The sequence below is a fragment of the Dermacentor variabilis genome, unplaced genomic scaffold (assembly GCF_050947875.1).
Source record: "Dermacentor variabilis isolate Ectoservices unplaced genomic scaffold, ASM5094787v1 scaffold_12, whole genome shotgun sequence".
Classification (NCBI taxonomy): domain Eukaryota; kingdom Metazoa; phylum Arthropoda; class Arachnida; order Ixodida; family Ixodidae; genus Dermacentor; species Dermacentor variabilis.
The window spans coordinates 40,397,274-40,685,631 of record NW_027460280.1 but is presented as its reverse complement, the minus strand read 5'-3'; the positions used below and the strand labels follow the sequence as shown (position 1 = coordinate 40,685,631).

The window sequence follows — 288,358 nt, the reverse complement described above, 5'->3', positions numbered from 1 at the left end:
TGGCATAGTGTAACAAATGTACGGTTCTTTTTCCCTTGTTGCACAGGCCGTGAGTAGGTTCTACTTTATGCGCATCTTATGTGCCGGTAAAGTTGCACTGGTATAACAATGCATAGATCCATATGAAAGAAGCACATATACCATTTCCATGACTGAAAACAGCCAACACAAACCAATACCACGTCAGGGAAACTGTCGTCTAAACGGCTGCATATAGTACTAATGGCAGCCGAACTGAGTGCAAATGTGTGGAGAGTGCATTTTAGGCAAGATAAAACAGCATGCAGAAAGGCTGTTTCCTTTTTCTACACAAACACAGCCTTACATACATTTTATTTATTTGCAATACTGCTACTCTCATTTGAGAGCGTGGCAGTGGGGTGATACAGTATACATGTATATCTGTACGCATATAGGCAGAACAGTTTATTGAAAAAAGGAAAATTAAAAAAAAACGCAATCGCCCAAGGATGGCAATATAAAAAGGAAGCTTAGTTTGGGAACAAAAATGCATGTTTTCACATGACAGTTAATTAACATGATACTAGCAGTGAAGAACATGTAAGTAACCAGTTATACATGAACTAGGAGCGCACTGAAAGATAACACTTAACGCGTCAAGAAATTTTAAAGTTGTATGAAGAGATGCGCTTAAAACATACACTTTAAGAGCGAGAAGGAACGAATTCAAAAGGAAAAAAGGAAAAAAGAAAAATGGGACGTCGAAAGCAACACAATGCATGAAGGCGCAAAATGGCTCATAGATGCTTAATGGAGCAGTAAAAATGCACTTTATTTCATAAATATAAATGTGATTCAGTGTGGTTGTCATGAATATTACTAATACAGTAAGTACTTTGAATGCAACTTCTTTACAGAGAACTTAGAAATATTATTTATCAATGCAACCAAAAATAAAAATGGTAATTCATATACATATAAAATGCATACAGGGACTAAGTAGCTTTATTGAGAGCACCACTAACTGTTGTACACTTGATTTTCAAGTAAACGAAACACAGAAAAATAACACGCTATATAACTAACTTTAAACACAACTGTAAAACTAACTTTAAACAGAACTGTAAACTATGGTAGAACTGTAAACGTAAAAGGCAGGAAAGGTGCATTCACAATACTCTTTTAAATATATATTTACAGTAACTAATGTTCGAAAAGCATTTTGCCTAAATCATGGCTGTAAAAAATATACCATCATCACAACACACACACACACGACTGATTTGTGGTGCTTTCAAAAGTTCAAAAGTTACCACCTTGAATTACAACTGAGCGGCAGGCGCAAGAGAGAAAATGTGGAGGCTTTTGCTCCTTGACTATATCACTCTACCAAGACAATATGGATGAGGTTGCATAGCGCGTGTTGGCGCGTGTCGGGCGTCCATGGGCGTGCCGGCATTGCGGATTGGGGTCGAGTTACGCTCAGACGCTGGCTGCCGGCGCTGTAAAATAGGTGAAGCAGCGGGCACTGACGCCCATTTGGCGACCGCCGTGTCGGACAGACTGCCTCGCACCTGCGGCGCTCGTGCTGTCAGTCGTGGCTGATCATAGCTTTCTCGCGCCTTAATGCGATGTACCTTGAAAATAACATCGCAGATGTTTCCGTGGGAGCAGTAGGGACCGTAGTAGAGCCCGGGCCACATGATTAAAAATGTAGACGGCAGAGCACCTTAGCAACCGCGGTTGAACGCAAGTGGCTGAAAGACCGCCGGTGACGCTCCACGTACCCCTGCAAGCGCCATGACAATACGTCGCGCTGCCCTAACGCCTCTTAGGCTAATCTAACCTAACCAAACCTAACTTAAGGTTAACCTGACCTAACGTTAACCTAACCAGACGTGGCCGAGACGAAAAGACAAATCCTGACGACCTAACCGCTGTGAGAATACGCCGTGCCACCCTAACGCCTTTTACGCCAACCTAAGGTAAGCTAAACCTAATCTAACCTAACGTGGGCGAGACGCAAAGCCAATAATCCTCACGGCGTGACATCAGGCAGTGGCGTTCAGCAGCGGTTGCTGAAAAGGCACTGTGCGTTTATTTTACTCAAAGGGGACCACTCAAAAATGCCCCTGAAAAGTCGGGGACAGCAGCATATGAAAAGCCTGCCAAGAGCGAAGCTACTGCACTGGGAGAGCACCTAGGCCGGGCCTCTGCCGCAGGCGCGAGAAAGTCTGTCCGACGTACCTTTATACACAGCGATCACCAAATGGGGCGTCCGGGCCCCCTGCCTCCCCATACGGGCAGCCAGCGTCAGACCGTAAACAAAGTCGACCCCACTCCGCAATGCCGACACGCATAGAGGAGAAACGCAAAGAAACCTTTCCTCTGCATGCAGTGCCTAGGCAAAATCAGATATTCAAGGAGTGAAAGCCCCCACATTTTCTCCCTCCACCCGCTTGTACTCGCGCCTGCGCACAAACGGCTGGAGATCGCTCAAATTATGGTGGCTATTCAAATGAACGTCTCGTGGCTAGAGGGCTGCGCCGAGGCGTCGGCGCGCCGCCACCACTGTTCTCGCTGCGCCGCCGCCGCCGCCGCCAATGTTTCTTTTCAGCGAGATCGGCGCGCCATTTAAGTAGGTGTAAAGATTTCCTTCTTAAGTAAATCCAGCTTCGTTTGAGATTTTGCGTTGTCTTGTTTAATTATTTTGCCTGTCTCAGACATAGAATCATATCAAGTTGAGGAGCAATGAAGCAACACAATACAAACAAAGGCAACCCTGCTCTCCACGCGTCTACGCATACGTGTCGTCACCAGTCAGATCAAAGTGGGATTCCGAAACTTCTCCTTCGAAAGCGCAATATGGCGCAACTAGAAGAAACATGCAGCGGCCTTGGAACGTAAGAATCACGGCTTGAAGGTCGTGGGCACTGTAGTTGCGGGTAGAAAAGGCGATGTGCCTGATAGCGCCATCAGTGCTAGAGACGCAACTTGTGGCAAGATAGAAATTTCTGGCCCCGATGTGATTTTAAGGGCCCCTCACCAGGCCCCGTAGAAAATTTTAATTATAGGCTGGAAGTTGCTACTTGTCCTCTAAGGAGCATTCTACCGCAAAAATGTTTCAAATCGGCTCATTAATAGCCAAGATAGAAATATTTCAGTGCCGCGAACCCATGATTTCAGCAGGCGGGCTCCACTGCCAAGCAAGACGCTCTCTCCACTCGCCCCGTCTAGCCTTCGCAAGTGAAATTCCTTCCCTGCGTTCTCCCATGCCGGACCTCGATGATCGCGTGACACCAACGTCACAGGTCCCATCTTCACTTTTTTATCTCCTCGCTTCTTTCTTTTTTTTTTTTTTGCGGCGATGCGCACTTCCGCCGGCGGTGTTGCGCGCGAGCTGTTATCGTTTCGCGCACCGCACGATTTTGCGCGCTGTGCACAAGAATACATGATTAGCGGTATAATCCAGTGCTACACGAATATTGAGGCAGAACAAGCGGATCGCAGAGCATGATCACGCGCTGGAACACGGTAAAAAATGGCATAGTTTCGCTACCTGCGCACCTGACCGCACGACCGCGGGAACAAGCAGGAAGTACATCTCTCTTGCTTCGGTGCGAAGTAAAAAAAAAAAAAAAGAAAGAAACGCGCAGACATTACGTTTGGGTGTTTTATTATTTCTTTGAATTTCAATTCGTCAATTCAAGCAACAAATCGCGCAGCTAACAGATGTTGTCTTGAATAATTCTCGAAGTCACGTGTCACCACGAGAGACGTCACACTTCGGACTAGAGTACGTAGGCGCTGGGACGCGAGTACGTCATCCTCCGACTTGGAGCGCGGCGGCCGCGAGGAGAAGAAAAAACGGCGTCGGTTTGAAATTTCATATCTTTCCGCGGCGCGCAGCGGTGGAGTTCTTTGCAGACAGGATCGTTATCGCTCAATGTGTGTTCTGCGCTTGTCAGCTCAAAATGGCCAGACCTGGTGAGGGGCCCTTTAAGATGTCGGTTGGAAGTTTTCGCATTATTCCGGCCGTTGCATTCGAAGGAGTTTTTCTATATTTTTACACGTCTACTGCGTGGTGCTGTTTCTTTGTAGCTTTCATACAAAAAATTGAATGCAACTGACACCGACAGATGCAACTATAAACTATAAGGAACTATAAAACAGTTTCGACGTGCAGGTTAAAAACAAACTTTCTAAAAAAAAAGGTTGTGCATTAAAACAATACCTGCGTTTATACTAATCAACACTTCGTTCATTCAACCTTGGGATGACAAATTATCAAATTGAGCAAATTTGTTTTCTACCGCATCATGTCTCAGCTAAAAAAAATTTTTTACCTGCTGCACACACAAAAAAAGTATTTTGATTCGTTTTTCTTCAGGGAAAAAGGACAGCTTAAGCGTTAAAGCAGCAAAAGTCGGTCATAGAAGAGGTCTGTTTTTTATACTAAAGCTTATTGCATAAACACAATATTATTCAGAACATGTGGAAAGTAAGGTTAACATACTTAGAGAGTGTCAGTGGCGCAGGTGCTGGCTTAGCAACTCTAGACGAATTCACTGACTCTTTGCTCAACGGAAAAAATATATCATGTAAACCAAGGCATAGCGCCCGACTCTACCTCCGACAAGTGGGAGAAGACCCTAAGAAGCCCGCTCCTACAAGACCAGCAATGGGCCGTCCAGCAGGCTCGCGCAGCGGCCGCCAGGTATTCGCTGTCGGTCCCTGCGTGGGAGACGCCCACTGCGCACTGACGTGCGTCCTGCAGGACTTTTATTAAATAAAAGTTTTTCCAATCCAATCCATAAAAAGAAAACACAATTGCGACTACGACGCAACAGCAAGGCTCTGCATAATTGTTGGGAAAGGAATTATGCAAACACACTCAACATAGACGCTTTTAGATATGTGCCCATTTTTGTTTCAAATATGTTGGCTGAAGAGCAGAAACGTTTTGTAGTTCTCTCACTTTCATCACCTCTGTACTCGGTCGTCTCAGACCTTAGTGTGAAAGGGCGAGAATGTCAACCAGTTTAGCAAAGACGAATGTAGCGAAACGGCTTTTTAAATTTGTGGTTTCGGTTTCCACGCTGCCGGCGCCGCCAACGAAAAATGGCCTTGCGCCGCAGCCAATGACGCCGCCGGCGGCCGAAACCGACTCGGCGCACACCTCTACTCGTGGTGGCGCACAACTGGGCTGAGTTTTCTCACCAGTTGTGCACCACGGCGGAACTAAAAGCCTAAACAGCTCCGCTGTTAAGACAATCACTGATCAAATCCTATAAGGTTAAAACTGTATACACACACACACACACACACACACACACATACGTACATATATATATATATATATATATATATATATATATATATATATATATATATATATATATATATAAACGAGAAGAAAGGGGGTTAACCGAGGGGCTCTTTTTTCATTTGTCATATCATAAGAAGCCAACAAACACTGACACCAAGGACAACATAGGGGAAATTACTTGTGCTTAATAAATGAAATAATGAAACGATAAGTTAATGGAAATTACAGTGGATGAAAAAACAACTTGCCGCAGGTGGGAACCGAACCCAAAACCTTCGCATTTCGCGTGCGATGCTCTACCAATTGAGCTACCGCGGCGCTGTTTCCCCATCCACTTTCTTGGGTATTTATGTGTCCTAGTAGTTACATAGTTACATTTATGTGTCCTGTTACCTGTTATGTGTCCTGTTACCTGTTGTGGACTGGGAAACCGGCTGCTTTGGGTGCTTTGGGATGCTTGCGGTGAGCTGGTTTCGGCCATTACGAGATGTGTGCTGCCGCCAGAGAGGTGGTTGAAGAGAGGGAAACTCCGGGGCAAGGCTTAGCAGTCGGCGGCTAAAGCGATGCACGGGTGTCGTAACTGGTGACAATGCCTCCAGGCTAGATGAACGACTAACAGAGGGACTCCGGAGCATCAGGCGAACTCAGTACCCAGCACCTCCACCAGTGTCGCGGTACAACGCGGACAGAAGACAGGGAGACGTTCAAGAACAACAGGACAAGCAGTTAAAAAACAAACGGAACCGAGGCACGTCTTCATCGTCCTCTCCAGAATCTCAGCCACCCACTAGACGGAGTCCGTTATTGCCCTCATCGTCGTTGTCTTCTAAGTAGAATATATATATATATATATATATATATATATATATATATATATATATATATATATATATATATATATATATATATATATACTTTCCATTACTTTCTATGGCTACGCATGGGACCATTGTATGGACACTAGAAAATTGGCTAGTCTGCCGTCCGCCGACGGAAGCGAGGACTGTTCGATATCCAGGTCCGTGTGTATTCTTGCGCTTCATGCAGCAAGAGCTGTAGTGTCGAAAAATGCTGGTATAGCATAGATATAGAATTATTTCACGTTATGAAAAAGTACGAACACAAAAGCCAGCCACTTATAGGTATCTCTCTTGCAAAAATCATTTATGCACTGCGATAGCTATGCGTCGAATTTAGCATACGGGCGTCGAATCGAGCATACGGGCGGTATTTGCACCCGTATGCGTTCCACGTGCATTTACCCATGTATTTGTATTTATTCTGTACCAAATTGCGTATTTAATAAAGTTTTGACTGATATTAGCCTATGGATGTACATGCTGACAATAGTTTAACGCTATTAATTTTACAATGTTTTTATCCATGCTCTTTCCCTGACGTACGAGTAGAGGCTGTGACAGGTTACCAAGTGCACGTATTTATACTAGGTATAATCATTTTGGGATGATTTGTAACAGCCGTGTAAGCCGAGAAAAGCACTGAAATGTCTCTCCTCGTACATATCCAAAACAGATTAGCACAGACATCGTCTATACGCTTACGCAAAACGTTCTAAAGCCGTCTTCAGACGACGTTTTAAAAACGTCCTAGCAAGATGTAAGCAGAAGACATCTTAACAAGACGTCTCCTAGCCGTCTTTCGCCGCACGTCTTCCAGACGTGCACAAAAAGACATCTTGTAGCCGTCCTAAATATTTGTGGACGTTCTAGTTCATTTTGGCTGGTCTAAGACATCTTCGAAACGTCTTGTGTTTAGTAGGACAGTTGGTCAACCGCTCTATGTGAGAGGTGCACGTGCTTCCGATTAAATGCAAGTGGCTACAATGGTTCCGTTATTCGGTTATTCCGCTATTTTACCATTGCTCTTGTAATCGCAATCGCGCGGTTACGCAAAGGACACTCAAACAGCAGACGAAGCTTAAGCGATCCGCAGTCGCATGACAGAAATTTAACTAACGGTCAACAGAGACAAACGTTCCCCCTTAATAAATATATGACAGCGAGCGAACGAGCAATAGTCTAATAAGTTGCGTAAACGTTTCGATCGCGCGACAGCTGAGACGTAAGCTTGACCTCACAATCATATTAGCATGCATCCTACAACATGTAAATGAGTAGCAGTTCACAAGTCGCCCAACAGGGGCCGTATTCTGAAACGTTCGCCTTCCGCGAGTTTCGCCGCCGCGATAGTCGCGTTCAATAAATCAAGTGACTGCTTACCCGTGACGTCAGCGTGCACTAGCAGCACGCGCTGTTGAATGCTTCACATCGTATGAGGGAGCGCACCGTGCGAGTGCAGAGCGGCTCGGGTGTGTTGTTTTCGAGTGTAGTGGCCGCAGTACGGGTTCTGCGCATTGACTACGGTTGGCTACGGCCGCTTTAGGTAAAATAAGCAGAATAAAGAAGTGTGAAATATTTTATTTTAAATGAATCAACAAATATCGTCGCGAAACAACGCGTGTAAGACGCCACCAAGAAGACTACTCTAAACTACCACCTATCTTACCTCTAGTACGCTCCACCACCAACCGAACGCCAAAAGACGCCAAAGGACGTGTTCGTTTATTCAATTTATGGCGAGAGGACCCATCGACACCATGACGTTAAAATGACGTGCGCCGGAACTACTAGACGGCGCTGTTTATTTTCTGGTTTTGCTAAAACAGCAAATCAAGGCGTGCCTTTGACGGAGGCGTGGCCAAGGCAATAGTTTCGCGGAAGGCAAACGCTTCAGAATACGGGCCCAGTTTTGTTATTCCCAGAAAGGAACGGGTATGGCATTATTTGACAGAAACGCGTGGGAAAATTCAGCAGCGCCGCCGGCCAACCATCACGTGCAACAAGTGCTGCTATCGCGATACAGCATTATCATCATCAGTCTATTTTATGTCCACTGCAGGACGAAGGCCTCTCCCTGCGATCTCCAAATACCCCTGTCCTGCGCCAACCGATTCCAACTAGCAACCGCGAATTTCCTAATTTCATCGCACCGCCTAGTTTTCTGCCTTCCTCTACTGCGCCTCCCTTCTCTTGGTACCCATTTCTGCCCAGCGCCACATTTTTTTAATATCCACAAATGTTTAGTTATTTCAACCGTACGCCGTGTTGCGATCCCTTTCGCAATCGCGGTTACGCAAAGAAAACTCAAAGGTTACGCAAAGTAAACTGAAACGGTAGACGAAGCCCAAGCGACACGGCTAATAAATAAGTGGAGGCGGGCACGTGACACAAAATTAGCAGCCAGCAAAGGTCGACAAACGTTGCCCAAATTACTAATGCTAAACAATACGACCAAGCAGGTGTTGCAATCGGGGTCGCAAGCCCCAAGGGTAGCGTTGGCCTGGCGGCCTGGGACACAACTGGAAGCATCCGAAGGTCCTGGCAAAGCATGAGTCGACTGCTAACAGAACAACTTGTTTATTCTAGCATCGCAAAAGAGCGGCCGGTCAGGTCGACCCAAGTGGAGAGACGGGAGAGCACGTTACTCGACGGAAGAAATCGGAGCCTCTCCCTTGGCGTCCGGGGGCAGCTGCTTTTATACTCTCGCAGTTGAGGGCAAGAAGGAACGCCTCGTCAGAGGCGCACGTCACGGCGCCACGGACACGCTGAGAGACACGTTGAGACGAGTGTAGTGACGCATCCGCCGGGCCGGCGCCGATCAGACCTCCTCCCTTCACAGTAGGGGAGCTCCTCTCCCCGGCTGCCGCGCTTTGACAAGCGTGGCAGCCGTGACAGCCGTGACAAGCGTGACATGCACACACACATACACGCACACACGAAGACACGTGGCATTGAAACACGCCTGGACGCGCTTGGCGGGGAGGCGTTGCGGCAGCGCTGAACGGGCCAAAAATGTCCGCCGCTTTGAACGAAGCCCCGGCGTCCGTTGCATCCGCGCCGGCTATACCGCGCGTCGTAGGCGAAACGTAACACAGGGCGTAAATGTTTCGATCGTTACAGGAAGCTGACACCTGAGCTTCATCTTATTACCATCATAATAACATGCATCCGACAACATGCAAATAGGCAGCAGCCCAACAAGTATTCGTTATTTTGAAAAACGTGCGTGACACTGTTTGGCACAAGTATTCCAGCCCCAAAGACAAGCGTGGTAAAGTTCAGCAGTGTTGTGTTATCGCCGCCGCTAGAGCGATAGCTGCGGCGCGACTGTCGCGACAGCTTGTTATATTAACCCAGTCACGTGGCCACCGAGCTGCATTCCACTACGAGCCGTCATGGAATAAACGACGTTTGGTTTTGCTTACGCCTTCTTCCTTCGTCTGCTGTCCCCCCCCCCCCCCCCCACGAAAACACTACATTGGCGGCGAAGATGGGATTCTGACCAATTCTGCGGCAAGCTGACCTGGTAACGGAAGGTCCGGCAGCGGCGGGTGCAGTGGCGCAAGTCGTGGGTCGACTGGGAGACATCGAGCCCTTTGACGAGTCCGCAAGCGACTGGCCGTCGTACGAGGAACGCTTGTCGTCGTTTCTTCAGGTCAACCGTATCCCCGAGGACGACAAGGTATGTACACGCTTTTTTGTCTCATAGGCCCAAAGACGCACACTCTGCTCAAGTCGTTGACCGCGCCGGAATGGCTGCCAGCTAAAGGTTTCGGGTTTTTAAAGATAGTTCTTGGTGACCATTTGTCATCAAAGCCGTCGGTAATTAGCGAACGGGCAAAATTTCACAGAAGAGCGCAACTTGAGACTGAATTTCAGAATAGGTTCCGCAGTTGCGGAAATTGGCGCTGACTTGCGAATTTGAATCCGCCCTCCATCAGTCATTGCGGGACCGTTTTGTCTGCGGTCTGTGCTGATAAGATACAGTGCGTGTTATTCACGGAGGATAACAAGCTAACCTTCGAGAAAGCCGTAGAACAAGCGCTAGCCATGAAAGCGGCGAAAAAGGGCGTGGCAGAAGCGCACGCTTCGGAATCAAGCGTATCAGACGTTCACAAAATCGGAGCGGTTGGGGAAACTGATATGACGCAGGGAAATTGCTACCTGGGTCTGCGAAGCATGCAAGCAGACTATGCCCGCACGTTGCGGCAATCTCTTTCAAATATAAGAAAGGCCACATTCAAAGAATGTGCCACGCTAACAAGCAGAAAACGACGAAGGGAGCGCGTTGAAACGCAATGGTGTTGAGTGCCGTTTAAGCTTCTGTTAGCGTGAAGGAAATTGTTTCGCCTGGTCTGGAGCCGATAAAAATTTCAATGCACGTACAAGACGTGCCCTTGGAAATGGAGCTGTATACTGGGGCTACTGTGTTCGTAATGTCTTTGGATCAGTTTCGTCAAATGTTTCCCTCAATCAAGGTCATGCCAATGCCGCTGAAGCTGCGGACGTTCGATAGAGCAATCATCCAACCTGTCGGAGTTACTTTTCCATGCAGTACGGAGAGCAGAGGGCCCAGCTGCCTTTTTACATCACGACAGAAAAGGGACCCCCACTGCTAGGTCGACAATGGTTGCAAGCCATCCGACTCGACTGGAGCCGTATTTTCCAGCTCAACGCTATTCCCAGGTGGGACGATTCTGCATGTTCCGGACTGCGCGCTCTTCTAGACAGGTACCAGAGTTTGTTTCAGGACGAAGTGGGGACAATTACAGAAGAGCGAAATTGTCCCTGAAAGAAGGTAGCGTGCGAAAATTTATGAAGGCAAGAAGTGTGCACCTTTCCATTGCAGCCGGCAGTCTAGGCTGAACTTAAGTTGGAAGACATGGGAGTCATTTCACCAGTCGTGACAAGTGACTACGCCACGCCGGTTGTGCCAGTAGTAAAGAAGGACGGCGGCATAAGACTATGCGGCGATTATAAGACCACCCTAAACCCTTGTCTTGAAACTGATCGGTATCCATTTCCGAGAATCGACGAGTGGTTCACAGCGCTCGCAGGGGGCCAAGAATATTCTAAAATTGACCTAAATCGAGCCTATCGGCAGGTAGTAATGTCTGAGTCAAGAAGGTACTTGACACTAAATACTCAAATGATTTTTTCCGTAAACAGGCTGCCGTTCGGGGTTTCTTCGGCACCTTCCATTTTTCAAAGAATTATGCACACAATGTTGAAAGACCTGAAAGGCGTCAGCTGCTATTTGGATGACGCTCTCATCACCGGCAAGACGTCAGATGAGCATTTGGCAAACCTCGAAGCGGTTGACTGAGCGCGGGGTTCGAGTAAAGAAAGAACTGTTCATTTTTCCAAACGGAATTACAGTATCTTAGTCATGTTATCAGTGCAGCAGGTGTTAGCACAACGCCAGACAAGATAGAAGCACTGATGAAAGCTTCCGCACCCACAGGCAAGCAGCAACTACAATCGTTTCTGGGCATTGTAAATTACTACTGGAAGCTTGTTCCTCGATTGTCTGCTCTGGCGAGTCCACTTTACAAACTGCTGCGTCGCGACCAGCCATGGCTCTGGGATGAGTCATGTCAAGGGGCGTTCGAGGAAATCAAGAATGCGGTGGCGTCATCCTTGATCCTGGCGCATTACGACCCAGATAAACCTTTGCAAGTGACATGTGACGCTTCCCAGAACGGTGTGGGCGCAGTACTTTCTCATGTAACTGAATATGGAAGCTCTCTGCCTGTGTTTTATGCGCCGCGCACATTAACTGACGCCGAAAAAAAGCACAGTCAGCTAGAAAAAGAATCGCTGGCCATTATATTTGCCGTGAAAAAGTTTCATTTCTACATCTATGGAAGATGTTTCACGTTGATTACTAATCACAAGCCATTGCAAATAATTCTGGGGCAAAATACAGGCATTTCACCAATTGCAGCAGCACGCTTACAGCGATGAACTGTCCCGTTGTCCGCTTACAAGTACTCGCTCGTGTACAAAGTCCAGTGATAACGCAGAAGCAGGTATTATTTCAAGGTTTCCGCTCTAGGGTCCTGAAGACGGCACGTCCGAAGGCGAGAAATCGTTTTATGCTTTGCGTCTGGACTCTATGCCTGTGTCCGCCAAACAGATTGCGCTCGCTACAGCACGTGATCCGGTGCTCAGTAAAGTGCTCCAGCTTACAAGCATAGGCTGACCATTGCACTTGTGAGATGCGAGCTTAAAGCCATTTTTCGACAGACGTTTGCAGATCAGCGTGCATCAAGGGTGCCTCATGTATGGCCTGAGGGTTGTTATTCTGTCCTTTTAGGGAATCCGTGCTCGACGAACTGCACCTAGGTCATCCCGACATTGTGTGGAGCAAGGAGCTGGCTCACAGCTACGTGTGGTGGCCGTCAATTGATGCAGACTTAGAGACAAAGGTACGAAGTTGCCAAGCCTGCCAGGAACAACGGAATGACCCATTTAAGGCACCTCTGCATCCCTGGGCATGGCCGACCGCACCGTGGAGGCGAATTCACTTGAACTTCGCGGGACCTTTCCGAGGAACTGTTTTTAGTGGTTGTAGATGCTCACTCGAAGTGGCCGGAAGTGTTCGTTATGGGAAGCACAACGTCTGAGCGTACTGTTGCCTGCTTGCGCGAACTTTTCTGCAGATTCGGAGTGCCGGAGACGGCGGTGTCCGACAATGGACCACAACTGGTGTCTGAAGAGTTCAAGGAGTTTATGCGGGACGTCGGGGCCAGACATGTCGTGAGCGCCCCTTATCACCCAAGCACAAATGGTCTGGCGGAGCGTTTCGTGCAAACGTTGAAGTTTGCTCTACGCAAGTTATCTCCCGGTGAGTCTCTCGAAGAAACACTTCACAACTTCTTATTGGCGTACCGAAATACGCCTCACCCTACGACTGGAGAAGCTCCAGCTAACCTGTTGATGGGTAGAAGATTGCGCACCAGGCTGGATGCAATGAAGCCTACAGGTGATGCACAGTCAATTCACCCAAATGCAGCAGCGGAGGAGAAACAGACTGTTTTTGTGTTAATGAGTGTTCTAGTTCGCAATTACAGAGGCTCAACGAAGTGGGTTCGTGGAACCGTTCTGAAGACTGTACCAGTCTCTTACAAAGTCATGGTAACCACACCCCGAGGCAAGTTCATCTGGCGTCGACATCTCGACCAGCTGCTGGCTGGCGCAGGCTCTATGGTGACACTAAGGGCGTCCGACTCAGACTTCACGGAGGGGACCCTGGCCTTCCCTCAAAGCCAGACTGGTCACCAGCCAACGTCAGAAGAGCCGGTGCCCGTGGAGTTTGTCCCTCCAGCTCCCGCTCCTCTATCAGCTCCGCAAAGGCGCTACCCGTCAAGGCAACGCCATCCACCCGAGCGATACTAAGCCCGTTTAACTATTGTATAAGGATACAAGCGCACCCTCTGAAATAAAAGGGATGAGTGTTCTGTTATCATCGCCGCTAGAGCGATAGCGGCGGCGCGACTATTACGACAGCTTGTTATATTAACCCAGTCATGTGGCCACCGAGCTGCATTCCACTACGAGCCGTCATGGAATACGCCGCGTTTGGTTTTGCTTACGCCTTCTTCCTTCGTCTGCTGCCCACCCCCCCCATGTACACTACAAGCAGTGTGGCCAGCAACAAGTTCTCCGATCGTGATACCGATGCCTACATCTGTCTATTCCACGTCCTAACTTCACGTTTACAAACGTGCACGCTTATTCCAATTCCTTCCAACGACAGCGCAAAGCTCTTCCATCATGCTTCAACACCACGATTTCCATTTATTGTACAGAGTCCCACCCCTCGTTGTAACGCCCTACGTGACATTCAGAGTATTGAAATAAAGAAAATTCAGTTAATACTTCTTACGCAGTTTTCACGATTGCTATCGCGATCGTTACGGAAACAATGTCAATAGCACACGAACCTTAAGCGGCACGTGCGCGCGACAAAGTCAACTTTGCAACTTTCATAATAACAAAAAAAAAAAAAAATACGACCACGTGCGAACGAGCTAATCAGCACAAAGGCTTCGTCGTTACAGAGCTGAGACGTGACGTTGACCTTAACACCATACTAGCATGCATCCGTTCACGTGTAAATAAGCAGATGTCTGACAAGTCGCACAAAGGTTTCGTTATTATGACAACGTGCACGATATCGTCCCATGTACGCGAATTCGCATTCATAAAAACGTCCCACGAATGTCATAATGATATTCCGAAGTCCAAGAGATGTTTAAATATGAATTGTTTATTGCATAATATCGAGTACGTCCTAAGGACATCTTTGTCAGGATGTAGGACGCTTCTGTTACAGTTTGTGTTCCCAATCCCCTAAACGACGTTCGTGGGACATTTGGTTGCGAATTTAGGATATCCACAGGACGTCTATATTAATTATAAATGAACATAATAGGGACGTTCGTCATAATGTGCCCTAGCAGTGCAGCAGGCCTGCGGCATTTTACAAACCATTAACAAAGTAAGTTTGGCCTGGTTTTGTGTTGGCTTGTGGGGCCATGACGAAAAACATTGCATGGCTCTTGATGATCCACCCCAGCAATCCAATATGTCGACAAAACATTTTTGTCGTGCAAAAGCTGAAGTACCAGGAGACAAGCCAGGAATACAGCCCACCGCATCTTAAAGCATGCTAAAGGAGGCTGCAGTGCAGCTAAGCATTGTGCACATAGTTCCCTGCTACGGCAAGCTAATACATTACATACGTATAACTTGATAAAAAACATATAGACATGAAAGCTATACTTCTTTGTCCTAACAGGAACTTGACTACAGAACTAAGTTCTGCAGGCTGCTGAATCATTTGACAATCTAATTAAAAACAGAGCATTTGTTTCAATAAAACAGCTGCAGGAAGTTCACGAGTTCAACTCTCAAAATGCACTCTGCACTTTTCAGTAAAGCGCATCAATGAAAACAAATAAAACAATAATTTCATCACACAAGCTCAACCATTAGGAGTTAAAAGCCCTCTGCAAGGGTGGCGGATACAAAGGAAGTTAGTAGGAGGCCTACACTTCAGCGATCGCAGGCACATAAACGCAATATTTACTGGAAAGTTCACAGGTGTATTAGCGATGAAGCAAGCTATACTCCAGTTTTCCGGATACCTGCTTCAGTGGTCGCACGCATTAAAAGTACTAAATATTTGATAGATCCACCGGGCTATAATAAAATTACTAATGGATCCCTTAAGCAGTCGCAGACACGAACATTACTCGAGAGTTATCAGGTACAAAAGCAGTTACAAGACACTTGCTACGGCACAAAACCAAACTGATTTCACAGCTGCTAGAAGTTACATGATACTTTCTGTACTTGAGTACTTGAGTGGACACAAATTCACCGTAAGTGTTCACAGGCTCGAAGGCCTCTAAGCAAGTAAACAAGTTGAATGCGACATTTCCGTGGTCACAGCCAAATAATGCTGAAGCCGTCACAGGTACCTTGGCGACTAGACAAATAACTAAAGGCTTGTGGCACGTTCGCTTCAGCAGTCATAGACAGAAAAATGCATTGTATGAGTTCACCCCTACCGAAAGGTAAGAGAGGATTTGTGTGGGCTCGCTTCAGTGGCCACACACAAAGACAAGTTCATCCTAAAAATTCACGGGTATCAGACAGCCACGATGGAAGTTACCAGAATCAGACCATGGAGTCTTCTTCCATGGCAGCAGGTACAAATACTTCTGAAAAGATCACAGGTATCTTGGCGACTACACATTTTACTAAGGCTGGCTGCAGGCTGGCTGCAGCGATCGCAAATAATTACATAGCAGTTCACATGTACTGTGAAATTGAGTGGGGCATTTCTGTGGACTTGCTTCCACGGTCACAGCGCAAAAATTAACTCAGAGTTCACACGTACGTTGGCCCATAAGGAAGTTACCACACGTTGGGTGCAGCCTTTCATCCGTGGTTGCAGATGCAAAACAGAAGAGATCACCGGTATGCTACACAATTTACTAGTCATCCTGCAGTATCGGTTCCAGTGTTCGCAGACACGGAAATGCACTGTTAAGATCAGAAGTACTAAGAAAGTTAGCAGATTTCTGTGGGCTTATTTCTGTGCTGATTATAAACGAATAATGATGTCGACCCAAAGTGACTCCAGGCTGATGGCAGGAACACAGCATTGCTGTGAAGTATCTAGTGAAAACGTGTTATAAATATGTATGAAAATTACTATCCGCCATGTGCATGTTGAAATTATGGGGTTTTACGTGCCAAAACCACTTTCTGATTATGAGGCACGCCGTAGTGGAGGACTCCGGAAATTTCGACCACCTGGGGTTCTGTAATGTGCACCTAAATCTAAGCACACGGGTGTTTTCGCATTTCGCCCCATCGAAATGCGGCCGCCGTGGCCGGGATTCGATCCCGCGACCTCGTGCTCAGCAGCCCAACACCATAGCCACTGAGCAACCACGGCGGGTGCCATGTGCATGTTAACAACTTGCACTTTTAACAGCAATCTGATGGTTCTGACAGCAACTTTGCTTCCTTGTAGCTTAATACAAACTCGCTGAGCTAACAGTTATCAGAAAAGAAGTTGTAATGATTTCAACTCTGTAGAAAGATAAAAGGAATTCTCCTTGCCTCTAAGTCAGCGTACTTATGTCAAGCGAGCTGATAACAGTAAAAAATGTCTCAGTTTCGTCCGAAAAGCGAAGAAGTGCATGATTGCGACAGAAAATTACCAGACAGCTATAATTAAGCAGCTGCAGTGTACATGTTATCGCCAGTGTAAATTACACTAAACTTTCGCTTCCTTCTTAAATTAACAAACTTGGTGTCGTGTGCAAAGCCAAACATGAACACATCTCACCGACGGTAAACACGCTGTATGAACGCTGGCGTGATGAAGCGAGGTAGCAGCGACAAGCGATCGCTTCTTGCTGCTTTGAGCTACAATGCATTTCCGCAGCCAAGCTTACGCGACCTTCGACACTACACCTGCGCAGTAACCTCAAGCGAAATTGGCCGAGAGTTGACCATCGGGCGGTGCTCGGCGGATCACCGAGAGCCGATCATGTCGGCATGAAGAGCTTGGACTGTAAAAAGGCCGACCTATGTTGCCGAGCCCGTCGGCGCTGGCTCGACCACGGATGGCACGGATGCACAGGGCTGCAAAGGCCGAGCACGAACGTTCTGGCTATCCAGAAACGTCGGCTTCATGAAGCCGACGCCTCTGGATAGCCAAAACGTTCGCGCTCGGCTTGCAAGCTGGCGCGACGCTGCTGTCCGATCACATAGGATGCCGCCGTCGCCTATCGGCGCCTGAAAAGATGACGCCTGTCTGCGCCAACTTCTTGTGCGCCTGGAGCACGCGGGGGGGGGGGGAGGGCAATGGGGGAGCAAAGTCTGTCGCCTTCACTGTCTGTGGCAGTCAGATCAGGTAGCTTTCACTGGGAAGGAAGCGGCAAGAGGTGGGTGCATAGATGGTGGCTGCTGGGGGAGCTTTTGGCGGAAACAAGCTCTCAGTGGCTGCTTGATCGGCGCAGCTTCGCAGGGTTTTCGTGGTGCTGCGCTTCTTGTTCGCGAGAAATGGATATTTCAAACCTGCGGATTTTCATCTCCTACGGACCTCCACATTTACACCTAAGTCGCACATATTATTTAGGCTATTAGAGCCTATCCTTTGTAACGTTGAGGAAGAAGAGCGCGTAAGACCGCGTTTCTTTTTTTCGACAGCTCGTCTGCGCTTTTCAATGTGTTCAAATCGACATGTTGATGTTAACAGCACGGCCTCAATTTTATGCCTTCTGGTCTTTGTAGCTGCTTTTAATGTGCAAGAGTTCACATGGAGCACCGATGTGTGCATGCAGTGTCCGTAGCGTACTATACGGGGTGTCCCAGCTGACTTTATCGAGAGTTTAAAAATATGCAAATGCCACGTAGGTGCACAGAACAAAGGTAATGTTGTTTGCCGTCGCTTGGAGATACTCAAACCATCTTTTTCATTCCACCTAATTGGATAATTAGCCTTAATTATTTTTTCAACTTCTCAATTATTGTTATTAGGTGAAAATTGCAAAAGAGAGAATTGTAGAGCGACATGAAAAACTCCCGATACAGCTTTCCGTTCCTCAATGCGGGCTACATATAGTGTCTTTCCGAACGTGAATGAAGCCTGCGAATGCACGCGAAGTGCCGCGAGCGGTTGGTCAGTCGCGCGGTAATTTTGCGTGCGTTTGCGGGATTCTTTCACGCTCGGAAAAATATTTTTATGTAGCACGTATTGAGCAACAGAAATCTGTATTGGAAGTTTTTCATGTCGCTCTACCATTTCTTCATTAACACTACTCATCTACTTGTAATATTCGAGAAGTTGATTGATTAATTAATTAAGGCAATTATATAGTTAGGCGGAATGGAAAAAAAGCTTGAGTATCTCCAAACGACGGTAAACAAGATTACCTTTGTTCTGTCGTGATATATACGTGGCATTTGCATATATTTAAGCTGGCTAAAATTATCAGGATACACTGTATATGCCGTGCGCACGATGTAAGTACGCTGCGGTCGTGGTGACACGCGTAAGATATATTGAAGAAAAATGAATTTCGCCCAGCTGGCGTAAGATTTTTGCGACGCTTATTTTGAGGCTAAATAACGTCAGACTGCGTTTGCATGTGCGCTGCGTATTTAGTGTTTGTCATAAAAAAATTGTGGATTTGTCAGAACCTGTTCATAAGTACAAAGCTGAAGAGTTATTGATAGGCCACAAAGCGTCTGGTCCAATATTGAGCACCCAAACAATAGTTATACATGTCCAATTGCTGGAAGTTACATAGTGCATGTCTTTATTTCAGATGCCAGAGCGGGACCATAGCAGAATCAGTCAGTTCCCTGGTGAATGGACGTATGTAATACAAGGAAAGGTATCTTCAAGTACCCATACAAGACTGTCATTGATTAATTCACATTTTATGGCACAACCACTAATCTCCATTTGCAGCATTTGACAACAAAGTATTCCAATTTCTGTTTTGTTTGCACTAAATAGTTGAATAAAATTCGCCAAAATATGAGCTGTAGTGGTAATTAGTCTACAAAGCCTTCTGGAGCGCGCTTTAAGACACAAACATGTGCATATATGAATTAAACAGCGAATTATACAGGGTATTCTTTGTCATATGTCATTTTTCTTTTTATTCCTGTTGCAGATACCAGCATTCCGCTTCTTTATCTGGGACATTTAACAGGTGGACTTTCGAAATGAGTAGTGCATAAGCTGTTAATTGACAAAATCGTGCCAACTATATCTTTTTAATTCATAACTTTAGTGCACGTGTTGCAATGGTGGAAATGAGTCCGTTAACACGCAGGACTGCTAAGTTGAAACCAACCAGTTTCAAAATATACGTCAAAGTATACGGCATAAATGCCTTGGTGTCAGCTATTTTCTTGTTGCACTGCGAATATATGCAATGCTCGTGGGAAGGACACAAACTCATTTTGCTGACTGACTTTGCATATCTCGAAATTGATTCCGATCAACTAATAATAATAATATTTGGGGTTTTACGTGCCAAAACCACTTTCTGATTATGAGGCACGCCGTAGTGGAATTTTGACCACCTGGGGTTCTTTAACGTGCACCTAAATCTAAGCACACGGGTGTTTTCGCATTTCGCCCCCATCGAAATGCGGCCGCCGTGGCCGGGATTCGATCCCGCGACCTCGTGCTCAGCAGCCCAACACCATAGCCACTGAGCAACCACGGCGGGTTTCCGATCAAATAGGTCCTGCACGTTCACTGCCTGTAATTCCGCCATTACAGCATGTGTCCTAAAGCGATTAATTAAAAATATAGTTAGCGCGATTTTTTTCAATTAAAGGCTTCTGCACTTGCGATTTATTCAGAATGAAATGTCCACCACTTAAGGTAACCCTGTTTAAGAAGCGGAACACGCTGGTATCTGCGACAAAAGGCCTTAAAAAATTCGACATAAGAAAAAGCACCCCCGCATACGTGACTCAAACAAGAAAAAGAAGAAAACCTAAAAAAATGAATGCCGGAGAAAGAACGCTGGCCGCGGACAAGCCATGTTGTTTCCATCGTGGGGAAGTCGCTGACGCAGTGTCATCTGCCGACCGCCGACTTGCGGTCGTCAAGCGGGCTGGCCACGTGCAAAAACCAAGCTCGGCCTGACCCAGATCGGGCCGTTTACTTTTTAACTGATCATTGGCGTCAGCCCGATATCCTGCCGAGCATTTTTTTTTTTTTTTTGCTTGGGACAGCGCTCACGAAGCCACAACCCACCGCGGCCCATATCCGCGGACTTCCGTCAGGAGTGTCCCTACAATTTATACCGCAATAAAAAAAAATTAGGCAAACGTCGACTATACAGTTTCACTAAGAATACAATGACAATCTGCAGCGTCTACAATTGGTCCGCTTTCCCTTGATTCATTGAAAACATCTTTATTTGCTGAATATTCGTAGAGCTCGTGAGTGGGCCGCCTAGTCCGGTAGTCCACTGGTTATTGCTGCTGCACTGGCCCTCCCCACCAGCCAGTGCTGACGGTCAGGATCATCGCTGAGCAGAATAGCCGCCCACTGCTCTTCTGAAGGATTTGGAATGGGGTCAACTATGGGATTAAATTGGCGTGCCCACACCTTGTGGTAGAGGTTAGCTACCTCTACACAGTGTGGGCATTGCGGAGAGTATAGTGTAGGGTACCACTGGTGTAACGTAGCTGGCGTTAGGTATGTATTGGTTTGTAGTCTCCTAAGAAGGTGTTCTAACTTATGGAGGGATTTATGTGGTGTTAGGTACTCCTTCCTGGCTGTTCTGTATGGTGCGAGATTGTCAGCATACACTGCTAAAGCAGGTCGCAGCACCCTTCAAGGTCATCAGGGGGAGACGCCCGTTATAGAAGAGCTTGGGGATGCCTATGAGCGGCTTCGTTTCTTCCTGGTAGTTCCAGGTGACAGGGAAACCAGATGACTGAGGCTTGGCTGGGTGGATGCTTAATCAGCAATGACAACCTTGACCTGTGAGTCAATCCATTATTGAAGTTGCAACAGGTGTTCTGGGAATCAGTGAGCGCAGCGGCGTTGGGGTTACATGCTATAGCTAATGCAATAGCTGCTCCCTCTGCATGAGTGGGGTTGGATGTTTTCATCGATGCGCAGTTCACCATCGACCCTGAAGGCGTTGAGGCAATAGTCATCACTGCATTCTTTGGTCCTGCGGCATCCACGTAAAGGGTGTTAGGTTGCTTGTCCCAATTCTTCTGCAGGGCTTCCCCTCTTGCTTTTCTCCTTTCGATGCTTTCCCTTACTTAGCTTGCGGTGGCTGGTCGAAAATCGCGGCGGCGTGCAACGGAACGTTAAGAATGCTGCTAAAATGGATCCCCAGCAAGGAAGAGTTGGAAAAGCGAGGTCGCAAACGTTATACGTCCACGCAGAAAGTTTTATTATACGCAAATGTACCCACTCCGGGAGGTGCGCGTATCCAGTGCCTGAGCGATCAGCGGCAGCAATCGCTTATTCCTTTCGGAACGGGGCAGCCTCCGGCTATTCAGAAAATGCATCTTTAATGCATCTTTAACGCGTACACATCACTATAACGCGGCGAGTTTTCTTGGCTTTGTGACATCGCGTGACAGGCAGGTGAAGTGGGTGCAGCCCGAAAACTTTTGACCAATATCCGAAGGCTAATGTCGAAAAGGCGTCGAATGAGAAATGACTATTTTCTTTTCTTTTTTTTTTTTGACCCAATCATGCATAATCAATGTGTACAGGTCATATCAGACGTAGAGCTATCACGGTTTTCGTGGCGTCGCGTGACAAACAGGCGAAGTGGGGGAGGTCCAAAAAAATGTTTTTGACCAATGGCGGAAGGCTGATTGCAGAATTGGAATAGAAAAAATTGAAATAGCTTTATGTTATAGCGCCCTTCAAGTGAAATTTAGTCCTTAGCTGTCTGTGACGAACGAAACGTTTGCGCCGACTTAATTTCTCGTTCGCACGTGGTCGTATTTCTTTAGTACGTAACAGTGAAAGCTTTCTTCAGTTGCGTTTCACGCGCTCGTAGTGATAACCGAGTCGCTTAAACTTCGGTACGTACACTGTTGGCGTTCTATTTGCGTCACAAAGATTGCCAAAATAATCGTAAAACTGCGTGCGTTCGTAATAACAGAACTTTTGTTGGCGTTTGTATCGCGATCTGATAATTTGTGCTGCTGAATTTAACCACGCGCGTACTTAAAGGGAAGCTGAAACACTTTTCGAAAAAAAAAAAGAGTTCTCTGCGGCATTTTACAGTTTTGAGTCCCCTGAACACGAATGCCTGGTTAAAAAAGGACGGAAACAAACGCAAGCGGCTGTTTTTTCAAGAAAACGCGCACCAGCGCCTCAGGGCATCGCGCGAACGCCGCTGTTGCCCGTGATTGGTCGGGGCCGCTGTGACGTCAATCGCGGCAGTCGCCGACAGCGTAGCACGCTGTTCTGTTCTGGCTTCATAGCTGAGTTGTAAGCATTATGGAACGTTCTCGCTGTCTCGGACAACTGGTATTTTCGCCGTACATGTTCGAACCGACAGCCGATACGGAAAACGATGGCGGCAACGGCGGCAACGGCGGCAACGACGATGTTGAGTGTGCCAACAGCGAGAGCGATTTGTGCACCTTCTCGCGCGTTGGAAATCTTAGCTGGTACTTATATTTTTTTTAGAGCGCAGCTCTTTGGCGTCCGTTCCTGGGTTTCGCGTCGTCGTCGGCCTCGTAACCAGCTCCGCCCCCCTTTCATCCCCCCAGCGCTAGCAGCGACCGACTGATACCGCTGGATGCCGCTGACGCCGCTAGAGAGTCAAGATAACGTGACTGCATAGAACACCGTCGCCGCCATGCAGAAAGAGGAGGAAAGGGTCCCCCCCCCTGTATCGGCGTCAGCGGCATCAGTCAGTCGCTGCTATCTCTTCCCTCCTCCCTTTATCGTGTTGTCCGCTTGCTGTGCGCGCTTCTACCCACATCGTTTGCCGCTGGGTGTACACGCCGCCCCCCTCCCCCCTCTTCCTGCGAGTCTCCGGTTGTCAAAGCGCCGGCTCGAACTTAATTCCTTTCTTCGCTCCTCCTCCAATGCAACCCCTGTGCGGTGGCAATCAGAGAGCCAGATCGGTGGCGGCGGATCTGTATATGTGCACCGCCCGAGCCGAAATTGCCGCTGCCGTTCGCCCTGTGCGGTGGCAATCAGCGAGCCAGATCGGTGGCGGCGGATCTGTATATGTGCACCGCCCGAGCCGAAATTGCCGCTGCCGTTCGCCACTGCGAAATTATCTGCCAGTTCTTTCTGAGCCATGAGCGAGACGACCGATGGAAGTCCTCCGTCTGCTGCTGCTGCTGCTGCTGCTAAACGAGCTGCCAGAGCAGAGGCCCAGCGCCGTCGCCGTCAGAATCCAGAGGTGCGTGCCGCCGAAGCAGAAGCTTACCGTCGCCGCCGTCGAGATGATCCAGGAGTACGGGAAATATAAAAAAAAAAATTCTGTGATAGCGCATACATGTGTTGCTCGATTTCTTTGCCTCAATCTATCGAAAAGGTGAAACAGCTTATTTGCTGCGCTCAAATTTCGCATTAGGAAGTAACGTAATCGTCGGTAATTTTTTCATGTAGCTGCACGTTCCAATGACGGGAGAAAAAATGCGCTAAAGTGTCACTGGGAATGCCGAAGCACTAACTTCTCATTAGATTGTAAACACGGGTGCAATTCCGCGATGTCAAGCACCTTGCCGCTGCTTGTCTAAAGTCCCGTGGTTTTTTGAGTGTTGATACACGATCGCGAACATAAGTGCTGCGTTTCAAAGCGCGCACATGCAGTGCTGCGAGGTAGTCACGGAAGTTGCTTATCATACACATCCAGAGATGGCCAGTGGTAGTGTCACGTGGTGGTGACGTTGAATAACACAGTAGCAGTACTGTGAACGACAAAACTAGCTTTTATTGGGCGAACCTGTGCCCACAAAACAGGCTACACTTATAGCGCAACGATAGCGGCGAACACGCTCGGCGATCGTCGAAAATCTGATCAGCGGGTCAAGCGCGTCGGCTTTTATACAGCAGTCATCGAATGTTCCAGACTAAACGTTGGGACCCGCATGCCTTCTACAAAGTTCTACACCATTCGCGTCAAGCGATGAAATCAGATAACACAAGGTTCGGCGACAACAGACAGCGGATAGAAGCATCGATAACTTTCCAGAAACTTCGGATACATGCAGGCGCGTCCCGCGCTGTGCGATAACATTTGTTAGGCGGCAAAAGGTGTCGCCCGATAAAGACAAGTACACGTGTCAATACCCCCCTCTTAAAGAGCATCGACCCGATGCTGCAAACAAGCGAAAGTAATAAATAAGCACTCGTAGCAAAGAAAAAACAAAATAAGGAAAGTTCGTTAGCGTCCGTAAAACGGTTTAAGACGCACCACGTGGACCACTTCAGGTCGTGCGCGACGTCGCTGGGAATGCGAAATGCCGTCTGGCACGACCTCATAGTCCAGTGCGCCAATACGTCGGATGACCTTGCAGGGTCCGAAATAGCGTCGCAATAGTTTCTCACTCAGTCCTCGTCGGCGTATCGGGGTCCATACCCAAACACGGTCGCCTGGCTGGTACTCGACGAAGCGTCGTCGGAGGTTGTAGTGTCGGCTGTCGGTCCTCTGCTGGTTCTTGATTCGCAGGCGGGCGAGCTGTCGGGCTTCTTCGGGGCGCTGGAGATAGGTAGCGACGTCAAGGTTCTCCTCGTCAGTGACGTGCGGCAGCATGGCGTCGAGCGTCGTCGTCGGGTTCCTGCCGTAAACCAGCTTAAACGGCGTGATCTGTGTTGTTTCTTGCACTGCCGTGTTGTAAGCGAATGTTACGTACGGCAGGACGGCATCCCAGCTCTTGTGTTCGACGTCGACGTACATTGCTAGCATGTCGGCGAGGGTCTTATTCAGCCGCTCCGTAAGACCATTCGTCTGTGGGTGGTAGGCAGTTGTCCTCCTGTGCCTTGTCTGACTGTATTGCAGAATGGCCTGGGTGAGCTCCGCTGTAAAGGCCGTTCCTCTGTCGGTGATGAGGACTTCTGGGGCGCCATGTCGCAGCAGGATGTTTTCGACAAAGAATTTCGCTACTTCGGCGGCGCTACCTTTCGGCAGTGCTTTAGTTTCAGCGAAGCGGGTGAAGTAGTCCGTCGCCACGACGATCCACTTATTTCCGGTTGTTGACGTCGGAAAGGGTCCCAACAAGTCTATCCCGATCTGCTGGAATGGTCGGCGAGGAGGCTCAATTGGCTGTAGTAATCCGGCTGGTCTTGTCGGTGGTGTCTTGCGTCGCTGACAGTCTCGGCATGTTTTGACATAACGGGCGACGTCGGCGGTCAGGCGCGGCCAAAACTACCTTTCCTGTATCCTCGACAGCGTCCGGGAGAATCCAAGGTGCCCAGCGGTTGGATCGTCGTGTAGGGCGTGCAATACTTCTGGACGCAGTCCTGACGGGACAACAAGAAGGTAGTTGGCGCGCACTGGTGAGAAGTTCTTTACGAGTAGGCTGTTTTGAAGCGAGAACGAAGATAATCCTCGCTTAAATGCCCTAGGGACAACTTCGGTGTGCCCTCCCAAATACTCGATGAGGTTTTTCAACTCCGGGTCTGCTCGCTGCTGTTCAGCGAAGTCTTCTGCGCTTAAAATGCCGAGGAAGGCCTCGTCATCTTCGTCATCTTGCGGCGGCGAGTCAATGGGGGCGCGTGATAGGCAATCGGCATCAGAGTGTTTTCGTCGGGACTTATTGGTTACAGTGATATCATATTCTTGCAGTCTTAGGCCCGTATTCACAAACCAACCTTATACTTATCTTTTGCCTTCCTTACCTTTTCAGCGCCTTAACGCGTTTCATAAACAAACCTTATGCTTAAGTCGAACCTTTCCTTAACCTTACCGGCTCGGAAAAGGAGCGTTCCTTAAGGTAGCCCGGCAGCTACCTTAAGGCGCCACTTATTATGGCCGACCGCGCAAGCAGCTTTTCGGAGCTAGTCGATTTTGTCGCCCTATTAAGGGAAGCCGATGTTCGCGAAGCCCTTCCTTATGTAAAGCTCATCCGGCGTGTACTCAGGGACCGTCAGAATGTCATGGAGATGTACAACGACGGCGAGTTTCTTGGCAGGTTCCGCTTTTCAAAACGAGCGGTGGTACACCTTCTCTCCTGCCACTTGCTCCGAGCCCAGACGATCGCGGTTCGCCCGTGCCGCCACTTCTCTTTCGAGTTGTCCCAACACTTGCGTAGCTGATGCTCCGTGCGCGGGTGGACTCCGTTCTTACTGTTGAACTGTTGTTCTATCTGCTGCCATTTCTTTTTCTTCTCGCTCAGGGACACCGCATCAGTACGCTTGTTCTCCAGCATGTTGCTCTCTCTCGTCACCAAGTCAATCAAAATTCCCCGCTCCTCCTCCGTAAAGTTGATTTTTTTCCTCTCAGTGGCCATTCCCACAACAGATCTTACAATAAGCAAACGAACACTTCAAAACACAAATAAATGAACAAATAAGGAAATAAATAAATAAATACGCGCAATATTTACAGCATCTAACGCAAGTTATAGCTAACACACAAGAGAAAAAGTGAAGGAACTGCACTCGAGCACCGCAAAATGGAAATGGAAAATGAAGCACCGCAAATGGAAAAAAAAAACGGCAACGCGTGTTGCCATGGCAACACGCGTTGCCGTTCTTTTGCGCGTCTCTCATCTGCAGATGAGAGACGCGCAACAGCTAGAACTCGCTCTTTTCACATTGCTTTTTCACAACGCGTAATAATGCGCCATCCAATTTTTATATTTATTGTTCTCAGCAACAAAAATGTGTTTCCTTTTTAATAACTGAGGGGTTTAAGGCCAAGAAAAGTTCATAGCCTCGCACCCATGCTCATCTCTTATGACGATAAGGCCGCCTTCGATAAGGACGCCTTTTCACATAATAAGGGACGCTTCTGAATCATACCTTGGCCTTTTCTCAACCTTATACTTTCCTCATCCTTATAAAAGGGCGCCTTATGGCGTTAAGATAAGGTTGGTTTGTGAATACGGGCCTTAGGCTCCACCGCGCCAGCCGTCCTGAAGGATCCTTTAAATTTGCTAGCCAACACAAAGCGTGATGGTCGCTGACGACTTTGAATGGCCTGCCATATAGGTACGGGCGAAATTTCGCTGTAGCCGAAACGATGGCGAGGCATTCCTTTTCGGTTGTAGAATAATTGCCTTCCGCTTTTGACAACGACCGGCTAGCGTAAGCTATCACGTGTTCATGACCATCTTTTCTCTGGACTAGCACGGCACCGAGGCCTAGGCTAATGGCGTCAGTGTGGATTTCGGTATCGGCTTGCTCGTCGAAGTGCGCAAGTACGGGCGGCGACTGCATGCGTCGTTTGAGTTCTTGAAATGCGTCGGCCTGCGGCGTTTCCCACTTGAACTCGACGTCACAGTTAGCTGTGTGAGCGGCTCAGCGATACGTGAAAAGTCCTTGACAAATCGCCTGTAGTAGGCACACATGCCAAGAAATCTACGCACTGCCTTCTTGTCGATGGGCTGCGGGAACTTTGCAATGGCAGCTGTCTTCTGCGGGTCGGGGCGAACACCACACTTGCTGATGACGTGGCCTAGGAACAGAAGCTCATCGTAAGCGAAGCGGCACTTTTCTGGCTTCAGAGTGAGCTCTGATGACTTGATGGCCTCTAGTACTGTCGCAAGCCGCCTAAGGTGATCGTCGAAATTTCCGGCGAAGGCGACGACGTCATCCAAGTAAACAAGACAGGTCTGCCACTTCAATCCTGCTAACACCGTGTCCATGACGCGCTGGAACGTTGCAGGCGCCGAGCACAGTCCGAATGGCATGACCTTGAACTCGTAGAGGCCGTCTGGCGTGATGAAGGCGGTCTTTTCGCGATCTCCCTCGTCGACTTCTATTTGCCAGTAGCCAGACTTGAGATCCATCGACGAGAAGTATTTTGCGTTGCAGAGTCGATTTAATGCGTCGTGTTATCGTGGTAGGGGGTATACATCCTTCTTTGTGATCTTGTTCAGCCGACAATAATCGACGCAGAAACGTAAGGTGCCGTCCTTTTTCTTCACCAAGACAACAGGGGATGCCCACGGGCTTTTCTACGGCTGGATGATGTCGTCGCGCAGCATTTCGTCGACTTGTTGTCTTATAGCTTCACGTTCTCGCGACGAAACTCGGTAAGGGCTCTGGCGGAGTGGTCGAGCGCTCTCCTCGGTTATTATGCGATGCTTGGCGACTAGTGTTTGTCGAATCCTCGATGACGTCGAAAAGCAGCCTTTGTATCGTTGGAGCAGACTTTTGAGCTGCTGTTGCTTAATCACGGAGAGACTTGGATTAATGTCGTAGTCTGGTTCGGGAACCATGGTCGTAGGGGTAGATGCGGCGGAATCCGAGAAGACAAACGCATTACTGGTTTCCAGAATTTCCTCGATGTACGCGATCGTCGTGCCCTTGTTGATGTGCTTGAACTCCTGGCTGTAGTTTGTCAGCAACACTTCAGTTTTCCCTCCATGCAGTCGAGCGATCCCTCTTGCGACGCAAATTTCACGGTCTAGCAGTAGACGTTGGTCACCCTTGATGACGCCTTCTACGTCGGCAGGCGTTTTGGTGCCTACGGATATGACAATGCAGGAGCGAGGCGGGATGCTGACTTGACTTTCGAGCACACTTAAGGCATGGCGACTACTAAAGCTCTCCGGCGGTATCGCTCGATCTTCCGACAGCGTTATGGACTCCGACTTCAGGTCAATGATTGCGCCGTGTTGGTTCAGGAAGTCCATGCCGAGAATGACGTCTCGCGAACACTGTTGGAGGATAACGAAGGTGGCAGGGTAAGTCCGGTCATGAACGATAATTCTTGCCGTGCAGATTCCAGTTGGCGTAATGAGGTGTCCTCCAGCGGTCCGAATTTGGGGACCCTCCCATGCAGTCTTAACCTTCTTCAATTGGGCGGCGATGTGCTCAGTCATTACGGAGTAATCGGCCCCTGTGTCGACTAAGGCAGTGACTGCGTGGCCGTCGAGAAGCACGTCGAGGTCGGTGGTTCTTTGTCTGGCGTTGCAGTTGGGTCTTGGCGTCGGATCACGGCTGCGTCGTGTTGAACTGAAGCTGGAACGTCGCGTCGTCAAGTCGTCTTTCGTCGGTGTAGTCTTGGCTTCCCGACTTCTTCGGGACGGCGGCGTGTCGTCATTAGGTCGTCGAGATGGTTTCTTCATCGTCTTCGTCGGCGGCGGAGGATCTTCGTCAGTTCGACGAACAGCAACCGCACCTCCATCGGTTGCTGCTTTTAGTTTTGCGGATATGGGCTCGCAGAGCGGCCCCGGGCTGGGCCGGTGTATGGTCGGCGCTGCGGCGACAGGTAGCGGCCTGGTGACGGCGAACGGGACGGTCGTTGAGGGCTCCATTGAGTAGCGGCGAGGTAGTCAGCGATGTCACGTGGGCGCTCTCCAAGCTGTGGACGCGGCGCGTTGACGGCGAACCCTCTCAGTCCCAAGTCGCGGTATGGGCATCGGCGATACATATGGCCGGCTTCTCCGCAGTGATAGCAGAGCGGGCGGTGGTCGGGGGCTCGCCAAATGTCTGTCTTTCTCGGGTAGCTGCGCTGGGCGACGGGTGGGCGTGCTGGCGGCGGCGGCGGTGGTCGACGGAATTTCGGCGTTGCAGGGCCCTGGCGCGGTCGTGGAGGGGGACCTTGACGGCGGGCGACGGCGGCGTAGGTCATCGCTTCTGGCTGGGGCTGCGATGATTGTGGTTGTAACTCGGGAACTCCGAGCGATCGCTGAACTTCTTTGACAATTTCGGCGACTGTGGCCACTTGAGGTTGCGATGAAGGGAAGATCCTTTGAAGCTCCTCTCGTACGACTGCCCTGATGGTCTCGCGCAGGTCGTCGGTGGCCAGTGACTGAACTCCGGCGTAGTTTGTCGAGCTTGTGCGGCGGTTGAATTGCCGGTTCCGCATTTTGAGTGTCTTCTCAATGCTGGTGGCCTCGCGAAGGAACTCTTCTACGGTCGTCGGTGGGCTTCGTATCATTGCGCCGAAAAGTTCCTCCTTTACACCACGCATCAGCAGGCGGACTTTCTTCTCCTCGGACATTTCCTGGTCGGCGTGGCGGAACAGACGGTTCATTTCCTCAGTAAAGATCGCGATCGTCTCATTCGGCAGCTGCGCTCTGGTCTCCAGTAGAGCTTGGGTTCGCTCTTTTCGCACGACGCTTGTAAAGGTTTGCAGAAAGCCGCTTCGGAACAGGTCCCACGTCGTCAAGGTGGCTTCTCGATTCTCGAACCACGTCCTGGCGGCGTCCTCCAATGCGAAATAAACATGTCGTAGCTTGTCCTCGTTTGCCCAGCTGTTAAACGTAGCGACCCTCTCATACGTTTCCAGCCAGCTTTCCGGGTCCTCAAATGTGGAACCGCGGAACGTCGGTGGTTCCCTGGGTTGCTGCAGCACGATGGGGGACGCTGGGGCTGCCATTGGAGTTGCCTTGGACACAATCTTCTTGGTCTCAGGCAAAAGACCGTGCTCCGGGGGCAGCTGTTGAAGACGGCGGCTTGCTCGATGTTCTGGGACGGCGCTGGTGTTGTCTTTGCGGTCCGGGCTTGAATTACGGCTTGTCGGGGGCTTCCGGTACATGAACATAAAGCACCTCCACCAGATGTCACGTGGTGGTGACGTTGAATAACACAGTAGCAGTACTGTGAACGACAAACCTAGCTTTTATTGGGCGAACCTGTGCCCACAAAACAGGCTACACTTATAGCACAACGATAGCGGCGAACACGCTCGGCGATCGTCGAAAATCTGATCAGCGGGTCAAGCGCGTCGGCTTTTATACAGCAGTCATCGAATGTTCCAGACTAAACGTTGGGACCCGCATGCCTTCTACAAAGTTCTACACCATTCGTGTCAAGCGATGAAATCAGATAACACAAGGTTCGGCGACAACAGACAGCGGATAGAAGCAACGATAAGTTTCCAGAAACTTCGGATACATGCAGGCGCGTCCCGCGCTGTGCGATAACATTTGTTAGGTGCAAAAGCTGTTAGGTGCAAAAGGTGTGTTAGGTGCAAAAGGTTAGGTTGCAAAAGGTGTCACCCGATAAAGACAAGTACACGTGTCAGTATTATATGTACAATATTCATACTATGGTTCGACGACTTTGCGATTGTGGCTCGATCAAGAATCGGTATGCGTGCTCCATGCTAGTTTTGACATAAAGATATTAGGCAGTTTTAGCACCGCCGTGTGGTAAACACGATAACTGCAATCGTACGCCGAATGTCACTAGGCAAGCCTATACTCCATTTCATACCTCAGGTGCAACGCTGTGGAAGCTACGCACGAAGTCCGGTCACCAAAATTTATTACTGCGTGCGTTTCCGTCTATGCTTCGCAGCGTGCCAGCGGCATTTGCTCGCGCGAGCATGCACGTGAAGCTGTCGCCACGGGCAGCTTCACGAAAGAACAGTTTACGAAAATCGCAAAGGAAAACAAACGTGAGCGGCGGCGGCGGCAGTTCTCTCGTAGCGTCGCTCAGTAAAGCGCAGGACGGAAAGAGGCATGCCAGTACATGCCAGCACGCCGGTCCGGCAGCTCGGTCCCCGCGAATGACGTCACTCTCGCCGGTTCTCTCCTCTGGCAACCACCTCACCCGGCGCTCCGGGAAGCGATGGGGGCGCGTCCGCGGGGGTGATTTAGAAAGCGATTTCCGCCCCTTATATTAACAAAACGAAGAAAAAAATTTGGGAACCGTAAATTATTAGGTCTGTTCTTCCCAATCGCAGCAATTCATGGAAATTGAAAAGCGTTTCAGCTTCCCTTTAAGGCTCGTAATGTTTTCGGCTAACATTGCACCCACCTAACTTTCTGCCCCCCTCTGCTACGCTTCCCTTCCCTTGGAATCCATTCCGTAACTCTTAATGACCATCGGTTATCTTCCCTTCTCATTACGTGTCCTGCCCATGCCCCATTTCTTTTTCTTGATTTCAACTAAGATATCATTAACTCGCGTTTGTTCCATCACCCAATCTGCTCTTTTCTTAGCCCTTAACGTTACACCTACCATTCTTCTTTCCATAGCTCGTTGCGTCGTCTTCAATTTAAGTACAACCCTTTTCGTAAGCCTCCAGGTTTCTGCCCCGCACGTGAGTACTGGTAAGACACAGCTGTTATAAACTTTTCTCTTGAGGGATAATGGCAACCTGCTGTTCATGATCTGAAAATGCCTGCCAAACGCACCCCAGCCCATTCTTATTCTTATTCTGATTATTTCAGTCTCATGATCCGGATCCGCAGTCACTACCTGTCCTAAGTAGATGTATTCGCTTACCACTTCCAGTGCCTCACTACCTATCGTAAACTGCTGTTCTCTTCCGACACTGTTAAACATTACTTTAGTTTTCTGCAGATTAATTTTTAGACCCACCCTTCGGCTTTGCCTCTCCAGGTCAGTGAGCATGGATTGCAGTTGGTCCCCTGAGTTACTAAGCAAGGCAATATCATCAGCGAATCGCAAGTTGCTAAGGTATTCTCCATTAACTCTTATCCCCAATTCTTCCCAATCCAGGTCTCTGAATACCTCCTGTAAACAAGCTGTGAACAGCATTGGAGAAATCGTATCTCCCTGCCTGACGCCTTTCTTTATTGGGATTTTGTTGCTTTCTTTATGGAGGACTACGGTCGCTGTGGAGCCGCTATAGATATCTTTCAGTATTTTTACATACGACTCGTCTACACCCTGATTTCGCAATGCCTTTATGACTGCAGAGGTTTCGACTGAATCAAACGCTTTCTCGTAATCAATGAAAGCTATATATAAAGGTTGGTTATATTCCGCACATTTTTCTATCACCTGATTGATAGTGTGAATATGGTATATTGTTGAGTAGCCTATACGGAATCCTGCCTGGTCCTTTGGTTGACGGAAGCCTAAGGTGTTCCTGATTTTATTTGCAATTACCTTAGTAAATACTTTGTAGGCAAAGGACAATAAGCTGATCGGTCTATAATTTTTCAAGTCTTTGCCGTCCCCTTTCTTATGGATTAAGATTATATTAGCGTTTTTCCAAGATTCCGGTACGCTCGAAATCATGAGGCATTGCAAAATACACTATACTGATGGGCGACTTCAATGCGAAGGTAGGCAAGAAGCAGGCTGGAGACAAGGCAGTGGGGGAATATGGCATAGGCACTAGGAATAGCAGGGGAGAGTTATTAGTAGAGTTTGCGGAACAGAATAATATGCGGATAATGAATACCTTCTTCCGCAAGCAGGATAGCCGAAAGTGGACGTGGAGGAGCCCGAACGGCAAGACTAGAAATGAAATAGACTTCATACTCTGCGCTAACCCTGGCATCATACAAGATGTGGACGTGCTCAGCAAGGTGCGCTGTAGTGGCCATAGGATGGTAAGAACTCGAATTAGCCTAGACCTGAGGAGGGAACTGAAGAAACTTCTACATAAGAAGCCGATCAATGAGTTAGCGGTAAGAGGGAAAATAGAGGAATTCCAGATCAAGCTACAGAACAGGGATTCGGCTTTAACTCAGGAAGAGGAACTTGGTGTTGAAGCAATGAACGACAATCTTGTGGGCATCATTAAGGAGTGTGCAATAGAAGTCGGTGGTAACTCCGTTAGACAGGATACCAGTAAGCTATCGCAGGAAACGAAAGGTCTGATCAAGAAACGCCAATGTATGAAAGCCTCTAAGCCTACAGCTAGAATAGAACTGACAGAACTTTCGAAGTTAATCAACAAGCGTAAGACAGCTGACATAAGAAAGTATAATATGGATAGAATTGAACATGCTCTCAGGAACGGAGGAAGCCGAAAAGCAGTGAAGAAGAAACTAGGAATTGGCAAGAATCATATGTATGCGTTAAGAGACAAAGCCGGCAATATCATTACAAATATGGATGAGATAGTTCAAGTCGCTGAGGAGTTCTATAGAGATTTATACAGTACCAGTGGCACCCACGACGATAATGGAAGAGAGAATAGTCTGGAGGAATTCGAAATCCCACAGGTAACGCCGGAAGAAGTAAAGAAAGCCTTGGGAGCTATGCAAAGAGGGAAGGAAACTGGGGAGGATCAGGTAACAGCAGATTTGTTGAAGGATGGTGGGCAGATTGTTCTAGAGAAACTGGCCACCCTGTATACGCGTATACGCGTATGTTAGTGCACGCAAAAGTCAGCCAGCAGCATCCCCCCGTAATAAAATCATGTCGCCCTTGGTGCAAAACCTGCAGGCACCTTCAAAGTGACATTAAAATTAAAAGCACCGCAAATAGTTATACACATGAAGTCAAATCTAGCTTCACTTGCACAAGTTCGGATGTGATTTATATGCATGAATGTTCCTTCAGTAAGAAAAAATATATTAGTGAAACAGGACAATCAATGAACGTCAGATTAAACGGACATCGCGCGGACACAGCTAAAAAGCTTCCCAAAGCTGTCGCCGAGATTTCAACCAACCAGGTCATAACTTTGATGAACTTAAACTCTACATCTTACAGTCAAATTTCCGTTCCGAATGAGAAAGAAAATACAGAGAATCATACCTTATCCATAAGTTCAAGACATTGCAACCAATAGGCATAAACGTTTCAAAGGGGGGTTTAAAAATCTGTTCGCTATGCTAAACCTCAAGCTATAGGCAACAACACTTAGTCTGATTTCTTGGCGTATCCCCCCCTTTTCTTTTCCCCTTTACTTCCGCTTTTTTTTTTTTTTGTCAGCCGGCGTGTCAGACGCCCTTGACACGCCGGCTAACGCGCGTGACAGAGGTGGGGTCCTGGCTTTGACCTTGTACACAGTGTTCCGTTACTTTCAATTCGAGACGCTAACACATTTTCCCTCGTTTCCGCGTCCTCCCGCCTCAAACCCCCTCCCCTTTACAAGAACCCCACCTATATATACTGTGGCGAGGAAAGCATATGTCGCCTTGAAGAAGACAAGTCCACTTGTCGAAACGTTGGCTCCTGCATTCACCTTGTTCACGTTTTGCTCATTATGTGTACATGTCAATAATATATGCATAATTGTTAGTGGTTCTTTGCATTTCTCGCATGTTAGTGTGTCCTCTTTCGTGACTAAATAATTGTGTGTGAGGTGTGTGTGCGCAATGGCTTAGTCGGCATAAAACTACTGCAAATAACCGCTCCTGGTGGTTACATGACTTCCACTCACCAAGTACGGATTTAGTAAGATGTAGCTTGTATGCACAATGGTCCCATTCGTGTTGCCATTTTGACGTTCATGTTTTCCTAATCGTACGGATACTATTTCATATGGAAGTGTTTTGTTTGTTATGCCTTTGTACGCTGCCATCGATGCACAGCTATCAGCTACTTCATTACCCGGTATCCCAACATGCGTGGGACCCAGCAGAAACAAATTGATCTCCCGTATTTGTTAAGCGCCACCATGTTTAAGATATCCCCTAGCAAGGGTTCACACTCATATTTCAGATGTAGAGTGTATATGACTGTGTTTATGTGTTTGTCAGTGACAATATTTTTAACTACAACTCCATAGCATAAACTTCAGCAGTGAAAACAGAGGCATATTTTCGTGATCGAATAGTTGTTTCCAAATTTTCCGTTACGGCCCCGACACCCACGCGTTCTTTTGCTTTACAGCCATCAGTGTAAAATTTCACGTTATTTTGGTATTTGTCCGGAAGAGCACAGAATTCTTGTATAATGTCTTCGTGTGAGGTGCCTCTTTTGTTTAGATGTGTTAATGTCCAATCACATAACTGTGCGCGGTGTCCGTTTAATCTGACGTTCACACCGCGCAGACACGGCTAAAAAGCTTCCCAGAGCCATCGCCGAGCATTTCAACCAACCAGGTCATTACTTTGATGAACTTAAACTCTACATCTTACAGTGAAATTTCCGTTCTGGTCGAGAAAGAAAATACAGAGAATCATACCTTATCCATAAGTTCAAGACATTGCAACCAATAGGCATAAACGTTTCAAAGGGAGCTTTAGAATCTATTCGCTATGCTAAACTTCAAGCTATAGGCAACAACACTTAGTTCGATTTCTTGGCGTATCCCCCCCTTCTTTTTTCTTTTCTTTTTTTCCTTTCCATTCCTCCCCCCCTTCCCCCCCCCCTTTTTATTTTTAGCCGGCGTGTCAGACGCCCTTGACACGCCGACTAACACGCGTGGGTTAAAAGACCGGGGTGGGGGGTGAAGGGTGGCCCTGGCTTTGACCTTGTGCACCGCGTTCCTTTACTCTCGATTCGACACGCTAACACACCTTCCCTCGTTTCCGCACCTTCCCGCCTCACACCATCTCCCCTTTAGAAGAACCCGACGGAAAGCCTACGTCGCCTTGAAGAAGACAAGTCCACTTGTCGAAACGTTGGCTCCTGAATTCACCTTGTTCACGTTTTGCTCGTCGTCTTGAATTTCCATCTCCCGCATTCCCCGTCTTTTCCCTGGATTGTGTGATGATGTAGCATATGTGTTGTGGTGATGACTGAATTCTGGGTACGTAGGAAAAAGTGAATAACACTCCGCGCTGTTGTGAGGGAGGTTAATTACACTCAACGTATAAACTTGGGACAGCTGATGTTCTGTAGGCACCACTGTCTAGTCGCAATCCAAGGTTATGTACTGGATCAAGTCGTCGAATGTAAAACTGTCTGGTTGAGCCATAAACCACGCAGCCGCAGTCTAGAAGGCTACGCACAAGAGACCGGTAAATACGTAAAAGGCAGGAGATCCACTTGGAGATCGTCTACGTATACATAGTGCTTAAGAGACGACGGTATCATCTTATTAACTGAGTTCATTTTTATTATGAATAGTGTCGTGCTGAGAATACAGCCTTGTGGAACGTCATTTTTCTGTGTAAAAGTGTGAGAATGTACTGAGCCAAGACGAACCTGAAAGGTTCTATTAGACATAATATCAGCCAAGCAGTTTAGCATTTTACTACGGTTGCCGAGGTCAGCCAGGTCTCTTAAAATTTCATATCTCCACGTGTTGCATAAAGTTTGTAAACAGGGATAAGGTGCCTCAGAAAGACTGGCCAACGTTTCTACAGAAGGACCTATCTTCGTCAAAGGCGGCCTCGTCATCCTCGGCATGTTAGTTTTAAAGGGTTATTGCAGTGACGTCACGTGCGGGTGTTGTCGCTGGCGGCGGGTTTTAAAGGGAGAGACTTCAGAGGTAACGAGCGCTGTCGTCCGACGTCTGTGGGCTTCTTTCCCAAGACGAGGGGACAAGAGCGAAAGAGTGAACGCGGGGAGAAAAGAAAAGAAAGAAAAGCAGAGAAAAAAAGAGAAACAGAGGAAAAAACAAACAAACCAGGGCGACACCAAGCCAAAAAGAAAAGAGAGAGAAAGAACAAGAAAGAGACAAAGAAATTTTAAGAAAGACGGGGCCTGGGAGCGCGTTGGGGAGGCGAGGGGTTGCGAAGCATTCAGGGGTGTCTTTGGCGGCATGTTCTCGTGGCATTAGAAGAGCCGGTCAGGCGGTCAGTGCGCGAGTAACACAAAAGACAAAAAAAACAAGTTGAAAAAGTGACTTGAGTAGCATAGCAGCAATACGTCGAGTGATCTTGAAGTAGTTAAGATGGCGACGAGGAGTCTGCGGTGCAATGTATGGGGTGACTGAAAGGGAGCGGCATGGTCTTTTAAGGGGCATTGCCCCAGTAGCTTAACGTAGGTGTCGTTACGGCGGCATCCAGAAATGGCGATACCCTGGGTTGAGGCACCGAAAAAGGCATATTGACTTCGGAATGTGTTGGTGAGGATGTTTCAAAAATATATATATAAAAAGGAAAAACAGAGGGGGCGGGGAACCGAAACCGGAATAACAAATAGGAGGGTGACGTGCGCAGAAGCGGGTGGGGGCAAGTGTACATGGGAGAAGAGGGTCGTACAGTTGATATAAACGCAAAAACCTGAAAGTGTATATTAAATTGAGCAGTAGGCAGGAAAAAAATTGAAAATGAAAGACCATGCCGCTGCCTTTCAGTCGCCCCATACATTGCACCGCAGACTCCTCGTCGCCATCTTTACTACTTCAATATTACTCGACGTAGTGCTGCTATGCTACTCAAGTCACTCTTTCAACTCTTGTTTTTTTTTCTTTTGTGTTACTCGCGCACTGACCGGCTCTTCTAATGCCACGAGAACATGCCGCCAACGACAGCCCTGAATGCTTCCTAACCTCTCGCCTCTCCAACGCGCTCCCAGGCCCCCTGACTTTCTTAAATTTTTTTCTCTTTATTGTTCCTTCTCTCTTTTTTTTTTTGTCCTGGTGTCGCCCTGGTTTCTTTTTCTCTGCTTTTCTTTCTTTTCTCCCCGCGTTTATTGTTTCGATCTTGTCCCCTCGTCTTGGGAACGAAGCCCACAGACGTCGGACGATAGCGCTCGATACCTCTGAAGTCTCTCCCTTTAAAACCCACCGCCAGCGACAACACCCGCACGTGACGTCACTGCACTAATTAACCCTTTAAAACTAACATGACGAGGCCGCCTTTGACGAACATAGGTCCTCCTATTGAAACGTTGACCAACCTTTCTGAGGCACCTTATCCCTGTTTATAAACTTTACACCAAAGTGTGCTATTCCATCTGTCAGCCCCTTTCTACCAAGCAGAAAACTACCAAGCAGTGTTGCTTGTGTAAAAATTCATACCGAATTTCATGTTCTAAACGGACAAGATAGTCAGCAGTTGAACAACCCGTTTTATATCCACACTGGTGGAAGTCCATCAGGTTTCTTGGTTCTAAAATAAATGAGCGTCTTATGTTAATAATGCTTTCACATGATTTTGCCAAACAGCTTCTGAGGGCCATCGGTCTGTAGCTCATTGCGGCTGTTGGGGATTTACCAGCTTTTAGAAATGGAACTATTGTTGCCTTTTTCCACTCTTCCAGCATTATACCAGATTCCCAGATTATGTTGAAACATTTTAATAGAGCATCTTTTAAGAGAGCTTGAGATAGATGCGCCAGATGGCGTAGTGGATGCGGTTGTGACCTGTCGGTGTTTTTTTCCTGCAGAAAGGACTGTTTATTTCCTGTTGCGTGAGGAGTGTATTGTACAGTTCACTTGACGCGCTAGTAGTGGGCAGCTTCTGTTTTTCAGAAGACTGTTTATACCTAAAAAATTTCTTTGAAATATTCACTGCAGACAGGTGTTCCCCACGTATATCTGTCTGTTCTTGTAGTGTTGTTTGTTTGCCTGGAGTTGTAAGTAACGGTATTGTGTAAGATGAATAGTCTCCCCGGAACTTTCCCACCTGTTCCCACATTCGTTTAGATGTGACTGAACTGTTTATTGAGGATATGCATTTCTTCCACGATGATTTTTCTGCCTGCCTTCGAATAAATCGTGCTTTAGCTTTGCCTGTTTAAAGCATAAGAGGTTGGTATAGGTCAGGTATCTTCGTAAGATTCCCCAGGCCCTATCTTGATGCTTTTTTTTTGCTTCTGTGCACTCAGGAGTCCACCAGGGATAGAATTTTTTTGCGCACAACGCTGGATGTTTGTAGTATTGCCTCTTCTGCTGCAGACATTAAAACCGCAGTGAACTTTTCATTAATTTCGTTTACGCTTAGTTCACTTGAAAAGACTTCCTCGAGTTTTGCATGCTTCACGAAAAGCAGCCAGTCAGCAAGATGTATTTTCCAGCGATGCGGTTTAAAATTTGTAATGGGTAGTGATGATGCGAGTTTGATGATAGTCGGTAGATGATCGCTACCATGTGAGGTGTTAAGGACTTCCCATTTAAAATCGGTAAGAACATCCGTTGAGCAAAATGCTAATCCGAGGCAGCTAAAATTATGTAAACTCGGTGAAAAATATTTTGGCACACCTGAGTTCAAAAGTCAGATGCTGTTAGTTAAAAGGACATTTTCGATAAGTTGTCCCCTTTCGTCACTTTTATCGCTGCCCCAAAGAGTGCAATGAGCGTTAAAATATCCAACTAAACCAAAAGGCTCCGGCCACTGATCAGTTAAGTTTTCCAGGTCTCGAGTAGTGAAATGGGTATGGGAGAGAATGTACAATGAAAGGATAGTGACAGTTTTAAATGATAAAACGGTGACAGCTACATCCTCGTGCGGAGCCTTTAACAGAACGTTCCTTGTGGGGATGCCGCCTTGGACAACAGCGACACTTCCTAATAGACGGCTGGAGTGCTCGCGGTCCTTTCGTACGACAGTAAAACCTTTAAAGAGTTGTGTATTTTTGGTGCCTAAGTTCGTTTCTTGAAGGCGGAATGCTACTGACGATAACTTATTTATGCTTTGTTTGTTCTTACCTATATTGCGGATTAGGCCTCTGCAATTACAATAAATGATGAAAGCTATTTTAATGGAATTGAAAAAATTTACTTAGGTGTGCGAGCTTACAAGTTTGTCCTTCTTGGTGCGCTCCAAGGAGCGCGGATCTTTTGGCGTCCATGACGCCGGGGTTTTCCGGTCAACCTCCGTCGCCTTCTCCGAGACGCTGGATGATCAAGAGCCAGGTGCCGAGACGTGCGTCTCGGGTCGTGGAGTTCGGTTCAAATTTGGGCCCTGCGGCACTGCGGTCTGCCGGCCCATCTTCGATGATGATGGAGCAGCACTGGCTGCAGCTACCAAGGGGGCGCATGAAGTTTCTACAGAAATACTGGACGTGGACCCTGTAGACTCCTGAAACCGGTGTGGCGCCGCCTCCCTGCCGCGTCACACTGGCATAGCATATTTGAGGTGAATGCCCTAGCTTCAATTTTCCTCGCTTCATAGAATGAGATATTTTCCTTTACAGTGATTGCGATGATTTCATTTTTCTCTTTTCCAGCAAGGGTAGCTCCGTGAGCAAGTTGGATGATCGCCCTTGCAATTGACACATTGTGCAGGAGCATTGCCGTTGTCAGATGGATGGTTGTTGGCACTACAGTTCGCGCATGCTTCTTTTTTCTGCATAATTTTGATACATGCCCGAACCACTGACACCTGAAGCACCGCCTAGGCTTCGGCAGGTACGGTCGGACGTTGATTTTAAGGTATCCTGCGTTTAGTGAACTGGGCACAGTACCCACGAAACACGGAAGCAGCTATTTGAGGTCTAAAAGATGTCTTGAACGGATAATTCAAAAGTCTAGTAGCTGTCTTGATCAAAACATTTTGTAGCCATGGACGTGTAGAAGTACTTCAGTAAGAAGCCCTGCTAACGTTACGCTAAAAGTTGGCTAACGGACAGCTTGACAAAAACAACTGAAGACTTCTATTAGACATTCCCATAATTTTTTGCGGCAGCTGTTACAGTAACACAAGGTTTGCCCACAGTCGCAATTTATTTTGAACGAGGCACGGACATCAGAAAAAAGTTTATATTGTCAAATAGAGTGATGCACAGGTAGTTTTTCCAGATGTGAACCATGGCAACAGTGTAGTACAGCCTCATTGGTCGATTAGTGATTTTTACTTAGACCAATCAATTAAATGCCGCCTGTCAGAATTATTTTGCAAATAAAACGAGATCTGTATTGTATGCTGATATTATGTCAATGTTCGCCCATTGACCTAAACAAGAACACCTCTGCATGAAACACGTCATTATTGACAAAGCTTCGCCCTGCTGTGTCTTCACCGAATTGAAATAGTTTCTAGCAGGGAAACATTTTGTCAGTGATGATGCAGTTAAGGCAAAAAATACATCCTGGTTTCAGCTACAGGGGGGAAGGACAGCCTGACACCAGTATACGAAACAGAATGCTGTGCTGGAATTAATTGTTAAGAAATAATGGATAGTTCACATCTGCAGTCTACACTCTGTAGGCTACTCTAACTGGCAACATAAATATTTCTTTTCTGATGTCCATGCCTCATTTAAAAGTAAATTGTAACTTGCTTTGTGGGTGCCCCTTGTAAGGTAACGCCACATGCTTGCACAGCATCACGCAGAAATAATGGCCAGTTCTTCGGCATACCACCCATTAGTGAATTCCTTGCTCGTTGCATGTTACCGGAACTGAAAGATAAATCATAATATGCTGTTATTCTTTTTCGCACACTATACGATGAGCTTTCATGCATAAAACATGATTGCAAGCGAAAATGCACCAAGACATCTATTTCACACCATGTCACATAGTCATACTTTATTACCTAATAAACTAGACCAGATGCAGGAAGTGGGATTAACAAGAGGGACAAATAACAGCAAAGGTGATCATGTATGAATCTTGAAGATGATTGCCGCCACTGCCAGAGCAGGCCAGCCTTCGTAAGAGATCACTGGCTGCCCACAAGAGCTTGCTGTCACAGGCCACGCGTGAAGGTTCTTGTGTCTCGACAAATAGTTCTTGTAGACATAGGCAAGCAATACCTGCGCTGGAGAGGGAAAAAGGTGAGGGAGGAAATTGGAATGCTCAAATTGGAACTTCAATTAGCAATATGTGCTAAGTAAAAAGTTTGGCTCACATTAAAAATAAATTTAAGCACTCCTTTCTCTTAAATTACGGGTATATTAAGGTATGTATGCGATGATGATGAAAATTACTAGTATATTTCGTGGCATGTAGTTATTAAATTGCAGAGCACAGTCAGACAAAGTCAGCCTTCAAATTAATATATGGTGTTTTGTGGCTAAAAATGCACTTATCAATTTGTCAAACAAGTCTGAGAAGCTTCCTGCAAAATATAATCAGTCTAAAACAGTAATCCACTCTGCAGGTAAATGATGTACTAACTTAAAAGGTCAAGTAGCGTTTTATATTGTTAAACCAAAAGCAAGTTTGGCATTTTGCACTGTCTAGCTGTCGCCTTTTTTTTTTAAACTTAACCATTAAAGTACAGGCTAAGCAGGTAGCATGCAAAGGAGGACTGGTGATAAAGTAGTTTCCAAAAGCAACAGTTCTAGGCTGGATCAATCACTTTTGTTGATATAGTTTCATGTGACCCTAATTGGCTTATGGCAATACCTCACACCATTGATGGATCATCTTGGATGATATGTCATAAAAATTTAATGTATCTCATCATGTGATCAAACGATAACATTGCCCACTGTCTTGGAAGTGTTAACATGCTTGTTGTGCGAGAAAGTGCAAAGTGATTTGTATAGGTAGCAAATTCATAAGTGCATCTATAGCCTCAGGTAATTCTGAGCATCTATGTTTACTTTCAATTGAGAAGCCACTGCACACAAAAATATGTATTCAAGTAATGTTCCATGTCGAATAATTGGCCACCTAGTGAAAGATCAAATGTGCCAGCCTAATGGGCCAGGGAAAATAAATTGCTAAATTCTGATAACACCTGCAATGATATTATTGAAATAGATGACAAAAATAGCACAGGTAAAGTTATAGTTATGACAAAATTTTCAAAGCACCTCTGCAAACTGCCGGGACACTCAGCACCATGCCTGTTCTACATGCACATATGTTTCAGCACAATCTCTATCTCAGACGCAGGCGCCTCCACACATCACTGTGCGATCTCCTCACAATAAGGTTAAAAACAGTCTGCACAAGCTACCTGATGTGGTTCATTTGGCAAGCGTCAAATGCCTCGGACCATGTTTTATCAATTGTAGCGGCAAAGCATACCTTTTGTAGCACACACATAAATATTAAATTAGACTGCTTGCTGATGCTGTACAGTAAATTCTTGTAAAGGAACTAAATCACACAGAAAACATTTAGAATACAGAACTAATCACATACTGGCTTGAATACATTTGTGCATTAGGGAAGCAACATGTAATGTACACTGCTTGTAGCAAATTTTTATTATTGTATGGAAAACTGGTAAATGATGACACAACAGAATAAATTAGTGAGTTCTTACATAGCACTGACTACTTACAGTTAAATTTTTTAAGGCTGGGAAACTAATTAAAAGTAGAACTCTGTATGTACACAGGCACTGAAAACATCGTTATAATAGTGGCAGCTTATAAGGGACCAGTGCAAAAAAATGCCCGTTTGTGGGACACCAACTAGCTATTTTACCACGAAGCGCTCCCTGCCCTTAACTCATATACAAAGCACTGGAAGTTTCAGAGAGGGTACGGTACATTGGCTTACACTGATTATGACGAGGTCCCGTCATCCAGCTAGCGCCAAGGGACAAGATGGATGTCCAGGCGTCTATAGAGTGAAAAGAACAAAATAATAGATCAGCAAGTCAGTTGAAAGACAGATTTGCAATTGCAAATGAGGTGACCCACTGTCATTCATGAATAAATGTCAAGCAGTCGTGATTGCACTCCTAGATGAAGCACCTACTAGGCTAAAAGTGTTGCTGTTTATTTAGAACAAAACACAAGTGAAATTTTTACATCAACAGCCGATTGCAGAGCAGCATTCCGGGCAAGTTGATAATCCATTACCAACTTGCCCTTACATTGCGCTTACATTGCGCTTGGTGTGTCGTCTTCTTTCACGTCCGTGTCATTTTTATGTCGCGCAATATCATTTAAGCCGATTGCATTTGGAATTGTATAGACGAAGTAAACGTAGCAGTTATATTTTGCTACACGCTGCATAGTCACTGACGCGCGCTCGCGCACGCAACGCTGTAAGCCATGCAAGAAGAAAAGGACACAAAATAGGGCGAGTTCAGTCTGGTTCAAGATTACAGCCAGCGCGTCCTCTTCAAGTGCACTCCCTTTGGTTGATCCATGCAACGTTAATCACAAAGACTAACAAGCAGAACCCACGTATAAAATTAAAAATTACGATAACCCGCAGTTCAGAAGAGCCCATCCATCAAGCATTGTCGCGAGTAACATCTAAAAATATTCATATTGTTGACGAAAAACGAAGTGCAAAGTATTTCACTTACCGGAAAAAGTGTCATCCGAACGTCGACGTACAAATACGCACTGAGAACAACGAAGGCGGCGAACGCAGGTCCCGCCATTGTGGTAGTAAGGCCTCGGCGAAAACACGCAATACAGCCGATGTCACGAAGCACTGATGCGAAACACACGTCAAACAGCATCAGCACAATAGTATAAATGTACAGAACGGCTTAGAATGATGCACGACTGGTATAACGAACCCACAACCGAGACATTGCAGGTGGCAGCGGCCGTTTTTTTTTTCAAGCTTCCTGCCTTCCAGTGTTTCCGGTACGGTAAGAGATGCCTGAGAAATTTGGAGCGTGTCTACTTGACTGCCGCCGAAGTGATCGCAGCGTGGTGGCTCTGTGACACCGCTGTGGTCACTGCGACACCGGCGTTTCTCTCCTGCTGCTGTCAGTACCTGCTGCGCGAGCATATAGAAGAATGGTTTCCAGGGGTCGTGTGCGCGCCCCGTTTGGAAAATAACACGCCCTTGATTGTTGAAGTTCCGGTGTGAAATTATTTAACATTAGAGCCAACTTATTGTTGCTTCCCACGAGTTCGATTTGTCTGTGGCGTCTTTTATTCGTTAACGCCGACGGCAGACAGTAACCGCACTTTTAACACGCCATTTGGCATTTTATGCACTTTTAGACAAAAAGATTTGAAGAAAGTTCTTGAGTTAGAAGTTCTCAATATGTTTACCAAAAGTGACTCTGGTGACACCAGTAGTGAGTTTTACCGCAGATAGTATATGTACTAACATATTCTAGGTGCTCAGGTTATGTTTAGAAGAAATTCTATTTTCAGTGTTATCATAGACCAAGACGTCTATAGCAGTTTGTAGCCGTTTCAAGAGGTTTTTAGGAGGTTCTGTGTTTAGTGGGCATTAAAACCAAATGTATCACTCGCTTTGTGGGGATCTGTTGGTGGTTTCGTCGAAGTGGTATTCTTTGTACCTTAATTACGTTTTGTTCCTGGAATCCCTCAAAGAGCTCTTCGTCACTGAGGTTCAAGAAATCCTCTTCCGATATTACTCCTCTGCTTGTGTTGAGCGAGCGATGTGGAGAGATTGTGACATTAATATGTCACCGGTACTTGTGAGTTCGGCGATCTTTTCGACTTAGTCTTTCTTTGTCAGTTCGAGGAGGAGGTCTCCGCTTACCATCTTTAATGCTTTGTAGCCTGGGCCGATCGTGTTTGGTAAGCACTTCGATAGAAGGAAAGGTGATAGTTTTCTGACAGTTGTGTTGCCTTCACTGCGAAGGACATGGTACTTTGGGGAGGTGTCTTGGTTCGCACTCTTAAAACGATTGCACCCTTTGGGGTGTATATTTGTCCCACAACAATAATCGTCATCTGCCTTGCTTGCGTTTCCTTTCCTGAAAACTCGGCGCTCGCTACTTTCCAGTAGAGAATGATGCGTCACACTGATAACGCGCATGCCGTTCGTGACTGGGAAGTAACGGGCTCGCAAAGTTAAAGAAAGGAAACGCGGACAAGACAGATGTCGATTATTGTTGTGGGACAAGGTAAGCCCCAAAGGGTGTAAATTTTTCTAAGAGTGCGGTTTAAAAAAGAACTGGAATTTTGCCCTCGTTTTTGAAGGCGATTTTGGAGGGGAGGAAAGTGTTTGCCATGTAAGCACTGGAAAATTCGACGGCGATGATAGCCACCCACCACTGAGCCCAACAAGGGGACGCTACTACGTTGGAATTAATACCCGCAGACGCCAGTCATGCATCGCTGCTATAACCTAATATATAAATATACCCAAGACTACATGTATTACACATGGTTAACCCTTGCCACCCGGAAATTTGGAAAGTGATAAGAAGAGAAGACAGGAAATATTGAAAGTGAGAGAGAAATGCGAATGTTGGAAAGGAGGACAGGAAAAAGAACTGCCGATTTCTTCCAGATGGGTCAGTCTGGAGGTGCCGTCCATGTGAAGCAGAGGCCAAATAGGTGTGTTCCCTCCGCCGGGGGGCCTTAGAGGTCCGAACACCCGGCATCGGCTCAACCCCCAGGATCCCCCTTTCCCCAGACACGGCTAAGCCACGTACGGCTACACGCGGGAGGGTTCAACCCTCATGTCGAAAATTGTGCTTCGGCAATGTAACGATAGGCCACGTTCACTTTAATCCCGGGGCTTCCTTTGATTTGCAGCACACTCTTAGCCATTCCTTGATGTTTGCTTAGCCGACAATATAGGGGCAAACGCCCCTCTCAGTATGCTCACCCATGCCACGTCGTCTAGTTGGCGTTCACTCAACACTGTCATTGCGTGCTGTTCAAGAGCGGAGTAGTAAAATAATAATGCAGCGAAAAATTACACTTTTAAAGTGCACCGCATCGCAAACGCATCACTCGCGCAAAAGCAATGGCACCAGCTGCTAAGCTAAAAGAATTTTTGCACACCGGCATGGTCTGTCTAGCCCTAAACGCGCCAAAGAAATAGTTGATCTCAATAACTATGCCAAAACATATCTAATGACCTGCCCTCAGCATGAGGTCACACTAAGTGGTGGCGGATATTTCATCATTTATTTCTTGCCGTCGGTTTGGAGAGCAAATAACACATGTGAATTTGCATCGAAGCGGGCGCATACAATGAAGAATGGGATATGCCATGGCTATTGGTGAAAAATACAACCTGCACAGCGTTGGCAATTAGGCTGCACAGATTATGCTTGTTTATTTATTTATATATTTATTTATTCATACTGTTACCCGTGAGGCCCGATACAGGGTGGAAAAAAGATAAACAACGCTAGGATAGGCAGCTGACAAAGTAACACTTCAGAATAGACTTCTCGTAAACACTTACACATGTTGAAAAAAAAAAGCACACATCGATACATCATTCTTGATGCGCGAAACACTGTTTAACGATACTCGTAATTTCAAATTTAGTCACTCCCGTTGCGCGGACACGCATTGCCGCCAACGGGTGAGACACAAAAAAAGAAAAAAAGTTCCAAGGTACTCATCAATAGCCACACGTTTAGAAATGTACATTTACAGTATCCGTGAGCACAGACCGTACATAATTTTGAAAGGTTCGCAGACAAGTTCAAGAATAACTCGACGCTCTCACTCACACAAACTAGGAAAGTGCAATGATATTCCGTCCGTTTTAGGGGAGCGGTCGGCTGGAAGACCTACACAACGTGAAGAACTTTGAAATTGTTCAGCAGCTTCCATTAAAAAATAGTTTAAAGGGACACTAAAGCGAAACAATAAACCAGTTTAGACTAATGAAGCGTTGTTTGGGAACCCTGCAGGCAGTCATTAAAAAAAATGGTTCGATTATTAGATGAGAAAATGAAGGTCCATGCATCAGTATTTGAATTTCGCGCCGAAACCCCAACGCCGGTACGTCAGCGTGACGTCAGGGATTCCAAAGTATGTTTTCGCATTTGGGCCGCGTTGGCTGAATAAAGGTTGCCGAAACTTGCCATGTCTAATATTTGGTTCCTTTAGAACACAATGTAGTCAATCTGTACCGCTATATATACAATTAGTAGGCCCTAGAAGATGCCATCAAAGTCCAAGACGTCACAGCCCCCAGGTGCGGGAACTTAAGTAGGCGTCGCCACCCGTATTTCGTTCTTGCGCTTTCACGGCGGCCGCATTTCGATGGGGGCGAAATGCGAAAACACCCGTGTCCTTAGATTTAGGTGCACGTTAAAGAACCCCAGGTGGTCAAAACTTCCGGAGTCCTCCACTACGGCGTGCCTCATAATCAGAAAGTGGTTTTGGCACGTAAAACCCCAAATATTATTATTATTATTCTTGCGCTTTTTCTGGCTTGCCAAACGTCTTATTGTTGTAAGAGTGGTGTTTTTGGTATTGTAGAACGGTAATTTACTGATGCAGAAGAAATCATTTTTCACTTTAGTGTCCATTTAATAAAGATTTTCCGAATTGATTTAGGCTTCCTGTAATCACGATTTCTCGCGGCAAAATGTTCCATTCTTTTTTGTATAGGAAGGAAACAGTATTTGAAAGTGTTTATACATGCCATTATCAGCATGAATATATATATATATATATATATATATATATATATATATATATATATACTGTACTAGCTACTAAACGAATACTAACTCTTTGTGCGTAATATTGCTTTGATGAAAGTAATTGCCAATATCACAGTAAACAACAAATATCCTTGTTTTTCTACATGCCCCGTTTGGTCTTGAGCTTTTCTGGAGGCGCTTCGGTACAGCGGCGAGGAGGAAATGAGCAGAAAACGAGGAGTGGCGCTAGCTCGATAACTTGTTTTTCTTTGGACTTTAGGTGCAGTGTGTTCGTAAAGGCCGATCCACACGACGGACCCAGTCTGCGGGCCGATCGGTCACGTGATGCGACGTCACTGCCCGCCGCGGTCCGGTCCGGCGCAGGGCACATCCACACGGCGGACCGCCATAGCAGACGGCAGAGCAGATCAACCAGCTACACTAACGCTTTTCCGCGTTATCTTGTAATCATTCCGGCTCGAGCCCCACAAAGCAGGGAACTGCTCAACGAGGGATAAAAAATAAAAACTCCTCGTCACTCCAAGAGGACACGGTGTTTTAAAAATATATCTGCTGCACGCACATGTACACGGAACGGCGGACATGAAACGACTGGCTTGACTGGCTTTTGCTGAGCCGAAAACTAGAGTGGATTTGGCTGAAGACACTCTGTTGCCGGACAACATTCGTTGGCTACGTCAAAATCGCTGCGGTTTGCGTGCGGTCCGCCGCCAAAACTGAAGCGGGAAAAGCGTCGGCGATTTGTTGGACCGCGAGAGCCGCGGTCTTGCGCGGGCCAACGGCGGTACGCACGAACTGGTGACGTCCTATCACGTGATGCGCGGACCGCGGTCCAAAAGAGCAATTTGGTCCGTCGTGTGGATCGGCCGTTAACTGCACATTTCTTCGGCTGACGGCCGGTCGCTACAGAACGGGCCCCTAATAACCACTTTGGCCAAGCTGAACATATGGTGGACGGCCACGGTTCGAACAGCTTAAAGCTTGCTGTATCGAGAGTTTTGGAAATGTTTTTGTTACTTTCTATCACAAAACGTATTTTAAACGTCTTGAAAAATGCGTTTATCAAACGTCTTCACATAGACCAATAATAGCTGTTCTGAACCGTTTCCACACGCATGTTAATACGGGTGTCACACGGCGCACTTTCCATAGCGATTGAGCCCGATCGAGATCGAACTTCTCGGTCGCGTTTGCCTTCTTTGTGGAATCTGCGGGAGGGAGAAAATCGCGGTCGAGAATTTCGGTCCGGATCGAGCTTGATCACGATCGAAAGTGGCCGTGTGACACAGGTATAAAGTCTTTTGTGTTCCTTGAGTAGCCCCAACAACGTGCCTACAATTTCCCATCCAATTTTTGACAAATTTTATCCGGAGCAGCCATCTTTCCGAGACGTCGTCCGACGGATATGGGTTGGCATTGCCAAGCGTTTTTTTCCTGGTCAGATATGGCAACGCCATATATTTACCCGCCGCTATGGCTTGGTGGCTATCGTGTATAGCGCTTCTAAGCACGAGGTCATGGGATCAAATCCCAGTCGCGATGGCCGCGTTTCAATGAGGGCGAAATACAAGAAAAGACAACCATTCCACTCTGTGAAGATGGAATGGCAGCGAAAGCTGACGACAGTCAAAGCTCTCAAACGAAAAGCAGAGTGCTTTCGCTGCCATTTCATCTTCAGAGTGGAATGGTCGTCATTTTCTGCGTTGCGAGTCTGGCGTCGTTGCTCATTCGAAGGTGTCCCGGCTCGCGTTTTTCGTTATCGTTCAGCATCGCGGGAACGTTCGTTGGTGGTCGTTCGACGCCGGCGCCGTTTACATTCTCGTTGCTGTTCCCTCCGGCGCTCTTCGCACGCATGTTGTTCTTCGGTTGTACGAACTCTTGTCCACGCCGTCGATAACGAAGCTGTTTTTAGGGCCGATATCTCTCCTGCTTATGTAATGCGATAACCTTGACGTCACGCTATTGTTCACGGCGAGCGTTCTAATCTGTTCCGCCTTTTGACATTTGCGCCACCGCACTGCACCCGTATGGATTTGCGAGAAATCGGCAAGTCCGTTTTTGTTGCCGGACACCGAAAAAACTACGGAAGGTTAGTCATATACAAATTTCGCTGTAAAGAAAAGAGTCAAAGTTTCGCCCGAAAGGCGAAGCATCGATCGCGATTGCATATTGGTAGACAGCTGTACGAAGTAAGGATATATACTAGTTTTATCGGCCGTATAAACATTCGCTTACTGACTAAATTAACAACCATGGTATCCGGCGCGCTCAAGGGCGCTATTCTGGACATTCCGCCATTTTCTTCGGTGCGTGACGTAGGCGCGACGCAACAAAATGGCGCTGGTGGCCCAGTTTTGCTTACGTAACGTGACGCCAAGTTGACGTTTCGCCTAAGAAACTGAAATGAAGGCACTGAATGTAGCGTTATCAGTAAAGCAAAACAGTTTTCCTCCGCAGTAAAAATAAAGCAGCTATTTCAAAGCATATGATTATTCCATCGAAAACGCTTCTCGCTTCCGTCGTCTGCTGCGTACAAGCCGTCGTCTGCTTCAATAGCTAGGATGCGTGTCCCCGGAAAACGGAATGAGTCATCGCATGTTGGCGCCAACGCGCTTGTTTTCTTGCTTGAGACAACATACGCGACCTACCAGTGGTGATGCGCGCACGTTCTAGGCCACGTTATCGCTATCTCGTGAAACGCAAGTGACTCAGCCCGACTCGGCTGGCTGAGAAACGGCCGAATATCACCGATAGCGTTGCGCGCGCCAGAGATATAGCGCGACGCAAGCGCCGGCGCGCCATCTCTTGTTCATTTCGCTGGTGCGGGAGGAAACTTCAAAGCGCCGCCTTGCGTACATTTCTTTTTATAAATTAGAAAGAGGCCATTGTCATAACTTTTGATTGTGCGAAAAGGCATTAATCTTGATTACAATACAAATGCAGCTGTGAAAAGTGGACAACATTGCCGAAAGTTTGCTATGTTCAACCAATATTATTTCGTATAAACGCGTTCTTTTAAAAAACGATGGCCCTAAACACAAATACCAACACTACCCGAGAGCGATGCAAATACTATGAGCACGCGTTATGAACAAAAGATTTTCGTGGCGCCAAACGGCGGGGGAAATGTGGCGATACGCATTCCTCTCGGTTGTCATTGCATATGGCTGCTCATTAGCATAATTCGCGCGGCTCGTCGCAGCAAAAATTCTGGCGGAAAATCTCAGCAATGGCGGCCCAGCGCAACGTCACGCATCGTCAAAATGACGTTTAGGAAACAGCCCTTCCTGTGACGTTCCTCACCAGATATTCCTTCAGCCAATCAGCAAGCTGGCATGGCGCATATCTTGGATCGCCACCACATATTTGCGCAATTGCAGATGTATTGCACTGGCTTCTGCACGCTACCGCTCACATTCTTTTTGAAGCGCTAACATCACAATATATCTGCCAAGCACCAAAAAAATGCATTAGTCCATAAAATTTGCAGCTCCACGTCACGTTTCGTAACTTTGATGAAAACGTAAAATGACATTTCGCAAAACCACGACCTACTGTATACAGCAGGTCGTGCGCAAAACTTCCGTTTCCCGGCACAAATTTCAAGGCACGTGAGCTCGCCACAGCCAATCAGAGAGTCAACATGGCGGATAATGGCGGCCGTGCAGCCGCCATGCGTGTCGAGAATAGCACCCCAAGTAAACATGAGCACCTCTCAATCAATGACCACGCACGCTCGCTGTCAAAACGCTGGACTGAGGAAGCGTGGCATTGCAGCAGTGATCGAATTGACCTTTGTGCTACCTCTCGTTTTAATCCTAAGCGGCTAGAACACAGCGCACACGAAGCTATCAGGACTCGACGCACACTGCTCCAATCGCTGATCGCCTTCAAAATAGCGCCCGTGGGGCCCTATCTAAAACGAAATCGTGATTTTAGCACTTATAACCTCCGAATCCAATTCAACGCCATATATTTAAGCAGATCACCAGTATATGATATGATTCAGTGCGTGCAACCCTACACTGTTAAAAATGTGAGCATTCTCTGGGGCTTGTACCGCAATGATAATCGTCATTTGCCTTGCTTGCGTTTTCTTTCTACAAAACTCAGCGCTCACTACTTTGCTGTCGAGAATGCTGTGCTTCGCTAATAAAGAACGAGCCATTCGTTTCTTGGGAGTACCAGGCTCGCAGCGTTAAAGAAATGAAATGCGGGCAGGACAGATGACTATTATCTAACGTTGTGGGACAAGAATAGCTTCAAAGGTTGTAATATTTTTAAAGAGTCTACGGAATTAGTATACCATTACAACAGCAGCATCCAACTTTCTACACTCTTAAGCGAAATTACACCCTTTTGTCACACGACGATAATCGTCATCTGTCTTGTCCGCATTTCCTTTCTTTAACGCGGCGAGCCCGGTACTTTCCAGTAACGAACGGCATACGTGTTATCAGCCTGACATTGCATTCCCGACAGGAATGTAGCGGGCGCGGCGTTTTGAAGGAAACGCAAGCAAGGCAGATGACGATTATTGTTGTGTGGCAGAACTTTGCCCAAGGGTGTAGCACGTTCCACATGTAGTAACAATTTTTTTGATAGCGCTCTCTGAGACAGTTTGCACCCTTTGGGGCTTATCTTGTCCCACAACGATAATCGCGTGACATATCATTATCAACAGATATCGAGAAGAGTGCATCGAGACTCGCAATAATTTCGATTATTACGTGTCTTGATATGGCTTTGCTGCACTGATCGGTGTAAGCGTACATTTGCGTGCATTATTATCATAACAGACATCATCATCATTGTAATGCGCATCAGCGCCACTCGGTGCTCTTGTTGCAGATAGGGTTGGAACACGGGCTAGAGTTCCATTCCACGTTGAACTGCCTGCGTGGATCCTCTAACATCGTGCAGTTGACGCTCAAGACGAAGGTTTTAACATAATGGAGCATCAGTTCAGTCAGTCTGGTAAACCCCTAGATGATGACGACAAAGTAATACCACTGCGGTGTTATGGCCGCGGCTGGAAACTGATTCCCTTGGATGAGCTGCCGATATTCCAGTACCTCAAGCGACATGTTGCCTTGAAAGGAGTAACTGTGAGTTTCATGTGTTAGTTGAGCTCTCAGAACGTGCTCCTTGGTTTAAACTGCTTTTTAACCTGCGTTGTACAGGTTGCCGGAGAACGAGGGCGCCCACCTGAGAAGCACTCGGTAAGCCTACAATAGCTTTTGTAGCCGATCCTGTAATCGTTATGCGTACAATAACCACATGCTGCATCGCTAAATGGCGAGACTTAAGCATTTTAATTGTTTAGAGCACACGCTCATTTGCATTCGAAAGTGAGCTAGAGTAGCGGTGTTTTGTGCGGTGCAACATTTCCTCTGTGCTACATGTACTTGACAGCTTCAACTTAAAACGACGTGCTAGGCTAGGCCTAACCATCTACATCAACCAACTAGGCTTGAGCGCATCGAGCATCAATCAACGTAAGCACAGCAAGGGTATATAGCGCCAGACGTCTGCCGGAAACGTCATGGCTTGACGGTATTCTCATGTTCCTGCATGCCTACAATATTATTTCTATTCTTCTCTCACGGATAACTGAACACGTTCTGCCGCACTGCTGGGGCGACGGGCTGTCAACATAACGCGAACGAACTGGAGGTTGAACTGGGTCGTTGAGGTTTACGCATAAATCGGCACAGGTGATGTCATATAGAGGCAATATATTTAACGAATATCAATTTTATCTCTTTTTACTGTTCGTGAAAAGAACACTTCGGTGCCGTTGTGACTCCAGTGTGCATTATCGTGTGGATCGGCCACCACACTCAAATAAGTTTACACCCTTTGGAGTGCCCCTTCTGCCACACAATAATCGTCATCTGCCTTGATGCGTTTCCTTTCTTTGACGCTGCGAGCCCGGTACTTACCAGTAACGAACGGCATGCGCGTTATCAGCATGATGGCATTTCCTGTCGGCAATGCCATCATGCTGATAACGCGCGTGCCGTTCGTTACTGGAAAGTACCGGGCTCGCAGCGTTAAAGAAAGGAAACGCATCAAGGCAGATGATTATTGTTGTGTGGCAGAAGGGGCACACCAAACGGTGTAAACTGTTCTTAAGAGTGCACCACGCGACGGATGTTAAAAAAAAACATGAAATATATTTAAAAACCGATTATGTCTGCATTACCGCGATATGCTCGTAAAGGCCCGGCAGTTGCAACACAGTGTGTACGTTGATTTATGTTACTTTGCCTCTTAATGGGAAAACATGGTATAATAGGAGATATGGTAGTATTATTTCATTATCAAGCTTGATGGTATTCATCCTGTGCTTATATCAATGTAATATATATCTGATTTCGTTCCTGGCTATAGGATTCACCATATTTTGTAGAGCAATGGTCACAATGTGTTATGGGCATTGTGGACCATTGTGACTCGCATATATATGATTTGTGTTAGGAAAATGCTTTTTCTCGGCTAGTTGTAGATAATTTTACACAAATCAAACAAATCCCGTCTAACTTTGTACAAAATAGTCCAATATGCACTGTATAAGCTCCTGACAGTCGAGTTTTCTGGTGGGGGGACTGTACCACCTGTCACAGCGGAAGCACAACTAAGGGAAGGACGAATTGACATCCTGTGAGACAGGGTAGTTCATGGCTTTGAAATTGGTCGCGTCCCACCCAGCATGGCATTGGCATGTTCTATAAGAAAATGAATCTTTTTGAAACATGTGAGGCAACGCTTATGCTTTCTGTTCTGTGTCATGGGTGATTTGACGTGCAGTCGTCGAATCACCGGCGACTGTGTTTGCGATTGCACGTTGAAATTTCTAATGGTATCGCTGGACATTTGTGTCATTATTTTGCCTTTCAGAAGAGGCTTGGTCAAAATGTCCTAATTGGCATGTTAGGGCTAGAAAATTGTTTAAGAAATCAAGCTTAACATAACATGAATCTTCTATAGATTGTTGCTCTGGTCAATTTGATGCCTTGCTCGATGAATTCCCCGTCGATAATTCATAGGCTTCATCACCCTACTCTCTCGCTGGCAGTCGAGGCAGGTTCCTGTTACTTGGGCATCTGGTGAAGGTATGCGCCTGGTAGGTGCTGCTCACATGGAGCAGTGGTGACGCCCAACCGGAGCGATTGTTTCTGATTAGCAACTCAAGACGGTTAATTACATTAATATTTTTCAGTTATCTTTGGTTAACGTGATGCCTCTCACTGACTTGCGATAGCACTGCAATACATAATAGTTATAGTGCGCGACAAGTCCACTGTGAGGGATTTAGGTCAAGCTTAGTGTGCCGCGAAATCTTAGTTCTTTATTTTGCTTTCTTCGAAGTATGGCCGCAGTAACAGTGATCCAGCAAAAGACATTGACATTTCAATGGCTTGAATATAATGGGCATACTTCAACATTACCTCGCATTGCGCATTAACTTTAGAAGTCGTTAATCACATTGAGCACGCTTACATAAGTGAAAATTGAAGTCTTAGAAGAGCACTGAAGCACTACCACCAAAGAGCGAGTTACTTGAATACTGAGGCGATTGTACTCGTTAACTCTACTTACCTGTTATGTCAAATAAAGCATAACTTTATATAAGGCGTGGTGACTTCTGAAGAAACACTTTGTGTGTTTCCATCGCTTGGAATGCTGCTACTCCAGCACAAAAATGCCGGCAGCTTTCACAGCGAGCACATGTCTAGCGGTGTACATTTCCTTGGTGGAAGCAAATAATTTTGCCAATGGCTTGGAGTTGGAAAGCAAGATTTGCGCCCTTTGTGTTGCTCTAAGCAAGAGCACGCATGCAGTTTCAGGGCCAACACAACACTGGCACCCTGCGTACCAGTGTTGACTCAGCTTGCCATGTGAGATGCTGATAGCACTTGCTCCGAGCCGCCGCCTGGGAAGTGTCAGGAGCCTATAGGAAATCATAAGCTCGATCATACAGCATTATAAAGAAGAACCATTTGTCTGTACATCTGCAATAGCCATGTAAAAGTGAATGTGTGCAAGCTTTTTCCATTGCATACCGGGTACATGAAAGTTGCTCAGCTTGTAGCAGAAGACATACCCACAGTTTTACAGTGCATAGGAAAAGGGGTCTAGCCATATTCTTTCACTATGTGTGTTACTTTGGCGGTACATATGAGGGTCAGCTTTGTGTGTAATACACTATATGCAAAACTAACAGCTATCAGTGCTCCAAAGCAGGCATATTTTCATCACTGCGATGTGTCAGCTGTGTCCTGCTTTTAAATGATGTAAATGCTTCAGAAGAAAGGTCATGTTTTTTGAATATTCTTTTGACTCTATTTGCTATAGACTTGCCAATCATCGTGCTGGTGGCTCATACCTGCGCCATTCAGCCCAAGGCTTCATGTGAGCCATTGATGAATGGAAAAAGGAATAGAGCATGAAAAGAATCATTATGAGATGAGGTCCCAGACCTGGCATTTGGGCAAACTTTCTGAATAGCTTCAAGCAGCAGTTGCAGCTATATAAGAAATGCCAAGCTCATGTGTGTCGTGAGTGGAGTTCTGTGACTCATGTATGTCAGCAGATCCTGCATGCATGTCTTATTTACATGGCAGTTTCTATGTTGTCATCTGGGGCACAAACTATTTTTTAAGGTGTTGGCAATAGTGGCAGCAGTGAGCTATGTATGACTCCTGCTGCATCATGCATTCTAGGACTTAAGCAATTTCATTGGAAAAGTTCCATGTGTAAGGAACGTTTAATTATATTGTGCATTGCAAACTTGGTAGCACTGTTTTTGAACTCTATTTCCCATGATTGAATCGCTTGAATGATCATCATCTATTGACAGCATCCATCGTCATATGATTCTTCTGATGCGGATCACAACAAGTATATTGGGAAGTCTGGTTGCTCCCGTCAGACACCACTTCGTGCAACAGCTTTGAGTGCTGGCTTGGAACCAATGCAAGGCAAGTTCTTCATTTCGTAGTGTAATACAGTTACTTTTTTCATGTTAGGTAGAGCTCAACTGGTGAACAAGCTGCCCTTTTATCAAATTCATTGCCTTGTTGTGTATTCTTTTTTAGGTGCATTTATTTCTGCCTTTGAGATTGGTGGCAAAAAAAAAAATTAACATGAAATGGGCAGAATAGTATGTATTAGTCAAAGGCTGCCGCTCTGCTTCATTCTATACGCTTATTTTTTTGCCTGAAGTTGTGCTGCATAGATCGCTCAAGCTTCCTGTGATATTCATGGGTTTACAGAATAGTATGCATGTTCATTCATAAAATTTGCCTTTGGTACTGCTTCACTCCCTTATGCTTTATCCTTGCCTGGAGTTCTACAGCATGCATTGCTTATGCTTCCCATGACATTCATGACAATGAGCAAAACGAGAACAAGGTGAAAGCAGGAGCCAACGTTTTGACAAGTGGACTTGTCTTCTTCAAGGCCTTGAAGAAGACAAGTCAAAACGTTAGCTCCTGCTTTCAACTTGTTCTTGTTTTGCTCATCGTCTTGAATTTCCATCTCCCGCCTTCCCCGTGATTTCACGACATTCATGTGCTTGCAGAATAGTATTTATGTTCTGTCGTAATGGCTTTGGTTCTGCTTATCTCCTGTATGCTTTCTTTCCTGGGCTGCACTGTTTAGGTAGTTCAAGGTTCTCATGACATGCATGTATTCACATTGGCACAGAAACTTTTATGTGTTCTAATGCATACTCACTCTGTAAATGAGGTTTTATCCTGACAGTGACTTCACAAGAACAGTTTTAGGAAAGTGTGAAATTCCGAGATTTATGCCATTACTTGCATCATAGGTCTGCTGCGGTGTCATTTCTAGTGCCCATTTCAATGAATCAATCAATCTTTATTTTTTTTTAGATGTATATATAACAACCTATATTTATACAAGCAGGATCGACCATTGAGCCCTTTGAAAGGTCGCAGCAGGGGTCTGTTAACATATGGGACTGTAAAGGAACTACTACACAAATAAAATAGATATTGATACTACTAAATTATAATATTTGAGCACAGATTGAGTAAATAAATAAGTAAAGAAAACTTTAACATAGTTTTGTAAGGTGAATAGATGGAACTTAACAAGCTGCTTGATTTATTTAAGTACTGATGTCTAATATCTTAGAGGCTTGTCATATTTATGTGTCACAAATTCAACAATGCTTGTGTGTTATTATGAGTGTTTGGGCTGCTCTGTTTATTACTGTTAATTTGAACAGCTGCCCAAGAAAGGGGTGAAGTCCTGCGTCAGCCATCAACCTCACAGGTTTCACTAGTTTCTTATTGTAGACAGGGAACTGTGTGGCCTACGGAGATGCATATGCACTCATGCATGCCTGTTTGCTTTATTTTGCTTGTTGCATAGCTTGCATGGTTTCCTGCATGACGCCTGCATCCTTTGATATAGCTATATATTTACTTTCGGGCCAAGAAGCAATATATTCAGGGTGTTTCAGAAAATGTTTTGAAATTTCTTAAATATGGATATAAGATGCAATAAATGATTTCCTCAGTATTGCTTTTGCCACAGAGGCACGCATTTTAAAATAGTTTGAGGTAGTAACTAGACAAGTGATTATGCAAATTAGAATTTAACCAAGAGAGCCAGACGAGCGATCCTAATGCAAGACATAAATCCCACCATCTGTGGAGTTAGCCATATTCAATAATGCAAAACCTTGACACTGCTAATTCTGCAGTCTAATGAATTCTAGCCAATTGCACTCAGAAAACCAAAAACCTATTACAGATGGATGATCCATGGCAGAGTATGTCATTTGTAAAGCTGTGCCTGAAAGCGAAATTTTTCTTGAAACCATGTTGGTAAGGAGTGAAAAATGAGATCTTTTAAAAAGCTGAATAATGACTGCCATAATTTTCTGAAAGGTATGTGTATAAGGCCAACTGGGCTGCAGTTAATGAGGAATCAAATGTTATTATTGGACTTCTGCAGTGGAACAACTTTCCCCAACTTCCAGTTGTAAGAAAGCCGTTAATATGAAAGCATCTGCTAGGTGGTTATTCATATGTATGTAATAACACCTCTAAAGACACGGACAAAAGTGAAGGCACATGGATATGTGTTGTTTCCGCAAACGCGCAATCAAGGCAACATGTGATTTTCCATGCGACTTCACCTGTGAGTATGTCTTTAGTGCTGTTCTCGTCTGAATATGCCAGAAAGCACTAATTGTTTTTATATTTTCGCTTTTATAAGCTAATACTTCTCTCAGATAGGCCAATTCGGTGTTACTTTGAGCTAGTGCTATTTGGAGGCTAGTGCTAGTGCATTAGTGCTATTTGGAGGCTGTCATGCAGATAGCTTTATTAACATGTCTGGCTTGGTGACAGTGGACAATAAGGCTGCAATTGGAGTTACTTGTTGCAGCATCATTTTGTTGACTTGGCTGGAACTTTCCACGAAGGACAATGAGAAAGAACTCCTGTCTCCTCCTTATTGTACTTTGTGGAGAAATTCTAGCACAGTTCACCAAATCGCAGTGCGCGCTAAAGTGCACTCGACAGTGAGTGCATTTGCCGTTTGCTGTGTCAAAGTGTGTAGCATCAATAGCAGTGATTCAGAAATAATGCAGGTAAAACTACCTTTTATTGCGATAGGAATTATATGGGTGAAACTGCAACTTACGTTAGATTTCAAATATTATCAATGTCCCCATGCTATTTGTTATAGAAACTGCTAATACTTAACCACTCTTAGCACTTCGCTTTCAAATACACGGTGCTTTGCACGAGTGTCGGGTGCAATGCAGTCTTTTCTTGGCTTGTGATGATTGGTTAGACTGTTGTTGTGCAAATATTGCCTAAATAATTGGATGTGCCTGTGGATTTACTCTGACACTCAATTCCAAATGACACTCCTTTCATGTGTAGAAGTGTGCTGTCAAAGTGATATTTGCTGCAGCTTCACTGAATTTGCCTGTGTGACTTAGGTGTAACACAGTTTGCAGGTCAAAATGAACAGCGCATAGATCGTTCAGACCATATATGTTGATAGTTAGGCATATTCTTTATTTGGCATAGGTGTTGTCCATGAAGCTCTGCACCAATGTGGCATCCATGAAAAATGACTACACTGGTTGGGGTAAAGCTTCTCTTATCCCCAGAAAAACTAATTTTCATGCAAACGTATTGACATATACAGTTAATGCAAAAAACACAGTTTAGAAAATGATAACTGTCTGCCTGTATTCTTAGCATACTTGAAATGAAATGAACGTAACTTTTGTTTCAGAAGCTTTTTTGTATGTGAACAATACTTCTGTAAGGTAGCTCCCACTTGCACTGACATCTTGTTTACTTTCAACTTAAGCACTGTTTTTTTTATTAAGTGGGCTCACATAGCAACTGCATTTTTATACCAAGATATGCAGTTCCCTGGCAGCAGTGCCCGGCAGAATTGCAACAAATTCACAAGCACCTTTCTTATTGTGAACCTCTTAATTCTTCTATTGCTGTCTTGTGCGTCCCTAGTTAAACAAAATGAGGTTTCCAGAGTAGAGTACCTCATAATTTTAATGCCAATTCTGGTGCATGCTTTCATGAAAACCATACTCTGGTGTCACACCAAAGTAGTAACTGCAGTAGAAGACGTAGTGGGGCTAGTTGGTTCATGGCTTTCAAAAGATGAAGTGCCAACAGAGATAGCACACTAAGAAAGAACAAATACAGGTCAAGGCGCAGACAGGACAAGTAGTAACTGTCTTTCAAAATGAATTTCTTCTTACGTTTGGGTTTTTAATATTGGCTTGATTGGTTTGGGGCTTACTTTAACTTTAAGGTAATTACATTAAGATAATTAGTTTAAGATGTAATTAGTGAAGTTTTGTTAATTAGTTGATTATCCAATGTTTTGTTCAAGTAATTTCGCCTCCTAGAGTAGACCAGCTTATGGATTAGATTATGCTATCTGCTGTGGGCATCTTTTTTAATTTGAAAGTGTTTGCCAAAACACTCGGTATATGACTCAAGAAGTTTGGTTAATAATCACTTCACTCTCATTGAGTGTCAAAGTGCTTTTACCTGATTGGTAACATTGGAAAAATTGATTAATTAATATATGAAATGTTATTATATATAAATAATATATTAAAAATGGAGTCCAGTTTTTTGTAAAGGCTCTGCTGCACTATTGAAGTGGAACTTCAAGCCATTCAGTGATCAAGGCATCTTGTCATATCTAGTATAAAAGCTTACTGGCACCAGTTTTGGAATAATTGTCCATTTCATTTTCTCAATTTTCTTAAATAAAGACGAAAAGGCGGGAGTAGGTTCACATGGGTGAGCAACGTTTAGTGGAGGGCCTGTCTGCCAAAGTGTACCATGAAATGCATTAATGCCAGGAAAGACAAAACTGCTGGTAGGCTCTTAATTCCTACTTTACATAGATGTGCCTTATGTGCTAATCATTTTCAAATTGCTGCTGCAACATGTACAGTAAAGTGATTAAATAAAAAAGTTAATAAATATTAACTTGCTGTTCATGTCATTCCTCATGCAAGTATGCCAGTCTCTGTGAATCTTAGTTCGAAGTGAACTTATATCACAACTTTTAAGACATTGTGCATCTGAATAGTGACACCTGTTGTGAGGGTGTGTGGGAAGAATCTGAGAGGGCTTCTCAAATACAAGCAATAAAAATTTTGAACATCTTCAGAAAGCATTTATTTATCAAATTCTAGCTGTGTATTTATGTGCACATTACGCCATTTAAGACTTAAAACAATTTATGCAGTGATAACTGCAGACGAAGCTTCTGAAATAGCAGGCATACATGTTTCCTTGTATGCAACAAACTATAGAAGCTGCCTAAAAATGATAGTGTGGCAAGAGGAAATGAAACTCGGGCAATGCCGTGAATCATCTCATCCTAGTTTTACTAATTAACGTTGCTCCTAAAGAGGCATGTCATGTCAAAGAGCAAATGTTAGTTAGTCAGAGTGAATCCTGACTGCACTGATCCAAGCTATTTAGAGCTCAAGTAACACTTCTGGCTTTTGTGCCCATTCGAAAAGAACTCTCCATTTCCCAGTGTCATACACGAAGAATCGCATATGCATGCTGGGCCATGAATAATGTAACGATTCTATTCCAGTTCTTTTCCTTTGCACGCTTTGTCAGTGGTCCTAGTGCCGCTTCTCCTGTATAATCGCCACGATTGGCGAGATTTCAGCAGTGAATGATAACAAAGGATTAGAATCAAGGTGAAGGAATCGCTACATTACCATATACTGACCCTGGTCTTTCACATTTCGATGTGTCATTTGCTGTGAGCATGTGGTTGAGATATTGTGCATGCTGTTTGAGCTGTAGTGCTTGCATGCCACTTCCTTTTCTTTACTTTATGTGGTGGTAACTATGTTCACTCTGCTTGATCAAATGCTATAGCGATCACCAGGGCCCCAATCTTCGCACTTGGCATACCGGCACCGCTACATTGCACACACGTCTGGTCCACCAACTTCCTGTCACCACCAGACAGACAGGCCCAGTCGTCATTCAATTCAGCCATCTCCAGCAACCACCAAGCAGTGCCACTTGGAGCCTCCAGTAAAAAGTTTACCAAAGGGGCCATCGGGGTCTGGTGAGCTTAATTGCTTGCCTTTTGCCTTGCTTACCTTTTGCCATTCTCAGTGAACTAATGAAATGCAAGAAAATTGACATTTTGTAGCAATTTCAGTCAAACATTTAGAGGCATCAGCAGATTTTAAAAAAAAGGTTTGTTGTGAAATGTCACTGGTGACCCATGTACATAAACAGAAATGTGTGGTGGTTGATGCAGCGCTATCATTTTCTCATTGTCATCTCTGTGCAACCTAAAAATATTTTTAAGTGGTTTATGCAAATGTGCATATTGACTTCTTGTTTTTGTTTTTATTTGATTGGGCATGCTGTATATTTTTGCGTTTCTGTGATTTCACTTGCCCATATCTGTGGTGGTGGTGGCAATACTGAAAAACTGCATACATGTGCATCAATATGAACAGCAACTGCCCTGCTGTTCTGCATGAACTACACTACTTTTCCTTTATTCAGCTTTTCTTTGTGTGTGTGTGTGTGTGTGTGTGTGTGTGTGTGTGTGTGTGTGTGTGTGTGTGTGTGTGTGTGTGTGTGTGTGTGTGTGTGTGTGTGTGTGTGTGTGTGTGTGTGTGTGTGTGTGTGTGTGTGTGTGTGTGTGTGTGTACAGGTTATTGCATTCTGTCATGGAGTTATATCTATTGCAGATAACTATCCAGTCTGCTAAGTCTACTGACAATTACATTTATATACTGACATCAGCATCCTTACAGTTGGAACATAAAACCAGAATCGCATTCAAATAACTCACTGAGAGCTTTACTGATGCCGACAGTACACATATCTGCAGCTGGGACACTGTTCAGGTTTTCTTGCCATTATCAGAGGCATAAAGCTGTCATTCACAAAAATTGTGCCACCAACGTCATGCACTAGTGCACTGTTGCATGTAGTACACCTTTCGCTGAAATAGAAGACTGGTGTGATCACTTTGATTAAGTTCTAAAACCACACCTTCACGTGAATTGCATGCTTTGGGGATGCTGTGCTTTTTTGCTTAATGTCCAAGGCATGGCTCGATCTGAGTTGCACCTATCTGATGGTGCATCAAGTATGAAGGCCCTTCTGGGTTTGCATTTCTGCACAATGCCACACAATGGCAGAACTGCTGTCTTTCATATGCACCTCATCAACTTGCATCTGTGATCTTCCTTTGGCTGCATGTGTCAGTGTATATATCCTTTTCCATCAGTTCAACGTTCACATATGCACATACTCTGGTGCTTGGATTTTTTTCTCTTCTTTTTTTCTTTGTCCAATACACGAACATGCACCTCCATATATATAAAATTCAAAAATTCAGTGAAATGGTGAACCTGATGAATGTTGTGTGGGCCACTTAATCTAACAGTGTAGTGCAGGAAAATGTAGTATAATACAGTACAAATTATTTAGTGGGAGGATTTTTCTTGTTTTGAAAAACGTGGCTGGGTAGACAATATGGTGTGGCCTGAGCTCTTGTGCACCATTTAACGAAGGGCTCAGTAATACATATTTAGAATTGGTGCAGCAGTCAGTCACTGTGTCTTTGATGAATTGACCCCTTAGTGCCAGTTAAAAGCAGTTACTTAGGAAAGATTGCACTTTATAGTAAAATTTAGATTGTTTGCTTGTCTTGTTGCTGCTAAGCAATCTTTGAAGTGGGGACGAAAAGTCTCACTTGTGCAGACAATTTTTAACAGAAACTGCCAAGGACAAGTCTTTCTCTTCCATTGAGCACTTGGTATAAGAGGGGAGAGAAGGCTGCTGTGTACTGATAGGATTGGAAGGAGGCCAGGCTTATCTCATGTCGAATGCAAATAAGCACAAATTGAACAGACATGAAAGGGCCAGTTTTGTTGTGGGTATCAATATGCAGAGGTGCATATAAAAATTAAAGGGTCTCCTAAGATATCTCTCAAGAGGTGAACGGCGAAAGCCTACTCTTCCTCCTCTTATCATTCGTCTCATTAGTATTTTTAGTAATTTGCAATCAATTGTAGTCGTTACAATTCACCGTTAGACATGTTGGTCATATCATAGTTATTAGTAGTCATTACAAGTCATTTCAGTTATTACTGGTCATTACTAAGCATTTTTAGTCATTTCTAATCAATTGTAATTGTTACAAGTTGTCGTTAGTATATTGGTCATTCCATGGTCATTACAAGTTGTTTCAGTCATTGTTAGTCATTGCTGCTCACTAGTAAGCATTTTTAGTCATTTGTAATCAATTGTGGTCATTACAAGCCATTGGTAGACATATTGGTCATTTCATTTCATAGTCATTAGTAGTCATTTTAGTCATTACTACTCATTACTAGGCATTTCTTATAATTTCTAATCAATTGTGCTCATTACAAGCCATCATTAGACATATCAGGTCATTTTGGAGTCATTAGTAGTCACTATTGGTCAATACTAGTCACTATAAACCTCTACCAATTTCTATTATAATGTTATCATTCATTAACTGTTACTATCAATCATTTTTCATTCTTTAATCTGTCTTTAATCTGTCTTCATGTGGTGTGATGACGCTTCGGCGGACACTCCGGCAGTCAGGTCTGCTGAAACAAACTTCACCATGAGCCTAGAAAAGCTTTCGCCTTAATAAATGTGAGGTGTGTGACCCACGCCAAGTGTTCTTTTTCTTTTTAGCCTCCCGCCTTCCATCAACCTGTATTGATGGGGAAATAAATTTATCATATGCTGCTTTTGATAACAGTCATGTCAGCCACATCACTAAGCTGGCTGGTGCATGTGTCACTTGTTTGTACTAATACCATAAACTACCAGCCTGCAGTTTCAATGACGTAAGCTGACTTTCCTCACCACTGTGTTGCACTTGGCAACCATTTGAAACTGGTCATATTAAAAGGTGCAATTACTGGTCATGGTCTACCTGTACCAACTCACTCGATTTTCTATTTTGCTTAAGTATATTTTGAATTAGTGATTGTTCTTGCACTCGAGTAATTGAGGCGTCATACAGGTTGACAGCTCCTTATTAAAACAAAACGAGCAATATACAAGATTTTCAATAACCTGTTAAGTTGTGACAGGCATCTTTTACACAGGATCAAGGCTTATACAGAGTAGATACTGTCATATATGTGCTGCATCCAAACACAGGATTTGACTATGCAGATTGCCATGGAGGTGCGCGAAGGAAAATGCCGACGAAATCTCGTAATAGAGGACACGGTGCATCTAGGTCTGCAAGGAAGGCACGACGTCCTGCCAAGAAGGCTTCCTTTGATCCAAACACCTTCAAACTTCCTGTCGACCTCAGTGCATGGGCAGAGTCCTTCACCAAAGGTGTTTCTCGTGACTCCATTGATGACTCGGATGATGATCTGACTGTCTGCAGGGATGCTGAAGATCGGCACTATGGTGAGAACTGACCAGAGATTTATGGTCTAAAAGATGTATCTTATTTTAATGCAAAGCCTTTCTTTTTTTTTTTTTTTTCTTGCAAACATTCTCGGACATCTGTGGCCATGGCTGCTAGATGCTGCTGTCGTGCCGAATAGTTCATACTTAAAACAATTGAATTACATGCCCGATTGTGGGATCGAACCTCGATCCCCCCGCTCAATGCTTCTAACCATTAGCACATAATCGCATGTATACTTTTATCGTACCGATGCCAACTTGCTGTTTGAAACAACCACTGTGTGTCTCATTGAGTAGCACGAGAATGTGAGAGCACATGCTTACGTGCCAGTTTCCTTTATGCCAGACTCAGGAACGAAATGGGCAAATTTATAGCATTTGATTAACAACTTCAGGAAAACTTTCCTTCACATAGACTCCAAGATGTGTGTTGGATCTGGATAATCATTTATTGTTTTTCTGTTATTGTTTTCTCCCTGTTATGAGGTTCCCAGAGTAGAGAACTCTGCGAACTTCATGTCTGGTCTTTACTTCACGACCAGACATTTCGTCAAGCTCTTGATTTCACATCAGGAAAGCTTCGCTTCATAGATTTCAAGATGTGGGTTGGATATGGATAACCTTTCAAGGTCTCTTTATTTTTCTCCAGCTTCCTGCTTATAATTTTTTTGGTAAAGAAACTATCTTGGTCATCTGCTTATTATTTCATGTGAGATCTAACTGTCATATACGACAACTTGTTTGCACAGTAAAAATGCAACTTCTATTCATAATGCCTCTGTTATCACTTTAAAAAAGGATAAGCAAGACACAACAATAATGCTTTGTGCAGGTACGCTGATGTTCCCGCCTGACTCAGAGAATGAGTTGACAGACTGCAATGAGGATGAAGCAAAACAGCATGGTGAGAATGGACCAATTAAGGTGTTAAGAGCTGAAAGTCGGAACATTTTTTCTTGTTTAATCTTTTCTGTAACTTTCTGCATTTACAAATGTTGGGGGGAAAAAAGCTGCTGCTTTGTCATCCACTTCCCATTTTGCATGAGCACTATTTGCTAGTGACATAGTTCATTTGGAGAGGAATAACAAATTCATTCACAGTTAACAGAAATTCATTCACAGAAATTCAGTTCCTTGTGATGTCAGTTCAGAACAGATGTGCAAGCGACAAGAACGTGTTGTGCAGATACATTGATGCTCCTTCCTGCGTGACACAAGATTACTTTGTAGCACTACTAGCTTTCAGTGATTTATTTACTTAAAATTGCCTCAATGAGCCTGTATTCGTTTACAGGATGCTTGGCATGTATGTGTGTATATATCTGCTGGGTGTCCCAGCTATCATGCACCAAAATTTAAAAATATGCGTGCCATGTAACTGGACAGAACCAAGGTAAGGTTGCCTGCCATCACTTGGAGATACTCAGATTTTTTTTTGCTTTCTGCTTAATTACATAATTAGTCTTAATTAATCAACTTCTTAGATATCATAATTAGATGAAAAGTCTCACTGAGAAAATTGTAGGGCAACATGAAAAACTCCCTATACAGCTTTCTGTTGCTGAATATGTGCTATGTAAGTGTTTTCCTGAGCATAAAAGAAGCCCTCGAATACATGTAAAGTTAAGTGGCGAGTCCTTCAGCAATTTTGCATGTATTCACAAGCTTCTTTCACACTTGGAAAAACTTTTATGTAGCATGTATTGAGCAACCAAAAACTGTATGGGGAACATGGTTATAATGGCACGTTTTGAGGACTGGACACAGAAAGAATGCACACAGGACAGATCGGCACGTGTCCTGTGTGCATTATTTCTTCTTGTCCTCAAAACACACCATTATAGCCATGTTCCATCAAGCCAGCAACCAACTAGCCCATCTAAGTCTGTTAATCGCTGTATCAGGAGTTTTTTATGTTGCTTTACAATTTTCTCATTGACACCTTTCATCTAATTACAATATCTGGGAAGTTGATTGATTAAAACAATTAAGTAATTAGGTGGAATGAAGAAAAGTAAGCATCACTTACAGCATGTACATAGACAGAGAAACCGAAAGAATGACGAAGACAAGTGCTTGTCTTCGTCATTCTTTCGGTCCCTCTGTCTATGTACACGCTGGAAGTGATGTTTACAATGGTTTGATGTTTACCAACTAGCTCGTACCCAAACCCTGCTTCAGAAAAAAGTAATCCGAGTATCGCCAATTGACAGCAAACTACATTACCTTGGTTTTATCTAGCTACATGGCATTTGCACATTCTTAAATTTTGGTGCACGATAGTTGGGACACGCCGCATAAATAGATATATATGTATAAATTTTCTAACCAGCCAACACCACTGCTTCAAGAAAAAAGGGCCAATCTTCTTAGGCAGTGCAGTAAAGATGTTATTTTCTTTCTGCAACACATTATTAGCCGTGGTGCACATTAGTGTATGTAAGGAAACCACTCATTCCTTAATTCATCATCATCATCATCAGCCTGGTTATGCCCACTGAAGGGCAAAGGCCTTTCCCATACTTCTCCAACTTCTAAGGGCTTATTATTATTATTACTTCTAAGAGCTGAATATTACGGCTGCCAGCCCTAGTAATTAGTATCAGCTAAATAAAATTCATTACTTTAAAGCGCTGTTTGCAGCTGTGGAATTGAAGCCAGTCGGTGTTAAAGGAATGTCCTAATTTAAAGACCTTGCACCTAGAGTTACTGTATATGGCTCCTTTCATACAATAACCTTACTTGAGCCTAGCACGAGTTTTGAGATACTTGTGCTCAGTCTTCACAAAATGCGATGGTATTCTGTAGTTTAGTCCTGCATTGCACAAGAAAAGCTTTGTGATAAAATAGGTGGAAGGCCAGTACATCTGTCAATTTTTTGTAAGGGTATATTGAAATGGGTGTGTGCAGTGCTTACTCTGTGTGTTGCCTACTTTAGCCTTCAACACTGCTGTTTCAGTTCACACTGGTATGCCAGCCCCTACTATAGAATCGTTGTTCCTTGTGAAACATACATATTTCTTTTTGCATAAAAAATCAGTTGCTCTAAACATAAACAAACTGCTTAATCCACTAAATAGATAAGCCCCACAGGGGTGTCTGCTTCAGCAGGCGTTTGGTGCGTTTTTATATCACGTACCCGAGCATATGAGGGTTAGACCCTCTCGTGTGTAGCCATGCACGACTTAGCTGTGTCTGGGGAATGGGGGATTCTGGGGGTTGGGAGCCAATGCCAGTTGTTTGGACCTTTAAGGCACCCAGTCGGAGGCAGTGCACCTCTTTGGCCTTTGCTTCACAATGATGACACGTCTGGACTGATCCACCTGAAACACCTTTGTGGCCTCTGCTTCACATAGATGGCACCTCCAGACTGACCCATCTGGAGAAAGTTGGCAGTCGCCTTTTCGCGTCCTCCTCTCCAATCTTCGTTGTTCTCTTACTTTCAATTTTTTCTGTATTCTAGTCACTTCGTTTTACTTCCGATTTTTCGGGCTGTTAACCAGTCTTGGTTATGCTGTATTTGGTTATAGCAGCGATGTACCGATGGCTTTAGCAGGGCTTCCCTTGCAGGAATTCCTGTCACATCCCCGCATTGGTGCTTCTTCGATGGTGGTTGGCATTGCTGCTGAAAACCCTATGTCTACTTATGGACAGCTGTTTCCCTGATTGCCTTCAGAATTAATGAGGGTGCATCAAAGACGTTTTTCTTTCAGTTTTTTGGCAACCAAACACGAAACTTTCCACAATTTCATGTAATACACTCTGATAAGGCTAAGATGGTAAGAATGATCTCACCCTTCCTTGTATTGAAATCCCTGACTGAAGTTTTTGGTCCAGGTTACGAAGTATTGAAAATGGCAAGTGGTGATCTGCTTCTGGAGCTCTGCGATCTTAAACAATATGAAAAACTGCCCAATCTAGTTTCATTTGGGGATGTCCCAGTAACAGCAACCCCGCACCGTACAATTAATGCCACCCTTGGCATTTTCTCAGATGATGATTTGTTGGAGCTGACTGTTGGAAGGCTGCAGTGAGCAGAATGTTATCAACGTTCAACGAATTAAGATTAGGCGTGACAGCAAAGAAATCCAGACTAAGCCCCTGGTGCTTACTTTCGGATCAAGTGTTTCGTCTGGGCCCATTGAGGCCGTGTAGATCAAACTTTGTGCGAGGCCATACCTACCAAATTCTCTCGGATGTTTCCAATGCCAGCAATTCGGCCACAGTTCACAGAACTGCTGAGGCTGCCAAACTTGTGCGAAATGCAGTGATCACGAACACACCTCTAAATCTTGTGAAAACTCTCTTCACTGTGTGAACTATGATGGGAAGCACGCCGCCTACTCATGGTCCTGCCCATGCTGGAAAAAAAAACTGAAATTATCACAGTTAAAGTAAAACAAAACATTTCATTTAAAGAGGCACGAAGCCATGTGTTCTACCTGCCAAAAATCAGCTTTGCCGAAGTGGTGCACCAGGAGGCTGTGCCACAATGGCTCCTGGTGGCTATCTGGCACACACACACAGTGAGCCGGCCATGATGCCATCTGCCCCCTCGGTGGTTGCAGTAGTGCTTCTCTGCCATCCAAGGAGGGCCCATCAACCTCCAAGGTCTTAACTTTTGATGCGATGCTTTTAAGGCAAACATCACTCGCAAGAGCGCATGTCCAGCGCCTACGTAAGATGCCATGAACACAACACCAAATGTGAGAGTGCAGCCAGCACCTAAGGATCGGTGTGATTCTATTGACCGATCAAAAAAAAATATATATATATATACATTATGGTGCCCGGGAAGGGCTCCATTAGCTAATTTTGCAACCTTGAGCACACAGCACAAACACACACGGTTCAAAATGGATGCACAGAGTTTACAGTGGAATGTAAGAGCACGTCTACATAACCTCACAATATTGGAGAACTCCTTAATAAATATAATCCAAAGGTGCTGTGTTTTTAGTAAACACATCTAAAACCCACACAAACTTCCTCATACAACATGCTGTTTTCTGTAAAGACATTGACAATGCTGTTGCCTCGTCCAGAGGTGTAGCAATAATTGTAAAATAATTCTGTTGCTTGCCAGAATCTCTCTTCAGACACCACTCGAGCCGGTTTCCAAGCGATGCTTTTCAATAAGTTGGTAACCAGCTGTTGTATTTAAACTTAGCAAAATGGAAGTTTACATGCTAATTGACCAGTTCCCAGAACCATAAACTGTTGCTGGTGATTTTAATGCTCAATGCACATTGTGGGGAGACTCCAGGTGTGATGCCAGGGGCTGACTTAGTCACCTCTGGTGCGCGCCTGTTTAATAAAAAAGGGCCTGCGTATTACAACATGCAACACGATTAATATTCTTCCATAGATTTAATAATTGGCACTGCAGCCCTTTTTTCTAACCTAGAATGCAATTTCGTGAAGAATACATTTGAGAGTGACCACTTTCTTGTTATGCTGGATTTAATACTGCAACATCAGTCCACCACAAGCCCCCCACTGGAAAATACTGTCGGCTGACTGGAAAAGATTTAAAGGTTCAACCTACTTAACACGAGATTTTAATAAGTTTTAGTATTAATGACAGAGTACCATATTTTAAGCTTTATTCTCAATGTATCAGACATGACAACAGTAAGGAGGGGAAGCTGGAAGATGTTTTTCCCTAGCATAAGATATTACACAAAGGAGTCCAAAGTATGGGATGGCCTTAGAAGGCTAAAGGGGCAGGAAACCCATCCATTAACCCTAGTCACTGAACAAGGAAACAGCTTAGAAGACCAGGCAAATGCTTTTAGTGAACACTTCGAGCACGGGTCTAGCTTGATCCAGTATTCCAAATCATTTCTTAAACAATTAGCTGAACGGAAGGCACTTTAGTATCACCGAGTTAAGAGCTCCTTCAATATGTGTAAGAGCTCTGCCCTGGGAGCCGAGAGACCAAGGCAGTGGTCAGACCTGCAACGCAGCAGAGGGTGCTAAGAATCTCTGGACCTGGACAGGCCGCCAATGGAAATGGATTCTTGCAACCTTTAACACCTGAACTCTTTTGAGTAAGGCTAACTTAGCAGGACTCTTTAAGGAACTATCGGGCATTGTTTGGGATATCATGGGCTTTAGTGAGGTTAGAAAAACTGGTGAGGCTTATATGGTGCTGACTAACGGCCACGTCCTCTGCTATAGAGGACTCCCAGATAGGAAGTTATATGGGGTAGGATTCCCAATACATAAGGACATAGCGGGCAACATTGACGAATTCTACAGCATTAATGAGAGCGTAGTAGTAGTCATAATAAAACTTAATAAGAGGTACTATAGATTAAAGGTGGTACAAGCCTATGCTCCAACCTCCAGTCATGATGATGATGTAGATCAGTTTTATGAAGATGTAGATTTAGTCATAAGTGCAAACTCGGGATACTGTAGTAATGGGCGACCAATGCAAAAGTGGGGAAAAAGCAGGCTGGTGAACAAGCATTTGGAGACTATGGCATCAGTTATATAAACACTAGAAAAGGGACGATAGTAGAATTCGCAGAAAGAAATAAGCTGCGAATAATGAACACCTTCTTCAGAAAGTATAGCAACAGAAAGTGTACCTAGAAAAGCCCTAATGGTGGAACAAGGAATGAAATCGATTTCATACTTTCTGCTGATCCCAGTATAGTGCAGAATGTAGAAGTGTTAGGAAGGGTAAAGTGCAGTGATCATAGGTTAGTGAGGTCTAGGATTCACCTGAATTTGAAGAAAGAGCAAAGTTGATCAAGAAACAGGCCAACCCTAGATGCAGTAAGTGTAAAAGCAGACCAATTTAGCTGGTGCTTGCAAACAAATATTCAGCCTTAGAACAGAGGGATAAAGGATGACACAGAGGTAATGAAAGAAACCGTAACTAGACTAGCTTCAGAAGCACCAATTCAACCAGTAGGTAAGCTCTCCTAAGTAACAAAACACCTCATAAAGAAATGACAAAGAATGAAACTGTCCAACTTAAGAGATCAGATAGAATTTACAGAACTGTCAAAACTGATCAACAAGGAGAAAGTAAGGGATATTCGAAGTTAAAACATAAGAATGAGGAAGCAGAAATAAATGGACGCAGCATGAAATCAGCGAGAAACTTGACGTAGGACAAGCCAAGATGTATGCACTGAAAGATAAGCAGGGTCATCATCATCATCAGCCTTGTTAAGCCCACTGCAGGGCAAAGGCCTCTCCCATACTTCTCCAACAGCCCCGATCATGTACTAATTGTGGCCATGTCATCCCTGCAAACTTCTTAATCTCATCCACCCACCTAACTTTCTGCCGCCCCCTGCTACGCTTCCCTTCCCTTGGAATCCAGTACGTAACCCTTAATGACCATCGGTTATCTTCCCTCCTCATTACATGTCCTGCCCATGCCCATTTCTTTTTCTTGATTTCAACTAAGATGTCATTAACTCGCGTTTGTTCCCTCACCTAATTTGCTCTTTTCTTATCCCTTAACATTACACCCATCATTCTTCTTTCCATAGCTCGTTGCGTCGTCCTCAATTTAAGTAGAACCCTTTTCGTAAGCCTCCAGGTTTCTGCCCCGTAAGTGAGTACTGGTAAGACACAGCTATTATACACTTTTCTCCTGAGGGATAGTGGCAACCTGCTGTTCATGATCTGAGAATGCCTGCCAAATGCACCCCAGCCCATTCTTATTCTTCTGATTATTTCCGTCTCATGATCTGGATCTGCCGTCACTACCTGCCCGAAGTAGATGTATTCCCTTACCACTTCCAGTGCCTCGCTACCTATTGTAAATTGCTGTTCTCTTTTGAGACTGTTAAACATAACTTTAGTTTTCTGCAGATTAACTTTTAGACCCACTCTTCTGCTTTGCATCTCCAGGTCAGTGAGCATGCATTGCAATTGGTCCCCTGAGTTACTAAGGTATTCTCCATTAACTTCCCAATTCTTCCCAATCCAGGTCTCTGAATACCTCCTGTAAACACGCTGTGAATAGCATGGGAGAGATCGTATCTCCCTGCCTGACGCCTTTCTTTATTGGGATTTTGTTGCTTTCTTTATGGAGGACTACGGTGGCTGTGGAGCCGCTATAGATATCTTTCAGTATTTTTACATACGGCTTGTCTACACCCCGATTCCGTAATGCCTCCATGACTGCCGAGGTTTCGACTGAATCAAATGCTTTCTCGTAATCAATGAGAGCTATATATACGGGTTGGTTATATTCCGCACATTTCTCTATCACCTGATTAATAGTGTGAATATGGTCTATTGTTGAGTAGCCTTTACGGAATCCTGCCTTGTCCATTGCTTGACAGAAGTCTAAGGTGTTCCTGGTTCTATTTGCGATTACCTTAGTAAATAGTTTGTAGGCAACTGACAGTAAGCTGATCGGTCTATAATTTTTCAAGTCTTTGGCGTACCCTTTCTTATGGATTAGGATTATGTTAGCGTTCTTTCAAGATTCCGGTACGCTCGAGGTCATGAGGTATTGCATATACAGGGTGGCCAGTTTCTCTAGCACAATCTGCCCACCATCCTTCAACAAATCTGCTGTTACCTGATCCTCCCCAGCTGCCTTCCCCCTTTGCATAGCTCTCAAGGCTTTCTTTACTACTTCCGGCGTTACCTGTGGGATTTCGAATTCCTCTAGACTGTTCTCTCTTCGATTATCATTGTGGGTCCCACTGGTACTGTATAGATCTCTCTAGAAATCCTCAGCCACTTGAACTATCTCATCCATATTAGTAATGATATTGCCGCCTTTGTCTCCTAACGCATACAGCTGAACCTTGCCAATTCCTAGTTTCTTCTTCACTGCTTTTAGGCTTCCTCCATTCCTGAGAGCACGTTCAATTCTATCCGTATTATACTTTCTTATGTCAGCTGTCTTACGCTTGTTAACTTCGAAAGTTCTGCCAGTTCTATTCTAGCTGTAGGGTTAGAGGCTTTCATACATTGTCGTTTCTTGATCAGACCTTTCGTCTCCTGTCATAGCTTACTGGTATCCTGTCTAACGGAGTTACCGACTTCTACTGCACACTCCTTAATGATGTCCACAAGATTGTCGTTCATTGCTTCAACACTAAGGTCCTCTTCCTGAGTTAAAGCCGAATACCTGTTCTGTAGCTTGATCTGGAATTCCTCTATTTTCCCTCTTACTGCTAACTCATTCATCAGCTTCTTATGTACCAGTTTCTTCCCTTCCTTCCTCAGGTCTAGGCTAATTCAAGTTTTTACCATCCTATGGTCACTGCAGTGCACCTTGCCGAGCACGTCCACATCTTATATGATGCCAGGGTTAGCGAAGAGTATGAAGTCTACTTCATTTCTAGTCCCGCCGTTCGGGCTCCTCCACATCCACTTTCAGCTATCCCGCTTGCGGAAGAAGGTATTCATTATCAGCATATTATTCTGTTCCGCAATCTCTACTAATAACTCTCCCCTGCTGTTCCTAGTGCCTATGCCATATTCTCCCACTGCCTTGTCTCTAGCCTGCTTCTTGCCTACCTTGGCATTGAAGTCGCCCATCAGTATAGTCTATTTTGTTTTCACTCTACCCATCGCCGATTCCACGTCTTCATAGAAGCTTTCGACTTCCTGGTCATCATGACTGGATGTAGGGGCGTAGACCTGTACAACCTTCATTTTGTACCTCTTATTAAGTTTCACAACAAGACCTGCCACCCTCTCGTTAATGCTATAGAATTCCTGTATGTTACCAGCTGTATTCTTATTAATCAGGAATCCGACTCCTAGTTCTGGTCTCTCCGCTAAGCCCCGGTAGCACAGAACGTGCCTGCTTTTTAGCACTGTATACGCTTCTTTTGGCCTCCTAACTTCACTGAGCCCTATTATATCCCATTTACTGCCCTCTAATTCCTCTAATAGCACTGCTAGACTCTCCTTACTAGATAACATTCTAGCGTTAAGCGTTGCCAGGTTCATATTCCAATAGCGGCCTGTCCGGAGCCAGGGATTCTTAGCACCCTCTGCTGCGTCGCAGATCTGACCGCCGCCGTGGTCAGTTGCTTCGCAGCTGCTGGGGACTGAGGGCCGGGGTTTGATTGTTGTGTTCATATAGGAGGTTGTGGCCAAGTACTGCACCAAGGTGGCCAATCCTGCTCTGGTGAGGGAGTGCGTTACTGGTTCTGATCACCGGGATCAGGCCACACTCCAGGCCTGTTTATGCAATTTTATCAACACGCGGATTCCTTTTCTTTTTTTTTTTTTTAATCCGGTGGAAAATTGCACGGCACCGGGATTCGAACCACGGACCTCTTGCACGAAAGGCGGGTGTTCTACCTCTATGCCACCGCTGCACTTCAGGGTAATAAGCAGGGTAATATCAGCAATTTCAAAGATATAGTAAAAGCAGCAGAATTCTTTACTGACCTGTACAATACTCAGCAGTCAGGACACCTACATTGAAAGTAGTAATGAACAGGTTACAGAGGCTCCTTCTATCACTTGTGATGAAGTTAGAAGGGCCTTAAGAGACAAATGAGGAAAGGCGAAAGGGGAAGATGGAATACCAGTTGATTTAATCAAAGATGGAGGAGACATCATACTGGAAAAGCTTGCGGCCCTTTATACGAACTATCTCGTGACTTAAAGGGCCCAGAGAACTGGAAGAATGCCAACAGTATATATACTATTCCACAAAAAAGGGAGACAGTGAAGAATTGAAATTATAGGCCCATTAGCTTACTTCCAGTATTGTATAAAATATTCACCAAGATAATTTCCAATAGAATAAGGGCAACACTTGACTTCAGTCAACTAAGGGAACAGGCTGGCTTCAAGAAGGGATACTGTACACTGGATCCCATCCATGTAATCAATCAGGTAATCCAAGAAATCTGCAGAGTACAATCAGCCTCTCTACGTGGCTTTCATAAATTATGAAAAGGCATTTGCTTCAGTAAAGATACCAGGAGTCGTAGAGGCATTACGTAATCAAGAAGTACAGGAGGCTTACGTAGATATCTTGGAAAATATTTACAAAGATTCCACAGCTACCTTAATTCTCCACAAGTAGGAAGATACCTATTAAGAACGGAGTCGGACAAGGAGACACAATCTCTTCAATGCTATTCACTGCGTGCTTGGAGGAAGTATTCAAGCTATGAATTTGGGACATCGAATATCTCAGCAACCTTCAGTTTACAGATGACATTGTGCTGTTCAGTAATACTGGGGAGTTACAACAAATGATTGAGGACCTTAACAGAGAGAGTGTAAGAGTGGGGTTGGAAGATTAATATGCAGAAAACAAAGATAATGATCTATAGCCCGGCAAGGTAAGAAGAGTTCAGAATCACCAGTCAGCCTCTAGAGTCTGCGAAGGAATATGTTTACCTAGGTCAATTACTCGCAGGAGACCCTGATCACGAGAAGGAAATTTACAGAAGAATAAAATTGGGTTGGAGTGCATACGGCAGACATACTCAGATCCTGACTGTAAGCTTACCATTATCACTAAAAAGAAACGTGTGCAATCAGTGCATTCTGTCGATGCTGACATATGGGGCAGAAACTTGGAGAATGACAAAGAAGTTTGAAAATAATTTGAGGACCGCTCAGAGAGATGGAACGAAGAATGACAGACTTAACGTTAAGAGACGGGAAGAGAGCGGTGTGGGATCGGAGAGCAAATGGGCATAACTGATATTCTAATTGACAAGGAGAAAAAACTGTAGCTGGGCACACGATGTAATGCGTAGGACGGGTAACCATTAGAGTTACAGAATGAGTGCCAAGAAAGGGAAGCGCAGTTGAGGACAGCAAAAGACTAGGTGGGGTGGTGAAATTAAGAAATTCCCAGGCGCAAGTTGGAATCGTTTGGCGCAGGACAGGGGTAATTGGAGATTGCAGGGAGAGGCCTCTATCCTGCAGTGGGCATAAATAGGATGATGATGAAGGCACTTGACCGTAAGTGCACACATAATTACTTATAACCTTCCTTTTAGTATCGCCAAGTTAAGAGCTCCTTCAATGTGTGTAAGAGTGCAGCCTTGGGAGCCAATAGAATCGCATAGGACATCATTAAAAACGTCCACACACACACTAAGGACACTCCTAGTAATTTTTAATCAAATTTGGACTGCCAGGTATATTCCAGCTCTGTGGAAAGAAGCTGTTCCAGTTCTGACGCAGGGTAAAGATCCCTCCTCCATAAGAAAGCTGCCGCCCAGTGGTGCTTATGAGTTGCTTTGTGAGCTTTTCAAAAAATGGTTAATTGCCATCTTCTACATTATCTGGACTCTAACAGACTGCTTGATCTGTGTCAGTGTGGCTTTAGTGAAGGCTGGTTGGCGACTGACCATCTCATATGCATTGAGGGCAACACTCGCAATGCCTTCATTCATAAACAATTCTTTGTCGTTGTTCCTCAATATGAAAAAGGCATACATTACAACTTGGCATCACGGAATATTGAGAGGCCTTTCCAAAATGGGAATCCGTGGAAACATGGTTAGCTTAATTGAAAGCTACCTTCCTAACCAGAATTCCCATGTTAGAATTGGAAACACTTCGTCTGGGCAGTTTTCATAAGAAACTGGAGTGCCGCAGGGTGGCATACTTAGCTGCACCCTTTTTATTGTCAAAATTAATCTTTGCATTCCTATCTATTGCACGGAGTTTATTTTATTGTGCATATGTTGATGATGTGCACATAGGATTCAAGTCATGTAACCTGTGCATCTGTGAGCGACAAGTTCAACTAGCTATTAGTTGGCTAATGAGAATAGATTTTAGCTCAATCCCCAAAAAAGCTCCTGCATCCAGTTTACGAGAAAAAGATGTCTGGGGAAGTATTCTGTAAGAGTCCGTCTAGTGTACATGTCCGTTTTGTCTGCTGTTAAAGTTCTGATTGGGTGGGCTGGGCTGGGCGTCCACAGCAGCAAGGCACCACAGCCAATCAGCACTTCAGCAGCAGAGGAAATGGACATGGACAGAGGTGGACTCTTAGAGAATACCCCCCCTGGTCTCGGAGCCTAATATTCAACTGCATGAAGAATGCGTTTCTCCGAACTTGGAACACAAATTCTTAGGTATCATACCAGACTCAAAACTTACCTTTATTTCCCACATCAAGCACATTAAAGGTAAATGCCTAAGAAAACTTGAATATCCTGAAAATCTTATAATCATCATATTCCAAACACGAGCCTTATAGGCTCGTGTTTGGACTATGATGCTGTAGTCTACCAATTTGCTACACCCACAGTGCCCTAAAGGTGCTAGATCCTGTGCACCATCTAGCTATCTTCCTCATGACCAGTGCCTTCAGAACAAGACCCATACTGAAGCTCTACGTAGAATCATATCTGTGGTCTCTTGATCTACAGAGGACATACTCTAGTTCCTTATACTTTCTGAGAGTAAGTTCAAACAGTGAACATCCATGCTATCCTACAATAAGCAATACATCTAATACACTTTTTCACAACTGGCCGACTGTGAAAGAGCCCTCCTCGCTGCATGTAAAGGAATTGAACGAGGATGTGAGTGTTCCGCTCCTTACACAGGAAAGAATGGCTCCAACGAAGCTGCTTTCGCCATGGCTGTGGTAAGAGAGAGTGCAACATTTCATTTGTTAATATTACTGAACATGCTCCGGAGGAACACATTCGTATGCAATTCCTTGAACTCCAATGGAAGTACTCTTGCTAACAATTCTACAGAACCATCGAAGTCATCCGGCATCTCGCATGCAGCTGCAGGTCCATCATTTTCAAAATCGGGACGTCCTGAACTGGGAAACCAGCATCTTCACTGCAAAGGCCTATGGCACATTTCTGCCATAGCCGTCGCTGTGAGGTTCCGTCTGAGTGAAAGCGTGTGTGGGTGAGCTGGCCAACATGGTTCAGTCTCACATGCGTGAGCGAGGAACGTGGCCCTGATGCATGCCCTCTCCTGTGGCGCACGACACGGGGGTGAGGTGAGGGAGGAGAGGCGTTCTCCGGCGGCTGCTACGGTGCCTCGATGTCCTCCTCTCCCACCGCTCCGTACAAAGTGGACAAAGTGGAGACAACCACAGTGTCTATTACGGCGTTGGCCACGTGAATTGCGGATGCTGCAGTAGATGCCTTTGGCAGATGCTGTGGGGATGCATTGCTGGCGCTCGTGTCTTGAAAGCGGTCTGCGACATGGCTAAAGTGCGTGCCCGCGTGGGCCTCGTCTTCAAAGTGACCTGCGATGTTTGCAGAGTGCGTATAGTGCCGGTAGCTTCATGTGCGCTGTACTTTCGATGTTTTATTCGCCTTGAAGTGACAGATGCACGGAAGTCAGTTGGCTCGCGGCTGCTGCCGTAATTCCTAACTTGAGTGTTTTCAATTTCTGCATTCATCGAGCAATGTGTGTTATGTTTACCTGTACGTACGTGACACTGTACTGGTTAATTTAGTTAACCCTTTGACGGTCAATGACGTAAATAATTGGTGCCGCGAACAAGTCCGAAAATTGTCGATGCCGTGTATTTATGGCGCCGTCTGTACGTTTAAAAAGCACGCCAATTTCCTTTTTTCTTTTCTGTCATGTGCTGCCACTATGTGGGGATACATGGAAGGAACTTTCTGTGCGCCTCCCTCTCTCTGTCTTGGTTGCATGGTTTGTTTTAGCACTAGTTTGCTCCCGCACGTCTATATACTACTGCTCGCGCATTGGCGCGCGTGTGGGCAGCCGGCCGTATGGATTTCGTTTTGCGGGCGGTTTTGGCTTTTTGCACTTGCAGAACTGATGGCTATCTCATTACTAATCGCTCAAAGGGTGACTGCTTGTTTCTCTCTCGTTTATTGCTCACAGGGGTGCGCATAGGAAGGATGCAGCCGTGCATGCATTTCCATTTCTTTACTTTTTTTTTAGGACTCGCGAAAATTAATAGCCCTAACTGGTTGGCGATAAGATGAAGATTAGCGGAAGTTTGTCACACGTGTTGCTTTTTTTGATGGGCACACAACCAAACAGTTTCCTTGAGTGCGCACTACGCAGTTCGATTACGCTATGGACGTACGTATTAGTGTAAGAGCAGGAACATTTGAGACTTGCAAAATATTCTCGTGTGTGGATTTTCAAAGCCTCGAACTATGTGCATAAAAATGCATAAAATTTTTAATTCTGATAAGTTTATTTCCTTTTTTTATTGTTATTCATGAACAGTGCATATATACCAACGCAAAAGATTTTTTTCCTCACAAATCACGATAATATTTTTTTTCAATATAAGTTCCTAAGAAGAATTAGAATCTGCAATTAAAAAAAAACAGCCCTGGGCGGTCGCATATGGCGGAAAAAATCGACCCTCAAAGGGTTAAAACATGTTGACGGGCTAGTTGGTTTGAATCCATGATAGAATGTGTAAGTGCGACTGAACAAGGGCGTAGAAAGAAGCAGACACACAAAGACAGCGCTGTTTTAGTGTCTGTTTCTTTCTATGTACTCATTGAGTCACGCTTACACATTCTATGGTTGTTAATTTAGTTAGTAAGTGAATGTTTACAAGTTTACACGGTTGGTAAAACTACTATCCTTACTTCGTACAGCTATCTACTAATTTGCTATCGCAATTGGTGCTTCGCCTTTCCTGCGGAACTGCGAATTTTTCAGAGACTCCTTAAGCGTAGTGAAAGCTTTAAATTACTGCAGAAACATAAAAATCCTATAATCAATGATTTGTACGCATTGCTATGCACAACCTATGTCTAACCAACACGTAATATGCTCAGTGTCTTGGCACAGATGCATCAAGGGAAATGAGCTAGTATATGAAATGGCTAAAACCATAGCCACGAAAGCTAGCAGTCTGTCCATAACAGTTCCTGTCACAGACGTGAAGCCATTCCTGCGTAAAAAGCTGAGGAACTATTGGCAACACTTGTGGGATGCAGAAACCTTACATAAGCTCCACATAATTAAACCCCACTTAGGGAATCAGCTGCAAGTATCAAAGTCACAATGATGTGATATGCTCTTTTGCCAAATGAGAATAAGGCACACATATGGTACCCATTCCTATCTTTAACCCTTTACTGCACCTTGTTGTATTTACGCAACATTCTGATGAACGGCGTTAAAAACCGAAGCAAAGTTAGTTTGGAGCTGCCTGTACACATTGTTGCATATCCGCAACATTGGTCTGTAAAACGCGGCACCTTGTGCTGCAATCTGTGCTAATTCTTCGCATCTTCTACCAAAACAAACGTGGTGGAGGCTGCGCGCGCCCGCGAGCAGTGATATAGGTAAGTTTTACAAATTGTAAATGTATTTCTCCACAAGACAAAGCGAAAAAAAAAATTCTTACGCTATGCTCCACATCCTTCTTACTCTGTAGGTTCAAAAAAACATTGTAATTTCGGAATAGTTTGTTCCTGGCGACAGAATGTTGCTATGTTGCACAAATGCAACAGCGTGTACATGGTTTATTTTCTTTGGAAAAGTGAAATGGCTCCCAAACGCTGGTATGGCTGAGCAATTCCTCCTGATAGTGAAGGCAGTGACCTTTCAATTAGTCATGACAAGCAGGAGTGTAAGTCCGTTTCGATTCAATATGTGGGCAAGATGTTTTCTGGTCGAATTTCCTTGTTTCTTTTCAAAAGGAGTCTGTGCATCCGCACGTTTCTGTGTCACATCGTCACGGGCACAGCCTTAGGTCTGTGCTTCGATGTTCTACATTTTGACAATAACCCGAAAACACTGCATTGTTTCCTGGCTGGACGGGAATCTGCATGACGTACTGCACGAAGTGTGGGAACCACCTGTGCTGCACAAGCATGTACAAGTGCTTCTCTTTGTTCCACACTAAATCAAAGGTGCACCAATGATTGTCTCGTGCAAATAAGCATCTGAGTATGAATCGCACTAAATCTATCTTTTACTTTCAACTTCGTCTTTATTTGCACATTGTTGCAAATATGCAACATACCCTTTTTCTGCAAATTGAAACCACAAACATTCGCTAAAGTAAGTTTCCATGGGAGTACAGGTACTGTTATGCTTCCCTACAACTCCATGAATAATATTTTGAGGAAGCAAAAAATTGTGCAGTAAAGGGTTAAACTGGTGGAGAACCTCCCAGCTGTGGTAGATGTGGCGCGGGGTTGACCATCCTCCACGTCCTGCTGGAGTGTCGGGAAGCAGAACCTGAACTGAAAAAGCACTTTCTTCAAGCATACCAACAGCGTTTCCCCCTTCATCCCATGCTGTTCCTTTGTGCAGAACCATTATTCGAGACTAAAGCAGTACTTAATATTTTAAATTATGTTGTGTTGCATGCTATCAGCTCAAGTGATTCATAGCACGCCCTCTCTCTAGAGTGTGCTGCTGTGATAGTAGTGCTGTAAGGCATATGCCTCGGGGCCCTTGCACTCAAGGGCCCTGGTGAAGTGGCTGTGCCATTGGCAATGACACATTTTATTGTATTATCGACTTATATGTTTCATGATCATAACCCATATCGCTTTTCATTCTCATTATTTTAGTGTCTATGTTTTACACAATTTACAGTGTTTAGGCCTCTATAGAGCCATAGTACAATTACCCTTTACAACTTCATAGACTGCTTCATACCATCTTTGTCTGCAATCATTGGCCGTCCCTGGTCCTTGTGCCAATAAAATCCATATATAATCATCACAAATAGATAAGGTATACACAGCACAAAAAATACTATGAAATGTGCTACCGCCACTGTGATCATTCGACAGAAGAAACTTTATAGGAGAACCTGGACCTAAAGTTTAGGCACCAAACTAAGGACAGGATGTTCAACCTTTTTGGTGGTTATAGTGGCTGACTTTTGTGCCATTTTGTGCATACTGCTCTTGAATTGTGTGTCGTATCTGTGTTGACTGGAAAGTCTCACTACCATGCGACTGCATGAGTGCACCATCAAAACAATTGCAGTTACATGCATGTGGAAAGGATTTATTTTGGAGTGTTCATTCACTATTGCACCAGCCTTGATAGTATCCACTTCGTACAAATCTATATGAGCTTAGTGTGCTGGCTGGTTCTGTGGTACATTCCTCCAGCTCACTTGATCCTGCTCCACTTTTGGATGACTGCTTATATTCTTTAACTTATTGCTGAGTGAAGGCTGTGTAGGGATGCTTATGCACCCTCAGGGTGGAAAATTATGTGTGGTCTTAATTTTGGTGCCTTAGAGTGAATAAATATAGCAGCTGAATGCTGCTTACTGTCAGATAGCCTCTCTAAGTTGTTGCATTGCCTGCAGTAAATTTAGCATTACCTACTAGATCGTTGCATTGATGGCATCAGTGTAGTCCAGCACATTCAACATGGTGTCATTGAAAAATATGAAAAATGTAGCTCCTACCTTAATCCCGATTTCATGAAATGCTTTAGTGCTGTTGCTACAAGCACAAAGTGAAAATGGGCAGACAGCTGCTTTGCTTTGACTGGTGCCAGGCAGTGACAAAAGTGTAAAATCTATACTGAGGTCTGCATTCCTTTTCTATTTTACAGTGTCATCTGAAGATTCTATCTATGAATCTCTCTCATCAATGTCATTGGAGTCCACAACAGACCTGATGTATGAAACTGCTGCAGAGATGACTCCAGAGAATTGCTCTCCTGTCCCTGAACCAAAGACTGCCCCATTAATGGGTATTTCCAAGTCTCTGGAGGCCAAGAGTTCTTCACAGGCACTTACTGCAGAGTCTGTCTACAACAGCATTGTTTCCTCTGCCAATGCAAGAGCCACAGAGATAGCTCCTGAATACTCCAATCCTAGCCCTAAACAGATAAAGACAGGCCTTCCAGCACGCACCTCAAATGTGCCGGATACAGAGTGCACTCCCAAAGCTGTGACTGCAGAGTTCATCCACAACAGCATCGTTTCATCTCGTGCTGAGATATATGTGCAGGAGATCCTTTTAAGCTCTACTGCTGCCTCTGAATCAAAAAAGACTGACTTTAAAACAGGTGCCTACAGGTTCTCGAAGACCAGGCGCATCCGGAAGGCGATGGCTTCGGAGTTTGTCTACAACAGCACCATTTCCTCTGCTGCTGGAACTGTTGCAGGGGGAAACTATGTAAGCTCTACTTCTGTCCCAGAGCCGACAAAGATACGTTTCCGAACAGCTGCCTCAAAGCAATTGATGCCCAAGTGTTCCCTCAAAAGCACGACTTCTCATTCTGTCTACAGCAGCGTTGTTTCTTCTGCTACTGGGAAAGCAGAAGAGGTGACCCCTCGAAGCTCTACACGAGTTTCTGGCCTGCCAAGTGCAGGCTGCCAAACTGGCATTTCAAAGGTTTTGGATAGCAAGCACTTTTCACAGACTGAAACTGTAGAGTCTGTCCATGACAGTATTGTTTCCTCTGTTGCTGGGGTGATGGCCACTGAGGGGACACCTGTAACCTCCGCAACTGTCCTTGAACTGCCAAATATGAGAGCTTCAATAGGCACCTCAGAGGTTCTGGATATCAAGCACATCCCACGGGCTGCTTCTGCGGAGTCTGTGAATAATAATGTTATTTCCTCTGCTGCTAACGCAGCCACAAAGCTGCAAAATCCCCCTGTGATTTCTGCTGCTGTCCTTGAACTGCCACACACAGGCATCTCAGCAAGCAGCTCAATGGTTTGGCATAGCATGCATACTCCCCAGACTACTATTGTTGAGTCTGTCAACAATGGCATCATTTCCACTGCTTCAGAAAAAGCTGCAGGGGTGACTTTTGGTAGTTCCACTTCCATCCCAGAACCAGCAAAGACCAGTTTTCTAACTGGCACCACCTCAGAATTCATGGAGACCAAGCAGATCCCAAAGCCTATGACTGTAGAGTCTGCCAAGAGTGATACTTCATGTGCTACTGGAATGATTGCAGAGTTGATTCCAGCATGCTCTTCTCCTGTGTCAGCAAAGACAGACTTACCAGCAGCCACTTCAATTACTTTAAAGATCAAGGGCCTTCCTGAAGGAACAACGGCAGAGTCCCTCTATGAAATAATTTCCTCCTTTGCTCCTGTCGATGATGTCAGCGTCACTGCGGGAGACGAAGTATGTGGGAAAGTAATGTGAGTATATGAAGATGGTCTTTCAGCATCTGTACTCGACCTTAGATTCCAGAGTCCCATTGAGTTGCTGTATGCCATATGCATCACATGTTGAGCTTGGCTATATCTATACTTATTGAATATGACCCATTGATCATGTTTTCAAAAGTCTTCCCAAAATATCTTGACCAAAAGTTTCTCGCTATGTGAGCTGTCTTAATATAACGGAATGTGGTAAAGATTTCTATCAGAATTGTGCGAGGTTAGAATTATCGGGTGGATCGAACTTTTAGCTAAAATTGGGAAGAGCTAGGAATATTCAAACCCATCACTTTTCTAATTAATACGAATATATGTGATTAGCAGCAGCTGACTCTGCTTTAAAAATTTGGTAGACCTGTGAAAGGTTTTAGTATAGCATACATCAAGAAGGTCATCAATGGAGAGCACATTTCTAAAGGCCCACAAGGATTCCCCAATGCAATCTTAATGTGAATAAAATTATGGGGTTTTACGTGCCAAAACCACAATCCGATTACATATGAGGCACGCTGAAGTAGGGGGACTTCAGAAATTTGGACCATGTGGGGTTCTTCAACGTGCGCCTAAATCTAAGTACATGGGTGTTTTCGCATTTTGCCCCCATCGAAATGTGCCCACTGTGAATCTTAATGTGATGATGGATGCAATCTTTATCTGGTTGTAGAGCCTTTACGTACAGCACTTGTCAGCAGAAGTTGCCATAAGACAGACACACTGAGAAGGCTCTCAGCTGGCTGCTGTGGTGGCCACTCATTCTATGAAGGTTTATTGCACATTTGGTAGTTATCTACATGCTTTAGGATTTCACTGCACACACATTGGAGCTCTCAACAGCAAGTACACAAGGTCTACTCATTGCCTGCAAAGGTAGACCTTGATGCTTCTGTCTGTGGTGTTCATTAGATAGACCACTGACCACATTGTAAACACAAAAGAAGAGCTATTGGTGAGTGTACATTAAAAAATAATTTTTTCATCCATGTTCTTCCCGTGTCATACAATTTTTCATGAAACCCTCAATTATAACATTCAACATTAGTCTCATCATAGGTCATATTGTATTTGACATGAATATTTGAATTTGCTGTGAAGTGTCAGGCCTAAGGCCTAAAACGCTTGCTGAATATTATTGTACTGATGGTTTTGGCACAAGCCCCAGGATTTAATATATTGTACTGGTCTTGAATACTTGAAGAGCATATTTATAAATTGTTAGCCTGCATTCCCTGGACAGGCATAGAACATGTGCTATAAATGAAAACTGGTAATTTCTCAATAGAGTAGGCAAAAGATATAACAAATTTATGATGGCAAAGAGAAAGCTACACATTAAAAGTTTATCTTAACATTCCTCAAGGAAATACATAATTGAATTAGGAGACAACCTCCTTTTTCAATTTGGAGTACCATTTGCATAGTTTTTGAGTAGCAGCTTTATTGATCTTTACACGAGAGCTAAAGCCACTGTATGGAAGTAGGTCTAGTGTACATTGAAAAAATGCAATGCACTTATTGTGATGTATCTTCTGCATCTGCTAGCAAAAGTGGTGGGAAAAGAAAACTTAGAAAGCTAGTGGCTGCCTTGGAAATGTAATTTTTTCGTGTTTCTTAGTTTTATATGGTTACATGTCAAATATGTACCAATTCAGTTAGAAACAGGCTTCATTCGGTCTCCAATTCTTTGTCCGCTTCATGAGCTGTTTGATCCAATATGGTCATTTTTTTCGGTAAGTACATCTATTGACACATAACTAAATTCATGCTTATGCTGCAACATTCTCCCCTTTATCTTATATTTCTTCACTAAAAGCCATGTAATGCCTGTGATATGTAAGGATAACTTATCGTAGAGTTATCAGCAACAGGTATAGGTGCAGCTAATTCAGTGCAGCATTTTACAGCTTTCCAAGCCCAATTCACTTTTAGGCATATAGGATTTATGAGCCTATATGCTCTGGTAATTTTTATTGGAATGTTTGGCCTTACTCTGCCACTTACCGGTGAATGTACCACTTGATATTGACCTAGTATTTTTTATACCTTGTCTCAGGGGAAGAATGACACCTGTGAAGGTATGTTCAAAGTTGCAATTGGTCAACTCCTTTGACATTCATTTCATTCATGCTAGTTATGCTAATCCTCCATGTGCTCTGTTCCATATCAACAGTGGTGTTCTGCCCACTCCATTCTCTTGGCTTTTAGGCGTCCCTCAGTGGTATCATGCCACCTTTCCTTTGGTCAGTCATTTTCTCTTGCCACCATTATCATGTCATCCTCCACTGTCTCCTTGCCGCTTTCACCTTTTTTTTTTTTATGCGAAAAACGTGGTTTTCCCTCTTGAACATTTGCAGCTACGTTCATAACTCTGGCTGGTCCTTGGACGCGGTCATTCCAAATTCTCTTTCCCTGTCACTCATTTTCACTTTGCACATCCTTTTTAGCATTTCGTCTTGCCACAGGCAGCAATAATATTGCTGCTTGGTTGATATAGTTCTCAGCTCTTTTTATGTAGTAAAACCTCTTCAGCCTTTCTTCACCGTGACTTTGATATAATAAAATGTAACTTTCGGCTGTCATTGCTGCGAAAGGAATGCTTGTGTGATATGCACATGCACCAAAGGTACACCACCTGCTTTCAAAGAAAACTGTTGTGTACAGATTATTTTACAGCAATGCATTATTAGGAGCAATGGGAGCCTGGAATCATGTGGCAACTGTCAAACTATCTAAAGTACGAACTTAATTACTGTCGTGGGCCATATGTTGTAAATATTGAATTGAGGCAGGTGAGTGCTCAAGACAGATTTGTATAGTAGGAATTGCAGAGACTAGCACCCAGTTTAAAGAGCTTAATTTCCAACATCTGCTCTGAGACACGGTTTGCAATTTTGTAATCTGATTGCATGCGCGACTCGAATTGTTTAGTACTTTCTGGAAGCCACGCAGGCACCTGCAATTACACTGGAAGCTTTGACGAGTCATGTATAAAAGCTGACGCGCTTTACCTACAGATCAGATTTCCAGCGATCGCCGACTCTGCTCGCTGCTATCGTTAATTAAATTAAATTATGGGGTTTTACATGCCAAAACCACTTTCTGATTATGAGGCACGCCGTAGTGGAGGACTACGGAAATTTCGACCACCTGGGGATCTTTAACATGCACCTAAGTACACGGGTGTTTTCGCATTTCGCCTCCATGGCCGGGATTCGATCCCGCGACCTCGTGTTCAGCAGCCCAACACCATAGCCACTGAGCAACCACGGCGGCTTGTGCACAAGGAAGGCTTTGTTGAAAAAATAACGGTGTCTACCAAGTTGACATTTCCAATTTCCCCGAGTTTTTCAGGTTTTCCCTGAGCACCTTTGCAAAATTCCCTGAATGAGCCAGAACTTTATGTCAAGACAGGCTGACACCATGTTGCCCGATGCTGTCATTCTCTAGTAAGCATGTTGAAACAAAAAAAATGGCTTAATCCAGTTTGAATAGTAAGGAGTAATATCTATTTTATTTTAAAAGAAGACAGAACGAAGGTGTTAGTAAAATGCACAGCGAAAAAAAATGATAAAACCCATTCCAATTGAGTCGAACATGTTCAAATACGACTGAAAAGGAGATGCATACACAAGTAAATATTTTTTTAATATGGGCTATTTCTATTGACCGATAGCAAGCTCATTGGTATGACGCCTGAATTTTGTCAGAACTAACATTCTCTCTCAGCAGCTGGGAAGTCAACCTCAACTGTCCTGACATACTCTCAGCCCGTACACATTTCGGTGTTGGGTTTCACTGCTTTAAAGAGTTTATTTTTGTTTGGATGAGGGATAGCTGCATCTCGACGTCAGCCAACACTGTTTTATGAGCTCAAGCTCCTTCAAAGAGGTGGCGGCACGTTTCCTTTCCCGTTAATTCCTCAGTGCATCGGACCTTTCTGTTCTCATTCTCCTTCTGCCATGCGTTGACCCCATCGATCATTTGAAGCATCCTGTTGGTCAGTTGTACAGTCAACGTCCGATTTTTTCGGACTCCCTTGGGGCCGCAAAAACATCAGAAAAATTGGGAAGTCCGAAAAAAAAAAAATGAATGCATGTCTTTAACTGCTCTTAAGGCCTGCCGGTACACTTATTAGTCATATCAGTGCTCGTACTGTGACAGGAGACAGGGGTGCACGTGTGTGTAATTAAGGAATACATAATTATTGTACAATTGCCGTAATTATTGTACAAGCCTTGCATGACTGAATTTTTGTTATAAATTACATTCATTCCCATTTTTCATATTTCTTAATTGTGTATGTGCAAATAACTGAATTTATGTTGAATTATTGACCCCTCCCCTCTATTATGCTTGTATGCCTTGAGGGTACAATAAATCAATAACTAAATAAATGTGTCCCGTGACAATTGCCCCTTCCCACCCTTGTTATGCTTCACCGCCTAGCACTACTGTACTGAGGCGAAACTAACTTTCGGAGACTGGCATTACGCAACCCGCTGTGCTCTGCGAGCTTCGAAGCCAATCGCGAGGATTACAAAGGCGGAGTCGGTGCCATTGCTGACAGCAGCCAATTATTCAAATGAAAAGCACGGCACCGCCCGTCAAGAGGTTTAATAGTGAACGAAGAAGCAGCTAGGCCTAACGTTGCCGCGCGGTGGTGGCTACTGTGCCAGCGGATCTGCGTGCGAGAGTGCCGATTCGAGGCGGCGAGATAATCAAAATGGCGGCAGTGGTGGCTTTGATTAATGCCATATAAGACCTGCAGTCAGGGCAATATACATTGACTATATGGAGTACGTGGTGGCAGTGGCGTAGCTAGGTCGTCTGGCACCCGGGGCCCATAGGTCTTCTGTCAGCCCCCCCCCCCCCCCCCCCCCCCCCCTCTGGTGTAGCCGGCGGAAAGAGGGGTGTCTTCAGACGTATGACACCCCCTCCCCCCCCCCCCCCCCCGGTTGCTACGCCACTGCGTGGTGGTGCCGCAAAGCCGTGTGAATTATCGGACATGTCCGAAAAATCTGTCGTTGGCAAACTCTGGCAATACCTCGTGCCGATGACACGGCGTCAATGACTATTTGTTGCGATTCCTCTGTTACCGGAGCAAGCATTAACAAGACTTTCGTTCACTTTCAGTAAAGTTGCAGCTAATTTTCCCTGATAGCACAAATTCCCTGAGTATTTCCAGACTCTTCAAATTCCCTGAGAATTCCCGGTTTTCCTGGTTGGTAGACACCCTGAATTAAGCCTGGAACACAAATGTATTCCAGCCACATTTTGGGGATGCATTTCTAAGAAGTTTGTTAGTCTCAGCTTATGTTTAAATTTACCAGTTAAAAAGTGTAAATTTGGCAAATACGCAGCTCACTCATGATTATCACACAAATTCTCATGTCTGCTGTCGCAATGCTTCTTAAAAGACAGCCTATAATAATCTTCAAAATTACTTGTGTACATGGTGTCCTTTATGATATGTGAAAGAACCCTCCTTCACCTGAAAGAAACTAAAAGTTTTGTTGATAGCATATTGAATTCAGATGGCTAGCTAAAATGAATGGTGTGCTTCTCTTTCCAGTGTGACCAAGTGTTGCAATGTTGCCTGGCTAATGAAATGCTTGCGAGAGGCTTTGGCTCTTGAAGGCAAGTGCTCATTGCATTTACACTAACTACATGTGCTTGCAAATATTATTCTGCTTCGAGTTCAGGTAGGTCACATACTGGTAGTTTGTTTTAAATTTAACGTGAAGCATAGGGGGGATCCAAGGCTCTCGATATTTTTTTTAGTCTGTCATACAACCTAGCCATACAAAGTATTCATTTCCCTTCTGTTTCGTCCTTTGTTTCCATGATATAAAGTTACATCAAAGTAACGGACAATGAAGCTGAAGAAAGCATAGACGAATTATGCTTAATTCAAAGGTAAAGGGGAATGATAGTGAACGAAGTGGTAATTCTTGCCGCAGGTTTGGGCTGAACCAACGTATCTCCCACATTACACATGCGGTGCTTTACAATGTGCTGTGGATGCCATATCCTTTTGCCTACATTCTTGGGTGTTTTTTGTGTATGTGTGCATAAGATGTTAACCAGTGTCACTCACGGCCATAACAAGCTTTCTACTGTATAGGTGTCTCATAGTACCTTCAATCAATCAATCAAAAATTTATTTATTCAAAGTATGATTACAAGTCGCATATGCAGAAGAGGGTCCCAAGGTCACAAGACCGTACCGGGACCCACTCTACAGGATTATCGGATACAAATTACGAAATTAGCAGAGAAATATAATATTAACCAAACCAACAGGCACACAAAAACCAAAGTTTATATATGCATTATTCTGTTTTGTGATGACATAAATATTTGATAGAGAAATATAAATTTGCACTAACACAGAAAATATGCAAGGATAGTTAACATGAACAGTAACAGTGCATCATTATCATGCAAATAATTAGATAAATTAGAAGGAAAAGAAACAATACAAATGAAGAGTGCATACAATAAAGAAGTCATAAAGTTTATTTAAAAGATAGGTGTTAGGTTTTTTTCCAAGTTCAGTGAGAGATGGGGGTTTTGATGGGGTAGGGAAAATTCCACATCTTATAGTGCAGAATGATGCTCTCTTTTTACCGTAATTAGTGAGAGCTTTAAGCACCAAGAAATTATTTTTCTAAGCAAAACGAGTAGGGTTACCGTTCTTCAAGGAATCCAAGGAAATGAAATTGTGTGCGATATCTTTTTTAATCAACCTGAAAAGTATAGTAATTAATAATTTATTGTTCATATGATACTAATATTGTCTCCACTGAAGTTAGAAATGCGCAGGGCTTGGTCTTGTATGTACTGAACAGATAAGTGGCACTGATACATGTTGCCATAAGCAGCAATACTGTAATTAATGACTATGAATTAATGCATGACAAAGTGAAAGGCAAGCAGGAGTAGACAGACAAGATGTAGCTTTTACGAGTGCTCTTATACCGAATGTAGTTCTTGTCTTGTAAAATGTGTTCGTGAAATTTCAGTTGATTGAGGCGGATACCAAGAAATGAGAAAGTCGCTAGTCGAAGTTAATGTGCGAGTCAAGGGAAACCTGAGGTGAAAATGGTAATCTTCTTTTAGGAGAGCGAAAAGCCATGAATTTAGTTTTGTTTGGATTTAAATTAAAATCGAGTGATTACTGTGACACCAACTAGTAATGTTAGTTAATGCACTGCTTAATTGATGAGTTAACGATGTTAGATATATCCGAGTCTGAGATGTGTCATCAGCATATAACATGCATTGGGAGGGTGAAGTGTGTTCTGGAAGGTCATTTATGAAGAGAATGAATAATAATGGTCCCAGAATGGTGCCCTGTGGCACCCCCTGATGAATTGTGGTGTCTGAAAGCTTTCTTCATAAACTGCCAGTTTTCTGTTACACAAGCAGTTTCTTAAAAAGATTAACTCTGTACATGGTATTCCATAGGTTTCTATTTTTTGGTAACATATCATGATTGTGTAAAAGCTTTGGAGAAATCAAAAAATACAAAACCAATGTTAAGTCTTTTATCAGTAGAATTCTTAATGTAGTTTGTTAATGAGATTACTGCCAAGTCAGTCGAACTACCTGAACGAAAACCAAATTGGGAATTATTCGAGATTAAACTTTTTCAAATAACGTTCAAGCAAGTAACAAATAGCTTCTCAATTATTTTGCTAATAAAGGAAAAGATAAAAATAGGTCGATAATTAGAAACAGACCTATCACCTTTCTCAAAAATGGGTATGGCTTGAGTGTTCCTAAGGGGTGCATGGAAAATTTTCAGTTTCAAAGATGCTGTTAATTATGTTGGCCAACGTTTCAGATTAAAATTACCTACCATTTTTAAGTGGCGTGCTTGAATGCCATCTAATCTGGGCGAGGTATCCTTAAGACTCATAATCATGGTGAAAACTTCCGGTGTTACAGGAACAAGAAATTAACTCAATCTTTGATACATGCAGCACCCGCGTGATGCTGGTTGTAAATTTCGAAAAAAAAAAGTCACTAAAAGCATTAACAATTTGGAGTTCATCTTCATGTGTAGTATCATTATAATTAATATTAGAGATGGAGTCTGGCACGTTCGGTTTAAGAATGTGTTAAGCAACTCCCAAAGCAGGCAACCGACCAATAAACCCTCATATGCTACCTGAAAGGGACACTAAAGGGAAATGCTAAGTTGATGTGGACTGTTTAAATGCCATTCCAGAAACCTCGCAACACTTGTTTCGCGCCAAGAAAAATACTTAGTTCACCAGAAAATTGCATTTGAAGGGTGCCTTTTTCGAAATTCAAATGTCGCCCCAGCCATGGCACCCAGGTAGTGGTGACGTTACATAAGCCATCACCACCCTTTGCTAGTGGCAATGAGTAAACCGGCGCCCGACAGACGGCGGTACCGAACCAAGAAAGAACGGTGGATTCGCCACTGCAGCAGCTTTTTGGTTAAGTGGCATAGACCGTTCGGGCATCCCGCGACATCCCATGGAAGTTGAATTCTCTGCTACTTGCAGTTTATGCAAGTTTCGCAAGTGAGCAAAATCAGCGCAGCACTAAGCGATAAAACTAGTGAAAAGCGAAAGCATGGGTGGTGCAAGTCCAGCGAAAATAAAACCTTTCGACCACCCACGTCATGGCCAAGGGTAATTTCAATTAGTCTTTCCTTCTAAAAAAAAAAATGAAATAAAACTGGACATGTAGCATTTTATTTTGTCTTGCAATACAATACACAGATGTTTTTGCAACGAATGGTTGAGTACTAGTGACAGAATTTAACTGAGGAGTACTTGAATGTTCTGGGGAAGTCTTTAACCATCTCCTGCATTTACCTCAATTTCTCGATTACAGTATTAAGGCTCTGTTCACGATAGTATTGACGCCTTAGGGATTCTCGAACACTGATCTATCGCTTTAGCTTGACTTAATATGCCTTTAGTGTCCCTTGAAGGCATCACATCAGCCATAGATAAGGCCTATGAAATGAGCGAGAAGGATAAGGCGGTCCAACGGTTTGGAATTGAGCAATTGAGGATCAACAGAAAAACAAGGACAAATGCCTTTGTTTCCTCAATTTCTTGCTGCACCCCTTCGATGGATAACGTCAGACAAGGGTCTAGTATATATAACTTATTCAGCATTACTTTCATAGCATCTAGCTGCCAATGGACTACGGTGCCTAAAAAAAAAAGGGGGGGGGGGGGGCAAACTATTTTGCATGAAAATGTTTTTTTGGCATAGAATTTTCTTTTGAATTCTTGATATGGGCAGTGCTGGCATTATTACACAAACACTGTTCAATACAATTATCTTGTATTTGCAGTCAGTGGTGCTTCTTCAATTAATATGAATTTCTCCAAATTAGTGGACTGTTCTGCCATTGTGCCTTGTAGCTCATCAGGTCAATATGCTTCTCTAGTGCAGGTGCATATCTGCATTACTCGGCACAGATCAATTTGAGCCATTTGCTGTCTAGAACAGCCGAACAGCTGTAATTAGTCATGTCAAACAGTTGCTGGCATGCTTGTAATCTAGGATTATTGCTTTGATGTTATCTTGTGACTGCTAAATTAAGTCCTTTACACCTTTTTCCCCAAGTGTGCTGGACACAATTTTCAGTTAAGTTTGTAGTATCCTTGCTTGTTATCCCCCCCATATCCTTAGCTGTGTGTCAACTTGTCTTTGGTGGTGCTCAAAAAATGAATGTTAACGTACTGGTGCCTGTTTGTATCTGTAAATGCGGCTTTTTTTTTTTTGTTCTTGCTAAGAAATGAATGCTTTCATGCCTCTGCAGATGAACCAGAACTACTGCAGTTTATATGCCCCGGAGAAATGTGAAAGCGCCCCTCCCCCCCTCAACCCTTGGGTGTTATCACTTGACATGGACTGTTATAGTGCCAGTGCTGCATAACAGCCCACAGAATGCAGCTTTTTTCTTTTTTTCATTGAATGCCAATAAAAGCTGTTTTTCTGGAACGGAAGCTTAATTGTTGTTTCACCCAGGTAAATACTGCAAGATAGATAGCACTGGAAACTGGTCCTTAAATAAATATCCACCTTTAATACATATGGGGGGTGCCTTAAAATTTTTTCTGGCATGTTCTTTGCATTCTAATTCAACTTGAAATCAGTTTTGATCTGAGTTGTCAATGTGGCCACTTGACAAAGCTAATTTTGGCTACTTCAATCTGCACAAGGCTTGGTGTGAAGAAGCTCTCTGAACAGACATTTAATTGAACTGAAGCTCAGAGTTGTATTACAAAATGTAGCTTGTGGAAATCTAGCAATCCAGGTAGTAATTAAGTGATGCTGTTAAGTGAAACAGCAAGAAAACTTTCTGAGCTGGCATCACAGGAGAGTAGATTGGGGTTCCCTCTCCTCTCCCACTAATACTTAAAGCAGTGTTGAGTAAATGCAAGGTTCGCCCATGAGATCATCTTGCATAGGCATAGCCAGAAAATTATTTTTTGGGGTTCTCTGCTGACAACTACCACCTCCATCTCTTTCTCTGTGCGAATTTCGGTTTGCACTGTATGTGCGGACCCAATCTAAACCAAAATTTGTGCACCATGCACAAATTTTCGCACGGCTGCATGTGTGCGGCAGGCAAACGGTGCGGCCCTAACATCGTGCATATGCCTGCTCTCGTAGAGGCCCGCGACCTTCCTTCGGAAGCAGCGGTGGCACCTGAACAAATGGAAAATCGCAGGCTGTGAACTTCAACCATTCGTGCTGCAAAGTTGTAGAGTATGCGCCTGTCTATTCTTTTGTGCCTTATTTTGCGCCTAAAACCATTTCTCGCATTGCACCAAATAGCTCGACAGCAGACATTACGACGATGTCGCGCTACTACTTCCCGAGCGTACTTTCGATAGCACCCGGTAAGTGGCAATTAGTGGTGCTTCTGTAGGTGCTGCACTACGCGTATAGTGGAGGGAATAGTGGTGCTTGAGAAAATGCTTAGTTTCTCCTAGACTGCAAGCATAGGTCGGCAGTGCGGGAGAATACTCACACTCGGTCGCCGTAATTTTTCCAGGCCCCGTAGTCGCTCGCAATTCACCTCCACTCACTCACTCGCAATTCACATCCACTCACTCGCACTCGCCTCCGCTCACTCAGTCACTCGCACTCGCTGTACAGAAAAGCCACTGTACAGAACAGCAGCCCTACAATTGACCTTACTATGAGGTCGCCTAAAAGACGCAGGATCAATTAATCCCGGCTCCGTAGAAGCAAAGGATACGTATTGGTGTTGCATTTCGAAGAATTGCCTGTGCTGCTGTGGACACTTTTGCATTTACTGTGCAGTGCGAGGTTGTTTGTACAGGTGTGTTGTACGGCATGCATGCGTAAAAATGGGTGTACATATATGTATGTGCGGTTGCAGGTGACTCTAGGTTTTCTACACGCTCTTTTTCCTGTCGTTGCGTAACGGTGAACTGTATGCAAAGCATCTTCACATCTGTAATAAGATACCGAACAGTTAATTGTGCTTTGATGTTTTATTAGGCCAAAACTCGAGCGAGTTTTGGCCTAATAAGAAGTGACTAAATAATAAAAAAGTGCATGCCTGAAACATGCACCGTGTTAGTGTGACTTAGGCAAAGCTTGCTTTTTTTCGTCTTATGATAAACTTATCTAAGATGCGTAGCATCTATTTGTTTTAATGATTGTGACTTCCACTGCATTGGTTCCTTTATGAACAGTGACATGACAAATAGCTGCCTTACTTTTTGTTAATGGCGCAAATATATTGTTAATTTTCAGTGTACCTGGATGTGAGGTTGTAGCGCCTTTAAGCTGTCGGAACCTCAAGTTTAATTACAAGCTGGCACCGAATCACATGCTTAAAAAAATTTAGTTTCTGCTTGGCAGTTGCGTTGCTTAAAGGGACCCTAAAATGCTTTTGATGATTTTCTACAAACGTACTGAGTCGTTAGAGTAGGTCCTTCTGATAATTGACACATCTAAGTGCTCCGCGTAAAGTGTAATTTATAAGGCTTTAAAAAATGCACATCGTTGCCGATTGCAGCACACTGCTCGGTGGAATTTTAAGCCGCCCCTACCCATATGACGTCAGTGGTGCGAGCTATCCAATTGGCTGACCAGGGCGCGTGATCAATAATTTTTCCAACTTTATGGTAAACAAATGATGTTCATAATAGTTGTAATGCTAATTAATTTGTTTTTATAGAGAGAAAGTAACAAAGAGAATGCACAAGAAGAATTTTTCAGTACACTTAAACACTTCCGGCACAAAGCAAGTGTCGACTGCTTGTGTTACAACGTGCTCTGTCTTTGACGAGAGCTCCGCCGTCAGTGTCGGTCTGTCTTTCCGCGAGCGCTATAATTCGACTTTGTTGCGTTGTGGACTGCAAACGTAGCGACTGGCAATATGTCAAGCTGCGACGTCGTGTCCCTCTGCTAGCCAGTAGACAAGCAGACTGGCTGCAGCGCATCGGGCTGCCGCTATCCGATCGGCGGCAGGATTTGCGCGATTGCGGCCATCACTTTACACCGGAAGATTACTAACACAATAGCGTTTCGCCAGTCCGCCATTAGGGTAAACGCAAGCGTAAGGGGACAGGGTCTGGCTGCTTGACTGTGCCGTAACGGGATGAGCTGTGAGATGAGCAGAAGGACACATGTGAATGGTCTGCACGGTGCAGCCACCTGGTGGCACACAGCTCAACCATACACAATAGCAGCAGCGAAGTGTATTCTTCTTTGCTGCTGGTGTGTATTTTTCACAGGAGTGTAATCATCAACAGCGTCGTAGGCTATTGTCCCTAGGTGTGCCGGCATTGCGGAGTGAGGTCGAGTTTACACTCAGACGCTGGCTGCCAGCGCAGTAAAGTAGGTGAAGCAGCGGGTTAAGTGGCGCATCATAGCTTTCTCGCGCCTTACAGCGGTGTACCTTGTAAATAACAGATGTTTCTGTGAGAGCAGTAGCGACCGTAGTTGAGCCTGGGCCGCATATATTGAAAATCTAGAGCGCCTCAGCAACCGTGGTTGAACGCAAGTGGCGATAACCGACTCGACACCAGTGCTGCAGGCGCAAGAAAGCCTGTCCGACTTATCTTCAGTGGCAAAGTTCTGACTGGTGTTGCAGAAGTCGCAGGGCGCAGTAGTGCTGAACTTAGCATTACAAGTTGGCGGCTGGATGTAATTAGATTTATTCAATCGTGTATTTTACTAACTATTGGCGGCGCCTCCAAAAAACCAAACGGCAACACGGACACTAAAGCTGGAGCCCGGACTGGTCCGTGGGTTGGGGCCACGCAGGCTGAAGCGTGGCAGGCGGTGTTCGTATTAAAAATTGGCGGGCAGCCAATCTTGCACACCGCTGGCACGCGCCACGCTGCTTCCAGCTTTGATCCTCCCGCTACCCCTTAGGTGCCCCGGAGATCTTGCGCACGCAAGAACTAGGGGCGACGGTAGTGTGCATGCGCAGGCGCTACCTCTACTTTCGTCCTTGGGTTGTTGGGGCGGCTAAAAACATTGCTGCCCCCATGCCCCTAAGCGGTCACGTTACCCACGTGACTCTCGCGGTGTACAACTTACGAGAAGCGAGAGCAGCCGAGACAAGCCGCCTATCTTGCCACACAGCGGAGAACATGGCTGCGCCAGCGCGAACGTGTGCACGTGTTCATTTCACGGTCGACGTGGTAAAGAAGCTGGTCGCAGAGCATACCGGCATGTCAAAATTTGCAGGCGGCTTTAAATAAACCCGGACGACGACGGATTATGCTGCATGAGATGCCTAACTACAGCTTACCAAACGTATGTTTGGATTGCTTCGGCTTGGCCTGTGTCGTGACGTAGGCGGGCAGATAATCCGGTATTTGGGTAAACGCAGTTGGACGGGTGCTGCATCCACCTGGTGGCACAAAGCTCAGACAAAAACGGCTAATAATGCAGTAACCAAGCCTACTCTATTTCACTGCTGGTGTAATCGTGTTGCTGCCAAAAATTTACATCTGCAACAAAGTAAAATACACTTGGTTACTGCAATATTAGCTGTTTTTGTCTGAGCTTTGCGCCACCAGGTGGCTGCAGGCCGCTCTCGTTTACGGCTCCACTTCAATACCCCCCGTCCGCCTGTATTTACCCGAATAGCGGACACGCTAAACCTCTCTATTAACTGCTTTTAATAAAAATAGTTTAATGTGCTTTACTTCATATGCTTGATTTCATATTTTAAAAAATGACAACGCAGCCACAATCAGACGATAGTGCTGCGAGCGCATGCAACCTCACTGTGGCTTGCGTTTGGGGCCGCTAATCTATGTTTCTACTTAAGTACGCAAACGCACCCAAGCGCTAGGGGCCCCAAGGCCTTGCATCCCCTACCTCAGGTGCTCTCCTGAGGCCTCCATTTGCTGGTTACATGTGCCCTCCTCGAGCAGTGCTTGTAAAAAATCCAATCTATCGTCGCGACAGAAAAAGGGACCCGCAACTTATACAACACCATTGAGAACCATGCCCCTTCAGTCAGACACAGCAATCATCAAATGGAGTGTCCATCTAGCACGTCATTTGAGCGGTGGGAGGTACAGCTGACCGGCGATACCCTGGCGGGACAAGAAGCTCTCGTCCAGCAAGTACGTCGAGCAGCCATGGCCAGTGGAGTCCTGGAATAAGGACACCACCCACTCGACTTCAAGAGCAACCACCTCGATGGTCCGAATAAATGTTTTCTCTCTCTCTGTCCATGCCTACTGCCTCACCGCACGGTCAGCCAGCGGTGGACTAAACTCTACCGCAAACAAACTGGACCTCACTCCGCAAGGATATAGGCTAAGGAACAGATGCCTTTCTTTCTCTTCTTTAATTTTTTTTTCTTATGCCACCGAGATTGCGCGTGTATTGCGACCGCACTGTTGGCTTTCATTCTCCAATGTTATTGTACGGTGCCCTTTGTATAACGAACATTTTGTTCAAGCTGCATGTACTTATCTTTCGCGTGAATTTTTACGCATACAGTTTTCTATAAGTAGGTCTTGCGAAACGCAGACAGAAAAACATAACTTACTGCTTGCCGCTTCAAACAAATAAAACATATCTGCCCCATCTGGCACCCTGTACTCAGATTTATGGGAGTATTCTTATACTAAGAAACGGCGTTGTGACGTCGTCTCTCTTCCGTCCACGTTCGCTACCGCTAAATGTGCTTTCCAAGTCAGTTTACCAACACGCCCAACAAATGCCAATGCACAAAAAAAAAAAAAAAAAAAAAGAAAAAGAGAGCTGGAGTGCAACAACCCATTCATGTTTGTCTTCCTCACGTAACAGAATGTGGAGCAATTGGTACGGATTCTTTTATTGCGGTTGGACCTCAGGCGCCTCAAACAGTTTTAGGTAACCACTGTATAGGCTAATTTTTGGAAAGTAAGCTGTGTTTGTTCTCGTAGTGCCACATTACACTTTTGGAGGAAAAGTTTTGGAATCCCACGTTTCGCTGGCTTGCGACGACAAGCATGCGCAGACGCATAGAGAGCAGGGTTACTTGCGTTTATATTGCGTTATTCATTGTTCCCCTGCTTGACGTGATTCTATGCTTGAGACAGGCGAAAGAATGAAACAAGACAGCACAAAATCTCAAACGAAGCTGGATTGACTTAAAAAAAAGTGCTGGTTCACCAAAGTAGATGCTAAATAATGATTTCGCTATGATTACGCACTCGCATCACACAAGCTTAATTTGCATGGAGACAGTTTATAATTTAGCCAAGCGAGGAACATAGAATAGTACTGTCACATTCATTACGACTTGCAACTCGCTCCTTGATCGAGCTGGTGGTGCTGACTTGCCACTTGTTGGTACATGTTTTTCAGACATACACCCAGCGTTCCAAGTTAGCATTTTATGGCCTAGTAGAAGAGTTTGCCAAACACGTATTTGGTTTGTGTGCAATGTTTTCAACCATAGGCTACATGCTATACTATGCTTGTGCGCATATGAAGCAGGCGGAATAAATTGCAAAAGAAGTTTTAAATGAATATTCATTTCTACTACCATCATATGAAAAAAAGTTGATAGAAACTGACAAACACAATAACAGACATTTGTAGGATGACAACTGCACATCCCGCAAGTAATGGGAAACATGCCTTTATTATTTTAGTGCGTGTTGTCTTAAACCGCTAGTGGTAGAAGAAAAAAAAGGGACGTTGGCTGCAAAAAGGCAGGGCCAAGTCAAGAAGACAGTGTGGGCTACTGCTTATCCTTGCTTGACTTGCCCTTGTCTTGGGCACCCTTATCCTTCTTGGCCGTGTCTCCCTGGGTGAGTTCTCCAAGTGCGTTGCGGACAGTCTCACTCTGGGGGTCCACACCAGGGAGGTTTTCGAGGACATACAGGAGGAAGGCGGGGTCTCGAATCATCTCGTAGTCTTCGGACTCTGCCTCATCCTGCGCAACGGCCGTCACTGAAGCTTCAACGGGTTGAAGAGCACAGCTCAGGGGCAGTCAGAATACTCGCCACCAACCAATTAGCTGTGGCCTACCTTCTTGGGTTCTTCGGATTCTTCCGTCTCCATGGGCTCCTCCTTGACCACTGCTGCAGCTGTCCCCCCTGTAGATGGACTGTCCGACTCTGCACGAGTGAAATTACCCGTGGCATAATGAGGCCATGGTTTGGTTTGTTTTTATACACAATTGGTTTAAAGACTTGAAACTTAAATTCTGTAAAAAAATAGTCTGGAAATAAATCATGGGCTAATGACCATTTTCAAAATCGTAAAGCTAGCTCTTTGCAACTAATGGCAGTGCGGGCACTTTGCGAACGTGTGCAAGCATATGCTCGCATTAGGAGTTGATAAATGTAAAGGGGGCTCTTTTGATGAGAACAATAACCTGTGCCGCCATTAGTTAAGCAAATCTGCACTACAGTGAAGTGCATTTCCAAATTATTTAAAGTGTCTACATATTACCTTTATTACTTTCAGATATGAACACTTATTCTCTGGCAAAAGTGGCACAAATCCTACACGAATTCAGGGGTTTTACGTGCCAAAACCACAATATGATTACATATCATAAGAAGCCAACAAACACTGACACGAAGGACAACATAGGGGAAATTAGTTGTGCTTAATAAAGAAATGATAATGAAAATTAAAGTGGATGAAAAAACAACTTCCCGCAGGTGGGAACCGAACCCACAACCTTCGCATTTCGCGTGCGATGCTCTACCAATAGAGCTACCGCGGCGCCGTTTTCCCATACACTTTCTTGGGTATTTATGTGTCCTAGTAGAACCCTGGGAGTGTTAGCCAGTGCTAGCCAGTTTAGCCAATGGTGGCACTGGCTAACACTCCCAGGGTTCTACTAGGACATATAAATACCCAAGAAAGTGGATGGGAAAACGGCGCCACGGTAGCTCAATTGGTAGAGCATCGCACTCGAAATGCGAAGGTTGTGGGTTCGGTTCCCACCTGCGGCAAGTTGTTTTTTTCACCCACTTTAATTTCCATTAATTTATCATTTCTTTGTCATTTATTAAGCACAAGTAATTTCCCCTATGTTGTCCTTGGTGTCAGTGTTTGTTGGCTTCTTATGATATGACTAATAAAAATCGGGCCCCTCGGTTAACCCCTTTTCTTCTCGTTAATATGATTACATGGCACGCCGCAGTGGAGGACACCGAATAAATTTTGACCACCTGGAGTTTTTTATGTGCACTCAATGCACGGTACATGGTCATTTTTGCATTTCACCCCCACCGAAATAGAGCTGCAGTGGCTGAAATATGATCCCATGCCCTCAGGCTTAGCACACACACTAAAGTAGACCAATTGGCCCATTGCCCTGGCTGGATGCTCACTGATGTTAGTAAAGCAGAGTGCCTAAGAAAAGTACCAAATCAGAATGCGTAAGCCATATTTTACAAACTTTTTCCTTTCTTGTCCACCACACAGTAAGTGACACTGGGAATAACGATGATACATTGGGCAAAGATGCTTTTGTGTTACACTATCAGACATCAGCATGAACACCTGTCCAGTACAATGGCTCTGCCATTAACCCTTTGAAGGTTTTTGCCGTACGGGTACGGTTTCGACCCTCCGTTTGAAATTTCGTGCCATAATGACGATGCGTGCTCACCCGGAGATGCTGCCACCTCTTAGGACTTGCAAGAATCATTTGAAATTTGTGCTACCTTCTTGGGGAGATAAACAGAACTGATTTCTAGCTTCAGCGCGTCGCGTAGACTGTGGCTCATTTAATAGACTGCCTCTCATTTAATTATCATTAGTGACAAGGACTATTCATTCAAAAGGCAGCATGACTATTTTCCTCAATGCAGGCAAGCTGATCAGTTATGGATCTACCTACCCTGAAACCACACTGTAGGAGGAGGAGGAGGAATAAACTATGTTAGGGCAGCAGATTTGAGACCTAGGCCTTTCTACCTAGATGACAGCCTCAAGCCCTTGGGCCCTGGCAGCATCTTCGGCCTGCTGGATTGCCTTAGTTGGTCTTTCAGTGCACAGCTGAGCAATGCGGTCTCCCACTGCTCTCTGGTCTTGCGCATTTTATTCTGTGTGGGTGCCAAACCATATGTTGAAGGTCTGCCCTTTCTTGACAAAATCTACATCTATCCATGTAAGGGTCCTGGTAGTAGCGGTGGTAGGCCACCAGGTTCGGATATGTGCCTGTAAGAGGCACCATGCCGTCGCTTGCCGTGTATTTAGCAAAGAGCGTGCCGGGGGAAAATGGGCCCTTCCCAATTTATAGTGTTTGGTGATCTCGGTAAAACTTAAAATCTCGGTAAGTTGGTTAAAATTCTCAGCGCTCCCGGCGAGATTCTTCCTTTGGCATAGTTCTCGACAGCTGTCTTGGAGTCGCTAACTATGACGTCAGCCTCTATGGAGGCTATTGCCAATGCTGTGGCAGCCTCCTCCGCCACCTCTGCCTTTCCTGTTTTTACAGTGCCACTAACTCTGGAGTCACCCTCTAGACTCGTACCAACCATCGACATACTCTGTCTGTTTGCATACTCCGTCGCGTCCACATAGACCACGTCCCTGGCAGAACAGAATCTTTGGTGGATAGCTCTCGCTCGTGCGATTCTTCTATCATGGCGAAACTCCGGGTGCATGTTTCTGGGGATTGGGGGTATTGAGATATATTCCGTTATTTTTCTTCGGATGTCTCTCCGCTCTCTGTGCTGTGCTTCGTAGGTTATTTCAATGTCGTCCAAGATTTGTCTCCCCGTCAAACTCTGTGCAAGTCTTTCATATTGCGCTACTCAATTAGTTCGTCTAGTGTGTTGTCCGAAAGTCCCAAGGCTTTGCTGTAGGTGGTCTAATATTTTGTTACTTTCAAGAAAATGAAGGAGGCGCCGGTTAACCATTTTCTCAAACAGAAAGTTGCACAGGCAACTTATGAAGGCTATAGGTCTATAACTAATGGCCAAAATTGGTTCCTTGCAGTCTTTGAGAATTGGAATGACTATTGCTTCTTTTCAGGCAGATGAAATATGCCCAACAGAAAATATGGCATTAAAAAGTGACAGTATTGCTTTGCGGGTTTCAGGATTTAAATGCTTCATCATGTCGTAAACTATTCGGTCTTATCTTGAGGTCAACTTATTACAACAATTACGTGAGGCCTCAAACTAAATGCATAATTGTACTGTTAATTTTTTGTTCCTCTCCAATCCAGAAGCAGTTGCGCTGCTTGTTGCTGATACCTAGGATGAACTGGAAATGTGCTCAAAGTGGGATCCTAGAAAGTCGGCCTGGTCCTCGAGAGTACATCCCCGAGTGTTTAAAAAATGAGTTTGCCGGCCTTTTACTTGATTAACTCTGTTCCACGCTTTCCTTTCGTCTGTATAAGAGTTTATGCCCAATATGTATTTTTGCCAGCTCTCCCTTTCGGCACTGCGGCGCGTTCTACCTGAGACTATTTTCTTGACGATTAGGTTCGTGACTCCAAGCCTTATTCTGATTTCTGCATGCTTCCTTTCACTTGTCGTTCCACCAGGGAACACATCATTTAGAGGGCGACCCAATTGTTTTGGGTATACATATTGTCACAGACAAAGACACAAAATCGCTCTGTCCTGTGTTGCGCTGTTTTTGTTTTTATTCGAAAGACTTCAGTTGGCGCTACAGATCTCTTACAAAGCTGTCCTGGCACCTTCGTCGTTGTCTTCTACTGGGGGCCACCCAACATGCCTAGCATATGGCACCGAATTGCACCGAGTGGCTGTCAGTTGTGTCAAGGCCGTGGCATTACCCCCCTCCCTAGAAGCATTGTTTCGATGCAGAACATTGATGCACTGGAGATTGCCATGGTGATACTGTTAAGAAAGGCGTAGATGGTGAGAGGGGTGTAGAGCTTTGCAGTCAGCGGGAGTAGTACAGCTTCAACTTAGAGACGTGAACGAAATCGGACAAACGTGGGAGTCTGGGACGGCGAGTGGTGCCTTCTCCTTCAGGAATCACTTTGTATGTGACGTCGCTGAGTCGCTGAACAATCCTATAAGGTGCAAAGTAGCGGCGCAAAAGTTTATCTGACCAACTATGCTGGCTGATCGGTGTCCACACCCATACTTTGTCACCGGGTTGATAAGTGACATCGTGGTGACGAAGATTGTATCGGTCGGCGTCTTCATGTTGTTGGTAACAGATACACATTCGTGCGAGCTGGCGTGCCTCTTTGGCGCATCGAGCAAATTCAGCAGCATCAGTGACAACATTGGAACAGTGGGTGGGTAAAAGCATTGCGTCCAACGTTGTGACAGCTTCCCAGCCATGCACCAAGCGAAAAGGGGTGAAGGCGGTAGTTTCTTGAACGGCAGTATTATACGCAACCGTAACATATGGGAGAATATCGTCCCAGTTTTTGTGGTCGACGTTAACATACATGGAAATCGTATCAGCGATCGTTTTATTTAGTGAGCCCATTTGTCTGAGGATGGCAAGCAGTGGCTTTGCGGTAACTGTACCACTGAGAAGCATGATATCTTCTGTGAGCTGCGCTGTAAATGCTGTGCCCTAGTCGGTTATAACCACTGTTAGAGCACCGTGGCGGAGTACGATACCATGTACAAAGAAGGTCGCAATATCATTAGCAGTCCCTCGTGGGAGAGCTTGGGTTTTAATGTAACGTGTAAGGTAGTCTGTGGCAACAGCAACCCAATGGACATGGGAAATGGTCCAAGCAAATCTATGCCAACCCGCTGAAAAGGGATCTGCGGAGGATCCACGGGATGGAGAAGTCCAGCAGGACGCACGGGTGGTGTCTTGCGTGTCTGGCCAGTCGTGGCATGTCTGGCATGTCTTCACGTATTGCTTTACGTCATGGCGAAGGTTAGGCCAGAAGTACTTTAGGCGTATGCGTGAAAACATCCGTGCGAATCCCAAGTGGCCCGAAGATGGCTCGTCGTGAGAGGCCCACAGGATGTCGTCACGTAGTGAAGGCGGCACTACAAGGAGGCAGGTGGTTGCGGTCGAGTGAGAACCCAATTCGTAGAGGACACCATCGCGGAGAAAAAAATGAGGATAACTTGCGGACGAACATATGAGGCAGCTCTGGTAGACAGTTCTCAAGGTAATCGATGAGAGGCCGGAGTTCTGAATCATCGCACTGTTGCTTGCTGATGTCTGATACTGTGATAATGGAAATAAATGCGTCCTCTTCATCAACGTCGAATGACGGCGGTTGAAGTGGAGCATGTGACAGGCAGTCGGCGTGGGTGTGTTTACGCCCGGACTTAAACACTATCGTCATATCGTATTCTTGCAAGCGAAGACTCCAGCGTGCGAGACGGCCAGATGGATCCTTGAGATTGGCGAGCCAGCACAATGAATGGTGATCTGTCACAACTTGAAACGATCGGCCTTACAAATATGGTCGGAACTTAGCAATTGCCCACACAACGGCCAAGCAATCCTTCTCCATAGTGGAATGGTTCCTTTCAGCTGGAGACGAAGTGCGGCTTGAGTACGCAATGACGTGCTCGGCTCCATCTTGCCACTGCACGAGGATGGCACTAAGGCCAACGTTGCTGGCATCCGCGTGCAACTCGGTGTCGCTCTCTTCGTCAAAGTGTCCTAGAACTGGAGGCAGACGTTTCTGGAGTTCACAGAAGGCCTCTTGTTGGTCCTGCTCCCAGACAAACGGAACATTATCCTTTGTTAACCGTTGCAAAGGTTCGGCTATCCGTGAAAAGTTAGCCACGAAGCATCGATAATATGTGCAAAGCCCTAGCAAACGGCGGAGTTCGTGTTTGTTCGAAGGTTCTTCGAAGGTTCGAAGGTTTGTTCGAAGGCAATGGTTCTGTCGGGGTCTGGTCGAATGCCTTCGTAGCTGACAACATGGCCTAAAAATTTGTGTTTGTTATACCCGAAATGGCATTTTTCAGGCTTTAAAGACAGGCCAGCAGTAGGAATTGCGTCAAGAACTGCTTGTAAGCGCTGGAGGTACTGCTCAAAAGTTTCTGAAAGCAACAATATCATCTAAATAGACAAGGCATGACTGCCACTTGAGACCTGATAGAACAGTGTCCATCATGTGCTGAAAAGTAGCAGGCGCAGAGCACAATCCGAAAGGAAGGACCTTGAATTCTTAGAGTCCGTCAGGCGTAATAAATGCGGTTTTCTCATGGTCACGATCATCAACCCCTATTTGCCAGTAGCCGCTGTGAAGGTCCATCGATGAGAAGTAGCGAGCATGTTGAAGGCGGTCCAAAGAGTCGTCGATGCGGGGAAGGGGATAAACGTCCTTCGGAACGTTGTTAAGCTTGTGATAGTCAACGCAAAAACGCAGCGTACCGTCTTTCTTTTTCACTAGAATCACAGGTGATGCCCATGTACTGGTGGAGGGCTGTATGATGTCGTCAGTAAGCATTTGTTGGGACTTGATTTCGGATGGCGTCTTGCTCTTTACGAGAAACACGGTAGGCAAGTTGGTGCACGGGTCTTTCATTGGGATTTGTAATAATTCTGTGTTTCGCAATAGGTGTTTAGTTGACCTTTGATGTCGAAGCGAAACAGTCCGCAAAAGACTGTAAAAGGCTTCGAATGCTAGCTTGTTGTTCACCTGATAATTTAGAATTCACATCAATTTTGCTGTTGGCTGGTATGTCACACTTAGAATCTCCAACATTGTGTCCTACAGTTAAACAAACAGGAGAGTCACTGACTGGCTCCAAATAGGCGATGGCAGTTCGTGGGGTGAGGTGCTGGTATTCACGACTGAAACTGGTCACTAAAATCTGAGCAGTCCGTGACGACAGCTGCAAGATGCCGCGGGCTACGCAAACCTGTCGAGCCGACAAGACTTGCAGATTGCCTTCAGCGATTCCGAGATGGGGAGGATCATCATCCGTTTCTCAGTGATCAAAACAGTACTCTGGGGTAGTAAAGTAGCACAGTTACCTGAAATGCATAACACCGTGGACTGTCGGCTATAGTCGTCCGAATGAGTTGTGCGTTCGCAGGAAAAAGTGACAAGCAACTCTCAAAGGTTTATGATTGCGCCGTACACCCGAAGAAAGTCTGTGCCGAGTATGACCTGCCTAGAGCACTCTGCCAGTATAATAAATGAACCGACAAATGTGGCCTCGTGAATTTGTACCCTCGCAGTGCATTTGCCGATCAGCGTGAGAACATGACCGCCGGCTGTACGGAGCTTAGGTCCTGGCCACGGTGTCATCACCTTACGAAGTGCAGTAACCAGTTGTCCGCTCAAGACAGAATAATCGGCACCAGTATCGACAAGAGTGGTTACCGGGTGGTTATCTACAGAAATGAGTATGTCGGCTGAAACAGGTTCACGGTTTTCGAAGGAAGGTGCCGAAGGTACGCAGTCGTCGTTGGGGTGTCGCAGCGGAGGATCTTTCAAAGTGCTTTGGACAGCGGCCCCACCCCCGGAGGTCACTGCTCTTAGTTTCGCCGACTTGGGCTCGTGGGCCGGTTGCCCACGGAAGCGGAGAACGTAGTGTAGCGGCTAGGTGACGCCGATCGTCGAGGAGGTGGTGATCGTGACTAACGCCTCTGCGGAGACTGAGATCGGGTTGTTGGCAGGGACTGTTCAACCGGTGGGAACTTTGCATATCGCGACGAAGGCTGACTGGCCAGATATTGCTGTATTTCTCTCGGGCGCTCTCCCTCACATGGGCGACGAGCGCCAGGGTGATAGCCCTGGAGTCCTATTCTTCGGTAGTAGCAGGCACAGTACAAGTGGCCCGCTTCAGCACAGTGGAAGCAGAGTGGCTGATAGTCAGGTGTGCGCCACACGTCTGACTTTCACGTATTGATTCGGGGGCTCGTGGACCCGTACAGATTTGTATGTGAAGCTTGGCCCTGGAAGTGGCACAGCGGTTCTTCAGAAGAAGGCGGGTTACAGTGGTTCACGGGTTGTTCAGGTAGCCTCACTGCTTGCGCATAAGTCAGTACGGGGGCAGCTTCAGGTCTGGTTTCCACGAATGGCTGTGCCGCCTGGCGGACTTCTTCATGGACTATATCTGTGAGGGATGTTACGGTCAGTTGAAATCACACTCCCTGTAGTCGATCGAGCTCCTCACGCAAGACACTACGCACAAGCTCTCAAAGTGAATCGGTGCCACAGGGCAACGAGAGAGAAGATGCTGATCCCAGGCTGACTTGGCGATCGTAGACCGAGGAGCGTTACTGATGGGCTCGCTCCATTGTTGTCGCCTCACTGATGAATTCAGCTACTGTAGCTGGAGGCCTTCGCATCAGTCCAGCAAACAGCTGCTCTTTCACTGCATGCATCAGCAGGCGGACCTTCTTCGCTTCTGTCATGCCAGGGTTAGCATGCTTGAAAAGCTGCGACATGTCCTCTACGAACAAGGCTACGCTTTTGTTCGGCTTTTGAACCCTACTCTGAAGGGCTTGCTCTGCTCACTCTTTTCTTGCGGGACTGCTGTACGTATCGCGTACATGCCATTGAAATTCTTGCCAGGTGTTGATGGATGGCTCGTGGTTAGCAAACCATTTTCGGGCAGAGTCCTCTAGGGCGAAGTACACGTTCCTTAACTTTTTCTGTTCATCCCTATAATTGACGTCAGCCACACGATTGAAGTCATCGAGCCAGTATTCCACGTCCTCAAAAGGCTCACCATGGAATGGCCGCAGCCAGCGTGGCGTGACGCAGTGACGCAGGAGGCTGTCCCGTACCATATGTTTCCTGTGTCTGCCTTGCGGTTGTGGTGGACATCCTCGGCAGATCTTGCAGGCCGTATTCCGGAGGCAGTCTTTGAAGCCGTCAGCTTTTGCATAGGTTGTCCACTTCCAGTTCCTGGGGGTCAGACTACACAGACACCTATGCAGCAACTCCATCAGTTTGTCACAAACAAAGCCACAAAAGACTTCGGTCGATGCTATAGATCTTTTATAATGCTGTCCTGGCACCTTGGTCATTGTCTTCTACTGGGGGGCACCGAATTGCAGCGAGTGGTTGTCAGTTGTGTCAAGGTCGTGGCAATATTGATGCCGTGTTAGCCATAAATGCCATCAAATATGCCACTGCATCATCGATAGAAAGTGTACAAATATCATCCCAGGTCTAATTTGTGAGCACTCAATATCGTTCTCAGTCGGCACATTCTACTTTCCACAGGGGCACATGTGGAGAGCATTCATCACCTAGTGTCAATTTTATAACAATGGGGACATGGTGACTCTCGTATGGATTCTTAATCATGTTTTATTCCAGCTATCGCATGCATGTACCTGATGCAATCTCGTTTGCCATGCTGTAGAATATGGGTTCTTTTTATTTAATAAGCATATACACCTGTGGAGAAGAAGCTTTCTATGAAACGCCTTCTCGTATCACAATGAGAATCTCCCTACACAGTGTTACGTGCATTTATGGTGAATTCCATTGGGAGAACAGGAGTAGAGAGCCGAGCAGTGCGGAGTCGGGTGGCAGCGCAGTGAGAGCAGGAACACTCGACCCGCCACTGGAATGCGGCGTTGATCCGGAGAGCAGGTGGGAGGGGGACGTGTGAGGAGAAATGTACCACGTGACACAAGCAATCGACGTCCCAGCATTCTCTGCGGGAGAGCGGCAAAACACGTGTAACCGTGTTGTGGTCGTCGGACGTTCACCGTTTCGCCGCAGCGTACAACGTGCATTTGTGCAACGCCGACGCATCCCGCAACGTTTCCGCCTGCAAGATTATCCGAAATGGATTCTGAAGCTCAGCGCATCCTGCTTTCTATTATTCAGGGGAAGTCGCCGCGTGATGCGGAAATTTCTTTTGAACTAGAAAGAAAAACGGGCACTTTAACGATCTGACTTCCCTCGGAAGCTGAACAACGCACCTCCTCGTCGGAGTATGAAGAGACAGTCTTTCCAATGTACGAGTCCACTTTTGGTCTTTCCTCCGGCAACGAAAATAGCTCTTGAGAGATCGCCGCGTGCATTTCGTAGTCGTCATCGCTACTAGTGTCGTCCGTAGAACCACAACTCGAATCCAAAGTTGAGCTCCAGATGCTGTCGCTGCTGTCACCGTCGAGCGTCTCGAGCACTTCAGCAAGGCGAAGACGCTTTGCTGCCACTGTTTCCCGCGCATCCGAAGAGAAGCAAGGTGTACTAGAAATGTTGGTATCTCTCGCTGAATCGTTAAGCCTGTTCATATTAACGACGTCAAAGTCACTGGGGCCAAAACAGTGCCTACGCTTGGTTGCCGCCATTGCCGCCGTGCTCGCCGGCTGAAGCAAAATGAGGAGGATATGACGTTTGGATCACGTGACTTCCTCGGTACTCCGCTTTTCAGGCGAGAGCAGTGCGGACTGCTCCCGGCTGCTCTCGGCGCAGCGAAACTGCTCTTGTTCTACCACTGGATGACGGCGCTCCCACTCCTGTTCAACCAATGAAACACGCCGCGCCTGGAAAGAGCACTTTCAGCGTGCTTTTGAGTGCTCCTGTTCTCCCAATGGAATTCGCCATTAGATCTACTACAATATAAAGCTTGGGAAGTTCTCCGATGAAGCTCTGGAATTCTGTTCTGAAAAGTTGATAGCTTGGAGGGATGTATAGACAACTAATTGTGACTAACTTGTCAAACAGCATTGCTCCAATTCCGATTCCCTCAAGGGGTGTTTTCAGCTGTAAATGCTGGCTGGTGACATTTATCTGTTATGATGGCCACACATGGTGAGAGTGTTGTTGAAGTAAATGGCATATTGCTGGACAAAGATTGCATGTGAATGATTGAGGTGAGTATCTCAAACACAGCACCCTAGGATTAAGCTTATGTAGGAGTTCCTTAATGTCATTAAGATTGCAGAGTAAACCCCTGACATTCCACTAATATCTGCATATCCACATTGGAAGTATTTTGTGCTGCGTTTCTGAGATGGGCTCCATGAAACGAGATTTTTCTCTCATTGGTGGTGCCGTTCCTTAGACGCCCGACATGCAGGAGCAATGATGGTTGCATGCAGCGCCTCTTCAGAGGCACTGGATTCCGCCTGCTCAGCACGCAGAGTTGTGGGTACTGTATATCCATGTACTATAGGGGCTGCACCAGGATGTCTAACAACCAGGAACTCTCATGGAATTTGCATACTCTGGAAAACTAGGGGAATGTGTGCTTCTATCATGGAAAATTAGAAAATGTGGTAAATGGCGCATTCAAAACCAGGCAAGAGGCAAAGAATGTGAACTCCTAGAGCTTTTCCAAGCCATGTACGGTCAACTACAAAATTCTATGGAACAGGAGATCTAAAAAGAAAGAAAGCTGGATATCTGCGCAGCCTCGCAACACAACCTAGTACAGTCGCCAACCGTTTATTCGGACCTCACGGGGACTGCGGAAATGTCCGAATAAACAGGTGTCTAAAAAAGCAGATTAAGAAAAAAAAAAATCGTTTACTTCCACGCACTTATTCGGGCTCGAGTAGGCTTGAAGAAATCGTGAATGCGCCGTTGCATGCTGTTCCGTTTAGGTGCAATCAGATAAGCCTAAACCTCTGAGAGGGTCGTACGGCCACTATAGACGGCTGAAAGCACAGTCACTGCTTGTACACGCTCTGCATGCGACAGCAGCATAGCAAATTGTGCAATCACCTTCCGACTCGGAGCCATCGTCCGGCGGCGCAGCAGAAACCTGACAAATGATCTCACTGTCGAGTTCTGTGCATGTCAGTACAGCAGCATCAGCACCTGTGAAACTGTCAAATGAGACGGTGTCTGGAATCTCAATGCAACCACTGCGCAAGTCTCGGCAGAACATTTTCGGCGTCAGTAGGGAGCACGTCGGAAGGCAACAAATCCTAGGCCTCCCTGCACCCGCTTGCTGGCATTCCCCAGCGCACTCTGCGCGGGCACTGTCGGCCCCATTAGACAATTGATGCAATGTTTCCGTATGCCGCGTTGCATCACCGCAACCTCAACACAGCACACAAAGCAAACATCACCACACCGACACCAGTCGCACAAATGAAAACGGTGGCCTACTCGCAGCATCGTGCACGAAGAAAGAAACAAATCAGCTGCTGGATTGTCTTGACATGGCTTACTAAGCTGAGACTGGAACTGCTGTCGCTACGAAGCAGGCAGAAACAATGATGAGCGGGGATTTGCAGTAGCGCCACTTCGTGGGGCAGCAAGGAGGCTCCGTTCAAAACAAAACTGGCATTCAGCAAGTCCAACCATGCACCGGTCAGAGTCTGTGCATGGCACTCTCGATCGAGTTGACTCAAGGAGTGTCCGAAAAATCAGACGAGAGGTTGAAAGGTGTCCGAACTTTCGGCAGTTGTATACATTATGGTCTACGGCGGTGCCGCGAAGCAGACCGAATAATCGAGCATGTCCGAATTTTTGGAGTTCAAAAAATCAGTCAGCGACTGTATTCTCATTTACAGCTTCTACCAGTATATGTGAACAACATTGTGATGTTTGGTTTTACTGACTTTGTGCTATTTGTGGGCTTACGTTGGTGGCCGCGATGAGCGCTTCTAATTCGTGCATGTGAGAGCAGCTCGTAACATGAAAGTGGAAATCAACTCGGAAGCTCTGCAAAAACCACTTGTATGCCTGGTTAACTGTTGTTGCCGATGGATAGTGAACATGTGGGGCGCACCATGTGTTATTTCGAGCTTGGGTTGCGTTGGTGTCAGCACGGTACAGTTTTGATACAGGCCTCTGTGCTACTGAATTACGGTGGAAAATAAAAATGCATGACAAGTATTTCGATGCACGTGAGGTGTACCGTGTGTCAGGCAGGGAGATGTGGGCATTTAGACTTAGTGTTTCAATCTTTATCAAAGGCCATGTCGCAGCGCAAGTGACATGCGATACTTGTTAAACTTTTCAGTGCGACACTTTGTTCGCATTAAGACTCCATTTTTGGTGTGCAGTGCCTAGGGAGTTAACTGTATAGTTGGTGTTCATTGCATTACGATGCACGTACCGACACAGGAAAAAGAGAAGAAGAAGAAAAAAACTTGTCTGTGTATTATCGTAAGTTCCTCATCAAGAACGATGGTCTTTGAGGTTAAAGATAATGTGCTGGACCATAAATAACGGAGGCCACGTACAGGCGAAGCAGTGGTCATAGTAATTTGCTTAGGCGGGTATGAAGTAGGAAGAAACCATTTCAAACTGCCAGTGCTGCATATATTTTTTGAACAAAAAAGTTATGCAGATTTAATGCACATTTTAGCCTATAGTGGCTCATGAGCGTCCGGGCGCAATGCATTGTGAACGCAGGAAACTGGTGATCATTGGCGAGGGGAGCAAGGAGAGGAGGCGCCATGCCAACAGCGCTGTGTGAGTGGGCGAATGGGAGTGCGCGGACATGGGCGTGGGGTTGTGCGCACATCGGCGACAAACCTTGCAGCCATATGGCTGTGATCGCATCCCATGCTCGTGACCATGGCGGCATCCGTTCGCAGAACAGTTCAGACAACAGCTACAGAGGCATTCATAGATAGGCTTTCACCTATCGCAGTTTAGCTCAGCAAAGTGCCCACAGATTTTTACTCTCCCTTCTATTTTCTTTTTTAATTCAATACTACTAACTATTCGAATTGGATCTGCAGACAATTTCTATCTTTGCGCACCACCATTAAGCCATTTTTGCTCTTTAGCATGTTTACTAAAGTGACAGTATCCAGCATCATTGTGTGAGCCCGTCTCGACTCGGAATTTGAAAACGTCAACTTGGTAGACACCCTATCCATATTTTGTCATAAATTTGGGACTAGGTACCGTATTTACTCACATAATGATTGAACTTTTTTGTAAAAAAAAAATTCCGGCACAAATTCAGGGGTGTGATCATTACACAGGTTAAACTTCCCATGAAAAGAAACATTTCCTTTTTTCATCCCACATTTGCTGCGGGATGACAATGGGTCAACAAGCAGGTGGCTGCCGGCGGAGCAAGCGGAACGCGCCGAACGCAATTATTTTTCTTCGTGCGAGTACTTTACGCGCATTAAAACGATGTCTTCTGTATCAGTACTGAATTATATAGTTAATATCGACAAGTTTGCGATAATAACGTAGCCATGTCCACTTTGAGGCGACAGAAACAGAGATGGGCACGCTTCGCTGCCAGTGACAGAAACCCCTGGCGGGCATGCTGCGGAAACTGCGGTATTTGTCTTTGCTGCTATGCTAATACGGCACATTTCCGCTAAGTGTGGGCAAATAGCTGCGTTACAAGCGTCATCGTATGAATAAGGTACACTTCTCACGTATCAGTGTAAACGTGGCCACTATCATTGCTGCTCGCGATTTGTTGCTTGCCCACGAGTGCAGACGAGAAGAATCGAAAGGTGCCTTTTATGTTTTGTTATTGACCAAAACCCATTATGAAGCCTACAAATAATAAAGCCGAGGCAAGTTTGGTCGTACCTTTTTTTTTTTTTTTTTTATGCGGAAAGTGATGAAAGGAATGAAATGGGGCATCTGCTTAAGAATGTTGGGTGCATGCAAACCGCTTGGTATGTTTTCAAGAGTCGTTCGCACAGCATTCGACAGATGGTAAGCGCGATCATGATTAGCTAGACTTGGCACACGACATATCGCTGTGACAAGTTCGGGGTGCGATCATTACATGGGAAAGAAAAAAAATTGAATTTTTGACAACAAAATTCAGGGGTGCAATCATTATGCAAGTGCAATCATTATGCAAGTAAATATGGTATGTAAGCATTGTGCCATTTGCTCACCTGCATGCAGTTTAGTGTCATCAGTGATATATTTATATCACAAGAAGCCAACAAACAAAGACACCAAGGACAACACAGGGGAAATTACTTGTACATACTAATTAAATTAAAGAAATAATGAATTAATGGAAATGAAAGTGGATGAGAATACAACTTGCCACAGGTGGAGAACAAACCCACGTCTTCGCATTGCGCGTGCGATGCTCTACCAATTGGGCTACTGCGGCACCGTTTTCCCATTCACTTTCTTGAGTATTTATGTTTTACTACTAAATTTTCCCATCCACTTTGAGTATTTATGTTTTACTACTAAACAAACCCTGGGAGCATTAGCCAGCAACACTACTCACAAACCTTGGCGGCGGATGTGGAACATCGTTTCAGCAGCAGGTGTCACGAGTTACTGAAGCCAACTCGTCAATAAACCCACACTTGCTACCTGAAGGCATTGATGTTGCTGGATTGAAGACACTTGTTATGTAATGAATGAGAAGAAATGGGGCTAACCGAGGGGCCCGATTTTTGTTAATCATATCGCAAGAAGCTAACAACGAATCCGGCATCAATGACGCCTTCAGATAGCATGTGTGGGTTTAGTGACCGGTTGCCTTCACTCAAAAAGTTAACCTACTCGTGATGCCTGCGGCTGAAAGGATGCCTGCGGCTGAAAGTCCAAACCCCATGAGAGCGATATTGTGCACGACAGAGATGAAACGAGCCATCGCATGGTTCTAGAAATCTAGAATTCATCGCTCGGCACCCGGAAGTGCTAAGAGTGACTAGCCAATAGCGTGAAGCCGGAACTGGATGTACAGGCGCCGACAAAAGTGGTATACTCTACGCAGCAGGAGCCGGAGCAACGGCAAACTGCATCGCAACGCCACCTACAGGCAGCATCTGGGATCGAGACAGCCAATGGGTGCCCTTTATTATCTGCAGGCATGTCGATCCCAGATGCCGCTTGTAGATGGCGTCGCGATGCAGTGTGCCGCCGCTCCAGCTCCTGCTGCGTAGAGTATACCACTTTTTTTGGCGCCTGTACATCAGACAAGTGCTACCGATTGTCGCACTGAACGAGCAAACGACTAAATCTTCATATTCAACTAAAAATTTGATGCTGCTCTTTACAATAAAACAAATCAACTTAAATTAATAACATATGCGTCATGCCAGTTTCAGCACAAATCTGCTGCTCTCATACTGGCAACACCGGGGAGACGTCACTCAAAGTCTTTGCAGGCAACGAGCAAATGCAACAGCCATCTCCATTGCATGGCTTGTCGCTGTTGCGCACAAGACTGCTTACATTGGGTTTATACTTTATCCATCTGCGTTGAACCATCATGAACTGACCAACCGTACCCTGGTGTCAGCTGCGTATGGCATGGCCATGTGGGCTGCATCTTGAAAGCAATCTGTGTTATAATGCAGACAGAGTGCCAACTGCCAATAGCTTCGCGCACTGTGTTCTCGCTGCTTACTTCACGTAAGCAGAGAGACATGTGGGCCCATATGTCAAAAGTTATCTGCGAAACGGGCAGAGTGCAGTGTGTGCCGAGAGCTTCTTCAGCGCTGTGTTCTCGCCACTTCGGTCACGTTGAAGTGAAAGGCAACACAAAGGAGAATTCGCTTGCTGCTGTGGGCTCTATCTTGAAAGTAGTCGCCTTACATGACAGACAGTTTTTCTTGTTGGGTAAGCATAGAAATGCTTACACCATCTAAAAAAAATTCTATGTGCTAAGAAAACTGACCTGCTTGCTGTCATGAGAGACAACATTGGAAAGCCTCTACTTTAGCTTCATTTGTTACCCTGTTTGTCGATGCTGGCACGTAACTGCAGAGCTAGTGTAGCTTAAATCTGGTTCACCTCAACCACACGTACGAGAAGAAGCCGGCCATCAATGTCGCATTGCATGTAAGGTTGCGTGATGAAAAGACTACCGGAATTTCCATACAATATGTGTGCCCCCGTACATTTCAGCAAACGTGGTACTGGCAAAAGCTCATTCTTCAAATATGTACATAGCTAGAAAGTGCGGAACCATTGGCAACACCACACAGATGTTGCATAGCCACGTATGTAATGCACTGCAGGCCAAGCTGCGAGGTGCCGGGACATAAATTTGTTCCTACAGTTGACTAAGCACTGGCCAACCAGAGGAGTGTTTATAAAAAAGCGCTTATTTGTCTTCAAGACTAGAGCTGCAACCAACCATTACTCACTGTTTGCCTGTGGACAGTTAAGTGGACCGGCAATTAAAAAAAAAAACGAAAAACCTGTGTGAGGTCTCGTAACTGCTGTTCACAATTCTCACTAGTTTGAATTTTAGTTTGAACTGTTTTGGCATTCTCATGAAATTCAAATTAACAAACAGTTACATGCACAGTCAGCCACAGAAGTATACGGGACACAGGATTTGAGGAAAAGCACAATTCCTGTGAAGTCTGGGCACATAGCCTTGAATTTAAAGTTGCAGTATGTAGTAGCTGTTCACATTTGTCATAGAACCCATGTCTCTGTAAACTTTTGTTGTTGACTAGATCTGCTGCACTATATTGCTGAACCACCAGTGTGTAAGCTTCTATTGTACTTCAGTCTGGCTTCCTTTGGAAGACAGCATGCTGAATAAAGCATTCAACAAGCTCGAAGATAAACTATCTAGTCCAGCAAGCAAACAAATGTAGACTCACGGGCCTGCTGGAGGGACATCTGCATGGCGTAAGCAATCTGTTCATCCTCTGTCATGGCCGAGAAGTCTGGTAGACTGGCAGTCGTGGTTGGAGGTGCTGGATCTGTTTCCATAGACATTGCTAGGGCTCGCTCCAGCAGTCGTTCTTCACTTGAGCCAGCTGTGTGCATGGAACAGAGCAATTATGTAAACCTAAAGCAAAGGGCTTGGGAGTGTCCGGGCAGCTGATGCAACAAATTAACAATGTGAGATCGTGAAATCGTGTGATAGCATTTTATTCTCCTGGGTGCAAAAAATTTGGAAGCAAAGCAAGCCAGAAAAGATGCTCCTTGAAAGAAAACCTATATGGCCAGGCTCTGATAAGCAATTTTGGAATAGTGAACGGCAAAATGGGTCCTTTTCAGCCCTTTCATAGGCAAAACTGAGCATCTCATGGAGATAAAACGGCCTTTCTTTCCTCAAAGACGTCATTAAGGTAGTTCATTTTTTCAGCAGCTGCGTCATATGTACATAGATTAGAAAAATAACAAATCAAAAGTAGATCTTTGTGTCATACTTTTGACTCCAAGATATGTCCCCCCTTCAAAGCCACAGGTTTTGAAGACGAAAAAATTACAAAAAAGCCTATTTTTCAATTTTGCTATGGTCACACTTAGCACATCATTCTGCGCCTGCTCGCAAGAATTCAACACTGTTAAATGCATAGTTTTGATAAAAAACAATATTGTGCGAACATGCGTGTTTCATTCTTGAGAAATGTCCCCCCAAGGCAGCCAATATCGCGCCATTCACAATTTCGCAACCATGGAGGAAGAAAAAAACAGAGGCCTTACCCCCTTCGTGCGCAATGAGAAAAGTGGAGGAAGCCACGTGGTATTTTTCGCTGTAGCGGTCGCTATGCTGTCACAGTGAAATGGCAGTTTTGCTATGGCAGTGTATGCTCGTGCATGTGCTGCCCTGTAGGCCTCTTATTGTGGCAAAGGTGTCTTGCATGCATGAATCGCATTAGTCTCTGTGTCTTGTTCTGTTGAGTTATCTAGACTGCGCTCTCCTGGCTTTCATTGTGGCGAGGCGAGACTGGAATAAGCAAAAAGTGTGAAATGAGCGTGCATGCAATAATTTACACCACTTACACACCATGGACAAAGGACAATCTGGGAATATATTTCCAGTTTGTGCTGGATTCATGTTAACGTGTCATCAGACTGAAACCGCTGTGCTTCAGAATATGTATGCTAAACGGCTTGCACATGAGCAACGTCTGCGCAGTATTTCTTCTTTTGGCAACGGACGATGCATTTGTGGCCCGTAAAACAGGCACGTGGGAGGATGGGAAAGAAGCGGCTGCTGTGAGTAATTAAGGAACAAAACCCATTAGGTGTAATTAATGGACAAACCCCGCTTAGGCACCCGTTCTTGCTGGCACAGGAACGGGTGCCTAAGAGCTGTGCTCTAAAATTCACCGACGATTATGATACTCCCTAATGCAAAATTTGAGAGCAGCTCTATATGTGTTTTCATTTCACAAAATATTGGCTGGCACTAACAATACGTCTCATGCATCACGGTGCAAACAGAGCAAAGTGTGACAACTGCCTCGCTAATCGGGAGATCACAAGGCAGCGTGTGGGTGGCACGTGGGCACGATTCAGAGCAGCCGCTGCGGAAAGACCTCCCAAACAACACGCGCTACTCTGGTGCCATGTCGTAGCCATTGTCGCCGCATTGCGCTTTCGCCACACCCTCGTCTGCTTTCCACCTCATTCTTCCGCTGCAGCCTCTTCTCCGCATTCACTTTCATCTTTCGCTCCGCTTGCTCGCTCGGGTATGCCGCCGCCGCCGCCACTCACCGCAGGAGCGGGTGCTCAAGAGCTGTGCTCTAAAAAATTCCTAAAAAGCCATGAACAGCAAAAACTGCCAATGGGCTAGCCATAGGTTGTGATGTGCATAAAGCGTGCTGCCGGTCATCACCTGTGCATTCTTGCAGCACAGTGAGAATGTAGATTTATTTTCAGAAAAGCCAGCAAGACTAGCGGGGACTAATTTACAGAGTTTATTATGAAGTCCTCTAAACGCTACAGCACGATACTTGGATGAAATGGCTTGGGCAACGGTGTCGTGATGGTATACACCGCAACTGGATTTGTCGGTCGGATCACTACGGCGGGAGCATGTCCACACAGCCCGGGCGTGGCTGCATGCCGAAGGCGAGAAATGTAAACAAGACAGGAGAAGCTGCCCGACAACATGGCGGAGTAATGCCAACTTTCAGTGTCACTGAGCTTTACAAAAGAATGACGTCAGGGTCTCTCCTTAGTTTTTGTTTTTCTTTCTCCAATGTTCTTAACCATTCATCGGAGCTTGATCATAATGGCCTCCTTTCAAAATGCATCCTTCGGGCTTTCTTTCCTGCCAAGCACGGGCATTCAAATATACATTGCAGAGGGCTGTCAAACATGTAAAAAAGACTGAATCTTGCTATATGATTGGTCATCAGCCAATATGTGACAAAATGGCAACTTGTTATTGGCTGTCAGCTGCTTCATCGTTACCTAGCACAAACAAGGCTGCCACCACCTTGTCATAGAGTGAGTGCAGTGACCCGTGTTTGTCCATGATGTGTACAATTATAGACCTGGTTGCCGTGAACAGCTTGTTGGAAGTTGCCGTTTGATGGATGCGTCGTTGACCACCAACTATTGAAAGGGACACGCGTAAGTACGGCATAGCCGTGAAACTGAAAGTGTTTGCAACAATTGTGGTGAACCTCACGACGAGCTGCAGGCTCTGCAACCTGCAACCCATCTGAAATCAATCTTGCGGTGTGCGCTGTACAGAGCACAGGAAACAGGCAGACTGCCCTAAATTTCCCACAGAGGTATGCATAACAAGACATACCAGAATTAATTGAAAAGAAAACTGAGCTCAGCAGCAACCAGAGAATGCACAAAGCACTTATAGCAGGTCCTTTAGTGCCATTGATAAAGCGAAAGCTTATGGCTTTATTCCAGTTAAAAAATAAGACTGCACAAATCATGTACAGGAAGGAGTGCATGGGCACGACACTTCGTAACCTTGTGCAAAAGCACAAGTCTGATGAACATGGACAGTGCATTAGTGGCAAAGGATGGCAGACTGGAGATCTGATCACAAAGATCTCCAGCCATTAAGGATGGGCAATCCAGCCTTTTGCTGGAGACATCGATAAAATGCACAATGCAGTATGGGCCACATTCTATCACACTACCATCGACAGATGAGCAACCGAATCAACTTGTGCCTGCATGGTCCCAACTCGTGGTGAAAGTATATTTCGGCCATGGCAAAGAAAGAGCTACAACCAAAAAGCAGGTACAACCTGCCATAAGCGGTCAGCAGTACTCTGCATCCAATCTTGGAGCGTATGGCTGACAAGAAGCTGCTACAATGTCAGCGAGGACATGTGCAGAATGCCAATGAGGCACTGCGCTCTGCTTTGGAGCCTTGCTCCAAATGAAAAAAATGCATGCGCTTCAACCTTAGCATTTTTGAGGCCACCTCAATCATACTGAGAAAGTTGCAGCTAGAACAGGTAGTCAGAAGGGCACTGAAAGGACTGCCGTAGCACTGTTGATGCAGAGAGGAAACAAGTGTACTTGGCAGCTTTTCAACCAGCTGTGAAGTGGAGGCAGCGAGGAAAGCCTCATCCAGATTACTCCCCTGGAACCATCTCAGCTATTGGCTATGACAATTTCATGCATCAAGGAGTTTCTACTTTCTTCAAAACACTTTTTGGTCATGTACATTTGCTCTCCTAATCATCCAATTTGAACAATTTGTCTTATCCGATCACTAGGCTCTCAGGGAGTGCAGTAAGTCTATAATATTACATTTCTGCACCTGGAACACATCAAAATTTTGAGGAAGTTAAAAAAAAATTCCATGTAAAGTAACAATTTCATACGTTTTCAACTTTGGATAGAATAGACCAGTTCCACTGTTATTTTGCCCCCTTCTCGTTTGAAGTGCTGTCAGAGGTCGTCGAAGCACGCTGTTTGCTTAGCCAAGTTAGCACATGGTGCGTCATCTTCCAACTCGGAGTCATCGTCCGGTGGCGCAGCAGAAACCTGACAAATGATCTCACCGTCGTCGAGTTCTGCGCATGTCATTACAGCAGTATCAGCACCTGCGAAACTGTCAAATGAGACGGTGTCTGGAATATCAATGCAACCACTGCGCAGGTCTCAGCAGAACATTTTCGGCGTCAGTAGGGAGCACATCGGAAGGCGACAAATCCTAGGCCTCCCGGCACCCGCTTGCCAGCATTCCCCGGCACAGTCGGCGCCATTAGACACTTGACGCAATGTTTCCGTATACTGCGTTGGATCACCACAACCCCGACACAGCACACAATGCAAACATCACCACGCCGACACCAGTTGCAAAAGAAAAACGTGGCCTACTCACAGCGTCGTGCACGAAGAAAGAAACAAATCAGCTGCTGGATAGTCTTGACATGGCTTACTAAGCTGAGACCGTAACTGCTATAGCCACTCTATCAAACCAGGCAGAAACAATGATGATGAGCAGGAATTTGCAGTAGCGCCACGCCGTGGGGCAGCAAGGAGGCTCCGTTCAAAACAAAAATGGCGTTCAGCAAGTCAAACCATGCACCGGTCAGAGTCTGTGCATGGTGCTCTCAATTGAGTTGGCTCAAGGAGTGTCCGAAAAATCACACGAGAGCTTGCAAGGTGTCTGAACTTTTTCAGCAGTTATACATTACAGTCTATGGGGAGAATGGTGGTGCCGTGAAGCCACGGAGTAAGACATTTAGGAGGTGAAACTCCCGTCAGCGCGAGCGAGCGTGGGCGACCACATAAGGCCACAATTGTTGTATGCGCCGACGGGGCCATATACAGTGGCGCCGCCAATTTTACTAGACTAGGCTCAGTTGTCAAACTCTCCGTGAGCCGTACATTGCGGGTGGCCCCTTGTCTTGGTTTGCCGCCAGAGGGCGGGAGCACCGCAAGTAGCTCTACGCGGGCGCAGCTCTGCGTTGGCGAAGGGGCTTGAGTCCTCAGACTTCGCAACTTACGTACTCAGCAAGTGTTTTCACCGATGCGTCTTTAAATGTTTGTATAGTCTCGCGTTTAGGAGATTGATTAAAAAACTTTACGTAGCTGTGAAAATGCTGCTGCGCTGCCCCAGAGTGTGCTGTGGAGTCCTTAGTCCAGGGCCGCAGCAGCGCCGGCCGTCCAATGCGCTCTATATTAATGAGCTGTTGCTGCTTAGTACTAATTAATTATTAATGTGAACACATGAGGCGATGTTAGCGCAACCACACGATGGTCTAAAAAAGTCACGGGAGCCCAAGCGAACCAATCGAGGCAATTCATGACGCCAGTCAAGGCAGAGTGAATTAGGCGAAGTTAATTAAGGCACAGTTAATTAAAATAGAGTTAAGGCACTCGAACCCACGGTCGTTGAAGCCTCGACCTTTGGTGGTGGCAACAAATTACATAAATAGATGAACTAATTTATTAATGAGTGAATTAAGAAGTACACTAACAATTATTGGATAATTATTAATAATGAATTAACTACGCATTACCTAACTAGGCGGATTTATAATAATTTCAATATCAAAGCTACGGCAAACATTACTTTGGTTGTGCCCAGCTACGCGGCATTCGCATATTTTAAAACTGGCTGAAGTTAGCTGGGACACACGGTATATACACGCTCTCAGCACTTCATTTCGGGATAAAAAAATGAAGCTAGCACTATTTCTTTCATCAGAGCACCGCATTCACAAGTGCAATGTTGAAACTTGCCTGAGCTTTGCTCCCTTGCGAGCAGACTTGCACATTCAAAGTAAGATATCGCTGCAGGAACGGAGCATAAATATGCATTCGCGTCACCAAATAAAATTGCATGATACGGCCCGTAAACTCTTCAAAACGCACACGGCATTTAAAACGCATAAGAGTGTGGCAAAAGTGCACCGAGACTGCAGCAAAACACGCATGTATACAACGCGCCAAAACACATAAACGACGGACAGTGCTTCATCGCCCTGTCCGCGCAGTGCTGACCGAGCAAAGTGCGACAGCAGCGCCATGAGATGCGAGGATCGGTGGTGGGTCCACGCAGTCGCGGGAGTTTGAAAACAACCTAGTCTAGTAACGTTGATGCGGCGCATCGTAGAAGCCGCAGCGAAAAAAAAAAAAAAAAAGAATGCAGTGCCCGGGCAGGCGGCTCCAGCGCGCTCTCAACGGCGGTGATTTCTTTCCAGGCCGCCAGCACGATAACGGCTCCGCGGGCATGCGACTTTTTCTGGTCGCCGCAAACAGCGGGGTTTCCACTCCTATATGTTTCTTGCTCCGTGCGTGAAGCAGACCGAATAATCGAGCATGTACAAATTTTTGGAGCCCCAAAAATCAGTCGGCGACTGGATCATGATCAGCTGTTTTAACCCTTTGAAGGTTTTCGCCGTACATGTACGGCAGCGGTTTTCTGTCCCGCAAGGTCTTCGCCGTACGGGTATGGTTCCTACCCTCTGTTTGAAATTTCGCGCCATAATGACGATGCGTGCTCACCGGGAGGTGCTGCCACCTCTTAGCACTTACAAGATGAGGTTGAAATTAGTGCTACCTTCTTGGGGAGATAAACAGAGCTGATTGCTAGCTTCAGTGCGTCGCTCTGACTGTGGCAACGCCCCTTTGGCGGTTTCGGTTTCGCCGCGTGATCGCAACGGAGGTGCACGAAACGTCATTTTTGTCTTTGTCGGCACTCTCTTGCAGGGCGGTGGAAGTTGATTTCTATCTTGATTGGCGCTGCTCTTAGCTTGCTTATCAGTGCCTTTCGCGAGGTATTCTCGCTCTCAGTGGCAACGCGCTTTCGCGGTTTCGGTTCCACTGCGTGATAGCAATGGAGGCCCGCGAAACGTGGTTTTTCTCTTTGTCGCCACGCTCTCGCAGGGGCAGCGGAAGTTGATTTCTATCTTGATTGGCACTGCTCTTAGCTTGTTTATCACCACCGCTCACGAGGTATTCTCGCTCTCCGCGGCAACATGCTTACGCGAGAGGGTGCCTCAGACCTCTGCCCAAGGAAGCCGCACGCAGAGATGTCATGTGTGCGCCAACACAACTCCTCGCTCTAAGAGAACAGACACGCATTTTAGGTGTGCAGACTGCGATAAGGCGCTGTGCGTAAACCCGTGTTTCAAGGAGTACCACGCTCGGAAATACTATTGAACATTTTGCAGTTCTGAGTGATGCCGACACCAAACTACTGTTCCTAATTATTTTTTACTATTTATTCCCGACTTTATACATTTTGTGCATTCAAGATTTGCAATAAAGTAATTTGACCACCTGGGAAAGTTTTTTTCAAAATAATTCGACCCTCACAGGGTTAAACGGCGCATTGTTGGACACACGGTCGGGCATGTTTACACACAATTCTCAGTAGGAGTGCGTCGATGGCGGCACGGCGCATATTCGTGCAGGTTAGTTTGCTTTGACGGTGCACCTATATTTAGCTTACCTCCAATAAAAACATGCAACAAGTATTTGGACATGTGTGAGGTGCACCACGGCATCACATTCGGGCGATGCAGGCTTTTAGGGCTAGTGGTGCGATCAGTATAGACCATTCTACAGCACAACCTAAAAATAAGTTAACTTTCGTGTATTCGACACGCGAGTTCACACTTTTGACAATCTTAGTAAACTGTCCAAGATGTACGGAGATCTCAGATAAGGTTCTCGTAGGCATATTTTATATTTAGAAATCAATATACAGTAAAACCTCGTTGAACCGTACCCGCTTAAACAGTAGTTTCATTTGAAAGTAGTAAAGTCAAATCCCCCACTCAGCGACCATTGAACATAATGTGCTTTGTATCGTACGTATCGGTTAACACGTAGTGTTTCCACCTTTCGTCATGCAAACACGGCGGTGCGTCGTCTCCATCAGGCGGCCAGGCAGAACAAGCCTCAGAGATCAGCACAATGGCCTCCAAGTGCCCTATGCGTTTGCGCGTGAAGCCACATCAACATCCTTTCGGCGCCGTGCCAGAGAGCGTTGTGGCGTCGTGCAAGTGAGAACTCCCGTGATGCCGAAACTCGGATATAAAAGACGCCGGGTGCTTAGCTTAGAAGAAAAATTAGACATTGTTCGTGCTATCGAACGTGACGTGAAAAGTCGGCGCTGGCACCTGTTCGACTACGGTGTGTGGCATTTGGAATGCGAAGAAGTTGCTCGGCAGCGCTGCTGCAACTGCGAAGAGATGTCAGTTATGAGGTCTACTTTTCGCAATCGTTGCCTCTGTTGTTGCCGAAGTGTCGCCTAGCGACAGTGATAAGGATAACACAGAAAGCGACAGCACAGGCAATTCAGGCCCAACAGTTGCAGAAGTTGCGTGTTACGTTAGCCTCATGAATGCAATCATCGTAACGAGAACGGCAGCCCGCAATGAAAAGGTGCCCCGCAACTTCTGCAATGCTACCTCACCTGTGCACGGAGAATATGCAACGCGAATGAGGAACCTGCCATGCAAGTGTTTGCCAGGAAGAGGGGGCGGGCTGAAAAGCTGGCTCACAGCTTCAGCAAGTTTGAGGCCGCTGTCATCGCTGCTAGGCCACCGCGGCATCAAACGAAAATAACACAATTGTCGCGCGAAGTGAACAAATACTGCATGTCTTTTTTCTCCTTTCATCGCACTCTCTCCGTGCTCCGTTTTTGACAAGTAAGTGGGCAATCTCATGCTATTTCGGTTAAGCAGTACTATTGTTTAGTGTGTACTTTTTCCGAGCTCTGGCCAACTACGGTTTAAGGAGGTTTCACTGTACCAAACTATTTCCCGATCCACTTCGAGTTGGATGTATCCAAGATCCTGAAGGGGCAGTGCAAGACAACAAAGACAAAGGACAGCGCTGATCACAACTGATCGTCCGGTGTCTTTCCTGCTTTGTTTTTGTCTTCTTGCACTGCCCCTTCAAGATGTTCAACCAGTACCAACTTGCCCAAATGTCGATTCTTCTACAGTGCATATCCGTAATCGATTGTCATCAAAAAGCTGTCCATACAGGAATGCAACACACTGAGTCCATAATTTGTTTAGCGCAAAACAACGAACACAAGAAAGACGACAGGACAAGGCGCTTGTCTTTCTTGTGTCCGTTGTTTTGCGCTAAACAAAGTAATTATGTATTCGAACCAACTAGGCCGCCAACGCATTGTGCTCAACACACTGAGGTTTAACTAGAGCTTTCATTGCTTTAGTAAACTATAAAGGTATCAAAAGAGGACTGCAGCCATACATTCCGTCTCAGTTGTAGGAGCCTGGGTTGCTTGCTTTGCAGAGTTAGCAGCTGCCCGCCTGGCCTCATCCTCCTGACGCTGGCGTTGTTCCTCCATAGACACACGTAATGCCTGGAAAAGACCATACATGCAATAGTTTATTTCTATTCTAGGATTTACACATGTTGCAAGCATATTAAAAGGGAGGGGATACATTGTTACAATAGTACATGAGGTAAGGCACATAAGAATGTTGGTAGGAAACACAGCACAGATATAAGATGCTACTGTATATAGACCGTTTCACCGGGTGAGGAGCATACGGCGCGCGGAAAGCCTTTCCTCCTCTCTGGCTTGGGCGATCCGGCGCGGCGCTACTTGAAAGTATTGCTGTCGCGTGCTGCGGAACGATTTTGAGATGTTTTAGATCGTACTTTGTGAAATTTGTGCCATGTTCGTTCATATAAGGTCGTCAGGGAAGCCTTTCGGTGCATCGATAACCACTGTAGGCAGAAATATGTCTTGGGGGCGCAAAAATGTGACGCGCATAATCAGCCGCGGTGTACGCGCATTATCAGTCGCGGTGCGTGTATGTGTTGTTTAATATTTTACTTATATCGATTTTAATTCAACAAAGAAAACCGGAGTCTCTCTATTACCAGCATTAAATGGTAAATCAGCTCACTGTCTGATCGATTGGTGTAGGGAGTAAAACATAAAACATAAGAGTGCATGATCGTTCGTGCACAGCCAACCTACGGCAACCACGAAACACCTAAACGGGAAGCGCTATCAAATATTTGTGATACACTGACATCGTTCTCACGCATTTCAAGTCTAGTATGCTTGAAATTGCCATATGTCTACGCTAGCCTTGCTGCATGAGGCCCATGGCGCTGCTTAACACAGGGATCACTGCGGTTGGTGAGCCAGCACGATACATTTATAAGCTCTGTGCTTCGGCATTGCCTTTTTGGCCTGCATACAGCCATTATATATGAGAGGGTTCGCATAAAAAGAATGCGATGGCTATTTTTGAGCGCAAACTTTCCGTAATACGTGTGAGTGCGTCGTAAAGAACCGAACGAACACAACCGAAAAAAAAAAAATTCTGTTATCATTCTCTTTCTCTGAAAAGCAAGAGAAAACGGGCTAGTGCCACACAACGTTTATAGATATATAACCGCTGATGCCGTATGCTTGGCCCATGCGCTATATAGAACAAATATATCCGTAATTCAGCACCTACTACTGCTTAGGACACTTGTGCAGTTCGTAAACGGTCACTTTGCTGGACTTCACTATTTCCTTAAAGACCCCACAAGGGGGTGTTACATAAGGGGTGCGTTGTACAGAGATGCTACAAATGCGACAGGTATTTAACAAGACAGGTATATGGATACACTTTGAATAAAACGTGATGGACAGGTGATTGAAACAATGTTGTGGGGAAGGCCACTCCATTCTGAAGCTGCACGGCAAAAAAATGATGCAGAAAAAGTAGCGGTGCCAGAACGGGGTCGGGTGACTTGAAGTGGATGGCCCGTGCGAGCGGCGGGAGCGATGTAAGGTGGATGGCTGAAAGAACTGTGATAAAACTTGTGGTAAAGTGATAGTGTGGCGATCCTGCGGCGAGACGAAAGAGTGGGCAGACCAGAGTTATTCTTAAGGGATGACACGCTGATACCATATGAATAAGAAGAATGAATGAAGCGAGCAGCACGATTTTGCACTGCTTCGATAGCGTTAATCAAATAAACTTGGTGAGGGCTCCAGATTGGTGATGCGTACTCAAGTTTGGGTCGAATTAGCGAGTGGTAAGCCAAAAGTCTTACGTGGTAGGGTGAGTGACGCAGATGACGTTTTAGAAATCCTAATGATCGGTTAGCCGATGAAATGATATTCGTGACATGGGTGTGCCAGGAAAGATCACGGGTTAGTGTTACACCAAGGTATTTATAGGATTCACTTGTTTCAACTGGTATGTTAGCGATTTTATAGGGAAATTGGAGCGGGTTTTTGCGGCGGTGGAAGGAAAGTAATTTACATTTGTTAGGATTAAGGATCATTAACCAGCGGTTACACCAGTCGAACACTTTATTAAGATCATTTTGTAGGGCTGTTTGGTCAGATATGTTAGTTATTTTGCGGTAGATGACACAGTCGTCAGCGGACATGCGGATGTTACATGATAAATTATTAGGCAAGTCGATATATATTAGAAATAAAAGTGGGCCGAGGACAGATCCCTGCGGCACGCCGGACGTTACAGGGAGCGAGTCAGACTTGACATTGTTAAGGGAAACAAACTGAGGGCGGTTAGTCAGAAATTGGGCGATCCAGTTTAGAACGTCGTGTGGCAGATTTAGTTGAGAGAGCTTCATTAGTAGACGCTTGTGTGGTACTTTATCAAAAGCCTTGGTGAAGTCAAGGAAAATAGCATCTGTTTGTAGGTTAGTGTCGAGGTTAGCATTCAGGTCGTGAAGAAAAAGGGCTAGTTGGGATTCGCATGAGAGGCCTTTTCGAAATCCGTGTTGAGAGGGATTAAAAAAGCTGTTAGAATCAAGGAAATGCATGACCTGAGGGTATATGATATGTTCCATGAGTTTGCAGCACACACTGGTTAGAGATATGGGGCGGTAATTTAACGGACAGTCTCTGTTGCCTGCTTTGTGAACTGGAATTACCTTCCCACACTTCCAGTCGTAAGGGAGAATTCCTGAGGAGAGTGACTGGGAAAACAGTAACAGTAAAAATTCGGCAGATATGTGCTTACTGTTTTTTAAGAGCTTGGAATTTATTTCGTCCGTACCAGTAGAAGATGACAATTTCATTTTTTCAATTAAGGACAGGATACCAGAGAAACTAATGCTTATGGGTGGAATTTCTGGTAAACTAGCGGAAAACAGTTCTGTTTCAGTAGGGTTAGGTTCATTTGTAAAGACAGACGAAAAGGCTATATTAAATATATTGGCACTTTCTGAACAACTTGCTTCTTGACCAGATTGATTAGTAAGGATAACAGGAAGGGTGTTTAGAATTTAGGGTTTAGAATTTGCCAGAAACGTTTGGGTGAATCAGCAAGGATTTTTGGTAGCTCAGTGTGAAAGAATGAGTATTTAGCGTTGCGCACTTCTGTTAAGTATGCTTTTTCTGCAATGTTGTATTTGTCCCATGCGCAAACACTGTTTCTAGTCTTGGCGACACGAAAAAGACGTTTCTTCTTGTTTTCAAGCGATTTTAATGACTTAGTAAACCAAGGTTTTTGGCGGGTGGGACGGAAAGTTACCTTAGGGATGAAGTCATCAGCTAATCGGTTCATTTTGTTTTTGAAGAGTGACCAGTTTTCGTTAATAGGTCGTTCCCAAAAACAATCTTGAAACGATGGAAAAAAGGCATTAAGTTCACTAATGATGGCCCCATAGTTCCCCTTGTCATATAGTCGAATTGTTTTCCTGCAAGCTTGGCGTATTTCGGGAACAAAGGCAAAATTAGCATGGATTACTTTGTGGTCACTTATTTCTTTTAGAAATGTTATAGAAGACAGGCGCCCTGGATCTGTTGTTAAGATTATGTCAAGAATATTGGCGGTATCGGAAGTGACTCGTGTAGGTTGTGATATCAGCTGAGTAAGATTAAGTTTAGGCAAACGTCAAGAAATTCGTTAGATTCTTTCGCATTGGGTGCTGACGAGGCTAGGGTCATCCAATCGATATTCGGAAAGTTAAAGTCTCCAAAGAGAACGATGCGAGCATTAGGGTATTTAGTCGAAAGTTTGGTTAAAATATTATTAAGTTCGCGTGAAAAATCTGGAGTGTGTCTAGGAGGCCTGTAGCAAACTCCTAAGAGCACAGACTGTGGTGCGGAACGACAGATTAACCATAATATTTCAAGGTCGGAGGATATTTTGATAACAGAACACGAAAGCTGTTTGTTTGCAGCAATGAGGATGCCCCCGCCGCGTGTGCTGAGACGATCCTTTCTAAAAAGATTAAAGTTGGGCAAGTCGGATAAAACTTCGCCATCGGTGACGTCAGAGGTCAACCACGTTTCAGTTAGAATAAGTAAATTGCTACTGGATGAAGATACAAGGCTTGACACGTGGTGGCGTTTAGAAAGAAAGCTGCGAATGTTTGTGAAAATAATCGAAAAAGAGAGATTAGCTTTGTGACCAGGAACAGAACCATTTAATGATTTGGGGTGGGGAGGGGGTAGCTATGATTTTTCATCGACAGTTTCGGTTGCATCGTCGAATACGTAGAGTTTGGAGCCCATAAATAATGTTTTATATCGTAAAAGAAAAGGACCAGATTTTTCTTTAGCAAAAGCGAGAAAGTGCTTCCGTGCGTTCCGAACGTGAGGCGAGAAATCTTCCCCAATGCTAAAATGTGTATTTTTGAGTTGAGAGCCATTAGCGAGAACAGTTTCCTTGGTTTTAAAAGAGGTAAATTTTACTATTATGGGGCGGCACCGGTCTCGCAAGCGGCGACCAAGACGGTGGGCACGCTCTATTTCCTTAGATTCAATGGCTACATTGAAATGGTCCCTGCAAAACGCAGTGATTAGCTCCTCAGACTGAGCGTTGGTCTCGGATGGCGTGTCGTCCGCTATGCCGTAAACAAGTTGTTTCGTCGGGAGCGGTTTTCCACGTCGTCCAGCCGAGTCTCCAATACCGAGACCTGTCGAGTAGTCTGAGAGGTGGTGGTTGCAACGGTGTCTAATTCCGTTCGGAGCGTTTGAAGCTGGTGGTAGTGCGATTCTAAACTGTCTATTCTTTTGCCTAGTTCGGAAATGGTTTTATCGGTGCTTGAGAGCTGGCTCTTTAGGCTCTGCACGTCTCCAATGAGCTGGGCTTGACCAGAAGACAAGCCTTTTAGTTCATTTAGTATTTCATTTAGGGTGGGGGGGTCCTGGGTTAGTTTCAATGTCTCCGGATAACATAAGTGGCAAAGAACAAACACTGTTAATACAATCAGACATGATACAAACACAGCACTGAGGGCTCGGTAGCTGAATAAGGCATCTATTGCTAGATTTTTTAGCGAAAAGGCGACACTGGTTACTGACCTGCATGGTGAACAGAAGTGGGTTAAGCCGTGTCGTTAAAATATACAAGCTTAATACGGACTGTAAGGTATGCTGCTATTAGCAGCCAAAACTATTTTATTCATGGGTGGAAACCTCATGGATCCAACCAAGTAGTCACGCAATTTAACCTGCAGCGAATAGATTGAACACTTGTCAAAGTATAACAGCACAGCTCCTATCGTAGCAGAACGGTACCCATGCTGTTACGATCATCGCGTATGTTTCATGGCTCCTAAACCGCAGCTTAGGAATAGAGGATAATACTGCAATAAGGTCAGTCACATTAGTAATTGGAACATTCAGAAATACACAATTGACTTCCGAGGCTGATTGTAGGCTCAAATATGCGCGCACACATCGGGCTGCGTGTTCCGTCCACCAATTCTAGCCACGACACCTTAAACCACTTCAGCACGCCTCACAGAGCCGTTTACCACGTAGAAGACGCACATCATACTAAACAGTCCGCACGACCGCGAAAACAAACGCCAGAACCTACCGCCGAGCGTATACCTGCCATGCAAAAGACCGCTTTCACCCAAGCCAGTATGGCGCTGCTCATAGGCGGCGCCACTGCGTTCACAATATGACGGCGCCTACGAAAGAACGGTCTATAGCTATGAACATAGGAAGGGTGTCTACCAAATTGACATCTTCAAATTCCCAGAGTTTTCGAGGTTTTCCCCGAGTGACACAGAACTTTATTTTATGCCAACACAGGCTGACACCACGTCACCCAATGCTGTCACTCAAGCACAAAAAAAAAAAAAAAACCCTAATAATAATAATAATAATAATAATAATAATAATAATCCAGTTTGAATAGTAAGGAGTAGGGTTTATTTTATTCAAAATAGAAAACTGAAGGGAGGGGTTAGAGAAATGCACAGCAAATAGAATACCTTCAAAAAAAAAAAAAATATGGTAAAACCCACTGCAAATAGAGTAACATTCTCAAACATGAATAAAAAGGAGATGCATACAGAAGGAAATATTTTTAAATATAAGCTATATTTATCAATTGATAACAAGCTCATTCATATGAGGCCTGAACTTTGTCACAAGCGAGATTCTCTCGTAACAGCTGTGAAGTCAACTCAACTGTCCTGACATACTTTCAGCCCGCGCACGCCTCAGTGTTTCGTTTCACTGCTTTCAAGAGTTTATTTGGTTTGCATGAGGGTCACCTGCATCGTTGCATCAGCCAACAATGTATTTTGAACTCAAGCTCCTTGAAAGAAGCGGCAGCATGCTTCTTTTCTGGTTAATTCCTCAATGTGTCGGTCCTTTCTGTTCTCATCCTCCTTTTGCCACGCATTTGCGCCACCGACCATTTGAAGCATCCTCTTGGTCAGTTGTACAGTCAACGTCCAATTTTTCGGACTCCCTAGGGCCTCAAAAACGTCAGAAAAATCAAATCGGGCAGTCAAAAAAAATGAATGCATGTCTCTTACTGCCCTTACGGGCTCAAATCATCACAAGCATGTCCTAAAAAGCTCCGAAGGCCTGTCACTACACTTATTAGGCATATCAGTGCTCGTACTGTGACAGGAGACGGCGGGTGCACGTGTGTATAATTATGGAATGTGTACTGTGTCCCGTGACAAATGCCCCTTCCCACGCTTGTTAAGCTTCTTCACAATACTTCACGTACGCTTCACTATGTACCATCGCTGTGCTGAGGCGAAGCTGCCTTTCAGGAACCAGCATCATGCAATGTGCCACGCCTTCTAAGCTTCGAAGGCAATCGCGAGGATTACAGAGGCGAAGTCAGTGCCATTACTGGCAGCGGCGAATTCTTTCAATAAAAAACACGGCACCAAACGGCAAGAGCCTTAATAGTGAACATCGAAGCAACTAAGCCTCGCGTTGCTGCAGTGGCGGCTACGGCTGCCAGCAGATCTGCCTACGAGAGCGCTGGTTCCAGGCAGCGAGATAATCTAAAGGCAGTGTTGGATTTGATGAATGCTGTTTCGGACCTGGGGTCGCAGCAAAAAGTTAAAAAAAATCGGATAGCAAAGGGTTCTTGAATCTGAAATTTCATACTTTCTTATACATTGACTCTATTGGGCACGTGGTGGTGCCGCGAAGCCATCCACATATTTGGGAATTTCCTCAAAATTGGCCGTCTGGAAAATCCGTTGTTGACTGTACACTGGCAACTCCTCCAGCCGACAACACTGTGTCAGAGAGAATTCGTTACGATTCCCCTCTTTTACTTGAGCCAGCAGTAAGGAGATTGTTCCCTTTCAATAAAATGAAAGCTAATTTTCCCTGATTGAAGCAAAAATTCCCAGAGTTTTCCCTGAGTAGTTCTGGACTATTCATTCCCTGATAATTCCCAGTTGTCCCAGTTGGTATACACCCTGATAGGGGGGAAATAAATGCTTCGAAAACATAGGGAATGAATCAGATGTTGAATTGCATTTTTGTTATACATTACTCAGTGTGGCAAGAAATCCGACCGTTTGTTATGGTGACCAATTTGTCATGCAGATGGTTCCCCTTGAGGCACGTTTTTGGAAGAAATATGAGTATATGACAATGTTTTGGTACACTATGGTGAGCTTACAAGGACAATCAACATGTGTGGAAATGTGATGGGCAGGTATGGTGTGAAGTTATGATAAATGTTATGACAGCACACAGCAAATAGCTGAAAGGGAGGGGAATGGTGACAATGTGTTTTATGCTATTTATACTGGCAGCATGATTATTAGACAAGATAAATGAGTTACGATTCTGCAAGGTAACTTAATGAAGTTATGCGGCAGGGTCCTATTTGAAGTGGTATTTTCAATAATAGGTCACACATAATACAACTATTTTCAGCAGCCATGTTGTAAAAGAAAATCAGCGTTTCAGGTATCCAAGCATGGAATTTGCTCATGAGGACATGCGATCCTCACAAGAGGTTATGTGCTTACCAAGCTATTTGTAGTACAGTAGAATATCGTTAATTCCAACTCCAAGGGGGACCGGAAATTTGTTAAGAGTAGAATGGAGTTCGAACTAAGGAGATAGTTTAAATATAGCACCAATACAACTGTGCGGTACAGCACACCAAACCGAAAACCGTCGCTGAAGTCGCATTGAAAGTTACCTTTCCTCCATCAGTGACCGACATGTGCCGGAAGGCATGCTGAAGGGTGCGGTGATGAAGCGTGTGCTAGGGTTTCCTTCCTGCTTCTTTTAAGGCAAAAATGGGTTTATAGAAAAAAACTATTTTGAGATACAGTGCTGAAAATTGTACATTTACAGGGTGTCCCAACTATCACGCACCAAGATTTGAAGACATGCAAATGCCACGTAGCTGGACATAACCAAGGTAATGTTTGCCGTTGCTTTGAGATACTCATTATTTTTTGCATTCTGCCTCATTCGATAATTAGTCTAATTAAATTTATCAAATACTATAATTAGATTAAAAGTGTCCAGGAGAAAATTGTAGAGCAACATGAGAAACTCCCAATACAGCTTTCTGTTGCTCCATACATGCTACATAAAAGTTTTTCTGAGCGTGAAAGAAGCCCGCGAATACACGCAAAACTGCCGCAAGACTGGCCGCTCGAGGCACTTCACATGTATTCGCGGGCTCCTTTCACACTTTTATGTAGCACATATTGAGCCATAGACAGCTGTATTGGCAATCTTTCATGTTGCTCTACAATTGTTAGCTCTCCACTTTCATTTCCATTATTTATAATTTTTTTAATTCATTTCGTAAGCACAAGTAATTTCCCCTATGTTGTTCTTGGTGTCAATGTTGGTTGGCTTCTTATGACTAATAAAAATCGGGCCCCTCGGTTAACCCCCTTTGTTCTAGTTTATTACATAACGAGGGTCTCGAATCCGGCAACATTGATGCCTTCAGGTAGCATGCGTGGGTTTACTGACCAGTTGCCTTCACCCAAAAAGATCACGCACTCGTGACGCCTGCGGCAGAAAGGATGTTCCACATCCGCCACCAAGGTTTGTGAGTGGTAGCGTTGGTTAACACCCCCAGGGTTATAGTACGAAACAAATACCCAAGAAAGTGGATGAGGAAACGTCGCCGCGATAGCTCAATTGGTAGAGCATCGAATGCGTAATGCGAAGACGTGGGATCGTTCCCAGCAGCAAGTTGTTTTTTCATCCACTTTCATTTCCATTAATTCATAATTTCTTTAATTCATTTAGTAAGTACAAGTAATTTCTTCCGTGTTCTTGGTGTCAGTGTTTGTTGGCTTCTTGTGATATGAGGGTTCGTACAGGCTTTGAAGGCAGAAATTCAAGGGTTTTTAAGGACTTTCAAGGCCTCCAAAAGTTTTTTTCAAGGACTCATTTCAATACTCAATTTAGTACCCTTTATAATGAAACAACTTTTTTAAAACATGCTGCAACAAATTTATTGAACACTAAGAAAAAGACGCACTTACAGACTAGAGTAGTTTAATACTAAACTAAGACAGGTCGTAACAAACGTTCATGAAAGCTCCTGAAGCTTTGTGATTATTTCTTGCTTAATGTTTAGAAGTTCTTCCGTCTTGCTTTTTGCTGTTTTCCTAAGGCAACTTGACTTCACAATGTGCACGACGTCGCCTGTCTCTTCTGCTTTCTCAGCAAAGTTGTGTGCTGAAGCTGTCAGATCAGCAACGGTTGCTTCAAGTCTTGCTTTCTTTTTTTTTAAGATATCAATTTCTTCCTCATCAAGGCGCCTCTGACTCTTTGCTTCTTCAAGCTGCTCCTTCTGCGCCTCCAGATATGCATAACAATGCCTTACAGCTGAAGCGGACGTCCTCAACTCCTTTGTTATAGGAATGTTAAGGATGCCACCTGCCTTATCAATGGCATCACATAACGCATTGTGAGACATACGACAGACTTCAGGTTTACCACACAGACCCGCCGGTTGACACTAAATCCTCTTTTCACAGTTCACAGTTGCCTGGCCGTGGCTGAGCACAAGCAAAAGTTGGACTACTGTCCAAAGCTCAGCGTAGGAGGAATTGAACTTTAGGAATTCTAAGAAAACAATGTCTAGCCTGTCAGAGCTCTTTTCAAACAATCGCAGCTTGTGCTTCTCCATCTGCAGCATTTCGGCGTACTCAGAGAGAACAGAGTCCCGTTGGTGATCGCTCAACCTTTTTGCAGCGATGAGGGCATTCAAAACATTCTTGAGTCCTGCTAGGCACTGGTCTGGCTTGGTGCACATTTGACGGGGATCCAGTGAGGAAAGGCCTCTAACTAAAGGGAATCTTAAAGGACTCTTCTCAAGAACCTTTTTACACACACTAACAAGGAACTGCTTGCATTCTATTTTAAATGCAAACACATCTTTTGCACTGACCTTGGAATTCTTCAAAATTTGTTCAGCAGCATAACCAATGTCCACTTTCTCAAGTGCTGTGTGACTGTTCACATCTTCAATGTTGATTTTCAACAGGCCTGTAGTCCCAACTCACGCAGAGAGAACTGAAAACTTCACAAACTTTATGAGAAGCTTCCTGACAATTGTTTCAAGGCCCCTGGCCAGAAAAAAAAAAACAAGTGGTTGGTCTGCCTGATAGTCCGTCGGGAAAGGTTTCAGAATTAGTGCAATCCCAAGGGCAAAGTTTTGCTGGGACTAGTGGGTCACTGGAGAAACTGAGCAAGTTTTGAAAGGAGACACATTTCGGCTGGTTCACTTCTTTCTTTCTTGCAGACTCAATGTAAATTCTCACACCAGGCCACAGTGAAAGGGCTCGTGCAATTAACAGAACGTTTTCCAACCAGCAAAGCGCGACATACTTAAGGGGAAATGTAGCCTGACCAGTCACCGCTACGAAGTCTTCTTGCCTCGCCGGGGAATCTTCAAACAATGCACTTAGCCGGATGTCCACTCCCCATGAATACTTTGTTAAGCGCAAAAAGACAGACACAAGAAAGACGACAGGACAAAGCGCCTTGTCCTGTCGTCTTTCTTGTGTCTGTCTTTTTGCGCTTAACAAAGTATTCATGGATTCGCACCAACTAGCCCGCCAACGCATTGTCCACTCCCCACTTGCTGGCAGTTACACCTGCCCTGTAGGCGTTGTGCACAACGTGCAGACCGCGAGTGCCTAAATCTAGGCATTGTACTTGATAGCTTTTTTTGCAGGTGCTCCTGAAAGCTTCTGAAAAATTTGAAGGTGACATTCGGTCCGTCCATGGGCACTTGTAGGATCTTAACAAGTGGTAATGGCTCCAGTGCCTTCAACAATTTATCCTCAATGTCATCTGCCGTCGTGTGGCCCATAAAAACAGATGTGAAGTACCTTGTTATTTTTTTAGATTCATACCAGTACCTGACATGTATATCCATCTGCTTCTGATGGAGGTAATCATTTGCAGATTCATCAAACAGAACGACGTAATAGTCGCACTTATCTATCGCCTGATTAATGGACGATAGAAAGAATGGTCCAAGACCACGACACGCTAGGTACGCGCACTTTTTCTCTCCACATGTGAAGACCTTCGCCACTTCGCTATCAGGAAAATTCTCTTGAACAGATTGCTTGTGTGGGCGGATGAGTTGTACGAGTAATGACACGTGACAACTTCCAAAGCCCACAATATTTCCGCTTCAGTCACTAAATCGTAAGCCTTGCTTGCGGCATTCAAATTCGAGGACTGCGTTTCGACCACACGAACGGATTCGCCACACTTGCGCGATGTCACGTAGTTCAACATGGAGCTACCTGCTGCGTTCTTCATGCTCGCGCTGTATTTCGAACTCCTCTTGTGGCTCTTCAGTGCAGACTCTCCCATCGACGAGATGTCAAACACTTTTCCACACGATCTGTATCTAGCACAATGCGAACTTGTGGTGTCTGGCGCAATCCAGTCTTTGTACTCGTCATGGCTAAGCCACGATCGCTGGAAATTGCACTTCTTGGGCATTGCGCGCACACACAATTACGTCCACGTCCAGCGCATGCCACAATACACATGCTCTGAATAAGCCAACGGGAGGCGATTAACAAGCGGTATGAGGACGGCAACTATAAAAAGTGCGCGACAGCAGCGAACAAAAAAACACAGCCCGACAATATGACAACATGGAGGACGAACGCCCGAACCGGACTGGATTTTCTTGGCTTAGATCGGGAGGCAACCCTCACTTTCAATGTGGCCAGTTGATCAACGGGCATTCGCTGAACGGCGCCAATGACTATCATCATGGAATTCAAGGGTTTTTCAGCACCACTAAATATTTCAAGGTTTTCAAGGCCTTGAAAATCACATTTTCAAATTCAAGGGTTTTCAACGTTTTCAAGGACCCGTGCGAACCCTGGATATGATTCATGAAAATCGGACCCCTCGGTTAACCCCCTTTCTTCTAGTTTGCTGTGGAAGTTGCGATTTCCAGAAACCAACCTAGCACCGCAGTTTTGAATGCGTTCCGAGTTTGTAAGAGAGACTTGAGGGTTCCAAGCTGTGTTAAGTGTACTCTAGTACTGTGCACACATTTGTGTTGTGAAGCTGTTCTTTTAGACTTTTGAGGGTACAGTCGAACCAGACTATATCGAACCCGTTTACATAGAATTATTCTATATATCGAACAATTTCTGGACACGATGTAGTTACAATGAGTATATATCGCAAAAATTACGCTTACATCGAACAAAAATAGCAGCGACACCCGATATATCGAACGTCAAGCGGCGGAAAGTGCCCCCGGAAGTTGGCTTTCCCTCGCGGTGGCGGAGAAAACCCGGCGGCGCGGCTCCATCCAACCGCTCTCCCTACCGTGACCGCGCCTGACCGCGCTGCTTCGGACGAGCCATCGGCACCCCCCCTGCAAAAAATTATCCTGGCCCGCCCACAGCGCTTGCTCAGACAGCCAATCAGATGCTCTCGTGCCCTCGCCATGCAAGATGGCGAAAGTGCGACTTGTCTCGCTGTAGTGTGCGCCTTGTAGGCCTTCCCTCGCAGTGTTGCCGTGATGAAGCGGAAGAATTTGCCTTTCGTCGTGAAGCTCGCAATCATAAATCGTGTCGAACGCAGTGAGAAGTCGGATGTCCCCGCGGAGCACAAGATTCCGAGGAGCACTCTCAGCACGATCTTGAAGAATAAGGGGGAGATTAGGGCTAAAGCGTCCAAACTCGCGACCCGGTGCCCGTGGCGCCCGACCCATACGCACGGCCGTGTACGAGTGGTTAATCTGAAATTGCTTCAGCCGTGCAGACTTCCGCGTGCTCGGTGATGACCGTAAATTCTGATGAATGCGACGAAGCCGTCGCCAGTGTTGCCGAAGTTTGGAGCGAACTGTCAGAATTTTCGGAAGCTGTTGACGAATCAACGGTGGATGAGTTTGTGAGCGCAAATGATGTGTCGCGACCACGGGAGAGCCCGAAAACGAAGACTACATTGCCAACATTGTACCGAGCACAAGTGAAAGTGGGCACAATGAGGAAAGCAACGACGGTCCTTGGCCCATATCCTCCGAAGTGATTGGTGCGCTCGCACTAGTCCGGTGCTTGTGCGCGAATGCGGAAAGTTGCGGCCTCAGCTGCTCAGACTCCTTAATGTGGAAAAGTGCGTGCGTCGCAGGCAGCGAAATTGCCAAAGCAGAAGAAAATGCAGGACTGTTTCGTGCGAAACTAAGCTAGTTTAATGAATAAAGTGCTTTTATAAATGGTATGTGCTTTTATGACATCCAATTATTTAGCAGGCTTATATCGAATTATGCTCTATATCGAACTGATAGGCGTTTTTTTGCAAGTTCGATATAGCCGGGTTCGACTGTATTATGAAAATTTTCAAGAGGCAGTCCATCCAAATTATAAGCTAATCTCACAGGGAGGCTGAAAGACGAGAGTTCACACTTTGCACTGTTTAAAAACATGCCAAACTTCAAGCATCGACCTTGAAGTGTGTTTAAATCACTCTGTAGGCAGCTAACATGATCATTTCGATTATCTATTTTAAGCAGTTATCTGCATACAATCGCACTTTGCACTAAAGTCCTTGCACAATACCCATAACATGAACTAAAAATAATGGCCCCAAAGAAGACCTTTGGGGTATGCCAGAAGTTAAAGCGACACCAGTTGATTTAACTCTTGATTAAGACATGCTGCATTTGCCCAGCCAAATAATTTCTGATCTAATCGACTATAGTAGGATGAATGCAGACATAATTTATGTAACCACAAGGCCTTTTGGAAGTCTAAAAATACAGTCTACTTGGTCACTTAGGTCAAAAGAGTAGGTTACCATGCCCCAATACAGTGAACAACCGACTTTTTGGACATGCCTCATAATTCGGATGCCTTCGCGGCACCACCACGGTACCCCGCAGAGTCAATGTATAGGAATGTTTGAAATTTTGGACGCAAAAACTCTTCACTGTACAATCTTCCAGACTTTTTGCCATGATTGCAGGTTTGAAATGGCATTGATGAAAGCCACTGCCGCTGCCATTCTGATTATTTCGCCGCCTTGAACAGGTGTTCTCGCATGCAGATCCATTGGCCACCGTAGCCACCACCGCAGCAACGCTAGGCCTAGCTACTTCATCGTTCGCTACGAAGTCTTCTTGCTGTTCGGTGCCATGTTTTTTATTAAAACAATTTCCGCTGTTAGCACTGGCACCAACTCAGTCTTTGCAATCCTTGCCAATGGCTTGGAAAGCATGACACGTTACATAATGCTGGTTCATTTACAATTGTTAGTAGGCACAAAGGGGCGTGGCACTTGCAGAGACGCTGGACGTCTGCGCGCATGCGTGAGTAAGAGCGGGTGCAAGAGAGGAAATGTGGGGACTTGCTCCTTGAATATATGACTCTGCCTAGGCACTACAGAGGAGTTTCTTAGCGCATGTTGTATGCGTTTGTCCCTGGGCATGCCGGTAGAGGTCACGGGGCGCGGTAGTGCTGAACTTAACGTCACAAGTTGGCAGCTGGACGTAATTATATTTATTCAATCTTTATTCAATCATGTTTCTATGTCACTATTTCACATTAGTGGCGGCACCTCCAGAACACCAAAGCAGCCAATGGGGACACCAAAGATAGAACCCGGACTAGTTCGTGGGTTGGGGCTCGCCGAGGCCTGCGCATGCCAGGGGTGTGTAAGATCGGCTGTCCGCTATTGCGGACAGCCAAATTTTTATGCGAACACTCCCTGGCACGCTTCGGCCTCCGCGGCCCCAACCCACGGGCCACCCTGCTTCCAGATTTGATCTCACCGCTCCCCTTGGGCGCCCTGGAGATCCTGCGCCGCCTGCTTTATTATAACTTCAGGTGCTCTCCTGAGGCCTCCATTTGCCGGTTACATGTGCCCTCCTCGAGCAGTTCTTGTAAAAAATGCACTCCGAGCGACAAAAAAGCAACCGCAGCTTACAACACCAGTCAGAACCTTGCCCCTTCAGACATAGCGATCACCAAATGGGGCATCCATGCCCACTGCCTTACCGCGCGGGGAGCCAGCGGCTGAGTGTAAACAAACTCGACCGCACTCCGCAATGCCGGCATGTGTAAAGGAAAACTGCATACAACACGAGCTAAAAAACCTCTTCTGTAGTTCCTATGCAGTCACATATTCAAGGGGCAAAGGCCCTCAGATTTTCTCTCTCACACCCACTCTTACACACGCCTGCGCAAAAACATTAAGCGGCGCAAGGAACTCCACGCACCACTGTACGTACTAGCAATTGTAAAAATGCTGCCAGTTACCGAAAGTCAGCTTTGCCTTAATACAGCAGTTTTACGCAGTGAAGCATACCAAGAGTTACTGTTAAAACTGTTAAAAGCTTGGCCAGCTGCACATGCGAGCAGCCTTTAAATAAATACTGTCACCATTGTGCAACCGGCTGGGTCGCATTTGTTTCAAGGTAAGGGTGTCTTTCGGTACTTTGGCCATTGAAAAATATTTTTTTCAGTTTTAGAATTCGTTAGTTGGGGGATCGACCTATATTCCGGTCCGACCTATAGTCCGGTTTTTACGGCAAGTTTGAGGCTGCTGTCATTGTCGTGCTAGGCCGCCGCGGCATCAAACAAAAATAACATTTTTGTCACGCGAAGTGAATAAATACTGTATTTACTCCCATAATGCTCGCACTTTTTTGTAAAAAAAAAACATTGACGCCAATTCAGGGGTGCGTTCATTACGCAGGTTAAATTTCCCGCAAAAAAAAGAAAAATTCATTTTGCGTTTGCTGTGGGATGACAACAGGTCAACAAATAGGCGGCTGCCGTTGTATGTAGTGCGGGGCACCAAAACAAAAATGGCAGCCGGCGGAGCAAGCCAAACGCGCCGAACGCGATTTTTTCTTCTTTTCATGAGTACATTACGTGCATTGTAACAGTTTCTTTCGTATCTGTAATGAATAATATCGTTAATATCGGCAAGTTTGAGGCAATAACGTAGCCATGTCCACTTTGAGGGGACAGAAACAGATGGGCGCGCTTAGCTGCCAGTGACATAGAAACACATGGCAGGCATGCTGTGGAAACTGCGGAATTTGTCTTCACTACTATCCTAATACGGCACTTTTCCGCAAAGGGTGGGCGAATATCTTAGCTGTGTTACAAGCGCTGGCGTATGAATAGGGTACGCTTCCAGCCTATCAGTGTAAACGTGCCTGCTATCATTGCCGCTCGTGGTTTGTTGCGTGCCCACGAGTGCAGACGAGAAGAATCGAAAGGCGCCTTTTTTGTTGTTGTTGACCATTATAAAGCCTACACATAATAAAGGCAAGTGTGGGTGTAGTTTTTTTCTTTTGTCATGGAAGTGCGGAAAGTGATGAAAGGAATGAAATGGGCCATCTGTTTAAGAATGTTTGGTGCGTGCAGACCGCCTGGTTTGTCTTGAAGAGTCGTTCGCGTAGCATTAGACAGATGGTAAGCGCGATCATTACACGGGAAATAAAAAAAAATAGAATTTTGATGACAAAATTCAGGGGTGCGATCATAACGCGAGTGCGATCATTATGCGAGTAAATATGGTACTGCATGTTTTTTTCCCCTTTCATCGCACTCTCTCAGAGTTCCATTTTCAACAGGTAAGTGGGCGATCTCATGCTGTTTCGGTTAAACAATACTACCATTTAGTACGTACTTTTTCCGAGCTCTGGCCAACTACGGTTTAACGAGGTTTCACTGTATAGGCTTGGGCTGGTTGGTAAAACAGTTACACTGGAAGCACAGCGCGCAAAGGAGAACCCACCAAGACTAGTGCTTGTCCTCTCTAGTCTTTGTGGATTGTCCTTTGCGCGCTATGCATCCAGTGTAAAAAAAAATGCATCCAGTTTAAAAAAAAAAACCCGAAGATGTTAGGACTATGGAACGAGACTAACCATCAGACATTTCATGCACCATCTGAAAGAATTTCAAGCAAGTTTTGCAGTGCACACAGTAATGACCATTTGGCAAATAAAGCTGGCAGATGACAATTGAAACAAGGATCAAAGCAGTTGTCAACAAGATGGTTAACACATGCTTTCAACCTGAATGTAGCCACTATTAGTTACTGATGTGCTATTTCACTAGAATCGCACAGGCACAGGTTCTCAAGCACAGTCCTTTGGAAATCCTTACTACCAACATGCTATTAATACATTGCTACTCTGTTTGAAACTGATGCTTACCAGGGCTAGTTCTGGGTCTTCATTTGGATCTACACCAAATTCGAAGCCACCAACACCCAAGCCAATGCCACCTGTGCCATCCTCGCCTTGAATCACTGGAGAGCTGATAAGTGCATCGGACAGGTGAGTCTGGTGGCCTGGTGGTACTGTCACTAGGTGGGAACTGCAGGAAAGGTTCATGTATACAGCACACTGTAGTATCTGTTGCAACACAAGTTGTACCAGAAGCTAAAAAAAAAAAAAATAGTTACGTAAATGCTTGCTCAGAGTCAATGCACCTTTTGCCACTGCGATGAGGACAAAAGGCACCAGAGATTCCAAGCAACATAAGTATAGCTTTCATGCTCACTGTAAAAAGTGACAATACCCATACAATATCGCCTATGCGATGTCAAGAAATCCAACGCATCTGTCCCAAAGAAATTCCCGGTGCCGCAAATGCACATGGCAAAGATTAAAAGATACCCAAGGAGGTGTATTTCCATGTCTGTACAGTGGAATTCGTCACTATGCTTTTAATGACATAGCATGCCAGAACTTGTGCATAGCCTTTGATGTTCCCCTATTCTTCATTAGGGTAGCAGACCAAATGAATTGTACAATAAGAAATTATGTGTCCATACTACTGACTTTATAAGTGGTTAAACCCTTAACTGCCAATGACGTGATAGCCTGCCATCATAATGAGCGTTTGCTGGGGCTGATGGTGAGCTAACTCGTGAATTTTTGGAAACTTTGTTTTTTGTAAGTTTCTTGTAATTATGACAAGAAAATAATCCACCATGACTCAACAATTTTTTTGTAATTTGTCACAGCAGTTAAGGGGTTAATAAATTTAACATGCCAACTGCTTAGAAATGAGACGAACTGGTCTTTTTACGGGAGAGAAGAAAAAAATTGAGAAAGTTGTTGAGTACATAAAAACAAGGCAGAATGTATTTGAAATAAAGAAAAGGTATAAAAAGGGGCAACCTTCATGCAATGGACCATTTCTTTATCCCAATTTCTCCTTTGGCAAGAGATGGTGTAGGAACGCAAATGGCATGCTGAATGCATGCACTTATTGCACGATATGGCCTTAAACCAGACAGCTTCACTACCATGTATTTGGTAGCCGGTTCAATACTCTTTCCTCTCTTTTTCTCATCCCTCCATTACATTACATGAAGAGAAAACTAAGGAGCTCAAAATGCCAAATAGCTTTTGGAAAACGCTCACTCATCCTGAATACTTGGAAGACTTCCCTTCAGCAACAAATTTTGAACACGAGAGTGAAGAGCCTGAACTATATCAAAGATAAGAAAACATTAACCTGCAAGTCATCTCTCACAACTGTTTACCTCATTAATGCTGTCTGTAATGTTTCCACTTTAAGGATTTACCATTTTTCAACTGGTCAATAGTTAAACCGTCTGAATAATTTGCGATATTCTCCCTATGCTTGCACTTGTAAAACAACATACCCACTGCCATCTTTTCCATTCAGAGTGTTGATGAAAGTTGCCAGCTTCTCAGTGTTGATGTTCTATAAGTAGAAGAAGCATTAGCATCATCTAAAACCAAGAGGCACTGCTGAAAAAACGCTACTTACGTCTTCTCCAAAGTTCACGATGTCTACGTTCACTTTTTCTTTTTTCAACCGCTTTGCGAGCTTGGCAAGCTAAAAGAGGTTTACAGTTAGTGAAAAGCATGGTCACCAGACAAAACATACACACACCTCTTTCGAATCGGTCTCGATAGGACTGCCGACGAACACTACAATACGCATCTTGTGGTTCTTGCCTTGGCGATGCTTGAGCACGAGCTGCAAAAATAATTGTACAGGCTCAATCCCGCGCCACCAAGCAAGCAGAAAGCGGCAGCTGCACAAAAATCCCCGTGACAGCTCACGAGCCGCACATAAACTTAAAACGTACGTGTGCGATACGGATAGCTGTCAGGAAATTGATATCTCCTTTCGGCTGGACTTGATGAAGTTTCGATAGCAAGCGTCCAACATCAGTGGTAAGCGTAGCTAATACTTCAGAACTGCACGGATAAAGGGGAAATAAGTGATTACAGAAGCGAAGGCAACGTTTTTTTTTACTTTGTATTCTTCTCGTCGACGAGGAAACATCTTTACCTTGCGAGTGTCAGCAAGCCAACGTTGTTCTCCGGGTTAGATCGGGTCTTCGAGTGGCACACCAAACTAACAGCTTCCTGCTGCGCCTGTAGGCGCGTTGGTATGAAGTCGCCATTCCGCATGTATTCACTATTGTCAACACTGAAAAAAAAAAAAGAGAAAGAAGAGATAGAAATGAGGTTCCCGTAATATTCCTCAGTAATAAATATTGCTAAGCCTCGCACTCGTAGTGCAAGTCATGACGCCGCTTCAATGAATAGCAGCGAATCCCGCTAACGGTAGAAGAAATTTCTATGCTACAAAACATTCGTCCTAGGAAAAGAAACGTTGATACTTCGCGTAGGAACACGACGAAATCAACATTCGCCGCGACTCACCAAACGACAGTGCTTTCGAGGACCATTTTGGCCGAACTCGCCGGACGGCCACCGCTACACTTCTATGCGCCTCCAAGCAACCGCTTGTCGTCGTAGCAGGGCCCAGGCCCAGTCAGGCCCAGTAAAGCTACTAGCAGCTATTCGATCCGGCCAGCAAACCAAGCAAACTGACGCAGCGGGTACCGCGGGTACGGGGTTGCGTGCGTGAACGGCGTGAACCTGTCGCGAACGACGGGCAGCATGACGGGCAGCAACGAAAGAGAAAAGCTTTAGAGAGTTTCGCACACAAATTATAAGATGTTGATGATAAAACTTTTAGTTCACTAAAAAGTTTCATGTTTGGTTATAATTTCTCTTGTGTTTTAATATGTTTTATTTTGAAATAGCTTTATATATATATTTTTTTTTTTAGTACCGGAGGTATCGGCTCTAGCACCGGCGGCTGAAACGGCCATCGAGAAAATGGCGTAATTTTAGGTGTGTGCGCCGGCGTGAGCTCTTGTGGCAAAACGTCGAATCGAACTTCAATGCTATCTTGACCACGTTTCAGAAAGATGGCAAACTATGTCACTTCATCGGGTGGTCCTGTGCGGCCGCCGAGAACATTCAAGACAACGAAAGACTCGGTAACGATTTGTTTTTGTCGATAGTTGCATTCTACCGCTGTAGGCGGGTACGTGCGATAAAAGGACTCTGATCATTTTATTGCCTTCGTAGTGCATCTTTTGCTGCGCATGGCGGTTCCCTAAATGAACCATTTTAATACGGGACGTGTGTGATATTCCCAGCAGATGATGGAGTTGTGGTCTTGTTTGTTAAAGCCCTGTCTGGGTCACACGCGAAGTACTGAACACGCCCTTTCTGTCATTTTCATTTCAGAATGGCCTGCTTATATCGGTTATCAGGTCGCTCTCTGCCAGGTATAAATGTCTTGCATACAGTTTCACAGCACATTGCTGTTTCGCAGAATTTATTAGCTTTTCTTTGCTGTTATCTACTGACTGTGCCGTTTCCGCCCTTTTCTCCAACTTGACAGCCAAAACAGTGCCGATCGTGATCGCGAGAAAGCGAAACTTGAGAAGGACTTTAAACGTAGCGATCAAAAGTTGGATGATTTGGTTGCACGTGAGTAATAGAAATCGTCAGAACACGTATCGTGTGATATTTATTGAAGTGTGTGAGTTACAAGAAAACGTTCCATTTGCAACGTCTTGCACATCCATTTCCCATCTTTAAAGGTTTATTTACATTCTACGAGTGAGGATTAATTTCTGTTGTATATATAGCATGGAATGTAGAATTTCTCCTGTTTTACTAATCGAGGAAGGTAACGACGTTTTTACAGAAAATAAGGAGGACCTCACACGTGCAATGCAAGATTTTAGTAAGATATCATCTCGAATATCAGGCAAGTTTTTTTTTTTTTTTCAGCACATGCTTTTGATGATTTTTATGCAGTGCTGAAGTATAGGCACTTCTATTACAGCATCACGGAGCAAAGTGCAATGTATCAAGGAAAAGCTGACAACTTGCAAAACTCTTCTACACTGCAAACGAGATGAACTAAAAAAGCTTTGGCTTGAGGCTGTGGAGCACAAGCATGTACTCCAACTTCTTGAAGAAATGTAAGTTCGTAAAATATTAAGGGGCCAGTGGATCTTCTCATATGCAGTTGCCATTGTGTGACCATCTTTTTTTCTTGCCATTTAGCTCTCTTGTCTGTGTTCTTGCTTTCATTTGCAGTGAATCATTAGTTGAAGTGCCGGATAAGATAGATGCTTACCTCAGTAAAAAGCAATATCTTCATGCCACACAGCTGCTTGTGTCTTCTGGTGAGTGGGACTTATTTGGTGCTCTTGTTTGTGTGTAAACTTGCCTCTGCGCCCCTTTGGCCCACCTTTATCATTGCCTTGTTCATTTGCAGTAAACCTTGTTGAAGGAAGTCTCGAAGGTGTTGAAGCCCTTAAAGATGTGAAAGGAAAGCTTATCTTCAAGAAAGAGGTAAGCTGTTGCTGTGAAGCTAAATACTTGGGCTCATTGATATGGTATTTTGATTATTCTATTTTATGGCATGGGGACATAAGACGGAGGTAGGCATAGAAAACACTGATACAAAACAAAGGAAAAGGGCAACACGAACGCCAACTATCCAACTAAAAGGTTGTGCTGTGTGGAAGGTAGTACTAACCTACAAAACAAGGGCACATGACACCCCCAAAAGCTATCGATGCAAGCATGGTAATTCCTCTTGATGCAAAATAATTGATGGCTAGCTTATGCATGTGCTATCACCTTTACTGATGTGCTGCACCTAGACAGTAAAATGCGCTTCATTTCTTTGTCTGCAAAGAACTTCGCTATACTCAAATTTAGGAGTACACTTGCCATTGTGCGAGTTCTTGGTAAGGTTAGACTAACATACATGTATTCTTAGTTTGTAGTGCAAAGTGACACACACACAGACTAGAAGAAGACAGGACGGTTAGAAGACGGAAAGTTAGACTGAGTTTCACCAGTCAACGAATATTTATGCTTATTCGCTTTGATTGATGCAAAGACCTGTTTGCTTTATATAGAAGCTGCCACAGCTAAAGAAAACGTTTAAACTTCTCTTATACACCAGTCTACAAGCTTGTAATGAGGCTTTACCTGCCTGGTCTACCAGGTCTTTTTCTGTTCAGCTGTTCTTTGTTGCTTTGTGCAGTGCCACGTATCTTTCCTAGCTTATTGCCAGGAGTAAACATGACTGATTACCTATTTTCTTAAAGGGTCCCTGTAACACTCACAAGAAAGCTTGTTGGGCGGCACTGATAGCAGCATCACAATGCGGCGATTTCGTGCTCTTCGTTCAACGGATGTGATGGCGAAGAATGGCACTATGATCATTTGTTATAATTCTTTTTCCGTGCTACACATTCAACTCACTTGAGCAATTTACTGGTGTTTCTTGCTTTAGAAACAGACATGATAAATCTGTTTGGAGAACTGACACAGGCTGTGCGGGCCAAATATTTGAGTGAAATATGCCTTTTGGACTGTGTGGCTGCCGTCAGCAAGAAGCCAAAGCCTCACTGATAAGCAGTGTGGGACAGATTTAAGATATCATTATTCCCCAGTGGAGGTAAAAAGTAAAATGAATTCATGTGAGGCTTGTGGTGTCTTCCTTATGAGGCGCGTATGCGAGGTTCTCTTTTATGTACTGACGAAGCGAATAGTTCTCAGTTTGTATAATGAAACACTGCAGGATTGAGACATGGTGAGGCAGAATGTGTTTGAATTTTCCTTTTCAAGGCACCCTAAGCTGCGCTGTACTGCCTCGAGTATACATTATGCATTGTAATTGGCACTGTAAAGGACTACTTCAGGGTTTCAATTTGAAGTTGTAGTGAACAGCTGTGTTTCGCGGACAATGGGTGCCTCGCCATAACGACAGTCGGTTGCTTCCGTTGTGGGAGGGATGTGCCATATTGTCTATAAAGGCTAGTGTGGGCCACTACGAAACATTTCATCACTTGCAATTGATTGGTTCTCAATCTTAACCACAAAAATTTCTTTCAGGTGATTGCTGTTATGGTATTCGTGAAGTATATACATCCTATACATGATGCACAATCGTTTTACTAACAGCCAATGCGTTTTCTGGATGCCTGTTTCAGAGAACGGTGAAAGTTGTAGCAAACCTTTTCACACAATATTCTCGCCTAACTCTTCCTTTTACGCATTAATACATACCCGCTGTGGTTGCTTAGTGGCTATGGTGTTGGGCTGCCACAGCGGCCGCATTTCGATGGGGGCAAAATGCGGAAACACCCATGTGCTTAGATTTAGGTGCACGTTAAAGAACCTCAGGTGGTCGAAATTTCCGGAGTCTCCCACTATGGCGCGCCTCATAATCAAAGTGGTTTTGGCATGTAAAACCCCATAATTTCATTTTTTTTAAATTTCACCCATTAATACAGTGGCCACATTTCACTAGAAGAACTCGCCAGAGTAATAAGAATCATGATAAAACCTTTCCTCGGCAGTGCCCTTCTAACACGGATTTTAATGTTGACATCAAACGCCAAGATTTTTCTTCCATGTAAAATGCAATGTCTCTCATAGGTAAGTACTAGGAGAATGTTAAGTGTTTAGAGGAGCATTATACATAACTGCGAGTGTTGAATTTGCAGACATTCTTTTTAAGCAAAATTTATGGACAGACATGGCACATATATGCATTGTGAAACCAGTAGACCCCTTCAGCCCTACATAGCTTGTGATATCCAAGTTGCAAATTTTCATGACTCATGTGGCTTTGAAGAAGAAAGTGCGGTTTAGATATGGCAGCAGAAATAACCCGAATTATCCTTCAATAAGTGCTGCTTGGGCTGCCAATACCCAAGCATGCCCGAAGGGCCCGAAGGAAACGAGCGCATGTGGCAGCCGAGTGAGCCGGAGCGTCCTGGCTGTGACGTCACTCGCAAGAGGGTGCCACTCCAACTTCTCGCCGCTAGTAGTATTGACATCATGGCCTTTGAGATCGAAACGCGTGCTACCCGATCACGAAGGCCATGGATTGCCATCAACAAGCTGAGCAAGCTTGGCAACCATGGTGGGCTGACTTCCGCTAACGCCCTGCTGCTGTTCGTGCCATCCTATGATGTCATAGTAAAGTTAAATGTAGCAGCTAGAGCCACTGAAATTTGAGTTGAGGGTAACTCATTTTACTTGTATTTTGAAATTTCTCTGACCGATAACTTGAGTTTGTGTGCATTATCACAATTCCTTTCGCCCTTTGTTCTTTAACATGCTGAGAATACATCTAGAGTAAATATGTTGGCCAGAAAAAGGTGTTGCAGGACCCCCTTAACACATTACTGCATGAATTTTTATAAATGTGAAAAAGATTATACAGTTTCATTATTTAAAAAACTTTCGTTCGCAAACAGACAGGGACAAAGAAGAGGGGCAACACACGGACGAGCGCATTCCAACTAGGCCGACTCGCAGTTATGCTTCAGATTATACAGGTCCTTGTTTAGGCCAGATATGCCTCAACCAACCTGACTTTTCTGAAAGAATGCTTGGTTCTAAATTAATGAGCAGGAATTATTGTATATATAGTTTTATATAAAGACTCAAATACCGGTTCGATTCACTCACTAATAATGTTAAGGAACCAACCTTCCAGTAATTGACGAAAAACAACTGAGAGGCGTAAGTTCACGCCCGTACATGCAGTCTCGTTGCTCTTGGCAAATTTCCGCAGCCTTTTTCACAAAATTGATGCGCTGAAAACGCTCATACATACTTGCACCACAGATATAGTAATAGGTACGGAAACGTGGCTTTCCAGTGACATCACTAATAGCGAACTTGCACTTGATCCATCTTTTGTAATCTTTCGAAAGGACCGGGAAGGCTTCCGAGGAGGCGGAATTATTTTGGTCATTAAAGATGACTATCAACCGTCTCTAGTGATAATCGACTCTCCTCTTGAAATAGTGTGGGTCTCTGCACGTATCGGACATGCGCAATGTGTCATTGGTGCATGCTATCGTCCACCCGATAGCCGTTTGGAATTTGTTCATTTTTTCAATGATGCTTTACAACAGGTCTTATCCCAGTTTCCAAAATGCATACTAATATTAGGGGGTGATTTTAATTACCCAGGTATCGAGTGGTCAACTTCTTCGTTAAAGGAAAATTGCAACAGATCTGAGTGTCTTCATTTTCTACAAACCTTGTATTTTCATCACTTAACTCAAGTCGTGCGCGAACCAACTCGGGGTGAACACATACTAGATATTATTTTAACAAATCATCCAGACCTTGCTACGACACATGTGCTAGAACCATTAAGTGATCACAGGGTGGTGCAATGTTCCTTTTCATTGAAACCTGCCAAGAAATATACAGCGAAAAAATACATTCTCAACTACGCACGCGCCGACAATGGCAGAATAATTGATATGTTAGCCTCATTTACAGCAGACTTTGCAAACAATTTTCAAAACAGAACGGTACATGATAACTGGAGCTTGTTCCGCGATAAACTCAAAGAAGTTGAAACTACATGCATACCAAGAATGACCATCAGCTCAAGGCAGAACGATCCGTGGTTTAACCGCGAAGTGAAGAAGTGTATAAACAAGAAAAAAAGAGCGTTCAGAAAAGCTGCGCGAACAAATGCTCCAGAAGACTGGCAAAATTACAAAACCATAGCACGCCATACAGAAACAACAATTATCGAAGCTAAACACAAGTTTTTTAATTGCACCCTTCCCAATATGATAAAAACTGATCCGAAAAAGTTTTGGCAAGTAGTTAACCCAAAAGCAGATCACACTGCTCCCTTACTACTTTCCGAAAACGGGGCAGTGCTCAACACAAAAGATAGCACTGAGCTATTTAACAAATGCTTCTCTGCAGTTTTTACTAACGAACTGCCACTTGATAACACTCACATACTTGAACAACCATCTATTCGATTCCCTTTTTCATCCATCATAATAACGGAACATGGTGTTTCTCGTGCCATTGACAGGCTTCCTCATAAAACGAGCCCAGGTCCTGACGGTATAAGCGCTAAACTTCTAAAATTAACCTCGCACTACTCTTCAGTTTTGTTATCTCTAATATTTCAGCAATCACTCGATACAGGGTGCTTACCGGAAGATTGGAAAACAGCATTAGTGATACCGGTATTTAAATCAGGTAATTCAGCAGACCCTAATAATTACAGACCTATATCACTGACATCTATCTGCTGCAAATTACTGGAACACCTCCTATACTCTCACATTATAGCCTATCTTAACGATAATAACCTGCTCCTCAATAACCAACATGGCTTTCGCCAAAATCGCTCATGTCAGACGCAACTTTATGAACTCGTAACAGATATTCACATTTCTTTGCACAGATTGATTAGTACAGACGCCATTTTTATTGACTTTTCTAAAGCTTTCGACCGAGTACCTCATAATCGACTAAAACTGAAAGTTAGAAACCTACAGCTTAACTACAACACGACGCGATGGATTGAGGAGTTCCTAACGAACCGATTTCAAGTAATCAGTCTCGACAACTGCTTTTCTAACCGCACTCACGTCACTTCGGGAGTTCCTCAAGGATCCGTCCTTGGGCCACTGCTATTTTTAATATACATAAATGACATCGCAACTAATATTACCTCACATATACGTCTCTTCGCAGATGACTGCGTCTTATATAATGAAATAAGCTGCCCTGCCGACATCTCTGTGTTGCAGTCTGATTTAACAAAACTAACTGGCTGGTGTGACACATGGCAGATGGAAATTAACATAGCCAAAACTAAACACGTAAAATTTGCTTCGATACCTCAACCTACCTCTGACCAATATGCAATACGCGGTATTACTGTTGACTCAGTATCTTCAATCAAGTACTTGGGTGTCCTGTTTACCTCCAATTTAAGCTGGAATGCTCACATTGAACACATCACCACAAAAGCATGCAAAAAACTTGGTTACCTGAAACGTCACTTACACCTTGCTAACACAGATACCAGACTTCGAGCATACAGTACTCTTATCAGGCCTTCTTTAGAATATGCGTCAATAATTTGGCACCCCCATCAGTCTAATCTCACGAACCTACTCGAATCAGTTCAAAATAAAGCTGCGCGGTTCATCTTAACTTCATACTCGCGATATCAAAGTGTGTCCGCCTTAAAGAAATTACTTAATCTCCCTTCACTTGGCATGCGCAGGAAATTATCACGGTTGACCTTCTTCCATAGCCTTTACCACAGCAACACTGCATTCGCTCGAGCCCATATTCTTCCCGCTCCCCACATCTCTACCCGCACAGACCATGTTCATAAAGTAAAACCTATATTTGCCAGGACTAACGCTTATCAAAATTCGCCTCTCGTTTTATCTATTGCCGAATGGAACTCGCTACCTGCAAACATTGTCTCGCTTACGGAATCATCATCATTTCATGCAGCACTACTAACCTGTTTAGAGTGTGTCAACCTGTCAGAACCCACATTTTCTTGAATATTTACTTAAACAGCGTTTTAAAGTGCTTGGCATTGTGTTAAATTCACTCCGTTTCATCTGCTATGTATCTGTGTCGGCTGTTTACCTAAACGTTTATTTGATTTGAGTGCCCATCGTGTTCCGATGGGTACTGATTGTTTGCATCACATTCTAGGTTCTTATGCGTGTTTCACACTACTAAACATTGTATAAATTTTGTTACCCTTTTCTTTCTTTCTTTCTTTTTTTTGTTTGCTTCTGCTAGATGTTTTTTATGGTTCCTAATGCCTTCATATATTTACATTGTACAGATTTCACTCATGCTTGAACTTTTTCGTCCCCCCCTATGTAATGCCCTAATGGGCCCTTAGGGTACTCAAATAAATAAATAAATAAAAACTAATAGAGACCGTTCATGATCTCTCATATACAATAAATAACAGAGGAACAAACATAATATTCTTAAATCTGGCCAAGGCTTTCGATAAGGTGTCGCACCCAAAGTTGCTATTAAATATTAAAACTATATTCAAAAACCCTTACTTAACCAAACGGTTTTCGTCCTGCCTAAGCCATAGAGACCAATTTGTCGCATGTGAGGGATACTGGTCTTCCTTTTCGCCTGTAGAGTCTGGAGTACCCCAGGGAAGTGTATTGGGCCCCCTGTTATTTTTATTGTGTATCAATGACACGCCGCACGACATTACAGTTCCCATCAGACTCTTTGCAGATGATTGTGTATTATATAACCGTATTTAATCACCTGCCGATCAGACCTATTTAAATTCAAATTTGCAAAAGGTAAAAAATTGGTGCTACAGCTGCCAAATGGTTTTAAACTCTGAAAAAACGGTTTACATGACTGTCACTAGAAAACGAAGTATTATTGATTACGCTTATTCCATTGAAGGTGTTGCGTTAAAAAGAGTATCCATATTAAAATACTTGGGTTTAAAGCTTACTTCGGATTTGCGTTGGAATGAACACATTGATTATGTATCTACTAAGGCCCAGAAAGCCTTGTGGTCGCTTAGAAGGAATGTGTATAATGCTACCCCTGAAGTAAAATTCCTGGCATATAAAACTTTGATTCAGCCAGTTATGGAGTATGCAAAAATTGTGTGGGACTCATACACTTCATTTAATTAGTCTCAGCTGGATAACATTCAGCTGCTTGCTGCGCGGTTTATTTTTAACAAATATTGTCGTTCCCACTCTCCTACCCAGTTATTGTGAACTTGCTGAACTTCCCTCTCTAGAGTCTAGAACTGAGTATGACTGTTTGAAGTTTCTTTTTCTTGTTATTCATGGCCATGTTAAAATTGATGAAGATGACTATTTTCACTTATCCCCGAGTAACTATTTTCGTCATTGCCACAGTATTTAAATCCCTCCTCCTACTACTTGCAATGATTGTTTTAAATATAGCTTCTTTCCGAGAGCAATAAAACAATGGAATCTATTATCAGACTTAATAGTAAGGACGTCATCTATACGCGGCTTTCTTGAAAATGTCAAAAGCACATGTGTACGCATACCATAACGCAGCCAAATGTTAATACTGTAATCATCTGGGTATTGTATTAGATGCTGTATTTGCCATGGTATTGCTATCAGTGCATTCCCCAAAATGTACTTTAGTTTCCTTATCCTGTAAATATATTGTGGTCTGTATTGTCACCTACCACTGCTGTAATAGCCCAAAGTGGGGTTGACAGTATCAATAAATGAAAAATAATATCATATATGATACACCATGCAGTTTGGGTATACTTTTTTGACCATGCATAAAGATATTTGAGTTGCAGAAAACTTGCAAAAAATATCAGAACCATTGAAAAAATATTGAATCTATTTCTCAGAGCTCCAGCTAGTACAAATTTCATTAAAACTTGTTCATGCCATCCTTGATCGACTATTTCGTATACTCAATATCTTGGCCAGATCATTTATAGACCTTGGTTTTATGTGAATATTTGCTTTGCATAGTCTTTGAGTTTTGCCCAAGTAAAAAAAAAACAACCTTCTTCCTCTTCTTCCAAGAGTTGTTTGCTGATTCTGTTGCTATTAGCTCCTGGAAAGTGGCATGTCCCACGCTATCTTCATTGTAAATTCTTCTGCCATTTTCATTTTCTTACCTATTCTGAACCAATAATGGTTCTGAGAAAGAGGATAGCTCATGCAAAGAGTAAATTTCGCCACCAAATTTCTTCTTTCATGGGGAAACATATCTCTACTGTCCTCTGCAAAACAACTCGTTACACTGTGTCATATATGATATAGCATTCAGTTATGCTTGCCTCATGGAGACACCAAAATGTATATCTCAATTGAAACATCACTGTAGGCTAATAAAGAGTAAATTAACACCTTTATATTTTTTGTGCACTGATTTAGGTGTATAAATTGTTGAAATAACCTTTTTATTTATGAACTTCTTGCACATTGTGTGGTAATTTGCAGCCAAACATTCTTCAGTGGAAAATAACTTAAAAATTATTTTCAGTGCTAAAGTTTCTATGTATTGCATTGCTAGAGATAGATTTTGGTGAATCTTTAAAATTTTCTTTCATTTCGACTCTTATGCTAGAAAGTGTTCTATGCGTATCATATGATGCACCATGCAGTAAGGGTCTGTGCGAGAAAGATAATGTAAGCTATACCCATGACTATCTGCCACTTGAAACTGAAACTGCCAACTTTATTAACAGCAGAACACATTGTTGCCACACTTCATCGATACAGCTAAATGTTGTCTGTTTTGCAGCGGATGTATGAAGACCTTGTAGATGAACTGCACAGGCACTTGTACCTGAGGAGAACAACAGAAGCGCTGCAAAAGTTTCGACGCCAGAGCTCGGACAGGAAGGTGCAGTTTGGCTCAATTGCTCAATCGAGGTCTGCTCTTCTAGAGCTTGTACCTCTTGTACCAGGGCAGAATACCAGCCCTCAAGAACTGAGGAGTAAGTTTTCTTTTTCTCATCATCTTTGGGGACATTTCAAAGTTATAAAAGCTGCAACTCACCATTTTCAGCAATCACTTCATCCCATTATGAGATGCTGGCCAGCGGGGTTATGAATTCTGTGTTGTTCGTTGTGAGATTTCTTGTAGTCTGTGTGGACAATTGGGATTTAAAACTACAAAATTATTATGCAGTAAAACCTTCCCATAACAGAGTTGAAAGTGGAGCTGCACTTATTTCGTTCACTCCATTTGTTGTAATAGTTGTCCACTCTCGCTAGCAATATTGGCCTCCAGGAGGTGGGTTGAGATGCTGGTATTAACAGCTGGGTGAGCCAGTTAAAAAAATCTCCTGTATTACTTTGAAGCACCATGAAATATTTTCTTTTTCTCTGGCTTCTTAGTCACTAAGATGACAGATTTCTCTAGTGCTGCTGTCCAAGCTAATCTATTTCACTGTTTTGCGCACACAAATGGCTGCGTAACGGCTGCCGATTGGCCGGTGCCGCTCGTCTCCTTCTCGCTCGTACAGCTGCATCCAATCAGCAGCAGCCGAAATGGACAGTCCACTAGGTGGACTCTTACAGAATAACCCCCCAGGCTTGCAGCTCTTTGTCTTCACTTCCATACAGCAATGAGCATTGTACGAAATCGGAGGCTTGTAGTGCTGCGCTGGCACATTCGCAAAATGCTGATAAGCCGAGCGATTGCTGAGGACATGACTAGAAGTCGTAGTTTGTAACAGTCCATTTCATTTTCCATTCTTGCTGTTTGTTGCGCTGAGCTCCCGATCCCGGCAATAACAGCGGCATGACTTCATTTGAGCCAATGGCAAAGGGAGAAAAAGAATGGAAAATGAAATGAATTGTTATAAAATACGATTTCAGGATGTTTAAACCCTTTGGCTACGTATGTGCAGTAGTTCATTGCGGCTGTGGTTAGATGGCACACTAAAACTTCAACGGGGGCATGTTGGTACGACATCGTTTGGTTTTCTACTCTGGTTTGGGTGTTTGTCCTTGACCTTCTTTGTGTTGTCTTTGGTGTGCAAATCAGCACAGAAAACCAGATGATGGATAGTGGAGCATGTACCAAAGCATGCTCTTTGGATGTACCATGAGCCATACTGAAATGTGCTATGTACACAGAGTGCAGGAGTCGGCGGTGTTGATAGAATGCGGTGACGAGGCAGCAGCGATAGAGTGCAGTTGTGGCCATAGGCTCAGCAGCGCGCTGATTTGGCATGTTGCTAGGTAGCTGGCAGCTTGCGTGAATTTTTAACTGTTGAAATAGGCAAATTACAAGCAGCATTGCGTACAGCCAGATTCCGGCCTAATAGGCTCAAACTTGCAGCCTAATAGGCTTGAATGAGATCTATAGCAATAAGTCTTTGAAGATGATCGGTAGGTTGTGTGTTCACAGCAGGCATATGCTTTATTTTGGTCTTGTCACTACAACTAAGGCAAATAGCTGCACTGTCGTTTTGTCATTTTTCTGTTTATGTCCTTCCTTTCACATTTTACGCAAAGAATAGTAGCTCCAGCTCTTAGGCGCTCTTTTGCTCACTGACAGTGGCAAATGGTATTGAAGATGTAAGCTGTGTAACACTGTCTTGCTTGTCGTAGAGAATTTGAATTGCAACCTTCTGTCACACATTTATATCGAACCATGTTGCCTCTTGGCATAAAACAAGTGATTCGAGGTTTCAGGAAGTATACTTTAACAGCGTTGATGAAGGGGAAAAATTGTCATCCACCCGACTGTGGCACAAAGCTACAATGGAAACTCAAATGGGTCTCTCAGTAAGAGAGACCTGTTTTCCCTTTTATGAACTTTCCTCCACTTTGCGTGAAACTGATTGCCGTATTGACTCTTTAAAACAAGATTTTAACAGCATGTGTTTCTTTAGAACTTTCATGTGGAATTATGATTTTGTTTTATTTATTAGTCTGTTATAACCCATTTTGTTGTAAAAAGACTTAACTGTGTTACTGAACCCATTAAAAAAAACACACATTGGGTCCAATTTATTTTTGCACCAAAACACGATGGGTCGTTATTAGTGCAAGACGGCTTTAATTGCTTTCTTGAGTTCAGTCTATTCGGCATCATGTCACAGTGCAAGGGGCACAGACAAAAAATGGCAAATGTGTGATGTGATGGAAATCTGTGCTCCCAAATATACTAACAAATGATAAGTGAAAGTAAGTATCTAGTAATGAAAACCACCCACCATCCACAACTTGTTCTATTGCCAGCAATGAATGCACCCAATAATTAAGCCCAGAAGAATGGCCAGTCACGAAAAAGCATCACAAGAATATATCACACATTTAGTCGCATGAAATTGAATGTAAATCAAAACGCCCATGCAGTAAAAAGTAGCGTAATAATGCAGGTAGCCAAAAGTGTAGCAGCTCGCCATATTTTGTCTGGCAGGGATTCATATTCCCATAATTACGAATGTTATATGTTGTCATGGCTTTCTAGAAAGCAATGACACTATATAAACACTCGTTATCCTGAGAGAAAGCAATGACACAATATACAGGGTGGTTTTCTTTAGCTGCACCAAATTTTTTAAAGATTGCCAGTGGCAGATAGCACAGTTCTAACCCTTGATATAAATTACTTGATAAGGCGGCCATTACTTCTACGAGAAATCAAAATGTTCAATTAAATAAACAGAATTAGTGCTAATTACATTTTAATTAATTATGTTAGACCCACATATTTCAATCTACAAATTATAGCTGCTGAGTTTGCATGGTGTGCACACTGATAACAAATTCTCTGCACAGCACCAGTTCCGAGATAATAAATTTCAGTGTCCGACGAAATGCATTGGCGTTCCAGTTACTTTTTTAAGAAACCGCTGTTTTATTCATTGAAGCACAAAAGTAACTGGAACACCAATGTATTTCAACAAACACTGAAATTTAATATCTCAGAACTCGTGCTGTCCAAAAAACTTGTTCCAAGTAGATATGCTGTGCGAACTCGGCAGCTATAATTCATAGATTAAAATATGGGGTGTAAAGTAATTAATCAAAACGCTATTTAAGATAATCACATTAATTATTCAATTGAACATTTTGATTTATCGTATAAGTAATGGCCACCTCATCAAGTAATTTAGATGAAGGGTTAGAATTGTGCTATCTGCCATAGGCAATCTTTAAAAATTTGATGAAGCTAAAAAAACACCCTGTATACTGTAACAATCGTAATCCTGAGAATTTGAATTTGAATTATATTGCCAGAAAAAACTATGGTGAGAAAATGCTCTGCTCTAGACAGGAAAGCTTTGTCAAATCACTATTCTTTTTGCATGTACTGAGCTTAAACCTCAGTAGTCATGGATGCATTACGGAACCAGGGTGTAGACGAGCCGTATGTAAAAATACTGAAAGATATCTATAGCGGCTCCACAGCCACCGTAGTCCTCCATAAAGCAAGCAACAAAATCCCAATAAAGAAAGGCGTCAGGCAGGGAGATACGATATCTCCAATGCTATTCACAGCATGTTTACAGGAGGTATTCAGAGACCTGGATTGGGAAGAATTGGGGATAAAAGTTAATGGAGAATACCTTAGTAACTTGCGATTCGCTGATGATATTGCCTTGCTTAGTAACTCAGGGGACCAATTGCAATGCATGCTCACTAACCTGGAGAGGCAAAGCAGAAGAGTGGATCTAAAAATTAATCTGCAGAAAACTAAAGTAATGCTTAACAGTCTCGGAAGAGAACAGCAATTTACAATAGGCAGCGAGGCACTGGAAGCCGTAAGGGAATACATCTACTTAGGGCAGGTAGTGGCGGCGGATCCGGATCATGAGACTGAAATAATCAGAAGAATAAGAATGGGCTGGGGTGCGTTTGGCAGGCATTCTCAGATCATGAACAGCAGGTTGCCATTATCCCTCAAGAGAAAAGTATATAATAGCTGTGTCTTACCAGTACTCACATACGGGGCAGAAACCTGGAGGCTTACGAAAAGGGTTCTACTCAAATTGAGGACGACGCAACGAGCTATGGAAAGAAGAATGATAGGTGTAACGTTAAGGGATAAGAAAAGAGCAGATTGGGTGAGGGAACAAACGCAAGTTAATGACATCTTAGTTGAAATCAAGAAAAAGAAATGGGCATGGGCAGGACATGTAATGAGGAGGGAAGATAACCGATGGTCATTAAGGGTTACGGACTGGATCCCAAGGGAAGGGAAGCGTAGCAGGGGGCGGCAGAAAGTTAGGTGGGCGGATGAGATTAAGAAGTTTGCAGGCAAGGCATGGCCACAATGAGTACATGACTGGGGTTGTTGGAGAGGTATGGGAGAGGCCTTTGCCCTGCAGTGGGCGTAACCAGGCTGATGATGATGATGATGATGATGATGATGATGATGAGCTTAAAGTACTAATGACAAAGCCTGGAATCCTACAAGAATTCCATAGTAACAATGCACAATGTTTTAAATAATTCAGTATGCATTAAATGATTAACTTTGTGCTGTTGAATGTTCTGCTAAAATTATGTGCTGTTGAAATACAAGTAGTTTTGCAGTGTAAAGACTGGTTGGTAAAGGCCCAACAATGGCACCGCAGACAAACTACAAGTGACTGAAAAGCTGTTAGTTTTATCAGAGGTTTGTCTGAACAAAAGGGATCCACAAAACTAAGTCTACTGTTCCTAGTGCACCGAAACATTCGCAAGAGGAAACAATAAATGAAACAGTTTCAGAAGCGAAAGGCAAACATAAAGAGACATCTTTAAAATTGTATTATACAGTTTGCATTCTTTCTAAACTGAGCTGAAAAATCTTTGAGGGACCTGTACAAGTTCCTTTGTAGCTTCGTGCTTCAGTCAGGTGCTATTCAGTGTGCCTGTGCTTCGAGTTGTTGATTAATTTGCCCTTGTTCTGTGATCTGCTAGCCTCCTGGTTAGCTCAGATGTTAAATTGACCATCCTGAAAGGCATTAGTTGCGGGATTGATTTCCGGGCCCAGAGAAATTTCTCCTGATCTCCAGACCATGAAGAATTCTAATTGCAAAGTTTTCTTTCTGAGAAACTTGTATGAGTTGCTTTATAGTTTTGTGCTACGGTCAGGTCGATGACAATTTTTTATTTCCATCTTAATTAAGCTATTGAATAATTGTCTGCCTATGCTGTTCATATCTGTGCCCTGTCATAAACGCTGACATTTTATCTAGCTTGCTGAGTATTCTTCAGTAATCTTGTATTGTCTAAGAAATACACCAAGTATTCAGGACAGTATATCAGCTGCATTGCCTATGAACGCAGCTGGTTCTTGCGGCTCCTGGATAGTATCTGTCCTTGTCATGATTATTAGCCTGGAGAGACACCTGGAGGACCTCTTAAAGTATTGTTTCACTGGTGTCAGCCCTGCTGGTTTCCATGTCGTCATTGACACTGACATGGCTCTTTATGTGCACTACTCGCTCAGAATTTGCTTTTCATGTAACATAGTTACTTGTATAATAATCGCACTCGCCTAATGATTGCACCGCGGAATTTTGTCGTGAAAATTAGATTTTTTTCTTTCCCGTGTAATGATCACACCCTGAACTTGCCGCAGCGATATGTCGTGTGCCAAGTCTAGCTAATGATCGCGCTTGCCATCTGTTGAATGCTACGCGAACAACTCAAGACATACCAAATGGTCTGCATGCACCAAACATTCTAAAGCAGATGCCCCATTTTATTCCTTTCATCACTTTCCACACTTCATGAAAAAAAAAAAAAGCTACAACCAAACTTGCCTTAGCTTTATTATTTGTAGGCTTTATAATGGTTGTGGTCAGCAACAACAACAAAAAAGGCACCTTTTGATTCTTCTCCTCCGCACTCACGGGCACGCAACAAATTGTGAGTGCGAGCGGCAACGATAGTAGCCATGTTTACGTTGATACATTAGAAGTGTACCCTATTCATACGCCGACGCTTGTAACACAGCTAAGACATTTGCCCACACTTCATGGAAACGGGCTGTGTTAGGATAATAGTGAACACAAATGCCGCAGTTTCCGCAGCATGTCCGCCAGCACGCCCATCTCTGTTTCTGTCCCCTCAAAGTGTACATAGCTATGTTATTGTCACAGACTTGTTGATATTAATGATATTATTCATTACCGATGCGGAAGAAACTGTTTCAACACGCGTAATGTACTCGCGAAAAGAAAAAAATCGTGTTCGGCACATTCGGCTTGCTCCGCCGGCCGCCATTTTGTTTTGGTGTCCCGTACTGTTACAGCGGCAGCCGCCTGTTTCAAAGCCTGTTTGTTGACCTGTTGTCATACCACAGCAAATGCCAGATGAAAAAAAAATTATTTTCATGGGAAATTTAACCCGTGTAATGATCGCACCCCTGAATTTGCGGCAATTTTTTTGGACAAAAAAGTGCGATCATTATGTGAGTAGATACGATAGTTAACATAGTTGCCTCCTGTAAGTCTACTGATCTGGGCCTTTTGCTGAGCTGTGTAGCAAGCTGAGTTATGGCAGCGGGAGTTTGGCTTAACCATATTTGTGATTTGTGTTAAGCTGACCTTTTCTTTTTGCATTGGGTTTAGAGAAACCAACTAAGTGTGCACACATTGTGTTTATCAGATTTTAAAGTTTGGCTCAACTGGGTTAACGGAAATCTACTGTAGTTTAGTTTTTTTTTTACTGAATAGTTTGCATAGTTATTCCAGACAGACAGACAGACAGAGGGAGAGAGAGAGAGAGAGAGAGAGAGAGAGAGAGAGAGAGAGAGAGAGAGAGAGAGAGAGAGAGAGAGAAGCTTATTTACAAGGTCCTGAGAAGCTTTGCCCTAGGGCACAGCTGCGGGCCGCTCCCATGTGGGGACTGGTAGGCCGAGCGTAACCGCCGCATCGTGGGCTCTCTGGACAGCCCAAGTTTGCCGTGAAAGTTCTGAGCTCTGGATGGCAGAGCTCCATTCTTCTTCCATGATGTGGTTGGGTCCCTGTAACAAGAGGCATCGCCAGAGCATGTGTTTGAGATTGCTAATAGCCCCACAATCAGGGCAAGTAGAGCTAAAAGCCTCTGGAGGGATAGTATGAAAAAGGGCCAGATTGTGATAGGACTTAGTCTGAAGCATACGTAAAGTGGACGCCAGAGTTCTAGCCAGTTCGCTATAAGGGGGAGGATAAGTCTTCCTAAGGAACTCGGGTGATAGTGCTTAGTGATTTCATTGAAGGTAGTGTCCCGAAACTTGAGAACCCAGGACTCTGAGCTCGCTCCTGCTCCTGCGCGGTGGGTTAGTACGTGTGTGCTTGGGAGTGGGCGATGTCATTGAGATTGGGCAAGGAGTCAAGCCGGGGGTTAAGGGGCGTCGGAAACCACGTGATGCGGCGGCCGCATTTCGATGGGGGCGAAATGCGAAAACACCCGTGTACTTAGATTTAGGTGCACGTTAAAGAACCCCAGGTGGTCGAAATTTCCGGAGTCCTCCACTACGGCCTGCCTCATAACCAGAAAGTGGTTTTGGCACATTAAATCCCATAATTTATTAATTTTTAAACCACGTGATGGTGTGCAGAGAGATTATCTTGTTCTTGACAATCTTGTGAGCCTTCTCGGCAATGGAACCTGAAGCGAAAGCCCTGACCGCCAAACTCAAATCAGTGAAGATTTGTCATATGCTGTTATCTAGGAGTGCTATAGCAACTGCGACCTGCTCTGCTCTGGTTGGTGTTGGGCACTTCAGGGAAGCCGCATTCACTATCTGTTTGTTGTGATAAACGAGGGCAATGGCGAAGTTAGACGACTGTCCACATTGGGCTGCGTCGACAAAACATGCCAAGTATGGATCGTCTTTGGTACTGTTGAGGAGTGCAAGGGCTCTTGTACGTTGTGTTGAGGATGAACATTACGGGGAAACGGTGCAACTCGTATGTTGTTCCTTTGATCTTCCGAGATTTGATATTTCCATCCTTCCATGAGGATAGCGTTGATCCCAAGAACCGACAGGATCTTCTTTCCAGCCGGGGTAGAATAGACAGGCCAGTTGGGCCGACTCCTGAGCCTCGTTTATCTCGTCCAATGTGTTGTGCACTCGTAGTTGCATAAGGAGGTCCGTGCTCGCCCGTAACAGAATGTCTAGTACTCTTTTGATGCTCTTCCTGCTGATGAGTGCGTTTAATTTTTTCTTCTTGGAGTTATACCAATTGTGCATGGCTGCCACATAAACTATATGACTCCTGAGGAAAGTGGGGAATAACCTGAGAAGGCTGTCTTCCTGAAGGTCTCTGTACCTATTTGAAACTCTGTTGATGAGCCTGATCATGTTCTCGGTCTTGGCTGTGAGCTTGTTGAGCGTCGTATTGTTACTGCCCTTGGATTCGATGAACGTGCCCGGGACCTGAATGGTGTCTACTCTGGTACAGCCGCTTTTGGTGTAGAGTTTGATGTCAGCGGTTTCCAGCCTCTAAGTTTGGGACCTCTCCTGACTGGCATGTAGAGGAGGAACTCAGACTTGTCGGGGAGCATCTAAGCCCTGTTCTTCCCAGGTACATCTCTGTTAGATCTACAGCCTCCTGTAAGCCTAATTCAACAGCTTCTTTGCTTCCTCTGGTGCACCAGATTGTGATGTCATCAGCGTAGAGCGTATGATTGATCTCTTCTTTGTTGGAGAGCCTTTGCGATATTTCGTCATGGTTATGTTAAAAAGCAGTGGTGAGACTACCGCTCCTTGTGGCGTGCCTCTGGGGCCCAAACTGAAATTGTCGGACTTGAGGTCACCTATCTTGAGCGTGGCCTTGCGATCCCTAAGGAACTAGCTTATGTATGTATTAAAGGCTTCTCCCAAATTGAGCTCCAAAATGGGGTTCAGAATGTGAGCATGGGAGACATTGTCAAAGGCCTTCTCCAGGTCTAGGCCTAAGAGGCCTCTTATATCTCTTGTGGTGTTGTCAATGATTTGACACTTGATGAGCTTCATCACGTCCTGCATTGACAGGTCCGGACGAAAGCCGATCACGTTGTACGGAAACAATCCTTGTTTCTTGATGTGCTTAGAGATGCAATTGTGTATGACATGTTCCGCCACTTTCCCCATGCAGGATGCGACTGAAATGGGTCTGAGGTTCACAAGACTCGGGGGTCTTCCATGCTTTGGAATTAGGATGACTGAGGCCATTTTCCAGGGCTCCAGGACAACCCCTCTTTCCCATATTCCATTGATCTCCTCTGTCAACCATTCTATGGAGCCGTCGTCCGGGTTTCTAAGGGTCCGGTTGGGGATACCACCAGGATTAGAGGCCGACCTGCCATATAGATTCTGGAGGGCTTCCCTTACTTTGCATGACTTGAAGGGGTTACCTAGCTCGGGGCAAGATGAGCCTTTGTAGGGTGGATAGCTTTAGTCACTCGAGTTGTCCAGCGGCAGATACTTGTGAGCGAGTCTTTCGAGTATGGTCTTTACTGTCTCTGACTGTAATGACTCATGTAGAACCTTCGCTGTCACTTGTCTTTGGTTTGACTTGGTATTGGTATCATCGTGCAGATGCTTAAGTAGGCTCCATTTAGCTCGAACTCCCATCTGGTAATCCACGGAATTGCAAACCTCATCCCACTGTTGTCTGCTCGGGGTATGGCAGTGATCTTCTTTAGTTTTGTTGAGCTCTGCAATCTTTTTTCAGAACTTTCGGCGTAGTTTCTGCCCTTTCCAACTGTTTAACAGTGATGTTTTAGCTTCTAGAAGACGAGCGAGGCGGCTATCCATCCTGTCCACCTCCATTTCAGTCTGGACTTTCTTTGTCGCCGCCCTGATATCCTCTTTTAACTGTTCAGTCCACTGCTCTAGGCTTACTTCTGTGTTTGTGCTCGGTCTTCCCTAATCTTGCGAAAATAATCCCAATTTGGATTAGTGAACTCTTTGAGGTCCCCGCTTCTCACGCTGACGGAAGTGGCGAGGATATCGTGATCAATGCCTAGATCCACGTGGAGGTTGGACCAAGAGGCCAATTCTACAATCCATATGAAAAAGAGGTCAGGCGTGGTATCCCTAGAGCAGGAGTTGCCGATCCTGGTAGGAAAAGCCGGATTATAAGCATGAGGTTATTATTGACTGTGACTTGCAATAGGTCAACACCCTTGCGGTTAGCTTGTTGGTACCTCCATGCTTGATGTGGAGCATTGAAGTCTCCGGCCACCAGGAGTGGGAATGTCTTGACCTTGCTAGTAGCCCTGTTGATGATTGGAGCGAACATTTGCCTGAGGTCTGAGGTGTGCTTTATATGTTAAGTATAGATATACCGGTTGTGAACTGTCCGCTGGGGATGATTTCACGGAGCGAGTGTTCAACCTTATTGGATTCAAGATTGAGATTGTGGACTGTGAACATACATTTGTTGGTGACTAATGTGCTGATGCCCCTTTTCCCATCACCATACTGTGTATGCAATTTATAGCCCGGTAGGTTGACCATATCCATGAGCATTTCTTGTAATAGAATGGCATGTGGCTTTTCTGGGTGGGTGCAAATGAACTGTTGGAGGCCATTCCCTTTACAATGTAGTCCCCTACAGTTCCACTGCCAGACATTAATTGCCCTGTGATGTGCCACCATGGTGGGACATAGTAGTTAGCTTGTAGTATAAAATGCTTGGAGTGCAGCCGCTGCTGACCTTTCATTGTCAGTATTTGTTCAGCTTCTCCAATGATGTAATTGGAGCCGTTGCAGAAACATGGCGCTCCAGATTATCGCACCTGACCCGTTGTGCTCTGACCGCGTCTGCGAGTTTGTTGATAACAATTTGAACTGCGAGGGTACCGGGCTGACACCAGGTGGCGTAGAGTCGCGGGCACAGGACGGTAGGGAACGGTGTGTGGCAGGGAGGGAGAACATGGAAGGCGTGTATGCGCCGTCGGCATTGGGGAAGCACGTGACACCGAACTGAGTGAGGGAAGTAATCGGCGGAGCAAGCCGCGTGCGGTGCGGCGAGACGGAACGCATACTGCGTGTGTGTGGGTGCGCTGAGAATTTCCTGAAATAAAGAACATACTTGACAAGTGGGTGCTTGTCCAACCAGACCTCACATGGAGGACCAAGAATCGTCTAGTCAGTCAGTCAGTCAGTCAGTTTTTATTTGCAGGAAAATCACATCATCCTGCGGGTGGCAGAGACTAAAGGCATGATTGCCTGACGAGGTCTCTGCCCCCGTAACAAAAGGAGCAGTCTACAGCAGTACAGCAGAGAGCTGGTAACAAAAGAGAGGCGGCGTTACAAATAGTACACGCACACAACCTACATCATACATTCTATACAATATGGGTGTACTTAAACACTACGGACAGTTTATTTTTCAAAAATCACATTGAAGATTCGCTCATATCACAAAAATACTTAAAAGGAAGTAAACAATTGAAACGGAAATTTACATTTGTCATTGTAACTTAACAATTTCAACCAAAAACAGAGTCGACGGAAAACAAAATGAGCCGCAGTTCACGTTTGAACGTTTTTCTGGGTAGGCAGAAATCCAGAATAGAAGCACAGTTATTTAACATGTCTATTACCTGATATTCCAGATCCTGTTTTCCATAATTTGTTCTGACTTTTTTATTTCTGCGGTTGGGGTTACGGATGTCATATTGCGCCAAGACAGGTGTGTAAATACTGTGGAGTTTCTGTTTATATATTCGCTGTGCCAGTGTCCATAAATATACTTTATTTGCAGGTAAAACATCAAATCTAGGAAAAAGTGGTTGTGTCGGCAACAAACTAATAGGGCCGGTGTGGTTCACAAAAATCCGGAGGACACGTTTTTGCAGCAGCTGTAGCCTATCGTAGTTCCCTTTTGTCGTTGTCCCCCAGACCAGAATGCCATACAAAAGTTTAGAATAGAACAGGGAGTAATATAGTGATTGCTTTAGCCAAAGGGGTAGAAGAGGAGCTATTTTTCTAATACATCCAACAGACTTCGCGAGTTCGGAGAGCAGATAATTGACATGGGGGGTCCAAGACAACTCTTCACTAAACCATACCCCAAGGAACTTTTGCACACTTACTTGTTCTAAGTTATGTCCTCTGTAGTGTAAGTTAATCATTTTTGTATGCTTATTGATTGGCTTAAATATCATGTACTTTGTTTTTACTGCATTTAACTGAAGTTTGTTTTGTTGCAACCATGCGGATAAATCATTTAAATACAGATTGGCCGAATGCTCAATGTCATGCAGTGTTCTACCTGTAAAGAATAAACTAGTGTCATCTGCAAACATGGTTATTGTGGGTGTTCTTTGTAGTTCCGTAATGTCATTAACATATAAGAGGAAAAGTAACGGGCCTAATATCGAACCTTGCGGGACACCTAGTTTAATGTCAAGCTGTTTTGAAGAACTGCAGTCTATTTTAACAAACTGACGCCGAAACGATAAGTAGCTCTTGATAAGGTCCAATGTGATACCTCGAATTCCATAGCGATCTAATTTTATAGCTAAGATTTCGTGATCAACGGAATCAAAAGCTTTGCGCAGATCGAGAAATATGCCTAGGGTGAAGAGCTGATCTTCAATATTTCTGATTATTTGCTGCTTGACGGCAAGAAGAGCGTCCTGAGTTGTCTTGTTTTTCTGAAAACCATACTGTGAGGGTGATATTATATGATACTTGGTTATATATTTTGACAGTCTGTTATTGATTGACAATTCGTAAATCTTTGAAAATACCGGTAGCACTGAGATTGGCCGGTAATTACTAATATCGTCAATTCTACCTCCTTTGTGTATTGGAATTACTTTGGCCAGCTTTAATTTATCTGGGAAGACTCCAGTAGAAAATGCGAGACTAATGAGATAGGCTAGGACAGGGCTGATAATTAATGATACTCGCTTTACAGGTTCAACTTTAATTTCATCATACCCACTTGCGACATTATTTTTTAAGCATATTATGAGACCATTGATTTCTCTTTCGGTAACGGCATCCAAAACAAATGAATTTACTAGACGAGAAGGCCAGTAGAGCCCACTTTGTTGAATAGACGGCTGGGGTACGGCTGCATTAATGAAGTACTCGTTAATTTCATCTGCTAGCGTCTTACCTCCCATAGAGTCATTGATTACTATTTGGTCAGCCTTAACCGGTGATTGGTTCCTTCCAGTAAGGTAATTTACCTGTCTCCAGATCTTTGCCGGATCCGTTCTTATCCTAGCAAACATTGCTTCATAATATGCAAGTTTGGCTTTCTTTATATCGGCGTTTAATTGATTGCGATATTTTTTAAATTCTTTGAGCAAGTCACCGTCTTTGCATTTTATGAATTTGTGGAACATATTATTTTTCTTCTTGATGCGTTTTAGCAGGGCGGTGTCAATCCAGGGCTTTTTTATTTTCCGATTGCATTTCTTATATTCTCTCAGTGGAAAAGCATCATTGTAACAACTAAGAAAGATCCGAAGAAAAACCTCATACGCTGAATTTGCATCATGCTGTAAGTACACATTTGACCAGTCAGCCCGCTCAATTAAAGAATGAAAGTAGCTTAAGGAGCATTCGTTCACCACCCTATGTTCAAGCCTGCTGCGTTTATAGTTCGTCGTTAGGGTGTGTTGTGTGGCAAAGTATATAGGCAGATGGTCACTGATGTCGCATGATAATGCCCCTGCTTTGAAATCTGATGCATTCAGGTTTGAAACACATATATCTATGGAAGTAGAACTTTGTGAAGTAATTCGGGTTGGCATAGAAATAGCATTTTCGCACCCATAAGAGGATAAGAGATTCATCAAGTCGCGCGCAGAAGAGTCGTCGGCCAACGTGTCGATGTTTACATCTCCCAAGAGAAAGAACAGCTTATTAGTATTAATACAATAGATTATTACATTTTCTAAATGCTGTAGGAAATGCCGCTTGTATCCAGACGGTGGTCTGTACAGATCAGCAATTAAAAACGTGCTGGTTTCCACCGTTAGGCACTCTATATCCCTATTCATAACTGTGCACTCATCAACAATATGATATGCATACTTTCGCTGTAGATAAATAATCAGGCCACCACCTCTACCTGTTCTGTCTAATCGTATTGGAATGTAATCAGTAAAACAAGGAGAAGGCTCATCTTTGCTTAACCATGTTTCTGTGAACATGAATGCGTCAAAATTAACTTGCAGGGATTTCAGCCAAATGTCCAGCTCATCTTGTTTGTGCCTCATGCTACGGACATTTAAGTGTAATAAGGAAAAACATGGGTGTAAATATTGAAGATTTGATTTGAGCGTGGACGATTCAGTAATGAAAGAGGATGAGTTGAGCATCATACTGATTAAATTAAAAACCCGGACTAACACAATGACGTCTAAGATTATTTGATGCGGGCGATATCTTGTTTGTTTGCAATTCGAATGGCGTCGGTCTGTTCATCTTTCCGTGCCAAAATTTTACCCGAGCTGACCCAGACGTATTTCCATCCGGCTTTTTTCTTTTCCGCAAGGGCAGCCCCAAGAAGTTGCTTGTTCTGTCGTGTTAAGTGCTCATTCACGTAAATGGTAGTGATGCCCGTGCCCCTATATCCCACATCTTCAGATGACAGCTTCTTTTTTTTTGACTTGGCAAGGAACGTGTTGCGCTTGGTTCGTGATATGAACCGTACAACGATGTTCTTATCCTCTCTGCGGGCCGTGGGCACCCGGTGGCAAATGTCGATATCAGTATCAGTTACCGCTTCACCAACAAGTTCACCGATCTTTTTTATCACTGAGGTCGAGTCGAGCTCCTCTGGCACACCCCTGATTTCCAGGTTATTACTTCGCTGATATTGTTCGAGCTCGTCCACTTTCTTTTCAAGTCTCTCGTTTTCCGCTTTGAGATGTTGATTCTGAGCTGTTAACGCTTTTATTTCTTGATGTAACGCCTTGATGTCACCAGTAATTGCCTTAACTTCATCACAGGTGTCGCTACAGAAGCGCAGACTATCTTTTATTTGCCTCATTTCAGTCCGCATTTCCCTGCGGAAGTCTGATAACGCACTTGCGAGTTCCTTTTCTTCTTTCTTTGACATCGTGTGCCCACGTCAAAAAGCAGTCAAAATACAAAATATATATCAATTTTTGGTTGTCCGGCAGCAGTGCAGCAAGCAAGGTAATTACTATAACGTGTCAAGGTCGTTTGTTCTTACCTGTAACGATAAACAGGATCCCTTAGTCACCCTGCTCGCTGGGTGCACTGCTGCCGGACTGAAGAGCGAAGCAGGGATTCCGGGCTTATGTAGGCAGCCGGGCACTCTGCTCCGTCAGCGTAGGCAGAGACGAGGATGCGCAGTAGGATGCACGGGCGTCACGGTAACCAAAGGGCTCAGGAAGCCTGCGTCGTTGATGGCAAGCCGAAGCGTTGATCCAAGGCCCCAAGAAGCGTGTGGCTGTAACGATAAACAGGATCCCTTAGTCGCCCTGCTCGCTGGGTGCACTGCTGCCGGACTGAAGAGCGAAGCAGGGATTCCGGGCTTATGTAGGCAGCCGGGCACTCTGCTCCGTCAGCGTAGGCAGAGACGAGGATGCGCAGTAGGATGCACGGGCGTCACGGTAACCAAAGGGCTCAGGAAGCCTGCGTCGTTGATGGCAAGCCGAAGCGTTGATCCAAGGCCCCAAGAAGCGTGTGGCTGTAACGATAAACAGGATCCCTTAGTCGCCCTGCTCGCTGGGTGCACTGCTGCCGGACTCACCCAGCCAGTTGCGCAGCCTCTCCTGCCTTCTTCGATCATCCAAGGACTGTTGGCTTCAACCTCCGGGACCACAATGGAAAGGGAGAGGCTCGCGGCTGATATAGCTCAAATTCTGTGCACCATGCTGCTCAACGACATAGTTAGGCCTGACGAGAAAACCGGCATGGTTAGGCCCGACAAGATAACCGGCGTGAGGCCAGCACTAAACATCAAAGGTGTGCCCGTCCCACTGCTGAAATTCAGTGGCTACCAGGACCGACACTCGCCGCAAGACTTTCTGAAGAAGTACCCGGAGTACTGCAATATTGCGGGGATCCCCCCTGACTGCCGTTTGCAGTTGCTTCCAGCAGCGTTGGAAGGGTCAGCCAAACAATGGTGGAACTTCTCAGGTGCGCACCCCGACTAGCAGTCCTTCGCATCCGAATTTACGGTGGAGTTTACCACCATTGACTACAAGATTAAAAGCAGAGCTAGATCAGCGCACTCAGCATCCGGCAGAAAACCTCAAGTAGTTCATTCACGTCATTGCCGGATACTATGACCGTATAGCAGAGTCTGTTTCAGATGCCGAAAAGGTGGAACGTGTGCGGAGAAAAATGTATCCGACATTCCAAGACCTAACAGCCAGCACGAGCTTCGCAAACCTGCAAGAAATGGCGAAGGTGGCCAGCCCTATCATGGAATGCGCTGGGCATCGCCTGCGCTATGCACCACCGCGTATTGCACAACCAGCAGCTGATTTGGCCACTGCAACGCCCAACCAAACCCTCCCGGCTCAGCAACGAGAGTGGCAGCTGCAGCCTACGGCAGTTTCGGCTTCTGGGTGTCTGCAGTCAACGACGCTTCATGCTGGAGCCCTGGAGTGGAACCCCTCACCTGTGCCGTTCGCTCGCGCCGAACACACGGGGCAACCACACTTCGGCACCGCAACAACTTGGGAGAGCGCCTCAGAACTTCGGGTTTCAAGCGACGCAAGGTATCCCGGGCGATTCGAGCCGCCAAACCGCAGTATCACGTGTCAGCTGGGTGGCCGTTTTGGCCACGTTGCACGTCAATACACTACTGCTAGACCATGCAGCCAACCCCACTGTTTTCACTACAATTCCCCGGAACACCTACAAGCAGATTGCCAAGGAAATCGACGAGCGTAGCCGCTTCACCAGCCGACGGCTATGCGACGTCCCTGCAAGTGCTTGCAACAGCCGGAAATAAAGAACCACTGCTTGAACTGTTAATTGGTAACAGTCTCCCTTATGCACTCATGGACACTGGGGCAAGCGTGAGCTTAATAGGTAGCCGTGCCATCGCAGTGGCCAAGTGTGCGGGAGCCGCCTTCAAGGAAGAATCACGAACACTGAGGCTTGCTCAGGGCTGGTCACAAACTGCACAATCGGTTCGCTGTCGTATTCATTGGCAAATTGGGTCCAGGAGGCAGCGTTTTCTTCTTTTGCTAGGGCTGTGTCACGATGTTGTCCTCAAGCGGAATTTTGAGGTGGCAGGTATTTCTCTCCACACGGGCCTTGGTGGATGGTCACTGCACTCTGACCCATATGGGCTCGTCAAATTTAAAAAGGCACCGAAGCGGCCATGTGCATCGGATGCTGGACACCGACCCTTGTCAGTCTGTAAGACAGCGTTGCAATGCGATAAGCAAGGTCAAAAGCCTGATGAAAATGTGGCCAGCTCTCTACGGGCACTTTTTGCAGATGTGTTTGCTGTATGCCACAATACCACTGAGTGTGGCGAGTGTAGTCTAGAGAACATTCGGCGGAAGCAGAAACTTAACATCCTTGCAGACCATAACCATACTTTTACAGCTCTAACAGGTTGCACATCCCTGGTGGTTCACAAAATTGACACAGGCAGCCACCCACCAGTTAGATGCAAGCTGCGCCTGGTTAACAGCCAAAAGAGAGAAATGCTTGATGGGTGTATCCAAGATTTGCTGGACCAAGACCTCATTGAGCCCTGCTCCAGTTCCTGGGCCAGTGCCCCTGTATTAGTAAAGAAGAAAACTGGAGGATATTGCCTTGTGGTCAACTACAGACCCTTAAATGCAATCAAAACTGGGCCAGTATATCCCATGTCCCGCACAGACTGGGACAAGGTGCTCAGCTCGGCCGCGCTAGGTGGTTCATGAGCCTCGACCTTGCTCAGGGCGTCTTTCAAGTGTCGGTTCTTCCAGATGATGTACCGAAAACTGCATTCCTGTGCCATAGAGGAGTGTTTCAATTTAAGTGAATGCCATTTGGGGTAGCAGGTAGGCTGGCAACATTTCAGTCTCTCATAGGCGAAGTGTCCGAAGGCATAAAACATAACTACTGCATGGCAATTCTTGATGATGTGCTCATTTATTCAGAAACTTTTGAGGACCACCTACAACGTATCGATGATATACTGTGCAGAATTTACTCTGCAGGTCTGGCAATCAATCCCAGCAAAGTAACATGCTGTGAACAAGCATTAAAGTTCCTTGGAGATGTAATCTCTCCAGGCAAATGTCAACCTGACCCGGACAAGGTGCAAGCGGTTGCAGAGTTCCCATTCCCTAAAACAATCGAGGAGCTCCAAATGTTTTTGGGCCTTGTGGGATACTACAGAAATTTTATCCCCTGGTTTTCTGACAAAGCCAGGCCCCTGACGGCTCTCCTCAAGAAAGGAGCCCATTGGGCTTGGGGTGCCGAGCAACAGACAGCATTCGAGACTCTGAGGCTAACGCTGGCAGGAGAAGTGGCTGTGGTATTGCCTGACCTGAACAGGCCCTTTTTGATTGAAACAGATGCCAGTGGCACTGGCATATTGGCAGTGTTGTTGCAGGAATTCGAAGGTGAACTCAGGCCTGTATCATTTATGAGCAGGACCCTCAGTGCTGCTGAAAAGAACTATACAGTCCAAGAATGGGGATGCCTCGCTGTGGTGTGGGCTGTTGATAGATTCCGACCGTATGTAGAATTCACATCAATTGAGGTGCATTGTGACCTTGCACCATTGGCTTGGATGTTTACAACAGAGCAGACATATTGCAGAGTGCGGCGTTGGGTGTTGAGATTACAAGGGTTCAAGTGTACCATGAGGCATCATAAAGGACGGGCCAGCATCTCAGCGGATGCACTAAGCAAGTGCCCCAACCCTGCTGCCGAATTTTCTCAGCCTTTTTTTGGCAGAGGACTGGTTTCCAATTGAAGTGCAAGAGCCACAACAAACCATTCGTTTTGAACTAGCAGCCCTTGTTGATGTGACTGATGTGTCCCCACTCACAGACACTGTAAAGTTCCAGTTGGAACAACGCAAGGATCCACTGCTGCTGCAGCTGCTGCAATACTTAAAAGTCTGGCCTGCCACCTGGTGACGCTAAAGAGTCCAAGAGGGTGCAGGACCTAGGTGATGACAGCGAAATCATGAACAATGGTATCCATATGTACATAGTCGGTGAACATTAGGTCGCCTGGCGTCCCCAACACTTAGGAGACATGGCACTGAGAATGGAGCATGACCACCTCCTAAGTGGGCATTTAGGCGTTCTTAAAACTTGGAAACGTGTGAAGAGCCGATTAACATGGCTCGGTATCCGCTCCGATATCTCCCGTTACATCCGCAGCTGCCAGCAGTGCCAGGCTTTCAAAGCTCGCTGGCAAAAACGATAAGGACTGATGGACAGTTCGTGGGCCACCCACCCAATGCAGCAGCTAAGTGTGGACCTTATTTGGCCACTGCCCACAACCCCTCGGCGCCACAAGTACATCCTGGTGGTGCTGGACAAGTTTACAAAGTTTGTGGAGCTTTTCCCATTACATTTGCCTACCTCCAAATTGATCATCTATAAAATGATCAATGTTTTTGCCTGCATGGTGTGCCTAGCTCCATCTCTAGTGACAATGGCAAACCATTCATAAGCAAACTGTGGAAAGGCATTCTCCAGCACTGGGGAATCAAGGAGAGCCGTACAGACCAGCAGAACAGACTGTGGAACGCCATAATGCAACGGTTAAACAATGCCTGGTGGGCTACTGTACTTCCCACAGGGACTTGGACAAAAGTCTGCCTGAAGTGGTACTTGCAATGCACCTGTCTGAAAGTGTAGTTACTGGCTTTACGCCTGCCTTCTTGCGCTATGGGCGGGAACTATGGAACCCGTGGAGCCATCACAATCTGGCAGCTGGCACCGAGGTGCCCCTTCTGCGCCTCATGCCTTAGCTGCTGAACTGGATGTGTACCTTCGAGATGCCTGGGCTTTTGCACAGGACCACCAAACTTTGGCAAAAGCTAGCCAGGCAACAAAAAGCGCACTCCAGCTACCTTCCAGGTTGGAGACTTGGTTCTCTGGGATACGCACCTGCTAAGTAAGGCAGCCATTGATTCACAGCCAAGTTTGCCCCTCGACGCACAGGGCCATTTAGAGTAACTGCATAGATTGGACGCAATACCTACAGACTGAGAGACCCAGATACAGGGAAACAGAAAGGCCTCGCAAATGCAGGCCAGCTGTGCCCTTATCATGTGCTTTGGAAGCCCTCTTCACAGGATAAAAGGTGGGGGGGTGTGGGGGTCTGCAGTCGCGGGCATGGGACGGCAGGCAATGGTGTGTGGCGGGGAGGGAGAACATGGAAGGTGTGTGTGCGCAGTCGGCATGCAGGGAGCGTGCGACAACAAACTGAGTGAGTTAAGTAATCGGAGTGGTTAAGAGGGACAGAACGCAGACTGCTTGTGTGTGTGTGCACCGAGGTTTTCTCGAAAGAAAGAACATACTTGACAGAACTTTTTCGAATGATTTGTCAATTTTATTTATCATCTTTTCCAATTTACGAACATCGGCGCTCTTGTCTGAGGCATGAACTGCCAAGGCCCTCATTTTGGGTAGACCATTGGCAGTCGGTTCTGCTACTGGGATCTCCATGGGAATTTCTGCCGCAGGGGCCTGAGTGGGTTGAACCGTCTCTCGCTTGCTAGCCTTTTTGAGTTATGCAATTTCTGCTGTGAGCTGCTCCATTGTGTATTTTAACGAAGCGTTTTCTCTTTCCAACTGGGCTATCCTATTGTGCTCTGGCGATTGACCCCCCGTTACCTTTTCTGGTGATTCCTTGACTCGGTCAGCCCATGTAGTACCACTATGAGCAGGCTCCTGGATCTGAACTCGTGGTCCCCTGTAACGAGAGTGGCCCCTGAAGTGGGAGCAGGTCCTGGAGGCCTGGAAGATGAGCGTTCCGTGGAGCGACCCCTTGAAGGGGCACAGTCCTGGCAGCCGCCAGCCTCGCCGCCGAGGTCTCAGGATCGGCTTCTGGATCTGTGCGAGCTGCTGAGGGCTGGCTTGAGAGGGGTTGACGACCTGGTTGGTTGGTTGGATTGTTTGCGGTTACACCGTTCTCTTCTCCATTGTCTAACTACAAACGGAATTTGAAACCTTTGCTTGCAGGTTCTGTCAGCTGTGGGATGTGGGCCTCCGCAGAGGGTGCACTTCGGTGTACATTCGTGCTTATCGTCCGGGTTGCTCGCACCACAGCCGCGGTAGATTGGATTTTCGGGGGTTGGGCAAACGTCAGCTCTGTGACCTAGCCTTCCACATGCATAGCAAATGTCAGTTTGTCTGCGATAGAGCGAGCATTTGACCAAACTGGGACGGCATTTTACGCAGTCCGGGACTTTGAGTCCATCAAACAGGATGACTACCGTGCTTGCGTTCTTGATTCTTCTCGCCTCGAGGGCGCTTGGATTCTTGGTTTGAATGATGAGACGTTTGAGCGCTCGATGGTTGGATCAATGTTGTGAATAACTCCCTTGCATGAGTTTTCGGGGCCTGCGAAATATGCACCAACTTCATAACTTGCTTGTCAAATAAGTATTGCTTTCACATTGGCATAGGCCATGGCGTTGCGCTTTAATGTGTGCTTGCCACCAATATATTTTGCACCATGTTCGGACATACGATATCCTCCGCTGTATCCACCTCCGTAAGTCTAGCGGTGGTAGTGCAACTCTGAGGTGGTCCATCTTCCTGATGTCCAGTCCTCCATGGGGACTGATTATGACTCGAACATGCTCTCAGTAATCGGGCAGTCTTGAAGCAGTGGTTAGCCGTTTCTTAGCACTCGCCAGAGCCTGGCTTTTATTCCCACCATGTGGCGTGTCAGTGACTCAGCCGCCCTGCTCGAGCGGGTCCTTGCTGATGGGTTTTCGCTTTTATAATGCTGTGGTCCACCCAGCGCTTTCACTAACTTCGTCGAGAGAGATATCCTCACCCTCAACTGTGATTTGCATAGCTGTAAACATCGTGGCTTGAGTGTGCAGAGCCACGCAGAGCTCGCCCGCCGAGCCTCTTCCGGGGAGTGGTTGCACAGAGAAGTCCTCTCACTCTAAAGATTGGGAAAATGTCCACCCACCGTTGAAAACTTGGTATTGGCGTAATTCTTGCGACTTTACGCATCTATTGGTGCCGATATCTTCAAGATTGAAGCAAATGTTCAACGTAATCATGTAGAGAAGAAGGAGAAGCAGATATTGACATGCGTTATCATTTTTTCTTCTTTCTCCCATAGGTATTCCAGGAAATTTTATTTCAATGTCCTTCAAACCTCAGCTGCCTCAGCAGCTCCATAAGGCCCCCCCCCTCGCACTATTTCCTCTCGCACAAACTACATGATAACCTTCGGTTATACTGAAATGTTGGAGAATCTGGTTTGGTTGCATTTGTCATCAGTGGAAAGGCCAGAGTCTGTCACATCACATCCCCTCATAGTGAGTTAGCAATCATTTATAATTAAAATTGCTAAATGGATGAGAATCGGACGTTCATCTGGCGGGACACTCTAAAATAGCATCCACTGCATGTATATTGTGTGCAGTATGTGGGCGTCATGGGCACTCTATGTGTCTGCACGGTTAAATTCGTGGCGGGTGGGCCGGGCTGGCAGCTGCTGGTGCAGGAGGAGTTGTGTCTGCAGTCTCGATATGTGCTTCAGCTGTAAAGTGATACCACTTCATGACAACTGTGCATGTCGATCGTGAACTGCTTGTCATCATGATGTAGCACTCGGAACCACCCCATCATATGGTGGTTGGAGAGGCCGATGAGCTGTGCTTTGCCGTATGAACACACGGGTACAGGACGCAAGCTCCGAGGGTATATGCTGAGCCCGTGGCGCTGCCTGATGTGGTGGGGTGGCATGAAGCCAGTTCATTATGTCTAGTAACCTAAGTGCATAGTCTGTGCTGGCCACGTAAGTGTCTTCTCGATTGTGCATAAAGAACTCTCCTGGTAGGCAGAGAGTAATTCTTAGACTAATTTGGCCGCACCGCAACGAATGTCTGTCTTGACAGCAGTTTGGATTCTCAAGAGAATGAGTGGCAGTGCCTCCACCCATCTGCACTCTTCTGTTGTAGCAAGCGCAGTCTTCAGCTCATGGTGGAAACACTCCACTGTGCCATTGCTAATGGGGTGGTAGGCAGTTGTTCTGATGCGAGAAGCACTGATAAGTCACGTGATGCTGGCAAAAAGTAACACTTCAAGCTGCCTGCCACAGTCCGTCGTTATTATAGATGGTGTGCCGAAATGAGTCGCCCGTTGGCGCGGAAAAGCATGGGCCACTAGGTTAGCGGTGATGTTAGCAATAGGTATGGCCCCTGGCCAGTGCATGAACCTCTCCATGCATGTCAGCAAGTATGTATGTCATTGGCAAGGTGGTAGCGGTCTGATGATATCGAGGTGTATGTAGTGAAAGTGGATGCCGGGAGGGGCGAACTTTGCCAACAGAGTTACAGTATGACAGTCGATTTTGGCATGCTGGCACAACACACATCCTTGTGCCCAGCAGCAAACGTCTCGATTGATACCTGGTAAGATAAAGCTAGCTGTGAGCAATTTTTGTGTAGGTATTAGCTCTGGACAGCTGCCATGGTAACAAAGTCAGTTCCTTCCGGGACATCGACAGCGTTCATGGCGCTCCGCGAAAGGGCATCCACCACGACATTGTCACTCCCCTTTATGTGGTGGATGTCTGTCATGAACTCTGAGATGTATGACAATTGGAGAGGTTCGTGTGCATGCCACTGACTGAGCTTACAGGGCCGATCAAAATAAACAGCGCATTCCAGAAAATGACGGACGTGCTGTATGGTGTAGACAGAAAGCAGTTCATGCCCAAAGGTGCTGTAGCAGTGCTCAGTGGGTGTCAGTTTCCTTGAGAAAAATTATATTAGGTGCCATGCACCGTCGCTGAATTGTAACACAGCAGCAGTAGCTGTGTCCAAAGCGTCCATCATTACACACTATGGACTGCCTGGCCATGGGTATGCCAGGATAGCCGTATATGCAAGAACCTGCGTGCTTTGGTAGAAAGCATCCTTTGCCTTGTTGCACCCTAGGTGGGTCACTTGACGAGCCCTTCGTTGCCTTTAGGAGACTATGGAGAGGCTCAATAATTTGGCTACATTTGGGAGTGAAACAGTAGTAGAAGTTTACCAACTCGATAAATTCGCATAGCTGACGCTACTCGGTCGGCTGTGGAAAGTCTTGTGCAACCTGTACTTTGGACACATGTAACCATGCCCCGAGATTGAAATGACGTAGCCCAGGAACGACAACTCTGAAACAGTAGTAGAAGTTTACCAACTCGATAAATTCGCATAGCTGACGCTACTCGGTCGGCTGTGGAAAGTCTTGTGCAACCTGTACTTTGGACACATGTTACCATGCCCCGAGATTGAAATGACGTAGCCCAGGAACGACAACTCTGGCAATCCCAGTTTACTCTTGGCTGCATTAACGACAATGCCATGCGCCACTAGACACTGAAAAATGATGCTTAAGTGCTCTTCATGCTCTTCCAGAGTGTTGCTCGCAATAAGCAAGTCGTCAAAGTAGGCGTGGTCGAAATTGAGGCCTCATAGGACGCTGTCGATGAATTTTTGAAATGTCTGACCTGTGTTATGAATGGCATCTGAAGGAACTCGAATAGACCAAAAGGGCACAGTGACGGCCATCTTTGGAACGTGTTCTGGTGCCACGGGTACCAGGTGGTAAGCACGCATAAGGTCACTTTTTGAAAAAATTATGGTGCCATGCAAACCTGCAATTATGTCATAATTGTGCGGCACTGTTGAGTGCTCGTAGCCCCTGCAAGAGCGCCAGTCACCCTATGATTAGGGAACCATGTAGAGGGGAGATGCCTAATGGCAGGAAAAAGGCTGGATGACAGCCATCTCCAACATGTGGTCATGCATGCACCGGTGGCCCAGTGGTAGAGATGCGGTGGCACACGTCATGTTTCGCTGCTGAGCCGACTTGGGGTTGTCGTGTCAACTGAGGAAATTTGCTTAGTATGGAAATAAAGCGAAGGGTGCCAGCTGGCCCAAGTAGCGTAGGGCTTAGGCGTGTGTGTTGAAGGCTTGCCTCTAACATCACTGTGTGAGGTGGGATCTTGCAGTACCTGATTGTGCTCGTCAACTAGGAGGCTGAGGTGGCACGAGAAACTCACCCCCAGGATGGCAAACTTCACGTAGACCACTATGAAAATCCAATGCAGTATTCTCTGCAGGCTGTAAGAGTTGGTGTCGGGCATGTAAAAAGGCTAGCTGGCCCATGCCATCGTCCGACTCATCCACGCTAAGGACGTTGTTGAAGGGAGGAACTTGCTTTCATCTAGAGCGAGGAGTGCTCAGTTTATTTAGAGTATCTACATGAAGAGTGGAGAATGTTACATCTCATCAGTCTAGCATGACTAAAGTGAAGCACACTGAGGAGCCAAAAAAGTTCGTTTAAACCCCCTCTGTCCTTCCTAGAATTCTAGGCCAGGGAAATCTGCTGCTCCACCTTCGTCCACTCGGAGCATCCAAAGTCGTCGAAAGACCCACGTTGAGGGCGAGGCTTCCCACAATCACTCCCACACCTTTGTTCACTGAACACACAGAAAAGGGGGGAGTTTTGTAGACAGGGGTTGTCATGCTTGACTCGAACTGGCGTGTCTTGGTTCCTGAGATGACTCACCAGTTAGCTGGAGCATCTGTCAAATGTCTGTGGCGGTTGCTGGAGTCTGTGAGGGAGCGCTGTAAAACACCCTTTTCCATGAGTTTTCTTTCTCCCATTGGTCCATGAAGGCAACAGTGAACCAACAAGCAACACTTGATGCACCAAACGGGTCTTGCTTTGCTGGCACCGCAGCTCTGTCCGAGGGGGACACATTGTTAGCTTCACGAAGCGATTTGTCGCAGTGTTGCAGGAGAGGCTGGAAGGTCACCACCACCGCTGGTCGATCGTAAAGAGGCCTAAGTTGAACGTTAGTGAGCGGTTTCCATACGTGGCGATGTTCGTGTTGTTCACTGCTTTGCATGGTAGACGTGTTTGGGCACTTGCAGTGAGCGGGCAATGCTGGCACCACACCATTCACTTCGGCATCCATGTCGACTAGGAAGTGCAAGCCGCTGTTGCTGTCTTTAAGGAAGAAGACAGGAGGGATGTTGGGGGGGTGGCAGAGGTACTGGTCGCCCTCTGTGCTTGCTCGGCGTATTTCGTGAGAGCTTGCAGGGAGGTACCATATTTTTGTATCACCTGGGGGGGGGGGGCTCACATTGCAGCTCGGTCTCCTCCTTAAGAGGAAGCTTTAGCTCGGGTGCTCGTATCTAAATACCTGTAGAAGGAGAATTCGTTATTGTCGGCAACCAATGCACCAAGTTTGATAAGGTTTGTTGCATTTAAAAGATAAACTTATATTCTAGCGACTGCTGGTTTGGAATTTTTCATTTAGGCTGTCAATTCTTTATTAAAAGTTCACCAATATTGCAAATTTTCACATATCCAAACTATCAAGTTTAAAGCTATGTAACTCAGCAATGAAAAATGATATCACTATTCGGTGAATTGCACCTAATACTACATCTCCAGCTGACAAAATTTCTATGTTACACGTGGATCTCAAGAAATTTAGCATTGTGGAAATACGGGTTTCGCAGAATCCTTGTACACAACGTAACCAATTCACGTAAGATACGAATTGACACACCAAATTTGTCCACTTTGACTGTTATAATAGATGCCGTTTACTGAACAGCGACATGTGTGCTTGATGCAGAGCTATTAGTTCGTAAACATCGTGCTTCTTTTTTTAACTTTCGAGTTTTTCAAAATATTTAAACAATGTTCAGGCCCTAAATCGAAATTCCGCTTCCAACAGACACTAGAATTTACCTTTCTCTCTCAAATGCAACAAATTTCATTAAAAGCGATCCGGGGGTTATCACAGAAAAGCGTTTCTGCGTTTTACATGTATTTGAATAGGCCGCGTCGGAGATGGGCCCGAGGTAAAGCTTCCTCTTAAACAATTTGTCTGGGGATCAAATACATCAATAATGACTGCATTGTCATTGCTACAGATGTTGCAAACGAATTCTTGAACGCTACACACTGTCAAAACGAGTAAAATGTGTATTTTTTCATAAAAGAATATACTTGTATGTTCCAAAAATTGTGCCCAAAATAACCGTTATCAATGCTTCCGTGTTTTTTCTCTATTTAATAAGTAAATAAAATATCACACGAACTTTAGAACTATATCAGTTTGAAATCAGCAAGGCAGTGCATACCACTGATGTGAAAAATGTAAAGGCCATGAAATTAACAAACTGAGGACAAATATTGTAATGAAACTTTGTCATTTAAGAACCTTGTTTAGATTCTTGTACATATGCAACGGCCAGGGAAAAATCTCAATGATGCTGTCATTTGTTCCAATGTATTGCGCAGGAACAGCTGTCACCGGTCGTGTATTGTAATTGCACCGAAATTACAGCCGCAACAGAAAGCATGTATAAAAAGCAGGAGTTCTCTAAAATAAACGAGGGTGAGTCAAATGAAAGTCAGCCAATGCGAATATATGACAAACGGGGTACCTCATTTAAAAGTAGTCTCCATGATCATTTAGATATTTGTCCCGCTGTCTAACGAGTCGCGTGATTCCCGTCTCATTAAATTCCTTGGGTTGCTGCTCCAAAAAGTCTGCAACTGACTCTTTCCTGTCATCAACACGAATCTGGTTCGCGGGAGCTGTTTTTTCAAATGCTCCAAAAAGAGGAAGTCGCAAGGCGACAGGTCTGGGCTGTATGGCGGATGTTGCAGCATTTCCCACTTGAACGTTGCCAGTTTTGTATTAACCACATCAGCGACATGGGGACGGCATTGTCGTGGAACAAGATGACCCCATTCGTCAATTTTCCACGTAGTTTGTTCTTGATTCTGACATGCAGCCGATCTGACGTTTTACAATAACGAAACAAATTGATAGACTCTCAAGATTTAGCAAATTCTATCAGTAATGGCCCCTGACGATCAAAAAAAAAAGTCAACACCTTTCCGGCGGAAATGATGGCCTTTCCTTCCTTTGGGGTGGTGAATTCGAATGTTTCCACTATAAGCTTTGCCGTTGTGTTTCAGGCTCGTAGAAGTGGCACCATGGTTTGTCCCCGATCACAATTGGAGACAAGAAGTTGTTACCCTTATTGTGATACCGGATCAGATCAGTCAAGGCCGCACTGAACTTCTCCATCTTCTGGCAGTAGTTCAAAATCTTGGGCAACCATTGCGCACACAAGAGCGCATAACCAAAATATTCATGAATTATAGCGTGAACTGAACCGTGACTGATGTTCACATGCTCTGCCAGTTCATCGATGCTTATCCTCCGTTCTTGTCTTATCAGCTCATCAACCTTTGCAATTTTGTTAGGGGTGATTGAACGATGGCTTTGGCCTGGCCTTGGATCGTCTTTGCAACTTTCACGTCCTTCTTTGAACCATTTGCTCAAACGCTTCACAGTGGCCAATGAAATGCAATGTTCAACGTACACGTTAGCCATGTAAGACGACTAATTTGTTTTTGGGAAATACCTTCAGCTGTCAAAACCTCAAGGCACCATGCTGCTCAACTTCTAGAGCGTCCATTATGTCGCGCAACCATGTTCAACCGTTTGATATGAGAGCATTAAACAACCTTGATACTCACACCTGCGTATCACTTTTGTAATGGAGAGATGCCTCTGTGTCACGTTGCATGCCTCGCAGATAATGGACCGAACAATTATTATGCGGGGTGAGTTGGCTCACTTTCATTTTACTCGCCTACGTACATTAGAAATGCGAAGATACAATGGAATATACAAATGTGAAGATACAGCTTGATAAAAGGCAAAAAAGTGTCACTGGAAACAAAGTTCACTGCACGTATACACAAAACCCCGCGTAACCCGCTGTGGTTGCTCAGTGGCTATGGTGTTGGGCTGCTGAGCACGAGGTCGCGGGATCGAATCCCGGCCACGGCGGCCGCATTTCGATGGGGGCGAAATGCGAAAACACCTGTGTACTTAGATTTAGGTGCACGTTAGACAACCTCAGGTGGTCGAAATTACCGGAGTCCTCCACTACGGCGTGTCTCATAATCATAAAGTGGTTTTGGCACGTAAAACCCCATAATTTAACGGAACCCCACAACAAGATATTTAAATATACGTATAAGTCTCTAGTAAATCTACTTATCTAAAGAAAGTCTCTGTATACAGTGTGTCAAACAAGGCAAATAAACACGTTGCGCCATCAGAGATTCACAGAATCCTAGATCCCACCCCCATTCCATCCACTCCCCCTGATGTATCACGCGCGACGGAAGTCGGCGCGCTTGCTTCCCACTTTTCTCTTTTGCGCACACAAGACTGAGCCACCATCATCGTTTCACCCATTCCAGCCCCCCCATCTCCCTCCCTACGCTTGCACTCGCACATACAGCATGCGGCGCGTGGTCACAATGTTATCTCCTTGGACTTTATACGAAACATGAGGGCGAAGGCGACGGCAGGAATGCACCGGGAGTGTCCGTATAATTGCTATCGCAATACTATATAATAAGACTATCCAGCAACTGAAGCGTCCCATGGCCCATTACTGTCCACAAAAGAAGTAACAAAATCGAACTTTCACCATACGACAATTCGCTGCGCCACAAAATGTCGTTTTTTTTTCTTTTGTGGGGCCGGGGAACTGAAATAAAAAAGCGCTAAGTATTTTGGCCACAATCGAATGCCTACTTTGGGCACCTAATGTAGCTACCAAAAGAATATCGAAGCAAATGTGAGACGCTTGGTCCACCGAGAACCATATGCATACTGCTCGGTATCCTACACTGGCGAGACAAGATTTTCCGGAGAGGTTGCGCTCAAGCGAATGCGGCGCAATTGGTCGCGTCCCTACAGTGATTGCTGGCGAGCGACGATAGTTTCTTTTTCTCGTCTGCTAGACAAAAAGTGCCAAAAACTCTGCCAGGTGAAAATCCACTCGGCCAGAGAAAAGCGAATGCACACCGAAGTGCTCCGCGCGGTGGTCGGAGCAACACGAGAAAAACGCATGCACTCTGGCTGCCTCTGGCAGCCCGCGGGTAGGGTAGTGAGGACAAAAAAAAAAAAAAAAATAAAATTACCCGCCGTGGTTGCTCAGTGGCTATGGTGTTGGGCTGCTGAGCACGAGGTCGCGGGATCGAATCCCGGCCACGGCGGCCGCATTTAGATGGGGGCGAAATGCGAAAACACCCGTGTGCTTAGATTTAGGTGCACGTTAAAGAACCCCAGGTGGTCAAAATTTCCGGAGTCCTCCACTACGGCGTGCCTCATAATCAGAAAGTGGTTTTGGCATGTAAAACCCCAAATATTATTGCAAGAAAATTGAAGAGGCTCAATCCGTCCTCGCGAATAAAAGTCGAAGTAGAAAAAGTAAATAAGAACGTAGTTACCTTGGCTGACTTTAGTGTCTTGACATGGATGTTTTGGCGTAGGTGAAAAAAAAAATTTTTGATATTTTTTTATGTGTCATGACGGCACAAATGAACCACCACAACACTTCATCTCATCCGACCTGGCTGCGTTTTTTGTCAGCTTGTCTGATAGTGTGTTGATTTGGCTTGTCTCGTTGTATGGTCCGATGTAAGGCTATAAAAGTCAATGTACCTTTGACGTTCAATATTTATAGTAACGTCAAACCCACAAAGTTCCGCAATTGAAAATCTAAAGCACAACTTTGGAAATGCCAATGCACTTTTCACATCAAAAGTTTATGAGAACTTTATACCCATACATTTCGGAATTGACATCCATGCGCTCCGTAGATTATGCAGCCTCCACGAGATGCCACGGCGAGCCCGTTCGCCATCAAGACGCCCTTGAAACTTTGTGCTCGGATGGGGCTGCTTGTGTTATTTAACTCCTGGTGCATGGACGCTGTCGCGAAATCCAGCCTGAGTTCACAATGCTCATGCTGAAATGTCTTTTCGAGCGTGAAAAAGACATTCTAGAGAAAATTCGGAATGATTTCCGGCACCAGGGATTGCTTGGGCGGGCGGTGCATGGACAGCACGAAAAAATTTGGGGGGGCCTTCCCCCCCCCCCCCCCCCCCCCCCCCGGCTACGCCCTTGCCTGCCACCGTTTATAATCCGCACCCCCCAGTTACAACCCAGCTCGGACAGAAAAAAAAAAAATCCCCACATATAATCCGCAGAAGTAACTTCATACAACACTGCTCAAATCTTTGCAAAAACAGTCTTCATTTGCGGGTGCACAGCTACATTGTATCTTTGGCCAGCTGCTCTGTTCCCCCATTCTTCAGCGATGCTGACAAAGCTGAATTCACACGCTGAACATTATCGCAGACGAATCAGTCCCATGATACCCGACGTGAATCGAACCAGTTCACAGTTAGCACTCGCGTGACGGTGGATGACAGTGCGGACGGAAAAGCCCTCACGTTGGCAACAGCGATGGAGCAAATGCGACTGTGGCGAAAATCTCAATGGTGATTTGGCTCACCGCTATATCACGAAGCACTTTATACAGACTGAGGGAGTGCCGCTAGAACGGGTGACGTATGAGTTTGCCGCCACTGCATGTGCTATTCTCTAACTACTAAATGAAACATGGCGACTTGTGAAGTGGAACGGAAGGGGGACCGTGAAAGAGGGGAGAAGAAAGCTTTAACATGCAGGTGTAGGGAAGAGGTGGGGTTCCCTAGCAACATTGAATGGCTGAGAACCTTGCCTTGAGGTATGGCTTCACGGCAGTGTGTGCCACACTGCCGTGAAGCCACACTTTATGGCAAAATTCACATACAATTTGCACGCCCACTTTACTGTTAAATTTCTTGAAATTTTGTTGCGGATTATACACACAAAAATACGGTATACACTTGTGTCCAGTGTTGCTGAACTTACGACAGTAACAGCATAGTCTTTGGCACTGGGGCAGAGGCTGCGTAGCACACTGGACTGATGAGCACAACACAGTCTGAAGGGCGTCCACAGTGTCCACAAGCATGAGAGTTCGTCCTTCTTCTCTTGCAGCTGCTCTGATTGAGACTTTTTTTGTGAGGAGCGACCACCATGAATTTGTTGGCTTACTCGGCTAGCTTGGATAGGTCTTGCTTGCCTGAGGCAGTCATGATTATTCACACATTTGCAAGGATCCTCTGGAGCGAAATTTATTAGAGCAGTGCACTGTCAAGGCCTTCCACTGTCATGCCCAGTAGTTGCTGAACATGACACAGCAGTTGGTTTGGAGTGCGGTCACCTTCATGACAAAGCTGTTGCAGCTGCTGGTGTTCAGACCTGTGAATGAGTGTTGCCTTCAATGTACCCTGTGCACTGTCTGTCGTTAGGAAAAGCAGCAGGTCTCGAACATCGCTAGAGGCTTAACGGGGGTAGGCTGCTCAACATGTAATGGTACTTCACGAGATCTGCCATGATGTGCTGGGCAGCAAATTGTGACTCCACCTGTATAAACCATAGTTCTTCATCTGCCATACAGAAGAGAGGCAGTTTAACATTGACATTAGAACGTTTCGCAAGGTTTGCAACTTGTGGCGTGTCTATAGCACTTGCTGCTGCTTCAGGTCGCCAATGTTGCAAAGGGCTCGAGAGCGTGGAAGGAAATGACAGACATGAGTGATGTGTGCGTCCCAAGACATAACAAGCAAATGGTTTTATTTCAGTTTCCTTCAAACCTCAGCTGCCACGGCAGTTCTGTAAGGCTCTCTTGCACTATTGCCTCTCCCGCACACTACACGATAGCATTCAGTTATACTAAAAGATGTGAGAGGGTGGGTCAGCTGCGTTCGTTATCAGCGGGGGGGGGGGGGGGGGGGGGGGGCGGAGTCCACCACAATGGGCTTTACGCTGTCATGATAGAGATTTAAAGGAAAAACAAGTGCAATGCTTCTACTCATTTTTCCATGAACAAGTTGCAAGTTCTGTTTGGATCGGCTTCATTTAAAACTCACTCCAATCCAGGTGAGCTAGGTGCCTGCAAAAATGAAAAAAAAGAATGTTTCCTGGGTGATATTCTGAGAAGTAGGAGAGTGCTTTATATGCTTTTCACTACTGAGGCTTTGATTTACAGATAAAATGATTGGCAAGTGGTCACTAAGAGTGTCACAAATCGCACTAACTTTTAGTCTGTGATGATAAAATTAATACATAATGTTACTGTGTTTCCCATAACCCTTGTTAGTGTGGCAATGACATATCTATAGCAATGAATATTTAATAACATTCCTTATTCTGTTCTTGCAGTGCTATGATACTCCCCTGATAAGAGTATATCGTAAGAGTACTATCAGATTATGTAAAGGTTTGGAATTTTGGGTTATGAATTATTTAAATCTATTGCTACTTTCTTAGTGAAGAGCTTTGATGTTGTCACCTTTGTGATATGTTGATTAAGAAGGTGCACAATTTGTGCTTGCAGTGATAGCTTACTGTCGTTCTCCTCCTTTAAGGCCTTGCTTATAAAGCGATGTACACTTTCTGCAGATTCCAGCACTGCAACATTGAGTTCTGCACCTTCCAGCATCACAGCTGGCGACACCGAAACTAGTAGTTTGCTCAAACTGGAAGAATCTGGCCAAGTTGGCGAAGCACCACATTTGGCACCGAAATACACAGCCATCCTGGTCAGGTGCTTGGCTTTGCTCAACCGCATTCCTGATACTGTTGAGGTAGGTGTAGTGCTGCTCATGTAATACAGTATTTATTTATTTATTCAAAAGCACCTTACAGGCCCTATAGCAGGGCATAAAGTAAGGGGGGCCTTTTAAACAGTAAAGATATAAGAAGTACAAATGTCCAACAGGAACAGTGTTATAAAAAGATTGGCGTGTTATACAGTATTCAAGGCACAGGGAATACAAAGCAATATCTGAAGGCTCACGAACACTCGTTACCATTAAGAGAGCAAAATGAATACTGTTTATGAAAATAATATGTAACATTGCAAAAATGCGTGATCAAATACACTAGATTGGGCATTCGTGAACAGTATTAAATGGGAAAAGCGTGAATAAGTGATAGCGGAACGTGTCGGGGTTACATACTGTGGTGCAAGGTTCTTGTACTCAAAGGTTCTGACGGTTCTCTTAGGCGGAGCCTCCGAGAACATAATTGAGGACAAAGCCATTGGTTTTGAAAACAGACGGTCAGACAGACAACGAACTTTATTTAGTCCTGAGGAGCTACTGTCAGGACCTCCTAACGGGAGGCCTTTGTAGCCGCTGGCCGCACCCACTTAGAGGACAGAACGCCGTGACGCTCCGCCCTTTCCTGGGCCCTCTGGACAGCCTGGGTTTGACTTTGGAGTACACACACACAAGCTTTTAATAAAACTAAATAGAAAGAGAAATAAATAGAAAGAATAAAATGAACACTCAGACACCGCAGTAAGGAACACACTCAGGGCTAGTACGGCGTTAACTAGTGCGCGAGTCCGGGCTGACCACGATGGCAGTGGCGCATAACAATCTCGACGTCGAGAAGCGGCGACAAGACGATGAGAGAAGTTGCGCTGGTCTCACCAAAGGTCGGGGTGTAGGACGGTTGACCGGGCAACCGGAGTGCACTTGCTCTGGCTTGGAGATAGAAGGCAGGCGGTTTGGCGGCACGAGCAGACGGCGGCGGCGTTCTGGCCGGGCAACTGGGCGTAGAACTCAGGCCTGTAGCCCGACTGCTATCGTCCTGCCCATGGGCACAGAAGCTCGAACGCCGGCCTTGGGCAGCAGGCGGCACGAGTAGATGCCGACAGCGTTCTGGCCGGGCAGCTGGGCGTAGAACTCGGGCCTGTAGCCCGACTGCTCTTGTCCTGCTAACGGGCACAGAAGCTCGAACGCCGGCCTCGGGCAGCAGGTGGCACAAGCAGACGGCGGCAGCGTTCTGGCCAGGCAACTGGGCGTAGAACTCGGGCCCGTAGCCCGACTGCTCTCGTCCTGCCCATGGGCACAGAAGCTCGAACGCCGGCCTTGGGCAGCAGGCGGCACGAGTAGATGGCGACGGCGTTCTGGCCGGGCAGCTGGGCGTAGAACTCGGGCCTGTAGCCCGACTGCTCTTGTCCTGCCCACGGGCACAGAAGCTCGAACGCCGGCCTCGGGCAGCAGGCGGCACGAGCAGACGGCGGCAGCGTTCTGGCCAGGCAACTGGGCGTAGAACTCGGGCCCGTAGCCCGACTGCTCTCGTCCTGCCCATGGGCACAGAAGCTCGAACGCCGGCCTTGGGCAGCAGGCGGCACGAGTAGATGGCGACGGCGTTCTGGCCGGGCAGCTGGGCGTAGAACTCGGGCCCGTAGCCCGACTGCTCTCGTCCTGCCCATGGGCACAGAAGCTTGCCGGCCTCGGGAAGCTGGCGGCACGATCAGGTTGAGTGGCGACTCACAGGAATGGGTTGGCAGGAGACCCCGGTTGGGTGAAGTCCTGTTGGCTCGGGTCCGGAACCTGACGGCCCGTCTTCAACTCTCGGTCCGGTGGCCGACTTTCTCCTGGCGTTGCTTCCTGGAACTCTCCCGGCGTCTCCCCCTTTCTGCCAGCGCGCTTCGATTTTTCTTCCGCTCTGGCCGATTAGTCGTTTTCTGATTGGTTGTTTGACGTTCCGTGGTTTCCCCTAATTGGTTGGCATTTTTCTCTTGTTTTCGTGTGCCGTGCGTTCACGTGCCGGACGCTCTTCGGCGTTGTCGTTTTCTCTCCAGCACGGAATTTGCCTCGGCACGTGCACTCCTTGTCGTCTGCTTCTGTCCGTTCTGACCACCGCACCATGTTGCACACTACACACACATATGGCTACACATATGGAGGCTATGTTATCAGGGAGGTCATTCCAGAGATGAATGGCACGAGGTAGTGCAGATGAATTAAATGCATTTGTTTTAGCGTATATGTGCATGAAACTGAACTGATTATGTAATCTGCGTGAAAAAGAGTGGGCTATTTGCAGTTGTAAATGGGTTCGCTTATTAGTGTAAATATATTTCTGGAATAAGCATAGAAGAGCAATGTTGCGGCAGATATCTAATGGCATCTGATATGTAATGGATATCCAATACCTGCAACTTATTGGCAGCGCACACTCTGTGTTTACATTGAGAATGTCCCTTGCTGCAGGAGTGTATAAAACGTTTAACTTAGTGCCAGTGTTCTGCACCAGCATTGGAAAGGGAACACACTTTTCTTTTTCCTTTTTTTGTGTGTGTGCTTGTTTGTTTGGAGGCAGGGGTGTACTAAATACACATTACTGCAATGTTCAGCTTAACCCCTTGCTGTGTGAATTCTAGAGCACAGCTCTTAGGCACTGTTCCTAGGTTTAGCATCTGCGTCCCTTAGCTTAATCATGTGAACATGCCTCTGCCACTGCTCGCGCATTTGGGCACATGTCGGTGCGGTGATTTCGGTCTCCAATTCTTTGCCTCAGTGTGTTGCAAAATGAAAACGCTCATTGAGCTGCACTCAAATTTTGCATTAGGAACTATCATAATCGTCACCCGCCGTGGTTGCTCAGTGGCTATGGTGTTGGGCTGCTGAGCACGAGGTCGCGGGATCGAATCCCGGCCACGGCCGCCACATTTCGATGGGGGCGAAATGCGAAAACACCCGTGTGCTTAGATTTAGGTGCACGTTAAAGAACCCCAGGTGGTCAAAATTTCCGGAGTCCTCCACTACGGCGTGCCTCATAATCAGAAAGTGGTTTTGGCACGTAAAACCCCAAATATTATATTATATATTATCATAATCGTTGGGTATTTTTAAAAATTTTCTTGAGAAACAATATGAAAAGCCTTTGTTTAGGCCACATGTGAATCTCAGCATTCTAAAGAAATGCATTGTTGCAATATTATAAGCAAAAGTTGTCGAATATCGTGCATATCATAGACCACGTAGTTAGGAGTATACATTGTGATGATACATAAATGATATATAAATTTGCAGAAAAGCTGCAAACAATAACCAAGTCCTTAAAAACATCTGAACCTTTCTTGTAAAAAATGAAGCATATTTCTTGGAGTTCCAGTGTAAGTTAAGGGGGGACGTGGTTTTTGAAATCAACGTCCTTATTTCCTCATGGATTTTGATTAAAATTGGCAGAAGTAGTGATAATGTTTCTGTGATGTTATCATAAAAATTTCAGTTATACCTCAACTTCATTATTTACAATGTAATGAAGTGGACGCACTTCGTGTTTCTAAGAGCGGCTCGGAGATGACGACGATGACCCATGCGGTGTTTTAGCAAGAGAGCTCGGGCTGTTCGCTGCTGCTAGGCTGCTGTTTATCTGCTGCTCCTCGCCTTCAATTAAGCATCCTTACATTTGGTGGAGATTGCTGGAATCCTTCAAGTCAACCTGGAGCTCTCCAGTCGTACGTTGCCCACCGTCACCATTGCACAGTCATCGTCACCTCAGCGTCACCACTTGCCGCTGAGACCCTTCGATCGCAACCGCCGTTCAGACAGTCTCCATTCTCCATCTCCATGTCGACAGTCGCTGTCACCTATGCGTCGTCGGCCACCTACTGCCGAGGGAAACAAACTAGCGCAGTTCCGGAGGCAAGAACTGCAAGCTCATCGAACCTTCTAAGGGGCTCAATTTTCACCACAGAATGTCATTGACGTCCATGTCAAGGGAACATCCGCTCAAGCGCTTATCAATACCGGGGCCGCCATTTCCGTCATCCATGAAAATCTTTGTTGCAAGCTGAAGAAAGTCACGACCTCTCCATCTGGCATGGCACTCTGCACTGCTAGTGCGCAATGCATTCATCCCACAGCTGTATGCACCACCCACGTAGTCATCCAAGACGTTTTGTGCATCGAGTTTTTTGTGTTGCCCTCCTGTTCTGATGATCTCATCCTCGAGTGGGACTTCCTGTCACGTCATAGTGCCATCATCGATTGTTCTCGCGCGCAAGTGGCCCTTTCGCCGCTGTGTGACTCACCATCGGTCGGCGCAGACCTCAGTGTTCACAAAGTCTTCGTTGATGATGATATAGATCTACCTCTGGCGACGTCGGTGCTTGCGATCTTGTCGTGTACTGCCGTGCCAGACTCAACTGTGACGTTTACACCATCTGACATGCTTGCTCACCGCAAGGAATTATTTCTCCCGTTCGCCGTCCTCACTGTTAGGTTTGAATCTGCTTTGATACCCATCTGTAATCTGCACCGGTATCCAGAAAAGGGCAACGAAATGAGAAAATTGATAGTGTAAAGAATTCCTACAGCCAAGTCTACTACTGCAATATGTGCGCGCCTGCACAACCTCATGCGCACAAGTACAATGGCCTCTGCACATGTGCATGTGAGCTTCTGTAGCCGCACATCTCTTCCCTGTGACAACTGGTGGCGTAGTACAATGCAGTCAAAAGTAGGCATTATCTGCTGCAGTGCCAGACAAAAAAGTGATGATTTTATAGTAGTGGAATCAGAGCACTAACTCTCATTATAATACTAGTGAAATAAGGTGTTTAGTATCTTGTTTTTTTCTTTCAAAGAATTACAGGTGGTACCGCTATTCTATTGGTGAGAAATCAGCGTTTTTATTCTGTATCTGGCATTGCTACAGCTGTTGCATACTTCTGATTTATTTTAGACAAAAGAGGCAGGTGCGAATGCTCGTAAATTTGGTATTAAACTGCATGAACCATGAAATGGTGGTTTTCAGCAATATTTTAGTGCTAACAAGCCAGCTGTTCAGCTGGAAGAATACATCCATACTCAACCCACCCATTTAGAAGACATTTCGTACTTAACTACTGTGAGCAACCACATGGACATGCATCGTGCTGTGCTATGTTATTTCCAATACGCCTTGAGGAAGAGCTTTCCAAGTAAGAACATATTGATTAAAATAACAGCAATGCTACAATGGTAGCGAATAAGTAGATGTCCAGTTCTCTGTGCTTGGGCAAAGCTTACCTATGCAGTATGCATTGCTGGTGATCAGCTGTTGACGTGCATACTGGCATGGAAGGGCACAGCATGGGGAAACATCACAAAATATGGCAATAAAGCTTGTGGGAATATGCACTGTAGCTCTGAGTAAATGACGATAATGCCAGTGTACTACAAATGCTGCAGTAATGTGTACACGTGTGATAGTTTGCCTCCTCGGAAGTCTCACTGTTGTGCTCAGGAGGTATTGATGGGCTAGCGGGTAAACATTATCGATTCAATGGCAGTGCACTTGATGAGGCAAATACTAACATTAGAACATATACATACGCGCACCCTCTTTTGTGCCGCCCACCCCGCACAGAAGACGTTCATACCACCCCTCTCTCATCTGCCTTTCACCCTCTTGCTGACTTCGTAGGGGTGGAAGAGAGACTGGAGGTGTGCCATGCGGTTTGCATGGTATAAAGGTGGGGGTGGAAAAGTGATTTACATATTTTTTTTCCTGAATTTTGGGTTCCTTTTCCTTTAGCATAGACACCAATTATCCAAATTTAATTGTTATAGCCAATAATACGGCATGGGAACATTCTAGCATTGTCCTTGCTACATCGCTCAAGCATGCCATCGCCGCTGGCATTCTGTTCAGTGGTGATTTAATTTACTTCGTGCGTCTCAACTTGAGTACCACTGGAAGAACAGCCTTTTATTTCAAAAACACTTAGTTTGCTCTCTACGACCATAGAGCATAACACTTGGCCATTATTTCGACATTTTGTGCAGGGAGCCCTCTTCTGATTAGGTGGTCTCATTTTCGACCAATAGTCTGCCGCTCTATACCTTAGCTTGTTGTGAAGGAAACAGTATAGTTTTTCCTTTACATTTTGCTCATCTGTGACCTTAACTTGCCCTGCATACTTTTCAGGTTCCATTTCCCCTTTGCTCTTTCCAAGGTTGATCAGACCTTGAGCTTTGGAATAGTGGTCTGCAGCCTTAGTGAGCGTGTCCAGACCTCTGCGGCCCCGTTCTTTCTTTTGACTTTGTTGAAGAAACTGTCCCAAATTATTTTATCTCAGAGGTCCTCTTAAGTATGCTCCATCTTGGTCATCTGCTGCCAATGGTCGAAGTATCCCGCAAGACAACCAGCAAACTGTCTCCTTGCATCGGAGTTTTCCATTCTTGCATCTCGGAGAGTTCGCTTCAGCTTAGTGTAGTCCACGGCATTCTAGGCCACCATACAACTAGTAGCACTCGGTGATTCTCCAGTTAAGCACATGCTGATAGACAACGCCCATTTATCTCATGGCCATCCTTGACTATTGGCCACTCTCAAATCATTGGATATATGCATGCAGCTAAAGTCTCTTCCCTTGTTGAATGGGGAATAAGCTTGTGTGGGCTTTGGTAAACCTTCGCTGAAACTAGAACTTGAAACAGTGCTGACGGATTACTGCCAGCCGCCGGAGCTAACCTTGCCTGCTGTTCTTGTAACTGCAGCTTAAGCTCAAGAACTGCTTTCTCTTCTCATAAGCAAGCTCTGGCTGCTTCCTCTGCCTCTTTAGCTGCTGTATGGTCAGCTGTATGCTGGTCTCTTCCTCTCACCCTCTCCTCATCTATCCAGCTCCTTAAGTCCATGCCCGATGTGCCTAATCGCTTGCCAAGTTGTAATAACCTCTCAAGACACATTTTCAGCCGCGCACTCTCAAGGTGAAGCTCTATAAGGGCTTAACAAGAGCAAGTCCTGTCGTAGATGCCTGAATTTGTAGGAACTTTAGTCATATCATAAGAAGCCAACAAACACTGACACCAAGGACAACATAGGGGAAATTACTTGCGCTTAAGAAATGAAATAAAGAAACAATAAATTAATCGAAACCAAAGTGGATAAAGAACGCTGGTGGGGAACGATCCCAAAACCTTCGCATTACACATGCGATGCTCTACCAATCGAGCTACCGCGGCGCCGTTTTCCCATCCACTTTCGTGGGTATTTATGTTTCCTAGTAGAACCCTGGAAGTGTTAGCCAGTGCCACCACTCACAAACCTTGGTGGTGGATGTGGAACATCCTTTCTGCAGCAGGCGTCACGAGAACGTGATATTTTTTGGGTGAAGGTAACTGGTCAATAAGCCCACACAGGCTACCTGAAGGCATCAATGTTGTCGGTTTCGAGACCCTCGTTATGTAATGAACGAGAAGAAAGGGGCTTAACCGAAGGGTCCGATTTTTATTAGTCATATCGTAAGAAGCCAACGAACACTGACACCAAGGGCAACATACGGGAAATTACTTGTGCTTTATAACTGAAATAAAGAAACGATAAATTAATGGAAATCAAAGTGGATCCCACAATCTTCGCGTGGGATCGTTCCCCACCTGCGGCAAGTTGTTTTTTCATCCACTTTGATTTCCATTAATTTATCATTTCTTTATTTCAGTTATAACGCACAAGTAATTTCCCCTATGTTGTCCTTGGTGTCAGTGTTCGTTGGCTTCTTACGATATGACTAATAAATATCGGGCCCCGCATTTAACCCTCTTTCTTCTCGTTTAGGAACTTTAGTGTCACGCTTGTGGGTGCTATGTGAAGAGAACAGACTCAAGACACCAGATGCAAATAAGCAAAAGTTATATTGCGAACCCAGAATCAAAATACATGCAAGAAATATATGACCAAAAAAAAATAAAAGAAACAGTTAACAGAAAACAAAACATCTAATATCGAATGTAACATAACAGGAAAGCGTGCATTAGGAAACAGCATGAGAATTCAACAGCGAGCTCGCAGTTCAAATGTCCATCACCCGATGTGGTGCCGCGCAGTGTTGGTTCTCTGGAGGGGGTATTCTGTAAGTGTCCACCTAGTAGACATGTCCATTTCATCTTCTGCTGAAGTGCTGATTGGCTGGGGGCGCCTGTCTCACGCATACCCTAGCCCAGCCAATCAGAACTTGAGCAGCAGATGAAATGGACATGTCCACTAGGTGGACAATTGCAGAATACTCCCCAGTAGAGTTTAGTGCTATGGCTTCTGTAGATGTGGAGGCTTGGTTGATCGTAAATCTCGTGGGCAGTGACCACCGGAGTTGGTAATGATGGTGCCTGGCCACGCACAAAGTTGCAGGCCAGCTTCTTTCGTGCGGGCCTCTTAGCACCTGCCCGATCAGAAGTCTAATGCGTCTCTGCTCCATCTGTTGTCCCTGGACCTGTGGTCATCTGACACCAGCTGGGATGCAGTGTTTGCTTCTTTTGCATATGTTCCACCAGATGCCCTGGGCTGAAGCATCTTCGTTTTGGTCTGTTTTTTGAAGCTTGGCTGTCTGTAGACAGTCGCAAAATTCCGTCGGGTTGCCTGATGCCACTGTTTGGCTGCTGCTTTGGGGTGCAGTATCTGTTGTCTTGTGGTCAAGTACCGCAGTTGCTACAGTAGGTTTAAATTTTCTATGTACCAAAATTTGTTTGGACCTGCCGTGGTTGCTTAGTGGCTTTGACATTATGCTGTGAGCTTGAGATTGCGAGATCAAATTCCGGCCGTGGCGGCCGCATTTTGATGGAGGCAAAATGCAAAAATGCCTGTGTACTGTGCATTGGGTGCACATTAAAAAACCCCAGGTGGTCAAAATTCATCCAAAGTCCCCCACTACAGCATGCCTCATAATCAGATTGTGGTCGTGGCACGTAAAACCCTAGAAATAATTTTTTTATATTTGTTTACTTTTTATTAGTTTTTGTTATCCCTATTCCTTCTTCCCCGTTTAAATTCAAACTCCTGCCTGTTGCTCCCCTAGTGGTGCAATTTCTAAAAAACGGTTCAGTTTTCACATTTGCTTTATTATTTGCAGACAGCACAAAGTAGTACATGGCAAGGCAGTACATTAGAAAACAGAACAAAGGACTGTGCAGAGGGCATTAGATGGATGCTGTTTTTAAATTTAAAGAGTTGGTGTAGAAAGTATGTTGCATTAAAAAGTGACATCTTATATATGCACATGCTCTATATGTAGTATAGTGTAGGTGAAGATTAAGTCACTTGGAAACTGTTTTTTTTAAATGCTGCAGACTATGTGAAGTAAGATATGCTAGACGGGTTGTTGCATGTACTAACATTTCTTTAGGACATGCATGTTATCAAAAGCAGGTACTGTGAAATTCAGGGGGAGGGGGTGAAATTTGCTTGAACATTTTGGGCTATAACCAAACAAGTTCAGCCACATTTAGCTTTTAGTTTGCATTATTGCTAAAGTTTTCTTATGTTCCTTGTTGCCAGTGGTACATTATATATGGCATGCCATGAATCTCTTGTTTTCATTCACATAACATTTGAGCCATCTACAAATTATATAATCTTTCGATCACTCGTATTTGGGTTATTTGTTGTGTACTTTTGGCATTGTGGAATTTCCCGAATAAGTCTCTCTGCTAAGGGTGTGCGAGCAGTGTTTGAAACCAAATCGTGTACGAATTCAGTAGTGCCAGAAGCAAATTGAATCAAATAAAGAATATTTTTTTAATAGTTTGCAAACAATGTACAGCCTTGTCACCAATGTTGTCAAACAATTTTTGCATCTTGGTGTTCACTGCATTAAAAAGTTTATTACACTGCAAGTTATATAACATACTTTATTAAAAGCACCAAGGAAGCATTAGGAGCAGCTAGGCAGTTTATTCCATAACTCGGGGTTCTTTTGAAGCATACCCAGCCATGCATTACTGTATAAAGTTTAGAAAGGCAGCATTGTAGGCCAGTTAACATCTTTGTATACTTTTGCGACCAAACCTGAAATGCGTATCATCTGCGGGAATGGCAGGGTGAAAAAAAGTGCCTTTCCTTCAGTTCAAATAGTTGTGATGGCTGGTGCTAGTATTGTATCAAGTATGCTGATAGTAAACGTATTCAGATTTAATACGATGAGTATACAGTTGATGCATCTATACATAGAAGCAAACAAAGCCCAACTGCAATGAAACTTCACTTTGGATAAATTGGTTATAAACAGTACATCATCATCATCATCCACCTATTTTATGTCCACTGCAGGACGAAGGCCTCTCCCTGCAATCTCTAATTACCTCTGTCGCGCGCCAACTGATTCCAACTATCGCCCGAGAATTTCCTAATTTAATCGCCCTGCCTAGTCTTCTGCCGTCCTCGACTGTGCTTCCCTTCTCTTGGAACCCATTCTATAACCCTAATGGCTCAACGGTTACCTAACCTGCGCATTATATGAGCTGCCCAGCTCCATTTTTTTCTCTTAATGTCAATTAGAATATTGGCTATACCCATTTGCTCTCTGATCCAAACCGCTCTCTTTGGTGAACATGTGAGCCAATTATTGCACTGCATGCAGCTGGGAATTTATAGCCTTGTGTCAAAAATTGTGACTAATCGCTTGCCCTTGCCTTCACCATGTCATTATCGCAACCACTGAAGCCCACCAACAGCCATCAGGTGATTTTGCAATCGTGGGAACATTCTCAGTAATACTGTTATTGCTGATTTTGAGGTAAGGAAATGAATAATATATGTCAGCGATCTCAAAAGGACAGAAAAGGTATTCATCTTTGCACTGGCAGTCTACACATGACAGATGCACATAGCTGCGTCTGCTGCACATGGCCTCCAAGGTAGTAGGGACGGACTGCATAGGGTAGATGCCGTGGCTGCCATGGGGTGCTGTGACAAGCCTTCTGACTGGTGAAACATCTGAACTTTTGGGCGGAGCCTTGCCACCTGTCCCGTGTAGCTTCCAGCACGCTAATGGACATGATAAGAGAGAGAAAGTCACTCATTGATGCAGTAACTACATCTAACTAGTTTAGGGATTTGAAACATTTTTGCAGCAGGAGATTTGTGAGGCCATTCTATGATTAGTTAACAAGAGACTTTCAGGGACCCTTAAACTTTGCTTTTTACATAGTCCAAAATTTCATTGTAGTACAGCTGCAATACAGGTATACTACCATGTTTGAACAAAATTCTATTCAGATGATCATGGTTTTGCCCAAAAAGTTTGGCTCCTTGAGCAATGCAGCGTGCTTTAGTATGTTTTGTCCACTGTGGATGCGATGGAAGTTATTGCATTTTTGCTTGACTTTCATATTTGGTCATGCACAGTTGACTACATGAAGTATTGAAACACCATTAAAAAATTCTTTCAATTTTTGAACAGTGACTATTTGTTTCACAGACTGAATTTAATGTGATAATGTTTTATTTATCATTTGAAAGTTTCGAATATTTGCATACGTCTACTCTCTGCAGGCACCATGGAGAAGCTGAGTTCACAATGCCGCTCTATAAATCCAATTTCATAGATAAGTTACAGTTCCTGATGTAGTCTTTAGTAGCTCGCAGTCATGCAGTCATGCAGTGGCCATCTTTTGCACAAGCTCAGAATGAAAATGATAGTTCTATTTGTGAGTATACCTGTCGAGAAGTGAATAAAGTTCTCTTTGGGCTGTGCTGGACTATGCTGTTTCCTTACTACCACTAGCTAATCATGCTCCGGTAAATTAGTTGCATTTTCACATAGCTGCAATAAGTAATTCTCATCTGCGTTTCATACTCTCTGAAGGATAACATACATTTCATGAAAAGCATTGTTAGTGAATTACAATGGCCAAGACATTTATCCACCAGAAAATGTATTCTTGCTGTTAAGCAAACCCAAAATTTGTTAGTCCTAGCTGACTGTTCTTGTGCATCATGAGCCTGCATGGTTGTTTTCTTTTGACAGCTCATCAAGGAACGCTGCCAGACTGAGCTATTAGCAATGGTGCGGCGGACAACCCAGGTGCTTCTGGACACGAGCAATGGTTCTGCACAGACAGCTTCAGCTCTGCAACCACGGCTGCTTCTAGACTTGTTGGATCTGCTGTTTGAGCAATTTCACACTGTGGCCACTGGACATGAGTGTGTTTTGACGAACATGCATGCTATGGTGGTGAGTTCTCTTCCTACTTTAGCTGTGATACTGCCATGTTTTGTTTACAGTGTGTTGAGGAGGCAATATGAAAAAATGTTAACCGCTATATTCCCAACTTATTTTGGAATAACTCAAAAAATATAAAACTAGTTTCTTGCCTCTAAAGATTTTGTTCAGAAGTGTCCAATAATCAGGCAGTCAGGAAAAACTAATCTTGAGGGAAAAAATTAATTTTGTTCATTTTTATGCTAGTAGTACAGAAAGTTAATTTTCACAGTTTTGCTCAGTGCTGTGAATCAGTGAAGCAACATCAACTTATCATTTCACGATGGTTGAGACGATGGAAACACTTCACAATCTCCTGTCGCACATTCCAAAGTGCATCACATGTCGTTACTACACAGCGAAGTGCAGATTGCGCAACCTTAACTGTGTAATGTCAGCACCTTATGCTGTATTGTGTGAATTCGGTCCATGCAGAGCTGTGTGCCTGCATGTGATTCAATCCACGAAGGGCACTGACAAACTTGGTAGGACACACGCTTTAGTTGCCGCCTGCTTCTTTGGCCATTGGCCTAGCCAGTGGGAATGATTTCGAACCCAATCGCCAATGTGCCACTTCCCTCAATTGCTTGTTTCCCACCACCTCTCCAGCCAGTGGCGATTTTTTTTTTCATGGTCATACTACTAAGGTAGTCGGGCCTAACGAGTGCCAATTTTGGTGGCTATGAAAGTTACAGTTTAATACAAACTCAAAGCAAATCGGTTCGAAGCAGCTGTGTAGCACTTGGAGAGCCAAAAACCATCTCACCAATGAAAGTAAGGGTATAAAGACAATCTGGACAGCGTGACTTTGCCCACAGCTGCCATTTCTGCAAAATTTTGTGTACGGATGTTGTCCGAGACAGTGTCCTCTATGTTTGTCACTCCTGTGCCTCCCTGTTGCACCATTTGCCCATTACGTATGTAAGGTAAATAAAAACCTAATTCATGGTTTTCCAGTCGTCTTTGTATGGCCTTAAGGGGAGATGCGGGTCGACAAATCAAATTTTTCAAATCAAAATTCATACTCTTCTGATGAGGCTCACAATCGTAAGTTTTGCATAGATTGTGAGCTTTCCTGCTGTAACAATAAGCAAGCATTAGCCTGGCTGTGTTGGCACCAGCTCCTTCTTGACTTTTTACCAGTGTTCTGGCGAAGGCTATACTTTCTACATATGTGAGGCTGTCAAGCGAAAAGCTGTTGGTTCTCTGTTTCTGGGCAAACCCGAAAATGGTGGCTGAGTCTCAGCAGCGTGATTTGGTTGCTGTGCCCCTAAACAATATCTGCTTCATGCACTATTATGGAAATCGCCACTTCTATAGCCATATTTTGGTTTAACAGAGGCCACAAAGGCTTTGAAGAGATTCTACAGGAGTTGGGCTGGATGTTCTTCCAACTCAAGAGTTGATTGCTCTGTGTAACCGGAGAGACTAGAGAAGAATCAAAAGAATATCTGAAACACAAAACGGCTGAAGTTAAATTTTGTTATTGCAGTGTAGCAAAGAAAGCTCAGCTGGGTAAGAAACCTCTCAATGGTTCTGAGGATACCAGCAGGATAATTTTGAAGTTTTTTTTTTTCATAATTTATGTATTAGTAAAAAATACAGATAAATACATGTGCATAGTATACATAAGGAGGTCCCATAGTCAAAGACTGTATCGGGACCTCCTGTTAAAGACACTTATGATGTTATACAATGTTTAAAGCAACAGTAGTACAGATAAGAGCTAAGAGTAATAACAAAACATGTTTCTTCTGGCAGTTCAGACACTTCTTCTGGAAAGACAAGTCTGCATTCTTGTATAATTTAATTAAATTGGTCATCTGCAATAGTAATAAGCATGTTTAGAAACGTTGAAACATCGTTTTTTGCTTTTTTGTTTAATCTTGCACTGGTTTTTACTTTTTGGGCACAAAAATTCATGTAATCAGTGTGACTCAATCTTGGCCAAATTGTACATGCACATTGTCAAGGATGTGAATGCAAGGACTACCTAGGCTTTATTGTAACTTCCAGCAATTGTGGTCATTGGTTTTCAGGAAACCCATCAGTGTTCTCTGCTTAGACTGAAGGGTGTGCAATATGTTCTAAATAAATAAATAAATATACTCAACACTAAGTTTTTCTTTTTCAATAATAAAGCTAAAAGATTTTGTATGAAGCCCAAACCTTGCACAAACAACCATACTTTTCCGACTTCCAGGAAGCACAAGAGGTTAAACAGATATTGAGAAACTAAAGTTATCTATGAAAATAGAACAAACTCTATATTGTGCATAAATTTAATATAATTAGCCTTAGTAACAAAAATGGATCTGTGAGTCTCCTTAAATCGTCATGGTTTTTCTGGTTTTATGCTCGTTTATTTTTATGATCAGCAAACTGGTTTATGAATGGGAGCAAAATTCTTGCCTAATTGCCTGCTTCAAAAGGGTTGTTAAATCCGAACTGATATTAAGTTTGATCATGGTTTTTCTACAGCTTGAAGCTTATTTATTGGTTTTTATGATGTGTGAACTTAAGGTTAATGTATGATGAGAGCAGAACGCTTATCTGATTGCCAGCACTGTATATGGTATTTGGTTTGCAAGTGGTGTTATCTTGCCATTTCTTTGTTAGTTGTGAAACAAAAGAAAGAGAAATAAGTGTACATTGAAATTCTAGGATACCCAAGGACCTGACAATGGTATACCGATGTATAGCTTGGCTGATGTGTGGGCAAGAATACAGGCTGTGGTAAGTAGGATGCATTCCACATTACTATACCTTGATTAAATTGGTATCCTAAATTATTATCAACATTGTTACTTCTTAATTTTAGAGACACTGGAATCTAATGCAAGATCACATATGTATTACAGAACTTCAGCATTATTTTTGAAGTATAAGCCTATTGTAAACCAGTGCTTTCACGTGTTGACTACTCATTGGCAAGAAGTATTTCATCTAATTTGAAAATTTAGCAGGGATTGTACTCCCACACAGTGATATGCCATTTTATTCACTTGTAAACTATATTTTTGCAAGTAGTTAATTTACTAATGTGTAAACTTATAAACTCTCTCCAGCTCATTTATTTTGTGCTGGTTGGCCATGTGCAAACTGACTTTGAGCAGGGGCACTGCCATTTTTGTGGCAGTACTCCGTGTTTTGTGGACAAGCCTACTTGCAGAGCTTTTCACATTGTCTGTTAATGATCTGTCCATTCACTTCTCTCAGTCAAATGTAAGTCTGTTCAGCTGCCAGGAGTTATGACTGTTTTGGTTCCATATGATTTGCTGATATTGCCTCTGGCTGCATTATTTGTAGTGGCAAATGATGGTGATAACGCAAGTGGGAAAACATATCATGAGAAGCCAACAAACACTGACACCAAGGACAACATAGGGGAAATTACTTGTGCTTAATAAATGAAATAAAGAAACGATAAATTAATGGAAATTGAAGTGGATGAAACAACAACTTCCCGCAGGTGGGAACTGAACCCACAACCTTCGTATTTCGCGTGCGATGCTCTACCAATTGAGCTACCGCGGCGCTGTTTCCCCATCCACTTTCTTGGGTATTTTTGTGTCGTAGTAGAACCCTGGGAGTGTTAGCAAGCGCCACCACTCACGGACCTTGACGGCGGACGTGGAACGTCCTCTTTTGCTGCAGGCGTTTTGAGAACGTGATCTTTTTGGGTGAAGGCAACTGGTCAATAACCCACGTATGCTACCTGAAGGCATCAATGTAGCTGGATTCGAGACCTTCATTATGTAATAAACAAGAAGAAAGGGGGTTAACCAAGGGGCCCAATTTTTATTAGTCATTTTATGAAAAGCCAACAAACACTGAAACCAAGGACAACATAGGGGAAATTACTTGTGCTTAATAAATGAAATAAAGAAACGATAAATTAATGGAAATTAAAGTGGATGAAACAACAACTTGCCGCAGGAAAACAGTAGCTTATGTTAACAGTTTTCTCTTGAACAAGTAGCTGTGAATGTAGCTGTGACTTATTTGATTCTGGGTGCCTCTTAACATACATTTGAGATATCAATGGTTCAAGTCTAAACAAATTTATTATTTTGTTTATTTATTCGTACATACTGCAGCCTCAGTGAGACTGTTGCAGGAGTGGGATGAACAACAAACATACAACACTTATGAAAAAGCTTGCGTGAATTGTTTCAGTGGTAGTGAATGGCTGTTGCCTGGTAATAAATTCCAGACTTACACTGTTGATGGAAAAAAAACTGTGTTTAAAGGAATCAGTGCGGGCAAAAAAGGTTGAGATATTTAGAGCATGGTGACGCCTCGTACATGAGGGTTTGGAATAAGTCAAGTAGTTATCAAGAGAGGAGAGGCGAGGAGAATTGATTAACTTGTTAAGGAATTTTAGGCATTCAAGTTTGCGACGCTCTGCAAGAGGAGTGAGACCAAGTAGGGTCTCACTGCAGCAGACCAATTCACTTATTTGCGAGTCTCCCTATTGATGTGATTGCAAGCTTACACTGCTGTGCTGCAAGTCATCATATATTCAATTAGTTTTGTCTTTGTAAAATGTTTCAAAGCTATTGTGGGCATTATTGGACCTGTCATTAGGCAACTAGTCAAATACCCTATAGAAATTTTATTGCTTAAACCCAGAGATATTGAGAGGTACTGTGCTGCTTCCTGTCCTGAGATTCATAAAAATACTTATAAAATTGGTTTCTCCAAGGTGTTCATTCACTCAGTTCATTTTCAGTGCCTAATTATTCCTTACTGTTTGTGAGGGGTGTGACTTAATAGAGAATTCTGCCTTGCCTACCTCGGCTACTTGCAACTGTTGCAGCATATTGCAATGTATTTATAGCATTGGTCCCAACGTAGTGTGAGGTATAGCTTCTGACTGGAAGCTATACGCAGAAAAGAAAGCTAAATTTATGCAGACAGTAATGTCAGAGTTAATGTGTTTACTTGTAGATCTTAAAATAGAAAATTTATTAAAGGGGCCCTGAACCACTTTTTATCGAAGTGGAGAAAGACATTTGAAGTGAAGATAGGCTATTTCAGAACCACTTTGCCGCAAAAAGCACTTCAATGCTTTCAGCAGAAGCGGAGTTATAGGCACTCAAACACGGCCTCAGCTGTGCTCCCATCCTTACCTCACTGCATTGCACTGCGAAGGCTACAGCGCAGTGGGGCAGGCCCACAATGCTCCAGTGCCTTCTAAATGTCACTGTGGCGTGCATTTGCCATGACTTCCACCTTTGGTGCCTACGAAATGCTAAACATAAGCCAAATATGCTTGTGCTCAGCGAGCCGCAGTGCGCTTAGCCAGTGGACTCGTGGCGGCATCCCGCGGCAGCCACGGGCTCCGGCTCCGACATGGCTCCAGCTCCAGTTCGTTCCGATTGTCAGGAAAGCATGCCCGCTATCTCCATTATACATGTGGTCATTCGGGAGGAAATAGCAAGTTTTGGCATTCCATCTCTCTGCCCGGTCCGCCATACAAACACCTACCAGATTTCTCCGGCCGCTTGCTCCCAGGCGCAGAGCTTTCCACTACTCCGTCGCAACCCAGCTGACTGGTGCACACTGGATGATAAACCCATCTGTTTCAATTGTTCCGGTACTGGACACATTCCCCGTCATTGCCACAACCACTGGTCGTCGCCTCCTCGGTGGTCATCTCCGAGTCACTACCACCAAGTGCCAGACAGTCGTACTTTCTTGCCCTGTACGTCGACTAGGAACATCAATGCTGACAGTGCTCCACCAAGATCCAGCCGCTCCCCGTCTCTGCAAGATCATAGGTCCCGTTCGCCTCTCGTTCACCGCTCTTCGTCCCCATCTGCAACCGGTCGCTTCACTTCGGGAAACGAGGCGGTGCGGCTCCCGGAGGTGAAGCTGCAACTCCGACCTGGCCCAGAAATCCCCTGTTGACCCTGCCTACACGTGAAAACCTACTTGACATTGAAGTTGATGGCGTTCCTGTTACATCTCGTTGGCACAGGAGCGCAGCTTTCAGTTATGAGCGCTGCTCTCCGCCAAAGGCGCAAAAAGGCTCTGATGCCCGCCGTACCGTGCACTGTGCGAGTTGCCGGGGGGAGTGTTTCACCTGTTCTTGTAATGTGCACGGCACGTGTGACCATTGGGGGCCATTATACCATTGTTTAGTTCATCGTCCTTGAGGACTGTCTGCACGACCTAATTCTCGGCCTCGACTTCCTTTCGAAACACTCTGCCCAAATTGACTGCTCCTCAGGTGTTGTACAGTTGGATCGCCGCTTCCTGCCGACGCAACAACTTGTGCTTCATTCACACTGCTTATGTTCTGCAGAGTTTGCAAGGCTGTCTCCACAGGTGGCTACAAATGTCCTCCTGACGCCCTGTCCTCCCGTACCTGATGGCGAGTACATCGTGTTGCTGCTTACTGACATGGTTTTGTCGCGCAATATTGCCCTACTGAGCACTTTAATCCAGATCCGCGAAAACTGCGCTCGCGTGCCCATCCTCAATTTTGGATTTTCATCGCATGTGCTGCCACACGGTATCGCCATAGCGCATATCACTCCTTTGGAAGAATTTGAGATTTCTTCTTTCACCTCTGAATCCTTCCTCAGTACCAATGGGCCTTTGTCACCCACTCCTTCTTGTTCGACGCCTGCAGACAATGTTTGTAAGATGATTGCCCCTGACCTTCCTTCCGAGCAAACAACAGCTCTTCGTCACCTCCTGTCATCTTATCGGGATATCTTTGATTTGGACGACCGTCCACTGGGCCAGACATAGGCGGCCATATCGTGTCTCTGCAACAGAAAGGGCCATCATACAGAAAGGGGTAGACAGGATGATGGACAAGGACATCATTGAACCTTCCAGTAGCCCGTGGGCATCATCGGTTGTCTTAAGAAAAAAGACAACTCGTGGTGCTTCGGCGTTGACTACCGTCACCTCAACAGAATAACAAAGAAGGGTGTTTATCCCCTGCCTCGCATTGATGACGCTCTTGACTGCCTTCACGGATCCCAATACTTTTCATCAGTTGACCTTCACTCTGGCTATTGGCAGATTAGCGTCGATGAGATGGAGTGCTAGAAAACCGCCTTCGTCACACCGGATGATCTGTACCAATTTAAAGTCATGCCCTTTGGATTATGCAATCTGCCACCTACATACCGGTTCATAATGTACTCTCTCTTGCGTGGCTTGAAGTGGTCTACATGCCTCTGTTACTTCGACGATGTGATTGTGTTTTCGGCTAACTTTGAGAGCCGCCTGCGGCGCCTCACAACCATACTATCCGTGTTTCGCAGGGCTGGCCTTCAGCTAAACTCCTCCAAGTGCCATTTCAGTTGCCGTGAAATTAACATGCCCGGCCATCTTGTAAGCGCTGCCGGAATCCAACCTGATCCACAGAAAGTTCCCGCTGTGCAAAATTTTCCTGTACCTTGTTCAACAAACAATGTCCGTAGTTTTCTGGGCTTATGCTCTTATTTCCGGCGATTTATGAAAAAATTTGCCGACATCGCTCACCCTCTCACTGACCTTAAGAAAGATGTCTCTTTCTCTTGGGGACCATTGCAGGAGAAAGCTTTCCCTACCCTGATTGAGTGGCTTACAACTTCCCCGATTCTGTCACACTTTGACCCTTCTGCGCCCGCTGAAGTATGAACTGACATGAGTGGCCATGGCATCAGCGCTGTCCTCACTCAGCGTCAACAGGGCCAAGACCATGTCTTCGCTTACGCCAGCTGCCTTCCTTCCATGCCTGAGCGAAATTACTCCATTACTGAGAGGGAATGTCATGCACTCGTATGGGCAGTCGCAAAATTTTGACCGTACCTTTTTGGTCGGAGCTTCTGCGTCGTAACCGATCATCATGCCCTTGCTGGATCTCCTCTTTTAAGGACCCAACTGGATGACTTGCACGTTGGGCATTGCATCTATAAGAATATACAGTTTCTATTATGTATAACTCAGGGCGCCTACATAAAGACGCTGACTGCCTGTCCCGCAACCCCGTGGATCAACCAGACGATACTGATGCAGACTCGTACATCAGTATTCTGTCCCTCTCCGGCTTCCTCCATATTGGCGACGAGCAATGCCAAGACCCTGTTCTTCGAACCCTTATGGAACGCCTAAGCTCTTCGCCCAATGACACGTCCCTGCGGATGTTCACCTTGTGCAATGGAACTTTATACCGCCGTAGCATTCATCCTGATGGCTCGGAGCTCGTCCTAGTTGTTCCCAAGCACCTTCGACGGGCCATGCTCCAGCAACTTCACGACGCTCCTACTGCTGGACATCTGGGCATCATTCATACTCATGACCGCCTGCGGCACCGCTTCTTCTGGCCCGGCAATAATCACTCTGTGCACCATTATGTCGCCTCTTGCGACTGGTGTCAGCGCTGGAAGATGCCTCCTATGCAACCTGTTGGTTTGCTTCAACTCATTGATATCCTTGCACAGCCCTTCTTCTGTGTGAGCCTCGACCTCCTTGGCCCCTTTCCGATTTCCATTAAAGGAAGCAAATGGATTGCTGTAGCAACAGATTATACCATGAGATATGCCATCGCACGAGCGATGCCAACCAGCTGCGCTACAGATGTCGCCGACTTCTTACTATACCACATCATCCTGCACCACGGCGCTCCTTGCCTGTTACTCACGGATCGCGGCCGCTACTTTCTATCAAAGGTCGTTGATGATCTGCCCTGCTCCTGTTCTACAGAACAACAGCTTGCTACCGCATACCACCCTCAAACGAACGGCCTCACTGAGCGACTCAACCGCACACTAACTGAAATGCTGGCCATGTACGTTTTGGACGATCACCGCGATTGGGACGTCGCTTTACCATACATCACTTTCGCATACAACTCGTCCCCTCACAACACTGCCGGATTTTCACCATTTTACCTTTTGTATACTGCGACCCAACCTTGCCCTTCGACACGTTGCTACCTTCCGCAGTACAATCACCCAGCACTGGTTACGCTTGCGATGCTATTGCCTTAGCCGCCCAGGCCCAAGAGGTCACCCGTCATCGCCTCACAGTCTTGCAAGCTTCTCAAAAGCGACGCTACGACCTTCTGCACTGAGACCACCATTTTTCACCTGGTTCCCTTGTCCTCCTCTGGACGACTTCACGTCATGTCAGCTTGTCGGAAAAACTACTTTCCCGTTATTCTGGCCTGTACCAGATCATACATCAACTGTCCAATGTGACTTATGAGGTCGCCCCAGTCGGTCAGCCTTCAGTGCCTCCCAACATGACCAGCGATGTTGTTCACGTCACCAGGCTCAAGCCCTATGTCCCCCCATTAAGTGAGGCTCTATAACTTGCACTGGGACAGAGCTAACCCCGCCGGGAGGGTCATGTTACGGTGAATGAAAAGAAGGTGACATGAACTAGAGGAAGACAAAGATTGGCCGTTACCTGAACGCCATATACACACCAGTTGTAGATATACATTATTTTACACTCGTGGGCCTGCTTTCTGCCTGCAACAATATAGCCCTAATGCTGCAACTTGTTGGGCATGGAAACAAGACTATTGAAAAATTGCGATGTGCATGAGTGGTAACATGTGATATAAGTGGTGGGGTTAAAGTATGTTACTCAGGGAATCCACGATATAACACATCGGTACTTCATGGCTCCTCTGAGTAATTGCTGATATTGCAAGTTGTTTTGAAATGCTGAACTATATGAATCTTCCTCTAAAAGTTACACAAATATCATGTGCTTGTCATTTTTCCAGATGGAATATGTTGTGGGGAAGTACCTGGACATTCACAATACCGGTTCTGCACAACAAGTCCCGCCACCTGTGTTCACTGATATGACAGCAACAAATGACATCGCTTCCTATTTCACTCGAAGGAGAAATGTCAAGCAGAAGAAGGTATGCATTTTTCATGCTTTTTATGCGTGCAAGCAGTGAAATGCTGTTTAGAATTTTGTTACACAATGTTAATTAGAACAATAAACATTTTTTTATTGCAGCTTAGATTTACAGAAAATAAGGGACAGCATGATATAAAAAAAAAGGGGGGGGTTTTGCATGTTGATGGGAACGGGGTTGAAGTGGGCACTGCAATAATTGACTGTTCATGTTGGATTCCATGGTTGTATGCCATGAAAGTAGAGGACTTGGCTAAGATTGGACTTGGGTGAATGTGTCTGTTCTTTGTCCAGGGAACACATTGTTTGTTCTTTTTTTTCTTTCTTTTTTTCATGTGTGCATGCCCAAGGTACTCTAGGAGCACGTGTGGATTTTTGGTTGTCCAATATGGTACTTTGTACTCTTTATGGCTGTTGCTGCATCAGCATGTATTCTATTTCTATCATTGTTATTAGCATTAGTTTTCGGGCTGACTTTTGGAATGTATGCTTGCTGCTTTGCTAGGGTGTCTTTCATAAGACTGGTGCCTGCCCTTGACTTAAGTGCTTTGTGGATCAGAGTCTTTGTGCTGTGTGGTGTTTTTATGGCTTAGGCAAGTATCTTGTGAGTGTCCTGTGTGGTCTCAAGGACTGTATTTTTGTGCTGGTAATGGCACATTGCACAAGGCTGCATTGGAGAGGCTGGGTGCATGCACACTGTAGCAGTGCATTTGTGCATTACCAGGATGTACAAGTGGGCACCGCAGTACACTAAAACTGCGTTGATTCGACCCTCATTAATTTGAGAAATTAAATAATTTGGACTCGTTCTCTGGTCCAGGCAGGCATTTCCATTATTTAATGGAATCAAACTCAATTCGGATATATTTCACCATGCACTGGTTGATTTGGGCAACATTTAAAGCTCGGCGAGTGCAGAGCAGTGCAAGTGTGCAACACAAGAGAGCAAAAATAGTGCTAGCGTCCAACTGAAACAGAGCGATGTAGTACGCCTTGCCATGGTCGTCAGCGGAATTCATATGTGAACACTGGAATGCTTCGTGCCTATTTTTGCATTTATAGCTTTATTCTTGCATTTACCACCACGCATAATGCCGCGTGCCTTCATAACTGTATAGTCGCCATCCATGATTGCATTGATAGTGACTGTGGTTTTGGCCACAGCAGTTTCAGCAAATAGTAGTTTCGGTTTGACTCGTTGCTCATGTCGGCTGTGTGCCTTCAGAGCTGCATAGCCGCCATCCATAATTGTGTTGGTAATGGCTGCGGTTTCGACCACAGTGGTTTCGACAGACAGTCATTTCATTTTGACTCAGGGCAATGGCTGTGCACACAATGTCGTAAACACAGTGGAAGCTGTCAAAGATGAAGGCTGGCTACATTGCGATAGATGGAAAATCCATTGGGGACCAGCTCACTGGCAAAAAAAAAAAAAAAAGAAAAAATCGGAATGTGTGCGTGGTAGCGATAAACATATCTTGGATGAAGACATATGCCACGGCTGCACTGCAAGGGAAGTTGCAATGTGTTCGCTGCTGCAAGCGCTATTCAGTCATGAGATTATGAGAATTTCAGCCTGTGCGCCACGTTTGTGCAAAATATAAACAGGATTTCTGATTCATTCAGTAAATAAAAGCATGTTGACATAGTAAACATTTGTTTATTTTATTGTTTTCTTGTTGCCTTTTATAACTTGGCATTCAATTAATTCATACATTTTTTCAGTCCCGTGAAATCCAAATTAACGAGGTTTTATTGTAGTGGACTGGGCTAACTGACCACTTCACACCATTGCCCCCCCCCCCCTTTCTGCTTCATCACGCCGACTTCTTCACAGATCCTATAAGGAAGCATCTGTATTCCTTCTAGGACATTGAAGGTGGGCACTTTCCCATAGAGCTCAGTTGTTTACTGGTTGAGCTTGCCACATTGTAAAGTGCAAAATAGAAAAAAAAAAAGTTGCATTATATTTTGGGCAAGGTTCCAAATACAGTGTATTTCCACTTGACCTCATCAGAACATGCAAAATAACTTCAAACTATCTTATGTTGAGTGCAAAATTTGCATTGAAATGCACTTTTATTTTATTGAAATAACTGACTGTGGTCTGTACTTGTACTTGGAAGCAGGAACTGTAGAGACAGTCATGAAATGCTGGTAAGGCTTTATGTGTTCTGCATTTGACTCCGATTCAAAGGTTTTATGTCCAGCTTCCGCTTCATTTCTAGTCAAACTTCCACTTTACTGCCAAGTCTAGCTTAGTCTATTATGATCAAATTGATGCTGCTTATAGCTTGGAAGGCATTACAATACACAGGCTATTGCCTGCCAAAGAAGCTTGCATGAAAAACCATATATTCATTGGTGTACATGTGGCTGGAACCTTGCATACTGTTCTAGTTTCCACGTCATGCATCCACACTGTCCTCAAACTGCCTACCTCTTGAACCTTCAGTGCTCGGTGTTGTCCTCCCAAGTTCTCCCATACTGTATTCGTGTTTTGACACTGATAGCTGACAGACATTTTCCTTGGGATGGCGTAGTGTAGCTGCATAGGTTGGTGCACAGGTGCAGCAGTGTCGCAGGGATCAGATAGCATTCACCAGGTGCATGCTATGTAGTACATCTTCACAAAGTCACTGTAAGGTCATCACTGGTTTACTACAGAATATGTAAAAATACAGTAAAACCTCATTAATTTAAGCCTCGTTAATTAGGAAAATCAGATAATTCAGACTCGTCCTCTAGTCCTGGCAGGCGTATGCATTATTTAATGCAAGGAAACTCTCGTTAAGTTGGACATATTTGTCCGCACAGTGGACATATTTGTCCGCATTCAAGCAACCCTTGAAGCTCGGCGAGTGCGGAGTGCCGTATGTGTGCGACGCAAGAGTAAAAACGTTAGCATCCACCGAAACGAAGCCACTGAGTTCGCATCGCCATAGTCATCCGTGGAAATCATGTGTAAATGACAGCAACGCCAGAACGTTTCGTGCCTATTTGTGCCTTTAAAGCTTTTATTCTTCCATTTACTGCCATGCATACCACCGCATTAGCCATGTGCCTTCATGACTGCCTAGTCGTTATCCATGATCGCGTCGATGGTGTCTGCGGTTTTGTCGCCAGCGGGTTGCGGCAAACAGTAGTTTTGGTTTTACTCAATGCAACACTGTCGAGGATGAAGAGCATCGTTTACATCGCGATGGGAAGCAACCTGGCGACACTGGCAAACAAATAATTGGGATGTGCGCACGGTAGACAAAAGCGTGTCTTTGATGACGATGCACGCCACTGCCGCGCTGTGAAGGAAGTCGCAAGGCCTTCGCCGCTGCGAGCGCTAATCAGGCATGAGATGAGGATTGCAGCTTCCGCACTGCTCTTGTGCGAAATAGTTTGGAGCGTTAGCTCCAAACCCACCATAAGCATATATGTTTGGAGCATTAGATCCAAACACACCAGCTTTTTTTTGGCTGTTCTTACAGGGTGCGTTGGTGCAATACTATTCAGACATGAGTCGCTGCATGATATTTGTCTCTCTGCACCTAGTGGGGGAACCTTTAAGTTGTGTTTTTTGTGATGCCACTTATTTACACCCATATAAAGGGTCATAAAGAAATTTTTTAAAAACGTACACTGTGTGGAGTATGTATTGTACAATTTCAGTGTCTCTAAAATTGGTATGTTTAATTTATTTTCCAGTTTGCACTCTTTAGGTTTGATTGCTCTTCACATGCCATCAGCATGAATACATATTTAAAAGAAAAGAAGGAAGAAATGAAGGACAAGGTATGGCATTCTCTTTAAAAAATTAGTTTTTTATTTTCTTAACCAATCTTAAATTTGTGCAGTTAATGTATTTTTATCAACTAATTTCAAGAATGCATTTTTTTCTATGATAAATATTTTTTATAATATCTAGAACAGTATGTTCTTTGTTGAGGGCCTAATTAACTAATTAACAGCAACTTGTGCGGTAAAGTACAGCATACGGAGTCAATTCTGAATGTTCAGAGTGTGTCGTAAATTATAAGTTGTTCTTTTAGGCATTTTGAAGCAAAGATATAGGTTGTCCAACTTAGTCATACAGATACCCACCTTGATACTTGAAAAATATTAAGCTTGGCATTTTTTAATGACTAAGTTTGACAACCTATAACTTGGACAATAATTTCTTGTTTTGAGATTGCTTTATTTATTGGAATTATGTCACACATCTATAATAGCTACCACATGAAAGTAACAGACTGTGAAGCCTAGGAAAGTGTGGGGGAAATTAACAGTATTTTTCATTTGAATGTAGAAATGAAAGGAAGGTGGAAGCAGAAGAAACAACAAATTGCTGCCGGCTGGAGTTGAAACTGCAGCCTCCACATGCAACATTTGATGCTCAACCAATTGAGCTCTGGTGGCAACTGTCTCCACTTTATTGGGCATTTGTGTATGTGTATACTAAACTTAGCCTTGGGAGGGCACTAAAGCTATTCCTGGGCTAACGACCATGGCCATGAGTGGCGCTTGGCAAGAACTTCATTGTATGGTACACGTACTCAAGAAAGTGAACTAGGGGACAACAGCTGCCACGTTAGATTGTTAGAGATGTGCCATGCAGAAGTTATGGGTTCAGCCCTCATTGGCAGCTAGTTGTTTTTTCTTTTTCTTTCATTTCTCATATTATTTATATGTTTCCATTGAAAACCACAGTTGATTTCTCCATCGCTTTCCTTAGCTTTATTGTCCATTGGCTTCACATGGTTATCTCTAGAAAGAATCAAGCCCCTGGGTTCCACTGATTCTTCTTGCTCATCTATAGCAGCTCTCATTGATGCTGACAAAAACACATAATACTAGTCTGGACTCTTTGGCTAAATGTTGTTTCTTGATCAGTGGCACTTTGCTTATGTCACAGATGAAAGCATTGATGAAAGATGAGGCAAAACAAAGCATTCAATAGTCAACATTCCGATTTCTTGCTCATTGTCACAGATTTTTCTGTGGCAGATTCTTTTCTGAAACAGTAAATATTCCATGTTCCTTTTCTTCCCCCTTTAGTGTGATTACGTCGAAGTGGCAGATTCTCACCAGCAGTTGGTTTGTGTGCCTACTTCCAAGAATATCACATGTAGGTTGTGGAAAATGTCATCCTTGTGACATTCCTTGTGTTCTTCCTGCTTCATCAAAGTTTTTCTAGGTGTTTCTGCTATTAACTTTCAACCTGTGTTTTCTTCTTCCAGATATTTTCAAGCCACTAATGAACTTCATTACAGATATAGAAGCAGCACTGAAACTAGAGGATGGGTAAGTTTTCTTGTCAAATGCTGATACATAAATGTAGATTTCCATGTGTGGCATAGACATCGCATTTCAAATGAAAGACTTTGCGAAAGTTTCGAGCAAGGGTAGGATTGAAGTACCATATGGAAATGGGCATGGGAATTCAAGACATGCATGCAAAACTTCAGAATGCATGCGTGAAATTGGACTTGCGTTTTGTTTTGTTCTTTGAAAGTGATTCACTTCTGCACTTTTTCATTTCAGAAATCACTGCCACTTGTATGAATACCTGGTTGAATGTGTCAAAATATTCTTGGGGCATGTGAACAATGATCTGGACAACACCATTGACAACGCTACAAAAAGTAAGTGCTTCTTGTTTAACCTCTTACGTGTTTCATTATTTTGACTAAAAGTGAATTTATTATTTGTTGTTTAAAATTGATTATTTTCAAACTTCACTTCACTGAAAATTCTTCTAAAGCTTTTTCAATCAATTTGCTTCATGCTTTAAAGGGACACATAAGGCAAATGCTAAATCAACGTGGACTGTGTAAATACCATTACAGAAACCTCGAAACGCTTGCTTAGTGCCAAAAAGAGACTTGGTTTACAAGAAAATTGTATCTGAAGGGTCCGAATACCTTTTTCAAAATTCAAATCTCCCGCCACCCAACCAGGGGAGTGGTGACGTTGCATACGCCATTACCGCCCTTTGCTGCCGTTGGTTAGTAAAACAGCACCCGACAGACGACACCGAGCCAAGACAGAGCTGCAGATTTGCCGCTGCAGCTGCTTTTTGGTCAAGTGACGTAAACCATTCGGGCATCCCGCCAGTTGGCTCTTTATTCTATAATCCCGCGACATTACATGGAAGTTGAATTCTCTGCTGCTTGCAGTTCGTGCGAGTTTCACAAGCCAGCAAAACCAGCGCAGCACTACGTGATCAGGAAAGTACTGAAACGCGAAAGCGTGGGCGGCGCATAGTCGAGTGAAAACGAAACCTTTCGACTGCCCGTGTCGTTGTCAAGGGTAATTTCAGTTAGTTCTTTTTTTCTGAACATGAAATGGAACTGGACAAGTAGCATTTGATTTCATCTTATAATACAATACGAGGATGTTTTTTGCAATGAGTAGTTGAGTACTAGTGACAGAATTTAACTGAGGAGTGCTTTCGTCGTCGAGCAAGTGCTTGAATGTTCCGGGGGAGTCTCTAATCAAGCTTGACCTTGTATTTGCCTTTAGTGTTCCTTTAAGCGTGAAAACGCTACACCACTGTTGGGCCAAGTGACGTCGTCTTTGCTTTCTGAATCATCACTTTTGGTAGTGAGAAATGATGACAAGACTCTCATCATCCTCTTTGCTCGATGAATAAAACTCTGGTACATGGCTTTCTCCCTCTTACTGTCAGAGTCGAGCAGGGGCTTTCTTTTGCTCGCACGACTCGCATGCGAGCTGTCAGTGGCAGACGCTATCGATCGAAATCTGCAAAAAGGAGCAAAAAGCACACGATTCCAAAAATGCGGTCTTTGAGCACTGACAGAGTGCTGCCATCTATCTGGTAAAAAACACAGACTGCAGTAAATGGGCCCTTCCAGCGCTAACAAAATAACTGCCATCTATGTCGTAGAACATGAAGACTAAATCAACGCAACCTTTGAGGCACTGATAAAGTTCTCGCATTTATGTAGTAAACAAAAAAGAGTGCAATAACAGATTTCTAAAGCTGCACTTCATTATTGCATTATATATGTAGTACAGTCTACGTTTGTTACAACGGACCCACGTACAACAGACTATCATATATGTATAGCGGACCATATTTCAACCTTAGCTAGGTCTGCCTATTTTATTAATGCAACGAAGTCAGCTTTTAACGGACCGCGCTGTAATGGACTATCAGCTACAGCGGACGAAATTAGCGACAATTTTCGTCAAAATCGGGCATATAAAACGGACTTTTGCGGTGGTGACACGGGCTGACAACTGACTTGCGAGGGTCAGCCGATGACTGTGGCTCAATATCAATGCACGAGGGAGGAAGGCGGAGCGAAAGTGCGCCGTCTTCTCTAACGCACGAGGCATGGGTAGGAGGTGATGGAGAAGGGGGGTTCTACTCCAGTGGCTGCTGCTTATGGTGTCGCTGCGCTGGTGTTGTATCTTGAAAGCAATCTGCGATGTGGACAGAGTATGTGCCCACGCAGGCACCATATCTTGAAAGCTATCTGCGATATGAGCAAAGTGAGTGCCCGTCTGGGCCTCATCTTCAAAGTGATCTGCGATGTGGGCAAAGTGCGCCCAGTGCCGGTAGCTTCGTTTGTGCTGTGGTTTCAACATTTCGTTCACGTTAAAGTGAGAGACAGCACAAAAGTCCATTCACTCGCTGTTGCTGCCACACTTGCTTAATTTGCTATCGCAATCGATGCTTTGCCTTTCAGGCGAAACTGTGACTTTCTTTCTTTGTTTTTTACTTTGAATGTTCATCACTCACTCTGTATAATAAAGTTCTTAGTCATTGTGACGAAAGTTGCAGAAGTGAGGCGTATCGGATATTTCAGACTTCGAATAAAACGGAAATTTTTTGTCAGATTATCAGGGTTCGTTGTAATGAGAGTTGACTGTAGAATAAAAGTTGAGTGGATGTTCATCCAAATCACTTTGAAAATAAGATTATTGTCGTGAGCCGAGCTTGTCGAAATCACTTAAGGGATTAAATTAAAGAGGACTAGCACACTTGACTTACTACATTGGTGGAACCAGCGTATGAGACGGTGATGGCCTTAATGTTGTCATTTTTCTCATTCTCAGCTAACTTTGAGTGCTTACATTGAGCTAGTTTTGTTTTCTTTTGCATGTAGGTCTGGAGACCTGGAAAGTGACCTCCGATGCAGAAATTTTAAAATCTCATGGAATTGTGAGGCCATTATTACAGGTATATTCTCAAGCTATCCTAAAGAGAAATTTTTTTTTTTTTTTTTCATAATCAGTGAATTTCTTCTTCTCACTAGTTGTCTTTTCTGCAATTTATCTTTTCAAATGAGATATTTATTTTGGTGCTTTCATCCTGACGTGCGTGCACACTTCCTGTATTTGCTTTCATGACCAGAAGTTTTCCAGAAACATTTCTGGTGGTTCTGTTATAACAGATGCAGTAGAAAGAAGCCTAATATTGTTGAGATGGGTAAGTGGTAGTGGCTAACTAAAATTCTGAATGCTTTGTGCTAGACATTCATAAATTTTTTGCCATAACCTTCTGTTGCTGGCTGGTGAGGAGAATGTTGCTGGCTCTATTTTGACATTTTAATTGTGGGGCAAATGCAAGTATCGATGTTGCTCCTGCTGTTGGCAAATGGTTCGACTGCATCTTCTTTTTGTGTGTGGCCGACAAAAGTGACAGATGTAGCAACTGGCTCTTGAAGCAGCTACTTTAAAGCAATATGGTGCTGTTATTGCCAGGTTGCAGCCAAATCTCGCAAAGAAATACTGTTCTGTACCTGGCATCAGGGCTTGTTTGCTCACTTTTGCAGATGTGGGAAACCACCTTCAGCCACAAACTTGGTGCTCAGATGGGTTAAGCTCAATGAGCATATTTGCATAGTGCTACCACCATCTCATTAGAAAGAAGCTATGTAAAGAACAGCGGCAGGTACCTCTACAGGAAAGGGGCAAAAGAAAAACCAGTCCACTTGAATATCCAAACTCGTTTTTCTGTGGCCTGGGTTTACAAAGGATGGAATTTTTTTTAGCCATACCAGATTAATAAAGTAAGCACTGATTCCAAACACATTACTGTACCAAAAAAGACTAAAATGCAAATTTGAAGCAATATCTGAATGCTGGCAAAGCCATCAGAAAAGATTATCGTGTGATTGACCTCTTCGTAATGTTCTCTGGTGTGTATCCCTGTTTTCTTCCTCTTTTACTCAGAGCACATTGTGTGTGGACCAGAGTCTTCAAGGCTTGCAAGAGTTGATGCAGGCACTGCCTATGTATGTTGAGCATTTCCTCAGCTTGGCCTGTACCATCCTTTATAACTACAAGCAAACCAGCCAGGTTGCATACAGAGGTGGGTTGCACTTATCAGTTCTAACATTATATGTTCATGATTGATACAGGCTTAAAAAGACTTTGTATTTGGTTAATGCATTGTCACATGATTGTAACCATGGATGGAATTCCCATCAGTTTATAGATATTTTCCTGATGGCCTTGTGATTTCTTAAGCAAATATCAAATTCTAAGAATGGCCATCACCCAGTTACCCACATACACTCAGACCTCATTATAACAATGTTCAAGGAGGAGCCGAAATTACTTTGTTATATCCGTTATTTCCCTTTTACTGCAGTACTATATACCATATTTTGCCACCTTTAACCCACCACTGCTGATAACTCACACCCCCCCAATGTCAACAGCCTGGGGAAAAAAGAAAGTGCCTATAATCCATGAAACTAATTACATACAGCAACAATCACATCTTTGCAAAAACAATGTCCATATTCGGGTGCACAGCTTGTCTGTGTCGTATCTTCGGCCAGCATCTTTGTCGATGCTGATACTCTTCAGCCTTTGCTACGCTATAGAAGACGGCCAGTGAGGACAGGTCATCGTGATCAATTTTCTAGTTCGCTGGTGCCGTGTGCACCATTCACTAGCTACTAAACGGAAAATGGCGACTTGCAAAGAGGAGGAGAATGGGCAACCATAAAGGAGGCAGAAAGGGAGCTTCAACATGCAGGGGTGGGGTTTTCTAGGAGGTAATGAAACTTTTAATGACAGAGAACCTTGCCGTAAAGCCACACCTCAAGGGGAAACTTGCATATAACCCTCACTCCGACATTACTTTAAACATTCTTTAAATTTTGGTATGGGTTATACGAGCAAAAATATGGTATGCCAAATGATGTGTACAACGTTAAACATGCAAAAAATAAGACAGCTTTGAGGCCTGCTGAACCGCTATGTGGCCACGTTTCAATGAAATTTTAATGAAACATCAGCAAAAAAATCTCTGGCCCGTAGAGCACGTGACTTCTTAGCTTGTGATGCGACAGCCTTTACAATAAATAGCTTGCTTCTGTTCTAATGTATCGCTTCTGCTTTCCACTTGGCTCAATATTGTCGTGAAACTGGCGAAATGGTGACATGGTCAAAGAGAACAGCTAGCTTGCTATGATGCGAATGAAATCCATCGTGTTCGAGCAGCACATGGCACACAACACGACATGCTGACTATGCAGCTGATCCGCCGCTCACATGGCCCTGCAGCCCCACCATGTGAGCGCGCCTGCTTGACTTGGCTGGTTTGTGGCCTCCGAGACCAGTGCAGTCTCGGAGGCCACGCCTAGCTGCCAGTCTGTGCACTGCACTACAGTGAGATAGAAGCAGTACCATCGCACTTCTCTTTCTCAGCACAGGTAGGTGTGGCCTCAGAGATTGCGATCTCGGAAGGCAAGCCTAGCTTCGCCAAACTACATAGTGTGTTACTGCTGCTGCTGCTGATGACAATGATGCCTGCATGCACATCTCTTGGAAGTGGGAGATGATGAGGATTGCTGGATTGGGCCAAATAGTTTCAGAAAGAGAAGTGTGATGATGATGGTGAGCCGCAGCTTGTGCGTGGCCATCGTGCATGAAACTACGCAGGGTAGTGAGAAAGAGTGGTGTTGCTCCATGGCATGTTCGACGAAGAATATTTTGAACTGCTGTGCTGAACGCATGCCAAACCCAGTGGGAAGCAGTATGCTCAACGCACAACAGTCGGTTAATCTTTTTTTTTTTTCAGATACAAATATAGTTTGTTATATCTATTGGGAAGAAAACTTTATTTTGTTAAAACAGACTTATACATTCACGGATCTATATTGGGATTTCAAGGGGAATTGCATTTATTTCATTATATCCCATTTTGTTATAACGAGGTTCAGTTGTGTAGTTCGTAACCTTGGTTGTGGCCTTGCAACTAGCAAACAGAGTATGTATATGGTTTACTTTGTTATATCCTATTTCGTTCTAACGAGGTTCAATTGTGTAGTTTGTAGTCTTGGTTTTGGCTTTGTAACTAGCAAACAAAATATATGATACTGCGTTGCATGGGCCTAAATCATAGTCTCCCACCTGACCTGGGCTTTGCAGCTTAAAGGGACTCTAAAGGCAAATATTAAGTCTAACTAAAGTGATAGATTAGTGCTCGAGAATCTTAAAGGCATCAATATTATCGCAAACAGAGCCTTAGTAATCGAGAAATTGAGGTAAATGCAGGACATGGTTAGAGATTCCCCCGGGACATTCAAGCACTTGCCCGATGATGAAAGCACTCCTCAGTTAAATTCTGTCACTAGTACTCAACCATTCGTTGCAAAAATATCATTGTATTGTATTATCAGACGAAATAAAATGCTTCTTGTCCTATTCTATTTAATTTTTTAGAAAAAGAACTCATTGAAATAACTCTTGACAATGATGCGGGCAGTCGAAAGGTTTAATTTCTGCTCGACTCCGCGCGACCGACACTTTCAAATTTCACTAGTTTCAATATCGCCTAATGCTGCACTGGTTTTGCTGGCTCGTGACACTTGCACAAGCTGCAAGTAGCAGAGAACTCAACTTCCATGTGATGTCGCGGGATGCCCGAACGACCTACGCCGCTTGACCAAAAAGCAGCTGCGATACAGCTGCCGTGACAAATCCACCATTCTGTCTTGGCTCGGTAGCGCCGTCTGTTGGACGTGGTTTTACTCACTGATGGCAGCAAAGGGTGGTGATGGCGTATGCAACGTCACCACTCCCCCAGTTGGGGGGCGAGAGATTTGAACGAAAAAACCAGTCAAAAACACAAAGGACAAGAGGAGAGGTTCACACCACAACGAAAAACTTTTGCGAAGTGTCATGAATTACAAGGGAAACCGCCTGCAAGTGTTCTTTTCAGCAAAAACACACAAGGTGGGTTGCCGTCTGAGAGCCATCATCACGGAGACAGGTTCATGGCAAAAGTTAGTGAGTCAGTTTCTTCAGTGACAGTTGATGGCCCTCCCAGTGCAGGATCCATTCAGCGTGGCTAGCTCGGCAGCGGTGGTAGAGGTCCTGAATAGTGGTATCCCTGGTGCCAACATGGCCTTTTCAGTTGACATTGAAGACCTCTTCTACAGCATTCCCCATGATGAACTCTTTGTAGCTGTGCGTGAACTTATTGATCACTGCAGTGCTGTAAACTTCCAGAATGCATGTGGTATGTCGGTGGATGCCTTTCTAGAGCTCCTATCCTTTTATCTGTCATCCACTGTTGTTGAATTCAAAGGTTCCTTGTTCCTTCAGAAAAAAGGAATATGTATTGGCTCTAGTGTTGCCCCAGTGCTTTCCCAGATATTTTTAGCAAAATTTGACAGGAAACTTCAAGGCTTCCTTCTAAACAAGCGTGTATGCAAAGTTTTTAGGTATGTGGATGATTTTTTAGTACTTTTAGAGCTTTTACCAAATGACACTCTGCCCGCAGCAGTAGACGATGTATTGACTGCTTTTAAAGCTTCTTCACGCACTCTTAATTTCACTCATGAACTTCCTAGCAATCATTCCATCAGGTTCCTAGAACTGCAACTAACATTCTTTGATGACGGGCATTTGTGCTGCATGTTTTCACCTAGGGGCAAGAAAGCTCTTTTACCATTTGGATCTGCACATTCAAAGATTGTAAAAAGAGGGATTGCAATCAATTGTTTCCGCAATGCACTTGAAAGAAGCTGTCACCACGCCATTAAAAGTAGCTTTGACGCACAATCCCAACGTTTAGAGGCCGCAGGGTTCCCTCCGCCTCTTTTGAAAGCGGTGGCTGAATCGCTACTTCAGAGGCTAAAGAAGGAACGTATGAAGCTGGCAGATGGTGGGGCAACTGAACATAGGAAACTTGAAGTTATGCCGTATGTGCATAAAGTGAGCCACAATATCAAGAAGGTTGCCGCCAAGCAGGGAGTAAGTGTTGTGTTTTCTGCCCCCTGTAAGCTTTCGGGTCTGTGCTCGCACATTTCTCGAGGCAGGGCAAGGAACCACGTTTGCACAACGCAGCATGAAAACCGTTTTACGGCATGTGCTGCAGGGGTTGTCTACGAGTTCCCTCTCACATGCGAAAGATTTTACATAGGCCAAACCGGTCGATGTATTAATGACCGCCTGCGTGAGCACCACTCCTCCCTGGGGTCAGATAACAGTGCAAACTTGCCTCGCTATTGCAATGAGTGTGGTTGTTATCCTTTGTTTAGCAATGTGATTCTTGGTAGGGGCAAGGGCAAAGAAGTGCGAGAAATCTTGGAAGCGTACTACATCAGTTTATTAGGTGATGACTGCGTTAGTACAACCTCGGTGCGCTTACTTGAAAAAGAATTTGAATTTCTAAGTCGGTCACGATAGAAGCGTTTCTTGTCTTTTCATACTACGTGATTAGCGATGATGCAGTTGCGCATGCTCTGCTGGCCTTGCTGGGACTACACCAATTCTAATAAACCTCAGTTGATAGTCCAGTCGTTGTGGTGTGAACCTCTCCTCTTGTCCTTTGTGTTTTTGACTGGTTTTTTCGTTCAAGTATTTACCAACTGGCCCACATTTCAACCCTTCTGCAAGAGAGATTTGAATTTTGAAAAAGGTATTCGGACCCTTCTGATGCAATTTTCTCGTAAACTAAGACTTTTCTTGGCGTGAAACAAGCGTTGCGAGGGTTCTGGAATGTCTTTAAACAGTCTACGTCGACTTAGTATTGGCCTTTAATGTCCCTTTAATGCCGTGGCCCAACTCGGGCCTGCTAAAACTCCACATTACCCACCTAGCCTTCAAGCCAAGTGGGGTTCAAGGCTGGGCAAGCCAAGCCTGTGCAGTGTTATCCCTAGATTATTTTTGTTCACCATTTTTGCAGCAACGGCAATGTTTTTCTCAGTCAGTGCAGTTTTGCTCCACTTGCACTGATTTCCTTATTTTGTAGTAAAGTTTCACCTTTTTTGATTACTTATAACCACTAAGAAATTTCTGCTCAGGAAGAGTGGCGTCCCAATTTGCACATTGCAAAAGTTGAAAGGATTGAGGTTCGTTTGACCTGCTTTCATCATAAATGCCCTTTACACGTTTCCATAGCAGTCTGAATCTGAGTGCTATGTGGGTGAAAATAAATGCTGCCCTCTTACAAGACAGATTATGTGGCAAATAGAAATTTTTGTGGCAGACTCCGAAAAGGAGCCACCGTCTATTGTATTTCATAAGAGCAACATACTAAATTATACGACAACCTTTGTAAAACATTTGTAGTGACTTTCACACCATTGATCTCATGAAATTGTCACTGTGCCGCCCGCATGGCATACCAATCTTACATGCAGAAATGTGTTGTACCACAGGCATTGTTCAGCCAGAATCTGAAGACAAGCGGATCATCAGTGCGACATGGGCCAAAGATGAAGACATCAGCCGCTTTTTGATGTGAGCAATGCCCCCTCTTTTCTTTAATGCGTTAGCATTCCTAAGGTACTGCGTGGACTTTTCGGCGGCTAACTATCTATTTATGTATCTGTATGTTTGTATCTAACTGTTTTCCTGCCAACCTGGTTAGGGCATCGGGCTGCTGTGCTGAGGGAACACGGTTAAAAACCAACCATTTGACGAACTTGAGTCACTGAGTATGTGTCAATATGTATATACATATGTGCCGCTCTTCAGCGAAGTTCCTTCCAACCGACATGGGCCATTGTAGATGCAGGACTGGGTGTGTAGCGCTCTTCAGTGAAACTCTTTGACGCAGACCTGGAGCACTGGTTTTTGCCACTCTGCAATGACAAGAAAAGATACCTTAAATTTCTTCAGTGCTCAGCGGAATTGAACCCATGCCATACGAGTTTCTCAAGGACAGCAGCCAGACTATTTAGCAGGCTGTGCTACACTTGTACTGGGTGTGTGCCGCTTTTCACTTAACGTCTTTCACACTAACACTTTAACGAGCTGTGCCATAAATGCACTGGGCATGTCATCATATCATCAGCTTATTTTATGTCCACTGCAGGACGAAGGCCTCTCCTTGCAATCTCCAATTACCGCTGTCCTGTGCCAACTGATTCCAACTAGCACCTGTGAATTTCCTGATTTCATCGCCCCACCTAGTCTTCTGCCGTCCTCGACTGCGCTTCCCTTCTCTTGGTACCCATTCTGTAACCCTAATGGTCCAACAGTTATCTAACTTGCATATTACATGACCTGCCCAGCTCCATTTTTTTCTCTTAATGTCGATTAAAATATTGGCTATACCCGTGTGCTCTCTGATCCAAAGCACTCTTTCTGTCTCTTTAACATTATGCCTAGCATTCTACGTTCCATCACTCTTTGCGCGGTCCTTAACTTGTTCTCAAGCTTCTTTGTCAGTCTCCACGTTTCTGCCCCAGATGTCAGCACTGGTAAAATGTACTGATTGTACACCTTTCTTTTCAATTATAGTGGTAAGCTTCCAGTCAGGAGCTCACAATGTCTGCCATATGCGTTCCAACCCATTTTTATTCTTCTATGAATTTCCTTCTCAAGATCAAGGTTCCCTGTGATGAGTTGACCTAGGTAAAGGTACTCCTTTACAGACTATAGAGGCTGACTGGCGATCCTGAACTGTCGTTCCCTTGCCCTTGCCCGCCTTGCCCAGCTATTGATCATTATCTTTGTCTTCTGCATATTAATCTTCAACTACACTCCTACTCTCTCTGTTAAGGTCCTCAATCATTTGTTGTAACTCGTCTGCAGTGTTGCTGAATAGAACAATGTCATCTGCAAACTGAAGGTTACTGAGATATTCACCGTCAATCCTTACTCCTAAGCTTTCCCAGTTTAAAAGCTTGAATACTTCTTCCAAGCATGTAGTGAATAGCATTGGAGAGATTGTGTCTCCTTGTCTGACCCCTTTCTTTATAGGTCAAATCTCTGCCCAAAGTCCTTCATGAAAGGATCATAGTAGCCCCAATTCCTAAGAACATGAGTCCAAAATACCACCGGGGACGTAGAAGTGCTCGAGCTCGAAAGTTAATGCAGCAATTCGGTGGAAACTCGGATACAGTCTACACAGATGTCGCTCGATGTGGTGCTTACAAATACGCCCTCGCAGTGGTAGGAGCAGCCGCAAATCAAGGGCTTGTGACTTGCACCACGGCTAGAGTTGCATCTGCGAATACCGCAGAAGCTTCAGCCATTGCGCTAGCTATTAAAACTAAGGACGCTCTAGGACAATCGTCTGTAACTCTAACAAATTCCCAAGTCGCATGTAGACTCTTACTCACCGGGAGGCTACCACACAGCACCACTCACCTATTAGGATCCAACCTAACGCAGAAACACATGATCATCTGGTGCCCGGGTCACGCAGGACTCGAGGGCAATGAGAGTGCGGACGGCGCAGCTCGTGCTTTTGTCAACCGAGCGGCCAACCACTCTGATGACGAAAACCCCTTTTTACCACGAGACATCCTTGAGCACCAACAGCGCGAGTGAAGAAAGTACAGTCCACCACACCCTGACCGATCCAGGCAGGACTCTTATGACTGGCGCCGAATACAGACGCACACATTTTCAAACCTTTATTTGAAAAATGCCATTCACCCAACGCTGTACAGCGTTCGCTGTCCTTGGTGCGGAGGCCGGCTAACTCTCACCCACATTACGTGGGACTGCCAGAACAGGCCACCCAAAATTAATACACCAAAAATAGCCGGCAAACTTTCCAGAAGGGAGCAGCGGGAGACTTGGCTCGCCAGCGAGGATCGGGAGATGCAACTAGCGCTCCTCGACCAAGCACGGCGGACCGCTCAAGCCAGTGGGGCCCTGGACTAGGGGCTCCACCCACTCGCTTTCTGCATTTTTTTTTAATAAACGTTTTGATATATATATCTTCCTACTTGTGTAGAATGAAGGTAGCTGTGGAATCTCTGTAGGTATTTTCCAAGATATTTATGTAAGCGGTCTGTACTCCTTGATCACGTAATTCCTCTATGACTGCTGGTATCTCTACTGAATCAAATACCTTTTCGTAATCTATGAAAGCCATATATGGAGAGGCTGATATTACTCTGCGGATTTCTCGATTACCTGATTAACGACATGGATGTGATCCATTGTAGAGTATCCCTTCCTGAAGCCAGCCTATTCCATTGGTTGACTGAAGCCCAGTGTCGCCCTTATTCTATTGAAAATTATCTTGGTGAATATATTATGTAATACTGGAAGTAAGCTAACGAGCCTATAATTTTTCAATTCTATAACGTCTTTCTTATTGTGGATTAGTATAATGTTGGTATTCTTCCAGTTCTCCGGTACCCTTGAAGCTGATAGACAGTTCATATAAAGAACTGCCAGTTGTTCAAGCATTATGTCTCCTCCATCTTTGATTAAATCAACAGCTATTCCATCTTCTGCCACTTTTCTGAATTCATGTCTTGCGAGGCCATTCTAACTTCAACGCTAGTTATAGGAGGAGCCTCTGTAACCTCTTCATTACTACTTTGAATGGAGGTATCTTGGCTGCTATGGGTACTGTACAGGTCAGTATAAAATTCTTCCGCTGCTTTTACTATATCTTCAAGATTGCTGATAATATTACCCTGCCTATCCTTCAGTGCATACATCTTGGTTTTTCTTATACAAAGTTTCCTTGTCACTGCTTTCATGGTGCATCCATATTTTACTGTTTCCTCAGTCTTTCTCGCATTATAATTTCGAAGGTGTTCAAGCATTATATCTCCTCCATCTTTGATTAAATCCACAGCTATTCCATCTTCTGCCACTTTTCTCAATTCATGTCTTGCGAGGCCCTTCTAACTTCATCGCTAGTTATAGGAGGAGCCTCTGTAACCACTTCATTACTACTTTGAATTGAGGTATCTTGGCTGCTATGGGTACTGTACAGGTCAGTATAAAATTCTTCCGCTGCTTTTACTATATCTTCAAGATTGCTGATATCACCCTGCCTAACTTTCAGTACATACATCTTGGTTTTTCTTATACAAAGTTTCCTTGTCACTGCTTTCATGGTGCATCCATATTTTACTGTTTCCTCAGTCTTTCTCGCATTATAATTTCGAATAGCCCTTATTTTCTCCTTGTTGATCAGTTTTGACAGTTCCGCAAATTCTATCTTATCTCTTGAGTTGGACACTTATATTCTTTGTCGTTTCTTTATTAGGTCCCTTGTTACTTAGGAGAGCTTGCCTACTTGTCGTCTTGGTGCCTTGCCTCCCACATCAATTACTGCCTCTGAAGCCAGCCTAGTTACGGTTTCATTCATTACATGTGTGTCATCTTCATCTCTCTGTTCTAAGGCTGCGTATTTGTTTGCAAGTACCAGCCTGAATTTGTCTGCTTGAGACGACAACGACAAAGTTTCCCTGCTAAGGTGGCTGCTCACCGCTCCTGTGAAAAATCTCGCCTTCCGCGTAAATACATTCCATACATCAAGAGATTGGACCCCAAGACATCTGAGGACGCTCCGGACGCTCATGCGCAGTCTGGTTTTTTGACATTCAGCGAATGTCACTCTATCGGCCCTGCAGCTGAATTGTACACCTGGACTAGGCCTAGTGCCTCCGGTGACGCGCTGGCGGCGGTAGATTCGCCGGCGCCACTTGTCACGACGGCGTTACCAGCCGCACAATTGACACCTGAGCCTGGATCCCAGCTCCTGGTTCCTGCTCCAAGTCCTTCGGCTACCGGCCCACCCGTCGCCTTCCCAAAATGCACATCAGACTGAGTGATCTGCTTTCAGGGCGGAGCCCGGCGATGGCTTCCCAGACACCGATCGGGAATGGGGCTCCAGTTGTTGTGCATGACGAAACGACTACCCCTATGGACTTGTCTTCTGCACTAACCGTCGGCCCCCCGTGGTTCTCAGAAGCGTCCTTCGGAGCAATCTGCACCAGATTCGTGTTCGGCCAACAGCGGCTCCCAAGGCAAGCGTTCCTGTCTAACGACTGACCACCCAGTTGTGTTGACATCGGGCTCGGTTTGCTATAAAGCAACCATTAAAGCTCTGGCCCCCACAAGCCTCACGGAGATTCCGAACAGGATTATTCAGGCGAACCTAGACGCTTGTCTTGGCACCACAGGCTTCCGGGGCTTCACGGCCAGGAAGAAGTCAAATACCATCGCTGTGTGGCTTCCGACATTGACTGCTGTCGAGCGTTTGCAAACGCTTCAATGACTCTCAATAACAAGCGAAGTCACCGTGCCGGTCCAGATGTACCTGTTAGAGGGCTCGGATCTACAGCGCTGTGTCGTTTACAACGTTGATGTTGGCGAGGACCAGACTGCTCTCCAGCGTGAGCTCTGCTGTCCTACTCACTGTGTCATTCAAGCACGTTACATGGGAAAGGGGTGCTCTTGCATCGTCACCTTGCAGGGCCCACCAACTCCCCCAGCCCGCCTGTACTACTATGGCTGCATTCTACGACCCCGGCCATATAAACCCAGTGTCGTCTATTGTTACAACTGTTTCCGACCGGGCCACATGCACCGATCCTGTCCATTTACAGCGCCAGATGAAGCTGTGCTAGCTGGCGCAGTGTCTTACCGATGCGGACTCTGCAAGACCGACGACCACGAGATCACTTCTCCAACTTGTCCCACAAAGCAAAAGGCCACTCAGAAGGTTCGTCGTGGGATTCATAAGCAATGGCCTCAGCATGCTGCAACACAACCCTTGCCGACACCTAACAGGTTTGCTGCGCTCCAGTCGGATGACGACGACTGGCCAGAGGTTTCCAAGCCCGACCCGCCGGCACCCCATTCCCAACAGACTTACAGTGACAAAGTTCGCAAAGACTGCCGTCGCCCGCTGGTTACACAGAAGCAGAGCGGGCCGGAACAGCCGCGTGATGATATGGCAGCAGTTGACAATCAAATTGCCCGCCTTTTAGCGGAGGTATCCAAGCTCCGACAGCACCGTGAATTACTTGCGCGTCGGCGATGTGCAGTGGAATCTCACACCACTACACTTATCGATTTCGCTGCATCATCGTCTCTGTCACGCCCTTCTGTATCGGTCGCAGAGTCTACCAGGTCTTAAGCTCCGTTGCCGGATAACTCTACAACATCCCTTTTGTGGTTCATGGTCAGCCAGTTATCCAACCTGACATCTGTGATTTTACAACGCCTGGACTCATAATCAAAATGGTGGGCACAGGTGTTTGTGGCATGCTTCAGTGGAACTGTAGAGGGCTCTCCACGAAAGTGGGGGAGCTTAAATCCCGTCTACGTATGAACAAGCTGCAGGTGGGGGCCCTGTTACTACAGGAGACCAACGCCTTGCCTGCCATTCCGGGCTTCAGTGGATATGTGTGTCCTTCGATGAGTGACCGTCGCATGCACACAGCTGCCCCTCCAGGAAAGGCGGCAGTGTATGTTGATACGCGCTATCCTCAGGTCTGCCTTTCTCTTGAAAACTGGTTAAACTCATATCAGGAGGTAGTGGCAGTAGCTGTGAAGTTACCCAAGGCAACTGTTGTTGTAGTGTCATACTACATAAGACCAGCCGGTGGCTTTTCTTCACGAATTAGTGAATGTCCGTCGCCAGTACCCAGCGTGTCCTATTTTAGTTGGTGGTGATTGGGGGTACCCTACTAGCCCTACAGGTAGGCGTGTGCGGGACGCCTTCGCGCATGCGTTGTTTATACTACTGAACCATCCCGATTCAGCAACGTGGGCTGTGCCTCAAGCTCGACGTACAACATACGCACCAGATCTTATGTGGTGGTCGGGTCCCGGCACTCCCACTTGGCACCTGGAGCCTGACTGCTGGGGTAGTGACCACCACCCTATCATCATCGGCCTTCATCCGTCGCAGGCCCGCCGTTTGCGCCGCAAGTGTTCTGTGGTCAACTGGGACACCTTTCGCTGCGTTCTCCAAGATACCTCTGTGGACTCGTCACCACTACTTGTTGACCGCATACAAAGCGCGCTCAATGAAGCTACAACCATCAGCTGGGTAGACGTCGATCGACCGGTACCGAATATCGGCCTGCTCAACTTGTGGGCTGCTCGCAGACAAGCTGAGCTGGCAGCATCCCGAGACGCCACTTCTGCACAAGCACGTACAAGACTGAGTTTCCTTACTGCTAAGGCCCGCAGATATGAACGCGACCTCTCGCAGAGGCACTGGCATACGTGGTGTGAGCGGTTTTCATCCAAGACATCGAATGCTTCTCTCTGGCGAACGTTTCGTGCCATGGAACATGGTTGCCGCCGTCCAGACGTGGCAGCCACAGCCTGCTTCGCTGCTGGCTTGTCGCCGGATGATTTTGCCAGAGAAGCAGCCCGGAAGTTTTTCCCGCAGTACGACGTGTTGCCTCAAACAGCCAATGGTGCTTCCTTCGCAGGCATTCCGACACATATCGACAGGTTACCATCTACAGCAGACTCCGAGGGGATGGCAAGCTTTCACCATGCCTGAGTTGCTTGCAGCGATAGACGGTACCAGTCAGCACTGGTGGTACCACCAGGTGGTAGCACCAGATGGTACCACCATAGGTGGCACCAAGACAGCACCCGGTCCATACTCTATTACTTATGAGGCCTACAAGAACCTGAGTTCCGCTGTGCTGCCTCAACTCCTCAACACCATTAACAAGGTATGGCTAGATGGCGTTGTCCCTCCAGGCTGGAAATCAGCTATTGTGATCCCGATTCCGAAACCAAACAAGCCGCCGACTGACCTTGGCAACTTCCGACCCATTTCCCTAACGTCAACGTTGTGCAAGCTTGATGAGAAAGTGCTAGCCACACGACTGTCGTGGTGGCTAGGGCACCACGGTTTCTACCACCCTGCTCAAATTGGTTTCCGTCCATCCATAGGTACTGAAGATGGGCTGGCTGTCTTGGCATCCTTGGTTTTATTGTCACCTCGTAGCCACATTGTCCGTACTGTCCTCGCTATGGACGTCGAAAAGGCGTATGATAACATCAGTCATGCTGCCATCTTGGCTTCAATTGACATGCTGCATTTTCTCCCTAGAGTGCGGAATTTTGTCAAATCTTTCCTTGAAGACCGACATTTTGCGATTCGCCTCAGTGGTGACGCCGTCGGCTCATTTGTCCCTCTTCGTGGTGTACCCCAGGGATCTGTATTGTCACCCACATTATTCAATATTGCTTTCAACCCGCTTGCATGGCGCTTACACGATGTACCCGACATAAAGTTCTTGTTGTACGCTGATGACATCACGGTATGGAGCACTCATCACGACCTGCAGACTCAAGCCGCTGCCCTTCAATCAGCTTTAGATATCACGGCGACTTACGCTTCTTCGGTCGGCCTTAGGCTTTCCGTCAGCAAGTCTGCTTACATGTCAGTCTCCAATCGCTGGGGCTGGCGTAAACTCTCTACTACACCCATTCGTCTTCATCTATCCGGAACCCCTCTTCAGCAATGTTCAACTATAAAAATTCTGGGTATGATGGTACACGAGTCGGGAACCGGAACTGCTTGGCTCTCCAGCGCTAAAAAGCAGGCAATTCAGACGTTGGGTCTGATTAGGCGCATTGCTCCTAAAGCGGGCGGTGCCAGCTCATATGTTGCACGACAATTGGTGAAGGCGGTATTGCAACCACACCTTGTTTATCAAGCCCAATTCCAGCATTTGACGAGGGCACAATGGGATCGCCTTGAGGCTGGTAATCGCGAGGCAATGAGGGTCATCACTTGCCTTCCCCGCATCACCCCGATCGTGGCTCTCCAAGAAAATGCACAGCTCAACACACTAGATGAGCTGGTGCAGCAGTGACGTGATGCTCGCAGGCCTAAGGCCAGCCTTTCACACGCAACGTGTGCTCTCAGGGCTTACGCTTTCTCGAACTCGCTTCTACCACCACCAACGCCAGTTCTTCCTCCCTGGAGTTTTGTACAGCTGAGTGATAACAAGCCAACTGATATACATCGCCCAACATCAACTCACGCGGCGGCGGCGCTTCGTGATCGAATTATTGCTCAAGATGCCCACCTGCCGCTTGGCTCCATCGTCCTTTAAGTTGATGCAAGCATTCAGGACTGTGAAACAACCACTGCAATTTATTGCCCATGCGCACCTGCCCTTAATAAGACGACCCAGTTTCAAATCCAAGAAACTCCTTCCTCCTTTTGTGCTGAGCTCCTTGCTGTCCGAGAAGCGTTGTGCTCTGTGGCCGCCTTTCCCATGGTCCCCACGGCCAGAAATCGTCACGGCCAGAAATCGCGTCAGTCGCAGCCCTGACATATGCCAACAGATCCATCTTCTGGCGGCACGCATCCCGCAGCCAATATCTGTCGAGTAGATCCCACGCGACCTTCTAAGCTTCCAAAGCCGTGCGGATTCTGCAACCTGTCTAGCGACCTCTCCATCTTCACTGCCTCAACTCTTTCCCCTAGATGATGCCACCCTCCTTTTAACAAGAAAGGAGCACCTCTGGCGCCACACACATGCACTCATACCTCCGTGTGCGGTAAACCTCCCCCACGGTCTTACCCGTGCAGAGGAGGTTGCGCTTCGGAGGATCCGGGTCGGGGTTGCCCTCACTCCTGCCGTGACTAAGAAGTGGCCGCACTTTCGCCCGTTATATCCTCGTCCTGAGTGTCCACTCTGCAAGTCGCGAAATGCTGAAGCCGACATCCACCACCTGCTGTGGGTTTGCCCTGCACTGAAACCGACGAGGCTCTGGAACCTCTCAGCAGCGGAACTCTCGCTGCATAATCCGAGCGATTATGCTGCTTGGACGCAGGGACCGCATTATCGATCCTGCTTGAACTTCATTAGGTCAGCAAATCTTTTTTCATTCATTTAATCATCCTTATTCACCCCCATCCCATACTCCTGTATGCCCTGAGGCATTTACCCTCGCATTTAAAAAAAAAAATTGTCTGCTTTTAACCTTACTGCCTCCAGGTTGGCCTCTTTCTGTTTGACCAATTTTACTCATTCTCTCTTCAAATTGAAGTGAATTCTAGCCCTCACTAAACTATGATCACTGCACTTTACCCTACCTAACACTTGTACATCTTGTACTATGCTGGGATCAGCAGAAAGTATGAAATCAATTTCATTTCTTGTTTCACCATTAGGACTATTCCAGGTCCGCTTTCTGTTGCTACGCTTCCTGAAAAAGGTGTTCATTATTTACAGCTTATTCTTTTCTGCGAATTCTACGAGCATCTCTCCTCTAGCATTCCTAGAACCGACACCGTAGTTGCCAATTGCTTGTTCACCAGCCTGCTTTTTCCCCACTTTTGCATTGAAGTCGCCCTTTACTACAGTATTCTGAGTTTGCACTTTTCTCATCTCTAATTCAACATCTTCATAAAAGTGATCTACTTCATCATCATCGTGAGTAGATGTTGAAGTGTAGGCTTGTACTACCTTTAATCTATACCTCTTAAGTTTGATTACGACTAGCTGCTCTTGGTTGAACCTCTCGCCAAGATAGGTAACTGTGTACCATATTTACTCGAATCCAAAGCGCACTTTTTTCCCGATAAAACGGGCCTGAAAATTGCGTGCGCGTTAGAATCGAGTAAGACCCCAAATCTGCGTTACCATATCGCCATAGGCATTTCAATATGGCCGCCTCGCACGCACTCCAAGTGCACCGTCCGTCTTCTCAATCTTCCTTCCCGTTTTCCGCATTTGCTCTATCAGAATGGAAGTGCCGACTGCAAAGACATGCCGAGTTTATCGCGATGCCTCAATTAAAAAGAAAGAGATCACGTGTGCGGAGGCGGACAGAAATTGGGGGCAGCATCATGGGCGTGCGGAGTTCCCAAAACTTGCGCACGGGGCTGGCACAAACAAGAGAAGCTTTCTACTCAGGTGGCTGCTACGTACGGCACGGCCATGTGGTCTCTATCTTGAAAGTGATCTGCAATGGGGGCAAGACTCTACGCATTTAGGCGCACTGCGCTGTGTTCTCGTCGCTGTGTGCGCGTTGAAGCGAGAGGCTGCACAAAGGTAAATTCGCTCACTCCTGCTACTGCGCTTCCCCACTCCAGCGCTTTGATAAAGTATCCGCGGAGATTGCGCGAGATGTGTTGATGTTTACTTGTGCACGCGTGACACCATGCTTGTTAATTTAGTTAGTAAGCAAATGTTTAAAAGTTTATACGGACGATGAAGCTACTATCCTTACTTTTCGTACAGCTGTCTACTAATTTGCTATCGTGATTGATGCTTCACCTTTTGGGCGAAACTGCGACTTTTTTTATTTATCACAACTTTTGTGTATTGGGAGTAAATGTTTTGTTTTTCCAAATGAGAGATACAGTTAAACCTCGCAGGAATGAAATCGGCGGGGAACGCGAAAAGATTTGCTTTCGCAAGAGTTTCGTTGTTGGGGAAAGAGACACCGCAGATAGGTAATGCATCGCAGAACAAATGTTTACTGTCAAAATTCCGTTAGCCTACTTTGCAGGCTTTGCTCGAGGATATAGAACCGCATTGCCGACAGTACAAAGTGCGCCGCATGCGTTGACCAGCAGTGGCAGTGCCACCGTAGTGCAGTATTCTCAGTCATTTGCTTTCGGAGGTACGATCCCTTTTGCGAGATTTTGCGTAACTCGGCACTGGACGCAGAGTGACAGCGCATACAGCACCATTTCTCCAGCGCACGCTGTTGCCCGTCCGGTGCCGAGCGCAAAAGTGATCGTATCTCGTGCACCCGAAGGCAAACAATCGAGATAACGGCCCTTTCGCGCAAATCTACGTCCGGCACCGAATCCGCACGCGATGCCTGTACAGTGGCACCAAAACCAGCATTCTTGAAGCTAGGGATGCGCATTCTCGGACAATCGCTCAATCATGGCCCAATGCGGGACACTCCACATAGTGCAACCGCCATCTCAAGCGCCATGAACAATTCCATGTCGGTGGGACGTGTATTTCCTTGTTTTTGCTGCATTTTTCTCACCGAGGCGCACATTACGCAGTGCACTGCCGCAATCGACGATTGTTGTTTGAAACGCGCTTTCAGTTTCGCCTCACATGATTGGCCTAGGCCTCGCCAAGTCGTCAGCCGCGGGGAGCGCGAGCTGAACGTGTGTGTCGAACAACGATCTACGATCTCGCCTAGTAGGCATGCAAAAACCGTCGTCACGTGTCGGTAGCAACATCCATGCCGCTTCAAATGGGCGATCAACAAACAAGAGGGTGGCCATGACGTGTTTCCAGCGCACTGATCGCTTCCGGCATTTGGTTGTTTTTGTTAACAAAAATGGCAGTGCGCACACAAGTGTAATGTGGTGGTATTTTTCGCAATTTTAGTGCAGAACAATAGCATTTGAGTGCATTTTGGCGCCTGCTAGTCTTAGGCGAGTAGGTAATATGCGGAGTTAGGTTCCGGCAAATTTCGTTGATGCAGGATTTCAGTACAGCGAGATTTCGCTGCCGAGAGGTGCGAAATGCATTGAATGCTATGGGCATTCGCCGGGGATACGAAAATGTTTCGTTGTCGCGAGAATTTCGTTGTTGCAAAATTTTGTTATCGCGGGTTTCGACTGTAGTTGTATTCCTGTATGAAAAAATGAGGTGTGCGTTACAGTCGAGGGCGATTTTTTTTTCCCCCTTTTTTGGGGGGCTCATGGAAAACAGGTGTGCATTACAATCGAGGGCGCATTAGAATTGTGTAAATATGGTGTGTGGCACTAGGTGTGTGGCAAGTGAGATAACAATTCTCAGCATTCGCATGCACCGGTGCGCCACGCTGTCTGTCTAGGAGGCATCGCATGGACTTCTCATGAGCACCACTAAATGATTCAGCTTGTTTCATATTTCATATTCGCAATCTAGAATAACACTGCAACAACACGAGTATACGCTAACCGAGTACAGTCGACTCCCGATAATTCGAAGCCGCTTAATTGGAATTTTCGGTTAATTAGAAGTGAAGTGCTGGTCCCGTCAGTTTTGCATGTAATCCTATAGAAGAAATCGCTCGATAATTCGAAGTCCTCATCCAGTAATATTGTTTAATTGGAAGTTAATTTTCAGCCGGGATCCTCGAGGTGACCGTCATTCTTTGGTAGAATGTGCAATTTTTCAAGTGTTGCAACAGTTCCGTGCTCCGCGTTGGTGTCATCGCCACCGCAGCCGCCCGCAACGCCATCCTTCTTGGAGCGGCGCGATTATTCATTGCTACAGCTGCCGTGGCCTCCGCGATCAACTCCGGCGGGAGGCGAAGCGGCTCCCGCCGGAGGCCACGCGCGGAGGAGCTGATCGCGGAGGCCACGCGGGTGCCATAGGTGCACGCAGCGCTGCATGCTGGCAGTGGCGAGATTGTGCGAGATGAGTCTTGCAGCGTGCGCAGCGTATAGGCGTGTGTTGGTCGAGCGCCTTTGTGCGGGAAGCTCGTAGGCTAGGTTGTTCCATGAGTGATTCGGAATTGACTGTACCTAGTCGCGCAGTTTATAGCCATGGCAAACCGTGGCTCTTATCGCACGCTCGACCTGACAACGAAAGTCGAGGTTTTGAAGGAAGTTGAGAAGGGAGGTGCCGCCAAACAAGACATAGCGCGGAAGTACGGGATCAAGCCGAACACGCTCTCTAACTACATCAAGAACAAGCGCACAATAATGGATGCATTTGAGAACGACAAGTTCAAGACTTCTCGGAAGCGAATGCGCACCGGCGCTTACCCAGAGTTGGAGAAGGCTCTGCTGGTTTGGATTAGGGAGGCCAGGAGCAACAAACTTCCTCTCAGCGGAGACATCGTTGCGATGAAAGCCCGAACGCTTGCAGCAATGTTGGGGATCGATGACTTCGTTTCGTCAGATGGATGGCTGATGCGCTTTAAAGATCGCCATGACCTGGTTTTCAAGAGCGTGTGTGGTGAAAAGGCGTCCGTTAACCAGGAAACATGCGCCACGTGGAAGGACGGAAAGCTGCGTGAATATCTCGCCGAATACAGACCGGAAGACATCTTCAATGCAGATGAGACTGCACTCTTCTATCGGCTTCTACCAGAGAAGACCCTGACATTCAAGGACGACGACTGTGCTGGGGGCAAACGCAGCAAGGAGAGAGTGTCGGTGCTGATCGCGGCAAACATGACTGGCACGGAACGATGTCGGTTACTTGTGATCGGGAAAGCCGCGAAGCCGAGATGTTTTAAAGGCGTGAAGACGCTGCCTGTGGACTATGAGGCGAACAAAAAAGCGTGGATGACGGCCGAAATCTTCAAGAGCTGGATAAGCAAATTGGACCGCAAGTTTGCTGCTTCGAACCGCAAGATGTTGTTCCTTGTCGATCACTGCAGTGCTCACGTGAATGTGCCAGCCTTGAGTGCAATACGCCTCGCATTTTTGCCTGCAAACACGACTGTTTTGCAGCCAATGGACCAAGGCATCATCAAGAATGTTAGTCCTGTATAGGCGGCACCTCCTCGAGCGCATGATTTTGTGTATGTATAGTTCCACAAAGTACGAGGTGAGCCTGCTTAGTGCCATCCACATGTTGGCGTGAGCATGGGATCGTGTGAAGCAAGAAACAATCGCAAACTGCTTCAGGGCTTGCGGTTTTGTGGCAGCTTCTTCGGAGGATGCCTCTGAAATTTCAGCGGAGGAAGCGTCAACAAGCGAGCTTGACGGCACTGATTTTGGTGATGCTCTCGGGGACGTCAATTTTGAAGATTACGTCGCCGTAGACAAGGTGGTCGAAGCGTGCGGTGCGCTGACGGATAGCGAAATTGTAGAGATTATTTGGCCCCAGGAAGCGACCCAGGAAAGCGACGATGACGTTGAAGGCGAGCCGCAACCTAAGGCTGCCGATGTAGCTGTGGGCCTTGCTCTTGCGGAGCGCTTCTTTGCCGCTGAAGGTAACACGGAAGAAGCGTTCTGCCACATCTACAGCCTGCAGAACTTGCTTTCAGCAGCACGATTCGGCAAGAAGAAGCAAAGCAAGATGACCGACTATTTTTCTTAGAGAAAATACTCGATTTCGCCACAAATAAAGTGCTGTTTTTTGTGTTTTGTGCTTAATTGGAAGTTCGTTTAATTCGAAGTTTTTTGCGGTCCCCGTGAACTTTGTATTAATGGGAGTTGACTGTGTATTCCTTTTCTAATGACGCATTCAGGTACTCATTCTTTCCTCGGGTAATCAGAGAATGGAATAAACTTAACTCGTCATTAACAGCGACAAACTCTTTATCCCTGTTCGTTTCACAGCTGGAGCTCATCACAAAAGATTATTAACGACTTCTAATGTTTGTTCCCTATTCTCTTTATGTTAAACTGACAGTTCTAAGAAAAAAAACATTGTATACACTTGTTTGTTCCCAAATATTTCACGTTTTTGCTTTGTCTATGATGTGCCCCGGTTGTTGTTCATTTTATTCTTCTTTGTTTAGTGTTCTATTGTATACATTATCTACCTTATCTTTTGTATTTTGTTAAATATCGTTGCTTTTTCATTCTTTGTGTAGCTCGCCGCACGTGTATTTATGTACGGGAAAGAAATTGTTCATGCCCGTCTGCTAGGCTCTCGGCTGAAAGTGGCAGTATTGTAAAATAAATAAATAAAATAAGTGCAAGAGAGGATCCCGGCTGCGGCATGACACGTTTCTCAGTATTCACACACACCGGTACACCATGCAAATATTTCGGAGACCCTGTGCAGGCTTCATAGCAGCACCGCTAGATGGTGCCGAGTGTTCCCAGGGAAGCATGATACATTGTCCTCTCTGCAAAAATAAGACTAACGGAACCGTAATCGGTAGTCAAACTAATATGGGTCCCAGGCCATGAGGTTAACCCCGGTAGTGAAGCTGCTCACCTCACCATCTCGTTCAACCACAAACAGATCGGAGCGGCAGACTTCACCAGGGAGCCAAGAAAAGTGCCTAAGCTACGGAGAACATCTTAATAGACTGAGAGAGGAAATACGCCAGTACCCCACACCTTGCAGTGTGCTTAATAGGGAACAGTCAATTCAGTTTCAGTTTATTGATGAGATTGAAATTTTTGTACAGAAAAAGTAACTCTAGGAGGTCCCATATTCAAAGACTGGGGAGGAACCTCCATTTCCATAAGAAAGGTGCGAGCTAGATGTATTTTGAGCCCTAGACCGCTCACTGCCATTCTAAAGGACAATAACGTCTCAAGCTGCAGGCAGTGTGGCCTAGAACAAGCCGGCATGGAACACATTACGTGGGGGTGTGCCAATAACCTACCACTATAAAACCTAATGCGACGAGCCCCCCTTGGCTGAAGAGTGGGAGAAGACGTTAAGGAGTCTAGTATATCAAGAACAAGTCAGGCTGGCGGAATGGGTAGCTAAGGTGGCAACCCCATGGGTCCTAACCTAGCTCCCTCCCCAGCCTGGCATCCCCCTTCCCCTTCTATCTTCAATAAAGTTGTTTCCTCCTCCTCCAAAGAGGAGTCTCGCTGCAGTACACGCCTCACACACAACTCATTTTGACAGTGGCAATACATTGTCGCTATATTGATTCAATACTAAACGCATTTCCATTGATAGTCATTGTGAATTGGTCCCATTTTTTTTTTTTTTCCTTTTCTTTTCCAATTGATTCCCACGGGCTGTCAGCAGCCTCAGAAAATGCCAGCAGGTTGTCTTCTGGCCTATGAAATTTGGGGAGCTTGAAGCTGTTCAGAAATTTTAATAGCTCTGAAACATTCAGACTGCAGTTGAGGAAGCAGCAAAACATTGGTGATATTCGGAAAGAATAATATATGCTGAAAACTTCAAGGGGATATATCACGTAACCAAGTGCTTTGGGATTCCTTTAATTGTATAGGACAGTGCATGGAGTTGTGCATCGCTTTGTAGCAGCAGGTATTGCTGCAAAGCATGATATGAAAGTATTTGAATGTAATAGTATGTGTGAGTGTCAATACCGACACACCATGCAGAAACTACAGTCAGTGTTTAAGTAACTACAGTCAACGTCCGATTTTTCGGACTACCTAGGGGCCGCGAAAACGTCCGAAAAATCAGGCAGTTCGAAAAAAACGAATGCATGCCTTTTACTGCCTTTAAGGGCTCAAATCTGCCACAGGCACGTCTGAAATCGCTCTGAAGGCCTGCTAGTTCACTTGTTAGGCGTATCGGTGCTCGTACTGTGACAGGAGACAGCGGATGCACACATGTATAATTTAGGAATTAATGCTGTGTTCCGTGACAATTGCCTCTTCCCACTCTTGGTACGATTCACCACAATACTCTGCGTATGCTTCACCACGTAACACTGTTATATTGAGACGAAGCTGACTTTCAGGAACAGACATTATGCTACGTGTCGTGCTTTCCAAGCTTCAAAACCATTGGGAAGGATTACAAAGGCAGAGCTGGTGCCATTGCTAATAGTGGCGGATTGTTTTAATAAAAAACACGGCACCAAACAGCAAGCAGCTTGGTATTGAATGTCGAAGTAGCTAGGCCTAGCGTTGCCGCTGTGGTGCCTACGGCTGTCAGCGGATCTGCGTGCGAGAGCGCCTGTTCAAGGCGACAAGCTAATCAAAATGGTGGCAGTAGCGGCTTCAAGCCATTTTGGACCTGCGGTCATGGCAAAAAGCCTGGAAAATAGGACGGCAAAGGCTTCTTGCGTCCGAAATTTCAGACCTTTTCATACATATACTTTATGGGGTACTGTGGTGGTGCTGCAAAGGCGTCCAAATTATCGGGCATGTCCGAAAAATCGGTTGTCCAAAAAATCTGTCGTCTGTATTCAAGTATGAGTTGGTGGCTGAGTGGAAGATGCTTGTTTACTTTCTTTGACTTCGTGTACAGTTGACTTTCATTAATTTGAAATGAGTAATCTGTTTTATCTGTAATCTGTTCTTTTTTTAGCTCATGTAGGGCTATGCGAGTGGTTTTCTTTTGGATGTCAATAGCCTGCATACCTATCTTCTTTCATGCTATTAGTGATGGCGATATTATTGTGGCGTACTGAGTGGATGTTAGAAGTCTTGCAGAGGCAGAACAAGTGGCACAAAGAAGAATGAAAAGTGCTGGCTAAGAGCAATCCACTGGGGTGGTGGTGAGGAAGGCAGCAGGAGAGTTTGTAGAGAGGAGTGTGGCAGGTGTTCGTTTTGTGCATTGCCCATTTCACTTTTGCTTCCTCTCTTTTAGTTTCGAAGTTAGTGTGAGTGCAGTTTCGATATGGTGGTGTACCAGCCACTCTTGAGGTCCGGTAATGATCCTGAGGTGCCTGTTACCATAGCAGCTAAAATGTGTGTATCGTGTTGGCTGTGACCTGGCACTGCGCTTATATACCCGTAAAAATACCCGTAAAAAGATCACTCGCTTTGATTTATTCATATTCTATGAATTAATTTGTTTGCCTACAATTGTCACTGTGCAGTGTTTCAAGACAGCCCGAAGCATACATTTGTAACCATACATTTGTAACAATGCCTATCAAAGGGTTCATTGATTGTGGGAGCAAGAAATATTCAGCAGATTCATGGAATTCATTTCCTCAATATGGAACCTATTTTGTGAGCACTATTGAGCATGCAATGAAGTTATGGCTGTTTGCTATTTTTTGAAATGTGTAAACTGGCCCTGCAAGACCTAGACTTAACATGTCAGTATCTCCATGGTGTGTAGGTCTCTTCCCAACTGGGCCAACTTGCAGCTGATGAAGGAGAACCGGGCAGCTGTGGATGTTGAGGAGTCACCTGAAGAAGTGCGGCTGCGCAACAAGAAGGAGTCTGAGATCCTTATTGGGAACTTGGCGAGTGGCACACTCATCCCTCCACATGAAATCCTCTCAGATGTGGCCCAGCTGCGGGTGCTGGCTCAGCTACAGGAAAGCCTTGTACGGATGTTACTGCAAAACCTTTACTTTTGTCACTGGCTCTGTGTCATGGTGAAATTTAGAAAGGCCAACCACATGCAGTCGTGTGCTTTGTGAGACATCGGTGTATCAAACCAGCCCCTTTTTCAAGATCAATCCTAAGTTTTTTTTTGCATGTACATGACCACCCACTCAGAAAGCATGGCCTTCCCACTACAGTTGACATAATCTGTTCTGCTTAGATGCTCTGATCCACTTCCTACCACAAAGTCGCAGGCTTAATTTCACAGCCCTGGTAACCAAATTACAGTAGGGACAAAATGCAGACACCTTTAGAGAGAGAGACATTTCAAGTAGGTTCTGGAGATCTTTCCCTTGCCATATGCTTAGCCTGTTACTCCAGATGAAAAAGTTGGTGCTTGAAATGACCCTTTCACGCATAGAAATAACACACTGAACATGGAGAAGCAAACACCGCAACAAGTAGCTAGGATTCCTGGTTGAGGCCAGTGTCCTAGAGGACTTCTAAGAGCACCTTCGTTTTATGGGATGCGCTAGCAGCACTGCTCCAAGGTCGAAGTACATGGTGCAGCTCAAGAAAAGCTGTCTTTGCACTGGATGTAGGCAAATACTAAGCAAATTCAGGTAGCAAAATTTAAGCCAGAATCCTCTGCCGTGGCAGCTTCGGGATATAAAATTTCCGTTATATAGCGTAATAAGAGTGTATGTACTGAACAGATGGATGCATAAAAAGAAATTGCCAGGAGTGTGCGAATATCAAATCTCACCAAATCGAATCGAGTAGTGAACATTATAATAATTCAATTTGCAAATCGAATATCTACCATTAAATTTCTCGAATATTAGATATATTTGGTGTAGAGACCCGCGCTGTGCCATATGTCGCACGTGCCGTGGAGCCCCTCGTGCTCAATGCCACCCTAGCAATAGTCTCACTTCACGTCACGCGAACTTGCTGTTACCGTGCAAATTGTAGAATCTTTGACAGGTGGTAAGTCACGCTGAACCTGACAATGAAACGGAGCGGACAGCGCCTGCGCTTTATTGTCGGCGCCGCCAATGCATGTCATGTGACGCACGGTCCTTTCGTCCGTTGCGCAGGTTGGCCTTGCGATAAGCCACCTGCCTTAAAGTTGGGATAGCCCTTCTGCATTTTAGAGAAAAACCGGAAAACAATACTTTCTATGTAGTAAATAAAGGATTGCCGCAAAACGCAGGTCCACTATTAAACTGAGAAGCTTATTAGCGTTCAGTACAACAGAGCGTCACTAATTCATTACTATAAAATTTTAAAAAAGCACTTCGATTCTATTCAAAAAATAGTCTACTGATAAAAAAAAACGAATATTTTCCAGACCTTCATATAATATAACTGAGCTGTAATCTCTGCTGGCATACTAACTTAGTGTTCCCTTTAATAAGAGTAGACCACTCGCCGTGGTGGCTTAGCACCTGTGGTGTTGCACTGCTAAACACAAGGTTGCAAGATTAAATCCCGGCTTTGGTGGCTGCATTTAGATGGGGGCGAAGTGCAAGAGCACCTGTGTCCTGTGTCCCGCGCATTGGGGGCATGTTAATGATCCCCTGGTGGTCAAAATTAATCTGGAGTCCCCATCACGGCGTTTCTCATAATAAAATTGTGGTTTTGGCATGTAAACCTCAGAATTCAATAAGAGTAGATCAATCTGTATGTCGAGATTTCTATGCACCTATGTTACTGATAGCTTGCTATGTTCTTGTTATGCAATGCTAGGACACTTCCAAACATCTGCAGCACTGTAGTTTCTTGCCCAAAATTTGTAAGCATTAAATTTTACGAAACATTTTCTGATGTTTACTATTCAATTCGACATTTATTGTTTTTCTTGGTTCAATTTGATGTTCAATAAGAAATCTACAATTTGGTATTTGCACATTCCTAGAATTTGGTGTTTAAAGCAGTGGGAGGAGCTGTGAAGTGCTCTTGGCAAATATGGCAGTAGAGAGAAATTGTATGACGACTGTTTGCCAAGTTTTTAGTGTTGCACTGATTATTTTGTAGACCTTGCACTGACATCTCCTGTAATGGGAAGTGCCTAAACCATAGAACTTGCTGCTGATGCATTTAATGCACATTAAATTGTGCCCAGGCATAAGTGATCAGATCCGCTTCTAAGTGAGTTTGGGCTTGTCAATTTCAGTTGAATTGTTCATCAAAATCGTGTTGCAGTTTTGTTGGGCTGGATCGATGGTATTCGATTTTGATACATAAAACAATAATTTGGATGCATAATCTTGAAGTAATGAGTCATTTCAAATGCCTGGTGAAATTTATATATGGCCTGAACTGGAATGCTCATATAAATACACGTCTCTTGTTGAAAAATGAGAAGTGTAACCCACAAGTCATTACTTTAATTGGTCAATGCTAGTATTGGGCCTAATGCTGATGACTGACGACATTTTTCCCTCAGTGTTTTAATCAATGTCATCCATCTTTTGACAATATAGAACACTTGTTGTGGGCTATTTTTGAACAAGCAAAGACACTTTGGTTTCAAAATACGAAGTGTTCAAGAACAGACATCACATGAAATGGGATCTGCTTGTTCACCAAAATTCGACTATTCAAGCTGCCAGGCATTGAAAAATGGTGTCTTGGTTTCAGTACTTTCGTGCCGGGAAAATACAAAATAAAATAAAATGTAATGTGGAAATCGAAGAGGAGTGGGTTAAATAGAGCGAGGCTGTCTCAGATTTTCCAATGAAGTATGAATGAAAAGTGAACTTTTTTTCCCCCACCTAGGAATGGCTGAGCTCACGAATACAGAGCATGGCTAGCTGTGTAGTGCATATACAAAAACAACGTGGATCAACTTATGTTCTTGCTTCTCCAAGAGAATCGGTGTGTACACCTTTGTTATTTTCAGTAGTTTGCTGAATAGCACTGTTCTGGAATTTGTCCCTTTCTTGCTCATGTTGTGCTCACAATTAATTCCAACTTCATAAAAATTTGACATTTTGATATTGAAGTAGGGTGAAGCATGAAATGCTTAGATAACAATTTGAGAGTTAATAAGCCTGCCCATATTCCCAGCAGGGTTTGCTAGTAAGTTGGTAAACTCTGCTTAGTGTCCCCTGCAAACTGCAGCACATGGATGCCAGCTGACTGTCATCGACACTGTTGATGACACTTGTAGGGATAGGCATGCATACCTCACACCCAGCTGGCAGTGATTATTAAATATTATGCGCCAGTAGGCATGCATGTGCTCTTGCATTTAAGGGAGTCTGAGCGGGATTTGCCATCTTACTAGCAAATCCTCCTGGTAATAGGAAACAGCTTATTGCCTCTTCAGTTGCCTTGCACCGCAGCATTCTCTTTTAGCAATGTTTTTGCAAGGCCATAAGCTATTTGTGGCGTGCAAGCTGGACTAGCCAATTAGTGGTTTATTGATCACTAGAAACTGTAGAGGTGAAGCTTGCAATGTATGAGTTGTAGCTGCTCCATGCAGCTTTTGTTAACGAGAAAGTGCATTGCTGTGCTTGGGGTGAAGGTGTTCACAATTAGGAATGGGGACCATTAAAAGACTATGCAAGTCCTCCTCCGGTGCCTTGAGCTTGCATATGCAACTCAAGCACAAGAGGAAAAAATATAGTGTGTGTAGGAGAGAAAGCAACTCTGAGGTGCCTGCTATCTCTGCCAGTGCAGAAGTCGTTCCCTAAGGTTAGGCCTGGAAAGTGGTTATAGCAGTAAATGTGGTGCAGGAAGGTACTGCCAATGCCATAATTAAACACTTGGATGTTCTATGTTCTATTAAAGGGGCCCTGAACCACTTTTTATCGAAATGGAGAAATGCATCTGAAGGTAAAATAGGCTATTAAAGAACTATGTTGCTGCAAAAAGTACTTCAATGCGTTCAGTAGAAGTAGAGTTCTTGGCAATCAAACATGCCCTTCGTAGTGCTTCCACTCCTTCTTCGATGCCTTGCACTGCGAAGACTACAGCGGAGTGGGGCATGCCCGAAATACTTCTCCTACTGAAAGTCACCACGGTGCAGAGTTCAAGTTTGATTTTGGATGTTAACGTAGGCGGCACTACTTCCGGTTTGGCACATTACGACGTGCCAAAAGTAAGCCAAACGTGGTTGTCCTCAGCGAGCTTAGCCAATGGACTCGTCGTGGTACCCTGTGGCAGCCACAGTATCTATGCTACATGGGAGACCGCAGCTACATGCAACTGTAGTGCATATGCACAGCGTTTGCTTTGTGCACGACAAGTCTTGAGCGCGGGCTTGCGCTCGTTTGCTCATCTAACCATACTACGTGTTGTGGACTAGCTTTGTCCTTCACCAGCTTGACCAATGGATAGTAGCCATATCCAACTTGTACATTTTGAAGCACTATCGATAAGTCTGCCGAGGCATCTAACCAGGAGCGGCCAGGAGTGAGCGTGCGCTGGCAAGCGTGCGTGTGGTCTGGCCTTAAGTTTTGCAGGGTTGAAGGCTAGTTGAGCGCTCAAAACTAGCCGAAATTAGCGAGAACCGACGGCTACGACACTGATAAGCAGGGTGGCTAGAGTGTAGAGTGTACTAGACAATGGTTGATTGGGCTGAACCACGCTTTCCCACCGAGGCGCCGCGTGTGGAAAAATTGTGCGAGGGCGCTGCGAGCAAACTGGATTGGGGCGGAGATGCACTTTATGGGCATATTCAATGTAATTTCGCTGCAGACGCTGAGACCGATTGCGTGTGTACGCTCTTATAATGGTGCTTTATTTCAACTGCATATTTGGTGTATGCAGGTGTACGCATTATTTAATGCAATGAAACTCTCATTAATTCGGACGTATTTGGCCACACATCGGTTAATTTGGACAACTCTCGGAGCTCGGTGAGTGCAGAGTGCCGCAAATGTGCGACGCAAAAGAGCAAAAACGGCGTTAGCGTTCACCAAAACAAAGTGTCGGAGTTTGCATCGTCATAGTCATCAGTGGAAATCGTGCATGAATCACAGCAATGCCAGAATGCATCGTGCCTATTTGTGCCTTTAGAGCCTTTCTTCTTGCGTTTACCGCCGCATTAGCACCGCATTGGCCTCATGCCTTCACGACTGCGTATTTGCCATACATGATCGCATTGATAGCAGCTGCAGTTTCATTTGCAGCAGTTGTGTCAAACAGTAGTTTCGTTTTGACTCTGTGCGGTCATCGGCTGCGCGTCGGCCGCATGCCTTCAGAACTGCAAGGTCGCTGTGCATGATCGCGTCGACAGCGGCCACAGTCTCATTTGCAACAGTTGCGGCAAACAGTAGTTTCATTTACCATCTTGAAGGGGCAGTGCAAGACGGCAAAGACAAAAGGCAGGAAACACACAAGACAGCACTAAACTCACGTGTGTCCTGCCTTCTGTCTTTGTCGTCTTGCACTTCCCCTTCAAGATGTTCAACCAGTACCAATTTGCCCAAATGTTGATTCTTTTATAGTAGTTTTGTTTTTACTCAGTGCGAAGCTGTCGAGGATGAAGAGCACTGTCTACAGCGTGATGGGCGGCGACACTGGCGAAGATATAATTGGGATATGCGCGCGGTAGTGAAAAGCGTTTGAAATGAAGACGCGCACTGTGGCCGCGCTGTGAAGGAAGTCGCGAGGCCTTCGCTGCTGCGAGTGCTGATCAGTCATGAAATGAGAATTGAAGCTTCCACACTGCTTTTGTGTAAAATAGAAACAGGATTTGCTGATTCATTAAATAAATAAAGGCATGGTGACGCATTGTGCATTTGCTTATCATTTTCTTGATGCCCTCGATAATTCGACATTCGGTTAATTTGGACATTTTTTTCGATCCTGTGAAGTCCGAATTAACGAGGTTATACTGTATTAAAAATTATAAAATAGCCATTTCCATTCTAATGTAACGCATGACAGCACTTTTCAAGTGTCAAAGGTGAGGGGCCGATGCAAGTAAGGACTCTTATTCCGAATTATTGTGTTGCTCGAGAGCCGTGGCTGTTGCGCAGAGGCGCACCAGTTCCTGAGAAAATTAACGTACTGGTGCTAATTGGTTCTGCTGAACAAGTTCCTAGCCGTCATTCAATATAAACACCCCATTTTGGGGCAGCCTGTAAATCTGCTCACTTATGACAGGCAAGTAAAACATTTTTTTGACAGTCTCACCATATCTGCTACCCATTAAAAGTGGGCACCCAATGTGGTACCACACTTATCTTCAATGAACACAGCAGATCTACAAGTATCTCTACATGTATGTGAGGCGTGTTGTTCCTTTATTTGCTTGATTATTGTCCTTATGATAGTGCACCAGATAACTGAAGACAGCCATTTATAATACAGATGCTGCTTAGTAGTTGACCGGACATACAGTTGGGAATGGCATTACGTTTAGGTATGAAATATAAGATAAGCTAACATTTTTTTTTTTCTCAGAAATCAGACTCTAGAATAATTTCTTTCGTTTACCCCCCTAGAAAAAAGCTGAAGGATGCAGCTACCTTGTTTTGTTTTTTATAATTAAATAAATTCTAGTGTTGTAGGTCTTGTGATATGATCATGAGGCACCCTATTCAGTTTTCACCACCTGGGGTTTTTTAGCATGCACGTGAACAGAAATACGTGAGTGTTTTTCCATTTCATTCCTATTCTGCGACCTGGTTTGAAACCGTGAGCCCAAGTTTAGAAGTGAAACGCCATATCCACTATGTAGCCACTAATTAGGCTACCGCACCGCTTTTTGTTGCTGTTGTTCTTAAGCATGGACTGGACAAAAAATTTCACACGGCTTACGGGCCAACAATTAGCATATATAATGGCAACTTAAAACTGTTTTCGGCACCCGAGGTCCGACCACAATAAAAGAACCTGTACCAGTCGTTTCGCATTCAGTTATGTGAGGGAGACTGAAACATGAGTGGAAGGTTGCACTGGCTTTTTTTTTCTCTTCCTAAAAGAATACTTCTTGTAAATGTAAGTACAGGGCACCAGAGGGGACAGATATGTTTTAATTGTTTGAAGCGGCAAGCAGGAAATTTACATATGTTTTTCCGTCTCCATTTCGCAAAACCTACTTATAGAAAACTACATGCGCAAAAATACACAATAGAGATAGATACATGGTGCTTGAAGAATGAGAAAAATATTTGTTCACCAAAGGGAACCGTACAATAACATAGTAGAATGAAAGCTGACACTGTGGCTGCAATGCACATACAATCACCTAGTGGCATTAAAAAAATGAATTAAACATTGAAAGAAAGGCACCTACGTATTCCTAAGGCATAAATACATGTCATACACAATTATATACACCGTCTGAGCGGTCTCAATGCATATACCAGCGCGCAAAGTAGTACGAGTGACCCCTCCGAGAAGTATCGCCAGCACTTTCCAATGGTGCAAAGTTGATGTGGCCCAATCCACTTCGATCACAGCGTCACCACAGTATTTTTTGTCGTCATGCTCTTCACTGCAAAGCATGCACCGCCTCAACCGCTCATCCCACTCAACTATATTCTAGTACACTCTAAGGGTGGCCAAAGTTTAATTGCTACATGGGTGGCTGTGGCAAAGCATAAGCAGATGATAGTCAGCTTCTTCTGGAAGTATGTAATTATTATCGAAATTCGAAAGCAGATTTTCGCTTACTTCAGCCTGTTTATGAGACTTTGTGAATAAATATGCATAGTAACAGTAGGAAGAAGCGCACTGATCCAAACACCCTTCTTGATTGATGTCAGCTGTTGGCCAATAGCAGCCATGTATAGGAATCTGATGTATTACAATATAAAGGGTCCAGAAAAGAGGGAGGAGCATGCTTCTGTTGAAAAGAGAGCGTTTAAGAGAAAGGTGACTTCGCTTTCCACTTGCTAGCTCCACGTACTGCGCGTGCCTGCAAAACTTGGCAGAGCCCGCGCAGGCAGTCTTGGCAGCCGATATACGGCAACGCTCGTCGCATAGGCTAATGCTCTGTTAAAAATTTCTACTGTTTTTAATATTTTCAAAGCAGTAGCTTTGGACTAAATACAGTGGCACGCCAATTTTCTCTTTAAAGACAATTAATTCAGTGTTACACACCGGAGCCCTTTGACTTTCATATTCTTTTATGTTGGTCAGGTTCCTTCCTCTTCTCTGGTTCATCTGCTCCTGTAAGATAGTTGGTGTGAGCCATTCATTGCAATTTACAAGTCTTAGTAAGTCATATGTACTACTGCAAATTGTTAGCCATGCCTCATGCGTCTAAACTGTGATACTTCTGTTTATTTTCTTTGCCAGTCACAAATGTGTTGGCAAGTGTGTTTATTAATTTCACTGTGTTAATTTATTGGTTGCATTGCACTGTATTAAACAGGTATGTGAGATTGTGTAGTAAATATAGCAACAAAGAAGCAGAGATGATCATAGTGGCCCTCATCTCTCCCCCTGTATTAAAAGGAAGAGGATGAAGAGGTTATAAATGCTCTGCATGTTCGTTGACTGTGTTGCTCCATTTAAAGCAGCTTACAGCAAAACAGTGCTCAGTGTATTGGTAGCTTTTGTCTAAGAGAAAGGATCCTCTTAAGCTTTTACTCGGGGATTTCGCATGGTCAGAATGTGGTAGCCTTGTTTCTACACACCATGAAAGAAGGTGAGAAAAACGTTTGGTATTAGCAGAAGCCATTGTACAAAGAGATGCTGCTGGCTCTTCCTTTATTATGGTTATCACAAGGCACTGCGCAGTTTTATACTCACGGTTGTCAGAAGTATCAAGCAAGCACAAAGATGTGCTGAATACACATGGTTTTGCGCATTTCTGAGCAACAGTGACAGGCCCATTGCTGAGCAACAACTGTGTACATTCTTATAGAACATTGCTTTGAACTCATGACTACATTACTAGATACTGCCGTCTACTGTAATCAATTGTTGTAATCAATTTTTATCATCTTTATGTGGTGTTTCATGCATAAATGAGTGACATTCTTCATGGTAAACATGTTAGTAATTTCTTTTACTTATGTAAGTGTTTCTTTGCTCTTGTATTGTGTATAATGTGTTCTGCATGGTTCTTGGTGCTGCCTCTGTGTACTAGAACATCCACACATTTTATTTGATAGTTTTGCGACAGGTTACTTGTAGGTCGACATGCTGCTGAAATCTCTTATTTGAATTTTATTATTGATAAGCAAAATGAAAATAAACACCTACATAATGTGATTGAGCACACTTTGGCAGCTGTCACAATTAGCAGCGTGAGGTATACAATGGAATGCAGAGCCTGCTGTAGCTCTACTGTCTTTGTGCTAACTGTATAACCCCAGCTGTCTTCAACTATTTTCCAACACACATTCATTTGCTTTTCTCCTATACTGTAGGTGAAGCTTTCTGTGCTGTTTGCTTTGATTGACGATAATTACCGGTGATGTTGATGGCGAATGTTTAATTTCACAACGTTTAGTCCAACACGAGAGTGGGGAGTTGATGTTAAGCATTACTTTGTGTGGACCACTGCTGTTTGTCTGCGTAATACAGAGAACACACAGGGGGAAGTGTTTGCTTGAGGCGTTGTGGTGCGCCATACTTCATAACCTCTGAGAGGGTTGAGCATATTCATTACCTTGCATGGCACATCACACCATGGCAGAAGTATTAAACTTCAATTGAATTATGGGGTTGTACGTGCCAAAACCACAATTGGATTATGAGGTACACTGTAGTGGCAGACTCAGATTAATTTTGACACCGTGGTGTTCTTTTATTATTCACTCGTTTCGCATCTGCGTTGGTTCTACCCATTCTCTGCCTCCTCTCCCCCCTCGTCTCTGCTATTCTATATAGCTTCCCTCTGCACTTGCACGTTAGTAGTAAAGGTAAGTGCCGCAATTTCTGCAATGCCTTTGCGGGGGGATCACGGATAATTACAGCTGTCAAGAGGCTAATGTGGCGATGCCCAGGGAGCTCCAGAGAACATTGTGCATATTCAATGCGGTGCAAAGGTCCAAACGAGTTTCTCACATCGTCTTTCCTCTCTGCCACGCTCTCGTCTATACATATATGCTCTGAACCACCCCCCAATGCGGCGTGCCAGACAGCGGCAGCAGCAGCAGTGGGAGAGTCGAAGGAAGCGGCAAAGAAAGCTTCGCTTTAAAAGAACTGATCCTGCCCTTTCCCTGACCTTGTGTATAATGTATGTCAAGCAGCACTTATACAGATACTATACAGGTAATTGCGAGCATTGCGGTGAGATAACATGTTCAGGTTGAATTTGTGTGGGTGTGTGGGCATGCTTTGAGGCAGCTGTAGAAACCCTGTTTAAATAAATCACTGTTCTTGCAGGTTCAGGATTTGCCACCAGTACCTGATGCAACTGTCCAGTAAGCATTCACCATCTTTTTATGCTTGAAACAGAAAATTTCTTTGTGGGAAGTTTCATTCTCCTTCATTATTTCTTCAGGACATTGGAAGAGCTGGCAAAAGACTTTCAAGAAATAGCTGATACTTGCCTTTTGGTTTTGCACCTGGAAGTGCGAGTACACTGTTTCTTTTACCTCCTACCTGTAACTATACAAGTGAGTGCTGCTAGACTGATACGTCTTATTCATTCATAATGCCTCAAAAGCCTTAAGAATCAGGACAATACAAACTAGTCAGTTGTGGCCCATAAGTCACATGGCGCTAAGAGCAAGTTCATGACAGGCTAGAATAATCAGGTGGAGAGAACTGGCTTGTCTTACATTGTCCTGTCTTTAAATTTGGTAAATTGGCACTGTATCACTGTTGCTAGACTGAACCCATGGCAACCTTTATTTTTTTTAATTCTTGATACTACCTATTTCTGCTTACGCTTGCAGTGAAGTCTTGTCTGTCTAAATGTTTTGGATAGTCTGTGTTAGGAATGAAAATGCTTCATTTATCCATTCAGTAAGACCAATTTACTTGCTGATCTGCAACTATGATGGGCTTATAGGTGTTTCTGGGATAGTTGTGCATCTCACAATTTGCTGGCTTGAGTTGTTGGGTAGTAAAGGGCCCATACAGAGTTTGGAAAACTATGCTTAGTTTTTGAGCTTTGAAGTGAGTGCATGTTTGGCCAACAGGGCAACTTTGCTGGCGGTGTGGACAGCCAAGAGCCTGACCCTGAAGTTATGAAGCTGAACAAGGACCTCTCAAGCATCGATGAAGCCATGACTGCCTGCCTACAGCAGCGAAAACACAGGTGCGTTACATGCTGATATTTCAACTTTAAAGGGTTGCACTTCACTGAAATCTTGTTATACAGTGTTTCACATAAATGACCACGATTGTCTAAAATGTAATATTGTCTGTGCCCCCTGGAATCTCCCGTCGCGAAACAACATTACTGTGTCGCATGTGGTTGGGCGTCGCCTTTACAAATTCATATTCATTCCTGATAGGAATGGCCAACAGTGCAGTGTGCAATTTGTGCGGGTGGAATAAGACTCTAGAGCACCTTCTGGTGTCACTGCCCATCGTTTGACACTCAATGACGTACTTTAGCAGAGCGCTCTCAGAATAAAAAGATCCTTGGACCATGGCCTATGCATTTTTGCATGCAAAAGGCCACAAAAACCCTTCTGCGCTTCTTGAAGGACACTGGATTGTATGAACACTTGTGACTGTGGAGATTCCTCTGCGACTGACTGTGAATTACTATTATTTTTCTTTAACTATTATTTTTCTTTTCTCTCCTTATGTGTGTATGGTAGCCAACCGGCACGTCCTTCATTAAGCTCTCTCTCTCTCTCTTTCTCTCTCCACCATACAGTCATACCACTTCTTCTGTATAATGCCCCGACGACACCTACACCAATCTGCTAAGGTTAACGCCCCTTTAAAGACCAACCCACTCCCATTCACCGTGTATGCTTTCTGCCACCCCCCATTTTTTTCTCACAGGCTAGATGATGCCATGTTAATACCTTCAAAAATTTCCTTGTGCACTGCAGTCGAACCTTGATATAACGATCCTCAATTTAACGAAATTCTCGAAAAACGCACTTTTTATTTTTCCCAATCTCTGCCCCATTGAAAACCATGTATTTTCTTTTTCGCGATTTAACGAGGTCACTTTATACTGTACTTCCGATTTAACGAAGTCCTCGCGCATCGCACGCACGTACCAGAAGCCTCCTTGACAGGCAGACGAAAACTTTAGCCGGGCGTACAGCGATTTGCATGCGCCCTTTAATGCTCAAATTTTCCCGGCGCGCTTCAATACGTGGAGCAGAAGGCCTTAGAGCAGAATGTGCCGCTGCGCCATCTATCTTGTACGTATGAAACCCGCAGCGGACGCGCTCATGTAGTGCTAGCCGGAGTGCTTCAGAAGTTCAGGAACGCGTCACCCTATGACGTCACCGGCCTGTTGGAACGGGAAACCGTCAACCGGAAGTAAGTTTACAAACGGCGGTCGTTGGGCACGTTTTCTCGGTTGGTTACCGTATTTACACGATTGTAAGTCGACCACTTTTTTCAAATTTGAAAGTCTGAAGTTTGGGAGTCGACTTACAAACGAAACCAAAACATGGCCCCTCTAATAAAAGCGAGACAAACGGGGGCTACAACGTAGTTACAATTTTATGTTTGCTCTATGGCCCTACCGGTATCTTTTCAGTTTCCCGCGTGTTTGTTCGCTTTTCGGAAGGGTTTTTCAACATTTTTGAGAGTTTTACAGTGCATGCAACACTCATGGGGGGGTGTCAATAGTTGATGGAAGCGCCGCTGTTCCCATTTGCGGCATTACCCTCAGAACCACGACCTAGGGTGCTATTCTCGACACGCATGGCGGCTGCACGGCCGCCATTATCGGCCTTGTTTACACTCTGATTGGCTGTGGAGAGCTCACGTGCCTTGACATTTGTGCCGGGAAACGGAAGTTTTGCGAAATGTCATTTTGCGTTTTCATCAAGATGACGAAACGTGACGTGGAGCTGCAAATTTTATAGACTAATACATTTTTTTGGTACTTGGCAGATATATTGTGATGTTAGCGCTTCAAAAAGAATGTGAGCGGTAGCGTGCAGAAGCCAATGCAATGCATCTGCAATTCCTGAATAGCGCCCCTAGGGCGCTATTCTGGACATTCCGCCATTTTCTTCGATGCGTGACGTAGGCGTGATGCAAACAAAATGGCGCTGGTGGCCCCGTTTTGCTTACGTAACCTGACGCCAACTTGACGTTTCGCCTAAGAAACTGAAATGAAGGCACTGAATGTAGCGTTATCGATAAAGCAAAACAGTTTTCCTCCGCAGTAAAAATAAAGCAGCTATCTCAAAGCGTATGATTATTCTGTCGAAAACGCTTCTCGCTTCCGTCGTCTGCTGCGTACAAGTCGTCGTCTGCTTCAATAGCTAGGATGCATGTCCCCGGAAAATGGAATGAGTCATCGCATGTTGGCGCCAACGCGCTTGTTTTCTTGCTTGAGACAACATACGCGACCTACCAGTGGTGATGCGCGCACGTTCTAGGCAACGTTATCGCTATCTCGTGAAACGCAAGTGACTCAGCCCGACTCGGCTGGCTGAGAAACGGCCGAATATCACCGATAGCGTTGCGCACGCCAGAGATATCCACTAGCGCGACGCTAGCGCTGGCGCTGCCATCTCTTGTTCGTTTCGCTGGTTACTCGCACCGCAGAGGAAACTTCAAGGCGCCGCCTTGCGTACATTTCTTTTTATAAATTAGAAAGAGGCCGTTGTCATAACTTCTGATTGTGCGAAAAGGCAATTATCTTGATTACAATACAAATGCAGCAGTGAAAAGTGGACAACATTGCCGAAAGTTTGCTATGTTCAACCAATATTATTTCGTATAAACGTATTCTTTTAAAAAACGATGGCCCCAAACACAAATACCAACATCACCCGAGAGCGATGCAAATACTATGAGCACGCGTTATGAACAAAAGATTTTCGTGGCGCCAAACGACGGGGAAAATGTGGCGATACGCATTCCTCTCGGCTGCCATTGCATATGGCTGCTCATTAGCATAATTCGCACGGCTCGTCGCAGCAAAAATTATGGCGGAAAATCTCAGCAACGGCGGCCCAGCGCAACGTCACGCATCGTCAAAATTATGTTTACGAAACAGCCCTTCCTGTGACGCTCCTCACGAGATATTCCTTCAGCCAATCAGCAAGCTGGCATGGCGCATATCTCGGATCGCCACCACATATTCGCGCAATTGCAGGTGCATTGCACTGGCTTCTGCACGCAACCGCTCACATTCTTTTTTGAAGCGCTAACATCGCAATATATCTGCCAAGGACCAAAAAAATGTATTAGTCCATAAAATTTGCAGCTCCACATCACGTTTCGTCATCTTGATGAAAACGCAAAATGACATTTTGCAAAACTTCCATTTCCCGGCACAAATTTCAAGGGACGTGAGCTCGCCACAGCCAATCAGAGAGTCAACATGGCGGATAATGGCGGCCGTGCAGCCGCCATGCGTGTCGAGAATAGCACCCCTACTGTACAGTAGGTCGTGCTCAGACAAAGCCACCTAGAAAAAAATTTGGCTCAGAACGGCGGCGCTTGCGGGGAGTATCAGTAGTTCATGGAGAGAACCGCTCGCGGGTTTCTTTCTCTGTTGAAAGGCATTGGCAGTGGTTTGACGCGTTCCACTTGACTGCCGGCTACGTGCTACTTCTATGCTTCCCCAGTCGTCATGAGTGCTCCAGGCCCACTAATCGTTCGCCACTGGTTCACAGCAGCGTTCAAGAGGGCTACCATCCTTTACGCCGAAGAAACAAATCACAAACGGGTGGTGCAAGGGTGGCGACTGCAGCGAAGCGAAATTTTCACCATGCCGAAGTGGACGCTCTCCGGAGCTGTAGGCCAAGCTTGCGGCGTACGTCGCTGAAATGCGCGATCGGTACCTGCCAGTGAAGTGCGGCATGGTCATGAAACAAGCCCGGACCTTCGCCTTAAATTTATGGCCCTGCTCCGCCGTGTATGGCGTACACAACAGATGTCGTTGACTCGTGGCAGCTGCTCTGCGATATTAAAAAGCGGCAGATGAAGCTGATGGAGTTCTTCGCTTCCACTGAGTTGCATAGAATTGCTCTGCGGGAAGTTAAAATATTCCAGCGTTCATGAATCAACGTCGTCATTGCTTTACTGAGCACGGTATCATCCGATGGCTGCAATCGTTAAGCGCTCTAATGGTAAGTGGTGGCCTCATGGATCCACCAAGTTAATACTACTTCCAATTTTCTTCGAAAGAATATTCGAGTTGATAGCTCTGGTATGTGCATAATTTTTTTTTTTTTATGCCACGGGTTGCCATGTCTTCGCGAAAGGATTTTTTTTTTTTTTTTTTTGTGATGACAAATCATGATGATGATGGCACTGATGGCCACATCTAGTGGCAGCTATGAGCACTAGGCGCGGCGCTTGCTGCAGACCTGCTCTTCACCGTACGCGTAATGGAGAAAAATGCTTTCGTACCCGCTGGCTATCAGGCATCACGCTCTTGGTTGTGTTGTTAGTTCCGGGGTTTATTGGTTATCTTTGTAATTTTGCTATCTACAAGGTGCCATACGCCAGGAGTGTTCCAAGAACCTGCACCTTTATTTGGACTGCTGAAACATGCGAACCTCGATTTAACGAAATTTTCGGCTGCAAATTGGACTTCGTTATATCGAGGTTCGACTGTACTAGGCCACTCAGGTCACCGTTCAACTAAAATTCCTTGGGTTGCTTCGCACTGACCGGCTGGCCCAACCTTCCTCTAAAACCACAAACACACACCATGTACGACACCTACGAATCTGTCCAGTTCTATGGGCTTTCCATCCTCTTTTAATAAGTATTCTCCTTTTCCCATCCTCTCCCTACCCCAACAACCCCCAACTCTTTCTGAATAAATGCACTACTGTACATACTGATTCATATTATGTTGTTTCTCTCGTGTTTAGTCATAATGCTTGGTATTGTTGTTTATTATGGCTGTCAGGGAAATTGTTTTATCACTATAGTTGCCGACTGACCCTTTGAATGCCTGATTTTTCCAACCCGCATGATTATTTGAATGTATTGTTAAGGGGATGTTGGGAGTATAGACAGACTGTATTTACAATATGTATACAAGCAGAGTCAGTGTGATTATGATGGCTGACCAGCAACAACACGGAGCAGCGAGCGTCTCACAATCTTCTTCCTTTATCTTCTTTTATCCTTCCGTAATTGGACCCCTGGGTGCTGAAGCGCCATCGCGGCATATGTTAGGTGAAGAACTGTGAGTGAAGTATGGCGTCAGCCGCGAAACGTGCACAATGTCAGCAGGCGTCGGACTTGAGGATGGATCAAACTGTAACGGCGAGATCTCGTAATTGACGACGTTAACTTGCCATAGGACTTCATAAGGCCCTGTTTAGCAAGAGAGAAGCTTCTGGGAGAGGCCGGCCCGACGACATGGTGACTAAAGGAGCACCCAAGCACCTGGGGCGAACTTAACATTGCGATGGCACTGGTCATAACGCTCTTTTTGTATATGCTGCGAAGCTAATCAACCGAGATTGGGCGACTTGACGTGCCATGTGAGCGCGTTTGATGACTTCACGAGCATACTCAGTTGCAACACGTGGCACAGAAGGTAGGATGGTGTCAAACGGTAATGTGGGGTCGCGACCATACAAAAGATAACAGGGTGAACATGCTGCGGTGTCACGTTGAGACGAGTTATATGCGAATGTCACGTAAGCCAGCGTGGCGTCCCAGTCGCGGTGATCGTTGGAGACGTGCATCGACAGCATCTCTGTGAGTGTTCACTTGAGACATTCCGCAAGACCGTTCGTTTGTGGCTGGTAGGCAGTGGGCAGCTTGTGCTCAGTGGCACAAGAGCAGAGGAGGTCGTCAACTAGTCGAGACTAGAACGAGCAGCCGCGGTCTATAAATAACTGTCGAGGTGCACTGTGGTGGAGAACGACGTCGTGGAGGAGGAAATCGGCAACATCAGTTGCGTAACTAGTTGGCAGCGCCTTTGTTATCGCGTAGCGTGTCGCATAATCAGTAGCGACGGCCATCCACTTATTCCCTCTAGTTGTCGTCGCAAAGGGCCAAGCAGGCCAAGGCCTACGCGAAAGAAAGGTTCAGAGGGAACTTCAACTGGATGGAGTCATCCGACAGGAGGCAGGGGAGGTATCTTCCGGCGCTGACACAATTCGCAAGTTGCGACGTAACGACGCACAGAGTGGTAGAGACCTTCTTGGAGAGCCAGACAAGCACCGTTCCGTCTGTCACAATGATTAATTTTCTACTAAAACAGCATGCAAAAAGCTGTTTTAGCTTTATTATTACATAAAAACATGTTTTGTTTAACTATGAGAACTTGTTATTGCATGTACAATTATATGAAACATAAAAAGTATCAGCAGACCGCTAAGGTTGGAGGACAGATGACAAGATTCATGCTCGCTTTGGAACAGTTTGTCATCTGTTCTTGTTTTTCTTCGCATGGTTATGCATTGTAGGTGAGTAAACTTCACTGGAAGATGTAATATGCGTTAATGGAAACACTTTATGAAGATTTTACTTTAAGAGCATGTTATTTGTGCGGCCATATCTATGTTTTAGATGAAGCCTCTTACAACACAAGCCTTGCAGATACATATACCGTTATTTCCATGACGGCACAGTGCCCCTTAGGAAACTCCTATAGACGCTAGTGCCAGATTTCCCTCTAGGTGTTATAGTGAGAAACTCTATGCGTACGGCCATACAGCTATGGCCGGAACTTGGCGACAGCCCAAAAAAAGCCAAGCACTCCCGCTCGGTGATGGCATAATTTCTCTCGGGAGGTGAGAGCAGGCGGCTGACGTAAGCTATCATGCACTTGGTACCATTATGCTGTTGGGCGGGGGAACAGTGCCGATGCCATGGCAGCTTACGTCAGTGTGGACTTCGGTTGGTGCAGATGCATCAAAGTGGGCAAGTATGAGAGTGGTGGTCAGAAACCCGGTGAGAGCGGCAAACACATGAGCCTGCTCCAGGCCCCATGAGAATGGCGAGTTCTTCTTTAGAAAATCTGTCAAAGGCCGAGCAACATCGGCGAAGTTTTTGACGAAATGGCAAAAGTAAGACCACAGGCCGATGAAGCAGCGCACGTCAAAAGCAAAATGTGGCACAGGGAAACTGCGAACAGCACGAACTTTTTCCGGGTCTGGTTGTACACCGGATGCATCAACGAGATGTCCCAACACGGTAATTTGATGCCACCCAAATTCACATTTCGTGGAGTTCAGTTGGAGGCCGGCTTTTCGGAAGACCGCTGGAATTGCAGCAAGTCAGGTAAAGTGGCTTCCGAACATGGGAGAAAAGACAATAATGTCGTCAAGGTAACAAAGACAGGTGGTCCATTTGTTGCCTCACAGAAGAGTCCATCATACGTTCAAATGTCACAGGAGCATTGCATAGGCCAAAGGGCATGACTTTGAACTTATATAAGCCATCCGGTATTTAAATGGTGGTAATCGACGCAAAAGTGCCAGGTACTGTCTTTTTTATTTTACAAGGACAACAGGCGAAGCTCAAGGGCTGGCTGATGGTTCGATGACCCCCTTGTGAAGCATTTTGCCCACTTCTAATTGGATGACTCTACGTTCAGCATGCGATAGATGATAGGAACACCGACAAATAGTATTCGTGTCTGCAGTGTTTATATGGTGGTGAACAACAGATGTTTGGCCTAAAGGCCTGTCACCGAAATCAAAGATGTCACTGTATGATTCAAGCAGGAGACGTATGTCCGTGGCCTGTGCAGAGTTGAGGTCAGGTGCAATCATCTTCACAAAGTCATCCGTTAAGGAACCAGAGCTGTGAGCTGCAATTGGCGCTAAGAAACCACTCTTAGCATCCAGACTCTCAATGTCAAATTTGGAAGTAGTAGAAATGCTGGCCAAGAACATGCCGGCCAGAAGCACTTGAGGGCATAGGCTGAAATTCAGAAGTGGGAGAACGATACTGTTATTAGTAACCATTACCAGTGTATGCGGAAGAGCAACTTTCCGGTTCAAAAGCACGTCAACGATGGGGCGAAGCACATATTCATCATCAGGAACCTGTGGACAGGTACGCCGTCAATTTTAACATCAATGACACTTTTCTTTGTGGGCACAGACAGAATTTGCTGCAGTAGTAGAAAACACAGCACCACATCCAAGGGCTGCATTTCTTAGTTTCCGAAAGGGTGCGGCGAACGGAAAGATGGGCGACGTGTTTGCGGTGAACAAGACTGGTGTATGCGTGGCGATGGTGAGCGACTGTACCAAGTGTTCCTAGCAGAATTGTCGGCACTGTTAGACTCGGTGGTGGGCGAAACATTGCAGGTAGTTCCATCAAACCGGCTAAAGTTGGTCGGCATGCGAGGTGGTGAGGGCCACAAGTTACGACAGTATCAGGCAACATGACCAATGCAGTGACAGGTGAAACATATCAGCTGGTCGTCCGCAGTTCTCCACTCAGTCAGTTTGTGATGACGCGGAAAGAAGCGTCAGGGTAATGCAAAAATAGTAGAAGGGCATTTGTTGGCTCTGGGGTTGGCGACAGCGCAAACAGAATGTAGAATAATGTTTTCAAGTTCCTGGCGAACGATGGCTTGTACGAGGGGAACTGAAAAAGGGGTAGAATCAGGGCTACGTGAACAGAAAGCTGCGGGCGCCATCGCGTCCAGTTCAAGTCAAACGATTTGCACCACGTCATCTGATGGCGGCGCATGCTGCAGTGCAGGCTGATTTTCACATGACGACGTTGTGGCAGTATTGGGAAGTCTGGCGAATGGTTGCAGGATGCATTGGCTTTTGGCCTACTCCAATTGTCAGCACTCTTTGATGATAGCATCAACTGTAGAGCAGGTTTTGCCAGCACATCCTGGATGTACAAGACTTAGGGCTCGGTGGGGGATTGGGCACGGGAGGCCACTTCCTGTATTGCGGCAATTTTACGGCCAGGTGGTTTGCCAAACAACTCTGTTAACTTCTCTTTGCATTGGTCCCAGCTGGTTAGCTCCTCTTCGTAATTTTCATACCACACTTTTGGTGTGCCTCTTAGGTAGAACAACAGATTAGCTAGCACATGCGTTCGTACATAGTACATAGTTCGTACATAGTACATAGTACATAGTTCGATTTATTCAAAGCTGAATTGATCCACTCTTGAACGTCGGCGCCATCGGTCCTGTAGAAAGTTCTGGGATCCTTGGGTTGCACTATTACTACTACCGAAGGGGACAGTGACGTAGCTGGCGACAGTGACGCTGGAGGCGGCAATGACATTGATCCCCGCGCACTCATCGTCATTCATGGTGAGGACAGTGATGCGACATCCACTGCGGAACTCCATTTCCAGCCGTGGTACCCAGCACCTCCCACCAATATGTTATGGTGATGTTGGAAGTATAGACAGACTGTATTTACAATATATATAAAAGGAGTCTTAAGATGGCTGACCAGCAACAACGCGCAGCAGCCAGCATCTCGTAATCTTCTTCCTTTCTCTTCTTTTATCTTTCTAACAATATTTTGGCATTTTGATGCATCTCTAATATTGTTACGCTGGTATTTATTCATTCTAGTCTGCATTCAATTTTCAGTATGAGTGCCTTTCTGTAGCAAATCGAAAAGTGTTTACTCTGACGCAAAAACGTCAAATGTCTCATTGAGGGAAAAAGCCGGCATGTGTCATCTGCAGCAGCAAAACAGCACCTAAATTCCCATTGGCTGCAATGCCATGTCACGGGTATGCCTCAACGAAGCAGAGCGGGCAAAAGGGAACACCTGCTACAGCTGTAGCACGCCAGGTATTGCGGCAGGGAAGAGGGCATCGCACGCAATGCCACTTCACCCTCTGACCCGCACTGGGTTTAGCTACTGCGAGCGCGCCTGCCGGCCTTGGTGACCGCTGCTACCTGCTCGGTCTCTCGTTGCACAGGACGACAGTGGCATGCGGCATTGGCACCGCAGACTGCTGCTGCTTGCTGGCTCGGGCAGCACATACTGCAGATACATTACTCGCAGCACAGAACTCTAACCGTTCAGCAGCGTTCAATTGGACATTAATGCTTTTGAATCCACAACTCATAAGAAGTGCTTAGGTGTCCTTAGATTTTTTTTAATCAATATAGTATATTGGGTTTTAACATAATTGTTTATAAATGGAGGGTAAAGTTTGGAAGTCATGGTCTCGGGAGCCTGGCATCACACTGAGAGTTGCGCTCAAGCTTACGCCACCGGTGCGTCTCGAAACGGCTAGCTGGCCTACACTACTGGGGCGTCACCTGGAGGCTAAGCTGGCCCATGGGTTCGTCTGAACTTTCACGATGAGAGTTGCTAACTTGTTGACGACTACGAGGTCAGGAGGTTGGAGGAATAGAATGGGGGGTTTATTCACATGAGTAGGGCAAACTTATTTACAGGAAAAGTCATACTCGTACTGGCAGGAGCACAGAGCGCAGTACATATTGCATCGTAGCATGCAGCTACATTATGCTACATGATTCTGGAGGAGCACGCTAAGTCATTCTCTGGTAACATCCATCACACACATAGGATACTTCTTAAAAACCCTCAGTCATCCCTAGATCACTCGCTAGGGATTTTTTTTTATATATATGTATATATGCATGTGCCAGCACTCGGACTACATGGTTGTTCCTGACGGCGGTAAACAAATGACTGAGGGATTTATACAAAGCTGAATTGATCCTCAGAAAAAGCTGGGTCTGTGCCTGCAGCAAAACAACTAGTTTCATTTTATCTTTAGCTGTGTGTTCCAGGATGAATGCAACAGGGTGAATGCCGCAGCAAAAAATTCTCTGCCAGAAAATTTGTTTTCAACCATTAAGGTTATTTTTTTTTTTAATGTAGTGAGCGCGCTACATATACATATTGCAGTCTCTTGTTCATGTAGCTGCACTTAACATTGATTGAACTGCTTGTGTCTTCTTTGTGACTTGTCAAAACTTGGGCGTTATTCTGTGTTGGTAACATTTGAGTTTAGTTTTCTATGGGCATTCATTAGATAAGCCAGTAGACAGGAGGATGCTTATCGATCCAATGAGGGGTCATGTTGCATATGATGTCATGCAAGACTAAAAATATCCTTGAAAATGGCCAACCAAGAATACCACAGACACTGGAAAAACCACAGCAGCAGAGTTACCACTGTTTTTGTACCTGTGTACCAAAGAGCTGCATGCAATGTGTCTATTAGGACCTGCTCGAATGAAATACAGCCAGTCACAGCTCACAATGTTGGGGAGTTAGGAAGGAGCTAAAGTGCAAGCTTACATAGTAGGTTTTAGCTTGTGCCGAGCTGACTATTTTGTATCCACCGCAGGTACATATTTGAAGGGCTAGGGCACCTCATTGCCTCCATTTTGATCAACAGCACATCCAGCATTCAGAAGGTCAACGAGAATGGCATCAAAAAAGTGTAAGGCCCATGAGATTTTCACTTCATTGCGTTGTTGAATATGGGTTGTTAGTGGTTAGTAGTGAATATGGGTTTATCATTTATGTTTTCACTGGACCCATGACAGTGTGACAGTGGTTGTATTTGTAACAAAGCTACTATACCTGTACAAGGCCGGCGATGTCTTCTGGCATTGCTTTTGTGGAGTTTGTTTCATGCCAGAGTTAACAATTATTTGTGTGCATGTTTTATTGAATTACACTGCATCATATTTATTATCCTTATATACAGGACAAGACCAATAGTTTCATCTGCTATAGTGCTATATATTCTCCGTGGCGTATTACGTTAAAATAATTATTTATTGCTTGTTGAAAGACATTTGTTGGTTATTATATCACATGTCACGCTTTTGCCTGTGTGGTAATTGGTGTGTGTGCGCAAGCAATGGCGTAATGCACGTTTTGTTTTTGTTTTAGCGTGACTTCTGCAGAAATTAATCATGTAGAAGGTTCTCATGATATGTATTGTATCCAGTTGCAGGAACATCTTTGCAATGCAGCAAACCTTGACAAGTATCACAATGAACCGTGAAGTGGCTCTGGATTATGCAAGGCAATACTTTGAACTTTTTTACTACACTCCTGAGGTTAGTTGAATGGATTTCTTATATTTCACGAGTCTTAAAGGCTCACTAAAGAGGAATGTTAAGTTGCACTAAACTGGTAAATTACTCTGTTGGAATACAGTAAAAGCTCTTTAATTCGGATTTCACTGGACCAGAAAAAATGTCTGTATTAACCGAATGTCGAATTATTGAGGGCACAAAAAAGAATAAACAAGTACTTACTTAATCAGCATGCATTTGCTTACCAAATTAATCAACAAATCCTGTTTCTATTTAGTACAAAAGCAGTGCGGAAGCTGCAGTTCTCATCTCACATGGATTAGCGCTCGCAGGAGCTAAGGCATCACACTTCCTTTGCTGATTGGCCGTGGCAAGACATGCTTTTCAATATCACACGCACACCTTGATGACTTTTTCACTAGTCAGCTGGCCGGCAACAGAGCGTCTTGTCCACGGTGATGTAGTGGGCGGGTTTGATGCCAGCGAGCGTACCGCGGTAGAATCGCTCTTAATCTTCGGCAGCTTCCACTGTGTTTATGGCATTGCGAGTACATAGTACCGAGTCGAAACAAAAATACTGTTCGCTGCAACCGCTACATACGAAACCATGGTTGCTGTGAACGCAATAATGGATGGCGAGCATGCATTTCTGAATGCACGTGACCAACACATGCACTGAGACAAAACAAAACTACTGTTTGCCACAACCACTGCAGACGAAACCGTGGTCGCTGTCGACGCGATCATTGAGTATGGTGACTACGCAATTGTAAAGGCCATGCATACAACACTGTGTCATGCGCGGAGGTAAATGCAAGAATAAGCGCTATAAAGACACAAATAGGTACTAAATGTTCTGGCGTTCTTGTTCCCATATAGTTTCTGCTGATGACTATAGCGATGCGGACTCCGCCGCTTCATTTCGATTGTATTCTAGCTCCGCTGTTGCTCATTTGCGTCTACGTTTATGGCCCATGTGCTTGCCGCTCTGAGAGTTGTCCAAATTAACCGCTGTGAGACCAATTACGTCTGAATTAACTAGAGTTTGATGCAATAAATAATGCATCCACCTGCCAGGACCATTGTCCGATTTCCCAAAATTAACATGGATTGATTTAACAAGGTTTCACTGTACCAGAAACATCAATCTTGCTGTGAATTCAGTCTTAATAAGCCAAAAAAGACACAGAAATTAAAGACTGGCTTCTAGTGGCATATGAGATTTAGAGAACATTGATAAACAAGAATTATATTTCGTTTTAAAGAAGCCAAAGGCTAAACATCTTTGAAATCGATGACATTACTGTAATGTATGTAGTGTTTCTGTTCTTCAGGCACGAAGTTCGAAAAGGAAGACTGTCTTTTACTTTGCCAGTAATTAGTAGTCATTTTCCAGCAAATAAATGCAATTCAAGTTTTGAAATATACCGTATTTACTCAAGTCTAACGCATCCTCGATCGTAACACGCACCCGTTTGCCGTGACCTAAAAAAAGAGAAGTCCTTTACAGTACCGCGCACCTCATTCTTTCATACAGAAATACAACTTTTTCTCATTTGAAAAAAAAAGAAAGATTTATTCCCAATGCACTAAAGTTGCGGTAAATAAAAAAAAGTCCCAGTTTCGCCCAAAAGGCGAAGCATCGATTATGATAGCAAATTATTAGACAGCTATATGAAAAATAAGGATAGTAGTTTTATCAGCCGTGTAAACTTTTAAACATTCGCTTACTAACTAAATTAACAAGCATCGTGTCACGCGCACACAAGCTAACATGAACACGTCTCACTCAATGACCGCGGAAATTTTAAATGCTGGAGTGAGGAAGTGTGGTAGCAGGAGTGAGGGAATTGACCTTTGTGTGGCCTCTCACTTCGACGCGACCGAAGCGATGAGAACACAGCGCCATGCGCCTAGATGCATAGACTCTTGTCTCCGTCGCAGATTGCTTTCAAGATAGGGGCTGCGCGGCCACGCCGTACGTAGAAGCCTCCAGTGCAGAATGCCTCTCCTGTTTGCGCCAGTCCCACACACAAGTTTCGGGAACTCTGAATGCCCATGATGCGGCCCACTTTCAGTCCGTCACCGCACATAGGATAGCTTTCCTTTTAATTGCGGCATCGTGATGAACTCGGCATGTCTTTGCAGTTGGCACTTCCATGCTGATAGAGCAAGCACAGAAAACGGGAAGACAGACGGTGGACTAACCTAAGTCAAAGGAAGTATTGCCTAAGCACACATACTACAGCACATGGAGAAAGCTATGGCAGCTAGGCTCAAAGCGCGTTTGACGCAGCCATTTTGAAATGCTGATGGTGATATGGTAACATAGATATAGGGTCGTACTCGATTCTAACGCGCACGCAATTTTAGGACCCATTTTATCTGAAAAAAAGTGCCCGTTAGATTCGAGTAAATACGGTATGTGTAGTTCACCAGACTAAGCTAACCTAGTGTTGGTCTTTAGTGTCCCCTTAAGCAAACGAATGACTTATGTTGTCAAATAAGCTACCAAGATTGTTTACTTTGGTAGCTTGCTTTCCTTAACAAGCCTTTCATTTCCTTTATTCTTTGCATGATTTGTGTTACCAAGGTAATGTGTATGAAGGAAGCAGGTAGACATTGATTTGTGTGTGCTAGACAATATGTGGGCTGGGCTTCTTGGGTATGCCAGAGTCCTTCAACTAGTCATGATTATTGTGCATGGTACTTCTATATAGTGTCTGTAAGGTACTGCTCTCAGTTGCCACACCATTGCGCAGCACTAATGAAAGGGCAGGTCTTGTTTGGCATAAGGAACGCATTTGTGCGAAAAGAGGCCAGCTTCTTGCATGCCTGAGTTTTATGTAGTGTTTATCGAAAATAGCGTTAAAGGAGTATCGACACAAATTTCAAATCAGAAATAATTTGAGATATATTAGGCATAACGTTAAGAGACAGAAAGAGAGCGGTTTAGATCAGAGAGCAAACGGATATATACAGTATTCTAATTGACATCAAGAGAAAAAAATGGAGCTGGGCAGGTCATGTAATGCACAGGTTAGATAACCGTTGGACCAGTAGGGTTACAGAATGGGTACCAAGAGAAGGGAAATGCAGTCGAGGATGACAGAAGACTAGGTGTAGTGATGAAATTAGGAAATTCACGGGCGCTAGTTGGAATCTGTTCATGCAGGAGAGGGGTAATTGAAGATCGCAGGGAGAGGCCTTTGTCCTGCAGTGGACACAAGACAGGATGATGATGATGATGATGATGATGATGATGATGATGATGATGATGATATTTCTGTCAACACGCGTCATCTACAAAATATTGATGGCAAGTGTAGCTTCAAACGTATTTAACTTCAATTTTGAAGTATGTGGGGGCAGTCACCCCGTAGTGTGTAATACCTTGCGACATCGACATCAGCGTGGTGCGTCTTGTAAACATTTGTGACCAAAAGAACAACTATGTTACGTTGCAAGTTTTCATTGCAGTTTTGCCTACCATGCACCAAGAACAACATGTGCTGCTTGCACTCTTGCTCGGACTGGCACTCTGCCAGCACTGCGCAGACTGTGCTGCCAATCTTCCTCAGCTGTCGCTCGCGACGAAATGCTGTCCATGTCGTGCTTGTGCATTTTTCTCTTAAAAGCATACAAAAAATGATTTTGCGCTTACTACTGCGAATTGTTGAAGATCATATTTCATGGTTTGGATCATTCAGTATAACAATTAGCACTCTTGCTTGCTGGGTTTTTAAGGAGAAGAAAAGTGCCAATTTGCCTTCATTTATGGGAAAGCTAGCTACTGCTAAGGCAGTGCTTGCAGACTTGTCGCTGCCTGTCAGCAGCTGTCAAAAGCAGCTATTCCAGCAGGGTTGCCACGTGGGAAAGGTGGTTGATATGATTATGCACACGCCTGAAAGGTATTGGCCAGGTCTAGTATGGTGGTGACTCCCCTCTGATAAAATCGTCAGCACTGGATGACAAAGACGGCTAGGGCATTGTGCAGCTCGTGTACTGTACATAGATGGAGCAAAACTAAAAGATAAACTAGCAGCACAAAGCTCGTGCATTGGCATGAGCGTCACAGTTTTGTGTGATCATGTGACCAGCTGTGTTTACAAGACATCTCATAAGTCACACTCCTTTCGTTGCACTTTGAAATTGAAACTTTGACTTGGCCGGGATAACGTAAAACTATTCTAATCTGTCTTTATCACAAATCCACCATTAGCCCTCCATGATACGTCAAAATGGCTTGGGCCTCACATTTATGGGTATGGCATGAGCCATTTTGAACTGCCACTGATGGCTAATGGCGGATTTGGAAAAATACAGATTAGACTAGTTTTGTGTTAACCTGGCACTAGTCGCTTTAAAAAAAAGCTCTGAATAATTACCCATTGCACGCTGAAGTAAACAATGTTCCATGCCGTGGGTCATTTGCTACTTATTACTAGAGAGAAAGATGAGATCCAAAATCTTATGTCAGTGATCCTTTAAGAGCGGCATGTGTTAATTGAAGACATGATAAAACAAAGTGCTTTAAGCTAAAAGTGAGCTGAAGACATACATTTTATGCATTCTTCAAATGTGTGCATTGAAATGCCACTTGATTTCAGTTTGATGTACTTTTATGTCGTGATGCGTCCAGTTTTACACTGATTTTCAGTTTATCTGCTTTCTAGCCTTTCAGCATGTAATAGTCCTCCAGCCTTCTACTGATTTTCTCATAGCACTTTCTTTCATAATGTCTTCAGTTAGTACATGGAATTATTTACATATGTAAATTGAACACGCACCTTCCTGTCGTTTAGTTAAGTTAAAGTGGCATCCTTCACAGGTGTACCGCAAGTACATCTTTTGCTAGCTTTGTCTTAATGAAGCAGTCATGTGCTCCTTCGGGCACATTTTCACGAGCAGTGTACATAGCCCATCCAGATGTTATTTCTTGAAATGTGCATATTACAGTTGCAGCTAAAATAAAGATGGTGTTGGAAAATGGTTTGCTTTAATGATATTTTCTGTGCGCCATGCAAGTTAGTTTCAAGCCTGTAAACACTTTTTTATCATCAAGGTGGCATTTCTTTAGGAGAAACGATGAGCATGAGAGCCTCGGAATTGCCGCAAACTTATCATTGTATGTTTCATGCCGGTGCACCCAGTGCATTTTCACTCACTAAAAATGCTCCGTGTCTTGAATTGAGATTTATGGCACATCGCTGCAATATAAATGGAGGCCTTGCATTCCCAGGCCTCATACTTGTACAGCAGCATAGTCACTGGCTTTATCCTTGCACGTAAGATGACACTGCTATGGCCCTTTATGATAAAGTGACGAAAGTACTATTCATTTATTATTATTATTATTATTATTCAATATTTTTCTTTTTCAAAAATGACATCTAAACAGTGATGCAAACCGCAGGGTAATTACCCTACACGTAGTTTTTGTTGCATGACAGGACTATAGGATCGTCCGATAACTTGATAATAAGATGTTTTTTTAGACACCACTAGTATACCTTGAGAAACTTCAGAAAATGTATACTAAGTCTGGCCAGTCATATTCACTCAAACTAAGGATATGAAATGCTTAAACCAAAACATGTATGGTTGAAAAATCATGCGGCCAGGTATTTTGCAATGACAGCAACATTAAGTGAAATTTTCTTAAGCTATTAGTGCATGAATTAATATTGTGAACTTAGCCAGAACTCCAAGTGGCTTTTAAAAGCAAGCAAATTGTGCTTTATAGGATACATTGGAGATACCCCTGCTTTGCACTCTTGTGCACCTAGGCATATTTTGTTGATTAGGCTCATTGCAACTCTGACCTGCTCAAAACCCTTTCATATTTTAGGAAAGTTGTGCTGTCCTTGCATTTTTCTTGATAGTGTGTTATTTGCCGTTTAGTGCAGGTTTGCCAATAGATTTATTTGCCGGAGTTTTTTAACCATAGCCTTAAAAAATTTTCCATCCTCATCGGTTCATATGTATCCTAATGTTCTTTTGCAGGACATATTAAATCTAATAGTGGAGCATGGTGCCCAATTTCAAGAGATGGAATACAAGAATGTCTTGCTGCTGCTTCATCGTAGTCTTCCTAGCAGTGACCGGGACCCAGACAGTCTGGATGCTTTGCTTTCTCGGCTTAGAGACATCCTCAATGAAGTGGCCGTTGCCATTTAGCCCCCAACTGTGAAAGGCTTGGCTGCAACTGATGGTTACTGTGTAGGTCATATGACTGGTGATGCAAGCACAGAAACAAGAAAGATAATGCTTCTGAGGACTTTGTTTCTCAGGTGTAGTGACACTCTTGCCATGTGTCTGCTGGAAACGTCTCTGACTGACCTACATTCATGGTCTCTTCCCTTCCATCCATGTTCGTCATGTAATGTGCACGACCATGGCCCAAGTCGGAGCTGTCCATTGAGAACACTTGCAGCAGTGTGTTTGAATTGGATGAGAGCCATGTGTCATCCCAGTTGCTTCTACAAGTGGTGCTTGAGTGTGTGTGTACAGGGGGATAAGGTGATGTGTGCACTTGCGAGAGATTTGCGTGCCATTGTTCGCTTGTGCCTGTATTTATGCACCTGGGGCCGCTTCTGTGAAGCTTTTTACCCCACTGGATAAAAAGCTTTTGCGCACATATCAGTAAGCTGCCATGCAGTATGTTGCCGGCTGATGTAGTGGCACTTGCATGAAACTTGTTTACATTGTCACCTGACAACTTCCTGTGCAGCAGCTTACTGTCAGTTATGCAAAACTTTCTAACCGTGGGTAAATTTGCCCAATGATAAAATGCTCCATGTAAGTGGCCCCTAGTAAGTGAGAAGCTTTGCACTTTTTTACACTGTATATTGAACCTTAACTGACCCATCTTTCTCTGTCGCAGTTCTTTTGTTGATTCTAGAATAAGTATGTTTATTTAATATGTGATTGTATCCTTTGTGCACTTTTTTTGCTTTGTTGAAAACTGAGGTCACAAGATGCTGTATTTGTTGTCAGTGTCTGGTTGTAATCACAGTGTCATGAATTAATCTTGCTGTTCAGAAGATAATGGGACAATAGCCACTCATGTGCCTTAAGATTTGTGATTGCTTGCAGTTTTTGCCCATATATTCATGTTTTATACTGTTATGCTGCTAATAACATCTGTTTTGTTACAGTTCTGTTTGCAGAGGTATTGATTCATCCTCCTTTTTTTTAAGCCTGTCTTGACCAGTACACCAATGATCAGTTAGGTGCAGTGCATTTTTGGGAGCCCACATTTTGAGCAGTGCCAAGAAAGAACTATAAGAAAAGTAATTTGTTATGCATTGCAGTACCTGTCATGCAGAATGTTAGTTGGCATTTCAATTTTCTTTGGGCATGTGGAAAATATACTTCGGCTGGAAAATACAGAAAAACAAGTGCTCATCCAGAGTAGAATTTAGGCACAGCATGCCCACTGTAGCATCGTTTTCAGGTGCAATGTAGAAATTAGTAAGTATCACAAGCATAAATTTGAGCTAAGACTATCTAATGAAGTAATGAGCTTTTTATTACAATCGGCTTTATAGGAGACTGTTTTCTCTCTCTCTCTCTCTCTCTCTCTCTCTCTCTCTCTCTCTCTCTCTCTCTCTCTCTCTCTCTCTCTCTCTCTCTCTCTCTCTCTCTCTCTCTCTCTCTCCCTCTCTCTCTCTCTCTCTTTTTTTTTTTTTAAGTAGGTAGCTTCAACATTGCAAACATAATGAGGCAAAAATCTGTGTACAGGAGATGACATGAGAGCCTGCTCACATTGGCTGCATAGTTTTGCAAGTAATGCCTTGCCTAGCTGATATTCCGTAACATGAAAGCTGATATGAGTGCCACTTGTTACCAAGCACATTGGGTTGCTGTCGTGAAGTGCGATTCTGTATTTCCTCATTTGTAATGTTGCTTTGTGTAACCTGCTTGAATTTTTTTTTTTTTTTCAGAAAGGGTTGCATGTTAGCACTTATGAACTAAGGTATTTCTGCTATCACTTTGGAAACTAGGTTGCTTTAACCCTAGTTATAGTGACTTTTTTTGTCTTCTTGAAGCAAAAAATGAAGTTGTAAAAGTGGATAGGCCATGGAAGTAGAGAGTACCTCAGAGAGTTACAATATGCAAAGTCATGTGTATTATTCACAAGTATATACACATGTTATAAAATTGCAATTTGGTCTTGGACTCTGCAGTGAACTATGCAGTTGATTGAAGATACAAGCTAATAATGGTTTGCACATTGCTGAAGTTATTTTATGCATGGATACTTATTTTATAAACAAGAACTATGAAGTGTGCATGATCCCAGAGTTTTCACGTGGGTATGTATGAGATTAGATTTCTTTTTGGCAGTGTTTATGAAAGATAAAGCGTTAACAACCTTGGCATGTCATCTGTACAGTATAAGGACTGAGTTACACTAATAGGTATTGCCAGTCATAATAAATAATACTGCAATTATTTGTTCATTGTGGCACCATCATTTTGCACTGTTTCCTGTTTTTCATGCCTTTTATGCGCTTGTTTTTCCTGCTCCCTCACCAAGCTTGCACGTTTTCAGTGAACAATCAGGTGCTTCAAAGCTTTTTTTTAAGTTTAGTGCATAAGTAGTTTGAGGCATATTTTAAATTTCTGATGAAAGTATGTCCAATAGGTTTGTTCACCAAGAAGCACTTGTGTAGTTACCGTACAGTTGGGGCAAAGTGCATTACTAGTGGCATTGACAGGTGCAGATGCTCATAATTAGTGGGTCTAAAAAAAAGAGATGTATATGAACGTCTGTTTACTAATTGCATGTGTCTGTGTCCCTCATTGCCACTAGTAATGCGCTTTGCATTGATGTGTTATCAACTTGACTTATACCAATGCCGCTACCAACTAGTTTGCACGTACTACAGCCAGCACTCCGTATACCGTTTCTTTCTTTAAATCCCAAACCCGCCATACTATCTCAATGGCTATGGCATTGCGCTCCTGAGCTCGAGGTCATAGGATCGATCCCGGCAGCAGTAGCTGCATTTTGATGGGAGCGAAATGCAAAAACGCTGATGTACTTTGATTTAGGTGCGCATTAAAGAACCCCAGGTGGTCAGCATTAATCCAGAGTCCCCCACTATGGTGTGCTCCATAATCTGATCGGGGTTTTAGCACATAAAACTCCAGAATTTAAAAAAAAATACAATCACGCGTCATGGTGGCTTATCATTGTTGTCAATGTCGTGGTCGCCCACTGCAGTAGCTATGATGTTCCGCTGCCATGTTTGAGGTCGCCAGTTCAACCCCTGGCCATGGTGGCCACATTTAGTTTGAAGTGAAATGCAAAAAAGACCTGTGCACTAGGATTTAGACATACATTAAAAAAACCCAGGTGGTCAATAATTCACGTGTATGCCCTCCACTGCAGCATTTCTATAGCCTCAGCGTTGCTGTGGCACATTAAAACAAATCAATCAATCAATCAAAACTCAAGCTGTTCTAAAAAAGTCACCTGTGGAAGATGGTGCAATTCTGAATTTTCAAGTGGGTTACAACCCACTGCGGTGGTTCACTTGATATGGTGTTTTGCTGCTGAGTACAAAATCGTAAGTTTGTTGCTCGGCCATTGCAGGTTCATTTCATTGGTAGTGGAATTTTAAAAAATGTGCACGTACAGTGCGGTCCACTATTAAGGGGAACACTTGTATGTGCAGCTCTTACTTTGCTGATGCCCTAGCTGCGCGAGGCTGCGGAAGCAATATCAGTACACTGCACAGGTGGTCCAAAGGAGTCGGAGCTACTAACCACAAGTTACCATATTTACTCGATTCTAAGCACCCCCTTCCTTTTACGATCGCGATGCCCAAAGTGAGGGGGGTGCTTAGATTCGAAAAATTTAGAATGACCCCCCCCTCCCTCTTTTCACTGCGACATCATGACGAGATGGGTGCGAGAAATAACATTTTATTTTTCAAACATTCAAAAGAAAAATCGGTGCACGCAGTGAACCCACCGCTTGTGTCGGATGCTCAGTTACTGCCACTCGAGTTCGTCGTACAGCTTGAACCGCCGCTCTCGGTATCCCACAGCAGGTCGTCTTCCGTTTCGTCGAAATGGTTTGTGATCGAGCAGTTCTTAAATAATTTGACCACAACATCCACTTGGACCCGCTTCCAAGCGTCCGAAATCCAGTTTGCGATGGTTGATGGGGACGCTTTCTGTAGCTTTCGCCATACATCCGTACAGTCCGGCTGTACGGCGTACTCGCGCCGCCGACGCCGTGCCACCTCGGGACTCCGACGGCTCCAGCTCGATGACCAAGTGAGTAAGCACGCTTGGCGGCCTTGGCTACGTGCGCTTCCTATCAAATAGGGGGGTGCTTACATTCGCATGCAAACTTTTTTCCCAATTTTTTCGCGAAATTAGAGGGGAGGGGGTTAGAATCGCAAGAATACGGTATCTGTTGCAAATCTAAGTGATTTTAATCTTGCAAAAGAGAGAGACAAAGCATATTCATTGAGCAGTTTATTATATTGGATGGATCCTTATTCCAGGTAGCCATTTGCCTTCTTGAGTCAACAGGCCCTCTCGACTAGCAGGAGTTGATCGAGGTGGGTAGCTGGACGGCAGTATCTCCCACTGCTCAGGGGAAGGAAGTGGTAGCTCTGGATTGTTGACACACCCCTATATGATGTGTCTGAGAGTGCCTGGCTGACTGCAGAATTTACATTGGCCATTAAATTATGTAAGGAATAGCAAAAAATCAGGACGACCTCTGCACTCAAGTGCTCCCTTTAACAGGACTGCTCTGTACTTAGATCTAGGTGCATTATAAGAAATTCTAGGTGGTCAAAATTAAGAGCCCTGCACTATGTCAACTCTTATAGCTCATTCTTCGAGCGAATTAAATTGAAGAGGCGGACATTACTTCACGAAAAATCACCGTGTTCAATTGGCTAACAATGTTGGACAATGTTGAAAGTGTGGAGTTGAATCCTAGAAATAGAAAAGTCTTATCTGTTTGGCACAAATCATGAGGTTGTTGCCAGTTTGGATGTACTATCTGCTGTCAAAATGTGCTACACAATATTTCCTTCAGTCATGAATTATGATGGAGTGTCAAGGAATGTGTCCAAGTTACAGAATTTTATCTCAAGGTGTTGCAGACTGCAATGAAAGAAAGTCGGGGTGGTAGAATTATCCTTTTTGGCTTTTCTATCGAGTCCTCTTAATTATTTGCGAAATAATTGAATCTTGACTGAGTGTACAGTAAGTCATGTTGCATTATGGTTTCGCTCTGTATTGCACAAGAGGCTTGTTGGGAAAATACTAACTGGAACACCAATGTGAGGAGGGCAAATTGCGCTATTAAATTGGTTGTGTGGTATACAGTACATCTATTTAGATTGACTGTAGACTCAATCCTATAGAATCAACCATATAGTGCACAACTGTTTAGATGAAGAAATGTGCAATGAATGCTGCGCTGTAGATTGTAATCCTGGAGGATGTAGAAGTGCTTTAGTTTATGCTGATTCACCTGAAGATGCCAAGAGTGAACTTATTATGTCCCAGAATGTCTGTATGGTAGGAAAGGAACGTGTTGTGAAATGACAATGCCAGCTGTGCTGGGGGACAGTGAAGATGCCTGCCATGTGAGATGCTGAGAGGAAGGAAATGTATCTGCAAACACACTATGCAGATGGGTTGCATTTGCAATGCACAAAGAGAATTTACAGGGCAATTGAATAGTTGGACATGTCTGGATAAAAGTCGATGCAATCATTGAAACAATTCGTAGACTATAACTAAATCATTGTTACCAGGCCAGTGTATTCCACCTAGGATTTGTGTCGGGGGGAATAAGCTCAAAAAATTTATGGGTAGCCTGCATATGCATAGTTGGACAGTGAATATTTTTTTGTATAAAATTAAGTATAAGTGCCACAAGCACAATAGTCATCCTGTTTGATGGACTCGTCCCGGACTGCGTAAAATGCGGTCCCAGTTTGGTCAAATGCTCACTTTATCGCAGACAAACTGATTTTTGCTATGCATGTGGAAGGCTAGGTCACAGAGCTGACGTTTGCCCAACCCCCGAAAATCCAATCTGCCGCGGCTGTGATGCGAGCAACCCGAACGATAAGCACGAATGTACACCGAAGTGCACCCTCTGTGGAGGCCCTCATCCCACGGCTGACAGAACCTACAAGCAAAGGTTTCAAATTCCGTTTGTAGTTAGGCAACAGAGAAGAGAATGGCACAACCACAAGCAATCCAACCAACCAACTAGGTCGCCAACCCCTCTCAAGCTGGCCCTCAGCAGCTCGCACAGGTCCAGGAGCCAATCCTGAGACCCCGGCGGCGAAGATGGCGGCTACCAGGATCGTGCCCCTTCTAGGGGTCGCTCGACGGAACGCTCGTCTTCCAGGGGCCGCAAGGCCCTCAGGACCCGCTCCCGCTCCAGGGGCCACTCTCTTTCCAGGGGACCAGGAGTTCAGATCCAGGAGCCTGCTGATCATGGTACCACATGGGCTGACCGGGTCAAGCAATCACCGAAAGAGGTAACGGGGGGGTCAATCGCCAGAGCACAATAGTATAGCACAATTGGAAAGAGAAAACGCTTCGTTAAAATACGCAATGGAGCAGCTCATAGCAGAAATTGCAGAACTCAAAAAGGCCAGCAAGCGAGAGACAGTTCAACCCACTCGGGCCCCTTCGGTAGAAACGCCCATGGAGATCCCAGTAGCGGAACCAACTGCTGATGGTCTATCCAAAAAGGGGGCGTTGGCAGTTCATGCCTCAGACAAGAGTGCCAGTGTTCGTAAATTGGAAAAAACGATAGTTAAAATGGATGAATCCCTCGAAAAAGTTCAAATTGTAATTGACAAATTCACGGAGGTGGTCAGAGCACTAGGGATCAGACGCGATAATCTGGAGCGCCACGTTTCTGCAACGGCTCCAATTACATCGTTGGACAAACTGGATAATACCGACACTGAAAGGTCAGGAGCGGCTGCACTTCGCAGCATTTTATAATACAAGCTAACTACTATGTCCCACCATGGCGACTCACCACAGGGTAATTAGTGTCTGGAAGTGGAACTGTAAGGGACCACATCGTAAAAGGAATGTCCTCCAACAGTTCATTTGCACCCACCTGGAAAAGCCGCATGTGATCCAATGGCAGTAACAATACGACGCTCAACAAACTCACAGCCAAGACTGAGATCATGATCAGACTCATCAACAGAGTCTCGAATAGGCGTGGAGGCCTAAAGGAAGACAACCTCCTCAGGTTGTTCCACACCTTTCTCATGAGTCATATAGTTTATGTGGCAGCCATGCACAATTGGTATAACTCCAAGAAGAAACGACTAAACACGCTTATCAGAAAAAGTATCAAAAAAGTACTAGGCATTCCGTTATGGGCGAGCACGGACCTCCTTATGCAACTAGGAGTGCACAGCACATGGGACGAGATAATCAAGGCACAGGAGTCAGCCCAACTGGCCCGTCTGTCCTGCACCCCGGCTGGAAAGAAGATCCTGGCGGTTCTTGGGATCAACCCTATCCTAATGGAAGAGCGGAACTATGAAATCTCAGAAGATCAAGGGAACAACATACGAGTCGCACCATTTCCCCGTAATGTTCATCCTCAATACATGTACAACGTAGGCAGACGCAGGGCAAGAGCCCTCGCCCTCCTCAAGCCTACCAAAGACGATCCCTACTCGGCATGTTTTCTCGACGCAGCCCAATATGGACGGTCGTCTAACTTCGCCATTGCTCTCGTTGATCACAAAGGACAGATAGTGAATGCAGCTTCCCTGAAGTGCTCAACACCAACCAGAGCAGAGCTGGTCGCAGTTGCTATAGCACTCCTAGATAACAGCAGATCACAAATCTTCACCGATTCGAGATCGGCGGTCAGGGCTTTCGCTTCAGGATCCATTGCTGAGGAGGCTCACAAGATTCTCAAGAACAAGGTAATCTCTCCACACACCGTCACGTGGTTTCCGGCGCACCTCGAGCCCCAGCTTGACTCCTTTTCCAATCTCAATGACATCGCCCACTCCCAAGCGCGCGCACTAACCCACCGCGCTGGAGCAGGGTCGAGCTCAGACTCCGGGGTTCTCGAGTTTCGGGACACTCTCACCACTTTCAGCGAAATCACTACGCACTATCACCCAGGTAGGAGGACTTATCCTCCCCCTCATAGCAAACTGGCTAGACCTCTGGCGTCCACTTTACGCATGCTTCAGACTAAGTGCTATCCAAACCTGGCCCTTTTCCATACGATCACTCTAGAGGCTTTTAGCTCCACTTTCCCTGACTGTGGCGCTGTTAGCAATCTCGCACACATGCTCTGGCGATGCCCCTCATTACAGGGACGCAATCACATTATGGAAGAAGAATGGAACTCTGCCATCCAGAGCTCAGAACTTTCACGTCAAACTTGGGCTACCCGCCGTGGTTGCTCAGTGACTATTGTGTTAGGCTCCTGAGCACGAGGTCGCAGGATCGAATCTCGGCCACGGCGGCCACATTTTTTTTTTTGGACTTGGGCTGTCCAGAGAGCCCACAATGTGGCGGTTAGGCTCGGCCTACCAGTCCCCACGTGGGAGCTGCCCGCAGCTCTGCCCTAGGGCAAAGCTTCTCTGGACCATGTAAATAAAGTTCTTTGCTGTCTGTCTATAAGTGCCAAAATATGGTGACTGATACTCCTTTCTAATTTTTAATAAGCATGTAGATCCACTTCACATGTAGTCTATAATGAAGTCAAGCTTTCATGAAGCAGTTACATCCTATACACTAAATGTGATGCATACAATTATATTTATTGTCATCCTATGCATCTCATGCAATGTTTATACACTACCCGCAAGCTAATCTGAAATGCACACAGTACATGCAAATGCACACTTTGAGACATTGACGCAGTTGCGTCACGAGGACGAATGCAATTTTTCTTAAGGGAAGAATGGCGAGTATCGTGTATGCAGAAAGATGTACAATACGATGGACAATAGTAAGGTGACTGTTGTTTTAT

General features: G+C 45.0%; 3 protein-coding genes and 1 non-coding gene across 8 annotated transcripts; 3 read left to right on the top strand and 1 right to left on the bottom strand.

Moving 5' to 3' along the window:
- The first annotated feature begins 53,915 nt into the window (after window positions 1–53,915).
- On the top strand, window positions 53,916–97,164 carry LOC142566079 (uncharacterized). 2 transcript variants are annotated; one of them, XM_075676830.1, is made up of 10 exons: window positions 53,916–54,200; window positions 54,276–54,314; window positions 57,959–58,079; window positions 59,354–59,400; window positions 63,540–63,735; window positions 66,858–67,103; window positions 67,939–68,010; window positions 85,596–87,147; window positions 92,738–92,802; window positions 96,983–97,164. In XM_075676830.1, exons 1-10 carry the CDS (start codon window positions 54,045–54,047, stop codon window positions 97,024–97,026), a joined length of 2,538 nt encoding a protein of 845 aa, XP_075532945.1. In that variant the 5' UTR covers window positions 53,916–54,044; the 3' UTR covers window positions 97,027–97,164. The 2 variants fall into 2 exon arrangements, with proteins under 2 accessions (XP_075532945.1, XP_075532946.1); XM_075676831.1 differs by having other exon boundaries at window positions 92,738–92,867.
- A 6,123-nt stretch (window positions 97,165–103,287) lies between these two features.
- Window positions 103,288–150,777, bottom strand: LOC142566035 (26S proteasome non-ATPase regulatory subunit 4-like). The gene is made up of 11 exons (XM_075676738.1): window positions 150,517–150,777; window positions 150,140–150,280; window positions 149,934–150,045; window positions 149,735–149,821; window positions 149,609–149,677; window positions 149,481–149,542; window positions 148,018–148,180; window positions 130,355–130,466; window positions 121,051–121,209; window positions 103,696–103,784; window positions 103,288–103,600 (listed from the first exon to the last, which is right to left on the bottom strand). The coding sequence occupies exons 1-11, from the start codon at window positions 150,540–150,542 to the stop codon at window positions 103,406–103,408; spliced, it is 1,215 nt and encodes a 404-aa protein (XP_075532853.1). The 5' UTR covers window positions 150,543–150,777; the 3' UTR covers window positions 103,288–103,405.
- TRNAS-CGA (transfer RNA serine (anticodon CGA)) lies at window positions 104,561–104,633 on the top strand. Its single transcript has one exon. It is a non-coding gene; the product is annotated as a tRNA-Ser (tRNA).
- A 177-nt stretch (window positions 150,778–150,954) lies between the features above and the next one.
- Window positions 150,955–281,798, top strand: Sec8 (exocyst complex component secretory 8). Of its 4 annotated transcripts, XM_075676611.1 has the most exons (27): window positions 150,956–151,142; window positions 151,396–151,436; window positions 151,553–151,641; window positions 151,862–151,924; window positions 152,003–152,141; window positions 152,260–152,348; window positions 152,441–152,517; window positions 161,296–161,491; window positions 194,995–195,179; window positions 207,122–207,328; window positions 210,020–210,091; window positions 217,101–217,244; window positions 220,943–221,029; window positions 222,293–222,362; window positions 222,475–222,538; window positions 222,779–222,879; window positions 225,373–225,446; window positions 226,442–226,580; window positions 231,892–231,973; window positions 250,093–250,303; window positions 253,089–253,187; window positions 260,610–260,647; window positions 260,728–260,842; window positions 261,371–261,489; window positions 272,628–272,723; window positions 273,240–273,351; window positions 279,337–281,798. In XM_075676611.1, exons 1-27 carry the CDS (start codon window positions 151,071–151,073, stop codon window positions 279,508–279,510), a joined length of 2,955 nt encoding a protein of 984 aa, XP_075532726.1. In that variant the 5' UTR covers window positions 150,956–151,070; the 3' UTR covers window positions 279,511–281,798. The 4 variants fall into 4 exon arrangements, with proteins under 4 accessions (XP_075532728.1, XP_075532729.1, XP_075532726.1 ...); XM_075676612.1 differs by lacking the exons at window positions 151,396–151,436; window positions 151,553–151,641 and having other exon boundaries at window positions 151,069–151,142; XM_075676613.1 differs by lacking the exons at window positions 260,610–260,647; window positions 260,728–260,842; window positions 261,371–261,489; ... (1 more) ...; window positions 273,240–273,351; window positions 279,337–281,798 and adding an exon at window positions 255,786–256,025 and having other exon boundaries at window positions 150,955–151,142.
- Window positions 281,799–288,358: the final 6,560 nt, after the last annotated feature.

Coding starts and splice junctions, on each gene's coding strand:
- LOC142566079 (XM_075676830.1), top strand. CDS start 54,045: ATGGAGCATCAGTTCAGTCAGTCTGGTAAACCCCTAGATGATGACGAC. Junction 58,080..59,353: donor TGGCTTGGAACCAATGCAAG/GCAAGTTCTTCA, acceptor TAATTTGAACAG/CTGCCCAAGAAAGGGGTGAA. Junction 92,803..96,982: donor AGAGGCTTTGGCTCTTGAAG/GCAAGTGCTCAT, acceptor ATGCCTCTGCAG/ATGAACCAGAACTACTGCAG.
- LOC142566035 (XM_075676738.1), bottom strand. CDS start 150,542: ATGGTCCTCGAAAGCACTGTCGTTTG. Junction 130,467..148,017: donor AAGACCCAGAACTAGCCCTG/GTAAGCATCAGT, acceptor GGTCTTTTCCAG/GCATTACGTGTGTCTATGGA. Junction 103,785..121,050: donor GATGTCCCTCCAGCAGGCCC/GTGAGTCTACAT, acceptor TCACTCGTGCAG/AGTCGGACAGTCCATCTACA.
- Sec8 (XM_075676611.1), top strand. CDS start 151,071: ATGGCAAACTATGTCACTTCATCGGGTGGTCCTGTGCGGCCGCCGAGA. Junction 151,437..151,552: donor ATCAGGTCGCTCTCTGCCAG/GTATAAATGTCT, acceptor CCAACTTGACAG/CCAAAACAGTGCCGATCGTG. Junction 231,974..250,092: donor GACATCAGCCGCTTTTTGAT/GTGAGCAATGCC, acceptor CATGGTGTGTAG/GTCTCTTCCCAACTGGGCCA.